This window comes from Aquila chrysaetos, chromosome 16 (genome assembly GCF_900496995.4).
Source record: "Aquila chrysaetos chrysaetos chromosome 16, bAquChr1.4, whole genome shotgun sequence".
NCBI classification, from domain to species: Eukaryota; Metazoa; Chordata; class Aves; order Accipitriformes; family Accipitridae; genus Aquila; species Aquila chrysaetos.
The window spans coordinates 27,720,574-28,008,931 of NC_044019.1; the positions used below are offsets into that span (position 1 = coordinate 27,720,574).

The 288,358-nt window shown below is 40.7% G+C and overlaps 5 protein-coding genes across 8 annotated transcripts; 3 read left to right on the forward strand and 2 right to left on the reverse strand.

Annotated features, from left to right (window-relative positions):
* Positions 1–202: 202 nt before the first annotated feature.
* Positions 203–40,745, forward strand: CAPRIN1 (cell cycle associated protein 1). 3 transcript variants are annotated; one of them, XM_030038356.2, is made up of 19 exons: positions 203–329; positions 684–892; positions 10,378–10,440; positions 12,362–12,448; positions 14,858–15,096; positions 15,214–15,296; positions 17,161–17,298; positions 18,671–18,723; positions 18,810–18,896; positions 23,899–24,054; positions 24,880–24,988; positions 25,459–25,520; positions 27,659–27,769; positions 28,314–28,463; positions 28,664–28,814; positions 30,753–30,947; positions 32,167–32,267; positions 33,146–33,209; positions 34,702–40,745. In XM_030038356.2, the coding sequence occupies exons 2-19, from the start codon at positions 686–688 to the stop codon at positions 34,764–34,766; spliced, it is 2,121 nt and encodes a 706-aa protein (XP_029894216.1). In that variant the 5' UTR covers positions 203–329; positions 684–685; the 3' UTR covers positions 34,767–40,745. The 3 variants fall into 3 exon arrangements, with proteins under 3 accessions (XP_029894216.1, XP_029894218.1, XP_029894217.1); XM_030038358.2 differs by lacking the exons at positions 203–329; positions 27,659–27,769 and having other exon boundaries at positions 550–892; XM_030038357.2 differs by lacking the exons at positions 203–329; positions 18,810–18,896 and having other exon boundaries at positions 551–892.
* Positions 40,746–42,442: 1,697 nt separating this feature from the next.
* Positions 42,443–67,374, forward strand: NAT10 (N-acetyltransferase 10). 2 transcript variants are annotated; one of them, XR_005934114.1, is made up of 29 exons: positions 42,443–42,696; positions 44,480–44,571; positions 45,244–45,415; positions 45,720–45,842; positions 46,624–46,685; positions 47,559–47,673; positions 49,026–49,133; positions 49,978–50,111; positions 50,498–50,591; positions 50,968–51,066; positions 51,615–51,751; positions 52,266–52,390; positions 52,697–52,847; positions 53,328–53,424; positions 54,206–54,322; positions 55,282–55,383; positions 55,491–55,565; positions 56,181–56,297; positions 56,487–56,620; positions 58,666–58,714; positions 59,358–59,451; positions 59,543–59,653; positions 60,750–60,922; positions 61,416–61,535; positions 62,536–62,634; positions 63,050–63,123; positions 65,322–65,505; positions 65,682–65,765; positions 66,911–67,374. XR_005934114.1 is itself a non-coding variant. In XM_030038798.2 (28 exons), the coding sequence occupies exons 1-28, from the start codon at positions 42,589–42,591 to the stop codon at positions 67,002–67,004; spliced, it is 3,060 nt and encodes a 1,019-aa protein (XP_029894658.1). In that variant the 5' UTR covers positions 42,445–42,588; the 3' UTR covers positions 67,005–67,374. The 2 variants fall into 2 exon arrangements, 1 of the variants encoding a protein (XP_029894658.1); XM_030038798.2 differs by lacking the exon at positions 65,322–65,505 and having other exon boundaries at positions 42,445–42,696.
* A 6,346-nt stretch (positions 67,375–73,720) lies between these two features.
* ABTB2 (ankyrin repeat and BTB domain containing 2) lies at positions 73,721–209,815 on the reverse strand. The gene is made up of 17 exons (XM_030038799.2): positions 208,587–209,815; positions 125,068–125,214; positions 122,155–122,365; positions 98,669–98,821; positions 93,100–93,265; positions 89,631–89,720; positions 89,059–89,160; positions 86,912–87,008; positions 85,506–85,641; positions 83,422–83,648; positions 82,456–82,634; positions 81,329–81,434; positions 81,107–81,209; positions 80,344–80,434; positions 78,469–78,537; positions 77,435–77,548; positions 73,721–76,032 (listed from the first exon to the last, which is right to left on the reverse strand). The coding sequence occupies exons 1-17, from the start codon at positions 209,449–209,451 to the stop codon at positions 75,835–75,837; spliced, it is 3,054 nt and encodes a 1,017-aa protein (XP_029894659.1). The 5' UTR covers positions 209,452–209,815; the 3' UTR covers positions 73,721–75,834.
* Positions 209,816–232,643: 22,828 nt separating this feature from the next.
* On the forward strand, positions 232,644–254,071 carry CAT (catalase). Its single transcript, XM_030039218.2, has 13 exons — positions 232,644–232,930; positions 238,017–238,188; positions 239,229–239,339; positions 240,787–240,917; positions 241,873–241,977; positions 243,028–243,153; positions 244,539–244,730; positions 245,662–245,814; positions 246,977–247,115; positions 249,611–249,741; positions 250,398–250,505; positions 251,134–251,220; positions 251,680–254,071. The coding sequence occupies exons 1-13, from the start codon at positions 232,865–232,867 to the stop codon at positions 251,743–251,745; spliced, it is 1,587 nt and encodes a 528-aa protein (XP_029895078.1). The 5' UTR covers positions 232,644–232,864; the 3' UTR covers positions 251,746–254,071.
* A 9,423-nt stretch (positions 254,072–263,494) lies between these two features.
* On the reverse strand, positions 263,495–281,522 carry LOC115351609 (acyl-CoA (8-3)-desaturase-like). Its single transcript, XM_041129042.1, is given in 14 exon segments — positions 263,495–264,214; positions 264,407–264,532; positions 265,282–265,361; positions 266,111–266,207; positions 266,885–266,982; positions 267,817–267,893; positions 269,842–269,902; positions 271,374–271,502; positions 271,676–271,777; positions 272,180–272,377; positions 274,006–274,116; positions 277,650–277,694; positions 277,696–277,919; positions 281,498–281,522. Coding segments are annotated over 14 exon segments (1,425 nt in total). The 3' UTR covers positions 263,495–264,162.
* Between the last annotated feature and the right edge of the window lie 6,836 nt (positions 281,523–288,358).

Consider the following 288,358-nt stretch of genomic DNA (forward strand, 5'->3'; position numbering starts at 1 on the left):
GACCAGCCGAAAGACGGCGCCGCTGAGCGGGAAACGCCTCCTCCGCCTGGGAAAAGCCGGCGCCGCTATAAACGCGTTCAAGGCGTTCTCCGCGGCCACTCTCAAAGCGGCGAGGACCCCGCGCCGCTCGCTCCCGGGGCCGCCTCGCCTTTACGCGCTGGCGTGCGCGCCCCCGCTCTCTCCCTCAGTAGCGCGGCGCGGAGGGAGCAGGAGCAGCGCGGGCGGCGTCGGTTGAGGCGGCCATTCCTACAGCGAGACCGCGGCGCGCTGAGTTTCCCCCCCCCCCCCCGCACACGCACACACATCCCCCCCCCCCCGGGCCGCACACGGTGAGGAGAGTGGCGAGGCCCTCCGGTCACCGGGGGGGGGGGGGGCGGCGATAGGGAACGGTCGAACTCGGGGAAATGACCGTTGGCCGGAGCCGGCGGCTGCGCGGTCACGTGGTATTCCCCCCCCCCCCGCCTTCCGTCCCGCCGCGTCAATTCGCTGGGAAGGAAAAAGGGGGTGGGCGCGCGCGCCGGCAGGTGCGGCTCGCGCGCCCGCGCCCCCGCGCGCTCCTGGGCGTGGGGAAGCCGCCGTGTGCGCGCCCGCCCGCCCTCCCGCGTGTCCCCTCCGGCGGCCCGTTCCCCCGTAACGCGCCCTCGCTCTCTCCTCTTTTCCTCTCTCCTTCTCTTCACACACAGAGATGCCCTCGGCTACCAACAGCACTATGGCGAACAGCAGCGGGAAAGCGGGCCCGGGTGGTGAAACTACCCCAGCAGCGGCGGCAGCAGCGGCGGCGGCCGCCCCGCAGCAGGCATCGGGTGGCAGCATCACCTCGGTGCAAACCGAGGCCATGAAGCAGATCCTGGGAGTGATCGACAAAAAGCTGCGCAACCTGGAGAAGAAAAAGGTGCTCTCCTGTCCCCTGCGGCCGCGGGCTGACCGACCCCCCCCCCCCCCCCCGCCTTACCCCGGGCCCCTCGGTCGCCCACCCTCCTCAGCCCGGGAAGCCCCCGCTTTCTGGCGAGCCTTGCCCCCGGCGTCGCGCCGTCTCACGGGACGTTGAACCGCCCCGTCCTTATTTTTCCTTCCTCTTCCTTCTACCGGCGAGACGGCGGCCCCGCCGTCCCCTCAGCCGGCCCCTCCTGGTCCCTGTGGGCGAGGGAACCTACGGCCTCCGCGGGTTGTTCCCGGCGTCGCCCCCAGGGGCCGCCCGCTGGAACGTTCCAGAAGGGCGAGCGCCTCTCTCCCGGCCTTTTCCCCCTTCCCTTTTCGGGGGTCCCCCGGCCCTTTCCGTCGGCCGCCCTCTCCCGCGGCCTCAGGAGCCAGTCGGGCGCGGCTCCCCCCCCCCATTCCCGTTAGAGGCGGAGGGCAGAGGCCGGAGGGGTCGTGGCTGCCGCCCCCCGCCTCACCCCAGCCCCTCAGGCCGCGATCCCCCTCCTCGCTCCCGGCGAGACCCCTCGGCGGCGCGGCTCCCATCCCCCTCCCTTCCGCCTTTTGTTTCCCTCGGCGGGGCCTTGCCCAGCCCCGCTCTTCTCTCGCCTCAGGGAGTGGCCCCCCCATTTCACTCTTTACACCCCCCCCCCCCCCCCCAACAATCTTCTTCCCGCGTTCCCCCTCCTCGCCCCGGAGCGGTTGAGCTGCGGGGAAGGACTGCGGCGGGCCGGGCTCCCCTCGGAGGCCGTGCACATGGAAGCGGGAGCTAACATGGCGGCGGCGGAGGCAGCCTCAGCCTCTCCGACGGAACTGCATTGTGCGAGCAATCTGCACAAAGCCGGGGGGCCGCAGGCCACCCCACCCAGGGTTTTTGTTTTTTTTTTTTTCGTCTCTCTTTTTTCATCGCCCTAAGCTCACCCCTCTGAGAGCCTGAGGTCAGCTGGAAGCGGCCTTTAAGGAGTTATTTTTAGAAATAGCAGCTACTAAATCCGTGGTCCTTGGACGGGTCGAGTCGTGACAGAAGAGGAAAAGGGTGTTGTGGTTGCTTACGGTTTATGTGGCACCCGCTCGGTGTTGCTAGATTAAATGAGCCTCAGAGGGCTTTCCAGCCTACAGGGCGTGAGGTGTCCATCAGAAAAATACGAACATAACGTGTAGCCTAAAGACTTGCTTCAAAACACTGTAATACCAAGCTAAAATTAGGGAATACTAAAAAATAATTTCATGCCTGCGTCGAAGCCCTGAATCTGTTTCTGCTCTTCGAAGTAGAGAGGCACAATTACTCTTTTATTATTTCTTTTTAACTAGCCCTTTAGATCATATAGTAGTCTAGAGTAGTATTCTATATGTGTAGAAGGTGGAAATACAAGCTGTAAATCAGTCTGTACAGGTGAGTTGCAAATGAAACAAGCTGTGCTTTACCTGTAAATACGTGCAAAGTGTAGTTTCCTACTTGAAAAATGGCTGTGGGATTTTCCTGGTTTTTAAAAATGAAACAACAAAAAAGCAGCAAGCCCAGAGCTTTTAGATAAGTTTTAGAATTGGAGGATCTTTTCTTGATCCTTGACAGAATACTGTCACGTATAGATAGGACAAGATGTCTGTCTTAAACTTGCCATTAATACGTATGAATGTGGGTGCACACAAGAACACTGGTCCTCATCTTGAGAAAGAATGCAGATCTTTCTGTACATCTCTAGTTGTTTCAGTACAGTAAAATGGTTTGAAATGATTGTTGTATCTAACATACACAAAAATCCTCTAAAAATATTTTTCTGTGATGTTCAAAATGCATATTTTAGAAACTAAAATTAGCAGGTGAACATTCTTCTGAGCCATTCTGTACTTTGAAGTAATAAAGAGGATAAGCACGCTCTTACTGGTGTGCGGGTCCGCTTCCCTTTCTAGTAGAGTTTTTATTTGTCTTTTAAAATAAATAATTTACATCTAATTTACACTTGGCTTAGCCATTCTATTTGAATGGACTTTTGGTCAACTTTCATAGTATTATAAGCTAGAATGATGTGTGGGAGGCTGTTCTGGCAGAAGAGAGTGAAAATTGGTGCTACTGTTCTCATGAAGGCCCTAGGGTTTTTGTTTTGGTTTTTTTTGTTGTTGTGTATCTGTGGGTGCTGTTGCTACTTTTTTTAACTATGGTGTCATAGCAAGTGAATACAGGGGATGAAGGGCCTTTTTCCTGGAAGTGGCTTCTGTTGAAAGATCTTCCATTAAAATTATGTAGAGCATCTCTTTTTAGGGTAGTCTGTGCTAGGCAGTGAGGGCTTAAAAAAGAAAAGGCAAAGGCTAGGTCTTGAAAAAGAAAGGCTGGGTGTGCTCTCACACAGATAAATCAAAGTTCAAAGATTTCCCTAAGTCTTAATGGGCTGAAGAAGATCTGAAACGTGCTGAGGTAGGACTCTCCTGTAAACGCTATAAAAGACATATTGGTTTTGGTGTATTAAAGCAGAATTACTAATTTGTGGGCTTGAGCCTCTCCCTTGGTGGGGGAATCAATAGTTCTTTAGTTAATCAACTTTCTTTAATAAAGAGAACATTGCATGCTTAGGGCTCTGAAAACAAAGCTTATTGTACACATGGGCATCCATATTTTTATATTATTACTTGGTAAGTTTACTGAAGTACACAAATTCATTCACTTGCCTTTGTTTTGAATCTTTTGATGAGATTTTTTTCTATTTTTTTTTTTTTAATTAACCATCCAGAAAGTAAAATCTTACCGGATACTGCACAGGCAGGAGTGGGTGAAAAGCCCGGTAAATCTCACTGAAAACTTCTGCTTAGTTGAACATTTAATCCTTTCTTTGTCGGCAGCTGATAACGAAGGCCAGTAGAGATGATTTTGAGAGCTTTGTATTTGAGAACGAATACAAAAATACATTTGACTTAGACACATGCTTTTGAAAGTTGAAAGATAATTGCTCTGTAAGAGGTACCATCTTAGGTTTTCAATGGTATGGGCAGCTTTTAGTTGAGGAAAGGTCGCTCTTTATGAAGAAATCAGAAATTTTGAAGTAAATCATTTAGTGTCATGTTTCCTTCTAAACTCTCGAGGGTAAAATGGTGTGACCATCAAAATACAGTACACAATTTCAAATCATAGTCTTTATAACTTAGTTCTGTACTATTTTGAAAGTTTCTCTATAAACTAGAAATACTAGGTTATTAGTTATGCTTTCATTTTCTCCTCCTAAAACTGACCTCATTATTTGAAAGAATGATTATGACTTGTGTTAAAAGAAACTAGGATAAATGGAATTGCTGTTCATAAATCTATGTGAAAACATGGTCTGAAAATGTCTGTGTTCTACTCTTCATATTTGGAAATGATAGGAATGCTATCCTGTTTTCTTCCTCTATTCTTAGGTGAGTAGTTATTTGTATGTGCATGGCAGGGGGTATTTTCTCTACAAGACCTTCAGACATGCAACTTGAGTATATGTTGACAAACTTAGTTAATTTAAAAGTTGCATGAACTCCTCTAGGTTTTTGTTAGGTGTCTGAGGTTAGAATCCTACCAGGTCTCCAGCCAGGTTCCCTAGGAGAAAATACTTCAGTGAGACCTGCATTTTTTTCTTCCCCCGCCCCTTCTGTTTTTTGGGTTTTTTAGAGGGAAAAACCTTTCCAAATTAAGCCAATTGAATGTAGATCAAACCTCGTGTCTTGATACAATGACAAATGAAAAAAAGAAAGTATTTTTGCTTTCAACTTGTGTAATGTAGCATAAGCTATGTAAAAACAGTTTTAAAACCCGAACGTTCTCTCAGAGGGACAAAATATCTCATTTGCTAGCACATGGTTTAAGGTGTGGGCACGTGATCACAAAGATTATTCTTGAGCAACTGTAAATACAAAGTAAGCATGTTGGCTTAAACTACTTGACATGACTTGAGCTTGGTGTATACAGTTAAAAAGATGGCACACTTTAGCTGTAGCTGGTAACTTAAGATGCTCTTGCTTTATCAGCTTGTCTCTGAATTTCTGAATAAGTGTAATCCTGACTGGGTTGAAAAATGAATACTTAAAAAGTGCCTCTCATTATTACACAAGAATGTTCATTGAAACAGTAGATGGATATTTCAAGTTGATCTGACTCGGTTCAACAAAATGTTGGATTTCCCTTAGGAAACAATTACAAACCTATAGTAAAAGCTGAGATCAGTTTTCTGTTCTTGTAGGTGCAGCTAATGATAGCAGGGAAGCGCCACGCTTCAAGTTGCCTGTCAGTAGCAGCACTCTTAAGTGCTTTTGCACCATTATTTGGGTCACTTGGATGTTGAAGGCTTGTGAGTGTCTCCAGAAGTTCTCCTTGTGAAGCTTGGTTTCAGATTTATCTTTGGACATTAAACGTGATTTTGAAACCAAGAAATTGTAAAATTCATTTGCAACTGTGTATTGAAAGCTTGAAACTTTCTTTGAAACCTCTCTGATAGCAGTTTTGGATAACCAAGCTTCATCTCTTAAAACCCAAGCAGGTTTATCTATGAAATTATCTGGTGGTTGGTACTTTCTGTTTTCAGCTTGCTTTGTTTTAACTGTTTTATGTAGCGTAGGGATTATTTCTCATAGCAAGTTCTGTAACTAGATACATGATGAGTCCTACAAGCTGTGAAAGATTTTCTATTTTCTCAGATGCTGCTTTGTTTTGTTGATGTTTTTCCATTTCTTTCAGAAGAAAAAGATACACAGAATGTGTTGGGAAAGCCCAGTTTGTGTTCTAGAACCCAGTTTGTGTTCTAGAATTCACTTGCTGTTGTGAAAGTGACTAATTTTGAACATAAATGATGTGTAGATCAAAATCTAGGTCTCCTGCAGTGTAGTCAACTTACCTGTAGATCATAGTGTTTCTATAGGAAATACTGTATGGCTATTTGGAGAGAGAACATGCAGCCACCAAAACTTTTAGGAATTGCATTCATCTGTGGTTTAACTTAGTTCTGGTTACTGAAGAAACAATTTTTTTTTTTTTCTCTGTAGTCAACTCATCAGAGTTGAAGAGGTTTGCAGTTTGACGATTGCACATATCCATCAGTTCTGCGTTGCTTTGGGAAGGAGTGGGTCCTGCTCCTAGCCATTCTTGTATCTGTATCTCTATATGTGTTTGGTTGGATCAGGCTGCTGACCCAGCTGTCAGTCTGGCCATATGGCTGTCCTTGTTGGTGGGTGGGAAGGGTCGAGAACGTGTGGTGAGCAGGAGAATACCCCTTTTGTGATCAGTGTCCTCCGGGGTAAGCTGATAGTGAGACTGCAGTCTCAGAATTGGTGTGTTTTTGTCACTCACTTAAAACTAATACAGCGTGGAGATATTTTTTCCTAAACTGTCAAACTTACCTACCAGACTTTGGGGAAAAAAACATAAGAATATTTACAACAGTTATTTCAAAAATAAATTCAGTTTAAACAGAAAACCTGTAAGTGTTTGTGTTCTGAGTATTGATGTTAATGCTTCATTACAGCTTCTTGGTTATAACTCAGGACTGAAGCAGCTTCTTGTTAGGTGTCTATGTTTAATAGGAAGTGTACCCAGACAGTGAATGTGAGAACTGTGGCAGTTTTAGGGAGGTTCTGAACTTCCACGTTTCATTAAACTGATACAGTTTAAGTGTTTTTACCTTCTTGATTTTTTCTGCCTATTTTTCTGAGGAAATGGGAAGACTTTTATTTTTTTAGTCATTTCTGGGCAGTCTCTTGCTGAGAAGTTAAACTGGTGAATGAGTGTGGAGATGATGGTGGAGGGCAGATAAATTACAATGTACAAATGTAGAACAGGTTAACAAACTTCTGTTTCGTAGCTTGGCTTTTCTTTTGCTTCAGTGCAAAACGTATTAGGCAGCTATTTTAAATTTTGGATTATCTTAACTGCTTAATGCTGTTAGAAAAATACATGCAGTTTTTTAGGTATCTCGGAAAACAGACTTGGAATAGTCCCCTCCATATTTTCTTTGTAGTGAAGTGTGCATTAGAAAATGTTTACCTCAGCTGGTGGAAGAGGTTGCCTTCTCCCCTTCCGCCTTGTCATAGACACTTGAGCGGCTGTAACTGGTATAAACCATACCATTGAAATTATCTGGTTAAATATAGTGCCTCCCTCCTCTCCTGCTCTTGGCCCCCTTTATTAAGGGTTATTTTTAATCGGATCATTCCAATGATCCAGTTTATACTGTAGCACTGTAAATGACTGTAACAGCACAGCTGAGTGGTCAGGCATTTTTAAGACCAGTATTGTTTTTGAAGCTAATATCATGTAACCACATTTTTTTTTTTTATTTTGTGTTTCACTTCAGGATGACGTTTTTGAGGCAATTCAGAGGAGGTAATGAGAACTTGAGTGTGAGTGTTAACCGTAATAAAGTAACTCAATTTTGGATTCCTATTAAAATAAAATCTAGGGCATACTTAAGCAGTGAACACCACCACCTTCCCCCTGCCACACACACATCCCACTCCAGCCCTGCAGTAGCCTATGTGTAGTGCTTTCCTCCTAGGGAACTCCAAAATACTTCAGGTATCTCAGTGGAAAAAGAGCTGAAGCACAGTGGCTTGCTATCTGCAGAACTGGGGTCTGCTGACTCATGAGCTGCTTAATAGACAATTTATGTGCTTGCTTTGCCACTTGATTTTTTTTTTTTCTTTTTTTTTTTTTCTGCTGGTTTAGCTTTTACGCTTCAAGATCTATATCCATGCTGAGTGAGGATGAAGTTGTGTAAGGGGGAGTAAAATTAAGAAAATCTTTACTTCTTGCAGACACTGCAGTGGGTTGCTAAGCAGGAATTTTACTGCAGTTATTCTACAGCACTAATGCTGCTTAGATTGCTGTTAGTTGGCGGTACAGATTAAAAAGAAAGCATTTTGCTTCCTTAATATTTTTATGTAATGCAGCATTTGGATCTTGCTGTGTCTTTGGGATGATAGAAAAATGCTTACTTGGCATTTGAAATCTTTGTGATAACGTATAACTAAATACACATTTGCTTGTCCTCTGCATTGCAGCTGAAAGGGCTTTCCTTCTTTTGCTTTCACCTTTCTGATACAAAGATTTTTAAGGAAGGAAAATTGAAGAGAATTAACTTTTCTTCTATTCCTAATGGTTAGAAATAGACATATTGCTCTTTGTTTTTTTAATTGATAAACTGCTGAATAAAAATGAACAAAGCATTTACATTAGACCTAAGAATATTTGACCATTTAAGGAAAAACTTATGCACTGTTTGAATATGTTGTTGCAATATACTTGATCTGAAGATACCAACCATGCTGAAGTAAGGATGCATGGAAAAAGTATGCAGAAAAAATTGTAGTTATTTAGGGTATTTTTGTTTCTTCCCTCCCTTAGCCACTAAAATGGATTATATTGAGTGTTTTGCAGCATAATTTTGCAATATATGTTTTCTTCAACAAGGTTGACCTAAGTAGTGTTCTAGAATTTGGTGTTCTATCCTGTTGGTTTTACTGTTGTTGTTGTTTATGGGTTTGTGTTGGAAACTGGATCACAGAAATTTTTGGGGTTTTTTTTTAATGCATTTTTGTAGAAACTGTTTAAACTGGCTCGTATTAGCAGGCTGTTCACTGTGCAGCTTCACAAACAATTGCATCAGTGTGACCAAGGGAATTGTAATCTGCAGCATGGGAGCAAGTGACTTGCTCAAGTAGGAACTTTTTAAAATTTCTTTGTCTGCAAAGCCAGTTCGTTGTAGGATTTAAGCTACCTTAAGCAGCGGAGGTGTCGGTTAACCTGGCTGGCTTTGCACTGGGGCATTGCTGTGTTTGAGCTCTTTACCCTCCCTTTTTACTTCGCAGCTCAGCTACGATCTCTTAGATCATGAAAACTACTTCTGTGATTGTCCAATCATGTCATCATCTATTCTAAAATTAGTATGTAGAAGAGTAAAATGACACTTATTTCCTGTTGTGGTGGATTTCCAATATGCCAAATGCACTTTGGGGCTATTTTTTTTGATACATTATGAACTTTGGCTGCTGCATTTTACAGCTATTACCCTGCTAGTGTCTGTCCCCAGCATGAAATGGCCAGTAATACACTTTTGGTGCTTGGGAAGTTCTTCTTTGACTTTGCCTAGGCCATTACTGGCTCTGATACACTGAAAGATGAAGTAGTTAAGTGTTATATCTAATCTGTAGGATTTCTAAATAAATAAACTGTTGTTGCTAGGTGACATCAAAAGGACCAAGTCTCATAAGGGTGGTTATGTGTTTCAGTAAGTGATGCTGGGCATCAAATACGTTGTAAGAGGAGCTTTCTTGTTAAACTGTTTCACAGACTTTGATCTTTCCAAAAGGTCTGAGATTGAGCATGGAAGTTGAATTAGCTAGAAAAATATCAGTAAAATATTTTAACTGAAATGTCCTCAAACAAAAATAGTAAAAAACCAAAGACCAACAACAACAAACCCCCCCTGTCACTCAGTGGCAAATACAAACTCTGAAACAAGGGTTGCATCAGGGTTTTAATTATTTTACCTTCAAAATGAAATATTTCTGTTTGCTTTCCTTTTCAATTTGTTGTTATGCTAGATTGGGAAGATAATTGTTAAGGATTCATTTTAATAGCTTTCTTTACATAAGATAAGGCAAATTTCATAAAAAATAGAATCATGTGATAATACAGAAATGGTGAAAACTTAGAGTTTAATAGTTAGATATGTTATTCTTACAGACTTTGCTTCCTTTCTAAGATTCTTCTAATTTAGCCTGTAGAATCTTTGTCACTTGGGCATGCATCAGTTTTACCTGCTTTTGGCCAACATCAGTGTTTTGCATGGTTTTGTAGTTTAAGCAGATTAGAGAACTGATCCTGCTGAAAATTAACCTAATGATTACTTTTTCAGTTTCTCTGCATGAAAAAGAAATCTTAATGCTCTTGAACAAAAATATTTTAGAGCTTTAATATGAATTATGTTGGTGGGCATTCTTGTGTAAAGGATTGGAAACTCTTTTAAATTCTTTAAAACTTATCTTAACTGATGCAGCTACAAAGAATTACAGTTCTGAATCTTAATAGCATTGACAGTGTTTTTTTTGCAGTCATGTTTTTGGTATTGTAGTGACAAAGTGGTAATAAGCTCTGACTCAGAACTGAAGTCAGTGCTCTGTTCTTTGGACTGAAGGAAATGTGCATTGAGAGCGGTTTCCCCATTAGGAGGAATGTGTATGTCCTCAGAAATTAGACTAGTTATGAAGACGTATTGTGATAGCCAAATAAACAAGGTTAAAATATTTGTTTCGTAGGGAAGTATTTATATTTTTTTAACCCAGAACACAAGTTTTCTCAGGTACTATTTCTACATGACATTTGCATGTTTGTGTAATGTGTTACAGTCTGTTTACACTGTAATATTAGAGTACCTAATTTTGTTAGCACAAGTAGAAGAAAGCAGTAACCTCATTTTGGCTCTTCATTATAGCATTTTTCTTTCTTTTCAGAGCAAACTTGATGATTACCAGGAACGAATGAACAAGGGAGAACGTCTGAATCAAGATCAACTGGTAAAAAGAAAAAAAACAAACCTAACCAGATTTCGGTTAAATTGTTTTGTGATCTTGGTGGGGAAGGAAGGGATGAATTTCACTTCCCCTTTCCCCTTGTTAAAAGCTAGATTTTTCTGAGCTCTGACTTGGCCTCATTTTTTTTTATTGCCTAGAACATCTTAATTTTTCTGTTAATCAAAAACTGAAAGAATAGGTAGAGGAACATGTTGGAATGCTTTATGCTTGTTGAGGTTAGGTTGTAAATAAGCTGTGGTGAAAATTGGCATACATTATAACCTAGGACTGTTGAAAGAACTAAATGATGCCTTTGAAGTTCTCTGGACATCATCCTTTTCTTCTCAGAAAATGTGCCCAGGGAGAACTTAAGGAGCTTAGTCACTTGGTGGTAGCTTGCAAATACTGTGCAGTCTAGTTAGAGATGTAGCCTAGACCAAGGGCTCTGAAAATAAGCTACGTTCATGTGTATATCACAGCTATCAGTGCAGCAGATGGTGATGCTCTAGATAAGCTGGACTTACTGTATGTATGCTGCCTCTCTCCTTGCTGGGCCTGGTTCTTAAAGTAGGCTATTGTAGAGCTTGACTAAGCAGCAGTTTTCCAGTTCTAGTAAATATAAAACAAGTGTCAAATTAAATTCAGTAGTATGATGCAAACATGCATATTGATACTTAGAGATTAGCAGATGCTCAGTAATCAACAATGTTTTGTTGATGATTTTTAACATTGAAAAAAGTGAAGGAAAAAAATGTACCCTGCAACTATTGCAGCTGTTCACAATTAAAAGAATTAGCTGCTTCTCTTGGTCCATGTGATCTTTTTACCTGTCTAGGCTTCACTTTGGTTCTTCTGTGCCAACTGAAATACAACTGATCTGTGTATTTTTATTTTTGAATGGCATATTGTGAAAATAAACCATGATAAGTTTTCTGTTTGATGAGCAGAGGGGATAACTGAAATTTCATATTGAGGAGGGAAGCTCATGATTGAGTTTATGAAGACTGCAGCCTGACTACCACACTTCATAAAGATAAAATCCTTTTTTGTTGGAGAAATGCTGAAAATATTTGTTATTTTCACTTATGTCTTCTGCTTCTACAAATCAGCTAAGAATGTAAAATTTTGTAAATCACCTAATGTATATGGAGTATGCAATATGTGTATAAATTTCTTAGTTCACTGTATCACAGATGGAAATTCTTAAGAAAAATAAAGCAAATACAGTTCATGTTCCTTGTTTTTCAAAGAAAGTAGGACCTTACTTTTTCTTTGGCTCAATTGTTCTTACCAAGAACATACCTATTATTAATTTTGTCACAGCAGGAGTGTAAATGTCTTGGCTGTTTGGTTTTTTTTTTTTCCTTCTGCTCTGATTCTCTGTAATTTCTCAGTATTGCAAAGTGGGTTAAGGAGTTTGGATTGCTTTGGTGCAAATCAGAATAAAAGAAAACAGCTAATAATAAAGATTTCTGGAGAAGGGAACATTATGCTCTATATAATGTTTTGATTTTTGGCTCTGACTCAAGATAACTGAATTGATTCTCAAACCTTTATCTCTTGAGCAGTTTTGAGTTGCCAGATTACTCTTCTTCCTCATTCCCCTGGCCTGCCAGTTAGTTTTTGTCAGAAACTGGCTAAAGCTGAACATGAAACTAGTATGTCATTTATGTGAGCATAAATATACATTTACTTTAACGTATTTATCTGAGAAACTAGAGGCCCTAAGGACACACGCAAGCCTTTCCATTATTTTGGCCAGTGAAAATCAAAATTTGACTTAACGTTGTTGCAGTCCCATTCAGGGATGCTGTGTCTTACTCAGGAACTAAAAATGTGGGAATTTGTTTGTGGGAAGTATGTATTTTCTTCTATTTGTGATGGTTTACTTTTGTGGTGTTTTTTTGTTTGTTTGTCTTTTAAGGATGCGGTCTCAAAATACCAGGAAGTGACAAATAATCTGGAATTTGCTAAAGAACTGCAGAGGAGTTTTATGGCTCTGAGCCAAGACGTAAGTAAAGAGCAAGCGGTGCAATGTGGGCTATCCAAACACTTAAGCTTTAAACTCTCTTTTACTGATACTAGATGCAGCAGTCACCTCTCTTTATAGGGATGAAATGGCCATGATTTCTTGTATGTTTGGCTGTTTTCTTGTACTTTCTGTACTGCTTTGTGTCAGGTTTTCTGAAGACTATTCCTAAAAGATTTTTCTGATGAACTACATAAATGTATGGGAACAAAAATAATGTGGTAATTTTCTGGCAAAACAGAACTGTTGGAAAACAGTGTGATCACAAAACAGGCCTGTCATGCAACATTATAGATAGCCACTTATTGCCAGTAGTAACATTTTCTTAAAAGAAGCTGATTTCATAGGCCTGCTTCTCTCTTTGGCAAGTTGCTGAAGGGTTTCATTTCTTTATATTTCCAAAGGGTATAAAGTCTCAGCAACTGAAAGCATTGCAGCTCCTTTTTCAAGATTCTTGCTGTCTTGTTAATTGCAAATGTAGTCTGAAACTACAGTACGAGGCAAGATTAATACTATTTTTGTAAGGGATAAGTTAACTGAATACTAGTAAAACAGGTGATATTTTGGGTTGGTGTTTGACCAAGGATGTAAAACAACAGTGTAATCAAGAATAAGTTCTAAAACTCTAATAGACAATTCCAGTTATTTGAACAGCTTTGCTTTATTTCTTGTGCCAAGAGCTGCAAACAAAAAGACATGCTTTAGACCTTTGCAGTATCATTGCAAGGAGGAATTAATTCTGGGGCAAGCTGAAAGGGTAACCTATTCAACAGAACTGGATTATTCTAAATGCAGTAATACAGCTAGAGTTGATGACTTACGGAAAGAGCAGTAACATTGATAGAACTCATTGTGTAGTCGATGTTAGTGCAGCAGACTGGTCTAACGAGTGTATTTAGTTTGTGAACAGACTATGATAATTTGAAGGGCATCAGCATCCTCACATTATAAACTGCTTTCTGCATTTGATGTGGTTGTAAATTTGTAGACCTCTAAGCCAAGCTGTTTCTTTGCTTTTCTTGCATCAGGGTTCCCTGTATGTTTATAGAATGTTAGTAATGAAGAACTTTTCTTTTTTGGACAAGTTTGTCCTGAAATATTTCCCTGGTCAGCTGACCGCTAAAAGAAGCGAGTGAATCCAGGAGCAATAAATTGGTGCTCTGTTTTCAAACTTGGTTGCACTTTTTCCTGATTGGAGTTCTCATATAGTTGATTTTAAGTTATGTCTTTGGTTTTTAGAAAGAAGTTTAGATGCTTCAGAGGGAGAAAGTTACTGTCACGAGTTACATTTTTTGAAAGAGAAGATTAAAGATTTGTATTGTTACAAAGTGAGCAAGCGGAATTTTGGGTTCTGGATGCTTGGATTAAGAATAAGAATGGAAGAAACATCCTGTAGGTACAGACTAGTGATGCATTTAGTCCAGTATTATGACAGCAGTTGTAGAAGGTACTATGCAGAGTAAAGGCTGATGATCATCTGTCATCCATTCCCTTCCAGCATCTGTGATTCTCAAACAGAATGTTCAGAGAGTAGATGCATTCCTGTTCCCTTTGGTGTCATGTCTGTGGACCTCATGTCCAAGAATTTGTTTAAATCCCATGAGTTCCCTCCCATGATATGTAAGCAACGAGTACTTTTCTTCATCTGTTTTAAGCTGATCTCCTAGTAGTTTGAATGAATGCCTCCTACTATCGTGGGATGTGGTGAATAACCGCTCTGTTCATGGTATCTGCTGGCCTTTGTGGCCTTCATGAAAAAATCTGGATCACCCTTACTCCTCCAAATTGAAGAACCCAAGATTTAGGCTCTGCTCATAGGCAACTGCTCTGTCCCCTTAATCAGTTGAGTTGCCCTTCTCTGCCTTTTCTAACTGCTGTAAGTCCTTGAGTTATGGAAGCCAGAAGTTGTAAGTAGACACAATGTTTGTTTAAAAGGTACTTAATTTTGTACATTTTTGCCACTTCCATCTGGATCAAAATCACTTAGGAAGTGATCATAAAGGAAGCAGATAATAGCAAGCTGGGCTTGTTTCAAATAACACATTCATGTCTAAAGCTTTAGACATGGTAACTGCAGTTACTTGACTGAACTGCTTGTAAGTTGTGTAGAGAAGTACAGATTTCATGCAAGAATATGATCAAGATCCAGTATGATCGAAGGTTTGTGGCATTGTTTTTAAAGTTTGTCTTAATTTGCAGGCTTTTGACTGCTTAAAAGATATTCTTCAAATTTCACAGATTATTCTGCTGTAATGTTAGATTGATAAGTGGCAGTTCAACACCAACATCCACCTCTATCAATAAAAGACACTTCAAATTTATTCCCCCCGCCCCGAGTTCACTACAGAATCGAAGTTTAAGCAGTTTTAAATTTCTTTTTATTTTAAACAGATCCAGAAAACAATTAAAAAGACAGCTCGCAGAGAGCAACTGATGCGAGAAGAGGCTGAGCAGAAGCGTTTAAAGACTGTCCTAGAGCTACAGTTTATTTTGGACAAGTTGGGTGATGACGAAGTGCGCAACGACTTGAAACAAGGATCAAATGGAGTACCAGTGCTGACAGAGGAGGAACTGACAATGCTGGATGAGTTTTACAAGCTAGTGTACCCTGAACGAGACATGAACATGAGGTAGGCTTACAGTAAAGTACCTTTCTTTATAATTGTCAGTCAGTTAACAATGTATTTGTACTGTGGTAATTTAGAGACTTGGTAAGAAACTAACTCTTACAAATTATTTTTTGTAAGGTTGAATGAGCAGTATGAGCAAGCATCTGTTCACCTGTGGGACTTACTGGAAGGGAAGGAAAAACCAATTTGTGGAACAACCTGTAAGTATAGTCTCTGTATTAAGAGATAGCACACTGAATTTGTGCTTGAACTAAAATACAATGTCTGATGTAAGAGAACTTTGGTAGTTGATAATCTTTGCGAGTTTTTAGAGTAGCTACATTTTTCAGACCTTAGCTGGACTATAACAGAATAACTTATAACTGAAGTGTGAAGTTACTGTGTGGTGTTTTTTGTGGTGGGTTTTTTGGTTTTTTGTTTTTGTTTGTTTGTTTGGTTTTTTGGGGTTTTTTTGGTTTGTTTTTTTTTTTTTTTAACTGATGCAGCATTACTCAGTATTTAAGCTTAGTCCATTCCTGGTATTTCAGCAGTATTCTGCTGCTGTTGGTGCTTAGTAGCAATTCTTTGTTTTCTGGAAAAGTGTGTGTGAACGAGGAGCTTTGTCAATAATATGACCTAATACATAAACTGTCATGGCCTTATTTAGTGTGATGTGCTGCTCCCCTTTGTCTCCTGCAAAAAGCATTCTGGTTTTGCCCTATTTTGATTGATTAACCCTGTGAATCAGGGCGTGATCATGCAGATGGACTGCTTTCTTGCAGAAATGTAAACTTTCACAAATACATAGCTTCTAACATTAGACCTTAAGAAAATGGCTCTGCTAGGCAGTTGTCTGTTTCTTGTATCTCAGGGAATTATTGAAGTCTCTTAATTGGAAATCAATAGGAAAGTTTTAGGGAAGGTAATCCTTTTTTGTAGGTAAAATGGCTAACAACTTTCCCCCTTTTTAAAAAAAATCAATTATCCTTATTATATTAGAGTAATATTGAGCTGTTGAAAGAGTTTTTTGTGCTCTGTTCATAGAAAGGGAAACAATAGTATTGCAATTGTTACCTAACCTGCTTTACTGAGGAATGATACACAGGAGATTGTAATATACTGTGGCCTTAATGGTAATGAGATTTTCCTTGTTTGTGGCAGAACATCAAGTTGTTTATATTGTTGAAATCAAATTTTGTGAGGCGGTACCAGTATTTTTTTAATTAATATTTGTCCTGCAAGAACTCCAGTCTGAAATGGTTGTGATGTTAGGTCTTTGTGAGAGACCAAAGATACGTACCACATATTTTTCTCATGAAGAGATGGAGGAAGGAGAAGGTATGGGGATAGTTTTCAGAAGAGAGATGGTGTATGTTCCTTGGAGACCTAGGCATTCTCTTACTGGATGAAGTTGGGCTGGGTATTGTTTCTGGATCTTGGGATGAACTTTTAGTGATGTCATTGGCAGCCATTGCTGGTTCACTTTGTCTTTACAATGGGAATGGATGTTAATGTGTTTGTGTGCTCTTCTCTGTATGTATTGGTTCATACAGTGATTATCACTTGCCGGATGTGCATTGTGAATCTTCCATTTTGAGTATATTGGGTTTTGTTGGCCTAGACAGTCAGTAATGCTGCCTTGACAGTGTGGCTGATTTGTTTTTTAATTAGGAAATTACAAATAAATCAGTTACAGTTGAAACTTCAGTGAGTTTCTAAAACTTTCCAAACTGAAAACTAAGCAACCAGAGATTTTTGAAATAGCAGGAATAAAACTATGGTAATTACATTCATAAACTTTACCTCACTTTGAAGTGTTTCGTGAATCTTCTGAAGAGTATTACATACTCTTAAGATTCTCCTTGCCCTTCAGATTTTTCTGAACGGAAGTGGATTATTTATTGGTTTATTTAGTATGACGTAGTAAGACAGAAGAAATTCTGTAACAGTCATGTCCGTGGACTAGCTTAGGGCAGCAACATCTTCCCAGCGAAAGGGTAATAAATTTTATGTGGGATCTTTGGGAAGGAAGGTAAAGATGATTAGGATTGAGTTACTGTTCATCTTTAACTTCCATTTTCCTAGATAAAGCGCTGAAGGAGATTGTTGAACGTATTCTTCAAACTAGTTACTTTGATAGCACCCATAACCATCAGAATGGGTTATGTGAGGAAGAAGAGGCAGCACCTGCACCTGCAGTAGAAGACGCTGTAGCAGAAGCTGGTAAGAATATGAAGATGCCTTGTGACTATCATATTTGTGTTGTACTGTCTTGTCTCTTTGGATTCATCAGAATGATTAAATCGCAAATGTAGTTTTAAGTGCAGAAAACACCTCTCTCTGAATTCTTGAGGTGTACTAGTGTTTTGAATAGAAATTGGTAGAATAGAAATAGGTAATCAGGTATACATCTGGCCAGGCAGCGTATATAGAGGCAGTCAGCCGTTCATTCAGCCCTGCTCCGAGCCATGAGGAAACAAAAGCAGAGCGGTGTTCTGGAAGAATTCTGTAAGGTTGACTCTTGCCAGCTACTTCTTTGGAGAGACTGTAATCCTTTTTAATGATCACATCATAAATGTCTTCCCTCATGTGCAAGGAAGGGCTTACTGTTCTAACTGTGGAGCATCAGCTGAATGAAGGAACAAAGTCACTTAGTACTGTTTTTGAACAGATACTTCAGCATTTGTCTGTCCAGTATGTCACTTGCTGAAATAAGAACCCAGGCTAGCAAATTATTTAGAAGCAGGTTTATGCAAATGAAAATCATTGCCAACATCTCTTTCCTATTTTGTTTTCCTGTAGAACTTCTCATTATAATTTATAAACAAAATTTTGTTTGTCTGTAGTATTAAAATGATCAAAGATTGAGGTTGTGGTTGCCTGAGGCTTTTCCCTTTTTCAAAGGTTCCTACCAGTTTAATTGTTTCTTAGAAGGGGAGAATTTTTGAAGCAAAGAGTATGCTTACATACTTAAGAAACTCAAGAATATGGTACCAAACTTTAAAATTCATGACCTTTTTCCCCTTTTGAATATGTTGTGGAGAAAATTGGAATTTGGGGTAGCTGAACATTACTCTTCATAGCAAGAATGTAATGTGATTATTTTTCCTTTTAAATCCAAAACTCTGAGAGTCTTTGTTATTCCTGACATTCTTGTTTTCTTCATTCTGAACACAAGTTTCTTCTTCATTTACCCTGTAACATTAGGTTTGTTTCTGAACCCAGCAGATACTTAACTGTACAAGTCAGCGATATTGAGGCTCTAATTTCAGATCTAATAAAAATCCCATCCCCTTGAAGATTTGTGACAAGGCGACTCCTTCCTTAATGTATAGCAAGCTTCTAATATTAGGTACTAATTTCACTCAGGAGTAAATGTGTGTCTGTTCATTCTTATACCTAGCTGTACTTCCTGTGTATTAATAGTCCAGAACACTACTTTAAAGTATATGCATTTGATAAATGACTACTGCAAAAATGCATCAGACTTCTTCAAAATTCCACTTCATTGGGGAGGATTTTTTCATCTAACTCTCTATCTTCTAGGTCTGTAACGTGGGGTTTTTTTCACAAAAATGGTACATTTTTCTTACAGAACCTGATCCAGCGGAAGAATTTACTGAACCAACTGAAGTTGAATCAACTGAGGTATTAATCACTGGAAAGATTGTCATTTTGTATAGCTTTAATGCCACTTACTTTTACTTTCATACCCTTTCTTATTTTTATTTTAGTATGTAAACAGACAATTCATGGCAGAGACTCAGTTCAGCAGTAGTGAGAAGGAACAGGTAGATGAGTGGACAGTTGAAACGGTTGAGGTAAGATCTTGTGTACTGCAGGTAAAATTGCAATCCCTGTTTCCGCTGACTCGCAATTCATGATAGGTTTTAGTATTGCACCTTTTCTCCCCCAATATATATATCAAAATACATATATTTAAGTAGGCTTCGACTCACTACTCATTCTTCAGTGACATATTTAGCTCAGGAGTACCTAAAATAAACACTATGCAGTCTGGCTAAGTTTGCAGAGAACTTGCTTTTGTTCAATAGTGGCTTGCTTGGGAAAACGGGACATAAAAGTCTTTGGCTTAAAAAGACTTAAAAGATATATTTTTTTAAGACTCTCTTTCTTTGAGAACTTTGCTGCAAATGTAGAACTTAAGTTTATCTACACAGCTGCTGACAGCATGGCATAGTTGTGCGTTTCATTGAGCAGTTCCATGGAGAGGGAGCTGAAAATAAGTATCTCAATCTGCTCCAGCTTGCATATGCACGTAATTTGATGTTAAAATATGCTTGTATGTACATCTCCGCTTTCAAGAACTGTAGTTCTTCGAGTATTTAAGTTGTTACTACTTTGCAGTTGAGTGGTTGTTCACTTGTGATGTTTGTGCTGCATTGCTATTCGGACCCATTCCCAGTTTAGTAATTTAGATGCTGGACTTAACTACATGTGCAAGTCCATCATTTTATTATACTAGAATTTGTGTTCTTCACGTACTGGAAAGGACAAGTCACATGGAGTCATTCAAATGTTTGGCATGTTGGAACTTGGGTTGTATCCATCTGTTAGGAACAGGTATGAGCAGCATCTTTCAGGTGCTGGAGACAATTTTTGATTTATTTTAGCCTTCTGCAGCAGGCAATTACACATGGTCAATTTTTTATACTCTTCCTTGGTGTCTTCAGCCTCTTAAGTGTAGGAGTGGAGTAAGTGTTCATCATCTCTTCAAGTCGTGAAAAAGAGAGCAGCCATTTTGATCTGATTATCGAATCTGCCTGATTTTGCATTCAGTCTGGCTGAAACTGGTATCTTGCAGTGTTGAAGATCGCTAAGAGATTTAACAATACTTGGGATGGGTGTGAGGCTTCTAGAACTAACTAGGCAACTTTGCCATTTGTGTGAATGATTTTTGTAGTATCTTGTCATAGTATTCCATTCCCTTACTTAAAAACCCCTGAAATATCACTGCCATTGAATGTGATTTAAGAAATCTCTTAAGAAACCCTCTAAAAACATGTTAAAGTCATGTTTGATTGGGGTATTCTTATAAGACACAGTGTTTTAAAGTTAATACTTGATTGGCTTCAATCTGTGTTCAGTTATGTACAAGTTACATCCGTGTTTCTACCAAGTGTCCAGACTAGCTTAGAGGTTCAGTTCTCTGTAGCTCTTAATACAAGTAGTATGGATGAAGACATAAGAGTATAGGAGATGTCCTTATGATTGAAGCCAGTTGTGCTTCCCTCTGTTCTTAAACTGTAAGGCTGTATTGCACAGTTGAAAACTCAGACACTTCCTCATGGGAATAATAATAATATGTGGTAACTGTGTTAGTATGGTAAAAGAATTCAGGTTGTAGTTTTGTATCAGACTGATTGCAGAAACTCCTAATTTTCCACACATCTTTACTAGTCAGCTAAATCCGGATTACATCAGCTTTGTTTTCATAGAACAATGCAACACGAAGAATAGATACTTCAGTTGTCCTTTCTGTCCCAATTTCTTGAACTCTGTACAAATGAGCAGTTTAGAAAAACTTAGAGTTGAAGCCTGCTTCTTCATAATTAAGAACCTTACATTCTCAGATTTAACACAGAAAGGGGAAATTGAGAATAACTGTCTTTGAAATGACTCTTGCTGTTCTTACTGGCACCAAAATCCCATTTCTCATGGGAGTGCAACTCAGTTGTCTTTAGGGAAGGTGATGATACACATTATATAGAGCCTCTGTGCTCTTCAGCTCAAGGTAGTTGTGGCATTAGTATGGTAAGAGCTGTGAATGATAGCTGTTAATTTTGGAAGCTGATAGTATTCTAAAAGAGAACATTTACGCAGAAGATTTCTGTGATTGTTTATGAAGAGGAAGGCTATCGCAAACTCGTTTTCAGTAACCCTCAAGTAGATGCGATACATTCAATATTTCTGTGGTATGGTATGTTTCTAGTTTGAGAAGTGATGGTGTCTCACAATGACATTTTTGCAGGGGCCTTCCATAAGTTATAAAGTCAAGAATTTGCTTGTGAATTTTCAAAGTGTATTTGAGTTTGGATTCAGTGATGTTTTAATTTTGGTGAAGATGACCTTCATTGGTAAAAGTGGGGGGGTTGCTTCTGGGGTTTTTTTGTTGTTGTTTTTTGTTTGATTGATTTTTTTTTTTTTTTTTTTTTTTTGTTAACTTCCTTTGTAATAAGTACCTGAATCTGAATCTGCTTGTATAGAAAGTTCTCTGTGTCTTAGGTTATGGAACTTTGGATGGATGGATGTGTATTTTGTGTAGAATTGGAAACTGTTCTGTGACTGCCAGAAAACAAGTTCATTCTGGTTGGTTTGTGGTCTCATTAAACTTCTGGTTTTACCTCTCCTCCTTTCCTCCTTCTTTGCCCCCTGGCCTTCTATACCCTGTCATTCTCCTCTGATTGTGTCTGGGCAGCTCTGCCTACTGAGAAGGTCAAGGGGTAGGGTGTCAGGAAGCAGGGTGTCAGAAGGTGAGCATGCAATTTGATGAGTCAAATACTGTTCTGCAGAGAGGTTCAGCTCCCCTAAAAGAAAAGTTTCACCTTGCTACTGTGCCCCCAAGAATGAATGGAGATGTATGGTTGGGTAATAATTTGCTTTTTGAATAGTGGTCCTTGAGTAGTCACTGTACTTTTTCATGCAGCAAACTGTTAGAAAGCTGTTAACTTTAGAACTACATCCTGTCCATTGGCAACTTGATACACCAAACTTGAAATTTTTTTTTAGTAGTTTCATTCTACTGTGATTATAATAGGTCAAAGTACCTGGTAGTGATAATAAGACAAAAGGAATAGGCCCTAAACAGTTCCTTTTGACATTAAAAAAGGGGGGTTGAAAAAGACAATGTAAAATATTAAACACTGCCTGAAGTTAGTACTGTACTGTTTGTGGAAAAAGGAAAACATTTGATAAAATTTTGTCCCTGTTCTGTGTTCTTGATTATTCCATCAACTTGTTTTTCTTGAAGATACTGAATTGTTATGAATGACTTGAACTTCTTAAGTTGAGTGATAGTACTCAAGTAATTGAGAACATTTTTGGTAATAATTATGTAGATAAGTTGCTGCTGGTATTACCTCTCAAGTTTCACCTAGTCGTCTGGCTTGCTTTTTTTTCTTTAATTTTAAAACTTTGTCACGTGCAAGAGGTCTGTATATGTGCTCTAAATAACATTTTCAGAAAAAAATTTTTTCCACTCACGGGGCTTAATTCTTAATTTGGAAACAGTCCATAATTTGAAGTTTGGGGACTGTGTAATACAGCAGAGCAGTTGTGCTTGTTTTCCAGTGTGGACAGCCTTAGGGTGTAATTCCATGGGAATTGTCAAATTGCTTCTCTTTGGATGGCTAATAGTGGAGATTTGGGTCTGAAGGGAATCTTGAAGAGGAATGTTGGTTGTGGTTGCTTTTTAGTTTTGTTTAGAGATCTTTTGTTTCTGTTACAGATGGCTAGGGATTTGGTCATGGAAAGAGTCATTGGCGTTTGAGAGGCAATTCCATGCTCTGAATGTCACATACAAACAATGTTTGTAAATTTGAGCAAGGAGTAGGCATACTGGAAAATGCTGTAGGTTTCTTTGAGAAATTAAAAAAAAAAATTACAGGCATTGAGCGTGGATATTGGGAGTTCAAGTTTAAAGTTCAGACCTGTGATTATAGAACTGGTCTAGAATAGGACTGTTTTGTCACTTGTCATGACTGCTGTTCAAAAATCTGTCTTCTGCAGTTCTAATTAGAAACCAGATATTTTACATAAATATTTTGAATTTTCAGGTGCATGTATGCTAGTTTATATCCTGTGCAACTGTAAGTTTAAGGCTTACCTGTTTATCTGGAAGATATTAATAATTAAAAGCTCATGGGAATAGAGAAGCAACAGACAAGTTATTGACAATGATCTTTCTAAAGGACAGTTGTTGACATGAATGCAAACTGAAAATGGCACTTCTGTATTACGGGAGTAGCCTAAAGACCAAAACTGGTTAGGAGCATTGAAAGTACTGCTTTGTGCAGCTTGACCATCCTTTTAACAATCTGTTTTCAAGCTATTTGATGATGGATGTTCTTAGATGCTTGTGTTCAAGTTTTCTGGTTGCTCTGCTGTCTTTGATAAGGTGGTATTTGAAAGCATGTTGCCATTCATCATACCTTTGTTTACATGTGCCATATTGGAATATGTCTAGTAAATCTGAGCTTTCTTGCCCACTATGAATTGTGCTTCTGCTTCTGGGCTTCTGGTGTCCCGCAATGCTGCCTGCTGTTTTCTGAGATCATAAATCAGCTAGCTAGGATAGCACTTGGGTCTAGACGTGGCTATAAAAATTTAAAATTTTGAAGCCTTAAGAAAGACCCCAAACTTCTGACTCTACTTACATTTACCAAAAAGGTATGAGAAAATAATTGTTCTTCATCTGTGCATATTTCTGAAACTTACACTTCCCTGACTTTCTTTAAATTGCCAAATGTTGATAAATTGCTGTCTCAAATCCGGCTGTAAAAAAAATCCCCATAGTATTGAACAAAGTTTTTGTTCGCACTGTTCTTAATGGGGAATAGAGTATAGATAGAAAGAAAATAGAGCACAGCCTGAACTTTCTGATCCTGTGAAGTGCTCAGATCAGTAGCTGGCTACCAGTATTGGCATGACTGTAGGAGGACGTAGTGTCTGTCTTCAAGAATGCTTTAGTAATTACGTCCATAATGAATTAGGCAATAGCCATAAATTTCAAGAACTACTGAGTCGCTTCTGTGCAGTGTTACCTTAAGCTGAAATTTCAGCTGGTTGCTTGTTTCTTGTTAGGTTGTAAATTCGCTGCAGCAACAGACACAAGCTACATCTCCTCCAGTTCCTGAACCTCACACGCTCACTACTGTGGCTCAAGCAGATCCTCTTGTTAGAAGACAGCGAGTACAGGACCTTATGGCGCAGATGCAGGGCCCATATAACTTCATGCAGGTATGATGGTCCCACTGTACTGTGAAGCTAGAACCGAAGAAACAAAATAGCACTTTCTGGCTGTTAGTCACGATTTAAAGAGCCTGCTGCAGTTTATTTGAAAGTTAACTACGGTCTTGCAAACCGTATAGTGCTGTATGGCAAGGTCTCATCCAAGGCCTGCAAACCTGTATTGCTGTCAAAGTACAGTTAGAATGTTACTTAGCTTTTCAGTCCTTGTTTGTACTATAACCTACAGAGAAGGCAGAAAGTTGTGCATCACGGGGTGCCATTAGTGTATCCTGCTTAAGTGAGACCAGCTGTAAAATATCCCTTCTGTAAGCTAGTTCTAAATTTTGTGTTACGAAAAACTTCTACAATGCATGAAGAGAATACTTTTTGGGTAGCTTCTTGAAGGCTCTCTTTTAACCCCTAAAGTTAGAACAACTAGAAAAGCTTTGGGAGATAGCGCAGTACATCAGAAAAAGCCTCTCCTCCTCCTCCACAGAGTAGACACCTTGGTAACAAATGAGGCATACACTTCTTGCGTTCCTTTTTTTCTTTCTTCCTACAAAGTGCTAATTTAGGATAAGGAATAAAGAATAGTTTGCCACCTATTCTGTCTGGCTATTAAAATCTCCCTTCAGTTATCTTTTTGTCAGGTAAGTCCTGATTTGTATGCATGGACTGAATTTAATTGATTTAAATGTATGGTAAAACCAGCAGTTGTGTAACTGTGGACTAAGCTTCCTTTATTGTGACCTGGTCATTTCTGTATTCTGAATGTTAATATTTTTAAAATACAGTAAATTTGATTTGATTTTTTTATTTTTATTTTTGTTCTAGGACTCTATGCTGGAGTTTGAGAACCAAACACTTGATCCTGCCATTGTATCTGCACAGCCCATGAATCCAGCACAAAATTTGGATATGCCACAAATGGTTTGCCCTCCAGGTTTGTAATGGTAAATCCTAAACATAAATATTGGGGAAGCCTGCAAGTCATCTGTTAGAAATGCTTTAGTTACTGCTACATAGTAAAAGGGTCATCACAAGTAATAATATAGTACTGTTCAAGTGTGTTTTTCTTAGAACTACGATTGTACTTTTGAAGCATACTATTTGTAGACTTCAGATTCATACTTGGTTCTAGGTTTTGCTTGCAATTGTGGAACATTTTAAACTTATGAATGGGCAAAATGTAGTTTTGCTTAGTCTTTTGGAAATTGCTGGACAATTTTGGACAACTGGAAAAAATGTACTTTGCATGGAAATGGTAATTGGTATTTTGACTATAGCTTTGCCATGCTAAAGGGATAGTCGTCGTTATGATGGTCAGGTCTCAACTGAATTAGATCAGATGGTAATGCTGTTCTGTAAAAGGTTTGATTGTGCAATGTAATAAGTGGAATTATTTTACTTCAGTTCATGCTGAGTCAAGACTTGCCCAGCCTAATCAAGTTCCTGTGCAACCAGAAGCTACACAGGTAAAATGTTCAGTAAATTGTATTTTGGATTTTAAATTGATTTTAGGCTTGATTGATGTTATAATAGGATTTAATTCCTAACTATATGAGAAACTCAAAAAGCTGAAGTTCTGATTTTGAGAGACTGGTTATCTCCATTATTTCTCCAGCATTGTCGCTTATAAGCATTACTATATACATTTTTTTTTATGCTATGCAGACATTGCATATTTTCTGTAATGGAGTCTTAGGCATTATCCTGTTCAGAAAACTGTCAGGTTCAAGGTTGAAGTACGAGTTTATTGAGGAAACTGCATTTCTAATTAGAGGCCTCTTAAACTGAAGGGCACAAACACGGAAGCAGTTGCAGTTTGGACTGCTCATTCTAATGGCCCAGTGTGGACCTCCTGGCCGTTACCAGTTCTTTCCATCTGTGGAGCTCACCTCAGTCTTCAGATTTGGTGTGTGGATGTGATTTTCGTTTCACAGATTGACTTCCACATGCCTGTGTGTTAGGCTGCCATAACTTAAAATCTGTATTCCATGTGACAGTGGTGAATTTTAAGTGTTTCTTTCATGATTGAGAGGAAGGACTTTGGAATGCTGCTCTGTGTAGTCCTGCTCTAATGTAGCAGTTTAACTTGAGGTTTCTCTGTGCATTCTGTTCAAGATGGACTAATAATCTGACGTGCCAATCTTTGCCTAGTATTCTCTTTCATGTTAAGCCACGTGTAGTAATATTTTTAATTTCAACAGAGGCAAATTGTCCTTTATTTGCTTATTGTCGCCAGAAATGCCAAAATGAAAATAACTTGGTTAAAGGGCAGTATGTATCTGTTCAAGTGGGTGTCAGACCACAAATAGATTTAATGGATTAACTATATAGTTTGTGTTCCCTTCTTTTTACTTGCTCTGTTAAGGATTAGTCCCAGTTGCTTGCTTGGATAGTATTTTAATACTGGGAGTTGTAGAGCAGTCAGAATGAGTTTGAATGCTGTTTTCAGTTGAGCTTTCCCAAAATTCCTCTTAAATTTGCTTCTGCAATGTATAAATGATGTATTCAGCTTTTCATTAAGATGTGTCAGTTTCTTACTGAATTGTCTAGAGATGAAAGAACTTCCTGATTTTTGTATTAAGCATGTGTGGCATCTGTGAAGGACTCTCCTGGTCTCAAGTAATGAATCTGATCCCTGTAGGTATTTGAAAACCAAAAGAAAAATCTGGATAGATTATGTATCTCAGAGTAATGGTAGTATAAATTGCTTGCTTTATCTTGTCCAGATTAGATCTGCAAGTTTTAAGTCACTCATTTGTATAGAAACAGGAATGTGGTTTTAATTTTTTTTCTTGAGTTTCCTCTTTATGCTGAAGTGCTAGTACTCTCAGCAGTTTTGTTGTTCTGTAGGTGTAGAAAAATTTTTTTTGGCAGAGAGTTCTCTCTGCACTAGCTTCTATTGTACTGTTAAATGATGTCTGTGACTTGCTCCAGTGGATTTTTTTTTTCTTACTTTCCTTACCTCAGCCAGTGCTGCCAATGCTTCCCTTTGGGATCTTGCAAGCAGTAGCTAAACTTACCTCTTTCTTTTTGAATGTTCAACAAGGTGAACATTCAACACACCCATCAGTTGTTATCAGTTGCCTGTTAAAGTCACCAGTAACCTTAAATGCAAAGTCCTCTGCTTTGCTGGCTAGAGTTTTCACTGGACTCTGTGTAGGGGAGCAGAGGCTGTAAAATGAGCAAATTCAGTCTATTGGAAACCAGCACTTCTCTATTTCTGTATGAGCTTGGAGTTCTCTTGTGTAAACTTCTGTATATTTCTCTCTCTTTCCCCAGCTTTATTATGGTAGTTGGGTTGCGTAAGGAAGTGAGAAGGATGTTCTTCAGTGAAAGCAAATGCATGTCCAGCTGATTCAGAAATATCCACAGAATACAATCTGGGAGAGGGTGGGTGGAGTGGAGTGTTGGAATATATGTCAAGATGAGGTGGTTAAACCTCTACTTGTTAAAAAGTACTTAATTTTTAATGGTTGTAAAGATTTGCTGGAATACATACTTTTACTAGAAAGTACCATTCATTCCAGAGTTCTGTGATACTTTTTATAAAAACCGTGTGTGAGCATCAGCTGACTTTTGGGGGCTTTGGGGTTTATTTTGTCAGGTTCCCTTGGTTTCCTCTACAAGTGAGGGATATACAGCCTCCCAACCCATGTATCAGCCTTCTCACACAACAGAGCAACGGCCACAGAAAGAATCAATTGACCAGATTCAGGCAAGTCAGATTTCATAGGGGTGGGAAGGACTCTGCTTGCAGGTGTGATCAAATGTTAGTCTATGTTTCTTTGTAAAAAAAGTTTTGTAATTTTCAGTTACCTATTGATAGGGCTGCTTCAGTTCTGTTTAATTTCAAAGTTTTGAGCCTGTCTGTGACCAGTTAAGTCCTTCATAGTAAGACTTCTAATTTACAAGATTGTCTGTTTAGTTAGAGGTAAGATGCCAACATCAGCATATGAGCATCAGCGTTGTTGGCTTAGGAAATGTCGTTTATTTTTTTACATTGGCTAGCGGTTAGCCCAGAAACTTCTTCATTTCCCCCTCTATTTTTTTCTAGTTGTGTTTCAAGTTAGAGGGAGAAGACTGCTAGGTTTTTCCTGTCCCATTATGCTGTTGTGAATGAGGTTGTTCAGCTGAAGTAGAAAATACTCATTTGTTGAGGTGAACCTGAGGCATTGTCACATTTTTTTAAGTGAAGTTTTTAAGTTAAATTTTTGGTATTATTCAAAAGCTGCTAAAATGTTGTTTGTTTTAATTATTAGGCTTCAATGTCACTGAATGCAGACCAGACCCCATCATCATCATCACTTCCCACTGTATCCCAGCCACAGGTGTTCCCAGCTGGGTCTAGCAAGCCTTTGCATAGCAGCGGAATCAATGTTAATGCAGCTCCATTCCAATCCATGCAAACAGTAAGTAGTAAATTAATATTGAATCCCTTTATTTTCTTAGTCATTCCTTTTGTTGTTATGCAAACACTGGAATCAGTCACGTAATTCTATAAAATAGCCTTTGGTTATTCACGTCTCAGACTTGCTTGCTTCTTTACATGATGCGATGAAGAATTGTAAAAAATCAGTTGGGCCAGAGAGCTATTTTTCTACCATTGTAGGTATTCAACATGAATGCACCTGTTCCTCCTGTTAATGAGCCAGAAACCCTTAAGCAGCAAAATCAGTACCAGGCCAGTTATAACCAGAGTTTCTCCAATCAACCTCACCAAGTAGAACAATCAGATCTTCAGCAAGAACAACTCCAGACAGGTAAACTTATTTCAGCAAAAACTAAAGTGGCAGTAGCCTCAGTAGAGCAGATGATCAGGCTGTGAAGTCCTAGATGATGTAGCAAAGCATGTCACACATTCTCAAATGTTACTAGTCTTGCGAAGCTTTCCCTTGAACAATACTGGTTTTTGTTATTCTGTCTTGGTTTGATTATCCAACAGGGGGTGAAATTCAACATATATATATCTCCCAATTGTTAAAAGAATTTTGCCACTTGATTCAGTTTTATATGGGTTTAAAAAAACATGAACAGGATTAAGGATTATTCTAAAGGTGAAAGCAGTGTAGTGGAGTACTTGCTCTGCTGATGATAAGGTTGGATGATCCTTAAATTTGCTTTTAAAAAAAGTTATACTATTTGAGATGACATATTAAAAAGGAAATAGTAAGCTAAATTGAGAGCAAATACGGACTGCTTCTCACAGGTGATATAAGGTTCACAAAGATCTAGAACGTTTTGCTAAAATCAGTTAGACATGATTTGAATACAACAGGCAAAATGCTTTCCAACTTAGCAACTTCAAAAAAGAAACGGTAAAATAAAGTCTATGTACAAAGCTAGTCTTCTCCCAGCACTCTCCTCACTTTCCACCGAGATAAAATTTGCAGATGCAGAGAGGGATTTTGAGTGAAGGACACAGGACAGAGATGACAAGGGTGAAGTGCTAACAACTACTGGAGGTGGAGTAAGGAAAAAGAGCCTGATCCTTTTTCTCTAAAACTGATCAAGATCTTGAAATTTTTCTTCTTGAAAGTTGGGATACTGGGGCAGGTAAGATGAGAAGAGGGAGAACCAAGTTTTCACTGTTTATCTATATGGTTTTTGAGCCATATACGTACAGTGCAAGGCAGAAGGATAGTCTGGGGAATGCTGGATTGGCAGGTGGGCTATGCAGTTTTAAATGCTTAACTTACTGTAACAGTAAATGGAACTGTTGATACACAGAAAATGCAGTGGCCTTAGAAGAAGACCTGCACACGTTAAACACTCAAAAGGATGACCACTTCTTGTGTTCCACAAGAATTGATGGGAAGTTGAGGAGAAAGGAGGACCTATGCAAAAGTTCCATAGGGCTCTGGCTGAGTGAAGGAGACATAAAGTTGTGTTTCCTTTTGGGTGATTCCCTGCATATGAGAGGGACTTATCACTGACAAATATTCTTTGAGATCTTGCTTTAGCACTTGGTATCAGGCTAAATTTTACAACGGTTTTGCTCTTACATACAGAGTTACATCTTTTATTACACTTACTGAGCCTATAACCCTCGGATTGCTTTCATAATCCACTTCATTTCTGACAATTCCTGTGAAGTGACGATGTTGTGGCATACCTTACTTCAAAGATGCTCATAGTCTCAAGCTATCCATCCTGCTCTTGCCCTTTGATTTACATGCCCTGTAGAAAGAATCCTCCAGCCTGTACAGTCAAAACTTCGGCTCTGTTGAAGTGTTCAGTCAGTCTCACCTTAATCAATATAGCTATACCTAACAGAATTTAATTTGTGAAAGGAAATAATTCTTAGTGGCTCTCTGCCAGTTCGGAGGGGAGGAAGTTACGGAAGTGGGTTAACTTATTCATATTGGGGTTTTTTTCCTAGATTTTTAAAGGGTTTGAAATAGCACAGGAAAATTGTACCTGCGTTAGGAATACTTGTTGCTGAGCTTACAGTAGAGACTTTGGACGCTGACTTAAATCAACTCTCTACCATTTCTGGGTTGTTTGAATATTGTGGGATATCTGACTAGTAACTTGATACTGAATTCTGCAGATTATTTTTCTTTGAATGGGTGAGCATATATTGATGTGTTCAGTGGTATTTGAGAGCTTTGAATGTTGAGTTTGAAGAGAGCATATGTGGGAACATAAAGAAATGCAGACTTTTATACTTCATTTTTTTCCCCCCAATTCCAATATAGTGGTTGGTACTTACCATGGTTCCCCGGACCAGACTCATCAAGTGGCGGGTAACCACCAGCAACCTCCCCAGCAGAATACTGGATTTCCACGTAACAGTCAGCCTTATTATAACAGTCGAGGAGTGTCTCGTGGTGGATCACGTGGGGCTCGTGGCTTAATGAACGGTTACAGGGGACCGGCAAATGGATTTAGAGGTAAACAGCTTTATTAAACTCTCTCATTTGACTTCTTTCTGGAAACACTGTGTCAAGATACTAAGTGTTAAACTGACCTACTGTAGTTTTTATATTGTAGTAGTATCTCTGTAAGATATTTAAACTTGTACTAAAAATTCCATTTGCTTTAGCTAACTTCAAGCAACTTAAATTTTAGGTGTTTCGTTAGGCTTCCTACTTAGATGTAAACAAAGAGGCATTTTTTTTCTGTTCTGTGCTGAAGGCATGGTGTTAGTTTGATTAGGCGCATCTACTGCAAGTTTTAAGCAAACACGGAACTATCCAGCTGAATTTCACAACCATTAAGTGAGGAATTCAGATGCCAATTGATATTTCAGAAATGGTTTTTATTTCCAGTTATGGTAGAAGCAGAGTATTTTAGAGTTCCATGTTTTATCATATTGAGAATGGGCTGGATCATGTAGAAATACAAGAACAAAAAAGTCCAAAAGTCATTACTCTGAGGGAATTAACAGGAGCAGAGGAATGATATTGTAGTTTTGGATAAATAAGAGAACTTTTATGATTCCTGGAGATTATTATATGTGGCTGTCAATGTTAGGAAGATGTGTATGTTAGAGTGGGAGAGACCATTTCCTTGTCAGATGTTCTGGGATTAGACTAATGGATACAGTATTGTCTGCTTTTGCCATGTTCTCTTCCTCTTATGTGGTTGGAGGGTAGAGGAGGAACTTGTATAATAAAAATACAACTGATTGTAGTAGGGAATGCAGTGGTAGCTACTTGCGTGCTTAAAATTGGTCTGGATTCCAAGTGTCAGACCCTTGGGACTGGAGCCACCCTCACACTACCTCGCACTACTCAGAAGAGTACTGTCTCAGGAGCAGCGTATTGCATGAGTTGGCTGTTAATGGCGTTGCAGGTCATAGCTGTTAAATTTAAATCCTAGTATTATGTTTAGCTCTGGATTGAATGTTCTGTAAATCAAACCTGAAATTACTAGAGAAATGCATTGAGTTGCTATCTCCTCCCAGTTCTTATGAGGTCTTAATTCTTGTTTCTTGTAATAGTGTTAGCACTGATGTTGCAAACATTTGCTTGACTTTTAGCTAAACAGTACTTACTAAAGGGTTTTTTTTCCTCAGGTTTAGATAAAATGCTGTTATTGCTTTTCTTTATGTGGTAGCATAAAGTAATAAGTTATTTCCAAGTGAAAGACTTGTACCCTGTTTTGTAGGAGGATATGATGGCTACCGTCCTTCCTTTTCCAACACTCCGAATAGTGGTTACACGCAGCCCCAATTTAATGCTCCTCGGGATTATTCAAACTACCAGCGGGTAAGATACCATTATGTTGTGACAGTCTAGAAGTAGAAGAAAAAAGTACCTGTCAAAGAAAGCACTCAAACAAATCTATTAGTGAAAACTTTTCTGAGGACTTTTTTTTATTTCTAATGAAGACAAAAAATTCAGGTACTAAACAGGTATTTAGGAATAGCAGAATATTAAATGGCTGGTTATAATTGGGAAATGTGTTCTGTTTGGCTGATTGATCTCTAAATGAATTAGTCTAGTAACTAGAGCAAGATTGAATGAATTATAAAGAACTCTTTCTTTAATTATTTTCACAGCTTTGTGAGATAGAAACTTAAAGAAGAACTTAAATCCATTGAAATTAACTTTTCAAACTTGTTTGGGATTGCCTGTCTTCTGCAATGCTGATATGTTACTCTGAAATTTGCGTAGAATTTTGTTGTTCAGCTTAAGACTGACTGGAAAATGTCTAACTCTGCATATCCCCAAACATGTATTTATAAGCAAATGAGATGGTAGATTTTGATCCTGCTGTTAGAATGTTGCTTCATTTATTGACTGGTCCTTCAGCAAATTCATCTGTGTGATCTCTGTGTAGTTTGAAAAATTTGAACACTAAATAGCTCTATTTACATTTCTTACTTACATTGAACACCACACCCTGTAACTGGAGAGAGAATTTATCATTGTACATTTTACTGTATCTGCTAGGTATCAGTAGGAATAAGAGTTTATTTTTCTAAGATTAATTTAAACTAATAAAATGCTGTAAGTTGAAGTCACAGGTGTTTTGCCAGTGCATATTGTTTCAAATGCTCCTTATTTTTTGGCAATTAATAGCGTCCTGAAACATAACAAAATGCCCAGGGTTTGTCATAACTTTTTTCATTTCTTTGCTTCAGGATGGATATCAACAGAATTTCAAACGTGGCTCTGGACAAAGTGGACCTCGGGGAGCTCCTAGAGGTAATTCCTGAGTAGTAAATAATTGATTTGGGCTGAATGCAAGTTTTTGATCCAACTTCTGGAGTTCTGGAATTTAAAAGTGACCTCATTCCTTATTCAGCAGGTCACAGCTGAAGAATAAGCTTAAATTTCCTCTGACCTCATAGCTGACCCTGCTTTTGAACAGGGCTTGGACTTGGAGGACCTCTTGAGGTTCCTTCTGACTTGAATTCTACTGTCATCCTTTGAACTTGTGGTGGAAGTTTATTGGGTTGTTGAATGAGGAATTCTTTGTGAAGAAGTTAAAACAACAATTGCTTTTGACACTTTAAATGTGGCAGAACTATTTAGTTGCCTTTTATTAATGAAAGCCTTAGGAAAGTGATTTTTTTTTTTTTTTTGTGATGTTTATTGTGACTTACGATCTTACTAGGTGCATTAGTAGTTTGCAAGTAAGACTTGCTTATAAAGCAGACGTCAGGCTTGAGCCCACTGTCAGCCTTCAGAATTGTGTGTTATTCTGTTGCACTAAAAAATGTCCTACTGCATCTGTTGTGGAGATCTCTTGATCTAAGGATGCTAAACTCCCTCCAAGCTCATCTGTTCCTTGACCCTATAGAATTGTTGCTTTTAGCTTATGGAGGTGTGTTGTCCTGTAGCTTCCTAAGAGTGTTTGCCACTGAGAAGACAGAACAAACCCACACACATAATGAGGCTGTAGTTGAACTTCTAAATCTTATTTTCAACTCTATTTCCACAGTTCGTTTTTTTTTTTTTTTTTAGTAGATTTTTGGTGATTAGACTGTATTCTGTCTTGATACAGACATTTCCATGAGAATTTTGAGTTATCACCAGAGTGCCTTGGTCAGTGAGGACAGCTCAAGGCTGTACCTTGCACTGTTTGCAAAACCACAGTTCCATGTGGTAGTCCAGTTTTGAAGAGTTCTGCCCGTCACTGTCTTGGTACTGAAAGCCCTATAGTGTGGAACTGTGGCCTGAAGTCCAACGTGGTATTAGGCTGTAGTGAAGCTGAGAGCATATTTCAGGAAGCACAACTATAATGAAGACAAGTCTTGACGTTTGTTGGGCAGGGATGTGCAGGCAAACATGAGAGGGATTCCCCAAGTGACCTACGGTTCTCATATAGTGAGAGTGTGAGCTACAGGCAGTCTCTTTCTTAAGGAAGAATGGAAGTTAAAACATGATTAGTTAGGTCACAGTACTTAAATTTAAAATACAGTAAACCGATTATTGCCTTACAATACTGCAAAACTTCTTACTTGAAGTGATTACAACTTTGTAGTTCTGGGAAAAAAAGTACTGGGTTAAAGCTGAAAAATGAAAAGACAGGTTACGTACTGTTGAGTTTTGATTTGAAGGAGCTTTTAAGACCATATATAGTCCAGATACGCATCTGGGAATTGTTACCCAGTTTGGACCAGAGTTTTTAGGAATTTTTTTAAAATAACCTGACTTCATGCATAATTCAAGAGCCTTTTTGTCTGTTTTCTAGGTCGTGGAGGGCCCCCAAGACCAAACAGAGGGATGCCTCAAATGAATGCTCAGCAAGTGAATTAAACAAATTCACGGGATTACATTAAACGCCAAAAACACACTGGCCAGTGTACTATACATGTTACCAGAAGAGTTATTATCTATTTGTTCTCCCTTACAGGAAGTTTGTTGTAAAGGGACTATTTTCATTACCCATAATGACAGGACTACAGTTGCCAGCTTTATATTACCTGGATATTGAAAGGAACGAATCAACGTTTACTCTGCATGTTCTGTCCTAAGCATCATCTTGAGCCTTGCACATGAGATTCAGATTCCTCACCCTTGCTAAGAGTAAAGCAAAAAAGGCAATTTTCAGGGTGATCCAATCTCCATGGTTAACTGAAGTGGCAGGAAAAAGCAAAGACTCACTTCTGACGTTTAAAAGTGATGTAACAAATTTGGATAAAATCTGCAAATTCTTAAAGATTTACTGTGGTGGCAGTTGATAAAACTTAATGTTCCCATGAAAGGATGGAAAAGGTGAAGTGTGGCTTGGTAGAGCAACTGCATTTCAGCTTTTTCTTACTAAATTGAAGCACTGAACAGTTAAAGATGCGTAGTAATGCATATTTCCCTGAATAGACAAATAGGCTTATAGCCAGTTTTTGACAAAGCAGCAGCACCCCTTAGCTGCAGCACTCCTCATCACCAGGGCCCTGTTTACTGTGGCTAAGGATTTAAGATCGCTTGCATAACTGCTAATGTAATTGTGTAATTTTTTTTTAATTTTTTTTTTTTAAAAACAAGAAGAAAAGCTTTGATTTGGCACTTCAACAAACTTTTGCAACAAATGTGAGATATGATCTGGATGGCCACTGTATATTTGATGTGAAGTATTTAGATATCTCTTTGAAACACTTCTAAGTTTCTTTGATAGCAATGACTTTTGTAAGGATTGGTATTCTCTTATCATTCCTTATGACTTGCACATTGTCTGTCACTAATACTTGACCTTGCTGTATTATCACCTAAATAACTGATGCCGGTACTGATGGAAATCTCTAATGGATAATCATAACACTTTTGGTCACATGTCCTTTTGTCTTTCCTGCAGCCTTGAAGGTTTTAAGAAATCTCAAATGCCCGCTGCTGCTGCCCTTTTAATTGCTATCTTTTGAAAAGCACCAGTATGTGTTTGAATTGATTTCCCCTTTTAAGGGAAATGACAGCCAGCAGTTACAGTTCTAATGGTATAAGCAAGACAAATAAAACATGTTTATAAAAATTGTATCCTGGAACACTGGTTTTCAACGACTGAAACAAATGTAATGTGATGGGGTGACATTTCATAAGGTTTTGGGTTTTTTTTCCCCTGATAGATTCTCCTCTTCCTGAATAGATGTAAACGCTCCTCCTGTTTTTCTGATTTTATTCTGATAGCTGTGACTTCTGGGAAACTTCTTTTTACGGACTTTCCTTTTCATCAAGGCAGCAATGTATAAAAGTAATGGCATAAGACTAGGAGCTGGAAAATACCAAGTCTTATTCAAGTTTTACTGCATACTTGTGGTATAATCTTTGGAAAATCACTTGTGCCTACCTTTTGCGCACATGCACTCTCTCTGCAGTGGGGAGAATATATTGATAGCTGCCTCCATAGAGGTGTTGGTAGTTCTGTTGCATTTTATAGCACATGCAAGAAGGAAAGTGCTATATGTGTTAAGTATTGCTCATCGAATAATTCCTACCTGTGGAAAGGTGAAATTAAGGAACAGCTACATGTTGTTTAACTGTTATATATAAAACTGAAGGTTGTTTTCACTCAGAGGGTCATTTCTACTTTGTATCATAACTGAACTTTCAGAACTTTTAGTCAGATATTTTGATTTTGTTGTGAAATAATCTGAAGCTCTATACAAATAGGTGGTAATATCACTTTTCCATGTTCTGTGTGAAGAGCACAAATGAGATGTTTTTACTGAGAAAAGTGATAAGCTTGTGAAGACAATATTACACACCAGACATCTTGAAACAATGCTGATGGCTAGAAGCAGCAGTTTTAGTCAAGGTCTAGAAACATTCCGTACCAGTATAACAATATAAACTGCAGTCCAGTGAGAAGTTGCTGTTCTGTGTCTTTTTTAGGAAGCTATTACTGAGATAATAGTCCCAACTGTTTTTTAACTGGAAAAAATAAAAAGACAAACCTTTTGATGTTGAACTGATGTAGGAAAACAGTGAATTCTTTTTTTTTATGATTATTTTAACTTTTTGTGCATCAGCTTACTTTTTAAATGGTTGATAGAACACAAGCTATTCAGCTTTTTCCATTGCACACCAAATGCTTCTTAAATAGCTAATTGTAGTTTGACAGTAAACTTGCAGCATACTGAATTAAAGACCGCTGAATGGATCAGAACATTCCACTTAAGGTTTTGGGGTTTGCTCTTTTTTTTCCAACTTAAATTTATTAATAAAACATCAGGTAGTTGAGAGGCCTCTTAACTGAGATACAACTTTGTAAGCCTTTTCATGTATGAAAATGGTCTTTAGAGTAGCTGCTCTACTGTATGCTGATAGAGGGAGATGTGTTAGAATAATAACCGTAAAGCAAGTACGTAAGATTTGTTTAATCTGGGAATTTGCACTGACTCCTTTAATCTCAATACGTCTGTCTAATAAACAGTATGCTGAAAAATTGGCTTGAGTCGCAGTATGGCACATAGATCCACTAACTGGTTTTCTGGCCTGTTCAGGGGAGCTTTTAAGTATCTTCGCTCTGTAACTTGGCTCTAGATCTGAGTTACCTCCAAATCACAAGCACTCCTAGATATGTTTCTTTTGAAGACGACCATCTTTTGAGCAAAGACCATTGTAAGAAGTGATCCTATTAGTGGCAGTTCTGGGCTGGTTCTGTTGCAGAGCCCTTTCTGGGTGCCAGGGGACGAGCTGTGGTTATTCTAGTTAGGTGCTGTGGTAGGGCCTGATGCCTGTGGTTGGGAAGCGTGAGTGAGCATAACAAAGCGCTACTACTGAGCCTGCATGTAGACACATCAGTTGTAGTCTTTGGTGGTTTTACTCGATTCTTCTGTGAATCAGTCTTCTGGGAGCATAACAAGACTAGTTATGACTGCTCTCTTGCATATACAGCTACTATGAGGAGATGCAGATTTTTATTTTGGCAGGGGCTTTATTTAATATTGCTAGGCTATACAGTGGTATGTGTTTGAGAACAACTTCTAGCTTCGGCGTCTTATTTTGTCTAGGCTGTAATACAAGGATTCTTGAGTAAATAATTTATAAATCACTTGAGTTTCCAGATGTTTCTACCTAATGTTACTGTGTCTGGGAAACCTGGATCCTTCCTAGATGTCCTACAACTTAAATACTTAACTCGGAAATCATAGCTATTGTCTCATACCTAAGGTCAATTTTGTCCTACATTTTACTTCTGTGTTCTCCCTGAATACGGAATGTCTTTTTAAGAACAGTTCACCAATACAACTTCTGGATTTGGCTGTGGAGGAATGACTAGACTTCACTTAATCCCTGCTTTCTTTCCAAGATACTGTCTTTTGTGTATAGCAATCTCTTAAGGCATAACTTCATCCAGAGTAGTTGGAAGAGTAGTGTTGACTTGTTAATAGACAGTTAATGTATTCTGCTGGGACTTTATAGGCTTGGAGAACTTTGTGACCTTAAAAATGTGTCTTTTCAAAATGTCCTGCTGTGACCTTATTTGTTAGGCAGATTCTTTGCTTGGGTTACAGGTTACTTCACATGTGTCTTTGGAGAATGGATTGAGCTTCCTTCTTGCCCCCAAATGGCATTTGAGTAACTACTTTGGAGAGAGAAAAGTTACTGAAAAGGCTTTAACTCTAGACAAACATTGAAAAGATGGTAAATGATACTGAAAAAGTGGTTACCCTTCATACGATTAAAAGCAAATATAGCAAAACCTTTGTGGTCCAGCAGAATAAGATACAAAACCAATCGGTCAGAAAAATCTTTACCTTCCTATTCTTTTTTTAAGTTCTGGTGTTGCCTAAGCTGAGTAGTTGACTTTTCTTACCTCTTCTTTGCAAGAACCATTTATTATAAATGCGCATCTGAGATAGAAGTGTTTGGGCTCAGTGGACAAAATTGTGCTGTATTCTTCAGTTTTCTCCCATCTCAAGTCTCCTGTGGGTACAAAGGGACATGAGAACACTGCTCATTAACCAGCCCCATTAATAAGGCTGCCAGTCACATCTTGAAAAATAAAGGATCATCCCTCTTGCTCATGCAAAACTGTTCTTGATTAAAGTGTATGCAAAGTATCAAAACATAGTTGAAGATATAAATTTATAGCTGGAGTTGAGGTTTGTGACTATATGAAGTAGACTGTATATTTTAGTCTTTCAAATCTATGCACCCGTTTTTACAGTATTCCATCTGCATTGAATATGGAATGGACTAGAAAGGGTTTTTAAACACTTGAGCTGGCACCAGCAAAGTTCTACAGATGGGGTGGGTAGGTGTTCTTCACCACTGATTGACCTAAAAATCTGCCTCATCTTAATAGGAAGCAGGAAACAGTCCTGAAAATAAAACTTTCAACCTTGAAAGATTATTTCCTGATTTAAATCTGGACTTAAATATAGTTACGATTATTGTTGGGAACTTTACTGAAAACTCAAACATCACAAAATTGTATGGTTTCCTTCTAATTCCGGTTTTCTCTAAATGACAAAATTTGTTGTGATGGAACAGTCAAATCTTAACATCAGCATCTGAGCGTTTGATTGGTCTCATACTAATCTTGGCTTTCTTATAGTCAGTGGCAGAACTTAACAGAAGGAGCTTTGACGTGAACTTTGGGAAAAATCCCTTATTTAATACCAGATTAGCATACCTGATAGTTATGGAGAAGGCTAATTGCTTAAACTATAATGTGTTTCTGTTTGGCCAGTTTGTTTTTGCAGAGGGAGGGAGATGGGGAAGGTCCTTCAAACTTCCCGGTTTGCTAATACTGTTTGTTTTTACATCCAAATGATTTTCATCCCAGTCAGTATGTTTTCCAAGAGTAAAGGTTCCATGCTTTTGAGAACCACTGCACCTGGCTGCTTAAGAGTTCGATGTTGCATTCAGATCATCTAACACTGAAGGGAAAGAAGATATCTACACTGTAGTAGACTGTTAAAGAAACTTAATGTCTCTTCCTCTCTGTGAAAGCAAGCCCCTGACCCTCATACACTTCTAAGAAAACTTAAAAGCATTGTCTTGGATTTCTGTCTATTCCTACAGGGTTTCAGAAACTGGGTGTTGCTGAATTTTTGGTGTGGTATGGTAGAGTCTCTGATGAGAAGCTAATTTTCTAAACTGTTTGTCTAAGGGTTAGAGGTGCTATTCTATTAACCACTTTCTTAGGCTTTTTGAATATAACGCAATTAAAATTATTTGTGGCTCTGTAGATCCAGCCTTAATGGAGAAGTCTGTTTTCCAAAATCTGCATCCTAAAGCCCATTTGAGCGGTGCTTGAAAGAACTGTATTAGGAAAACTTCAGCTTAACTTGACATTTTGTTCCAAGTTAAATTTATCTGTGTTAGCTCTTGCTGCAATTATTAACTCATTAATTTTAAAAGCTAGGTTCCGTTTCCCCACCACCACGTTTTTTATGTTCATAAAATAATGAGATGGGTGTAACTAGCTCAGTTCCAACTATGGTGGCCAATTTTTCCTTTCTACAAAATGTGCTCAGATACCCAATAGTGGATCAAGAGTACACCTGAAACTTTGGTATCAAGATAAATTTTAGTAATTATCCATTAGACTTTTATTAAATGAAAATGTATTTCCTTTTTTGAAGCTATTCAATTTTAGAATAAACTTTAGTAATGCATCTACCATATAAAGTAAATCTTCAGAATTACGTTTTAGTTAATTGTCAGGTTTAAATTTTCTGATGGCCTTAAACATACCTGTATATATGTCTTTGCAGTTCTTTAACTCAGCGTTTAAAGCAAATTGGTCCATGGCTTATGTAAACACTTGAAAAATAAATCTATTTAAATGTTTTATGTCCTTCCCTTCTAAGCAAATATTTCATACCTATACCTTAAGGAATTGTCTTGCTACACTTCTGTTGCATTGGTGGTTTTGTCTCAGTAACTGGGTTTACCTGGGTTCACCTCCTCAAAAAATACTGTTCTACAGCCTTTATGATTATTAATACAGTAGTTTTATCATATTTTTGCTATATTTTAAAACTTAAATATTTTATCCCAAAATACATCTAGTGGTATTAAACACATTTTTCCTACGATGTTACCTGGTTTAAATATTTCATTGTTCAAATGTTCAAAACTTTTTTTTTTCAGTATTAAAAGCTAAGAATAAATATATCTATGCAAATAGCTTGGCTCAACTTTGGTATTGAAAGGTTAATGTTACAGATTTTACATCATTAGGAATAGTTTTGCTGTCAGTTTGAGAATAAATTTAGTGTTTCTGAAAACTCTTAGTAGAATTTAAACCAAGTCAGATTGATAAATTGTTTTCCTGTAGCAGCTCCACAGTTGCACAGCTTGGGATTTTGTATAGAAAACTTTCAAACAGCTGTGGTTTTATTAAACAGCAGAGCTTGAATGTTACAAGCTACCTAGTTTTATTGAGAAGCAAGGTTCCTAACATTTCCTGGGATTTTGTAATTTAGTATCGGATGGTAACGTATCCTGAAGATTTGTTATTTTTCTGTGTATGTGCTCTGTTTGCTTTCCGCAGTCTTGTTTCCATGGGAATGCTGTGTATCCAAATGCCCCCCCCCCAACAGTACCAAAGGACACGGAGTGACACAGAGCGTATCGCTGATGTAGAACTGCAGTAGGTGGAAATGGAGTATCTTTATAAATTCATTAGCGGCATCTTGTTTACTCCAACAGGGCTGGCTTTTGCAAGCAAGATTTATTTAGAACAAAGGATTTTATTTTCTAAAATCGGTGTTGCCACTGCAATTGGAGTTTGGTTTATCCCCTTTTTACAGTCAGTTACACAAAAGTCACCGGACTAAACAAACAGAAGGGACGTGAAAGTTCCCGGCCCTTGTCAGGGCTCCGGTCTGTATCTCTGTGGGCTTTTGGGAGCCGGCTGGTGACCGGGGTCTGCGTTATTTCCAGGCGCTAACTTGTGCTGGTGTACGTGATACGTAACCGAGGGTGCATAGGTAATTTTAAAAGTAGCTTCCACAACTCCTGTGTTTTTTCCTGGACGGAGAATCCCTGTTATTTAAGCAAATGCGTTATCTGTGTGTGTTCTCGCAGCAATACGCCCTTGGTGCTGCTCGCCACGCGTTCTCTAGCTCCGTGTCAGGCCAGCCGGGCCTACGTCTGACATGGCTTCTCTCCACCTTCTCCTCGAACGGGCTGCAGGTACCTTCCGAGCGGTGTCTTCTGAGGCCGAGAGCGTTGCTGCCTGCCAGTTACAGCCGCCTCCCTTTTAAAAAAACACCTTTACCAGTCGAGGAGCCCATTCTGGTGAATGGCAGCCCTATACCAGGAAAGGTTTAACGCACCTAAAACTGTACATTAATAAATGCACCGCCGAGGATCTGTTTCCTCAACTCCACCGCCGCTTTCCCGTGTGGAAAACTAGCTTAAATTCTTCTGCTTTAAAAAAATAAATATATATATATATATATATGTATGTATGTCTGCTGCGCAGGCGAACGGCGGGGGCAGCCTCGGGGTCCTGCCGCGGCGCGCGTCGCTCGCGCCCCGCCGCTCCCACGTGGTGTGCCGCGAGCCGCCGGTAACGCCGCCGCCTGAGGGGGCGGCTCTCGTCAGGGCGGGCGGCCCTCGGGGCTCCGTTCGGGCGGCCCTCGGGGCTCGGTTCGGGCGGCGGGGAAGGTCCGAACGCCCCGCAGCCATGCAGCGGCGGAAGGTTGACAACCGTATTCGGGTACTGATCGAGAACGGGGTGGCGGAGCGGCAGCGGGCCCTCTTCGTGGTGGTCGGTGACCGCGGCAAGGACCAGGTAACCCTCCCGGGGCGGCGGCGGGGGTGTGTGTGTGTGCTGATTTCGAACCCAGCCCTTGAAGAACGGTTGATCTGTAACCCGCCGGTACCGTTTTTTTTTCCTCCGTAAAGCAAGCGTTGAAACCGGCAGCGAACGAGGCAGAGCAATGGCGTGCCTCGGCGTGCCTGAGGTAACTAACCCACCGCGGTGCAGAAACGCGAAGGGCTGTGAGAAATGGTTTGGGAGACTTCGTCCTTCAGCATCTCCTGTTGGAGAAGCTCACGAACGTTAAAAGAAAGCGAGCACAGGCAAATCGGAATTATTTATCTTTTTTTTTTTTTTTTAATTGGGGCCAAAGATAATTTTCTGGCTGGCAGGCGCTTCTTTCCTACCTCGGTTCTGAGGTAAGATGTTACAGTTTTGTGCTCGAGCCGTGTTTTACGTACTGAGTCATCTTGCAGATGTCACCACACCAGAACTTGGACTGGACCTACTTGGTAACGTTGTATGGAAGAAATTAATCACTAAACTCGTTTCTCTACAGAGACCCTAGACTTGTGTTTTTCTAGCGGAAAGGGGAAGAACAGCACAGCAAAACCGTAACATTTTAGGATAAATCAATTCAGTTAGCTCCAGTTCCCGGGAAAGTAAAATAAACTAGTTATAAAAAAAACTTGGAAAATAGTGAGTTGATCAGCTTGCGGTACAAGAAATTTGTCATTAATTTACTGCTAAAGTGGATGGGTGAGTTATGATGGGGCATACCCCAAGTCTGGTTGCGTTCAGTATTTTCACTCGCGAGTTGGATTCCAAAGCAGCAAGTGTACTTACTGAATGCGCAGGCTACATAGCAGTGAGGTGGGTTGCCAAACCCACTAGAAGATTAAAATTCAAAATGAAATCTCGTTAAATTGTAGAAGAAATCTGAAATACCTTCTGCGAAATGTAGTATAGAGACAAATAGCAAGACCTGTATTTAGCCTGGAATAATCGCCTTCTCTTTGTGCAGTTGTTAGCAGTTCTGCTAAAGAAGAGTGTAAAGGAAATAATTGAGTATTTTCAATGTCAGGTATAATTGAGTGTTTTCAATGTCATGCAGCCCTGGAGAAGGCACAGACACACAGGTCTGTGTAAAAAAGGACGGGGGCTCAGGGGACAGGACAGCTTCGGGTCCACCGACCAGGTCGTCTTCTGCCCCAGGCTGCTCACCACGGGGTGCTGAGCGCTGCCCACCCCTGCGGGGCCCGTGGGCTACAGGGGTGTCACGGGCTCCCAAGGGTCCGGGCAGTGCCGGGACCAGCCCTGCCTGTCTCGGTGTGCCCACCATCACCCTTTGCCCTCCCTGCTGCCCCACGCCAGAGCCCGGAGGCAGCTGGGATGGGGAGGGCGGGTTGGGGGGTGCCTGGGCGAGCCATGTGTCCCCTTTTTCCAGCACAGCCCAAGGGACGAGCCATGTGTCCCCTCTTCCCAGCACAGCTTGAGGGACAGGGGCCGGTTCCTTTCTGTGCCTCAGTTTCCCCAGAGGCTCTGCAGTGGGAGGGTGCCCCAAGGACACGCTTGTCACCCTGCGTGCAGGGACCAGCCTGCTTTTGGGGCGAGGAAGGCAGCACATGGCCAGAGATTGACCCCCACCTTCTCCATCACCCCCCACCCACTTCACAACATGTCAAGGGATCCTTCTGTTTTGCACAGGGCTGCTTGGTAGAAAACATAGCTGTAAAATCAAGTATAGAAAAATATTTTGTTCTTCGATCTTAGCTTGTGAGTACAGTCGCTCATGAATGTTTCTGTGTTTTGGCAGGTGGTTATACTTCATCACATGTTGTCTAAAGCAACTGTAAAGGCCAGACCCTCTGTCCTATGGTGTTACAAAAAGGAGCTGGGCTTTAGCAGGTAAGATATCTCGTGTCTCCTGCTGCGGTCGCTGCTCTGTGTGAATCAAAAGCTCCATGACTGATCTGCTGAGCATAGGTTGCGTGGTTCACTTGTAAGCAGAAACAATATTCGTTCTTGGAGGAGCTATAGGAAGTTTGGTTTTCCAGAACTAAATTTTGGCTTCTGTAATACAGTTGACATCAGCACTAGGTACTTCTGGTTTCTTTCTGTAGCTCTAATGGTAACTCTGTTGTCTGAGACCAATCTCTCCCTTACCTTTTTAACCTCAAAAGGCCAAAATGTTAATTATTCAGCTTTTTAGCCTCAGTAATATTTAGGACTGAATGCAGATTAAGCATTAGAATGCCTTAATTTTGAGAAAGTGTTTAAAATGTTAATTCTCAGATTTGTGTGCGTACTTACAGTCTGCGCACAAAGTCAGGAAGGAAGCATTATCTGAAACCGCATGATGCCAACCAAGCGGTTTCTTGCAAAACCAGCTGGTTCTGTGTGATATCCACTACTTTGGGGTGAGGGCACATGGGAACATACTGTGAAAGCAGCAAGTGTGATTCAAGATTTTTTTCCTTGGAGGCTGCGCTCTGACTTCCAATTAAACTTGAATGTAGGCCTGAATGCACTTTCCTCAAACCTTTTTCCAAGCAAACTTCTGTATAATTTTTTTCTCAGCCACCGGAAGAAGAGGATGAGACAACTACAGAAGAAGATTAAAAGTGGAACTTTAAACATAAAGGACGATGATCCTTTTGAGTTATTTATAGCAGCCACAAACATTCGCTACTGCTATTACAATGAAACTCACAAGATTCTTGGTAACACTTTTGGCATGTGTGTACTTCAGGTAAGGAGTTAAACTTTTGACTTAAAAAGGACATTGCACTACTATCAATTGCTTTCAGTTTAAATGCCACAGGAATAGTATTTGTTGCTTCTGTTATTTCAATTATGATGGCCTTACATATCTTAAAAGTTTTGGGAGGATGAGAGAGCTTTGCTGGTAGAATTTTAATGGGATGTTGGTTAACGCAAAAGTTAAGCGTGAATTGAGCTTTGAGAAATAAAGCTTTTAGATTTCCTGCTCCTCTTAGTAGGTGCTAGTTGTGCTGGCAACTCTAGACAACTTTGAAGTTTTATTTATTTCCTAGGATTTTGAAGCCTTGACTCCAAACCTGCTAGCTAGAACTGTTGAAACAGTAGAAGGGGGTGGAATTGTGGTGATCCTCCTGAGAACTATGAACTCACTGAAGCAGCTTTATACAATGACCATGGTATGTTCAATGTAACGTGTCTGTTTTATGTAAGTGGGTGCATTGTGGTGATGCTAAGTGGTTATTTTTTGCTTTTTTTATGGGCTATGGTCTTCCTTCCATCATCTTTCCTGCTCCTTCATTCATCTATGTTTGAAGGTCTTATGCTTAGGCAGTTCTGCCAACCACTGTGTCCTGAAATGCTGTTAGGTTACAAGGAAGAAACACCTGTTATTCACAAATGTAACTGTGTTCTTTTGTTTCACAATAGTTTTGGAAAGTATTTATGCTATAGGCCCATGTAACAGAAAGTTAGGTAAAAAATAGGCCTTTTGAGTGTTTTGTGACCTGTCGCTAGTTGAGATCAGCTTCACAGCTGCTATATATTTCTAGATATGAACTATTCACAGTTGGTACACTTACACCTAGAGCAGGAACGGTTTCCATTAGTAGTAATGGCAGTAGCTGAATTAAAGTGATAGACTATTTTTTCTTAGCATTCCTGAGGTGTTTGAAATGTTCTGTACCTGGCAGAGTTGACCTTTAAGGCAGGCGAGAATAAGTAAGACCACTGTGAAAAGTATTGGAGGGAGAAGTACATTTTTAATAAGTATTTGGAAAATGTGCATGTTTCACAACAAACAGAAAATCAGAATCCTGTCTGGGATACAGTGTTGATGGAAAGGGAGACTGTAATCCACAAGAGTGGAAAAGAAGCCGGATTGTCCCATGAGTAACAGTCTCGTAAATATCACTGTTACTGCTGTTTCTTCTCCAGACTGACGTTTTCTTTTTGTTTCAGGACGTACACTCTCGATATAGAACAGAGGCACACCAAGACGTGGTAGGACGGTTTAACGAGAGGTAAGTTATTAAAAGTGTAAAGGATCTAGGCTGTATGCCCAAAAAAAGCATCTGGAACAACGTTGTGTATTCATATTAGGAGAGCATCCTATAGGTTTGCATTGGAATAGGGGTACTTGGCTGCTTCAGTGAATTTTTCATGTACTGTTCTGGAAGCAAATGCAGTTTGTTGTTGAAGGAATTGTATATAAAATTTTGGCATATGTTACAAGGGATATATGCAAATAGGCCCAAATTTGGACTGTTGTGAGTCCCTTTCTTGAAATGCTCCGTAGAAACATATGCTCCAGATGCACCGAAGTTCAGATACTTACTGCACTACTGTAAGACATAAAACTGCTTAGTGTGGAGTATTCTCTGTGGTTTTAGAAGTGTCTTGTAAAGGTGGTTTCTCTACTTTTGTTGTATAGAATAATAACTCTTACTGAGTGAGCGAGCCCTAGCTCTAGCCATAGGAAAACTGCAGGTATCGTTCTTTAGCATGCAGGTGGTTATGTGATGTCAGAAATTAGAAGGATTAATAAGCCAGCACTGACTGCAGTCTTCAGGGGTCAGCACTTGTGACAGTTGCTGTGGATTCACATCTTACACTTTTATGCAGCTACCTCCCGCTTAAATGCTGTCTTGGTAGATCGTCTTTAGTTAGCTTTCTTCTTTGGAGACATCCTGGTAAGTTGATACCCGGTTTGTGTAGATGACCCTGATTTTGTGGTAAGAGGCATCCTGCCAGTTGTGTGAACTTGTCGTAGCTCAGCTGTAAGTAGCTGTAGCTGTAAATACTATGTCTGGGTTTAGAAAAGAGTTTAAATTAACTACCAAAATGCAATTGTGTTGCTAGTGGTTTTAATGAGTTGCCTTTGCTTGACTGCTCAGGTTCATTCTGTCTCTGGCCTCATGCAAGAATTGCATTGTGATTGATGATCAGCTGAATATCTTGCCCATCTCCAGTCATGTTGCAAACATCACACCTGTTCCACCGCAGTCACAGGTCAGTAAGCAATGTCAGCCGTTTTTCCTTGAGAGAAATTGGTTTGAGTTGACCACAGTGTGTTAAGGATTTAAAAAAGAGGAAGCTTTCCTTTCACCCTGATTTATCTCAAATAGTGGTCTTGCAGAGAGGAAGTAGAATGTTCTGCAAAAGTTATACCTGGTATGGGTGAAGCATGGGAAGCTGTCTTTTCTTTCCTCCTTGGGTTTTTTTCTGTCACAGCTTTTTTTTTGATCTTGCCTGTCTTTATTGATTTTGCTGTATTGCTGTTTAGCCTAGTGAGGTGGAGCTTAATTGCTGTGGTTGCTGTTTCAGAAGTGCATAGGGAGATTTCAAGCTGATGGACAGCTGGGATGAAAAAAAAGACCTTTTGACTGTTGGAGGGTGGGAAAACACTTTGGAAATAAGTATATTTACAAGCTCAGGAGACGCCTGATACCTAGAAGCTGTGGTAGTTGTTTCAATTTCTGAGTTACACATGCCACATCTTGGGAGACATTCACTGAATATAAACCTGATGTATAGCTTGCACTGTTAGAAATGTATCCTTTTATTACTTTCACTTGTAGACTAAAGTAAAATGGAACCAGTTTTAAATAGAAATCTTTAACCTTTTTAACTGTTTTGTGTGGCCTAAGGAATATCCACATAGGTTATGTCAGAGATGGTAAAAACATTTTAACAGAGCACTGATTTTAAAAAACAAAACAAAACAATCCCTCCTTAGCATTAGAACAATATTGACAGCAGCACAAATACTTATCTGTTGGATGGACAGACTGATGCCTTTGGAATTTTAAGTGACAATAAGGAAAATCAGAATTCATTCCCATTTAAAATTGATTGCTTTTGTCTCCAAGTTTATTGTTTGGCTTTGAAAATTGGTTTGAAAACTGATCTATTGCTGCTGCAGTAGTTTTTCCCCCTACATGACAACATGTACACCTCGTATGACAGGTATCACAAAGATCATAAAATTTTGTACAGCCTGAAGACTGAAAAATGAATTAAATTCTTCAGAAAATTTGTCCGTGGTCTCTTCTTCCTAGTAATGCTATTCTCCAGTTACCACGTACTGAAAAATCTTTTCCTTTTTTCCTCCAAGCTTGGGGAAGCCAGGTTACCCACCTCTTGTGTAACCATTCTCCTGAAGACGCATTAAAATTGAAGTGTTAAATACCTGTCTGTCCATTTGAATTTTTCTTGTTTTAAGGAGTGTATTCAACTTGTGGTAACATTTCCTTTCAGATATCTTTCTCTGCCTGATAAAAGGTATCAGAAGACTTCACAAAGGTATAGTTGTGCCGAAGTGTGCTTTACTAATCCTGTTACGGTAAATCCTGTGCTTGTAGGAAGATAGCCTCCGGCCGCAGGACTTGGAGCTAAAAGAACTGAAGGAGAGCTTACAGGATACACAGCCTGTAGGAGTTTTGGTGGATGGCTGTAAAACCCTGGATCAGGTTGGTGTGGTGTTTAAATTTGAGATACTCTGTGCTTGACAGGTCGCCTTAGGTACTGATCTTTGTGTCTCATCTTGCATGTAATCAAATCCGAGTGTGAACAGTGATGGGTGTGGTCTTAGAGAATTTCCTTGAAAAATTGATTGGACAGGGTAGCTCAACGACAGTATCAGCGATTTTCTTCATGAGGTTGAGAATAAGTGGAAGGACTAGAATGGAGACAGGAAGCTGATCTGGAGAAGTCCACATTTGAAAAGATGATGAGCTCTCAAGGTTTGAAATAAGCAGGAAACTTAACCTGAAGTTTCTGTTCAGTTTAGTTCTGAATAGAAGTTGAAAATCCATATCATGTTTTAATATGCCTCTATTCCTGCCTCCCTTACGCTTTTTTCACTCCAGTTTGAGAATCGCTGACTAGTGCAAATGAAGGCCCCATTGCAATTGTGTTTCCTGCTTCAGAGTATTCACTGACAAGTTGCAGTTCAGCCTGGTGGCTCCCGGAGCTGTGCACTGCTTAAGCCCTTTTATAGTAGGTCTTCTCACTGCCCAGATATGTTCGTCTTCCTCCTCTGAGAGCAGTGTGCCTCCTCCCGTCTTGCTGAATGTACTCTGTGGTCAGTGGACCTGAATAATTTCAAGAACTCAATGGGTCAAGATTGCCAGTTCTTGCACATTATTTGTCTGGGTTTTAATGTTCAGCTCTCCCATCTTGCCTTTCTCTTCCTTCTTCCTGTTCCAGGAAAGAAGACATGTACTAGTGGTAAGTGTAGGTAATGCTGAAAGCAATTTAAACACAGCTGATTTTTGTTTTCTTTTTGTTTTCTTTTTTTTTTTCTGATCTCAGGCAAAAGCAGTTCTAAAATTTATTGAAGCCATATCTGAGAAGACTCTACGGAGCACTGTGGCATTAACAGCAGCCAGGGGACGTGGTAAATCTGCTGCTTTGGGATTGGCTATTGCTGGGGCAGTAGCTTTTGGGTGAGTGAATCCCCACAATCTCCCAGGCTTTATTTGCATCCATGAGTTTAAAAAACAAAACCAAACCAAAACAAAAAAAACCCAAAATGACAGGATTTGAATATATTTGTAATTTCCAGTCCTACATCCCTTGTATTCATTCTTAAACCTTTTGATTGCTGCATACGCTGATATTCAAGATTTTCTATTTTATAGTAATAAGAAAACCTCAGTCTTTAAAAATCAAAATAATCACACACAAACCGAGTTAAGTGTCTAAAGGAATCTGCTGTGTTTTGGTTATTAGGTAAAATCAACCCCTCGTGTAAAGAAAACATTCTATTTAATATGTATATGTAAAATTTGTTAGAAAAAGAGTTAAACTCTTGTTTTATTTTTCTGTGCAGTTACTCCAATATCTTTGTCACATCTCCAAGCCCTGATAACCTTCACACTCTCTTTGAGTTCATATTTAAAGGCTTTGATGCACTGCAGTATCAGGTAAGGAGAGCAGACTATTTTACAATACTTTCACAGCGTTCCTGTTTAGGAAGGGTTTTGCCTCTCATCTGTGATTTTTTGTTGACATATATTAGCTATCAGCCTTTTTAGTAATGTTCTGCAAAAATGAATTGTAGTCCAGTTATGTTTCTTCCTCTATTTTTAGATTAGGTAAGTCAGTTTCTTTGTGAAATAGTTTTTAACGTAAGTAAATAGTTTCTCAGTTCTCAGGCCTCTGAAGCTTTTGTTACAGGAGTTTTTAACTAGAATCTGAAATAACAGTGTATTCTTAGTGAGCTTATTTTGGTGATAATGGTAAATGATATTTTTCTTAGACCTTGGCTTGTTCATACTCTTTAACAATGTTTTCTCTCAGGAACATCTAGACTATGAGATTGTTCAGTCTTTAAATCCGGAGTTTAACAAGGCTGTTGTCAGAGTGAATGTGTTCAAGGAGCACAGACAGACCATTCAGGTAACTGGCCTCTTTTGTACTCTTGCCTTTCTACTTTTTGTTCCTAGCTGCTGGCTTTACTGATGCTGTAGTTGCTTTGATTTTAAGCATGTTCGTTTTATGTGATGTGTAACTGTCCTGATTGATTTTGCTTTAAGGCAGACTTTTTTTTCTGGTGAGTGACCTTCACAAAATGCCTTATTTCTTTCTGTGAATAACTTGTAGATTACAGAGCTCCCTTGGTTATTGCTTGTGGGTTTCTTCTTGAAACAAAAGCAAAGGAAGGTGAAAGAAACAGTGAAGGAAGAGCTTATGTTTCTAGTGATTAGATTTCCTTTATTTTCACGATCTCTGCAGATAAATTTGTGTGGAAATGTGCAAAACAAGATGTGTGACCCAGTCCTTGTTAGGGTAACATGAACCCTCTCCTGGCTGTCTCTGGCTTGATGGTCATGGAGAACAGGGACAACAGACAGCTTTTCAGGGCTCCAGCTTTGCCAACTCTGACATTTCCCTAATTCCCAGACAAGCTGTTGTTGAAAATGATGGTGTCCTCTCATTCCTTGCAGTACATACACCCTGCTGATTCTGTGAAACTGGGTCAAGCTGAACTTGTTGTGATTGATGAAGCTGCTGCCATTCCTCTACCCCTGGTGAAAAACCTGCTGGGCCCTTACCTTGTTTTCATGGCTTCTACAATCAACGGGTAAGGCTTGAGCAGCAGCTGTCTACCTGGGAAAGCAGTTGTGCAAGTGGACTTTTGTATCTACAGTACTTTTTTTATTGCACACTATTACATCAGGTCATGCTAATTCTTGATCTGTCATGGAACTGCTCCTTAAAATAACCAAGAGTCAGTACTCGAACTTGCTGCTTTCCTTTAGTTCCACTGTGGATTCATTAAGTGTTTGACTTGCACCTCTTCTGTTCTGATACAAGGAGCAAATATATAAACAGGATTCTGCAGTCTGTTAGGAGAGTGGGAAGAATGACATCTTCCTTCCAACATGGTGAGACTAAGAAAGTGACAGGGTAGGCTGCCCTGTCCTATGTGCGCAAGAACATCAAAAGGCTGCAATTCTCACAGACGGTTGGGGCCCTCACAGGCCTCAGAACGGCACATAGCTCTGGATGGCAGCCTAGTTCTGTGCTGGGCCTTCCCCATGGCTCAGGCTTGCTGTTTGGTTATTTGGTTCAGACTTTTGTCTTCTGCTTTTCAGGTATGAGGGTACTGGTCGATCGCTATCTCTGAAGCTGATTCAGCAGCTCCGTCAGCAGAGTGCACAAGCCCAAGTCACCATGACAGCAGAGAACAAATCTACAGCTACGGCTAAACTCACCTCAGGTACTCTATTGTTGTCTGGACCGCAGTGTATAGCCATGGTCTCTGCTGCTGCTGACTGGCAAGCCCCGTGGATATCGCGTGTATCCATGTACTTTGCAGCTGTAGGAGGATAGTGGTATGGGAAAATGAAGGAACTCTCCTCTGTTTTTTCCTCATGATTTTCAGATGTAAAGGCTTTTAAGGGATGAAAGCTATGCGAGTAATGATTTTCTAATCTCCTGGGAGCCCTTCAAAGGACACCGATCCTGTTGGATTCTTTGCTAGCTGTAACTTCCAACAGTAGATGTTCTTTGAATCTGTTTGCAGCTCGTACATTGCATGAAGTCTCCCTCCATGAATCAATCAGATATGCCCCTGGTGACCCAGTTGAAAAGTGGCTAAATGATCTGCTGTGTTTGGACTGTCTCAACATCACCAGAATTATCTCCGGCTGCCCACTGCCTGAGACTTGTGACCTGTATCCTTACTCAAATGTTGTGCTCTGATGGGAAATACATTGCTTTCAGGTGAAGGAGGCTTTTTCAAGGGGATTAATAGTGGGTTTCCAGCTAACGTGATAGCCTCAGCACATGTTCTTTTGGCAAAAGTCTATTAAGACCACACTTCTGGAGGTAAGCTCTTACCACTGCCGTATAAGACTGGTGGTGTGTGTTAACAGGGCATTACCAAATTCCAGTTTTACTGCAGAGACAATCCTAAGGAGAGGTTGAATGAAGGGAAGTCCTTGTTGGAGTTATAAAAGGTTTAGCTTTACAGATGAAGGGTGTGAAAGCTATGAACACTGCCCAAAGTCATTCACTCTTGTAGATAGAACTGTAGAATCTAAAAGCACAAGCCATCATGTAGCCCAAGGCTGTACTGAAAATACTACTTCTAAACCAACAGGGAGATTTTCCCGTGTTTCCAAGGAGGTTGTTTCCTTAACCCCTGTGTTTAGATACTATGTAAATAGAGACACACTTTTTTGTTACCACAGAGCATCAGAAGTTTTTCTGCAGAGACTGATGGCCCTCTATGTGGCTTCACACTACAAGGTAAAGCTTGTGCTACTACTGTCAAAATTTCAGCTAGGAATTTTGTGGAGGGAGCAGTGCTTGTTACGACAGTCTAATTGAATTGACCTAACTGAGGTTTCGGAACAGCTTCAATTGCTTTTTGTTGCGTACATATATGTATTCTCCTTTCTTTGAGAAGATCTCTGCCTTGGTCTTGGCTGAATATACTGGATTTACAGATATCTGGAATATTTTTGTCTTGAGAAATTCTGGAGACTAAATTCTAGATGAGCCTAGAAGCTTGTCAGAATAGTATCAGTGATGAACCTCTTTTGCAGTTCTCTCTACCATATTCTAGTAGCCTCAAGTTAACCAAAAGAGTAGTACCATTGTACTGCTGAAAAGAGTAATAATTCATCTCAAGGTTTCAAGACCGTGGGTGACTAGTAAATGTGAGTGGTGAAGTCCGTAAGTACTGAAGTCCTGAGTACTAAAAAACTTGACACTTAGAAAAGAATTATTTAAGGTTTAGTAGATTAAGAGATAAGTAGCTATATAAAAATAGAAAGTTCAGTTCCATACATATGAGAGCAAGAGGTTTCATTTGAGAAAAACAGATACTGTCTGGTAGTATAACAGCCATGAACTGGCCTGTGAGCTTCTTCATCCATCAGTATTGTACTAGTTCTGAGTTTCTTAATAGCCCTAAATTCAGAAAATGGAGGATTGTTTAGAAGTCAGCTACTAACATTACACTGGACTTTGAAGCTCGTCTCATGAAGTAATTCTTCATTCTTTCTGATATGTCTTTACCCTCCAGAACTCACCCAATGACCTCCAGATGCTATCTGATGCACCTGCCCATCATCTTTTTTGCCTTTTGCCACCTGTTCCACCTACCCAGAATTCATTACCAGAAGTACTGGCTGTCGTTCAGGTAAGAGCGCAGCATGTATCTATGAAGTGAACTGTTCAATAATGAAGCAGTACGCTGCTGGGAGACAGTATACTACCAGTGTACTATGACAGCAGTGTACTACCTAGTAGTAGATGGTAGCTTAGGACTGTGGTTTTGTATGTATTACAGCGTGTATGAAGGCTGTGTTTTTTCCCCCCACTTTCTTTTGTTAACACTAATTGCTGTATAAGTACATTGTGGTGCTGATCCTTTCACATAGGCCTCCCAGTCTTCACAATGTGTTTGTGCTGAGGAGCTGAACTACTGCTTCAAGAGATGACTTTGTCCTCCCATTTCAACTTCCTGCAAGGAAAGTTGGTTCACTGGTTCACTCTGCTTATCCCATGTTTCTAGCATTCCTTTAATTTGCAGTGGAACTGCAAAAATACAAACTCCTCAGAAGTACATGCTTAGAGATGTAGAAATATTTCAGCCCTTGACTGCTGGGTATCTGACTATATGCTTCCTTCCTCCCTTAATAACACAGATTCTTAATTATCTGTGTTCGTTGCAGCTTGTTAAATCTACTGTTTCTTAAAAGAAAAGGCCCCATTTACATGAAAAATGTATGATATTTAAAGAGAAATATTGGTGGGACAAAATTTTATGGTTGGTGTTGATGGACTACAGAAAATGCATGGAGCACTTCCTGTGCTTTAATCTCTTCAGGCTTCTGTTGCACCATAGTGCAATGCCTACTGTGTCAGATGTACCTGGCTGGCCCACTGGTATGCTTTTTGAGATGGGGCTTTTAGGGGCAGAGCCTTTTTTTGACACATACGTGTTTGCTCATCATGTTGCAGAGCACGGATCACGTGAAATCTCAATACTGCATAATGGACTCAGCAACTGAGTATAAATTTTGATTCTGCTGTAGTGGAGTGACTGTAGGAGAAAACACTTTTTCTCCATTAATAGTCTTTCACCTTTTCTGGCAGGTGTGCATGGAGGGAGAGATCTCTCGCCAGTCTATCATGAACAGCCTTTCTAGGGGGAAGAAAGCTTCTGGTGATCTTATTCCCTGGACCATTTCAGAGCAGGTGAATAATTTGGCTGTGTACTCACACCCAAGATATATTTCAGCACTATTTCTTATTTCCAGAGTACTCATCTGTGTTCTTTAAATTGACTTTTGTCTCTTGTGCAGTTTCAAGATCCAGACTTCGGGGGCCTCTCTGGTGGGCGTGTTGTTCGTATTGCAGTTCATCCAGATTATCAGGGGGTAAAGTATTTTGGAACCCAGTTATTGTCAGTAGTCGGCAGTGGTACCATGAGAATGGCTGTACAGGCAGAATTCAAGAACAGGGCAAACATTTCAGTTGCTCCAGTTCTCAACATTTTAAGCTTGGGGACTGAGCTAGCGGTCGTAACAGAATGAGGTCAGATGCACAGAAATGGTCAGATGCCACAGCAGACTGGGGGACATTGATTTCCTCTGGATGGGTAGCAAACCAGTGCTTTTGTCATTACTAGGCAGCGTTGTGGCATGCCAGCATCCCAAGCAGCAGTATACAGTCAAGATCCAGTGATATTTATTGTGTGATTACCAAATGTTCACACTGGTGTTTGGCATTTTCCGAGTGCCAGGGTTAAGCACCAAGAATGATTACACAGTCCTAAACTACCAGCTGGGCTCTCACTATGATTTCGGACATCCAGGTTCTGTAGTGTCCTTCTCCATGGAGCTGCTATGTAGCAAAGAAAACACATTTTTGCACTGAGTGAGTGATCTCTGCACTGATGATTGTTAATGGTTTAGTAAGGGGAGAATGTTGTTACCCTGTCTTAAAAACTAGATACATCTTTTTGCTTAGAGTGTATTGTTCCTACTTCACAGATGGGCTATGGCAGCAGAGCTCTGACTTTACTGCAGATGTACTATGAAGGTAAATTCCCATGTTTGGAAGAAAAAACAATTCAAAAGCCAAAAGAAATTGCAACTGTAAGCAGTGAGGTATGGAGCTCAGTACATTTTTTTGTATTTTCTGTTATGCTAAGCTGTTCGTTTTTCACTGTAAGTCTCGATAATGATTTCTCTCTGTAAGGAGGGAATACTCATATTTATTTTTTATGCAGAATAAGAGATTTAATTTGCAGATTTCTGTGAGGATTGCTACTAACCCATTTACACTTTTTTTTTCAGACTGTTAGTTTATTAGAAGAGGTTGTGACACCTCGGAAAGACTTGCCTCCTTTACTTCTCAAACTGAGTGAGAGACAAGCTGAAAACCTAGACTATCTAGGGGTATCTTACGGCCTAACACCAAGATTACTCAAGTAAGACTGTATTCTATTTGCTAGTTACATCCAGTGCAAAAATATAACTATATAAATCACATATAATAATATATATATTATATTATATATATAAATAATATAGTGTATAGGTATAGATGCAGATATTTTAGCCCTTGGATAGTCTCTTTATCTCTGCACGTTTCACTTGGTTTCTAAAACTGGGACAGCTCCAAGCCCAATTCTCCTGTAAGACCTTTTCCTGATGTACAGTAGGGTCGATCCTAAGTGTATCCTTCAGGGTAGTTTTTCCTCAGACTCCTTCTGAGGGCAAACCCATTCCCTTCTTGGTTGTCTCTGTGACCCTTCTGAACAGTTTACTAGCTTTAATTGCTCTGTTTTTCCAGCTAGAGAAGTAAGAACAGCCTGTAATAAGTAGGGAGAAGTTAAATACTACTTCCTGTGACCTGTAGAAGCTCGAGCTGCTGCTGACTTCAAAGCTAGTTGTTAGTTTCCTGATTAATGTAAATGCTTTTCACCAGCAAATGCAGCTGCTTCTTTCTTTTCTTACCATGGAGGAACTGAGTTACTGTAGCAGTAAATCATTTATTAATATTTCTTAAGTTTTAGCTCCATCTTACAACATAGGTTTTTTTATAAAAACATACAATTTTATAATAAATGCAACTTTTTAATATTATCAAATTCTGTAAAATATCTAGGTTTCTGAGACTTTCTCAGCCATAGTGTGGAAGGTTGTGAATCCATAGTTTGGGAGACAGTTTCAGAATAATGCAGAATTCTTCCTGTTGCTAGCCTAAAAGCAAAGCAGACATTTATCACCTAAAACCTTGGTTCCTTGCTGGCCTACCCCCACTTACAGAGGACCTAGTGTGCTGTACAAGCACATGAGATGAGACTGAGTTCAACAGAAGTAAGAGCAGTGGAGGCCAATTTGTGACTGACCTAGTCAGGACAATGTTAGACAGCTATGTGCAATTTGGCATTTCTGATACAGAGTCTGTAGCCCGTTTTGTTCTGTGGCAAGCATGCTGCAAAGTTCATGCCAAAATGTGATGGTGAATTGTTCAGCTGGGCAGGAGAGCATCAGAACTGAATGGTTATTGTGAAATAGTCTTAATCTTTGCAAATTATAAAGCAAATGGTTCAGATGTCTTACTTTATTTGAACGATCCCTCTCAGGGCAGAGGGGGAGAATAAAGTGTTGCACTACTACTTTTCTTAGTTATTTGACTGTTAGCTGTGGTGGGATAGATAAAAAAAGGATGAATAGTGGGATAGGGAGAGGCTGGGGTACACACGTAGTAGGGCTTCCTTCTGAAATTTGCAACATCCTGCACAGCTGATGAGTACTCATCCCATGGCCTGTGGAGGTAGGTTGCCAGTGACAGTTGCGGTGGGGACTGGCTTCTTTCTTTTGTCTGGGATGCCATATGTTTGGTCTCAGTAGGTGTTTTTATACTAGTTCTTTTGCTGGGCAAAATGAGTTGTAGGATCAGTTCACAACTAAGATGCAAGAAGGGACAGGAGGATGAAAAGGGATGTCAGCAGAATTTTACTGATCAGTCTGGGATTCTCCCTGGTCCACAAGTGACTATTTGAAACCTGGAAGTTGCCAGGGAAAAATCATCATTCACTGAAGAAGAGCAGAGTCTCTGAAGGAAACTGTAAATCCTCAGCTCGTCCCCAGGGTATCCCTTAGTTGGCAAGTAGGATGTGATATTATTGGTCAAAACCTGCCTGCCTGTTTTTAAAGGAGGCCCTGGAAGCATGTCAAATACAATAACTCTTGTATCATGTCTGTCAGTCTTTGAAAGTTTGTTCATTTTTTGATACCACAGTCATCATTTTTCACTCCTCTAAGTTAGAACCTCAGTCAGTTTGATTGCTGTTACTACTTTCTGTCAGCGTTCATTTTCATTAGTTGGTGGGATGTGTTACAGACTTTTGCTTACTTTTCAGTGGTTGTTCTTGTAGGATGGATAGATTGCATTTAACCACAAATATTATTGTAGAATCAACAGCTCCATAATTCTCAGTGCGTTTTGTCTTTTCCCTTTCCCCAGGTTTTGGAAACGTGCTGGATTTGTGCCCGTTTATCTAAGGCAGACACCAGTAAGTAGCGTACTGTTTCTGAATGAAATCCAGCCCTATTGAAATCACTGGGCATCTTTCCATTAGCTTCTGTGAGATGTGCTTTGGGCAGCAAAGTTTTCTGAGGCTCCATTTGGGGTTTGTTTTATGTTCCGTTTTTGTTCTTTGGGCCTATAGTTAACTAAATGAGTAAAGTTTTAGGGTTGTGAATGTGGTCTTCTAAGTAGTTCGCACTTAAAAAATTGGAGCAAAGGTGCAGCTGTTGAGGGTTATTAATGTGGTTATTGGTAAAATATGCAAGTGGCCCTTGAACTGACTGCTCTTGTTTTTCTAGGTGTTTACAAAAAATAGCACTAGCAGTTACAGTACTTCTAGGGAGAACAGTATGTTTGTCCCATGTCACCGCATTTTTCTGTTGTTTTTCTGGCTCTTGAGCTGTACCTGGAATTTGCAGTACTGGTGACTACTGGTTACCTCAAGAAGCCGAAATCCCTCAGCACTGGGATTTACCAAATTCTAGAAGCTCATAGGTTTTACGTTAGGTAGTAGTGACTAGTAGCAGTTGGTACATGCATTGTTGATTTAGAAGACCTTTGTCATCTTCAGTTGAGCTTAGAGTGCAAAAGGTTCATGGGGATGATGGGAAATATATCTTATTTATTAGAATGACCTGACTGGTGAGCATTCGTGCATCATGCTGAAGATGCTGAATGAAGAGGACTCCGAACAGGAGCCTTGGCTTACTGCCTTCTGGAAAGGTAACTGATTTTGCTAACGCTAGAAGAATCTTCTGGGCTATTTATTCTAGAGGTCCACAGGAGTCATTTATTTTATCATCTTGTCCTATAGATTTTAGGAGGCGGTTCCTTTCTCTGCTTTCCTACCAGTTCAGAACGTTCTCCCCCTCGCTGGCATTGAATATTCTACAGAACAAAAATATCAAACAGCAGCCACAACCACGTGAGTACCCTGGCTCACAGTGTTCAGTTAGATTGCAGTTTGAAGTCTATGTATATGGATATCAGAGTTCTCAAATATATGCATTATATGATGTCTCTTGTGAAGTGCCATGAATTGCTCTTGGTCAGTTACTGTGTTTTGTTCCTATTATCCAGAAAAATGCTTATATTTCTAAGTAAAAGCTAAGAGGACATTTTCTGCCACTGAAAACAGGTAGTGGTGTTTTTTTGGTAGTTTTTGTGGTTTTTTTTTTTCCCCCTGCTTTTTTGATGAAAGATTTAAGTAACCCAAAATTAGAAGTCTCCTGACTGTAATAGCTAAATGCATGACAAAACATGGATGGATACTGACAGCTGCCAAATCCAGTATGGAATTAAAAGGGAAGCCTTGAATAGCAAGGGTCAGTAGGCAGAGCAGCTTGCTTAGGATCTTAGGAGGAACATTGTCATCAGAAATTTGGAAATTGGAATGTGATGTCTTTCTAAGAGAGAGGCTTTAGTTCAACTGCATGTTATTGGGCTCAGTCCAGCACTTGCTGGGAGAAACACACAGGCAGTATAAAAAAAAGGGCCAGACAAGACAGTTTGAATAGTCACTTCTGGCTTGAAAGCAAATTGCTGTTTTCCTAATATGTCTAAAAGAGGGGAGTCCTCTTGAGAGAACTTGGTAATCTGTGTCTTCCTGGTTTTTTAGTATCTGTCTCGGTGAAAGAGTTTTGGTTGCTGCTACAAGGGAACAAAGCTCTTAACAGCAAAACCGGTGTAAGATAGTTAAAGACTGGGCAAATTTTGTTTCTCAACCCTCACTGTTTTCAGTCTCTCTGGGATCCTTAAGTTGATACGCTGGTCTGTTTTGACAGTTGCATTGTTTTTCATATGGATGTATGTCTGTCTGAAAAGGCTTTGAATAACCAAGCCAGTCTGAATAGCAGTGTTGTACCTAGTGTGTTGAATTCTGAAATGTGTTGGGAAGTGAACCTATGAGGTTGCAGTTGGCCTTTACTCGCTGATATGAAAAGGAATGTGTTAAATACTGAGATCCTGGAGAGCTACGAAGAACAGTCTTGACTATGTTGTCTTTTTATTGTACCCATCAGCCATCAGCCGTGCTGAATTGGAATCAGTTTTCATCCCATATGACCTGAAGAGATTAGAGATGTACTCTCGCAACATGGTGGATTATCATCTCATCATGGATATGGTACCTACCATTGCCAGGATGTTTTTTCTCAACCAGATGGGTGATATAACTCTCTCTGCTGCACAGTCGGTATGTATCACTGTGAGAACAAGCCATGCTTCACCTCTCTTTGTATATATGCTTGGAATAGTTTCCTGTCTCATGTCATCTTTAAAAAAGACTTTGCTTCAGTTAATTGCTTCTTTTGTAGTCCTCTTTGTGATTTCTTCTGCTTGTAGTGTTCTTCCACGTTTAGCATTTGCTTTGAATAAAATGTGTAGGGATCATATTCTGTTGTATGTTCAGTGAAGCACTCCATGGATTTATAATATGGTGTGAACTGTGGCTTAAAAACCCCTCAAAATCTTCTGGCTCTTGAACTGTACTTCAGAAGAAAGGTATTCATCCGTACTAAGTATGGAATGGCATCTGCCATCTACAGAATAATTTAGGGGTGTTCCCATGCATCTGAGCAAAGCTTCAGCTCGTACCGGAGAAGCCTTGTGTAAGGAGTGTAGAGGGTATTATGTATTTGTATTTGCTCTAAAAGTCTCTATAACTGAAATATGTGTCATTTCCTCAGGCCCTTTTTCTAGGGATTGGCCTACAGCATAAATCTCTGGACCAGCTGGAAAAAGAGGTAGAACTGCCCAGCAGTCAGTTGATGGGGCTCTTCAACAGAATCATCCGCAAAGTGGTCCAGGTAATAGCATCACGACAAGCTTTGTCTTGGTTGCATTGGACCAAAGTGTAATTCCAATACTGAGCCTAGCACTAATAGTAAGCAGAATCAGAACTGTGTATCTTTAACACATCCCCAGTAATTGTAAACTTCTTTGTAAGATGGGAAAATCCCAGTGGAAAAAGCAGGTATTTGTGGCATTGATTTATGTAGTATATTCCCAAATAATAGTGCTTGTGTTATGTTTTTAAATGTTGAAGTGCCCTGACCAATACGCTGAGGATACAATCCATGTTGCCAGCTGAGCCTGAGCCATTTGCTTGTGATTGTTCACTGCATTGGTGGCATCTCAACTTTTCTTGGAAAAAAACCTTTTCCAATGTCATTTAGAGGTAGATTTGAAGTCCAGTGAAATAATTGGAAAGTTTTGGATCTGTTTTTCTTTCTCTAACGTCTGTGAAAAAGTGAGTAACACGATGAGTTATCAAAATGGCGAGACGGACAGAATACTTGCCAACTGTTTGCAATTACTTGCTGAGCCTGGGGCCTCTAGTTCTCAAGGTTCGGGATACAGTAGCAAAGCTTTTGCAGTCTGGCATAGGTTGTTCATTGGAGAGGTGATCTGCTCAGCATAACACCCTTATAATTATCTTGAAGAAAATAACATACAAAAAAATAAATATGCAGCTTTTAGCTGCAAATGTTAATCAAATGATGGTGTATTAATAAAGTGTGTTGTAAACTACGAGCTCTCTACATTTATGTAAGTGACAGAGTGCTGACTGATTTTAGTTTTATACTTTTTATAAAAGCTGTATATAATTCTGCCTTCAGGAAGCAGCCTTGAGCTTTTTATTTCAGTATGGTGGAATGCATGCATCAGAGAGAAACAACTGCATGATAATATTTGCAAGGTTGGAAGAGTTTCATGGGGACAGACAGCATTTCTTACTTATTTTAATGCAATAACCTAGAAGAAACGTCAGCAAGTCTTACATGTGTTGGCTTACTTCATTTACAGTTGTTCAACACAGTCCAGGAAAAAGCTGTGGAGGAGCAGATGGTGGCAACAAAGGATATTGTGATGGAGCCAACACTGAAATCTTTAAATGATGATTTGGTAATTCTGAACTTTCTTCTTGATACATATGTAAACACTTCATGGAGTTCCCTTGAGTGTAGAAGCCTTGTAATCTAAATTTTCTTGGATGGAAAGAATTCCATATCAGGTCTGTCAGCTTATGGTAGTTAAAACCTGACAGCTTTACGTTACGTGCTTGTAGTCATGCTTTGTTAATCTGCAATATAGATTTTTTGCAGAACCTACTAAGATGTTCTTGGAGTTATATGTTGCAAGTATATGTATACAAATAACAGAAAAATGCAATTATATAAAAGTGACAAGCTTTTCAGGATCATCTGGTATTTGTTTTAGGGGATGTACTTCTCTTTCAGTGGGAAAGGTGTTTTCCTTGCATCACACGGTCACTGTTGCACTTAGAACTTAATGCATCTGTTGTGCTGTCCTGTTGTAGGAAGAAGCTGCAAAGGAATTCCAAGAAAAACACAAGCAAGAAGTGGGGAAGCTGAAGGAAATGGACCTTACACAGTAAGAATTTATCTGTATAAGTCTCAAATCCAGATTTCCCCTGATGTCTGTTTGAATGTCAGGTCACTAGTGCATCTTGCTGAGACTTGTGCACAAGGCTGTTGTTGCAGCATCACAATCTCAAACCATCAATAAATGAGAACTAGCAGTAGGTATTTTCAACGGTGGCCAGGTAAGATAAGCATATGCTGCTACTCTAATGAAAACTTTGTGTATTGTATGCCTGACAGCCAGTAACTTGGTCTTCATTGGCTCTGTTAGCAGGTGGTTTGTTTCACACTCAAAACATTCTTTCCAGTATGAATTAAATTCAGTAACAACTTCTGTTCAAGGCCATTTACCTGTTTACCTCAGTAAATGAATTCATTGCCTGAGAAGTGTGTCATACTCCCAAGCATGAACTTACTGACTTCCCTTTTTCTGCTGGTATTTTGAATGGAAAGCAAAAGGTTGCGAGTTAGCAGATCACAGCTGATCAGCAGTGAGATCTGTCTGTGGAACTGTAGAACTGAATTGTTGTTAGAGTTGGGGCTGGCTCGTCGTTACAGTACTGCAAACAGAAGATGTACTGCAAACAGGAACGCCGGTTCAATTCTCGGTTCTGTCCCAGTGCCTCTGGCATGACCTTGAGAGCGTTCTTCTTTTACCTCCATTCTTTTTTGTCACTTAAATGGTAAATTATTCATGGTGGTAGCTCTTACTGTGTATCTGTGTGTCATTCTTGATCCTGGCTGTGCACGGTATGTACATTATACATATATAAGTTATACAGTTCTATAATATGGAGTAATAAAGCAAGCTGCCTGGCTGTGGACTGTTTCTCATTTTATAATTTCGGTGCTTCTAGGAATAGTCATTATTTTCCTCAAACCAGGATATCCAGGTCCTTTTATCTGCTATCCAGCATAGCTGTGTATGCAACTCAAGTGAAAATAGTACCTGGCTAATTTTAATATTCTCTTCTTTAACAAAAATAAAACCAAACAAAAAACCCCAAAGCAACAGAAAAAGAACAACCAACCAGAGCTTCTTTTACTAACTACAGTGTGCATGGATGCCTTTTAACAGCTGTAGAGCTGGACAATTTGTAGGGTACTGAGTTGCTGAACCAGCAGTTTACTTGAAGTGTCAGCAGATGTCTCTTTTTCTGGACCAACAGGAGTTACACATGCTACTGATTCTCTCCCTTCTCTTTCCTCCTCCCATTTTTTGTCTTACAAATCCTGTTTACTATACTGACATCCCAGAAAAGTTGGCTGTTTTGGCTCTAGATTAATCTCTATTAAATCTGAGAAAGGGAATAAAAGCTTCTTTGACTCTTTGGTTGTCTTGTTTGAAGGAAGGACAAAAATGGATGTGATTTGAAGTGACTTGCAAGTCAGTCACATTAGGAAAACAATATAACCAGAATTTTTAAAAAGTTTTAATTCCATTTTTTAGTTGATATTATTATATACCTGTTTGTCATTTTGGACCATGTTCCCTTTTTTTTTCACCCAGAAGTAGATTTCTGTTCTCCTCCATGAGGAGACAGAGAAAAAAAATCTATTTTGCACACTTTTCAGTACAGGTTATAGAAAACTAATAGAAGAGACAGAGCTGTTTGATTTGAAAAGGCTTTGTCCAGTATTGTTTGGCCTTGTATGAACAAAGGCTAGTTATTCTAAATCTCTAAGAACTTGAGATGGAGAGTAACCACTCAATTTTGCTACATGACTGCTTTGCCTAGTTAAATTTGTATGTAATTTCCAGGGTACTTGAACACCCAGACAAGGGGCACAGAGCATGAGTTTATTTGAATAGCAATTGTCGTCTTAATTTCTCTTTTCAAAAGAAAGCTGCAGGTCTTGAGTTTTTCCCAGATTGATGCAGAAAAACTACCATTCAGGCTTACTGCTGGTCTAAGAGCAGCTGCTAATTTAGCTAACTTTTCATTACAAGCCATTGCTTTTTGCATCCTCTTCCTCTACCCCCACAACCATCCTTCTCTTTTTTTAGAGAGGGGAAAAAGGAAAAAAGCCCTCAAGCTTTTATAAAGAAATCTGTGTAGTGAATATAGATCTGATTGTGGTTGTCAGGCTTAATGGTGTAGTGATTGAAGCTCTATCTTTTAAGAAATCTAGTGGGCAAAGTAGAAGTATACACCACTGCTATGGAAAGTATAACCTTTGTGGCCTTACTTTTTGCTTTCATAACAGATGTACTCTACTCAGCACTCTGCTTTTCTGATGAGAGGCTTTCATAGAACAGTTTTGTGATGTTTACAATAGGGGCTCCTGAGAGAACTTCATTCAACACTGACCAGCTTTGGATGGGGACAATTGTTGGTTGCTATTGACCTAGTTTGGACTGAGTCTGCTGACAGAGTCGTGACAAGCTATTGTATCCCTTTGCCAGTCTAGTTTTGTATGTATTTCCAAATACTGATTTGGTTGGGTGCTGACACAGTGGCTTTGTTTGTAGAGTAGTATGTGCCTGACAATATAATCACCTTTTTTTTTTTTTTTTACTTTGTGCTAGCAATTTTACTTGGATTTTCCTTTACCTTTTTCACTTAGATATATTATCCGGGGTGACGACGAAGAATGGGAAGAAGTGCTGAGCAAAGCAGGACAGAACGCTTCCGTCGTCAGTTTGAAAAGGTTAAGGAAGTTGAAATACTCCACAGAGGTGTCTCTGGTCTTTCCTGCTGGCCTTTTTGTAAAGTTTTTCAAAAGAGCAAAGCTGAAGAGTTAAATGTTCAGTTTTCCTGGAGGAATCGGGGTGTGAACACCTGAGAGCTCTACTGGGTACTCGGTGGTTCCTCTAATGGCGAGATTGCTGCTGTGAATTCTGTGTTGCTCTGGAGTGTAGTCCCGTCTTCATGTAACTTAGTTGCTTGTTGTAATTTTTTTCTGTTGACTCGGTTAAGTCTTGATCCTGACCATGCACAGAATTTGGTACTATTTCTCCCTTGGGTGACTTTTAAAGAAAGAACTCATTTCACATAACTGTCCCATTTGCTTTGGGAGCTAACACTGGGTGAGAACCTGTGATAGTCCTATTGGAGAAAATGCAAGTTCAGGGAAGAGGAATTCTTTCAAATGTGAGCTTAAGACTGCAAAATATTGAGTCCGCGTTTCTGCAATTCCTTCCTTTTCATCCATCTTCTTTCTTTTACCTTGCCCAGCATGGAGTCTTTCCTCATCTTTTCCTTGGGGATTTATAGTTGAGACTTGCCTGCTTGCTTATTTCCCCTTCCTGGGGTGCCTGACAGCTGAACTAATTATGTGATCTTTATTCCACCCTTTGTATATTCATGTTGTTTTTCATGAATGCTGGAAGCTGTGAGTTTCCAGAAGCCTTACAGCAATGAGTGAGTCTTGTCAATGCTTATAAAGATTGGAGCTCTGTCATGTTTGCTCTAGTCAGAATCTAATGCAGGAACAAAATTGTATACTTAAAACTGTCAGAGGTAATATTTTTTTCTAGGTACTCTAAATTCCAGATGCCCTATATGAATTTCCTTTAGGACACATAACTTAAAGTCTTGAAAAGCAATGACGAACTAAAAATCAAGATCTTATGGGATTCAAATTGGATTAGGGAGTCTGAAGACAGTAGAAAATCTAGGTCATACTCTTGTTCGTGCTTTGTCTAGCACCAGTTTAAATGACCCAAGAAATTGGAAGTATTTTCTCCCAACCACATTCCTGTGTAGACCCTCGCCCCCCTTTTACAACAAAAATTTCTCATCTGGATGGGAATCTAGTGTATTTTTAACAGATATTTTGTTCCTGTTTCCCAGTGAGAAGAAGAGAAAATTGGAAACAGCAAGAGGACCCAAACAACAGAAGAAATTTAAGAAGACTAAAGATATAAAGCAGAAGTGGAAGAAATAACTTTAAAGCCACTCAGTGAACTTGGAATTAACAAGTGACGGGTCTGTACTTACGAAGTACTATTCTCCTTTAAATCAAAAGACTTTCTTTTGGAGGGTGAGAGCTGGAGGGAAGGGAAAGCCTTAGAGGCATTTTTAAAGTGTTTGTATTACTGGAAGTACAGTGACACTGCCAGGAGACAGTCTATGAAGATTTTTTTATGAAGTGTGACTGTAGAGCTTGAGTGAGGCACTGTGCAACACACTGGGATATTATGAGGGTGCTTTAGCAGCTACAGAGTTTCCCTTCAAAGGGGGCCGATCAATCTGTAAACTTTCCCACATCTTAATGGTTGGTGTCTTTATTAAAAAAGAGTTTGGACAACAAAGGATAGAAATGTGTAAGGCTTTGGTATGTGACTCTGCCTTTTAGCACTGCAGCACATCTTGATATATGCAGCTACTGGTTCAGTAATACTGCCACTCCTTTGTAGCTTGAGGGAGTTTTCGGTGTGAATGACAACTGACTTTTTATTTGGGGCTGGCTATTCAGTGAGTGCTAACCATGTTGTCAGTTCAGACTCATGATTTGGTCCTGGCTCGCAGGAGTTCAGGGTATACAATGAACACTTCTCTTTTGGAAGGTAGGCTATAGTTCCTACTTACTGTGCTCCTCAAGCAGCTGTAATAAAGGCTGCTCTTTTGCATTCACACTTGCTTACGAGGTCTCAGCATTCCCATAGCTCAGTAATTTACATTTCCTAGTCCTCAAGCAGGGGGAGGATGATTAACAGGTGCTGGGAAAGCTGCTTTGGCCATTCTGTCTCCCTGCTATCTGCTGACCTAGAGCTGCTGCTTGGCTTTGGTGGAAAGTTTTGTGTTAAGGTTGCCAGGAAATCAGCGCTATCATACTGACACCTGGTCTTGGTGATCTTCTCTTTGACCTCGGGGGCCAGTTGAGCAGGCAAGCCACTGAACTGCCCAGCTCTGCTACTCGGTGGTCCCTGCTTGGCAATAAAGATGTACCAGTCTGGAGCTGGGACTTTTCTGTGACTGCAGTACTCTAGGTCTGGTGCCTGTCAGACTCCAGAGGCTCCAAAACCAGGGCAAACCTTTGACACAGAATGTCCCTGTCCCAAACCTGAGTGCCCTGCTGCATTGTCTTGATATTCCAGCTTCACACCGTAGAGGTTTGGAACAGACACTTACCTACAGCTGATACACAGCTGCATTATATTTACTTGTAGGTCTCACAGCTCCTTTTTCCAGCAAATCCTTTTTCCAGCAAATCCTTGAAGAAACGGTTTCTTCCTACGTAGAGACAGTATTTCTTCTCTAGGAGGGTGTTCTATGAAGCATCTGTATTAAGCACGGGCCTTGCACAGCCTGTGTCTACTTTGCTTAGGAGGCCACTATGTGAGAGTCAGTGGCAAAGGCACATCCCCCGGGGGGGGGCAGCTGAGCCCGGAGAAGGGAGATCTGCAGCTGCAGCCCTTAAAGGCTTGATGAGGGGCCCCATTACTGCCCAGCTGTGTGAAAGGGCAGCACTGGCAGCCTGCGGGGATGAGGTGGTGGCTGGCTGCTCTGAACCAGCTCTGAAGAAGTTGTGAAAGGAGCAGAGAGAGAAGGCAAGAAGTGTGAGGCTCTTCGCAACTGCCCAGGAAGTCCTCAGAAGAAAAGGTGAGTGTGAATTCTCTCGGGTTTTGCTGCTGTTACTGTTAAAAACAGGGTAAGTGGTGGCACTGCTGGGAGAGGGGTGAAGAGCTACAACCCCTTGCCATGGGGGCCGGGGTCTGCTGGACGTGCGGCTGTCTGGGTGTCGTCTGTGCCTGACTTGGTCCTGAGAGACAAAGAACTGAGTTGTACTGCAGGGGATGTTACAGCGGGCTGGGGCAGGAGGGGCTGCAGCTAGTGCTGGAGCCCTTTCAGGGGACGCTCTCTGGGCAGGTAAGAGGAGAGCAGTTCCAACAAACAGGAGTAGCGTGGCTGGACGGCTGGGTCTGGAGGCTGTTCTCTAGCCCAGGGGCTCTGCAGCATCAAGAACACATTTCCCATGGATACCTGTAGGACTGTGTTTTTCCAACATCTTGCTTAGCTCAATGCGGAAGCCTCTCGAGTCGGTCACATTTGTCTGAGGGATGGTTATTGTAGTAAAAGGTTTTTTTATGGATTGTCCCGAGCCGGTCACATCCTTTAGCCATTTGAGGAAGGGGTGACAAAGATGTGCTTGAAGTGGTGGGCAGGTAAGGAACTGGTAAACGGTTACTGACTGAATATCATTGGCTTTCCCACTTCATATGCTCTGCTTGGCAAGATTCAGCTGTGGTTTAACAGGCTGCAAGTCAAAGCTTTAAACACTTTTAGAGTCCTTTTAAAGCATGTTGAAACTTTGCACTAATAAAGCAGCAGTAATTATTTCAGACTCTCTAACCTATGCACGTTCACCCAGGTGGTAGTGTTTTACTTGCTCTGGGTCTTACTGTCTAATAGGTGACAGTATCAGAAGGCTTTTTTTAATTGCACATTACTTCTTGTGCTAAGAAAACGCTGACTGAACTTCCTTAAAACGTAGAAGTGGTGTAAATTACAATGCATGTCTCAGGAGGGCTGTTAAACTCTAGTTCTACTAATAGGTTCAAAAGTAAGGTTTAAGGGAAGTTTTATTATAGAACACCCATGTGCTGTTAGGGCTCAGAAATTGGTTTGTGTTTTTTAAAGGCTAAGCTGAGGATCAGATGGCCAAGAAGTTCAAAAAAAGTTCATATTTATATGAAAAAATATGTCAAAGTTTCTGTTTATAAGGCTGTGCTAAATAGCTATGAAATGGTGTATGGATTTGACTGTCCTCTGCTGGGACTGTGCCAGAGCTGTGACCCGCACGTGGCTGTGATGAAGCTGTTACTGTGTAAGCCTTAAGTCAGACTGAGGTTTCTGGTTGTTTCAGGAAATAGGGTCTCATGCTAGTAGGCAGTGGTCATAAAAACTTTGACGCCTGACTTACTTACTTACTGGCACCGTCTTGGGGAAAGTACGTTGGAAGCAGTCATGATGACAGGCTAGGTAGGAGCTGATCTATGAAAATGTCTATAGTCCGGCAAGACTTCTCGTAAATTGTCTTTAAGGAAGATAGTAGGCAAAATTAAACTGGATTCTTCAAGCAGATTAGAATTTTACCATTTAGCTGAGATCTTTCTAGAGCTGCCTCCACTGCTTTCTACAAGCTGTAGTAATTCTTGCTCTCTTGTCTGTGAACTGGGTGTACTGTAGTTGTAAGAGACTTGCAGGATTTGAGCTGCATGTGTGCCCCTCCATTTGAGTGGGAGTTGTATTTAAGGAGAATTTTGCTATTTGTACAGAAAACGTGTGTATTCAGTTGAACCATTCTTTTTTAGGTTTTCCATGTACATTTTATGATTCCTGGCAGCTTTTTGGATTCCTCTGCCTGTCTATTGCTCTTTGAACAGCAAAGTGGAAAAAAAGCCCTCAGATACTAAAATAAGTGAGAGATGTGGACTTTTATTTTTATTTTTTTAACAAGTCTAGTCAAACCACATTTTCCTCTGTCTGTGCTTTCCATCAGTCAAGCTGGGTTAAAATTCCAGCTAGAGTAAGGGCTAGTTGAATGCAATCCAACAACAAAGCAAGAATGCATGTCTTTCTGTAGCCAGAAGTTCACTAAAAATGCCATACAACATCGGAGCTGAGGAGAGAGCAAGTTCTGTATCTTTGAATTGTAGGATTAGGTTGGTTTTGAGCCTGTTTCCTTCTGACTAGAGCAGGTTTCTGGTCTTTCTGTACTTGGATCCCCTGCAGATGGGGCTGTGAATGCTTGAAGGAGCCTGGTGTACTGCTAATTGCAGCGCACGCATTTAACCGCAGGCAAAGCCAGCTCAGCTGTCCGTGCCTCCTCCTTTGCTAGTCAGGGGGACAGGTCTTTTCTTTACACAACCCAGCAACCACATGCATTAGTGTCTCAGGCCCTGTTTTAAGCCTCTGAGGTCAGTTCATGGCCTTGTTTCAGTGCTCCCTGGATCGCTGATGTGTCACGTTGCTGCAGGTACGCTCTCTCCTCCTCTCCTGTGCCCAAGTGAGCTCGTTTGCCTGCAGTGATGGAGTACTGTGGCTAATTGGAGGAAAATGGGAAGGCTGTGTATAGCTGAGCAGCTCTCTGCAGGTGGTGGGTAGATGTGACCTACTTGTCAGTGGAATCATCCTGCTTGCTTGGAGACCCGTGAGCTATTTTGACAGCTGGAGCGAGCTGACCTCTGCGAGGTATCTGGGAGGAAGTAAAACCACTGAAGCTGAGGATCTGCCCTGCTGCCGTCAGCTGGCTGTGCTTACAGGAGGGGTCTTGCCTCCCACAGCCGTGTGAGGGAGAAGCAAGCTGTCTGGAAAGCAAAGGTTGGTGTACTGGATAAGGGCAAGGCGTAGAAGGGGCAGGAGGAAGTTATGTCTTTTCCATTTGGCCATCGTGATATTCCCTCGGGAGTTTTTTTGCTTCCACAGCTGGATTTTTGTTTGACTATGTCACTACTTCTTCCCTAAGTAGTCTCTGAATCACGAGCCTGTCTCTTGGTAAGGGCCCTAAAACTACACGCGCCTCGTGGCGTGCGTTTTCTAACGACCGCTTTCTGTTAGCAGGCACGTGAAGGCTCAGGATGGAGAGAGGTGGTGAGGGACACAGGCAGCCTTCTCCTGCCTGACCTAAACACGGAGGCGGGAGCGTTGGGTGAAATCCCGTGCTCGGTCTAGTAAGCTGCCCGTCCAGCGAGTGCGTAGGTGAAGCAGTGAGCTTAGGCTGCCCTGTGCGTGAGGGTGGTACTCCAGCCGAGCCGTTGTGAACTGGCCTGCTCGTTTCCTAGTTACCAACAGTAGGAAAACGGACCACCGCGCTGAAATGACTCCAGCTCTGGGGCTGGGTGTTGCTGCTAGCCAGGCAGGCCTTTTTCCCTGCTGTGCTGTGACTTTTCATCGTATGACAGAAACCTTTTTTCCTGCCCCTCTTTTGCCAGGTACATAGTGCCAAGTGCAATATTCTCTTTTCTTTGCTGTGGATTAATGGATCCCTTAGACTCAAAACCTGCCCTTTGGGGAGGCAAATCTAGCTTTTGAGTCCTCTTTGCTGCCACAGGCAGTGGAGACAGCAGCTTGCTGCCCCTGTTCCTCAAGGGAATCGCCACTCTCCTGTTTTTCCCTCTTGTGTCTCCTTGGCTGTCTCCGTTGCGGCAGGTGCAGGAAGCAATGTCTGGTTGCTTGGGCAGCATTTGGTGAGGGCAGAGGGCCAGTTAGTAGTGGTGCTACATTAGCCAGTGCTTGCCTGCTGTGCAAATGCTTATTAAAACCATTTTGCTTTATATTTTAGTCTGAAAGTCATCGAGCATGTTCAGGCAGATGTGTGAGCTCTATTTATTTCCTCTGCTCCGTGAAATGATATAATTACAGCCAGCAAAGTTTTGTGCTTCCCCAAAGCTGTGGGCAAACTCTTCTATGTTAGTTTCTAGGATGCCAAGGGCAGCGCTACATAAAATGGAGGCAGTATGCAACTAGTTTCATAGGAAATTTCTATTTAATCTACTTTTTAGAGTAGAAGTGCTCCAGAGGGAATCTTAGGTGTTTGTATTCCATGATTCTTAAGAACAAGTCAGTGTTTGTATTGGTGGGTTTCCAAGCGTACTGGTGTAATGGCACGATGCAAGAGAAGGCACCCCTCGTGCATCATTTCCAGCAGACTTCTCTCGGATGATGTAAATCAAATGCTAAGAAATGCTTGTAATTGACAGTAACTTAACTATAGAACCAGCTTTCAAGTCTTGCTACACCAGAGAGCTAACGCTGCACAGTTCCCTTTGTTTAGATGTGTGGTGGGAAATTCAAGGAAAGAAACAGTTATGAAGAGATCCTCGGCAGCCAAGTACAGGTCCTGGTTGTACTAACGGTTTCCTCTGAAATGTGCTTAGTGTCCCAAGAAAGTATTTGAGTCCTGTAGAAGTAGCACCAAATTCAGAGTTACAGCTCGGCCATTATCCCCAAACTCAGTAGGGGTCTGGAAGATTTATGGAGTAAACTTAGGGAAGAAAAAAAAAAAAGATAGTTCTGAGTCAAATTCTTGCTCTTAAACCTGTATATTACTTACTTCCTAGGTAAATAAATGCCCTTGCTTCCTATACTGTTGCATGGCTGACTTTGCGTGGCTGTCAGAGTGTTCTTAAATGCTCTTTGCTCTGACAAGGAATCCCGCTACTGCCGCAGTGAAGCACCAGACCCTCTGTGTGCACCAGCCAGAACCATTTTAGCCTTTGGGCTTCTGAGGTGACTCAGAAAGGAAGTGTTGGCTGCTTTTTCACATTTTATTTGTTAGATGTGGGAGCAAATCAGATGTTTAGCTTCTGAGGGCTGTTTGAATACCTCTGGGTTAATAGTTGCTGTCTCTTGTGCTGCAGAGCAGGATCCTAGAATTGGGATTTTCTGTAGACGCTACCATCTGCTGCTTTTCAATGGAAAGCAGGTAGACTTTCTTTGGCTAGGGTAAAGGCAAGTTAAACTTATTACTTCAAAAAATGTTTGAGCCTAGGAAGGGGAAATGAATGCCTCTTTATCCCTTGTTTTAATGCATAACATTTGGTATATATACCAAAACAATTTTAAGATGCTAAAACTGCAATGGCCTTTTCCACAGAAGTGTCTTTAAATATGGTATTTCTTGTTGTTAGAAGAGCAAAATAAATAACAGCAGCTGTGTATTTTAAAATTATGTTGTTAATAAAATCCTGGTACATTTACATAAATGACAACATTAATGTACAATTAACAAAGCATTGTAATATTACAGCAACAAAAGAGGACCTACATATTTGTACAGATAGGTGGAGCAGCTACTTGAAAATACTTTCCAAGATAAAGCCTTTTGTGGTATTTTTCAGGCAGACCAGTGATAATTTTGAAACACCTGTATGGCTTTCTGATAATAAATAGGGTTATTGAAGGTGGTGATCTTCAAAAATGAATGTGTACCTAAAGGACAAATTGGAGTGTGCCCTGACCAAATTGTCTGTCAGCTTACTGAGCCTAGACTAACCATTATTATCCTTGCATGCAATTTGCCTCTCATGTAAATCCTTTAGGAATGAGGCGATGTCAGATTTTGATGGATTTGTTGGGAGATGCTGGAGTTTGTTCTCCTTCCCTTCATCTACCTAAACCATGTCTATGTCATGCTTTGAAGCTTGGGCCCAGCTGAGCCTCCTTCTTCCAGTGTGTTCAGTTACAATATTAATTGTTGAATTTCTAAGAAGCAGTAGTTCTCCACTGCAAGCTTGGCTTCCTCTTCTCCTTCACCCACCTATAACAAATGAAAGCATCTTAGCAAATGCTTTTGGTGGGTGCTAATACAGATCAGTGGGAATATCTGAAGGTCTTTCCTTAAAGCTATTGGTAAGAGCAAGGTCTGTGTTTTTACACAACTAACTGTGTTCCTACGGTTGGGATTATTTAAGATTAAAAAAAACCACACACACAAAAACATTGCTTCAGACTCCAAACTGTATCTTGAACTGCCTCCTTTTAGTTCTGTGTCAGCTAGAAGGCGGCCTAGAATGAGTCCTTTTGGACCAGAAACATGTTTAATGCGAACAAAGGAAAAATGTGAATCTTGGGCATTTGAGTTGAGCCATTTTGTTTTAAGTGCTGCTGCCTAAATGTCAGACTGCAGCCTACCTCTAGGAAGCAGTCAGGTGTGCACTATGCCCAGTCCCCCCTGAGGTAGCGTATCTGTGGAAACAACATCATTCCATGGATGAGGCTGTGGAAGCGGAGACTATAGAGGTCAGAGCTTCTTAATCCCAACTAGCTCCAGAGAGAGAAAAAACCATCAAGATGTATGTTCCTCAGGGTCTTGGGGAGATTTTTATTGCTATTTATGCTATTGGACAGTTTTTCAGCATAGTGCTAGCTCCTACTACACCTGAGTCTCTTAGAATCTTTTATGGGGTCAGGTCTCACAGATAATGTTCAGAAACAGGTTTTTAAGGTGAAAGTGATTGGGACTATCAGACATTGATAGTGGAAAGGGTAGACAGCCTTTTCTTCCCCTGCCTCAAAATGGATCCAGATTAACAACTAGCACAGTGAAACTGTATTAAAAAAATAAAAAAACCCAATTGTCTCCTCCCTGCCCCAGCTCGGTTCTTCATATTAGGTTTAAAGAGTGAGTCATTTCAGAGTTAGTATTAGTTTCTACTCAGCTTTGAGCATCTACAAAATATCTCTCTTTCAAGGTGCAAACAGTTTGGGGGAAGATTGATGGCAGAGTCTCTTGACAGGTATAGACACTGGTGGTTTTTACCACAGTGAAGTAGTTTGCATCCACCAGCCTTTGTGTTCAGACAGATGACTCGTTGAAAGGGCAGTGGTCCATAGGATTAGAAAACTCCTTCTATGCAGCCTTTTTACAAGTAAAACATCTATGCGTATGAACTAGGTGGCCATTATGGTGTGTAGACAGACACTTAAGACTACATATTAGGTGTTGGCTCTAGGTAAATTGCCTCGCTTCTCTACAGCCCTGCATTGTGCTTGTTTAAATGGCAGCGTAGATCTTCTCTTCGGTTCAGGTTCTTCACTTGCATCCTCAGGTCTTGTTTGCGCTGTGACAGTGTTTCTGTGACAGTAGTAGCACAGAGAAGCCAGCTCCCCCTCCGTCAGCGGGACGAGGCACAGCACCCTTGCCCAGGGGTTATCTGTTGTAGGGGACTTTCAGCAAGATCCAGAAGGCAAAGAGGAAAGACACAGCTTTGCCTGACGACGCATCCCCGTGCAGTTTGAACCAGTGCTCCTGCCACTGCCTTGCTCCTGCTTCACACCCTGGAGGTGACGTACACGGAATGCAGGCGGCCGGCCAGGGTTGTCTGCAAGTCCCGCAGAGGGTCCAGGCCTTGCACTTTGCTGTTCCTGCTGTAGATCAGCTGTTTGAACGAGTCCTGTTCTAGAAGAGAGCTCATGTGTTTGAGGAAGAAGCCCTCACAAAAGGAGGCTAGTTCAGGCGCGTTGTGAATCTGCAGGAGAGAGGAAGATCAGTTAGCCTTTTCTGTTTGTCACAGACCTAAAGGACATGCCTGAGCCTCTTCTCATTCTAATGCTGTTGCCCTTAGTGTTTTCTAAGACAGAAAAAGGACGGTAATAACAGCGGAGAAGCACTGAAGGTAGGACCAGTGATGGCCCATAATTTCTTTTGGTGCTTTTTGCAGGCACAGGTGTGAGCAGGGAGGCATTCAAGCTCTTTTAATTCCTTCCCCTGATGGCCTGCTGTTGGCAGAGCTGCTGGCCTGCACTCCAGTCTCTTCCTCTTAAAGGAGCAGAGCAGCTGGCGGATGAAGTGGCCAAGATACCTGTTTAGCTGTGCAGGCGGGGAGTTCATGTGCCGCAACATAAAACCCTGCGCTGCCAGATGGTGTGCACAGCTCGTGGCAATAAGAATATGGTTGATAGGATGCAAGCCTAACTCCCAGAAAGAGGAGCTTAATGTAGGAAAATAGGGATGTTACACTTCTGAAGCATGTTAGGTGGATTTCTGGCTGTGATCTGGTTCCCTTTGCTTCAGAACCAGTGGGGGAAGCTCAGTAATAGAACAATGAAACTCAAGTTCAGTATTAGGAAGCACTGTGCATGCACGTACCCCCGTTTCTGGAAACTTTGTGCAAATAGTAATTTAAGGAAAAGTAGTAAAGGCAGCCAGTAGGGAATGCTCCTTCCCCCTCTCTACCACTGCATACTGTTAAATTTTAGGTCCTGAAAGAAACCAGCCTGAGTTCCATGGAAAAAAATGGCCCAGTGCGAGAGTCAGGAATCTAAAAGGATCAGTGCGACACTACACACAAAGTAAACGTGTGCATCGTTATCAGCCCTTTGTGTAGTCTTTCTGCTTAAGGGATCTGACCCTGCAAACTTTCAGGAGTGGCAGAGTATTTCTCCATGATTTAACCGATAACATGGATTATTTGTTATAGAGCTGAATATCTATGTCACACAACAGAGTATATACTAGTTCTGGAGCTGTAAAGAATATGTTTTAGCAGTAGGCGTGCTAGGAAAGGGTTTGCTGCTTAGTTGCTGTACTATGATCGATTGCCTCTCGCTGCTGCTCTGAGGATTTGAATCTCTTAGGCTTTGCTGGATGACGTTGCTGTATCAGCCTGCTAGGACACCTCTCCCCTGCTCTGTAGGGATCTTGCATCAATTTCATACATGATTGCTTTAGACAAGAAAACATAGTAGGGCTGTGTAGGACTTTACAGACTGGAACTTGAGTACATCTCACTTGTGGCTGCGGTTGGGGTAGAGTTACCAGCATAGCAGGTGCCCACTCTGTGCCTGTTGTATTTAGTTACCCAAACAGGACTGCAGAAAGCATGCATGCTGTTTCATTGTGATTCTTAAACAAGGCCGTTTGGCATATACCTTTGCATATTTATAGATGTTAACAGAGTTCTCCATGCTGATCGTCTGGGCACAGAGGATTTCACAGTGTCTCTGGAGGCCGTCCAGTTGAAACAGGCTGGCAGCCGACAACAGCTATCAGGACAAGAGAGAAGCTATTTGAGATCATGAGCCTGGAAAGGCTTAGGGAAGGCAAATGGACAGAACTAATGATTTCCTCTCTGAACGATCTCTGACTCCCCATCTTAATGGCCAAGTCCCCGTGAAAGAGCAGAAAAGCCCCACTCGATGCCTAGCTAAAGCAACAGACTGTCTTCCCCTCTTAGTAAAGGCTTGCTGCTCCTGCAGGGAGTGTATTTGTGCTACCTTCTGTCACCATGATGTACGAGCTCTAGACTGCTCAAAGCCCCCTTTCCTCTCCTCAAAAAAAAAAAAAAAAAAAAAAAAAAAAAAAAAAAAGCTATGTAGTCTTTAGCTGCAAGCTTTAATTTCACCAGACTACTCGTGACTGAGCAGCATTATTGTAAAAGGCGCTGTTTGTAATGGGGAAGTGCTCTTAGTCCAGTTTTTGCAGTACCATCAGCTGCCCTGCAGAAGTTCAGCTTGAAATCGGTCATTTCTCTACAATCTCCAGCCCCTTGGTGTTCGGCCTGTTGTGGGCACCAGAGCTGGTGAATCAGCTGCACCTTTTCTGCGCCCCACCAAAAGTACAGCTTCCTTCTGCCTGCTTCCTTCTCCCAGGACCAAGAGGACATGGTACAAAGGAGGCTTCTACCCAAAAGCTTCTGGGTAGGCTTCTGGGTACCAAAAGCACTGTAGTGATTTCCCTCCCTGCCACCACCCTCCCCCTGGCCCCCCCCAGCATCTCATGGACATAATAAAAGATAATTGATAGTTCTTATTTCCAAGCAATGGTGTTATGAAACTTTAAGCTCATTTCAAAGTGTTAAGTACACTCCTGGAGTGGAAGCTTGCTGTTAGCTCCTCGATTTTGCCTTTCAAGCTCTGTTTATGCCCCAGTGCACTTGGCAAGACTTAGAAGAAAACACTCTCACCTCTAAGATATCAGTGGTGGGAATTTCCATAGATTCTGTTCCTCCATAGTATAAATACTGCATCAGCATCTGAAACGGGAAGAAGGCCAGGCATGAAGCTGTTATCACCGAAGTCACAAGAGGCTGCGAAGGACTGAGCTCGCCTTCCTGAGCAGACGGGAATCGTGTGGTATGCTGGCTCTCGCCTCCACTGTTGGCTTTCTTCTGGTGTTGCAAATCTGCTGCTTTCTAATACTCTTTTCTTCCTCGGGCTCTGAAAAGGGCCCTGTTGAGGATTTTAGGCCGAGGGTGACAGTGTGTCTCTGAGCAACGCAAACGGCCTTGTAAAAACGGTTCCTCGGATCCAGTTTTGTAAAGCCTTGCAGGCTGGTCACACGCAGAGCTGCCAGCGAGCTGGAGCACTGAAACTGCCACGCCATGAGCATGTGTGTCTCGGGGACCTCCCAGCCACTCGCCTCCCCTGCTGTGCTTCTAATCAGCTTCCAGCCCCCCCATCAGGGCCAGAGGAAAAGGCCTAATTGTTTGCAGGGAGAGCTAGAGTCAGCTTCTGCTCTTTGATCTACATGTGCACACCCCCAGCTAAACCAGTACTGTCTTATCTAGGGAACTACTAGACTGGGTGTTGGAAAGAGAAGTCGTTCCAGTGTCCTGGGTGCTGTGTAAGCAGGTATGGGGGCTGCATGCTGTGCTTACCATTTCTAACAGTAGTGGTAACAAAACTAAGCTTCTACTTTTAAAATTGCCTTATTTGTATAATGGAACTACAGGGGAGCAAAGCTGCTTTCCAGCAGAGCCCTGAGCAGAACACAGATCTCTGGTGCCTCAGCATCCTCCATGCACCATAACTGAGCTTGCTGTAGAATGCTATCATCTCCTTAACTTGTTTGATTTTATTTACTGTCACGTTGTTTAATTCCATGAAGTATTTAACTTCTTTTTGATTTGTTGCTCTCTCCAGTGGAGCAACAGTTTTATCTTTAGAAACCTTTTGATGTAAAAACGTTGTTAAGGAGGCTTGTTTCAATATACTCAATTGCATTTTCTTTTTTCTGTCATGGCCTGAGCTGCAAAATTTGGATGTCATCTATCCAACACAAAACGCATATAGCCCCTTTCAAGCAGAACAAAGATGTTCTTATGGTCAACATCTCTTCCCTCTAAGTGAGATGACTACTGCTGACCAACAGCTTTGCTGTTTTGTTTGCCTATAAAAAAAAGGAAAAGCCTCAACCCTGTAGTGAAACAGTTATACAACCTACTCTGCCCTTCAGACTTCCCTGTTCTGTACCTTTCATCCAAATTTGAAATGCAGATCTGGAAAGCTGGAATAACTTAACTATCATATTTCACCGACTTGTTTTTTTTCCTTGGGTGTGTGTTAAGTAACCTGCTTTCCCTCCATGAATGAACCTCCCTTAGGTCCATTAAATACAGAAATGTCATAAAAGCAAAGTGCAATTCTCAATTTTAAGCCTTTCTTGAAAGGGACACCATTGATTTCTGATCATCTGATTTGAATTAATATGAAGCCTGGCAGTCCACCTGCTGTAAATAAGTTTACTTTTTGCTTAGCACAGCATGAAAATGGTGCCTTAAAAAATACAAAACTATTTTCCGTAGAAGACTAGTTTCTCCTGCTTTATGGAAGAGTCAGCTGCCTAGTAAGAAAATAAGAATATAGGCTGGAGGTTTCTGTTTTAAGGTTGGTCCTAGCTGAAAAGTTCTGACAAAGATCAGAATACTCCTGAAATACAGGCATGTTGAAATGAACTCCATCTCTACTTGTAAATTACCTATGATCTTAAGCCTTGGCTTAGTCTTAGCTTCCAAGTATGTGAGAAGATGAATAAAGAAAAGGTAGAATAAGTTACATACCTTGAAAATACTGTATTTCATATCGCTGATTTCAACAGTCTTGCTGCCATGGCTGTCATGTTCTGTTTTATTGGTCATTAGCGTCTTAAACCTGAGAATGGTTTTAATAGATTTCTGTATTAGTGCTTCACATACTCGTTACCTATTGACAAACAGCCTAAGCAAGGGGAAAATAAAGATCCTTCCTTGTTCTTGTTTGCAAGTTGAAAATTTAACCATTTCTTTCAATTTACTGATAATTAGTTTAGAACTTCAGGCACAACTTAACCTGTAAATTGCTTGGGTCTGAGCCAATCCCACCCTATAATAATTGCAAAACATGGTTACTATGCCAATAATGGAGAAAGCAACTAATAACTGCAAGAGTACCCGGTCAGGGGTGAGGCTTCCAGAAAATCTGGAGCAAGTGTAGCTCTAGCTAGCAAACTCGGGGAGGGGGAATGGAAGGGAGGAGTGAATGGCTGGATATGTACGCTCCAACTAGGGCACAGGTTTTTAGGGATGATTACTGGTTAGTTTGTCAACAGAGCTCTGGGAATCTCTAACACTTACTAGGAGTGGCTAGAAAAACTCATCTTTACTCTCCTACTATTCATAATAGTAGCAAAGAAGGTGTGGCTTGGTCCTGCAGACCTGAATTATGCGCTGTAGTCTGTATCCTTAGCAGCTCCTTACTGCAATGAGTGGGACAGAGCTAGTCACACAAATGAGAGACTAAAGGGCCAAACTTTCCTTTAACATTTAGCTGTGGAAAGCGACTCACCTGTTAGATGCAGTAACCAGCAGGACTTTGTGTGCATAAAATAGCTTTCCTTCTACTAAGAAAGTTACATCAGACATTTCTTTATTGTTTAGAAAGTGAGGATCTGTTAGGGAAAGGGGGGGAAAAAAAAGGGTGAATATTTTTTTAAACTGTGGATGTTTTTTAAAAAAAAAATAAATAAATAAAATCACAAGAACTTCACTGTTTAGGTGAGTATCTTACCTAGGCGAGCTGGCAGTGTCTTTCGGATTTCAGGGATGCTGGGTATCGGACTGTTGCCATAGCAGTGGGTGAAGATGGATGCGAGCTGCTGATTGATAGAATCATTCTGTAAGGAGGATGGAACAGGAATCATCTATCGGCACTTTGTATTGAGCAGGTTTCAAATGTGCTGTAACAGTTCACTTGAGGCTTATAGCAACTGCACTCTACAAAAATAACCTCCAAACAGAGGGACAAGAGCATGATCTGAACAAGTATGCTCTGACAGAATTCTCTCAGCAACAGTTTTTGGGCCAACCTCTGCCAAGGGAAAGACTCCATCAGCAGAAGCTCATCTGTGTAAGAGGTAAGCCCACAAGCGTGTCTCAGCAAGATTCGATTCATGCTACCAGTTCACTGTCAGATACCAAGTTCCCATTCCTAGTTTGCAGGTGTTTTTAGTTAGCCAGTTATATCTCTTGCTTTTAATTTAAAGGACAGTTACAGTGTACGTTGTAATGACCTATTATGGAGGTATCAAGGGCTGTATAGACTCCTCAGCTTCCCCCTGTCTGTGCATTTCAAATGTATCCCGTCTACAGCCAGAACGCAGGCATCCCCCTCCTAACATGAAGGACAACAGCCTCTTGGAAGAGAACATGGTAGAGACTGGGTGAAATTATCTGCAAAATGGGACAGCTAAACTATATACCATGCATAAAATCCATTCTAGACATGCCTTGAAAAGCAAGGAAAAAAAGAGTCATAGGCAACCTTTAAATAAAAAAAAGAACTAGAAGGAAAATGTCACTGAACAAAAGCATTGTTCAGAAAACTCCTAGAAGAGACTACTGGGAGAACCTGAATTGCCCAGTATTGTATCGATAACTCTTCCTCTTACATTCACATGGTGTCAAAAGCCAGTTGCTGAACTGGACTTTAACAGAATAGCTTTCACTTCTATTGAAATTAATATCTTTACTGTGAGGACTGCATATGAATTCAGATAAATGCTATTGGGGCCATTTTCGTACCATAACTCATTAGGGACTTTGCATAGGCATTCACTTGTTCTTCTTGTGCACTACCTTGTACAATAGCAAAAAACAAATACTTGATTTTGATACTGTTACAAAACAAATAATTACTTTGCTGGTTTTGAGGATATCAAACATGAGCTGCAACCCTTCATTAACCAGTTCTTCATTATAGTCCTCTTCTTTAATGGTGACAAATTCCCGCAAGAGGGTCTGTACGACTGAGTAACGAGACTGGTAGAAGGTTGTCCGTAGTGACTCGATCCACACATGGAGTTTCCATGGGACTCCTGTAGCCACAGCAAAAAAGACAGTGAAAGACAATGATTTGCTGAAGCACCTGTGAGTAGATTGTCCTGCTGCTATTACCAACACTTAGTGGCACTGTGGTAGATCTTTACATACACCCTAACAGCAGATACATTTTTGTCTTGATATTAAAGATGACTGAACTGGGTCACTGACAGATTAAGTGACTTGTCTACAACAGCAAAGGATTGGTACCAGGACCGTAAGTTGGAACTTTCTGCTGATTGTTAAGGACCAGAGACTCCCTATTGTGTATTTAGCTTCATGATTAGTCAGAATTACAAAACAAATTTGAACTGAACTTGTAAGAATACCTAACCCTACACAAACATGGTGCAAGGTCTTTTCTCCTGGTTACCTCTAACAGTCTAGACACACAAGCTTCAAAGCTTCTTTCCTACCTTTAGATCAAGTCTATTCTTTTACCTTAAACCACTTAATCTCTGATGTTATCTTTGTTTTTGAGATCAGCCTCTTTACCACTGAATTTTAGGTGTCAGAGTGTCTGATGAAGAGACATCCCCCTTGCTTTTGATACTTGGGAGCAGAGGATCCAGGCAAAAGTGAGGGACATCCCAGATCAGTCGGAATTTGAAAAAAAACTTGTGAGGAGCCTTAAACACTTTTTGATTTAAACTGGACAACTGGTTCCCATGGGCTTGGGATAGCTTTGCAGTTGGGGTTACAGATTCTTCTCCAAGCGAAAGGGGCAGAGGAAAAAGCTTTTTACACCTTAAATGCACACAATGCTTAAAATAAACACCTTACCAAGTGCCCTGAGCTCCATGGTGATGTCTACGTAGCCGTGCTCAGCACTGTAATACATGGCCTCCTGCAGAGCCTTCATTCTTGTTTTACACAGCCTGACTTGCCCCTCGCTGGAGCTGCCCTGGCTGGAGGTGTCACTCTCCACTCCCTCAGCTAAAATCTCCTCCAGTGAGAGCACATCTCCCTTCAGTTGCTGGGGCTGGGTCAGGAGCTTGCGCAGAACGTTCCTGAGGAGGAAGAAGAGAGATCGCTTATTAATAAATGAAATATCAACAATTCCAACAGGACTATGGTGATTTGGGTTTAGGGGTCCGGCTTCGTAAATAATAATTTCCTTCCCAGTGCTGGACAGCTGGCAGATATGGAGCAGCATTTAAACCACTTGTCCTTCCCTATCCCACATGCTAGAAACTGATGCCCTGGTAGCAAGAGCAAAAGCATGGAACATGCTCCTGTATCTTAGTGGTACCATGGCATATTTCAGAGTTAGGGCAAACTGGGTTTTATTGCAGCCTATACTTTGGTGTAGAAGCATGCTTCCTTCTGCCAGCCCTGAGTGTGGTAACATCTTAAGCTCTGAAGTAAGATTTACCAGAGCATCTGTTAGAACCCTTGCTGTTTTCCCAAATGACCATCTTGAAGCACTGTTACGTTGTTTTAGTCAGACCCGCTTCCTGTATCGGTAAATAGAAACCATAAAAAAATGACAGTTCTGCATCACTAAATCCAGGGAGAATTTTTTTGGTTTGGAATTTCACACAGCAATTGCAAGAAAGAGGCCTTCGTGTTTGTGTCCAGCCACTTTAGAAAGCTTGCATCATTGGTGTCCCTACAGACAGCTGGAGCCATCTGCAACAGACATTCCTCATCCTAGCAAATCCACCCGAGTACTCAGCTGTGACGCTAAATTGCCACTAGCTGGTGCTCTCTTTGCACCCACACCACTTGGTATGACTAAAACCAGTTAATTTTGTGCTTTAGGATCCCCCTGCCCTATCCGACTGGAGAACAAGCCTTGAATTTCACAGTTTGCATGGTTAGATGGTGCAGAAGATTGTGGGAGGGGAACAGAATTGGGAACACAACAGTGTTTGTGTAGTTTTACACTGTAAATCACTGCATTAGGCCGTTCCAGCTTTGCAGAGTTTGGGCCTCATTTGAGCTTGGGATGTTTTCCCTGGTGTATCCAGATGTGCGATGTACCTGGAGGTGCAGTTTTGGCACCACTGTAAAGCACAGCTGTGTTCAAGCAAGGTAGCTGCTATTTAAGGTACTACTGGAAGGGCCAGCTGTACTGCTGTACAACCCTGTGGGTATCTCTCAGCCCATCTACATGGGCGGTTTCAGGGCTGTTTTAATTGGCTTGTTACGCTAACATTTTGTTCTGGGAACAGAAGGATTTCTGGATGAGTTTGTAAGTAATGTCTTATTTCTAAATAACTACCCTGAAAACAGGGTTGGAAAGCCCAGGCTGGCTCTTCAGCATTTTAACGACTGATCTCTTGGTCGGCCATCCAAAAACCGGAGATGCAGTCAGGCAAATTCTGCTGCAGATTATTTTTTGCCACCTTAATGGGATTAGATTCTGTCTCAGAACATGAACCACAATCTCATAACCTACTGCTAGGTGGAACTTAGTCTGCTCACGTATGGCCTGGAAGCAGCTCCTACTCGCTCTTGGTGTTCCAGAGCTAGGCCAGCAAGTGAGAGAGTAAGAAAAAGCAAAGAAAAATCTTTCTGTTGTATTTTGTGCTTTTGACTAAAATATAATCCCCTTTTAGCAAAGTTATAGCTGCTGAATAATTAAAGCCTTGCATCATTTTTTCTCAAAGGGATATAACAGAGAGCAACTACCAGTTTAAAGAATAAATGCTCAAAAGGCACTACCTACATCAGAATCAGAATAGTCTGAGAAACTGTGCTGCACTAAAAAATGGTTGCTATCGGGGGAGTCTTAACATCATCTTCTGCACTGCACACCCGAGGATCTGGGTATCAGACACGTAATATAAAGTCACATAGGAATACCTACAGTGATAGCCTTAGGCAGAAAAACCCTGTTCCGAACATGAACGGAGCCTTACCTGTGCCCATGTGCAGCCGAGTGACTGAAGCAATTCATATCTTCATGAAGCGATGAAGACATACCGTTGACTTCCAACATACTCAGGAGTGGATCAGCACCCCTACTTAGCAATAAGCTGACCAACTCATAGTTCCCTAGGAAAAAATTGACAGAAACATAATGATGATTCCATGTCTATTACCTCTTTGAAAGCACATAACACAGGACCCATAACAGACAGACTGTACCAGCAACTTTTATGCTACCAGCTAAGGCTTTCAGAGCATCCTGCAAGCATGCATTAGGCTTTTTGTCTTTGTAACATCTGAGAGAGAGAAACTGAGTCACAAAGCACCTAGATTACCTAATAACACACAACTAGCTCGAGGCAGAATGAAAAGAGAATTAAACTGGTCTGGCACTCTCGATATGCGCCAGCAGAGATGTAGGCAACCAGTTTAAGTAGGATCAGAGTCTCGGCTGTTCGGTTGGTGGATGAGGATAACAGAGAGGGCCAGACGGGAGCTGCGCTTGCTGGCCACAGCTTCATAAAACCACCCTGCAGCCAAGTATATCGGTGCAGTCCACGTTCAGCCAGGCCTCCTTTTCACCGTTTTCATTAGATGTAGTCTGAAGCGGTGGCAAGAGAGCCAGCACAATGAGTATCTGTCATTGAGAGGGGAGGAGGCCGGTTTTTTATCCCTTCAATAAAGCCTGGTACAGAGCAAGCCAGAGACTCGTCTTCATAAACACACAAAAATGAAGCAGAAAGAAATGAAGGAAAAAAAGTAAAAACAGTTAGAGGTGAGGAGTGTTGAAAAACCACAGGTGCTTTTAGGCTAGCACAGACTTGTTCACAGAATGCTGAACTCCTGATGGTTAGGTAGAAGAAATGCAGAATTTTACTTGTATTTAATAAATTAATAAAGCAAATTTCTTTATATAGCCGTTATTTTTCCCCAGGCTGAATTTAAACTTGTTAATTTTTGCATCTGGAAGTTATTTAGATCCAAGACATGCCTAGACTAGACAGTAGCTGTTTTATGTTTCTTGACAGTGCCCTGTGCAAAGGAGTTGTTTCAGTCAGCTTTACTACAGAGGCTGCTGGCAGGAGGTAAGTGTTGGGGCTGGTTGCAAAAGCAGACACTCATTTAGTGCCTATCAAGCTCTTGCCACATGACGACAGCTGTTAGTCGCTGCCAACCCAGACGGGGTTCCTACTAGTGTTTTAGAAATGAAAAAAATGCCAGCTTTTTAGTAGCCAGCTCACTGTGCTACCCATTTGATATCTTTACGGTACCCACAGTACCTTAGAATGCGGTACAAAGTGACTCCTAACGCGTTTTATAGACACGGGACCCACGCGCGAATTGGTTGTGGTTATTCCGTGGCAGCAAGAGCGTGCTGAGGCTGCACTGAGCCTACCTGCTGCTGAAGCCAGCTGAAGAGGAGTCTCGGCGTAGTTGTCTTCTCCACTGTTAACGGCAGAGCCCTCAACGTGGGCACCAGCATCCAAGAGCAGCTGCAACAGACACATGAAAGACGACGAGTTGAGAAAAGAGCAATTCAGAAAGACATAACAGAAGAGGCTGTGTGTTCGAGAGGAAAACCAGTAGATTCATAGTGAAGAGTGCATGCACACAAAGGGACCATCTCAAAGGCTAAAGCAAAATATCTATTACAAGGCAAATTTTTCTTGCATTCCCTTACTCAGCCGAGGGCTAAAGTCTCCACATGAATGTCCACTTAGAGTTTTCTTATTGTCTTTTGCTTTACTGTGCTTTCAATATTGACTTTATGCTGGAAAAGTGCTCAACCAGTGGCTTGGAGAGCATCACCTCCTTTTTTTTTTTTTTTTTTTTTTTTCTCTCCAATCTCCTTTATGAACATGGTTTCGCAATTGTAATTTCCCAACTCCAAAGAGCTCTGCGCTCAGAGCTTCTCTTCAGCGCAGGAAGTCCGTCTTATTCAGTTTCACGCTGTGCTCAGGAAACAGGGTTCCTGCAGGGAATTAGCCCTGGAGGCCAAACATATTTCTTGGTCTCTTGGCCAAACATACCTCTTGGTCTCTCCGGTCCCGTGGAGCCGGCGTAAGGAGTCCCTGGCAGCTCCGGTGATTTGCCGCATGCAGAACCCTGCTTTCGTTGAACGCACCGAACTGCTCGCATGGGAAATTGCCCCCCTCCCGGATGAAGGGGAGAAGGTTACGAGATGATGGGGACCTTTTACGACCAGCGAGGGCTGGCGAACGGCATCGGGGCACCCAGAGCACTGCTTGTAGGTGCTGCCAGCCCTGGAGGTTCTTGCCCTGCGCGTAGGAGTCCAGCTGGCTGTATCCTCTAACACGGTCACAATTTAAGTTTCAGCCATCCCCAATTAGTGAAGACCTTGGCACAAACAGCACATACCTTCACATTTTTACTATAAAACTTTTTGCAGAGCAGAACTGCCGTTTTGTTTCTCTCTTGAGATGCCAGCTATTCCATGCAAATATCGCGTGGTAGACCTTAACTGGAAAGGCGATTTTATACACCGATTTCAGCAAAAGCTGACATCTACCCTTTTATTAATAGATGCCGAATGAAAAAAAATTATGTAATCTTTAGAAGTTTTAACCAAAATAAAGCAAACAAACGTGGGAGCTCCAACAGGAGCTCTGATATACTTGGCTACATTTCCTGGGAGAATCACACACTTATCTCACATGTAAATTAAGGCTGTCCAACCTTTGTAATACCAAAGGCTGCCCTGGCAATTTGCCAGGTGGAATCTAATCTTTGTAATTACTTACAAATGTACACAAACAAAAAACCGACTGTGTGCAGCCTCCATTTGCTTACACCTTTTTTTTTTTTACCCCCTTTGAGCAGAAGGTAAATAAAATTCACCAGCAATTGACTGTCTGCTGTCATCAGTTTTGAATATCTCTTGAAGTTCAGGTGGGATTTCCAGAACTCCACCCCATTCCGCTACCCCATGCGGTAATTCCCCAGAAAAGGGAGCAGGGAGGCTGCGAGAGGCTCAACTCCCACGACAGCTTAAGTCCTGTTCATGCAATTCTCCAGGATTATACAGGAAGTTACAGATCATTTGCTGCCATTAGAGCAGAAATCAGCATACACTGAATTTTTGCACATGTAAATTTATAAGCCTTCTAACATCTCATGTCAGAAAGCATCCTGATCAAGCAAGTCTACCTGTAACCACTCCGCACGAAGCGCTAGTTTATCTAATACCGAAGAAATGATTGTGGAGTATTGTTCTGGAAGTGGTAAGCCTTGGACCAATACTGAAACCAAAGAAAAATAAGGAAACATACTGTGTTTTATTATCAAGGCCTTGCTAGGAATTACGTCATCAATTCACAGTTCCCTGAGAAAAGCATCAGTTGCCTTCTCATTTCCAAAGCATGCAGTTTTTCACTGGTTTTTAGAAGGCTTCCACCAAGCTGCACGTGGAGCCCGTGACGGACCCGTGCTCAGGAAGCCTGACAGTCTCGGCTCCGAGCGCTGCCCTTCAGTCCCTCTGTGTCTCCTGTAAAGATTCCCGACCGCGGGATTTCCTCTGCTTACCTGAACAACAGAGATGTGCCCGTGTAACACAGCGAAGGTAAGAGCGGTCCAGTGCCGGCTGTCAGGGTGGACTGAAGGGTATCGTGGAGAGGTACTGGGAACCTGGGAGAAAGGAACCAGGTAGTTATTAACCACTGCAGTATCTGTCTGCCGTAATCGCTAGACTGGTACATAACTGGCTTTTTTTCTTTGTAAATGACAACCCCAGGGAATGGTAACTTACGCCATTTAGAGAACACTGCCAGCACTAGTCACTCTGTCCAGTCCCCTGGGCCTTTTTAATGGGCTTATTGGTTTCTCCTAGTGGCAGCTCTTTCAGGAGGGAGGCCCCTTTACCCCCAGCGTGCCCATTAGACTTGCCAATGCCAATCATAATTGGAGCCACTGAGTGCTCCAAGAGGTTTTGAAGGTTTTCTTCCCCCTCCCAAATCCCTGAAGCAATGATTTCTGAAAGAAATGGCTTGCTCAGAAGCTTCCAGAAATGAAGCCTTCAGTTGCTAGGAGAGATTTCATAACTGCTCTTGTTAGTTTACAGATGAATAATTATGGGGAGAGGGTCCTCTATTACTCACTGGTATATCTAAATTTGCTCCAGCATCTATAAGCATTTGGACCATGGCTTCATCTCCAGAAGCACAGGCATACATCAGTGGGGTCATACCCTTCAGGAAGAAGAAAAAAAAAGTTATCTTTCTATATCTATCAACAATGAAGCTGTCACAGACACAGTGAGTTTGAATCTTAATGTACAGAAGAGCGTGTGTGCACGTGCATAGGGACAGCATATGTATACATTCAAAACATTTTGGGTTTTATGCAGAGTGGGCAGAATGCAGTAGTATTGGAAAATGATGTGGACAAAACATCAGGGGACAAGATTGCAAGAATACAAAAGGGATCACTGAAAATCCCAGCCGCGTATTGTCCACAATTCTTGAGCCTTCTCAAGGCTGCCAAAAAAGAAATACCATTTCTTGGATCATTTGTAGCCAGATGAACCGAAAGCAGAAAACAACACAAAAATACACAAGATTAATTTATTTGGCAACTTATCCCCATTGCTAAAATCCTATTTATTTGCCACAATATTTCAGCATTTCAATCCCCTAAATCTCTCTCTCTCTCCACTTAACCAGCAAACCATGACGGCTCAGAGATGAATTATGAGAGAAACGAGCCTTACTTATGGAGTTCATTCCAGAAGTAGCCAAGGACAGAAAGGAAATGGCCTAGTAAGATCCATTCCAGCTCACATCCTACGGCTTTTCCCCCCTCCTTAATTATTGCAAGCATTTCAGTTTTTCACAGGCAGCATCTCTGCTGCTCATTGTGTAATAATACAGCTTCATCTTTAGAGATGGACATGGATCACAGAATTACACCTCACACTGAGGAGTTCTGATCTTGTATCTGCAAAGGTATCTTTTCAAAACAGCCACGATTCCAAGCTTCCTGCATTTGAGGCAGTTACATTTGCAAAGATGTTTTGATGGCGTGGGGAGGGTGCGGTTTGGCTTTTGATGGGCTTGGGAGGATCCATTCTCATTACAGACAAGTAAACTTAACTGACAATTCAAAACTCAGGTCTGCAGGCACAAGCCCACGTTTACTGCCAGAGTCAGGGTTCAAAACCTACCAGGTTTGTATAGACTTACCTTTCCTTTTTTTTTTTTTTTTTTTTTTTTTTCTTCTTTTTAATATCAGTTTTGCATTCCCTGCTTGTTTCTCAGTATGCAAAGGGAAGAAGAGATTGTTTTCCTAAACACCTCAAATCCTGTGAAACCACAGTGCTGTTTGGTCCCCACTGGAAGCGAATACAGGGTCCTGCTCCAAACTCAGCTGTCTGAAGGTATGTTCTGAATTCTCTCCCTCTCTAAAAATATCTCTGTACACATACACGTAGAAGTGAGTCTGAACACACACCTCAACGTTGGACACGCTCATGTTCTGGGAGTGGTCAACATCTGAACCTGGATCTAAAACCTGTATGTTAAATTAGCCCAAGGGTTCTGTGTGTCGTAGGATTTGCACAAAACTTTTGCAGTACCCGTTAGGTGAGAGATGGTCACACCTGTTTGCCATGCCTCAGAGGTGCCTTAAGAAGACTCATCATGACCAAAAGAAATCCAGATATATGAATTGAGCTTACCAGGTGCCAGTGTGGACACAGAGACCCACTTTCTGTTGCCACGCCTAAGCCAGTTTTCCCGAGTTTGGGCATCTGGCTTTGGCTTATTCCTTCAGAGGAAGGGCAAAAGCAGCTAGCTGCAAAGTTCAGATTTGGTTTCACATTCCAGCTACGGCAGAGTTCACTGCTAGACTTTGGATTTAACTCTATCTGGGATTGGTAGCGCAGTGGAGGACACTTGCTTAACTGCAGAGATGAGTTGCTCCAGAATCACTTAAGTGGAGAATTTCGGAGCAACAATGTCTCCGGAGGGAGCCTGTCTTGCCCAACTTGGTCAGTGCCAAAACACTGCTTTGAGACATGGGAGCAGCGTTCTGCAAAGAAGACAGAGCTGCCAGCACGCTGCAATCCCCCTGTTCACAGTAGGACTGGCTAGAGGATGACATCAATAGGATGACAATGAGACCATAAGTGACAGCAGAAACTCCTCAAACTTTCCAGTGAGTTGCCTACAGAACACAGGGTCTTTATGCACACAAAAGCCAAACAGCTCCCAGTTTGCTGGCTGGCTGAAGAGAGGTAAAAAACACCCCGCAGTGAGAAGCGATGGTCTTGGCACCAGCATCTTTGGTGTTAGGATAGTAAGGTTCACAATGCAAAATAATCTGCTTTGAGAGAACAAAAGGCCTCAGGGGCTACATAAACAGAAACTGCAAAAACTTATTTAAAAAAATAATACAGGAATTAAGTGGCAGACCTTCCTAATATAAATCTGCCGCCTTTGTCACTTTAATGAAGTCAGTATCAAGGGTACCTATGATGCGATACCCTACCTCTGTGACCACAAAGCTTCTTGTATTGGATATGTAAATAAGGCAACTACACACCTAGATATAAGCTTGTGCAGGAGTACTTTCTGCTCATATTTGTGTACACATTCACACTTCCTTTAAAATTGCAGGAGGGTGGAAAGTACCATGGAAGACGTGACAGTTTCAGAATTTGGTGTGAAATGCTACTGCAGTAAAATGCTGTCTATGAGAAAACCTCTCTGCTTGAACGTAAATCCTTCCTACTGCTAAACATCCTATTGTTTCTGAGACATGACAGCACATTCTCATTGCTGTGACAGCTATAACGAGTGTTGATTTGGGGGAGGGTTTGGTTTTGGTTTTGTTTTTTTTTTTTTTTTTTAAATTAAAAGCTAATTCCATGCATTGAATGATGCCCCAGAGAACGGACTCTGCTGTTACTTGACGGGACTGACAGCACAAGCAGAAGCAGCCAAAAACTCCCCAGACTACCAAATCCCTACGGTTCAATGTAGCTGAGCAGGGAACAGGTAAAAACGAAAAAATAGACACATCAGCGTGATGGACATTCAACAAAGCTAATACTGAGTGATACCAACACCACTGGGATTCTCGGTCCTGTTTCTTATATGCCAGCCTGTACTGAGAACGTGTAACTCACTTCGCACCTGAAAGCCATCAGACAGTAACACCTTTTGGTCACTCATCGCTGACCCAGACTGGATTTGGGCTGTTGAACCAGAAGAGAGTGTCAGTGGCAAAACCCACTTTGTTTTGACATGGTCTTAGCATTAAGACAACATCAGACTTTCCATTCACAGCCAGCGTATTAACCTGTCTTCCATCAGTGTCCGAGAGAGACCATCCAAGGAACAGACCTACATTCCAGCTGATAAAGAAACAATTCACTCTAGGCTTTGACTGGCTTTTTGGGGGGGGTCATTTTTGGGGGCTTTTAAGGGATACATTTTCAGACTAAAACAGAAGCTAGAATTAGAAAAGCCCTGGAGAGGCAACTAACACGACCTCGTGTATTGACTTGCCATGTGGAAAGGAACACGTGATTTGTTCATGCAAAGAATTTGTGGTTATATGGCATACCTGATCATCCATGGTGTTAACCCCGTCAGGTCCCAGTGCATCGATTGCTTGGTTGATCAGATCTGTCCTTCCACAGTTTAGCATTCGGAAGCCCAGATCCTGCTGGAATTTTTCAGTAGCAGCCTTAGCATCCAGTCTCCGGAAGGAACTAAAGCAGCATTCAGGTCTGTGAAAGACAAAATAATTTCTGAGGGTTTTTTTTTTTTTCTTTTTTAGCCCTGTCTCCTGCAGAAATCAGGCTTATGAATTTTCATGGTTTTACCTATTGTATACCTTCCCCACTGCGTAATCATTTCTGAAAAACCTGGCTAACTTCACTCATACTGGAGATAGAAGTTTTAGTTCTCAGAGAAACACAGTAAGTTCATGTAAACACTGGAAAAAAAAAATTAAAAAAGGTGTCCAAGTAGAGAAACCTCATCGGTGCCCTCCTCCAAGGGAAAGGCAGGAAGAAATCCTTACTCCTTGCCAAGAGTGGCAGCTTCCAGCCAGGCCCTCACTGGAAGGGTAGCTCTGGACCAGGCACCGCTTCTGCTACATCTTACCCAGCAGAACGGGAAAGGGATGCTGGAACATGCCCGTACCGTAACGGGCACCGAGCAACTGGGGTTATTGTGGCGGGACCGGTGTCACAGGCTGCAAACCAGCAGCAACCAGGTTTCCTTAGTTCTGCTTCTCACAAAACACCCCACCAAAACCCAGCTGTTTTAAATAATTAGCTGTATATATGCTGGGTATCATATTTGTACTTTCTTGCTTGTTATAGGATAGTCCATCAAACATACAGCAAAACGTACTGCAAGGAGGAGAAAGAGGTGGAGAGAAAGTGTTATCTAATAAAATACCAGTGTAGTTCTAGGATGAAACAATTACGCTTTCTGTCTACCAGACTAGTTATAATTTTGAAATAAAAGGCATTTCTGAAAGAAGATAATGATCCTTATTATTTTCTGGGGGGAAAAAAAAAATTAAAAAAAATATGAAATCAAAATCAAATTTAAGTAGTGGAAGATTCTCAACTCTCTTCCAATGCCTCAATAAAAGGAAGTGTGTTAACATTTCTGTGAGGTTCTGTTAAATCCTTATCCTTTAGATGACTATCAAATGACCTTTATCTCATTTGGAAGGAGTCCAGGGATTACTGTAAATCCTCTGGTTATCTGCTCAGAGACTTCTGAATTCCAAACCTGAAGTGTACCTCCTTCACTGAAGAAACACTGCCAAATTGGAGGTGTTTCCTATCTCAGCTGGGTATTGATGTGGTCAGCCCTTTGATGTTATTTCGGGGTGAATGCCTTCTCTACTAGTTGTCTGGTTTTCAACAGAGGCTCTTGTGCAAACTCTCAGTGAGCAAGATATCAGCCTGCCAAGTTCCTTTGAAAAATGAGATTCTTTCAGCAAGGGTAACCTCTTCTGGAAACTTTGTATGGCCGGCCAGATAAGTAAAACGCTCCTCACTTCACATAGAAGACTCAAGATGAATCTTACTCAAGTTTTAATTCAGCTGGTCATTTTTTAATGCTTCTGAACTTGCATTGATAGTGGATGACAAATGGTGAGCAGATGGTATGAACAATATGCTGAGTTAACAAAGATCCCTCCACAGCCTGGTGACCGGTCACATCGTACAGGGGAAACCAGCATCTCACCGCAGCTGCTTTCAGAACGGAACTACATCAGGGTACGATTTGGGGAACAGTCAGCAAGGAAGCAAAACTACACTCTTGGAGTCACTAGCTCTTTGGGGATACATCTGCAAATAAAAGTGTCTCCGAGGCAGATGAGTACATCAGAAGACAAGATCTCTGAAGCACCCAGGTACTAGATTAGGACACATACAGTACAGAGCTCAAGGAGACAGGAAGGTAAAAGGCTTAATGCTAGACATACATAAATCCTAGGGCTAGGCTAGTAAATTAGTAACCTTGTTCTACTAAGGTAATTGGTACAGTATCATGATGCTACAAGATTATGTAAAATATGATGCAATAACTTTGTATAGCAATAATGAGAAGAAGAATCCTATGCAAAAAAAGTGAAATAAAATGACATCACTTGAAAACCAGTAAACCTCAGAAACTAAAAGCTTTTGAAGGGATAGTACCTGTCTTTGCACATTGTTTCTGTTTAGCTAACAGGCATGATTCCATCCAGTGCTATTTACAGGCACTGTTGGAGCAAGGGTGGTGGGGGGACAATTCACCGACGAGCCCTGCAGAGCAAACAGCAAAACAAAACAGTCGCACGGAGCTGTCAGAGAGATCCAGCAAAAAGGTGGATGTAGTTCTTGGCGCAGAGCTGCCAGGAGGCCAGTTCAGGCGCAAGAATTTGAAGTTATAATTTGTGAGCTTTACTCCTGCGGGACCCGCAGGCTCAGCCCATGCAAAAGTTACTGTACATTTGCTGTTCTGTAGTGGTAGCTTGACAGCACGCTCTTCTATGATAGCTGCAAAGTAGCTTTTTCTTTTAGAGCGCGATAAAAGTTAGAGCATCCTACCAGAGCTGGAGGGAAAGAGCTCACACATGCACAACCGCTGTGCAGCAGCTGTAACCACAGCAGGTTTTCCATGCGTGAGTTGTTATCTTGTGGAGAAGAGAGGCAAACTCTTGCACGCTTCCTAGAGTAAAGCCTATGCTCCTGCAGTCGCCCAGAGAGCAGCTCCCATGGACGCCAAGCTGTGCCCAGGGGATAAACTGAAGAACTGAAGGTGGACTGAGAGACATCGAGATGGGGGGACAGAGCCCAGAGAGAAGGGAAAGGGATGGGGCTGAGGTCCTGGTTTGGGAAGGGATAGCTTGAAGAGGGAGCAGGAACCTGCTGAGCTCTTTGGGTTTCATAAGCAGTAACTGCTACTATAACTACTGGTAGTGAGTGATGTAAATTTGGCCTGCAGTGAGGAAAAAATATTTTTAAAAAGCAGTGTGTGATAATAACTTAATATTAAAATCCCAGCATTTATATTTAAGTAGGTGGAAAAGAAACACAGTTCTCTGCAATCTAGCATTTCCCCACTTACATTATCATTTAACCAGTAACAGGTGAGTACTGATGATGTTTCTAAATTGTCCGGCAAACATAAACTGAGAGCATCCTATTAGAAGGCTTCATCCACTAAGACACAACCACTTGTTGTGGAAAAGTATACTGCCCAATCAGTCCGTATCAGAGAACAGATATTAAGAGGTCTGAATTTCAGGTTATACTAATTATACTTTGTTCTTCTGCACAACTTCTCTTTCAGGGATTTCAACACACCCTACCTGATGCATCACCACTGCAAGGAACTATCATTATATGACTTTTAGCCTGTGCATCATGAGGAAAAGCGAGTTGCAATTTGCCTATAGTCACACAGCAAGCCAGGGATAAAGTTGGCTTCAGTTGCAAGATTTCCTTTTCCCCTGAATGTGCTGTAATGGCGAGATACAAATGACTGCTTTAAAGGATCATATAATGGGCACTAGAAATGAGGCACTGCTCTCTCCTCATGGTGTTTTTCTGTTAGTTTCAATCTTTCATGCAGCAAAAAGACAACTCATACCACACATCACAGGACATCCTTAAACCTCTGAAAATAAAACTCAGGCAAGACAGTTCAGAACAAAGACCTGGTCAAGCTTAACTTTGATTTTTGTCCTCTACTACAGAGATGACGTGTGTTATTTGAAAGCAGAGGTTGTTTCACCTGCAGGGAATGCACACTGCATACGTCCCTATGGAGGAACAGTTCAATGAGGTAAAAGGTGTGAAAGGATCTTAGCTTTCTTACAGAATTGCCATTCTTTCTGTAATAACAACAAACTGTATAGGAACCTCTAACATACTCCTTCCCTGGGCCGGTACTGCTAACCCTTAACAATCCAGCAATTGCGTTATCCCACATAGTGTGGCTGAGGCCCTTTATACCTGCTTCTCACTTTTATTGATTGTCTACATTATTTTGGACCTCCTGGGTTGCTATCGAGACCTTCATTTCATAGCTGTATCATTATGGCTTCAGTTTGAAGTTACTGAGGTGAACTCCATTTTCACAAAGGCTGTCTCTAAGTGTTTCCTTTTAGGTCACGTAAGCAGCAAAATCAAACACCCAAATCCCTGCCCTCTTTTTTTTGGTTGTTTTTTAAGGTACAGGATCTATAAAGTAAGGGACTACCTGTGCTTTGTGCGTTAATGTGCACAAAAAAACAGTGCAGAGGTAGGGTGGGATACCTTTGAAGCAGAAGGTTTGGATTCAGTTTTGAAATCAGAAGTCTTTCTAAAGGAGAGACTGAAAGAAAAACCATGAAACTGACTGGAAGTACTTGGGATTAGTTTAGTCTCCTGCGGTACTGTTCATCAAAGAATTTCAAAGGTTTTGGCAAGCATTAGGCACATATGTAAAATTAGTTTAGCCATATTAAGTTGCCTACACTAGCACCTACCATCCACGCGTAAGCCAGAGTAGTGTGTGCTTTGACACAGAGCACACGTACGCTGGCAGAGAAAAGGGACAAGAAAAGTGTTCCAGGACTAAACGTACAACTGCTGCTTTGTAGATGCCAAGTCCAAGTTCAGCTGCTCCCTTCCAGTCTGAAGCCAAGGAGTTTAAATAACTGCTGAGGATCACCTGTTTAACTTAGTTTTTAAAAAGACTGGCAGCACTCTCCGTCGGTCAGGTACCACGTCTCAGGAGAATGGCAGGAACCGAGAGCTGAGAATAAGACTAGGAGGCAGCTGCAGCCAACAAAACATTCAGTCATCTAATTGTACCACCATACTCGCCAAGTAATTTAGCTTCGCGTTAGGTTTTGTGGGTAATAAGTACTACCCTTCAATTCACAAATGGGGAGACAGAGATGTAGCAAAAAGCAAGAGCCTTTTTGACTGCCAGAAGGAAAAGGTAAAAAGCAACAAAAACAGATCCAGGACTCCTGATTAAAAGCCTCTTGTTGCTTTTATTGTTCATGAAAAATAATTCTAAGAGTAATGGTGGTGTATTTTTATCTTTTCAGGTGATCATACAATCACTTAAGAGCACGATAAAAGTATTATTTATTGTTATTAATGTGTCCCGCCCACTCATTTAACCCAAAGGTATATGGGGGACAAAATTCACGCAAGCAACAAGAATTTACGTTATATTAAAGTTCAAGATGTAACCCTGATATCAAAACCAGTGCTAATGACAGCAACTTAAAGGACTACAAACCTGAATAAAATACCTATGATGTGCTAATGAACCAAGCTAATTACAAATCCCTATTCAACATATATGCGAGGGGAAGATTTTAAAAGGTTCTGATACTTTTCATCAAGGTATCTCAAAAAGCAAAAGAATAATCTTGTCATTAAGGCTAAGGCATAAAAACCCAAATACTTGTATTTCAATCCTTCTCTGTCTCACTCTTCCTACGTAACTTTTGGCAAAAGTCTTTCTACCCCAGCTGCAGTGTTTGGCCAAAGTTTCTTTATCTCTTGGAGTACTAAAAGGTTAAACATGTATCGCCCATATAGTATTTGGAGACCTGGCTCCCGTGAAATATAGTAAGAAGAATTACTTTAGCTGCTTATAAAGCTTAGTCCACATACTTTAGCTGCCGGGGCTCGCAGTCCAGTCCAGGTAAGAGCAGTCTGGCTGTCTGCCTGATATCATCACTGTCCACAGTTAAACTGCGCCGGTGCTCAGCGTAGGTGATAGCCACTCTCATCCACTCCATCAGCGGTGGCAGAAGCATGAAGGGTCTGTGCAAACAAGGAAAAAAAAAAAATCCATCACAGTTAATATTGGCCTGCTATCTTGTACTGCGATGCAAAAGCACACTTCATCGCTTCCCGGGCATGCTCGTGGGAGGCTGGCACAGATAAAACCCACCTGCAGAGGCAAACTCTGTCCCTGTGCTCAGCAAGACTGGCAGGTCACAGCAGGTGGAAGGAACTGGAACTGCTCAGCCTTGGTTATCTGAACTGCTTCTTACCCAAAACAGGGTCATGCCGGGACATGCTGGTTTCGTGAAATAGGTTTTACCCTGTGGGAAATAGGGCCAGACTGAATATAAGGGACCTATTTCTAGTAGTAGCTATAGGTCAGGCACCCCTAGCTCAAGGGGCCAACGCTTTGTTTTGGACCAGAAGGGCTCTCATCTCATGGGTGCAGCTTATACAATAATTGTGTCTGTTGTTCTAAATAATCCATATGTACAGGCTGCTCCACCGCCCACTTAGTAGCACTGACAATATTCTTGACTGTTTGAAACTTCAATTAAACCACACTAATTCAGCACTACCTCCATTGATCCTTACGTTACATTATCAGTATCCAACAGCTTTTCACATCCTACATTTCTTACATGCAGAGCTCAGGCCTCCATTTTTGCACAACTGACCCTCTGGATCACAGCAGAACTGTTGCAGCTATGTTTTAATGTGAACTGTTTTGCTAGGAAGGAATGAGTAGAATCAAAAAGGTAACAACAAACGTAGAGACATCTCTGTGCGAGAATAAATGTACAACATCACTTAAACTGTAAGCAATTTGTGGAAAAGCAATCTATCTGTTCCTAATTTGTACACCATCCAACACAGTGAGGTTTTACTTGATACAAAGGGTTGCAAGGCAATGAAGGAATATAAATAAGGTAATAACAAGAGCAACAACAGCCACGGACTAGCTTATGAAGAGGTCCCCTTTACTCCTGCTATAAGAATGAACACAGTACTGAGATTACACAATAATATATGGGTACCGTAATACTCTCATACACAACATATCTCATCCATCCTCTCAAGATCGAGCCAGACTGATCTATTATTTGCTTGGTTTTTCCCCAAGGATACCTGCCACCCTGGTGGAAGGCTCAGAAGTGCCAGCTGTAATTGAAAACACCTTTCCCATTTCCAGTAACAAATTTATTAACGCTGAAAAAAAAGCCCTTTTCATTTAAGCGTTCAAAGGAAAATAACCGAGGGGAGAAGGTACCAATTCCTTTACAAAGTTCAGAGAAAAAAAGATACATACCAGAAAATATTAAATTATTTTGGCATTAATGAAAGGAGCTGAACCCATGAAAGGCATTTTCAAAGCTGTGCATGTATATGTGTGCGCACATATGCAAGCACGGTAAGAGTAAGCAGCGCCAATCCCGTTAGAAACCATTTATCAATAATGGGATTTGCAAGCAGAACTCCCTTTGTATGACTTTGAACATCCTTCAGGGTGGAATAACTCCACTCTGTAAAATATGTGCCATCTGTTTCCATTTTGCCGGTTGCAAAGTGCACTCTAAAACACTGCCATTATTTCTTTACAAACGTGCACAATTTTTCCCTCTGCTCCTTCTCTTCTTCTGAGTAACAAAGCAGCATCTACAAAATCAGAGGTCCTTTTAAGCATCTGATCAATCCTGGGTTGCCAACGCAAGGGTGTTTTTAACAGGACACCTACTTACTGCTTTTACCGGTTTACTTCTATGCCAAACAATCAAAACATCAGGGCTGCTACATTCACCACTTTGAAAATTACCCAGTAGCTCATCAGTTGAAAGACTTTCTGGAAGCCCAGCTTGAATTCCCCAACCTGTGTAGGCTTTCTAACTTGTCCCAGACACATGGGATGGGATGAATCCCTCCAGCACAGCTTTAGAGTTGACTGACTTCCCTAAGGGAAGAGCAGCAATCCACCACAACAGGCATTTGGGAGAGGCATTTACACCTTTTAAAATTCAGACACTTAAGGGAGGAGCCTAAATTAACTCTCTAGACTTTCTAGGGACTCAGCAGAGCCTCTAGTATAGAGTTCAAAGCTCCCGAGGCGTGGTGAGGCCAGAGAGGTAGGCTACAAGCACCAGAATTAAATACTCAAAGCTAGATGGGGTGAACATGTCAGCAGCAATGGAAAAACTAATCTTGCAATGGAAAAACGAATCTTAAAAGCAATTATATCTACCACCTTTTGTGGTAGATAAGCTATTCAGGCCACATTACAGCTTCCCTGACACTTTCATGGTGGGAACACTGCTGGAAAGAGAACCACATTGATCCAGCACAGTCCTGACGATCTTCTCAGGTAAGGAGCCAAACCTTGGTAACTGTTACACACTGCGCTAGGCAGCAAGAGACTGTGGTCAGCCAACAGAAAATACCATTGAGTCTGCACCAGAACTAACACCTATCATGAAGAAATTTCCATTCTGTAAAAAAAATTCACATGTGCCAGGGTTATAAATGGCTTCCATGCACAAGCAGACCTTGAACGTGGAAAACCTGGTTTTGGATGAATAGAAAGGAGAAAGATTTTTTTGTTGTTTGTTTATTTTTTTTTAGTCGCAACAGATTTTTCCAAAGGCTTTAAAACTCACAGCTCAACAGACTGCCTAGTAGTTACCCTGTGCCCGAAGGAGAGCAGACTTTGGATTGCAAAAAGAAATGTCAGGAAGGATGTTTTCCTCGTACTGCTATCCTAATTCATCTCAACCCCACTACTCGCACTGCTGTGGAAGTTGGATAAATCATTATTCTATCAGGAGTGACTACAATGACTTTAATTTCTGTTTTGCTCTAGAAGCTTTACTTCTCTTGAAAATGTCTAGCTTGAGGACAGGCTGTCTATTCTCCCCCCCGACACACACACTCTTCTTTTATCCAACTATTTCCTTTCTTCATACTGTCCGCGTGGGCATGCTTGTGGGAACAGCTCTGTATTATTTTGTTCACTGACGCTACATCAGATAAGCTGTATTATCACATGATCTGAGCAGAAAGAAAGAGATGCAGTTCAACTGAATGAAACTCCAACACTGGCATTGCATCGCACTAAAAATAAATGCAATTACTCTTTTTCTAGAAAATAAACACAATTATAATCCCCGTGGCCCTTAACCTGGGCATCTATCTGCCTCTAGGGAAACACTGATCATTTCACAGTCTGAAAAACACTGGAGGAAGGGAAGGGGAGAAACCTTCATGGAAAATTAACTGGGAGATGCTGCAAGCTAAAGAATTGATTTCTGTCTGTGCCATGTTCTGTACTGTGCATTTTCCTCCGGACTTTCTGACATTTAGAAGCATTTGGCAGCTCATTAAATTCCACACATGAAGTGATCCAGCTCTGGGAATCTGTCACACTCGCAGCAGTAGTTCACTAGGGACACATACTCTCTGTTTTCTGTGAAGAAGAATGCCACCATGGCTTTGTTGAGTTTCTTGCCATGAAGTTGTCTTTGAGCAATGCCACATGTAAACTGGGAAAGTACGCAGCAGTGGAAAGTAAAATGGACACCGCTCATCTATTACACACCTTGTAAAGAACTGCAGCGATGTCTGATATGGTCATGTGCTGTCAATATTTTATCCATAGGTTCTCTGAAATTTTCTCCATTTAGAATTGGACAGCCGCTTACTTCCCAAGGGGGTTGGGGTTGGAGCTGGGTGAGACATGCTCTGAGAAAGAATGGACTCTATTGTGGGCTTTTTCCCCTCATTTGAACTGAAACACGTTGTTTTATTTAGACATAACCGAGAAGTCTGATGGCAGCGGCACTTGGCAGAGAATTTATAGCAAGTTGTAAGTTTTTCCTGGAAAATGTACTATGCTCATCTGATTAGAATGGCCTAGGACATGACTGGCATGCGGAGATCATGTGCTGCAGTCCTTGAGGAGATGCTGTGGGATCACAGACTTTCAGTGTTAACTCAGGCATCACAAAGAAACTGGCCCTGGGGCCAAGAGATTTTTGGCAGAGGGAAGTTAATTGTATGCAAAAGAGGAAAGACCTCCACAGGAGTTAGAAAATCATGTCATCCTTCCTCTGCTTTGAATGCTAGGACAACGCACTTGGAGCTTGACTTTCAGAGGTGAGGAATACCTGCTATCTCAGAGGAAAACAGTAGGTGTTCCCAGAAGAAACAGCCATGCTATCCATGCCCAGGAGGTCCCCATGAAGGTCCAGCGACAAGATCACTGAAGAAAGGAGGAGGAAGGCAAGGAGACATTTTGCCTGCAGCCACCTCTCTTCTCCTCCTCTGCTATTTTTCATCGCCTCCTGTTTTGCTCCAGCAAAACAAAGAGGGAGCCAACAGTGACAGCAACATCAAGAAAGAAACACCGTGTTCTCCTAAACAAGAATCTCCTTCTTCTAAAGCAGGAAAGAAAACACTGTCCCAACGGCAGCAGGTGAGAACAGCAAAATTTGTCTCCCTCTTGGCAGTCTGAGCTGGTCCTGAGACACACACGCAACAGATAGTCTCTCACCCAGCCTGTCCCATAGTCTTCTAAATGGTTTGACTGGACAGCTTTCTCTCCCCTTCATCTGTAACAATTGCTCTATAAGCCCCTGCTAACATTTTAAACACGTGCAAACTTTAGCATCACAAAGCACATGTAAATATCAGAATACTTCTGGTCCAAGTGGGGTACCCCACAATAACTCCCCTGTATTTGGTTTACTGAAAATATACAGAGGCTACATGCAGAGAAGAATCCCAGATCTTTAGAGATCATTGTGGTTTTTTGCAAGGGACTGAAAAAAAGGAAGGGCTTTCAGTGCAGTGCAGTGAGCTAATATTTGAGTTTAATGCTGGAATGAAACTCCATGGTTCAGTCCCATTTTACCCTAAAATGACAGAGCTCAAAGTCACTAACACAAAGCGAATTAAGAACAGCTATAAAAAGCTATAGCTCAGTCTCACCTGTTCTCTTTTGTATTTTTTTTTAAAGGAATAAGCTTAAAAGTCATATTGCACATGTGCACACAGAGAAGGGAGTAATGTGACTAGCAGGGATACTGGGAGTGACTGCCAGATTGCCCAGTAAGCCAAGCAGGCTTTTTCATAGCTTTTCAAGGCTCCTAGTTAGGGGTCCTGGGAGAGCCCCATACAATGAGCAGAACTATTTAAGGGAAAAACAGGCAGGAGTAAGACTAATCTGCAACAAAATGGTGAATCATGTAGGAGGGTAGCTAGAAGAGGCGTTGTTTGAACTTTACACCAAGATGGAAAAACCCCAAGGATGGTAACAGAGTCAAAAAGAGAACAGAGTGAAGTCTCATTAATTGGAGAAGGGAAGAGACTCTGAGGCAAGACAGAGTATCCAAAACCTAAACCATGTCATGTTGATGTGGAAAACAGTGGCATATTTACAGTTTGGATTCTCGAACACTAAACCCCTCTTCAAGCTGCAGGAAAAAAAATACAAAACTCTGAGTATGTAATTATACGTGAATAAAATAACAACAGAAATGATGATTTAGAAAAAAAACACAAAATCTTTGCTCCAAAACACAACCAGCTTAAGTCAGGAGCCACTCCTTTCAGATTTAAAATATTTTACTGAATTTGCAAAAACCCCCCACATTTACAGAGAAAAGATAGGAATTACCATGCTGGATCTGATTCAAGGATCATCTCAACAAATGCCACGTCTTTCAAAGCAGACAGTCCCAGATCTTCACAGAAAAGGAAGAAGAAATTTAATCACAGCCAACTGGCCCAAAAAGAAAGTTTTCTTCTGAATTCCCTTGAAACAATAACTGGCTCACATCTTAGAAGATAAGAGGTCTCAAATTTTAGTGGATCATTATCAAGTTACTAAGGTCTTGGCTTGGATATGCCACAACACTAACTTCCACAGTTTAGCGAGTTATTCTTCAGTCAGACACTAATGGAATGAAAAACATCTGGATAATATTATATTTATTGGGATCCTTTCTCCACTGAATCTGCCTTCACAGTTTCCTCTGCTTATAGAATATAAAATGGTACAAGAATAGGTTAAATCTAGAACTGGCAGCTCTGATCTTTCTTCGCAATCCTAGTAACCACAGACAGAAATACCCCCTTTTCCACCCTTGTCTGCAAACCACACTTAGAAATAAGGTGCAGCATCAGAGAAATAAGGTGCAGCATCAGACAGGTTTTACTTCATGTTAACTGCAAATCAAAGTAAAAACTAAATTGAAGCTCACTAAAAAAAACCCATGAAGTAATCATTAGGAACTCACTATGAATCTTAAAAAAGACCATCAAGTCTGTGGTTTATTTATTATAATCACATTTCACAAACTTTGTTTTAACAAGAGGGAAAAGATTCCATTTTCAGCCTGAAAACAAGTCCTTGTGCTGCTTTGGAATGTGCCATGTGTCTTGTTATAAAAACATATTTGTAACATCTGTATGCTGTGGCAGAAGGAACTCTTGGTTTCTAGACAGAGAGAAAATAATTAAAACCAGCTGAAATTGTATATAGCTGATGATAAGAGTCAGATAGATATACACGATAGTTTTAACTACAACAATATGGTCATAGTTATGCGGTCAGGGATGTGACTGACTTCCATCTGCCTCCCCCAGACACACACAGAGCTGTTTGATCCCCGACGGGCACGGCGAGTAGCCACCTCAACAGAGGAAACGCGGAGGAAGGGAAACCACCGATCGTGCTCCTCTTGCTCCTCCCGACTCCTCGACATCCAAGAATTCTCCATAAGCTGAAAACTACTGCAGACAATCTGGGAGATGAACTATTCTTGCACGACTCTGGACCTAGCTGCAGTCTTGACCTCAGTTAATACACAGCTGTATGTTTAAATCACTTGCAAGAAGATCAGATGCAACTCTGAGGACTGACTTGCTGAATCTCATATTAGACACAGAAAACAGCACTTGCCAGTCACCTATGCGTGTCAGCTGGTACCACCAGGCTTGCAGAGGTCAGTTCTACAGATCTCCTCCATAGGACCTGGGTCTTAAACCCCATCTCTGACCGGCCAAGAGCATCCTCGCGTTGTCGCTGAGACACAGCCTCTTCCCACCACAGAACGGGGGCTCTGCCCAGGTCATTTGCACCAAATCTGTTAAGCCTTTCCCAACTTACAAAAAAGGTGACTACCCTGGCTTGCAAGCTTTCCATTTTGCAAGCCCAAAAGGCTTTCCGGACACGATCTAGCTGTGGCCCAGCCCCTTTGCAGCAGTTGCTTTAAAGGAAACAGTGCTTGTGATGTTGGGCAGGTGGGGTGGGAATATACCTCGCTGCGGCCCCTCGGGCCTGCCCTGACCCACAGAAAGGATGCTTCGCATCTGCACGCCCTTCAGAAATTGCTGTCTGTCGTTTGTGCTTTTACAATTTAAGTTTCTAAAAGCCCAAACATGCTTGCGCTGGGTTACACAGCAGGTCACAAACTGCCTCAAACTTCAAAATCAACTCACATGGAAAATCTTTAAAAGTCCCTTTGTGTCCTTGTTTTAAATACAACTACTTTTTTTTTTTTTTTTTTTTTTTTTTTTTGCGGGAGGACCAGAAATGGCTGGCACGTCCTGGTCTCCTCTGAACCAGTCTGACATTTGGAGACCCGATACCCATGACCCACCCCAAAGAGACTGACCGAGGGAACCTTGCCCTGTGCAACAATTCCTCCTGCAGAGCTAAACACTGGTACATTTTGGAGCAGGACACGAATACAAACTACATGCATTAAAGAAATGAGCCTGTAACAGCATGCTATGTGATAGGCAGCGATAAACACGGGCAGAGCGCCAGAATGGGTTGTCTGCTATTCTTGGATTAGCCTTGATCCTGTGGGCAGAAAAACCAAGAGGTAAATCCTATGGTTCATTCCAACAGCTATGCTGGCAAAGTGAAAAAAAAAAAAACCATTGCTATCTGCAAGCAGATTTATCTGGGGTCAGTGCGGTTCTTCACTACCCAGTGCTGAGACTCCTCCCTTGTCGTTTTTTTGCCCATTATATTTAATTCCCAAAAGCAGTAGTAGGATTGAGATAACAGGCCTCTTAGTTATGACTTCAATCTGATTTGCCAACATGCGTATGTTAAAAACATATGCTGATTCTCAAGCCAAAACCAATCTGCCAGATTGAATCATAGAACTAATTTTCAGGGCCCGGTTGTAAAATCCTGAAGGCAGAGCGTTGCCATGCGTATGAAAATTGCCTGAAGCTCCGGAGTTACAACTGTGTGAACAAAGAGCCAGAAAGATAAATATTTTTGTGTAGTTCTGGAATACTGAAAACTGTTTAATTAATTATAACTGCAAAAGTTTGTTCAGCTAAACAAAGACATTCCTCACCAAAGCAAAGGTTTTTCCACAATAAATAGGGAAACGTTTCCCATTTACCTTATGGCACAAGCCAAAACTTAGTATTTCAAAAGAGAAATTTTCAAACACAAAATAATGGTATCTAGAGGCTAAACATTTCAAGGTTAAAAGATGATTCTTTCATTTTCAGGACTAAGAAGTTGATGAAACTTCTATTTTTCTACTTGCTTGACTGGTGTTACACTTCTGTGGCACATCACGCTACTGTGAGCATGGCCTTCTTGTAACGTCAATCTCGCCTGATGCTGACGTCAGTGTTTTCTTAATTAAAATCTTAATGAAAAAGTAATCTTTTGGATTTTCACACTCCTGGAATCTGAGAAATTCCAGAAACTAATTTAGCATGAAGGCATGAGGAACACACCAATACATGCGGATGAAAAGAACTGATTTTGGAGCTCTCTTAGGTACAATAATGCAATGCGTGCACTAAAATCAGGTACCCACTCCACCCAATAGTGTAATTACACAGTCCAGGTTCTGGCTGCTGTATTACAATCACAGGTGGTCTCACAAAACAGCCAAAATTTAAGAGTCCATTTTCTGGAATAAAAGGCAATCAAGCCCACAGGGTGTAGCATTTGTGAATGAATAGGCAGTAGTCTTCTCTCTAAGTCAGTACCAGGTAAGACACACAAGATCTGTCATCAATGAAAGATTATAAGGAGGAGTAATATCACTGCTGGATGAAATAGATGCCAGTGTAGCATTTTTTAAATTATTATTTTGCAAGAGAACATCACTTTGTCCTAATGGCAAGCTGCTCAATGAACATATTTCACCTATACCTTCAAGGAGCTTCTGTTTTGTTCCTTAGTTCTTGTCTTAAAATATTGAAGAGTTGCTGTGCAGAAATGAAGAGAGAGTTCTGTTTCATGCAAAGATGTTTGGTACCAGAGGTGAATGAATGTGTTTGTTTTTTACTGGAAAGCATAATGAGTTACATGTTTGCATTTTGCCTTAGATAATTAAATAAATAGTGCCATGTAAATGTATAGATGTGAGAAATATAAGCAACAGAAGTGTCCTGAATTTAAGGAAAACCACCATTGTGATGAAATCAGTCCTTTTGTGCCAGACTTGAAATCCCCTTACTCTTCCATTTGTGTTTAATACTGTGAAATCTCCCAATTTCAAACTCTTTTTATACTTCTGTCACTGTGTTTTTTATGGTCATATCAATGGATATCAATGAACCTAAGTAGCACTACAAATGGCAGACATAACGGCTTAACAACGGGATTGTGATAGGTGGACTTCATTGGTCAAGCTCAAATTCTTTCAGTTTCCAAAGATCCTAAATTTAGAGTATGCATGCATTAAATTTCAACATTTGGAGCTGTAGCGCTTCTCAGCAGATGCCACAAATTCCAGCTATTAAGTCTGCTTTCAACACGGTTAATTAGATCTGCTGCTGAACAGTCTCTTGCTTTGACTGTTACAGTGTATGAACTTTCAGTGAATTTCAAATAATAATGTTATGGTTCAATACCTCAATATATAACTGCAGGATTCTTTTTGGCAGATAACAGTTTGGTCTAACCAAGAACAACGCAGGCAGGACACATGTAATGTTAAGCTAAGAAGGTTTTGCCACCTTGGCTATTTGTAGCCTCATGACATCTCTACTGAACTATAAAAACTGTGTTGCTTTCTCTTAGGAAAAGGTCTATAGATCTAAGGCCAGAGTTGTAGAGTTCCTATTATAATGAATTTATGTGCTGCAGACAATAGCCATAGCTGACAAAACATCATGAACTTTGGCAAGTCTGGTCTTAAAGTCTTTCAAACACTGTCAGCTCATAAAGCTAACTCACTTCAGTGCTCTCCCAGTTTCTCCAGAAGGACAACGTTACCCACATATGCACTGCAGAATCAAGCAGGCAACTTCAACCATTCCTCAAAACACATGTAGTTCAACACCAGAAGTAGGGGGAATCTTCACAAACGACAATCTTGCAAACGAGAGACGTAAAGGCACTTACCTTCAAATCCTGACACCATCGTGCACACAGTTGCCAAGACCACTAGCACAAATAGGAGGCCAGCAGCACGCACAGCGGCATAACCGATACTTTCCTACAAAGCAACTTATAAAACTTTGGTAGTATGACATCTCATGTACTCTGAACTACAGAGTTGCAGATTTTATGCCAAGTTTGCAAATAACTGAGTAAGACACTACCAATGTTTGTTTATACCCATGACATCTGCAGTACAGGCTAGGAGGCAGATTAAAAAACCCAACTGTCATACAACTCTCCATATCAAGGTTATCTTTTACTCCATCTCTCTCTCTCTAAAAAGGCACACTTAAATAGTCTTATATTAATAGATTAGATAAACAATCTAATGGGGGGTAAGAGGGTGCAGTTTTCTTATACACAGCTAAAACCTGTTCTTGCAACAGGTCCAACCTGCTTCATTTTGACCATCGCAGAGGGTGCAGCACTGTGGTTACTACAGGAACACGGAGGAATTTCAAGCTCCAGCTACCCACTCAGCTAATGACTAGCATGACAAAGTAATAATTTTTGTTTCTAATACCAAATAACAAGGATATTTTTTTCTTTTCAGCCCCGTTAAAATCCTGCTGCCAGAAAGCAGATCTAAAACCACAGAAGCGTCGATGAATATGTTAAAAATGATGAAGTTAAACATGCATCAATTCTAATGCCAAGTGCAATGTGTAGAATTATTCTTTTTCAGCTTGTTGAGAAAAATATTATCATTGAAAGTCTTCATCTGCTCTACACTTCATTACCTGTTGCTTGAATAAACCTTTCTATCAACACTCAGTGCCGTGCCATCCAAACACAAAGAGTAATCAATAAAATGTATACGAAACATGGGAAACAGGTATCCTTCTTCCCAGAGTTTTTACCTCAAAGAAAATTGAAGAAATAAAATTATTTGAGAAATCAACTAGTTTTCATTTGCCTTTCTTTACAACAGGTACCTCTGAGCCCTGACTATGTGAATAAAGCTGTTCATAGCCAAAACTTGAACACATCACTACACTGGGGCAAATACCCTTCCTACAGGTACAGTCAGATTAAGTTAGTTTGGCCACTTAACCTTAAGCATATTGGATGTCTCAACACAGAGTTTAGCAGACTAAAGACGTTCCAAAGTGAGTTAATTAAACTATTGTAACTTCTTGTATAAGGAAGAATGGGATGCCCAGGTGGAAAGTCACTTAAGGAACTTATGTTTCTGTGATGTTCTAATGCAACTCTTTAGGGAGATCCTTCCTGAAGGATTTGGCAGCCACAACAGGGAACTGAGCACTGACTACCTGGCACCGTGCAGCGCTGCACAGAGGTAACTCTTAATCACACAGTCTGGATGCTGGAAGCAATATAATTACAACAAGATACATTCTGAGCAGGTTATATTAGTCCTGTTACAATTTCATGCTAATGTGCTCGCTCTCTGAACTAGCTTAACTATCCTCTAGTACTGCATCATGGACAACTCATCCTTTCCTACTGAAAAATCCTAGCACTTCTAAAGGTCTCAGAAGGACCCCATGTTTCCCTGGAAGGATCTTTTGCATTTCTGAAGGAAGCCAAAGAGGTGAGGAATAGCTAAGTGAATTCCTTACTGTAGCAGAGGGTTTTCCAGCAAGCCTAGGAATAAAAACTTACAGCTTCTGTCTCCCCCGCTCTATTCTCTAGCCATTATGATATACTTTCTCATCCATGGAGGAAGGAACTCCAGGTACAAACTCTTCAGTGGAACTCAAGTTCCCCGTAACTGAAACTACCCCTTTCAGCAGCATCGCTCCAGATTTAGACTGATAAGCAGTACGAGCAAAACACAGCTCCGTCTCTTTCCTCTCTAAGCAAACACGTTACACCAGCGTGCATTGTAGCAACACAAGGTTGTTTAGCCCCAGAAAAATCCACGAAGCTGAATCAGCTCAGACATGCAACTCATTTGAATAGGATTTGTCTTGCAGAGCAGACATGCTTTTTAAAACAGTCAGTTCAGCATTTACTGTAAAAACATGTGATGAAAACAGTACAGTTTCGCTCTGTAAGCGACCACCAGGTCATGGCAGTACATGCACTCGTAGGTATAGGACGAGAACTGCCAGGGTCTCCTTTAAAAAGGAAACAAAGCAGAGACATACCAATCTAGAATTACCCCAGGGAAAGCTTAGTTTCTAATCTCTCCACGAGGTCAAAGAGAAAGAATGATTGTTGCTATTATCATAAATTATACCCAGAAACATTTACTCTTCAGAAGAGCTTAGCTCTCTGTTACAAAGATGTCAGGAACAATAAGAGCAAAACCCCCAACAACCTGCCAGCTCTGGCTGCTGCACAGCAAAAGCTCAGAATTGCATCTTTATTTAGCGTGGCCTTTGTTAAAAGCACCAGCTAACTCCTTTGTCAGGGAACAGGCAAGTTCTGCAAGTGAAGGTCTGTAGTGTAGTCCAATAGGAAATAACATTAGCTTCAACTGGAAACAGCAATTACTGAAAAAGAAGAAACTTGTTGGCTTGTGACCATCATTGTTCTTTGCAATATGTTCAGAACCTTTCATCCACAGAGTTACTGCTTTTTACTTATATTAGTTACAAGAGCACTACATTGCTATCACAACACCGTCTTTAAGGATCTATGCCTAGGGAAAATTGGAGAGAGGCTGATATTAAATGACAGCAAACCAGCTAGAGTCAAGTAGAGAAATTTAGACTCTCGGTCAGTCCTCTCCTATTTCAATGGGCAGTCACTGTCCAAAAGGTGGAAGAAAAAGCCAGGAGACCTTGTCTTATTCATTTCCATGTTTCTATAATGCCTTTTTAATAACACACGCTGTAACAGTTTTGTTTTAAGTTGCCCTGGATTATCTTTCCTTCACTTCTGGTGCTAGCTTGCTGCTTAGTCTTCTCATCATGAAACAGCAAACAATAAACAATACACAACACAGGGTGCCTACAGGCACTGAAGATTTCTGTTTGTACCAGCCCAGAGAATCCAGGCAGCTAAGTTGCCAGGCTCTCATTTTCTTGCACCTTCTTTTTTATCTGAACAGATGGAAACTGAAGAGCAGAAGCCAAGAACTTAACACGGACATCTTTACAGTAGTTACAGTAATTACTGTAGCTGTAGTAATTGCAGGGTGGTAGCGCGCGCACACACACACACACATACATGCACAGTGGCTGTCATCTCTTCATTGCTAAACAAGACAGCCAAAGATCATCTATGGAGTTTTCAAACATTTTTACAAATAGAGGACATTTGCCAGAAATGGCTTAGGTCAAAGACAGTCTTTCTGGGGATTTCCAGCAAGCACTGAGGTCTACTGTAAAATGCCTATGAAAGCAGAAAATAGTGTTTTTCAAACAAATGTTTTGTAAGTGACAGGACAAAGACTGTCAAATGCCTTATTACTTCCCTAGGTAGGTGGTAAGGATCAACTACTGCCCGCTGTTTACCCGAAGAGCCAGTTCTAGGAAACAACGTATTGATACCTATCCACGATCGGGAATTTACCAGGCTGATGCACGTAAAACAACTTTAAGGGACAAATGCTATAATTAGAACCACAGAACAGCTGAGGTTGAAAGGCACTCCTAGGGATTGCTTAGACCAAACCCCCTTGCTCAAAACCAGGGTCAGCTAGAGCAGGTTGCCCAGGACCACGGGAAATTGGTAATCTTTCAGGTGACCTGTCCCCCCTGTATCTGTGACCCCTCAGACTTCTCAGACCATCCTTAACTATTGTCCGTGGAAAGAGTGCATAAGCAGCAGCAAGGTTTCAAGACAGCTAAGAGCCTGACTTTTTGGCACGTGGCTTCACATACGGCCATTAATTAGCATCAGATTTTTGTTTCGGTGTGTATGCTCTTTTTCACCTGTAATGCTTTCCCTGTGTGCCAAGGCTGGCATAGGAGGGCAGTCTCTTTACTCTCCGTGCAGTCTGCTCTGGGCTGTTTGATTTCATATACAGTGAAGCTCTTCTTTGCAGAGAATTTAAATAATCTGTGTTTGTACCACACCCCTGCTCCAATACAGAAAGATCAGAAGATACAGGCTACTTTGGAAACACTCCAATAACACTACAAATTGCTTACAGCCGGTAATATGGAAGAAAGGCTAGTCTGTCCCAGGTGTGAGATACACAGAGCTAAAAAAAATTGAGGAGTGTTTGTTTATACAAACAACATAAAAGACAGAGGTGGGGGAAAAACCCCTCTAATTCAGAGTAGACTGCATTGCCAGTTTCAGCAGTAACACTTGGATGAATTCGATCCTCAGGGTTTGCAATTAATTCCCTGCCAAGGTCATCCCTCACATTCCGATTTTGCAATCTTTGAACTATAAAGAAGTGAACAATTAAAAAAATTACAACTTAAAAATACCTCAATAGATGATGCCAGGCAAAGGCAGGAATATTACCAGGACCCCAAACATAACTACTGTCTGTCACCTATTGACTTGAACCTGACTTAGTTTTAATTCACTTCACATATCCAATGCTATGGTTCTCAGAGCATGCATGGACACACTCACAGAGTAATAAACAAACATAAACATTTCATCCTGGATCTCTCTTCAGTGTTTCAGTTAGGATACCAGGAGCACATATGTAGAAGGAGTCCCACCAGCACAGGCTCTGACCCTGTTAAAAAGTCAGTAGCTTCTAAGTGTTCCTGGTTTTTTTCTGGCTAGATGTTTACGGCTGTAATATCTACTGAGATGTCACCATAAAGAGCAGGAAGGTGAAAGTTGCTCGCTGCAAGTGCGATAAAGCTACTGACTCCTCCTGTTAAATGATACATGTTGTCGATTCTCAAAACTGTGGAAGATATTAAATATATTGCAACTATTCAGTATGGGCTCAACAAATACATAATCCTGCCTAAGGTCAGGAACAGCACTGCCAATGAACAGTTAATTTTAGTCAATAGATACATGTTGATTGTAGCTCACTTGCCTCTGAAATAGGGCCATTCACTCCATCTTCCTTGTGCATGAGTAACTCAAAATTGCAAGTCTGACATTAACTGGTCCAAGTCTGAAACCGGCAAAAATACATGGTAACAGCTTCTCTGCTTAGTGTTGGTAAAGGAAGCTGACCTTAACTGTTTATAGCCTTCTTAGTCTTCTAATAAATCTACCAAACTAATCTTTCATCAATAGCAAATAGCTTTTTTTTTTTCCCTCTTTAAAACAAAGAGGGGCACATTTTTATGTCCACTCTGAACAAGCAAAGCCATAATGGCACAGCTCAATGTAAGGCTTCCTTCTGCTTCCCTATATTTAATCAGTATATTTATACCAAAATAGCTCTGGGGAAAAAAAAAAAATACAAATCAGTGGGACTATTGCATGGGGGTAGGACTGGAATATGCTCACTGACATACCTTTCTGTAATCACCCCGTTGACTTCAGGAATACTGAGTGGATTTAAGTACTGTTAAACATGAATGTATGATTACAGCATTATTCTGTCTCAAGGCAAATTAATCAGGGTCTACTTTTATTATTCGTAAATACCTATTCTTGATTGGTGAGGCAGCTGTAGACAGAATAGAAAAATATTAAGATCTCTTAGACAAGAGATCCCAGAACTTGTTTTATTGCAGACCTTTTCAAAGACACAGCCCATTGAACTAAGTGTATCAAGTTCTGTTCCTGATGTGGCATGGTAACAATGGGACATGGCTGTAAAATAAAAGAATTCAGACATAAATATATTAAATTTGAAATAGGAAAGGCTAGGACACAGATAAATCTAAAAGACAGACAATGATGTAGCTATTGCACTTAATAAAATTCCATAAACCTGCAGTTAAAAAGAGTAGAGGGGGGAAAAAAGCCTCATGACAGATCAGCGAGAGTCTGGAAACATCCATCTGGAGAAAAGATTTGTCTTGAAAATCCTTAACCAGCTCTGAAAGCAGCGATACTTCTCAGTGGTGTGGAGGATGCAGCTCAAGCAAACACAGGACTCAGCAGCAGGCTCTGCAGGTTATTCCTGATTTTCCTTCCTTTTCTGCCAGTTGGATGCCCATGCAACACAGAGCAAGACTTTCTGGAGACCATTCACATTAACTGGGATGTTAGTATTCTCTTTAATATCAATTGATATCATTGTATAAATTTGATCCATGTGGCCAAATCACTCCTGTCTCAAGCAATTTCAGAATGAACATTTAGTTGCGCCAGGTGTTTTCTGAATACAGAGGAAGAAAGCAGCTAACTGTGAGGGAAAGAGCTGAAGGCTCTAATTACTTCTAACGATGCACCTAGAGATCATCAAGTAAAAAGGTACTACATAAGATCAAAGTAATGCTTTTTCAAAACGTGAAATTTAGAAAATGTGATGACCATTCATCAGATGGTCACTGGGGATTTAGAAATAGCCACAGCGCAGGGGCTCTTTATTTGCATCAACCACTGCAAGACTCTCGATGGGGAAACTGTGCCAGAAGCCTCTTGAAAGTAGCACTGTAGGAAAGCAGATGCACAAACAACTTGGAGATTATCTTTCTCTCAGTAGAATCATAGAATCGTTTAGATTGGAAAAGACCTTTAAGATCATCGAGTCCAACTGTCAACCCAACACCACCATGCCCACTAAACCATGTCCTGAAGTGCCTTGTCTACGAAGTCAATGGCATGTCTCTGATGTATCTGAGGACAGACTGAATTTTACAAAGTATGAAAGATAAAATAAGGTCATAAGGCCACTGGTCTACTCAGTCTGGTCTGAGCATGATTATTTGAATCTAAGAGCATAATAGGCTGAGATGCAAACTTGATCACCATTGAATCAAGGGGTGGTTGGACAGGATTTTGACGCTGTATCAGGAACTATTAATTTAGATCCATCTCTGGTTTCCATGCTAGCCAGAGTAAATTTGGATTATACGCCACAAGACAAAAAATATCAAGTGTTCTAGCCAATGACGATTTAAATCAATAGCTCAGATTTTGGAAGAATATAGCATTTGAGCAAATAGCACTCAAAAATAGCACGAAAGGGCTACAATCTTTTCTTCTGGCAGCATCAGATGCATTTTTCATCCTTTCCGAATAAATAATGTTTCAGAGCAGGCATTGCTGGAAATACTCCGCAGAGAGAAAACCCAAGTAGATAGCTCAGCTCCTTCCTCCTACTGCCCAGCTAATGTGGCACAGGAGAGTAGGCACTAGTCCACTTCTCCTGCTCGACCCTATTGAAAAATATGGTTTGCATGCTTATCCATGGGCCCTGGATCATGTGAGGTAACAGATGCAATGGGAGGAGTCCTGTTGGAAGCAGAAAAAATTTTAGGTCACTTTTGAACCCTGCAGATAAAAGCAGCCATCCAGCTGAAAGCAGAATGAGCAGCAGCCTTTCTGAAGGATTTCATGAGACAAGGGAGAAACTGCGTGAGCCCAGGTTTGTTTACAATCACATCACAAAACAGACTCCTCAAGAGAGGTAGCAAATCTGAAGCAAGCCTTCTAGACGCCTGCACATGGAAAACAGAATTAAGCTTTCTCTTTTCTTACGAGGTGGCCCCCTGTGTGATTGTAGTTGGCTTCTTACAGTGTCCACAGCTTTTCCAGCTGAAGAGCTGTGAATTTCCATCAAATTGGCAAGCCCCAAATTTTACTGTTGGCAGCTGACAAATCCTACATCAGCTCTGGAATGTCACTAGAGTTTTACTGGATTTTCACCGACCGAGTCAGATGGGTACAGTCTGTGTGCTTCTGCTGATGTAAATTGTTTTATACTCACTGACATTTGGAATAAAATAATGCACCAGCAAACTCAGACAACATGTAAAACTTGGCATGTCTGCAACATGGATAGCTCAGAAAGGTCTGACATGGCCGGATCCACAGGCCCTGATGGACAAGCCGAGAATTACTTTTAGAACATTCTACAGACCAACAGTATCAACGATAAGCAAACACCATTTATAGTTTTTTAAATAGGGTAGCTGGCAGAGGAAGAAGCTCAGCCTACCAAAGACACACAGATAATCAGCTACACAAGGAAGCAGGATCCAACTTTTTTGCCTATTCTTAGGTATTAGATCATGCTAACTTTCCTACAATAAATGCTGTACGCACATAATAACCAAAAAGAGATAGGGTGAGGGCAGTCAATGGTGTCTATTCCTAGCTTTAAGGCTGGACCAGTATCCTGGCCAAGTCAATTAACCTAGGGTAGACTAGTCCACCCAGCTGTAAAGTAAGACTATAATATTGACCTCAATTTGTGCTCTATGGGGAGCAGACAAATACTCCTTAAGATAAGTATCACTGAGAGAGCATTCTTGCCTTGACACACCATTAAAAATAAGGCAAAAGCTTTATATTCCACTTGGGAAAAAGTGAAGAAGGGAGAAAGAAACTTCGTTTACCTTTGGATGGCCCTTCTCAAGTCACAGTATCCCAAACAATCCCAGCAAACATGCTCTGCTGCTCTGGGACATGATCTCACACTGCAGAGTGCTCCCAAGCTCAGCCAGCCTGACATAAGTAATGGGAAAAAACCCAGAGCAGAAACAGAGCAGAGAGGGAGGGAATGCCACGCGTCCGCTCACTCTTCATGGTCCAAAAACACATTGTCTGACCTCCGACACAATATGATCTCTAAGAAACTCAAAAAAATCTTATTGCCCTGCAGAGACACTTTTTTTGCAGCAACACAGACAGATGTGCTCTCTGATGACACAGACAAGCTCTTAGCCTTCAGGCAGTCAGGTGTGAGAGTTTTACTGAGTAAAGCAGCTTGTTCTCACCTCAGGGTCTAATTCGTTTGCCAAAGTATTGCACAAGTGGCACTCTGTATTTGCAAAACACCTCCTCAGGTGGCCTATTTGACACCAAACAGCAGATGGTTTACTCTCTGTGCAACAAATAAACTCCTTTTGGGGTTCCAAGTGGCTCATGGCTTGGTCATATGGCAAGCAGCTGCATTCATTGTGGAAATATTTCAAATATTTTGCTTAAGATACCTGGGTGCTTTCTCTCTAATTTTGCCTCCTCTCCTTCTTCTGCTTCAATGCCTTCACCTGGAGGTAAGTATCAGAACCAGATAGAACCAACCCAAAAACTTCCCAGAGTTTCAATCTATTGGTATCCCAAATCATTCATATGCTGGAGGCCAAAACAGAAAGCTCCTCTATCTGCCAAGCTCTAGAGAGACTATGACGTCCACCCCATTCCTGCAGGACTCTACAGTTTACCCACCTCAGTTCTTTAGTTGCCAAGGTGTTTAGCATGGATAAGGCACATAGCTTATAGGAGTTTAAACTGGCTCTGTTCATTGGGGTGCCTTGCATACCTCACTGCAAGCGTATATGTTTTCATACCTCATACAGTTTGCTGCAGGATACATTCAGGAGCTCGGCTAGGTTTTTAAAAGCCCATTATGGCATATGACACCCTCCATTAGGCATGGTTTCAGAACTTGAATTCTATGCTTGCCTTCACGTTGAAGTAAAGACCTTCCAGACCCTACAGTGTTATGATTTTCACAGCACTTTGCATCACAGTGTGACACACAGAAAGCTCACAGACAAGAGAAAGCCAAGCAAGACAGAGAGTAGGTTGTCAGATCGCTAGAAGTACTGAACAACTGCAGTTCCTTCCACTGAATCAACGTGGGTCACAGATCTTCCCAAGATCAGGTTTTACCGAGTCAGCAGCTCTAACAGCCATCCCTCTCTGCTAAATTTCAGATTGGTATTCAATACTGATAGATTTATACAGGATCCTAGAAGCTGAAGCACAAGCAAATGCAGAATAGGTCAGCATTGTTGTCCTTGTTTGTGACAGAGATTTTTTTCAGTAGAAAACAAACTGGGATTGCAGTGCATATAACAAGTATATTCCAGAGAGAGAGAGAGTGCATAATGCACAAAATAGCAATGCAGAGTTTGCAGCTGATTTAGCACAGCTCAGGAAAGAATAAAAGAACTGGGCTGCACAGCTTTGCCAAGTCACATTAGGTGAATCAGTGCCCTCATCTATCATGCCACGAGACTAGCATCTCACACGCAGCCTCAATCGTCTCTCCTCTCAAGCTAGGGAAGAGTGGACTATCTCCTGTATAAAGTGCTGCTAGCAATATTTATTCCACTGGGTATGCTAAATAATATGCACAGAGATGAATACAGTAAGACACATACAAATACATCTTGGAACAAATGAAATGTAGGGTTGGATGTTCATTTCTGGTATACCAGGCAGTATTAATTGCATTTCCAGGTTTCACAAACTTTTCAAAAAAGCCAATTGTTTAACCTGATAGTCCTCAGGTTCTGGTTCCGCACCCCACCCCCACCGTCAGGTTTTGCTCCATTTTAATATATCCTCTTTAATTTCCTTTACAGCTAAGTACTGGTCAGAAAAAAATGGCAGAAATTTCCCTTACACCAGCTGTTATAGGATCTAGTGCGGATTTTAAAATAGAATAGAGTTGCAGCCTGCATTCCAAAAAAACGCCGGTGAACCATGTGAAGAGCATTGTTTGGGAGCAATTGGAGCGATAACTGCACTCCTGATTTAACTCATTTATTATCCTCAGTGTACAAAACAAGTAGCTGCAGTAACATCATTCATTATACTGAGAGTACTGAAAAGAACACAAACACAAAATAGAAAGCTTAATCTACATTTCTGATACAAGCTGTTTAGCAGCTTCAGCTGTACAGCTGTGGGAACTAGTGATACAACTTTACAGAATCTGGCCTCATGAAAACTCATTTTTTGCACAGTATGCAAACATGAAATGCAAAATAAACAACCTTGCACTAGGTAGGGCATTTGACTAAGATTAGTGAGCCCACAAAACAGAGCTACCAATGTGCTCTGAGTAGTGCAGCCATGCCTCTTCCTATTCCTATTTTATTCAACTTCACTTAATTCCTCTTGGTTCTTCACACGTGTACAGCAGTTCCCTCTCTCTGATGATTGAGTTCTGCTCACAGATTGTTCTTTTTGAAAGGATCTGGGGGGAGGGTCAGACAAACAGAAAGACAATCTTTTTTACTTTCTAAAATAGTTGAGCTCCCGCCAGGCTGAGACCTCAAAGAGGTTGGTCTAGTTCAAACTACAATAAAGTACAGAAAGATAGTTCAGCAACCAAGAGAATGAAAACAAGTGACCAGTAGATGTAGCTACGCAGACCAGCCACATGCAAAATATTATAGCAGAACAGGTAGCTTAAGAGTGACAACTTTATATTTTTCTCCTTATATGAAGTCTCCCTTAACCTAAAGTAACTTACCAAGACTGAAATTAGACCACTAGCCACTTCTGTCCAGTATGTTTTTCTACACCGTGGCCTGAAAATTCAGAGCCTTAAAAGGAGACAGTTCAATCTACTGTTATTCTCAGAGGTCTTCTTACTCCTGACCAGCTAGGCTCTGGCCATGAAGCCATCCGCCACAGCTCCAATGGTGGTGGATCGCAGCTACAAGAAGCCTTTAGGGCTGCTGAAATCAGCCGGCAGGCTTGGTGCAGGCCAGCGTACGTCTGCATGAGACGGGGTTGACTTGCAGCATCAGAAATGCACAGACTGAAGACAGTGCAGTCTGAGAGCAATTAGGAAGCATCTCAATTAAAAAAAACCAAAAAAAAACCCAAAAAACCCCAGGCTATCCAGCATGGAGCAGAGGAAAAAGCACTGTAATCCCCACATGTGCAGAAAAGGATAGGAAGAAGCAAGAGAGGGCTAACTTTTGTAGGTTTTTAGAATGAATTCAAATAATTATTTATTTGTATGTTACCATGATTTCATACCAACTTTAGAAGCTGGGGCTGAGTACAGGAAAGCCCAAGGTGGGAAGAAGAAACAGCGTTATTTACAAAGCTGCAGAGATGTTCTCCTTTCCCTGCTCGCCTGTCCAACAAGCACCTTGCTTTTTTATTTTGTGAATGTGGCCTCCCTCCCCAGGCTTCCACACCTCACTGGGCTATGAAACTTCCCAACCACAGGCTGCTTTTGGGAAGGGCCAGGATAGAGCCATCGGCCTGATGTCCAGCAGGCTAAAAGACATCCAAAGAGTAAGCTAGCATAAATACTGGGTGGAGTTAATCAGAAACCACAATCTCCCATTGAGGTAAGATTTCTGAAATAAATACACAATCGGATATGCACTGTGAACTAGGGAAACCTACCAAGTCCAGAGGCACCTGGGTCTCCCTGCAGGATGCAACTGCAAGGCAGCCATCGGTCTGCCTTTGAGCTGAGGAGCTGGAGAGCAGGAGCTGCCTGACCTGTCAAGGAACTCAACTTGTGGCCGGGGCTCCTCAGGCTCCTCGGCTCTCCGCTGCCACCAGCCTGCCAGGCAGACTGCCAAGGAGCTGGGCAGGAAGGAAACCAGGGAGCTTTCTAACAGAAAAAACATCCCGCTGGAAAATTTCTGACCACTCTAATAATGGGCCTGCTTTCAGAGTCGGTTACGGTGCTGGCAGAAGGTAGGGAGACCCACTGCATTTTCTGTTTAGTTATTGGCTTCCTATATAAATTTATTTCTATACCAGACATGCAGCACCAACTGAAGTAATCCTTAAGAAGGATGTTCATAAATCCCTTCAAACCTCTCCACAGCAAACTACATTGCTTTTCCCGAGAATGATGACAATTGTTAATTGGTGCTATTCAAAAGGTAACATTTTCTTTGGTAAGGTCTTTACTGCTTTAGGCAACCACACGTACTTTTGGCAGCATCTCTAGACAAGCCCTGCTGGCAGCATACAGTATGTGCCTCGCTCGGAAAGACTGCATGAAAAAACAGCTCACTTTCCAGTTCCAATTCCAAGGCTTCATAAACTTGGCAAAGCTGACAACATAATCTGGCCTGACTGCAGGAATAACTGATGCCTGATAGGTAGCATCCCACAAAGCTGCCTGAGCTGCCCGTGCACACGCGGTTACTCTACAAAAGGAGACCTCCTTAGCCTAACTCCCTGACTACTAACAGTTGACCGACCTACGTACCGTTCATTGTTCAGGGTCATTCTAGGAGGGTCAAGGTTGGGATTCTCCATGGACTCCATCTGAGGACAGCGTAGGAAGTAGTAGAGGGTGTGGAGAGCATCAGGGGACCAGGAGATGGGTTGCTGCTGCCGGGTTTGCCGAATGGGGCTCATTCCTGGGCGGATGGTGTTCAAGCACTGCATGTGGTGCATTGCTCGTGATACCAAATCACCTGCACAAAGAGAAAGAATGCAAAAGCATCTCTTTATTATTCATCCACAGTCCTCTTAAGTACACTTCTTGAGCTAAATAAAATCTCTCGCAGCTAAGAGAAATGTCTTGTGCGTGCACGTAATCTTCTTCCTCCACAAAGGCATAAGCTGTCCTCAAGCTGCCACTTTGCAGGTTGTTGTATGGGAAATTTAACTGCCTTTCAAATGACAAGTTTTAGTTAGAAAATACAGAATGAAAGTTCTCTCAGTCACCACACATTCAGAACAGCAGATTTACAGTGATTTTTCTATCCTGTTTTAATGCTGGTTTTCTCCTCTTTCCAACCACATATACCAGTTTCTTGCCTGCCTACAAAAACTAGCGGTATCTTTGTAAATTGTCCACTGCCCAACCTCAGAGCGTAGCTTTCACAAGGCAAAGCCAGTAACACCAGTACAAATACTTTACTCTCACTGCTGGCATCACCATTTTATGAGATCATTCCCATTTCTTTCAACTGGATTACGGTGTTCTACCCTCCCACCCAGGCACTTGTGACAAATTAATGATGTTATGTTCAATATAGAAATCCCTTCTTTTAAGGGTCTGCTTCTCTCATTCTCACTCTAGCTGCAGGTTTCTCCAGAATAACAAGACCTGACTCTCTTATTAAAAAGCCAATCTTTATCATGCTGACTATCACAAGCTTGCCAGAATTTGCCCCTGAGCCTTGTAAGAAGCTCAATCCAGGAGCTTTCTAGGCTGCTCAGTTCTCTTGGTCTTTGAACTCGAGCCAACCTGCCTCTGTGTCAGAGTACTAGTGGACTTGAGGAGGCCTGGAAGAAGGTGACCTGTATTACACAGTTTCTGCTCAGAAAGGATTTTAAGGCTGCAGATTTTTAAAAAGTTGACAGAGCAATGACCCCAAGACAGCAGCTATGCAGTCCCATAAAGCTGGTCTTTGTGTAATAAGCTTGCTTTGGGCACACCCTGTTTACTCTCCTTTTATTGCAGTGCATTACAAACTCTTAAGAGCTTTGCAATAAAGGCTTCAGACACTACATCTTTGAGTAGTGTGACTACCATACCAGTGAGCTGAATGATTGCTATAGATTACTATACATAGCTAGGATCTATTTTTTCCTTGGGAGAATCCTCTGTTGCTTTATGTTTTACAGTCCCCTAAAACTCTCACAGGAAACGTTACTCTATTGTGTCCTACAGATACAATACTGGGAAAGGATGGAACTGAAATAGTCGCCCCATCGCAAAGCTGGTTCCTGAGAAAGCGCCCTGAACTTAACTGTGCCACATATGAATTAGTCACACCTCCCTCTGAAATTCTTAGGAAGTTATTATTTGTTCATTTATATCTAACAGCAATACACCGAATTTGCCAAACAACCTCCACTGAACCCATGGAGTTCTAGTATTACACAAGTTAGGGAGAAACCCCCACAAAGCTACTGTATGTCTAAACATGACAACGTTATTAGTGGTTCAGATCAGTGGAGTATTAAAAATCTCAATTTGCAATGTAAATGTATGCCCCTCATTTGTCGCATAGTACATTCAGTTTAAGGACTCACTTCAGAATAGAAAACCTTCCGATATCTCCGCCTTTCCACTTCAGTAGCTCCCGACTCTCCAGGATCTAAACGTTTTATGAGAATATCATGAATCCTCTAGCACTGGTGCTAACACAGAAGTCTGCGCAGTTATAGCAGAAATGCATCTGGAATTCAAATTTTCAGCTCAGAATAACGTTCCTTCTCCTTTGCACACTCACACTCTTTATTTTTCTGGCAACGTGCAGCAACATTTAAAAAAAAAAAAAAAAAAAATGTAGGCAACTGTATCAGGAGGTCTATTCACTAGATGTAATGACCAAGTTGGCCAAAGCAGGGACAGAGGAAGAGAGAGAGGAAGCTGTATTCAACCTTAGGTCCATGCTACAAATGTTCTCTTGTGTTCCAGGATAAATAGAGGTGTGTTAAAGGAATTTGAAAACCTCAAATTAAGGCAGGTTGCAAAATAAATGGTGAAACCCACAAACTCCTTGCTGGCCCTGACATTCATTAGCATTCAGATGGTGGAGACTAAGAAAGCAATGCCAGCAGAAACGTTGCAAGGGAAAAGTAGACCGGGAAAACACAAATCATTTTTGTTTACTTTAAAGGGGCTTTGTGAGTAGTCTAGGAATGGAACATTTCATTTGGTTAGCATTAAAAAACAAGGTTTTAAACAAGTTTTTGTTACCAAAGTGCTCTCAGGTTTTTTTTCCTCCACTTTTTAAGTAACCAAAAAGCTTTTCCTTGAATATCCTGCACCCTTGACATTTCCACTGCACAAACACTAACAAAGAGAACCCTCTGCCATCTGAGGGAGGTGCCACTGCTGTGTTCCACAAATGTACAAGAAAACCTCCAGAGGCATCTAGGCAAAAGCATCCATCCTCTGTCAGCACTAACACCACTACCTACCAAAAGTCTAGAAAAGCCACATCTCATACATCTCCAAGGTGAATTAAATATAAAGCAGTCTAATGAAACAACCTGATTTTCATAAACAGCCCCATGAGACAATTAAATCTTACACAACGTTAGCCAAATACTACTCACACTGTCAACAATGGCAACGCTCCCACTGACCTCAATAGCAGAGGGACTGGCTCTCCTGCTTCACTGAAAGAAACCGCATTCGATTACATCTGAAACTTACTCAGTTCAGAGATGCTTCCAACGCAAGTTGCCAACAGAGACTGCTCTAAAGTTCGGAGTTCCAGCTGGGCATAAGCATCAGCCCGTCCATCGCTGCACACAGAGCCATCGTTGTATGGGCTGAAGTAGGCAGGCAGAGACAGCACACCTGGGGATGAGAGCAAAGAACAGTCCTGTTACAAGTGAAGTTACAGGAGCAGAAAAGCAAGTCTTGCTACCGATAGAAGCGATAGGGAACTTGAACACATTTGCACCTTTCTTGGGGGACTTGAGGTCTTTTGAATAGCTCAAATAAAATCGAACAGTGCTGTAAATACCATTGGAACGGTTGCAACAGTGAAACTAGGCTCTAGGGAATAAGGCTGGATGTTTCTACAGCCTTTAAAAACTAGAAACAAATTGCAGTTGAGATAAAACTACATGAAAAGCTTTAGTGAAGTCTCTAATATTGTTTATACAACAACTCGGCTGTGCACAGACAGCTTAGTTCTGAACAGCTGTATGCAGATTGCTAGATATAAAGGCTTGATTTTGAGAGGTGTGGAAGATAACCTCAAGCCCATCTAAGGTAAATGGTAGCTGCAATCTTTGCAACTCTGAAAACAAAACCATGGGCTATGCCAGTTCTTTGAACCTGCATGCAGTTTCAAATGCGCAGACGGTGGTTTCCACATGTGCGAACCTTTGGATACGCCAGACTACTCCCACAAGTTCTGAGGTTGACTAGATTTTCATCTCTATAAATGACCCCTCTACGAGAGAGATTAGAAAGATAATTACATTGCACACAACGGATTTACCACACACACACTCCTTCCATTTTATCTTCTTGCACGCGTGAGCATTAATGCACAGTAACTGAACAGAACAATGGATTTGCAAGCAGTTTTGCGTAGTTGTTATTGGGACCTCATCCTACTTTGTGCATATCCCTACAACTCATTTGCATTGATAGCAAATTAGAGACCATTTGGGTGAATTGGCTGGGAATGGCAGCAAAGACTGGGGATACTACAAAAAACTTCACCTACAGTTTCACATTAAGATGCAGGCGGTCTCTAAAAGGGGCAGTCATTCACCTCCCCCCAGTCCTCTTTTTCACCCGTTATCTTTGGTGAAGCATGGCAGATCTGCAACCACAATGGAAGTCAGGGTAACACAGAGATCCAAAAAAATATTGCCTCTGCTGCCTTCCTCCCAGAAATCCATCAGCTGAATAGTTTCTCTTCAAATTAGCGAGCTGAATTTTGTCATCCTTTGGCCACATGATTGCTCTGTGTGGCACAGAGGGAAGGGTGGGAATGTGACCTCTAGAGCTGATGTGAGGTGGGGAGCATGGATATGTGACGGAGGCTGGGGTGGGAGAGCGGACCTGCCTCCGCTGCTGGCACGCTGGGGTGGATCGGATGAAACACAGTGTGACACTGCATCCACACTCCGGGTGGACTCGGAAAAGCCTTCTGCAGTCCACTCAGCCAGTGTTCCTGTACCCTTGCTGCTACCATATTTTCAGTTGTGTCCAGCTGCTACCATATTTTTAATTACAGATATATCCCGCAATTGCAGTAGCACACCTTGACCCGAAATTTTCCATGACTTCAGATGAAGACGCTTATTGCCACGACTGCCTGCGCTCTTACCCTGCTGCATCCTGTATTTCTGATTTTTCAACTTTGATCCATTCACAGCCGTACCAATATACTTCAGCTTAGACCCGTATTTCCTTCCCACCCTCACCTTCCGACCCCGGTTCAGTCTTAGATGTGGAGATACTTTACTCCTATTGCAGTGACCTCCTGTCACATAGGTGCTGTGTATTCTTGTCAAACAAAACCCTGCCAGCTGAATGGCAGTGCATTGTGCAAGACCTTTGTTTCTTTGTCTTGATGTTTTCTTTTGAAATTTTATGCTGAATTGATCTCTCCTACCCTTTTCACATCCTCTTTGCATCCTGCTTGGTGGTAAAGCCAAGGGCTGCATCAAAAACTTCCTGGACATTTTGAGGATAAGGGAATGATTTATCCTGTTGTGCTGCTTCACTGTACATCACTGTTAGTTAATGGAGAAAACTCTGCCAATGCCCTCTGTAACCTGAATAATTAGGAAGTCGAGGCTTTAAGAGCTAACAGAAGCGATGCATGCAAACTAGAAGAGCTTGCTTTAAATACACTGTAGCCTCCTATACAGAGCCCAAGCCACTTCCTTTTCCATGTTAAAGCTATGAAACGATGTTTTAAAGACATATGGATTGAATTTATGGCTGAGGGAGAATGAAAATAGACTGATTTGTCAAAAGTTTCAAATACAGCCATATAATTCTACAGAGGCGAAAACAGAAACTGGCAGTTACATTACTAAGCCAGGCGGGGGGGGGGGGGGGGGGGGGGGAGGAAAAAAAAAAAAAAAAAAAAAGGGCATATTTTCTCTGCCAGCCAGTTTCAGTTGGTTCTGTTTTCTAACAAGGAATTAAAAATAAAGATTTGTAGAACCATTTCAGTTGGCTCACATATGAAACAACATATTCTCAGTTTTTCAGTTAACAGTTTGCCAGGTGCTGTGGGTAAGAGGAAACAGGGATGATTTATTTACTTTTGGAAAAATTACTCATACAAGATAGTTGCGGACAAGATTTGTGGTCTCATCTGCCTTGGTATAGCTGAGGAATATCCTCTATGTACAAGAGAGAAATAAGGAAGTTACCGAGACTCTGGTCACGTGCCAAAGCCCGATGATGCCACTGGGGATTTTCCCTGGGATTGCAGTGGGGTATGAATCAGGCCCTCGTTACATAAGATTTCACAAAGGCACCCCACACCTGGCAGGTCTCAATAGGTATGAGCAGGCCTGGGAATGAGAAAACACATCTCTCGACACTGCTTTTGACACAGAGAGCAGTGACCAAATGGGCAGCCAAGTAGAAACGTACCCCACAATTATTATGTCTTACAGCACGTTAATCAGGATTTCCTCTCCGAAAAGTTTCCAGTAACTGCGCAGAGTTGAAAAAGCATTATCTTTGCTCTTCAGATCAGAAATTCAGGCACGAGGACATCTGCAGTCGAGCTTTGCCCACTGGTATTATAATTAGGAACAGGACTTAATCTTTAATACCAGTTAAAAAAACGTTGTTTGATAACAGAGACAACTGCATTGTGATGACTACTTGTACCCCAAATGGCAGTACCTGCTCTCCTCCCAACCCAAATCGAGACATTTGCAGCCAAAAGGTGTTATAATGGTATAAACCGTAGGAGCAATTTCTATTCCTATCTGGCATTCACATCTCTGTATTTTTATATTTGTGGCAACACTGGTTTTAATCATGGCTAGCTAAATAAGCAAAACTGTAACTGAAATAAATCAATTCCTGTCAAAACACTCTGTGTTTGAAATCATGTTAAAACTGCCGATTTATTTCCTGACGTTCAAGAATGTGTTTTCCCCACAAAACAACAATGTGAAACAGCACGTAATTACCGTGCAGGAACGAACCATTCAGGCATGCACACCACTGTTCTTACAATATTTTCTCTGATGTGGGCTATGTTGCGTTTCCTACACATCTCTGGCTGTATCCTGGCATTCTGGTCACAATTTTTTTTTAATTAACCAAGATGTTAAGTATGGGATCCAAGCCCAGGTAAAGTTAGTAAGAGTCTATTATTAGAGCATGGCTTAGATCAAACCTCAAGAGCACAAGGAGCTAAGAAGTCACCTCTCCAGAATGGCGTGAGGCAACACCCTGTAGCAGCCCAATTAAAAGCACGTCCGTAGCACTGCGATTAAGGCATGGCTGGCTAACAATTTGTTTCTGATATTTCCACAGCTTTTGCAATAGCAGCTGGAAAAAAAAGCATATTTATTCTACTTCAGTTAATATACGAAACCTGTTCATGGGCACTTGCTGCCAATGATCTTAAAAGGCAGTCACGACTGGGTGAAATTCCAGTTAAGCAGTTCCTTAAACTCAAATTATTCTGCTTGCCTAAAGATTTTGAAATTGTTGTCTGTAATTTGATGCTTTTTAATAGCAACTGAAAATGTTTCCACAGTCTGAGCTAGGTCCAGGGAAAAGTCTGTTCACACTCTTGGACATCTTTCTGCTTTAAGAGGTGCAGCAGTTCTGCTGAGAGCTTTGGCTATAACGTGATTGTTCCCAGGAGCAGGGCTGTGCAAAACTCTTGTGTGGTTTCCCTGAGCTGGGCAATCGGTCCAGTCCTCAAGCAAGGTAACTTCTGTAAGCAAGCCTGGCTCTCTCTCTGAATGGTCCATGGTAATTCAGATGCTGGCATCAAGTTCTGCTCTTTTGATATCAAGATACAAGCAAATGCAGACTTTTACCTGAATTTTAAGATTTGAATATTTAAAAACCTTACTTCAAATAATTTTTAAAGTACTCATGTTATCCTCACACTTCAAGCTGTTTGCATGTTACATTCATGAAAAAGGACTCGCCATCATTTTTACCTTGCTGTAACAATTTTCTCTGCACTTTCTCTACTTTAAACTAAATCCTTCATGTTGGGAGACAACTTCATAGTGATTAACTCATCAGCCATTTGATGACTTTCAAAAACTTACATGATGTCTGGAGGTTAAGATGGGGCCACTCACAAGTGGCAAAGGGCCAAGGAGACTTTGTCTGGAAAGCACTCCAATTCTGCTGTCTGGGATTCCTCACAGAAATTGCCCAAGGTACTAACTCCCTTATTTCAACAAATGCACTGGCTGTATTCATGACAGGTTAGGCAAAGAATCAGGAATATAATTAGGACAGGGGTATACACTGTAAACTACTGACACAGAAAAAGTGCCTGTTTGTTTTTTTTTTTTGTAAACCTAGTAAAGTCTATGAGACAATACAATGTATATTGATTTCTTCCTTTGGCCCGAATAAAAAAAGGTTCTCTGGGCAAGGACTGTCTCTCTGTATTGTGTTTGCATTGCACCTAAAACAGTGGCGATCATTACTGATCACTACCGTAACACAAATTAGGACAACAGGAAACAAGTATCTATTTGGCAAAACCAACCAGAAACGAAAGCCCTCAGAAAATTCAGGATTGTCTTTATACATCAGAAATTGTTCTAAAAGCCCCTAATAGCACAAAAAGCCACATATACGAAATCAGAACTGCTGTGAGTATGCTAGAAAAATGTATTAGGAAACCGAGTAAGAAAAAATGGTCTTGGTGTCCAGCAGCAGTGTACTTTTGCAATGTTTGGCTTCTGATAAATTCTATAGGAAACCTTCTGCGAGGTGAGAACGATAGCTGATCCCAGTGAACTGAGCTGTGATTTGAAAGGCCAAAATTTTGAAGGCAGATGGTGACGACCTGACTACACCAAAGTGAACAGCCAAATCCCACTGATTTCAATGGACCTGGTAAAAACCTCATCCAATTGCAACTGCAGTTCCCACATTGGAATTTGGCTGTGACATCAGGAGAGCTGTCACCTTGCACAAAGTCCTGTAATTCTTCATGGCAAGGAGCATTCAAGGCTCTCCTTGGTTTTTGTTTCCCATTCTACCAAGCAACACAATGCCATGCAGTTCCCTCTTGCCAATCAATTCAGAGCACTGGGCACCACCTAGAATTAATGCCAATTCCTGGAGCTCTGTTTTCTTCTTGCTGAAGAAAACCACTGCTAGAAAAGCTCAACTCTCCTTTATTTTATGAAATGAAACAGAATCATTCTAACAGAATATAAACAAAGGCTTCCCCCACCCCCCCCCAAAAACAGGCAACGAAGTATTCCTGATGGAACTCTTCTCAAATCTAAACACATCAGGCTCTATAATCAACTACAGTCATGCTATAGATTGTGAGAAAGACTTGTGATCAGGAAACAATGCATATAATTGCTAACATATAGGAAAATAACGTGGCTTCTGCTATAAAGCAGGCAGGCATCTCTTTCAGTTTGTCTCTGTCAGCAGTAAGAAAAACCAAACACAGTTGCTTGTATCTGCATCCACATTAAACAGTAATTCTGTGATTGAAAACAGGAGGAAAAACAGAAGAGGGAGGAGCTTCAAGCAGAGAGAGAAGATCTTGAAATCCTCTGGAAGTGCTCAACTGAATCTCTCCATCGAAGAACTGCTGTCCTAATTGGACACTTCTGGACAGATCTGTCTGACTCACACAGCCCTCACATGGGATTCCTGGTCTTGGTCTAACTGCTCGTAAAGACAATGTCCCCTTCAAATTAACAAAACGCAGTTTGCCTGGACTTCAGGAATGTTATCAGAGATGCGCTGCCTTAAAGCGCACAGTCTGGTCCTCCATGTAGCTCAATGCTACATGGTCTGGTCAACAACGTAGCATTGGTTGACTGGCAGTATCAAAATACCCCAAAACAGAGTTTTAAATCACTCTCAAAAACTACTACCCCTTTTCTGGGGTCCAGGTCACTGCAGCACCTCATGTTCCAAAAGCAGGTGAAAGCAGCAGAGCTCACAGCTTCTGCAGTGCAACACGAGCTGCAACGCTACCCTTCTGTATGCACTGCCACAGAAAGAGGAGAAGCCTACTGACAGTCACTACAAATATTTTAATGCCTCCTTACTCCTAGGTAACTAACCGTGCCCTGTCCTCATCCCACACTTGCGAGTGTTCAACATACTTTGCCTCACTTTTGCTACGAAAATGGTGGAATTGGGCTGGAATTTGGAGGGGAGAAGGTAGGAAGTATCTATAAGAACTATTATATTTGAATCCAGCAGATATACAGGATTGCGAATGAGTATAAATGCAGGAGAAAGGCCTTGGTTTTGTACCAAGTCAGTATTTACTGAGTCATTAATCCCACTTCCATATCCCTGTGGTCTTCTGGACAACCACTAATATGGCTTGGCCCCAAGTGCTTAATTGAACATAAGCACAAGGAACATATCCTTGGCTTATATTTTAATGACTGCCAAAAAACATAGCAAATTTTATCTTTAGCAGCAGCAGCATACTTTGCAGGATAAAAGGTATCAGTGCTTTTATGAGATGGTGATTATCCTCATTTCCATTTCCGAGATGGAGAAACAGAGCCAAAAGGAGGAGAAGCAAGTACTAAGCTCATGCATCAGAACCATCTCTTTGCAAAGTCCAGATCTCCCAGTTCAGAATCCCTGTGCCATTAGACCTTGCCTGTATGAAACTGGCCAACATGGAGCCGTTGGTCTCACAACCTGGATCCAGAGATTTGAAATAAATGGCATGACTGTGAGGCTTTAGTCTAGGTTTTTAGGACTATGCTACCTATTTTATATGTCATGATAAAAGATCTTTGAGAATATGATCTGTAAATATAAACTGTAAAGGCTTCCTAGTACTATGACTACAACTACTTTTGAAGAGGAGCGTGTGTGCTAGCATGTCAACGAGTGCAACCCTAAGACTAGGTTGATTCATTACAGTTTTGCACATGTGGCTTTCCAGGCATTGGATCTTCTACACAGGGTCCGAGGACAGGTGAAGACCCACACTGGACTGTAATGTTAGGTTGAAAGACAAAACTACCTACATTTCTAGGACTCTTACTTTCAGGATCCACTAAGGCGCGTTAAAGAGAAAACCCACGCTGGGCTATAAACATCAATGAAAAAACAGAGAGAAAGTTTTATGAGGCATGGTATAAATAGATTATGAGCACCGTGAAAGAAATACAGAACCAGAATCCTGTGCCAAAAAATGACTGTGGTCCAACAGGCAGAAGACTTAGCATTGACTAGTTGTGTAAACTCAATCTCAGTGTCCCAGTTCACTTATCTGGAAAATGGGGATAACTGCTTCATTCCTGTTAAGGGTGTTATGACAGAAGCAGCGTTCTTGCTTAATTTCTCATTCTCATCCTACTCCTGCATGCTACTCAATATTTCAGCAGTGTCCCCATTTTGCGTATGTGTCAATAGCACATTTTTTGTCCCTTAGCAACAGTCCCATCTTTCATTTACATAGCCCTGTTTACCTTCAACAATCCCAGAGCTCAGACACAGCTACTTCTGAGATGAAAGGACACGATGTTGTGACAATGTATAATTCCACTTCAATGGAGCTTATGATACAAGAAGAGAAGCTTTACCCAACTGAAAGGGTTAAGAAAGGCAAAATGGATTTAAGCCTAATAGAGATTCCAATACGGATACAACATTGGACAGTTAGTCTAACAAACATAGCAAAAATACCATAAGAAATTATAAAGAAGAAACAATATATATATACACACACACAAGAAACAAAAGAAACAATATATGAAAGCGAAAAAACAAACCTTGGGGGGGGGGGGAGAACAGGACAGGTAAACAGTGGCAACTCCAGAAACACCAAGTCCTTTAGCAGCATTACTGTGGGGATTAGAAAGCTTAGGGAGAAGAGGTTTAAATCACTTTCTCTATTCCCTTGGAATTCTTTAGAAGTCTCCAGTTTAGCTGCTTTTACAGTAAAAACAGCTTCATTTGGAGTAACCAGTGGGACTGCAGCAACTGCAGGCACCAGCTAGAACCCTCATACCCTCTACAATACCCTCTTCTAATCCATTCCTTATTGTTCACTGTCCTTCCTGAAATATGGTCTTTGACTCATGCCCAGTTCTCCAGATGTGGTCTGACTAAGCTCTTTGTACATGCCATAATGACCCCTCTTTACTTGCATTCAATTCTTCTATTTATACATCCCATGATCTGTATGCTTGCCAAACACAAAGAGGATAGTAAATTTATATCCTCTGTCACTCCCAGTTCCTTTTCTTAGGGAACATCGAGATGGAGAATGTGACCAGGGCAGTACTCCAGAATAATCCCACGCAATCCCTTCTCAGCTATTCCAGAGTAATCTTTTGAAAGAGCTTACTCTACATGACCCCTGCCCATCAACTTCTTTATACAGGTGAGCCCTTGGCCTCATAAAATCTACCCTCGTTAGACTCTCCTAGCTGTAGTAAATACGCCATTAAAATAAAATTTTTAAAAGTGTCATCACTTAATAATAAACATCAAGACCGCAATTACATCAGTTAATGACTTAAAATATCAGAGCATCGTAAGAACTGTTTATTCTATGCTTATTTTAAAAAAGCTATGAGGAAATAGGAACTCAACAGTAACAAAACTACTGCTCCTAAAGGACTGGTCTTTTTTAGACGACTCAAGGATTGTCTCCATTAGCTGTCAGCAACACCAGCCCTCTGATGCACAGCCGCGCAGCTTTTATTTTGTCAGGGTGAAATATGCATCTGTCACTCAATATAAAATTGAAATTTTATCTAAGTGGAACACAGCACAGTCCTGAGACCATAAAGTCTGACCTCAGGAGGGCAAGGTTTGGAGTTTCGCTACGATGATCACATGCATACCATGCCTGCAGACAAAAATGATTCAGGTTTGGAGTCACTGGCCAGACAACACAAAACTTGGGGCGGGTGTATCCTGGGTCGTTCGCAAGAAAAAAGACAGTATATTGTAGATTTGATACCTAGACTTTAATCTCCAATATTGTTGTCAGTGTAGCTCCAGTAAATTGCTCACATCAGCATTTATGTGCATGAGTAGTTCATGAATCACAAGCTTTGTCATTTTTACCCCAAAACTGCCTAAAGCCCAATATAAGCTTTGGTGCGCACAAGTTTTTGGGACAAGTATAAACACAAACCTCCGCCATACAGATAACAATGTTAGTGTTTGACATGCACCATTAGACAGGGTTTACTGTCTAGGAGCATTTTGATAGTGCTCAAGACCAGCAAGAATTCTATCTCGGAACAGAAGCTATTCCTCTTTTAGTTTTTATTTCCTCAAACGCTTGGAACTATTTGGCAGTATTTTCCCCACAATACAGCAAATCAGTCACTTACTAATGATAGTATTTTGCAACTTTCTGCTTCCTCACATCAAAGCATCCTGGAGATCTTATCAACAATGACCAATTGTTTAGAGACTCAGAAGCGGAGTTGAGGAATTCCACTTACTCACCAACTGCTGAATTTTGCCCTCTATCTTTGCAATCCCTTATTTCTCACATCACGTGTGGTACTAAAGGATCATCTCATACCATCAACGTTCATGCTTGGCTTTCTTCCACGATGTATGCCACTTGCTCTGGCTTCTAGCACCTATTTTACTCTCTACTACTGCATCTGCATTTTTCTTTCTTGTCCCCCCACCGTCACCTACTCATCATTATCATGCTTGTACTCTTCCCAGGATTCAGCCTTTCAAGGCTCTAGACCAGTTACAAACAAGAGTAGATACAATATCTATTTTCGAATGTACCCTTTAGGCGTAGCAACACTCTAAAAATTTGGCAATATTTGTAAAGCTAGCAGGAAAAAAAACCCAACAACTCCACTACAAGGCTCTGGCCTCTCTCTTTCATTGCCTAAGTGCCAAATGCATTTCAAAGTCTAAGTCTCTTAGTTGTAGCCATTTATAGTTTGTATAAAAAGCATAACTTGTACACTTCCATCAGAGCCCTAAATATAACTGCCCTAAGCAAGTATGCACTTTTCAAACAGTGCCTCTTTGAATTTCGTTTTCAAAAGAATTCTGCTGGCACTATATTATTTATAGACATTTACATTAAGATCTAAATACTTGGTCAGGAAACCACTCAGATTAATGGAACCCCAGCATTGTTTTAGAACTCTAAATAGCTCAGAAGAAAAACAGGTTGCTTATATTTTTATTCTAGAACAGCATCTTTTTTGCATAAGCATAAAAAGCAGCAATGTTTACAGTGCTCAGACTGGATGGGCATAGATCTTTGAAGAATCTGGAAACACTACCACATGTTTCAGTTTTTTAACACAGCTTCTGTGTAGAGGATGAAAATTAGAATCTCAATCTTCTATTTTTTTTATTTTTTTTTAACAAGGAAAATACATTTTAGTACCTTTATTACACCCGTGCACTATATCTGTAATGGATTCAACCATTCAACCCAATTGATTTTGCCAGTGTGCTATCTTCTTAAAGCTTTCTTGCATGTGAGTTTCCCACTACACCACTTCATAGCACGCAATTATTTTCCTGACACTTGGAACATAATTATTTGTAGAGGTGACTTCCTTCACACTGACAGTGTCCCCAGGAGGAATAATACTGTGTAGCTGACAGAGTGAGCACACATGTGCCAGAACAGCTTTGGCAAGGGCACAGTCAGCGCTCCAAGTACCAAAGTGGTTGTTCTCACAGACAATAAGCAAAAATAATGTCGTGATTTTGCACCCACCATTTCTACCAGAGAGAGAACCAAAATAATTTTCTTTAAATGTTATGGAACCCTTGCTGCTAACTGCAAAATAAAGTAGCATTTCTTGCACTTTTGCCAGAAGAGCAGCTGAGCACCATCCCCATCACTGCTGGCAAATTCTGCGGGACCTGAGGTGTAGGAAACAAACTCTGGAGTGCCTACCTGCTTATCCACAGCTGTGCGGACCATTCTTCTAAATACCTTTCAAAATCAGGAAGTCAGTTATCTTTCAAGTAATCTTGAATTATACTGTGCTAAAATAACATGCCCACAGTCATAGTCAGGGGCTATTCAAACAGCAGGACCACAGCAACGTACTTACTAAAGAAGACGACCTGAGGAAGGACACAAACTGACTGCAATTAAAAAAGGAGGCAGCTATTATCATTTTGTATTCCTCTCCCCCTTTTCAGTTAGCACCCATTTCTAACAACGAACAAGCCTCCTCCTAAATGTGAAGACACTCCTACGGCAGCATCTCACACACTGGTGGTGAAGATTAAGATTACAAGGAACCTTCCCACAATTCTTAGGAAAATAATGGAAAACTGGCTCTCGGTGGAAGATCCTTTCATTGACAAAAAAAATAGCATAGCTGGAAAAACTTTATTTTTTTCCTTATAAAATAAATGATCATAGCATTACCTCTGTCTATAAGACCTTTGTAGTCATTAGACTATAAAATTAATATTTTTTATTTTGTTGGTTCCCTGCTGAACCCAGACTACATTGCTCTACATTGCGATTTTCTCTCTGATGGTAACGTGCAGCATCTCTACCGCTGTATAGCAGAGATGCACAGCATGGAAGTACTTGAAAAGCAAAGGTCCATACCACATAAATAATCCCATGCCACATAAGTAATCACTTTCTGGATCCAGCTGTTTGTATGCAACCACTATATCCTAGTAACATTAATAGCTTTGACTATTGCCAAGAAAAAATGTCTTAGAAGGCTTTTTAAATTTGTCATGGAGGAAAGCAAAAGCTAGAACCATGGCAGATGCACATCTGGGGAGGCTCAACGACCCAAGAATACTTCTTTTTCCCTCAAATGGCACTCTGTTCCTTTCACCAAATTATTGAAGCAACAGTTCAAATAAGAGGCTGTTCTGTTAAAACAGGACAAGCTGGTAAAAGCTAAAACTAGACTGCACTGCAGCTCCATTTAGGGAATTTCAAAATGCAGATAGGAGTAAAGGTTGGAATAGGAGACAGGACACATCACTCTGATCTGAAACCCAGGTGCTCCACAACATAGATTTATTTGGAGTTGAAATTTTACTTTAGACCTATCTTTTTCCCAAAAAGACATACAACAGTAACAGGGAACGGAAAGGAGCACACAGGAGACTCAGAGAGGCTGGAAATAGATACATGGGAGAAGAATGGTGGGAAAGGAACAGGAAAAAACCCTAAACATTCCCTGATGAAGGAATTAGTGAAAGAATGGGAGAGCGATGGAAAACAGTCCAGTAAGTAAGAGCTACTTCTGCTTTCTTATCTTGGAAATATTCTATTCTTCCTAAGAATTTTCAGGGTCTTGAGGTACTTAGAACACTGTATATCCTTTAACCCCTGAAATCATTTGTCTCTCTTCCCCTTACCTCATTCCCTGAAAAGCGGCACAATAAACAAAGGGTGATCCAGCAGAGCTGGACATGCCTTCTCTTAATACCGATGGAACCCGATATCCATTGTAGCTATCTGGGCAAAGTCACTCAGTTTCCACTCATACCTTCATGGGCTAATTTCCAGATCACCGTAATAAGATACAAAGATAAAGGAATCAATTTTTTAATACTGTGCTTTCAAACCTGAAGACACTTGGCTTTGTTTTTGCTGTTTTACAGTTCTTGAGGGCAGAATAATCAAACACAAACATAAAAATGCTAGTCTCCTAACTACCTATTTTCTTCAAGATCCTCTTCACCTTCCTGCCCTATTCTTACTAATAAATCACTGATTTACTGTTACAGCCCCGCAGGCCCGACCACTGCTTCTTCATCTCAGTAGGAGCCAAATGATGATTGAGATGCCAATATATTAGGCTGGCCTGATTCAAAGAAGGATAAGGAACAAAGCATTTGTGCAGAGCAAAGATAAATGAATATAAATCAAGTGCTGAGCCATTTTCTGTGATGGATTAGCACCTTTCTTTGACCTAATAATGTCAAGGGGTCTCCATGCTGACAGCAACTAATGTGGAAATCTCTGTGCTGTGTAAAGCCAGTAGGAATCCTGAGGTCCAGCTCCACTATTACTCTATTTGTATTTTGCTGGGTGTCTCACTCAGGTGTAAGCAATCCATCTCCTTCATCTCACCTTGAGAAATGTCATTGCAGTGTCTACCAAACTATCTCTAGAGTATAGGAGAGAGATTTCTTCCACTCTCTTGTTGAGTTTCTCCCTGTAATCCCATTTTTACCAGTAAACCAGCAGGTCATAGATAGTACTTACCTAGCCAAGGACCAGACAGAAAAGCTTTCTCAGTACCTGGTGATGTTGCTAGAGTATAAAACTATACAAAGCCTGCAGCAAAAAGCAGATGTTTGGATCAAATCTGGCAACTGCAGTTTTACCAAAACCAGAAGACAGCAAAAAAATTGGTATGCACAGAGAAAACTTTAGTGTGAGTCAGGCCCAAACCTCTCCATATTGGCCATATGCAGTAGCTAGAGCTATATTATAAAGTGTTTAAAAATCCATTGTGTCACTGACAGGTGGCAAAAGCTGCAGCTTTTGAGAGCAGGAAATACATCAAAGTCCTGCAGCTATAGTAGCCTCTACTATTCTCATTTCCCAGATGTGAAAGAGTTGGCTATTACTTGTCCAAAATTGTCAAAAAAAGAAAAGAGCAACGTTTCTCCTGTGTTTGTGTTTGCAACACGAGCCCCTGTGTTATGTCTTAGATGAAGTGCCTGGACACTCGAGTCAGTAAAAACAAGCTTTTTATCCCTCAGCTGTTCTCACAGCTAGCTCTGGATCTGCAGTGCAAATAGCATGGGATACTCAAATCACAGCTCTCGCATCAACCTACCCCACAGGTGACAGGCACTTGCCTAATCTGTTATCTTTGTCTGGAGACTGCATCGCCTCTCACCCTCTCTAAAGAGCTGACCTGATGAAAGATCATCGCTATAACGTGCTTCAGGCCAGACTGCACCCATACGTCTCCACATTACCCATTCCATGCAGACTGACACAGATAAGAGGTAGCATCTCAAAGAGACCTAGAGCATTAAAAATGAACTGAAGGCTTGGCACTCTCATTACCACCTACATTGTTTTAAACTTCCATTGAACTACCTCCAATATTAGAGCAGCCATGCTCCTGCCTCTCTACTTTGACCCCGACCTTTGTGTTCCTGGCCTCTGCTTTTGTCAGAATTGGAATTTGTGCAGTTTATCATAAGATGCTTCAGGAAACAGAGGGCTGTCTCTCTCAGTAGGCTTAGCTTTGGTCACATCAACTCCTTGCCTCAGCACGAGCACTGTATAAACACATAAATGCAAGTGCAGGCATAAAAGGGGCAGTGGGAACATGTTTGGGGGCAAAAGGGGACAGGTGAGACTGCAGCTTAAGCTGTCACAAAAATCACACCCTTACGTTGCCACCACATCTTGTAGAAATAACAGAAACTGCTGAAATACTAAAAATCATAATTTAAGTAGGATCTCTTAAATTCACCTCTTCTGCTTTTAGAGAAAATAGTAAAAGACTTACTTTTAGAAATTAGTAGAAAACTTATCCGTAGTTTTGGCATTCTCAGACAAATTGAATTTGCCAAATGCAAGAAGTTGTTTATAAGAAAAGAAACAGAGAACTGGAAATGGTTCCAGAAAATTTATTATGATCCACCTGATTGCAGCCAAAATATTACATCAGCCTAGATAGCCTGAGAACTGAAACAATATTACTCTCAAATTAGCAAGTTGCTTGGTACAAAAGGCAGGGAGAAATGGTTTTGCAGGAGGTCTGGGTTCTCTCCCTAGCTCTGCTAGGGACCATGGGCAAGTCCACTTCTCTGCCTCTAAACTTACTACCTGTACCCAGAAATGAAGACATTTCTTCTCTTTACTCCTGAGGTTGGCTTTTGGTGGGTTGGTTTGGGGTTTTTTTGGTTGGTTGGTTGGTTTTAAAACATCTTAAGATTCTTAGGACAGTGAGCATCTCTTACTAATACTTCCAGAATTTACCGTTCTCAGATGTGAGCTTTCTTTGTTCAGGCTTAAAGATAGATGAATGCAAGGTAGCTCCAATCCAAAAGCCATAGGGCCTTTGGTGCTGATGACGAGTTAGACTTAAGTACAGTGCCAGCATGCCAAGGAATTCTATGTGTGGTGCTGTGTTTAAAAATGGAAAACACAACACATGCAAAAAGGTCAGTTGATGCTTAAGTATTTTAAAGGCCATAATTACAGAACACATTTTCAATATTTAGACAATTTCACTCCAAAATAAAATAAAGCACTGATCTAGTTACAATATGACAGCTCGTCTAATAATGTTCTCTTCCTCTACCAAAGCAATCAAAGCATGCATGTTCCCAACTTCAGCTGGAGGGTGATTTCTCTCATTTAGCACAACTGGTAAATTACCTATTTTATGAGAGTCTAAGAAGCCAAGACTCATAAACTCGCTGATGGAGCTGGCATGACATCATTAATTCTGAAGCAGTGTTATGGATGCCTTTTATCTTGAAGTATCTAAAAGAACTTACTTATACATTAAACAAGGTAGTTCATAGACAGTGCTTCCTGGAAAAAGGAAATACAGCCACTGCTGGGGTGAAAGGAAAACAAAAACCAGTAGCTGCCCCCACACAGCAATGCTGTCCTACCAATTAAGAAAGGAAAACTACTATCCCGCGGACATACAAAATGTTCGCCTGTTCTTATGAACCAGTGTGGGGACCGCTGAGAATTCAGGGCTGGACTAGCGCATTTGGCAAGTCCAAAGCGCTTCCCAGTGCCACAGCTCATTAAAGCCCTGGCCCGCTCAGGATTCCTCCTCTCTCCTTCCCCACAAAAACGGTCACAGAGAACCGGGAAACACGGAGGAGTCTATGCTCGTTGCCACGGTACTTGTGCTGGGCCAGCCAGTGCATCTACTGACGAGCCGGGAGGCTTGGCTGCCACATGTAGTCCATCGCTGCCATCTAAGCGTGTTGACGATGCTCTGAGGGCCTCAGCGTTCGCCTAAAAAGCTTAGGAGAGAGCAATCGCTTCAGACTCTCTTCAGCTAGGCAGAGGTTCCTATAGTGTTTCAGTCACTGAGGACGCGATCTGAAGCTTATTCTTGTACCGTTGTTTTCAAATGAAAGTAAAGACTTTCATGTAATTGTGCAGACATAGGATTCACAGGCGAGCTTTCAGGACTGTGACTCAGTCTGGCTATGCCTGCTGAGGAGACAAATGGTACAGAATTGGACATAACCCACAGGCTGCTTTTTCCCAACTTTGAACGATTAATTTCTTTACTAATGTAGTGAATTTGCATACCACGTTCTCAGAGGTACAACTGTTCAAGCTCACGTCACTTGCCTTCTGAAAGCTGAAATTTTAATGAAATATCCTGATACAGTTTAACGCGAACAGTATCTTTCCAACTGCTTTAACTCACTTGTGACATGTAGTTTAAAATTTTCTTCATTTCCTGGCCTAAACTGCTGTGTAAAGCTGCTGCTGTATGCTTTTTAACAGCTGCCATATTCAGCCCTGAAGGCTACTGTTACAGGGCAGTTCAGGAAGATGTGATCTCTGAGTATCTGTGACATTACTCACACAGATGCGTTGACTAATTGGTCATCTTAAAATGTGTTGCAATTCTGGGTAAATGCTGCGGAAGTACAAGCACTACTGTTACATTACAGAAAAAGAAAAAACTTCTGCAACTGAGGAAAAGAAGGTAGGAAATTCTCTGCTCACACACATGCAGCTTTTGTTCCCTAGTATAGTGCAAACATCAGGATGTGGGAACACAGGTTTCCATGAAACTTCTTGACACCCTCTGTGCAAGACTTTTTTCTTTTAAGATTTCTTTCTGTCTATACATAAATTCTATTTGGTAGTATGTTACCTCTTCACAAATAAGATCTTTAGGCAAATGTAAAAGGAATTTTTTTTTTTTTTTAAAGACTTTTTCTACCTTCTCCATCTCTCCCCACCCCATACACACTGGAGTGTTCTGATGAAAGAAGACCTGAAATGAGGTTCAGCTTCTGAACATTCAGTTCTTACAACAGTGAATCCTCTTAAACAGCTCCAGTAATCTCCCCTTAATCTCCCACCAGAGCTAACATTCTGGGGAAAAAAAAATAATCATCTCTTAATCCTTTTGGGCTGGGGGAAGTTCCAGGCTATAGCACTGCACCAAAAGCATTTAGTATCTGAGCTAAAGTTTTCATTAAATCATCAAATATCTGCCCAGGACAAAGAGACTCCTTCCAAGTTACCAGCAAGCTTCCTCCCTATCAGATACCTCCATGAACACCAAGGGCATGCCCAGATGGAAAAATACAACTCCTAAGTATGCATGACAGAGCATTTCAGCCATCATTACAGAAGCTGTTGTGCCTTCACTGATTTCAGTGAAGTGATCTCACGCATCAACTTGAGTAAGAACGGTGTTGCATCAAACCACAAAGAGTCCAGTTCTTATAAACTCGATCACATCATCCCTAAGGTCTGTGTTAAGGTCTAAATCATACCATAGTTCATATTTTATATATTTTTTTATCTATACAGTATATAAATCTCATAAGCAAATAGCTAATGAAAAGCAGAATGCAGGAAATTTTACAGGGCAAACAGAGGTCGTCTATCTCAAAGAGGCTATATTGTCTTTTTGATTTGTGCTGCCAGACGTCTTCTCCACAAATAAAAGTTAAGTGCATTTGTTGCATCGGGTTTTATTCCCGATTTTGTTCATTGTATTTTATAACAAAAGGAAGTGCACTTTAGAAATATTAGCATTTCTCTTCTCCCCACCAAGCACTGAGAAGGAAAATGTTTGGGGTTTTTTTTACCTACTCCTGTACACTGCCTGAAACCTGAAGACTCGGTTTTCAAACAATCATGAAAGTCTGTGAGGGAACATGTGGGCCCACTATACAGACAAGAGTATATTTGTCAAAATCTGGTTCAGAATTAGGCTTCATCAAAGATATCATTGTCGATTCCTTTTTCAAACATGTTTAAAGGTTCTGAGGTTCAGGTCTAACTGGGACCTTTAGGAACTGCTTCCAACTCTGCATTTCTTAGGTAGGAAGGAAGAGGTGTCTCCGAATCTCTTCTCATCTAACACACTGAAAAAACAAACCAAGAATTCCTTCTACCCTTTCTTCTGGGATGTAATGAATAGACCTAAACCCCTCTTTGCAGGAACACCGATTTATGTATTTGAATCAACTTAGCCCTTCCTCCTTTTAAAGCAGTTCTAAGTTTTAAACAATACCTACATAACCCCTTTCTTCAGCTATCCGAGCTCCTGTACAAAGGAAAGATCGGTATCACTGTCTTTGTTTTTCAGCAGGAGAAACAGAGGCACAGGCATCAAAGCCCTTACCCAGCATCGTTCCGCAGGACTGTGGTGGAGCAGGAAACCCAGTGCTCTGGAAATCGGACATGCTCCAGGGAAAAGGGTGGGAGAACAGAAGGGATTATCAATAATTCTTTTCCTGTTTGCACAGTTACTGGTGAACACAGAGTACCTGGTGTAGTCTCCAGGTGAAACACATCTCCACCAAGCAGCTTTATGCAACATACTACACGGTACCTGGTTGACAGCCTAAAAGCTCAAGGCATTTCCACATGGATATAGTTTACTCAGTGTCTTCAGCTGGGAGGTACAACAAAAAAATAAATCATTTCAGTGCTAGACTCTACTTCAGTATTGTTTTGGCTACCCCCTGGCTTGCTTACTTTATGCTCACTTTCTCCTAAGCGATAGTGCCAACGACCTGCACTACAAAAAAAGAATGAAAAAGAGTCCAGAAGGAATGAACGCATGAAGTCTGCCGCCTCTCATATTCTCTCCCTTCGTTAAACAAGCATCACTGTTTTGCTTCATTGCTTCTGTGCACCAGACTAACGGCGTCCAAGATTTTTCCACAACAATCTCCAAACCCCTGTTCCAGCACAGTATTCTGGATGATTTTTCCAGTGCACACATATTCCCCCAGCTGACTTCTTTCATTTCCAAGTTATTGTACCATTAGAATGACAACATCAGATTTATTACATCGTAGACGTATCTTAAATAACCCAGAGAGGCGCTGACATTCCCTGCTCTGGATGGGGCCTATACAAACCCCTCTCTCCTGCTGGAAGGACAAGCTGAGATCAGATTGATGTGGAGTTTTTCAGCAGGGGATGATTAAAAATAAAATCTGGGGGAGGGTAGGTATTTTGAAGAAAAACTTCTCTATTCTCAGAAGAAAAGGAAAACTATTTTGGGGCAGCATTATAAACCATAAGACTGTGCTGAACCAGAGGTTATAGTGGGAAAAGACTTAGGAGGCTGTAAAGGCAACAGTAGGTTTAATACATAGCTCATGGGACCCAGCAGCAGAAATATTGAATTTATTCCAGTCTGCCACTAAATCATGTGACTAAGGCATTTCCCTCAGTTTTCTCATCTGTTAAACAGTTAACAATACTGCTTCCCACTTACGATGCCTCAGAGATGCTTGGAAAACGCTCCGAGATGCAGAGGAAGGAAGCGGTATGGCAGACAAAAGCTCTCAGTCTTCACAGGGACAAGATCCTATCATGAACACTAAATTCATGATCCACTGAGACAAAAAGCCAAGCATTAGTTTGTTGCTTTATATAAAATATAATGCTATATATAAAACATACATAATGCTATATATCACCCTCAAAGCAAGGCTACTTCATCAATCTCTTTTTCCTCCAAAGTACTCTTGGGGAAAAAAAAACCCCAAACAGCAAGACAACCTTCAGCAAACAGATACAGTCATGAAAAAGCAGCTTTTTCAATACAAGTATTAACCTGAAAAGCAAGCAGTTTATCATCTATGGCAAGGTAGGTGTTGCTGCAATTACAGATGTCTGGTATTCACAATTAAAACCCTAATTCTCAACCTATGCAGACCACAAGGCAGAGCAAGGGGACAGCCCAGAAATGTTCTGTCCTGATCCACTATGAAAGTACATGGGCTGAGCGTTGCCTCTACATTTGTGGCAACATCTGGGTCCTGATGAAAATGCAATCTTTTTACGTTGATAGAAAATATTTTCAAAACCAATTATTCAGCAAAGGAGCTCGTTGACAACAAATTATGAGATAAGGCTAAAATCTATCTGTGCTCTCCTGGGCCTTTAAAAGACTGAACAGAGATGAAAGGCAAGCCCGGGCATGCCAGTGGGAGCAGGCAAATGACTTATAAGATCACCAGTTACACACATAGGAAATTCTCTTTATTGCCAGTGTCTGACTAGAGGCAGGGCAGGAGGGGGAACAAACCAAAAAAATCTGTTGTGGTTAGACTAAAAAGACACACAGCTTCACCAGCCATCTTCACTTTGTGCTTTACACAAAGCTTCACTTTGTTTGAAACTTTGAATCTTGCAGCAAGAGATGAGTGCGAGGCTTGGTCTGTCACAAGGTAGACTACAGAAGGATGTTGTTCCAGACCCAGAAACAGGGCATTACGCTTCTCGGATTATATCCCCGGTTGGGTCTTTTGTTCAGGGTCTTTGGGACATTTTACTCCATGCCTCCTTTTCCACACCTAGGAACTGAGGAATAATATGGGCATTTTTATTACATATTTGCATTTTCAATATGGGAGAATATATTCTTTATGTGTAAGGCTCATTTCTGCAGCACAGCTTCTCTCTGTCTCATATTTACACTGGTTTCAAACACCAGATGAGCCAGGCAAAATCAGGAGAGGGAAGCGAGTACCCTGGAAGAAGGGCCACAGGTGGATGAAATAAGAGTCAGAGTGCGTCCCACCAGAGAACAGGTTCCTGCGGGTGCTGGGAGAGCAGAGGCTCCAGAGAGGACAGTTTACCATAATTCTGCAATGAGTAATGAATCCGGATGGCTTCCAGCCAGAGCATGTGATCCATTTAACTTCTTATTAGAGGAAAAGGCCTTTCCCTGCCGTCGCCTGACTGTATCGACAGCTATTTGGATGACGGAGCTACACTCACGTGCTCCACCATCACCTCTTGCATGGAACCAATCCATACTGAAACTGCACTTAACCATTCTCTATGTCACTTTGTTTGTGACTTAAGTTGTCATCTTTAAATGAAAGTTATTTCTTTCCTTGCAGCTTTCCACGTTCCCTGCCTGGTTCTGAGCAACTTCAACTTCGTCTGACGTTAATGACATCATCCCTGTTGGGACCTGCCGCTCCATCCCCTTGGGGGGGTCTGGCACAGCAAGCCTGAATTGCATCCAAGTTTGTGACAGGCAGAACTGTCCTTTCTCAAATAATAGCCAAGGAAAAATGGCTTATTTCGTCATGTAAAAGAGACTGATTTTTTTTTTTTTTTTTTTTTTAAATTATTCCAAACGAACCCCTTCCAAAAATAAAAGGCAAGTAAATGGTCAGTTCAGCTTCTCTGCTCCCTTTCACAAGGCCATGACTAAGGGTTGGCAGGCTCACAGCCAGACTGTGAAATGGATGAATTTCCCCTCCCCACTCTTAAAAAGCATAACATCTTGGCTCACCCTAATGCCTCTTTAATCTCTTTTCAACATTCATACATTCTCCCAACCAACTAGAATGCAATTGCTGCTGCATAGTCTTTTTCTTTTTTTTTTTTTTAAATAAACATTCCTCGTTCATTATATTATTCAACATCATCTGTCTGATCCTGCACTATGGAAGCAGAGTGATTTTGGAATGCTCATAAATCACTCCACATAAACTAGCTTGAAATAACTTTTTCTTCTTATTAATTTGTTTTACAGCCTGTCATTGCAACCAGCTTATCCTGCCACGTAAAAAGTCTGGATAGCTATCCATTTAAAAAACAAAAAACAACACAACAAAACAACAGAAGAGCTAAGGTACTAGCTGTAGTTCATACCACTGGAAACGAGGGCTGAGGGGGTGGCAAGGAGGCAGCCCTTGCTGTCATTTTTACATTTCCAGCGCTCCAAAATAATAATAATAATAAAATAATAATAATAATAATAATAATAATAATAATAATAAATTTAAAAGATCATTTGCCATACTATAGCAGAAAGAGATCAATTCCATGTGAAATTATGAAAAAATCAGAGCTATTTACGAAACTGTAACTCTGACTTCCTGCAGCTTCACACAATTACTAGTCTCTCTGTCATAGCAAACATTTAGGAGAAGAGATGTCAGACTTGCTCTGTCTGGCACAGGGAACACCAATCTCCCTTTCCTGATGCTTTATTTTGGACGCTTTGCTTTTAACCTGTCACTTTCCCAAGATGTCAAACAGTGCAAGTGTCACAGCACTATATTCTACTTTATACCACTCTCAACTCAAAGCAATTTTACATCAGCTTCACTGGAGTATCTTCTGCTACGTACTGGCCAAGGAAGTCCAAATCATGTTCTCATGCAGTCTTTCACCAACTAAACCATACAGGGTTGCATGGTTCAGAACTATTAAGGCAGAAACTAGAAGTGAAATAGTTTCTTGGTGATCTCTCTACGTCTTCTGAAAAATGAACCTGAGGGTGAGAGTGGTTCCCTCCAAGTTTCTTAAGGCAACAAAAGCCTACCTAGGAGTCTGTTTGGTAATACCAAATTAAAGGGCAAAAAAGTACTTACTGCATTTTTCTCATTAGATTGCATCAAACTGAAGCCTCATTGAAAGGGGAGGGAAAGGGTTATTCACACTCTAAATTCTTTTCCAGTTTTTGTGGTTTACCAGTCACATTTTTCTGCCTAACACTTAGCTTCTCAGCTCTTCTGCTTAGGGACAGAGCCTTGCAAACAATAAAATGGTTTAAATGATTACACAGTTTCATTTGAAATAATAAAACCCATAAAATTTCAATAGGAATTCACATTGGGCCACCAGTATATCTGTACTTGAGCCTTATCCTGAAGTCTATTACCAGATGTCTAAATCTGGATTTCCCTATGGGTGCCAGCTCTCCAGTGGACGAGACAGACTATCGCCCATGCTGGGCACACTGCTCCCTGCTGATGCGGCATCCTGCTGTTCACCAAGGGTTTGGGTTGGTTTCTATACATTTGACACTCTGCTGAAAACAGCAATCAGACACAGAGGTCTCCCCTTGGACCCTTGACGAGTGACATTGGCCATATCCAGAGCACCTCCACTAACGGCCTCACAGTCCCTGGCCAGGTGACTGGTGCCAGTTGCACCAATACCATCCCCAGGGCTACAGCTTCAGTTCAAATTTGCCCTAATTGACTGCCAGGTGGCTCACTGAAGATAAGACATAGGATCCTCTCCGACAAGCAGGCAATACGCACAAGCTCGAGCCCCAAGATAAGAAGCCATGGCAGACAACCTTAATGTTTAATTTCCGTGAGACGCTACCCTTCCTGCTGCACAGGAATGACTGAGGATAAAACTGTTAAGCTTGGATACAAGAGTGGCAAGGGCTGTTGAAAGGAACAGTCAAAGTCACTAACGTGACATCAGCCTGCTTAGCAGGGCAGCACCAGCGTGGTTGCTTTTGAAGTGCTGGCAGAAAGGACAGCATCTTTTGCACGAGTTTTGTAGGGGAGACTGCAGGAAGGTATAGAACATACAACGAGGCTTGTATTAATAAACAGGTTTGTGTTAGTAGTTGAGGAAGAGAGGGGGAAAAAGCTGGGATATAGTGTAATTGGATCCTGGCTTAGGAAGGAAAGACAAGGCTGTGCTCTGTATGTATGTGCACACGGAGGAAGAGAGGAAGGAAAGCCAGAAAACCTTGTCATAGTTGACCACACTCGCTTTCCACACCTGAGGTTTCCAGCCACCCTTTTTACTACAAAAGAAAATAAATATAAGCAAAGTAGAGGATTTATGTGAGCTCTGTGGGCGTGGGAGCAGGACACATATGACATAAGCTGGTATCACAGCAAGGCTGTGATTCATATGGTAAAAGTTCCTGCCCAAACAATACACACAGTGTTGGACTACAGGTCTTGTACGCAACAGCACTGAGCTCACAGACCAAGAGCTAGAAAAAGCCCGCAGTACTGAAAAAATGGAAGCCCCTAACAGACACACTGAACAGCAAAAAATAAAAGACATCCTGGGCTCTGTAACGGTACATTTTATCTATCTCTGAGAACAGAACCACCTCAAACCTACAGGGAAAACAATCTCTCTGCTGAAAAACTTGCCCCAGAACTTGTGCATAATGAATTAAATAAAAAAGATTTAAAGATCTTCCCAGATACCTTTGAATGCCACCAAACTGTTATTTTACTACATTAAGGAAATCCACAAGCACCCTAACTAAAATCACCAGTTTCCCAGCTATTTTTCACCAAACAAACAAACAAAAGCCCCTGGAGAAGACAGGGCTGAGGATCTGTCTTAATATTTTCTGTGTAAAAGTCACCTTCAGAGTAGGACTTCCAGCTCCCTGGAAGAGGAGCAATTTTTGTCAGCACAACTGACTTAGTCCTTTGCTCCCTTTGGAAGCTTGAGCTGTTTCCACCCTGCTCAGTGCGGGTCATCCTTTCAGCTGAAACCAGTAAAAGCCACACTCCTGCATGCAACCTGCAGAGCTTACAGATTCTGCTGTGGGTGTTCAGATACAGCACCAACACGTGCGCATTAAGAGATACATCACTTGTGCCATTTGGCATTTATGGGGCAGCTTTAGCCAAAAGTATTTGTTGTTTTCAGCCTTTACCCTGGCTAATCCTTTCAACAGCCTCAAAAGGCATTCTCTCACCCAATTTCTCTTCAGCTTTCAATCATTAAATGGTAAAATCAGTGTGTGATCAGTATACGAAGCATTGTTCAAAGCCAGAAGACCCTGGGTTTTAGTACTTTTTCAGGTTCAGAAAAGTAACAGTGACAGAAAAAGGCAGCAAAAACTCCAAGTCAAGTGGGAGATGCCGAGCCGTCTTGGAATCCAGCTCTGACAAAGATCTGGACAACCGGTGCCATGCATGCCGGAGAAAAACAAAGGCCTGGATGTCACCTAAAAATAATCCCACAACTTGGAGAACAGAAACAAAGTGACACTCAACAAAATGCAAGGAATATGCAAAAGCTTAAACAGTAAATGCCAGAGCAGAAGATTAAAATAAATCACAGCTGAAGCAAATCTAGTGAAAACCACAAGCGTAATAAAAAACAGACAGAAAAACACAACATAGCTGGGGCACTAGCTATGAGTTTTCTCTGATAATGTTTCCAGTAAGTCCCAGAAAATAAATCTCATTGTGGAACCTATAAGAACAGCCCTTCTGAGTTACAAGAGTGTGCACGTGCACAGATGCATGAGACTGAGAAGCGGGTTTTAGGAAACAGCATAGCCTATGATTTCTACAAACCAGTGTAGTTGCACAGTTTTCTCTGAAATAACATCTGTATGCACTGAGGGGAGGCAGAAAGGAAATATGCTCCTTAAAAACATGCTCCACTTCTTTTTACAAGCAAAACCACATACACTCTACCACTGTTAGCCTCTACTATAAGGCTAGTGTGATCAGCAGCCCCCCGGGGGCCTCAGTCTCCCTTATTTGAACATTCAAGAGTCATGGGAGACCTACAGGAAAGGCCATGTCCAGAAGCTACAAAAGCAAACAAATCCCAAATTGTTAGGCTCTTTACAGCAGTCCTACCTTTCCCTACGAGAGGCTGTGGCACAAGCTGGAGTTGGATTCGTGGTACTGACCACGCTTCGTCAGTACAAGCACTGGCAAGTCAAGGGATATACACCTGCCAGGGGCACAGTCAGGGAAAAGGCAGGACCAGTTTCTATTGACAACAGTTAGCTGAGTTGTTTTGCCAAACTGAGCAGCCATAATTCCCCTTCTCTGGGCATGCAGCCCCTCTTCTCCTCTCCTTAGACCATCTCCATCTGCCTGTTTTACTTATTTCTTCTTCCATGGTTGTCATAACTGCTAGTCAGAGCTCATCGCAGACTGAAAGCTCTTTCGGACAGAAAATGCAGTGTCTTGCACTGTGGGTCTTAATACATAGAAACAGTGCCCAGAGGTGAGCTCTGGCTTTGGTGGAAAGCTTATGATGGGCTGGTTCTGCTTACAGTGCGTAACAGCTCATCTTTTAAACAGTTGCTGCCATATGTAACTAAAATACCTATGGTCCCTTCTCCACTGCAACAACAGAGCACGCTGGACTATTAAACATTCTGCCTAAACTATCCCAGATGGAAGCATGCACATATTTAAGTAGCCTATTAATTGCACTGAACTGCCACATTGAAGACAGCCCACTGCAACAACAGGACTACCCAGGCGGCAATGCTGAGAAGGCTCTCACCTGTAACAAAGGTATAAAAGAGCTATTTCTCCTCTTGCGTACACCAAGATGCTGTGACGCCACTGACTTATGCAACTGATGTACCAACATCCGTATGAGCAAAAAGAGACTAAGGCTCGGGCACTATTCTGACAGATGAAAGGCTTTGCAAAAAAGCACAGGCAATAGCTGAGCTATGCAGTACATGCCATTATCTGCAGACATGCTTATTAAAGCTTTAGCAGCCTCCAGATCTCTTACCTTCAAGAAACAACAGTAATAATGTGCAATGCAATTTGGTAATTATCCTTATTTTGCCTGGCCAGTGACAAGTTAAGCATGCACTTTTCTTCCCTCTCAAAACTGGAGAATCCCCCTACCTCACTGTTAAACAGGGAAACAAAAGTATACATACACATACCCATCTTTCATGCATTGGGCATTCAGCCAGCGCTACGCTCCTAGGCCAGCTATTGTGGGGTTAATACATCAGACTTGCTTTTGATGGCCTATATTCATTTCTGCCTTACGCATCAAAACTTGGGAAAACCTTGGTGAAACCAAGTGAACTTCCCAATGAACCATTTGCTCATCTTGAAGAGACTGAGAGTCTGCGTTGTATTCGTAGGAGGAAATGGCGAGAGGCTTGCAAAGCCAGCCTTGCATAACCTCACTGACATCAAAGGTTTGCCAGGGTTTTAAATCAGATCAAAATTTGACTATGCATCATTTGCACTAGAAACAAATCAAAACTCAGATAACCTTAGAAGCAATTTTTGATTCGTGCTCAAATTTTAACCAAGAACTTTTCTTTACAATTCCTGTGTCTTTATTTTTGATAAAGCAGAACAGTTTAAGATAAGATTATTCATACTTAGTTAATCAATTTATAGGTCTTCTAAAGCAACTGCTTAAAATGTCTGAGCCCATGCAGAGAACACCAGAATACTAAGCATCTGACATGTTCAGTGAAGCATTTCTATAGAGAATTAAGAATAGATAAGAAGGGTATGAGGAAAGAGGATAAAGTATAATCAGCAGAGGGGGGAAAAACCAAACCTATTACTTGCTAGGTTTTTTGAGAGGCAAATAACTGACCTGAATGAAACCACAAATACCTGCTTACTGCATTACATTTTGCATCATGAATAATACATACACCTTTCCTCTGTATTGAAAATAAACCTCTCACTTGAGCTTTCATGGTTACTTTGCAGCTGGAGAGTCTCAAGATTAAATGACATCCTTAGGTTACAACTGGAAAACATGCACAGTTTTGTAGCTTATAAGTGAAAATAGCTTTGTATTTTAGCCATTGTCCCAATTCATAAAAAGCATGGAGTGCATCTAGAAGGCGTTCACTGTCCAGAAAGGGAGAGGTCTTAGGAAAGAGAGGCCACGTTCTCGACAGTCAACCTAATCCAAATATCACAATAGCTCCCAACCTCCAAATTCACAGGCCCACAGGTCAGGGACAAAGCTCCCGTAACAAGGCATGTCACTTGCTGCTCATGTGCAAGAATCACACCATATCAGCAGACCACATCTTCCCACATGCATGGGAATCTGGCACAAACTCCTAGCTGAGAACATCCAGCGCCAGCAGGAATGAGAGTTTTGCCCCTGTTTTTCTAGAGTCTAAACTGCGGACGAACCTGCGGGAGGAACCCCTACCTCCCCACTGCCACTCCAGCCACAGGGCAGGTGGCATGCCACATCCACAGCATCCCACTTCTCACTGACACTAAGAATACCCCACCCAGGCTCCGTAAGGCACGCACTGAAAAGAAGTTTACAGCATGTGTGTAAAGGTAAAGACATATTATTGCACAACAGAGGTACATGTACTTCACAGGAGCAGAAGTGACCAATACCCATAGGATTAGAAGTATAGTTTAGTTGGGGTCACTTTCTGCACAGACAGGAGTTCATAAATGCCTTTGTTCTTAGTCACCTAGGTAAGACAAATTTACTCAGATGGAACAGATATATGAACAGCAACAAGGATTAACTACCACATAATTAATTAATGGAAAAGTCTGGATGAAACGATAAACCGGTGGGAAGATTAAAAGAAAAATTGAACTGTGACATAGATCCTTAGTAAACAGATCCATTTATTACCATTAACAAACACAGACAGCATTACTCTGTTTCTCTCTTGCCATATAAAGTTATAATTAATTATGCAGTACAGCCATTGACACCTGAGATCAATTCACTATCAGCTATACTCTTACGAGGCCAGACTCTTTGAGAGGAGGGAACTTTGTAGATACCTGATACTGTCTCAGCATCTGTTACTTTGGCACAGTATCTGCTTGACGCAGCAACCACTTCACATGGCATGTTATAGATGCAGGGAAAAAAAAAGGGGAGGGGGTGTATTTAATTTCAAAATATACACTTCATAGTTTATCACATCCATTTTATGTATAAATACAGTGAGGCACAAGGAGCTCAGACTCGTGGCAAACCATTTGACCATGCCCTACTTTTAGCATGAGCTTCCTTTTTGGACTGCAAAGTGCTAGAGTTTGTCAGATAAACATGAGTAGGCTATGCTGCACATCACTTTCTCTCTACAGTGGAAGATGCAACAACTTTATCCTCAGAGAGTCCCAAGAAAGGAATAATAAAAGGTTTATGAGATTAAATCAGTCCAAATTGATAATGAACTCCAGGTTTGTTTTGAACTGAGCTCACTCTTAAAATTGTGTCCCTTCAACTAAGTGACTCAGGGGATTGGTTTGGAATCAGGAATGTTTTGAATTGCTATGTTCTGGATTTCATTATTCCCCTCTGGGCAAGTGGATGCATTTGAGAGCCTGAAACTTCATTTGTAGAAATCCTGCTATAGCTGGAAAAGCAGGAATCAAACCAACCAGGACAGAATACATGCTGATGCCTCTGAGTCAGCATTCAAATTCCTGCTCCACTGCAGCATTGACTACGTCTGGAAGGGGCAAGGGGAAGAAAAAAAAAAAAAAAAAAAAAAAGAAAGAAAGAAAAAAAAGAGGCTTTCCTTACAGTAGCAGCAGCACACAACCACATGTGTGGTACAGGAACCAGTCTTGGTCTCTGCTTTTCAGAAACTTTTTTCTACATGAAGAAGCTCATTGTATAATACTTACAATTCTATTCTTGTTCCTGGTTTACTCTGTTTCTCACCTTCCTACCAGCTGGTGGCTGTAACTGCTGATATCAGTTAGGGAGAGGTTAGTATTTTTCCTTTTGACAGGAGACTTGTTGCTGCAAGTCTGATATATTTAACATTCTTTCTACCTGGTTCATTTACTAACACACAATAATTAGCTTCCAGAAACAATTGGCACAGCTCAAAGGACTTGTTCACTGAGATTTGTAACCAAAGTTTTTAGTCTAAGCAAACACAAAGGAGAGAAGAAAGAAGAGAAAAAAAAAAAAAAGAAAAAAAAAATACCAGAGCATGTGTTCAAGATGAGACTTGAACCAAAGCCTCAGCACAGTACAGCTCCTCCACGGTGCTGAAACCCAGGTGATAACAACGAAGGAATGCACAGAAGCAGAAAGCTTATTCTGCAGTACAAGTGGACCTCAAACGTGACTGCAATTATGTAGAAGATGTGCTTCTACTCCTTGTAGCCATTGTTTCTCTTGGCTCACTCCCAGCAAGAGTCATAGAGGTTTTATGGGCAACTCAAATATAAGATGAGACCAAAAATTAATGGAGATACTGACCGCACACATAACATACATTAAAGTAATTTGATTTAAAAGAAAACTATTAGTGCTCTTCTTTCGACAGCTACCTGCCTTCCCAAGAGATACTCAGGAGACAGCAATGAAATCACAACCTTATGCTCCTTAAGGAGCATAAGTAAATAGACATATGTCTGTCATATTTAAAACAGGAAAAGAAAAAAAATACTTATTTTGGGAGGGGTGGAGACAGAAAGAATATTCTCAAGTGTTCAAAGGCAGAGGTGGGAAAATGAGGTGGTGAGACGGCCCCCACGTTGTGGCTTGTACAGTAAAAGGCCAAAGCACTAAAGCAAAACTCTAATAGCTGACTGGGATCACCATCAGGGCAGGTTCAATGAAGAGATTTCAAAAAGTTCAAGAACAGCCCCTGGCTGGTTAGAGCAGGCAGGAGCTGTGGACAGACAGGAGTTTGACTTTGAAGACAAAAGTTAAGATGATATTGGGGTTCAAAGAACAAATTAAGAAGCAAGAGATCTTGGTCTTCTTCACCACCTCAGACAGTTTCATCTCCCACTCAATCACTACTTGCTGAATTTTCAAAACTCCTTCCATACAGCATCTCACACTGAAAACAGTAGATGGCTGTTGAGAATCAAGATATTAAAGATCTAGCTTCATCTAGCTCTTCATGTTTTCATTCATAAAGTAGATGCAATAAACATCTCGCTACTTCGAAGTACTGAAGTGCTCCGAGATCCTCCTAATGAAAACACTAGGTAAATGACAGTTATGATCTGCTATGTGATCACTAGACAAACAGCACAACTTTGCTCTCTGATTTACAGCTCCTTTACAGATCATTCATTTTATTTTTTGTGTTACAACCGATAGAGCTGATGACTAACTTACTGAACGCAAAAATGCTACTGTACTCCTTGGAGTATTCCTTCCTGCATCTCTTTCCCCACCCCCAGACATATGTTAGTAGTTAGAAGCAGCTTGCTGAAGCTCAAAGTTTGACGGGGGGGGGGGGGGGGGGGATCCCTGTTCAGAACACAACAGAATACCTAAAGAGACCCCCCCTTGTCTCTCTACCTACATACACCCACACTTGTTGCCTCTATATAAGGTTTGTAGTTAAGGGCAAGGAACATCTAACCAACTGAAGCAGTAAATGATTGAAATGGCCCCCATTGTATATACCTGTGCTTGAGTGAAAATAATAGTTAAATAATGAAAGAACTCAGATTTTGGTAACATACATACACCGTGCATTAGTACAGATCAGAAGGAGTTATCTCAGCTTTGATGATGACAATATCAGCACAGTAGCTATTGTTTATCGGTGCGGTGGGAGTCTCACAGGGAGGCTGAGCCCCGTATCCGAAGCACTGCCGCACTCCCTTAAAAAGGCTCTGAGGAGGAGTGGGGGACAACGCACAGGTCTAGTGAATGGAAAGGAAAAATAGTAAACCTGCCGGTAGGAATCCCTGAAAGAACAAAAATGTTATTGTGCCTTCTGATTTCCCTTACGCCAGAGACCTGAAGAGGACAGAAGGTAAAGAAAGAGGTAGAGAAAACTGCTGCTGACCTCTCTGGGCCAAGGCTAGGAACGTAGAGCGATCAGGAGCCAAATGGGAAGAAAAAGTGTGGTCGGTGGTGAACATGCCACCAGGGCAGGGAATACCATCTGCGAAGTGCTATTTTCAATCGTCATCACTGTGACAAAAAACCAAAAAAACAACCCAGTGCTTGCAAGCACCAAACTACAGGCAGCCATATACTTTTATTAGTATCACTTCGGAGCTGTAAGATGATGGGAACCACAGGAACAGACACCAAATCGGTGCCTACTGTAAGACGGATTCATATCTCATTCACTTCCTCAGAAGCACGTCTGTTACACAAACTCCCAGAAACACTGGCATCCTGCCCAAAGAGCACTTATTCAGCCAATTCAATTAATGTTATCATTAAGTCACAATATATCTAATGAATGGGACAGCCAAGTTACTACTTATTATCACAGCATTTCTCTTTGGAACAGTGTTAGTGACGGGTTGCAGAGAGCAGATTCTGGTGTACAGACGGCAGGGAGCAGATAAGGAAAGCTAAAACAGCCTGGATGTATCAGCTACTCTGCTCCGACTTCCAGAATTGGTCCTGGGAATAGAATTGCCACCTTGGCTTTAATTTGCATAGGGCCTACATCAGACTTTCTCCTGGTAAGAAGTGAGTCTGAAGTGAAGAGTTCAACAAAACCAAAAATATTATAGCTTTTCTAATTTTTATTCAGTTAATTAACCAGAATACGGACAACAATATTCTGGAAGCTTTTATATGGCATGCATTTTTTTTATTTTTATTTTGAAAGAATAGAGCAAATGCACTCCACTCCAGATCACATCTTTTTTCACATTTAGTTAATTGCTTGGCAGCACACATCCTAATAAAAATGGTGCCTGTACATGTTCATGTATCGGAGTTACCCAGCCCAGGAACAGCAGGGGATTCTTAGAGTTTCAGCAACACTAACAATTTCACTGTTTTCATTCTACTGGGATTGCTTTCTAAACGAGTTATCTTGAAGTTAATACCCCAAAACAGAAGCCTCCAAAAAGGAAAAAAAAAAAAAAAAAAAGACATGAAAAGGTTGAAATTCCACACCTGCATCTCTCTGGATTTTAGCTCCCTTTGTAGACCCTCCATCTGAGATGCCCTAAAGCTTCATGCACCATTGTAAATACAATGCACTGCTAAACATAAATCATGGACAAAGATGTTAAGAGTTGTTCTGCTATGGCTGAGGTTTGGTATGGCAGAAAGCTGTAGATAAGCAATGAAATGCTGACAGAGGAAGGGAATAGAACTAGACTTCCATTCCTGGACTATTGCTCTATTACAGATTGGGAATAAAATCCTGCAGCATTCGTCAGCATAGGTAATGAAGCTTGGCAGAAGCATTATTTATAAGATCTCATGTATACTTATAATCACAGATGTAAAAAGAATACAGGATTTTGTGTTGAAGTACTAGCTTCAGACTTTTTTCAGAAATTCAAATGCTCCTAGCTAAATGAATAACTTTGATATTTCCCATGCAATATGATTAAGGCTTCATAGCTACAATTTCTCACATGTGGTTTCAAACGTACTGTTTTGTTTACGAAGGACATTTGATCGAGTTCTCTGACCAAACCCAGTGCCTGGCAAGTTAAAAGCCATGATCAAGGTTGACTTCTTCCTTAACTCTACAGACCAGAGTTCAGGATTTGCCTGATCTAAATAAACTGCACAATCAGAGCAGTTTGATTTTAGGTCTCAGTTTTATTTAACTGGCAGAAATACTGATGTTTGCTGATGCTGTTTTCTAGGAAAAATGCTTAGCTGACTGCTGAGCATTGCAGAGATGCTTGTGATAAGTCTAAACAAGTCAGCCTAATCACTGGAAGCACAGTAATAGCAATAGCACAGCACTAAACATGGGTTAATATAACCTGCTAGGACTACCAGGATAAATCTGCCTGCAAGGAACTCCAGGGCACCACAGCTATCCTTCCCCAAATATTCAGGTCAACTCTGGTGTGTGCTGCAGCATAGGAACACCTGGAATCCGAGAGAAACAAAAGTATTTAAGAAAGGGAAAAGATGTTCATAATTAACTGGGAAGTTAAACTAATTTTCCTTGATTAAACTAATTTTCCTTGAGTTTTCCTCCTTAAGTCTTCTCTGTAGTTTCTGAACTTTCCAATAGTTGTTCTTACAATTAGAGATCAGGAGGACCTGGGGAGCCTGGGACAGTACTTTTGTGTTTGTGCATGCTATTGCAGTCTGAGCATGGAGGATGAGTCAGTAGGAGCTGGTTGCCCCTGCCCTCTCGGGTACTCCAAGGGCAGCTCTGCTGTGCTAGACATGTTGGTCTTGCCAGGAGGCTGCCCTTGTGCCTCTGCTGGGGTAGGAACAGAAAAAGGCAGAATATCCATACGAGTGCTGGCCGCGGCCCTTCAATACTAACTTCTGAGTCAGCCTAGATCCAGACTGCTCTACAGATTTTACAACAGATACGGAAAGCTTGTTCGTGTGTTTCTACAGTATGCATCTCTGATTTGAGCTCCTGGGCATTGCTGCTATATCAATAATGGTATCTGAGTCTCTCAAATTACAGCAGTTGAGGCAGACAAGACTCACTGGGTTTCTTCTTTATCTCAGTTCAGGGCTTCTTCCTCATCTAGGAGACTTTCATGTTTCAAACAGTGGGGCTTTCAGCACTTCCCTGCAAGTCTGCTTGACAGCGCAACAGATCCACTGTCAGGAAATTCTTCTCCCTTGGTATTCAACTTGAAGTTCCTTTTTGCTTCCTCTTTTCTCTGCCAATTACCTCTCTGGAGCACACCACTAAGCAAATCCTTCAACATTTACATCTTTAAAATAATACGGCATAATTAACTCCAGGGGAACAGCTTTCACCAAACTACATATATTTATCTCTTTTAATCTTGCGTTATTAATTTAACCCCTCCAGCCAGTCCCCGAGTTGTTTGGATTGCTCTCCTCTGAGCTCATGCCAATTTGTTAGCTTTTTTCTGGCAACTTGAATAAGGCTGAGAGCAATGTGGTAGGTGTGGTCTGTTCTGAGCCACAGAGAAAAATCTCTATGGTTAAAGTCCATTCTGAACCATAAAGAATGACAGCACATTAAAATACTTTGTAAATGGAAACTAATTCCCACACCATCTCTCTGAGGAGGCGAAGTAAGCGTCTGACCTGTTTTACAGATTGGAAACAAAACATTTTACCTGTGGCCGCAAGGGGAGAGTCAGGGAGAAGCATGTCTGAAATTCAGCATTTTCCCCTTAGTCTTGAGTTTAGGCCATTTCCGTTGCTCTATAAAACAAACTGAAGGAGCTCCAAAGAGAAAATTTTCAGAAATAAGTGACTTAGTCCCAATCGTCCTGTAATTCTGCTTCTAGCACTCTGCTCTTATATTATCGTATTGGCTCTGCTACCGAGTACCGTTTTGCTTCCCAGGGTTCAGACGCTGTTACAATACTTGACTTCCTTCCCTCATTCTCATCCATCTGAAATTGTAGTCTGAATCTACAACCCTCTGGAGCCCAATCCACTTAAACTTTGAAGCAACTGTCAAAATATAGTACATCAAAGCATAAAACCGAGAACGTGCAACATCTCTGAAAAGCCACAGGGTGAGAGAAATAAGTTTCTCAAAGTACAAGTCAGAGGTGTAGATTTGTAAAAAGAACTGAACATAAAGCAGTTCAGTGCAGGATCCTTCTATTTAGGTGAAAACTCTGTAACATTATAAAGTGTTGGCACCATGCAACTGGTGCTTCATATGTTTCAGCAGCACTGTGTTGTTGTTGGTCTTGACAGCCGAAGCAATGCCAAGTCCTTAGGGAGTGCTGCAATGAAACTGTTGCATGCCTGGCTGGAGAAGTAGCAGCTGTAGAGTGAGACCATAGACTGAAGAGAACATGTTTCAGCTTGATTTTTTTTTTAAAGCCATTTCTACACCTTTTACGCATAGTTTGTTTCCTTTGCACTCTCACTCACACTCTGAGAATGGCTCTTTTTTGTGCCCGTTTCCCCACATGACTACTTCTGTAATGTGTCTTTTCCCAAAAAGTTCAAGAGAACTTTCTAAAAACAATGCAAGTACCACAGTCCTTCTGTATCACCACATTAGTGACAACTGCAGACGATTCTGGTTTAATACCTTTGATCTACTAAGTAGATGACCATATCTACATGCTTGATAACTAAATAGGATTTGAGTAACCTGAAGCAGTCCATAAGGCATGAGTGCACTTCATCTAGTACTTGCATGAGTTTCTAAAGAGCTATGACAACATAAACACCAATGCCCAACTAGACACGGTTAAAATCAGTGCCTGATATACCATGCTCAGGCTAACATATATTTCTTTACTGCAAATACTGGTCGCACTCAGGAGTTGAAAAACAAGGCGGCGGGGAGGGCGGAATTGGAGAAAAAAAAAAAATCCAGGGATATTATTCTAAGATTCAGGAACTTTCAGGTTTCTGCATTTTTAGACTACACTCCATGGTTTTTAAGACATTTCACTATCACAGGAGTTAGAACCAACTTCTTTTGTAGTAAAAACTGAAGTTGTCCTATAACTTTCTAATTATAGCAGCAATCACTTAAACAAAAAAAACCAAAACACCCAAACACAACTGCCAAAGAAACAGAGCTTACCACCATGTCACAAGAATGACATCATGACATCATACAGCTTTTTGGCCTTGCAGCAGGTTGCAAGAGGCGTCCCATCTGTTTCTTCACTCCTCAGTCCCATGTACTCTTCATGACAGCCTTCTTAAGCATTTGTATATCCCTTGTCTGTACTAATTTGTGAGCTCACACAAGACAAATAATCCTAAGGCTTCCAAAGCCAGCACTTCTCCATTCACACCCCCTTTCCAAAACAGCTTTTTCTTTCCACAGTGCCGTCACTCATTCCTCCAATACCTCCCACGCACCGACCTACCACCCAGCCATACAGAGCAGGCACCCTTCAATCTCTCTGCCTGTGGGAGCCCCCACTCCTAATCTTTCTGACACTTACAGCGGGCGGCCCAAGAAAATAAAAGGGATAGACCTTTCATCCTTCTTTGGTTGTTATCTGCTATCCCCAGAACGTGGAGAGACACCAAGCTATGGAGACTTACACAGTGCTGACTCTGTTCTCTAGATAGTTTTGCAGTGACTGTAGAAAAAGCCTATACTCCTTCCACCAACACCAAGTATTAACAGCTGGAAGGAAAAAAAAATAAAAATTGGAGGTGCTTGAGAGATCCTAGAAGAAAATATCTTCCAGAAAGGCAGAATCTCCTGACAACACAGCCCTTTCAATCAGGGCAAAATAAGACACTTGTAGAATCGTGTGAATTAGAACAGAAGCAATAAATACTCTCAATTCTGTTTCTTAATAGGTAATTGTCATGCCTGTATCTGGATAGGGAAGAACGCCATTTGAGGGGAGATTTCATTTATCCTGGAACCTAACCTTTCCCTGGGGAATCTCCTTCATGAAGTTGAACACAATACCTCTATTCATTGACCACTTTTTCCATTAGTTGCTTTGCTTCAGGGGTCTGGTCCCTGCTCAGCCCTTTCCTCCAATTCCCCCTCCTCTTCCCTGTACTATCACATGGTCACTTTGTGAGCCATGTTACTTTCTTCCATTCTGTTATCCTTGCAATATATATTTGATGTGTTTGGCGTACAGAACTGATGTCTGTTTAGATTAAAACCATGTTGTAATTTGGAGGAAAAACATACAAAGCCACGGCTGAGCATGACAGAAGAAAGCTATCCCCAGTTTTGGAAGCTGCAGTATGTCCCTACTGGGAATAGCCTAGTACCATGTTTATTACGTTAACCAGAAACAGGGGAAATGGCTGAGGTTTCGCTGGTCTTTCCGCTCCATACTGTAGAGAGGCCAGTGCTCATTCCCCCAAGCTATGTAGGGTGAACATTTTATACACACTCTCATTTCTACTTAATGGTTCTTCCATCCTTTCAAATAACTCTCTCCACTCTGGCAAGCATGTGATTTATGGAACCACAGCAGAAACGAATGGATTACACAGCTAATGAATGAATCAAACAAACCCAAGAGGCTAGATCATATGATCAGCTGAATGGGACTGAGTTTTTTAAATGGCACTTCTACTGCTTAGGTTTTTGCGCTTTGGTTATGCTAAGGTTTCAAAGAGCCAGAATCCAGACAGATACTGCATTGTTTAAAAAACATGGAATTTTTCAATGTGGATCTGCCTTCACTGACATCTTTCAGCAGTGTTGTCTCCACCTGAATTAGCTGTGATTGATGCAAAAACTCCTCTGTGACAGCATATACAAAACTCTGGACAGAACAACTTAGGGAGCATTCTCTCTCTCTCTCTCAAATATAGCTATGGCACCTTGCATTTCTAACAGGATACTTCTCTTGGAAAACATCCAGGGCTATGAAATTTTATCTGCTCAAATTTTGCCCTTTTAGTAGTAATATCAGCCCAAACTTCTAAGCTGGTTGCATGCAAAACGTACCCTAAGTGCTGCCTGGAAAGGGCGGGATACTGGGAGAGTCCAGCAGAAACTGCAAACTTTGTCCCAAACCTGCATTCCAACAACTACCTTTGATAAAAGCTTTGCCTTTCCATCAGCCTGAAGAAGCTCTTTCAACATAATGGCCTATTAGGCTTGTGAACATAAAAAAATAAAGTTAAAAAAAATCTCCCTTCAGATTTAAGTAGTAGCAGCCTTTTATCACAGGTATAGAATAAGAGTTAATTCTATGCTAAGACAATGCAGAAAGTCATTGAAAAACTGAGTAACTTAGCTAAGGTCTGCTGTGTCCCAGTCAATGCACTAACTTCACATACCTCAGTTTACAAAATACAAGCCTCCAACATGAGCAGTTGATTTTATTAATTGTGCTGATATTGGGGGATGTGTCCCCTAGCTGTTCTAATTCGGTGTCTTAGGAGTAAGAAAAATTCTGACACATGCATCTTCTCATATTACTTTTTTTCCAGTAAACCTTTTGAGGGTTTTTTTCTACAGCTTTTGACTTAAGCAAATGATCATTTACAGACACACAAAGCCAGTAGTTGGGTTGGATTTGCAAAATCTTATCATACGTGTTTTGATTTTGTGTGATCAAAACCACAGATGGTCTCGACTCAGGTCTAACTTTATTCAAATATGAAAGATGTTTCTTCTGAGAGTGGAATTGAGGGTGGTGGTTTAAATACAGTTTAATATCTAACCTATTTCTGGACACCTAATTCATATGGTGGAGAATGGAAATAAGTCTAAGAACAGTCCAATTGTATTTTATCATACCACCACAATACAGTACAGATAAATCAAGTTAGTGTTCTCAACACCAGCATTTACTTATTGAGCTATGCATACAACTTCAGGCTTACTATCAAATTATTTTAAAAACATGAAAAATTGTTTTGTTTTGATTGGAAGTTTCTTTAGCTTTTATATTAAATGCAGGCAAATTTAAGATGACAATTCATATTGACATTAAAATCTTTGCCTTTTAAATATAAAATGGAAATGTTTTAAACTTTTCAAATTTTAATCCTACTTATTAGGCCTATGCTCTGAATTTGATGAATACCCATTTTTAGCTAAAATTAAATTGCACTTTTGGGGAATGAACTATTTCATAAATATTGCCTAGCGTTACTCAGTATTTCTTCCCTTCTGCCAAAGAAAAGTCACCAGAGGGAATGAAGAGATTTAGCTGAAAATTAGTTTAAGATAATTATTATCCATCTTTCAGGCTCTTCCTACATACAGGAGAACAAATATTGCAGAAACAGAAGTTGGTTCATGCACATAACGTGAGAATATATTTTGTAGAACAAGTGAAATTCCTAAATAGGACATTGTACTTCACTTACGCAGCACACATGCAGCAACATCTTACCAGCTTTCTTCCCCCCACTCTTTTGGAGTTCTTTGACTTACTCCAACTGGGTAACTCCTACAGATCTAAAAATCATTAAATTGCTGGCTTTTTTGTTAGTACTACTAAGAGAGAGAAATGTTATCTCTTTGAGTGGTGCCTTGTGTTGATAGGAAGAGAGGTAATCAAACAACTTCATATATAATACTACAGGATTCGCTTAGACTTTACCATTCTGAGCTGAAGATCATCTCAGCAGCTTAGCTGTAAAATAACTTACCAAGACTAACCTTTTCACTGCCCAAACACTAAATTGTTTTTACTTAACAAGTCTTGTGAGATTCAGCATTTTGATATCGATTATATTTACTATTAGCTACCAGCACTGAAGCAACAAAAACTACTCTCTTCTTGGAGACTCATACAATTGATTGAACCCTGCTCTGCACTTTATGCCATGTGGAAAAATAAGTGGCAAATAGTATTTCTCCCTTTCTCTCCCCACGAAGTCTGACATTTCATTTCATCTGAGCATTTTATTGGTTCTCACATCTGGATTATATAAATTTAAAGCACAGTTTTCAATATCTATGTTGCTTAAGGTTACACTATTTGACAAATCCTATTCGCCAGGCTGTCAAATTAACATGGGCAATGGAGGGAGAACAAAAGAATAAAGAGGCTAAGTTTTATTCCCTTGTGCTCAGAAAGTGAGACAAAATTAACCCCTCTGAAGGGGAAGCACCAGCCCCGACAGACAAGCCTGCTAGAGTGGTAACAGGCAACATGACATAAATCCAGAAATTATGTTGGCTGGCATCCCAGAGATTAACTGGCCTTTACCAGGCCATCAGGTTCCTATAAACAGAAGCCACGCTTCCACTACTGAGAGCTTCCCCTCTGAGGCAGTAATACTTCTTGTTGTATCATCATCTCAAGTTTTAACCACAAATCAAGAGCAAACACACTAGGTAGGATACATCTAACACTTCTTTCAAGAGAAGTGCATTCAGTCAGAAACTTCTGAAAGACACTGTGAACTCACCAGTGGGCCAGAAAGATTAACTGGTCCCATGTTTGTTTAGCTGATCAGAGGAGTTAAGTCTCAAGGGATGCTCTTCATATCACTTCTTTGAAGATTCTTCCTATGTAGTTGCCCACACAGAATCTTTTTTATCTTATCCTCCAGGGTGGCTTTTGTGCAGACACCATGCTTCAGCAGCCATATGTTGTGGAGAGAACTTACCATCAACAAACAGAAAGGCATACAAAGCCCAGAAAAACAGTAACAATGGAAGTTAAAGTCAGGGGGCTGGTCTGCATGAACCAGCTTAATTCATAACAGATGCTTAAATCCAGTATAGAGCTGATTAGACTTACAGGTGAGACAAACTCATAATAGCAATCCTGCACGTGCCCAGGACTTACTTTCACCTGTTAGGAAAAAAATCTTGGATCATCGTCTGCGTCAAGATGGCATTTGAAGGTGTCTGCAGGGGGCAAGAGGGAGAACTCTTTCCTCAGAATTACATGGGGGCTCTGCAATTACTACTGCATTTCCGAGATGAACTCGGGAAATTCATGCAAACCTAAAATCTCCACTAGTGAGGTAGCCAGTTCCCAGAGGTGAGAGCAGGTCGTCTCATCTTCACTCCGCTCTTCCCACAATTGCATTTTTGCCCCCACTGGCTTCCTGCATCCCTCTCAGGTATGGATGGATAGATGCCATACATTCTCTCTTCCTGGGTGAAACTCTGAAACTCTTGTTCAAAACAGAGACTACAACTCACGTATGCTCCATGATGCTCACCTAAATAGAATGAAATGGGCTCAGCACCCGAGTCCACGACTGCCAGTGAAGAAAGCGACAAGACAGCTCTCTAACATTAAACCTTAGCAATAAAGCATTTTGACAGAAAGGACTGAAAACATAAGCCAAGACAGTTTCAATTTCTTTTGGTAGTTCAGTGTAACAAGGCTGTCAGCCCAGCTGAGCTTTGGTGACTTTTTATCATGACATTGAGACAGCTTTTAACTCTTTACAGTGTATTTGACTGTCTGGCTCCCAGTATTAACTTCTGCATTACCTACTTTGAGGGCTTCAGAGAGAGCATGTTTGCAGCTACTATGGCATTTCTTCCTACTATCTGCAAGTAATTTTGGGGGAAGTGACTGTTCAACTAATTCTTCTTAAGCTCTGTGCAAACCAGTATTAAACCTGAGTAACATCTTTGTATCTTAAACATCTTCGTGTTCACGGTACATACGTTACACAAACCCCCTACTGAGTAGCCTCATAAAATGAAGAAAACCACATGGCTTCGTTCTCAGGACTTATTGCTGTTGTTGTTAATAAAGTACGTGTATGTACAGATTGAACTGTCACTTCATGCCAAGAGTTAAGGAAAGTCACTTGACATGGTATTGTCATCGTCAATTTGACTGAAGGGAAAAAAAAAAAAAAAACCAAACCAAAAAGCTGCATAATAGGCTGCTGTTGTGATCCATACTGCCACTGCAATGCTGAAGGGCAACGATGATTGCTCCCTTCCAGCTTACAGTTTGGAACATGCTTTTACTTATCTCAACTATCTGCCAACAGGAAACATGCATAAATGTATCTAAACATAGACATTGGTAGATTTTTTTTTTTTTTTAAAACCACCTCTTTATGGCAAAACTAAGGGACTAATAGGCAGTAAAAAGAGCAAAGAAAACATGCCAGCAGAGATGCTGTTCCCTTGAGACACAGTAAAGCAAAACATATCTGTCGTGAGCTAAAGGACCACAATAAAAGTTTTAAAACTTTTTTGTATGTATACATGTATGTACATATGTATTTGACACCGTACTGACAGTCTTGTTAAGCATTCTTATATACAATCATCATGATGTCAAAATGGTACCAAGACTCTCTAGTCACCCCAAGAAGAGCTGCCATGTCTCCCAATGATCAAAACCAACTCTCAGCTGAGATCAGTTAACCTACAGCCACTCCTTGGGTACTTTTCTGGGTTTATAATAGTGACATGAACTGAGAGATGAATCATGCTTTTTGTCCTCTCAACTCATCACGTTTCTGCTTTTACAACTAATATATCACACTACCACTCGCCCCAGACATGTATATGACACTGAGTCATCTGAAACCTCCAACAAACCAATACTCATTAAATCACTTTAGATACTTATTTCCTCAATAAAAAGATGACAAGATTCAGATAGCACACTATTGGGTGTACAGGTCAAAACTGAGCAGTGCCAGCTATGGCTGAAATCACAGAAGCACGTCATCTCTGTCCACACACGCCTACAGGGACATGACAGCTACCAGAAATTGTTTTATAATGGGCATGTTTCACATAAACATTTACCAAGGGCTTTTTATTGGCAAAAGGCCATACTAGGGAAGAGACAAAGAACAAATAAAGCAGCAATAATCCAATACACTAGTATTTGCAAGTGTGTGGAAAGGAGCTATGAAAAAGTAGAATAGAAGTCAGTGAAGAAAGGGAGCCTTGAAGGAAGGAGAATAGCATCTGAGCAAGTCTTAAGAATGGAAAGAGGATTTAGGGAAGGCCACTGAGGTCAGTTCAGACAAAGGGCACTCAGTTTGCACAACTGCAATAGGTTTGGAATTGGACTGAGAGGGAAGCCACTCAAGTCTCCTAACTCTGGAAAAGTGAGATTGAAAATGGAGGGGGAAGAGAGGAGAAGTACAGCTGTGTTTGGAGGAGGGGAACCTCAGAAACACAAGCAGCATCATGTGAAGGGTTAGTGGCTAGCTTCTACGTTAAGGAGAGCCTTTTGGACAGCGTTTAACATCATTTGTGCTTCCTTAGACTCCAAGCTAGAATTAGTGCAGGCAACATTTTGAGACCAACATATCAGATTATATTCCCTTTGGGAAAGAAAAATCTGAAGTTAAAAACTGACTTCAAAAAAAGGCAAGATCCTGGTTATTTCCTTATCAGTAATTTCTTATCTTTGCAAGAGGGAGTAGCTCTCCACTGGTGCTGCATTCTGAAGTCAGCAGCTGGGAGCCACTGCCTCTCACAGATACAGCACTTCAGATGCTACAGCCTAAGTTCCCAGCTGTCGAGTTTTGCTTTATGCATTGAAGACCTCCCTAAACGCTCTCCTTTGCGCCTCTTCTAATCACTGCAAACCTTTTGTGTCAAGAAGCCTTACTGCAAATTCTGCAGAGCCCAAGAGATCTAGTTGACACAAGTAAGGATGCAATAAAGCAGCAGATAAATTGTTCTGTATTTACTTCTCTAAAGGATTGCTTCTACCCAAGACTCTGAGCCAAGAACAGAAACACTTCAGTTAGGAGTAAAATGAAGACTGCCAAGCACCCACAGAAAAACAGCTGATCGATCGGTATCTGAAATCGTTGAGGATGTAAAACTTCACTGTGAATGAGGCAGATCACTCAAGCCAGATACAATCAGAAGTTACTCCTACACTCTGGCATGATGGATAATGTTAGACAAGGGTTCTTAGGAACATTAATAAAGTTCAACATAACCATCATTTATCTGTCCAGATCAGCAATTCTTTGGGGGCATTACATTCACTTGGCAAAAGAGAATCTCCATCTCCATTAGATCTAGAGGAATATAAAATAAGAAAAACAGCACATGACAACACTCATACTTGTTTAGAAGGAAAGATTTAAAAATGAGATCATTTAATGGACTATTTATTCTAGGGCAATTTATTTTTCCATTAAAATCAGTTTTATCATAGATCACTCAGAGAGGAAATCAGCCTTTCCCAAAGCAATTGGAAAGAGCAGAAACATAGAAAGCATTATGGTCATTCAACAAGGGACTAAACAGCATCACTACAGAATTATAAGTTTCAGAACTTAGGAATGACAACAACCTCAACCCCTGGTCCTAAAAACTATTAAATCTAAATTTGGAAAATGAAGGAAGAAAAAAAAACCCACAACACCCCAAACCAAGAACAACCTGCGCTCCTACCCCCGAACCCTGAGCAGCAATACAAAGCAGGGCCACATGTCCTAGCAGCTACTCCCCCTGCATGCTCTCTTCCACACTATTATCGGTCCTGCTGTCATAGGATCATCAAAGGAAGAAGGCAAGATTCGTTCTTGTGTGGCTACCAATACCAAATGCTGCACATATGGCAAAGTATAGTAAATAAAAACCTGACCCCATCAGCTTCACTTTGGAATCAAAGGTTTTTTTCCAAATCTGCTTTTTGTGGTTTGCTCCCGTCCTAAGGGAAAACCAGGAAAACGCACATCCTGCAGAAAAAAAAATTAAACTGTACTTGAGAGGGATTGAACCAGGAGAAGAAGGAAGGTCAAAAATGCAAAGAAACAATAGAAAATATTCCTGCTTTTGAAATGATCCATATACCAGCTCTTTATACTACAATGCACAGATGTCACAAAAGCTAAGTGCAACACCGTTAGGCATTTCACATTTCTCCCAGACATTTATTATTTAGACATCATTTCTCTTTTATGGCTTCCCTGGAAGGTCAAGACAAATTTTCTCCCATCACCTCCAAGGCCCAGGTTGGTAATGAAACACCTACCCAACAAAATAATTGCTGCATTATATGCTGTAATGCTCCATTTGAAAAGGGGAACTTGAAATAGCTCTATCCTTCAGGGAGCAGGGCTTCCACTTAGAATACCAATAGCTTTCACATTTCTCTCATTTTTTTCTTCCTGTTTTGCAGTATCATGTATTTCTGGCTAGAGGTTATACTGAAAGAAATCATAACAACTTTTACACTTTCTATCCTTTTCATTGATCAGACCTGAAAACTGAAAATTAAGAAATCTAGTAATTTTAAGGAAAAAGGCTTATGAAACGGACAGGCTAGGGAAAACTGGAGTTTTATACAATAATTAATAAGATTTCCTGAATGTTACAGCAAAATTCAGTACTGGTAAGCAATATTCCCAATCTTCCGGTGTGTGCAAAGGACCAAAAAGAATTATCTATTGGAATTTCCTATTCTTTTTCAAGAGTCAAAGCACAGGCTCTGCTCTTGCTTACACTATTGTGACTCTGATTTCTCTCCATTCACAATTTTCATAAAAAAGCCTGAAGTTTAGCCTTCATATTTGTATTTGTTCCTTGTGTATTAATAATGAACTATACTTACATTAAAATGCAGCTTCAAAAAAAATGCACTTGTGCACATTGATGAAGCCATGAGAGGCAGTTTATCATTGTTACCACCTGATTCTGTAACTGAAGGAAAGCAAGCAGGTAAGCATAAAGATTTTTAGCAGAGCCGTAAAACATTTTTGCAAAGCCATGCTTTATACGCCAAGCTAGGATTGTACATTCTGACTTCCAGTGGACAGTCAGCTCATATTTGATAGCATGACTTTGACATTTTTTAAACAATTTTTACCATGATGTAGGTGCTCAGGCCAGTTAAAATGAGTGCTTTGGCACAGGAAATTTGCAGCCTCATTTGAATAGCTGGGAGAAGAGAATTTACTGGTGAGCTCCTGCTAGATTGTTCAATGCAAACTCCTGTTTGTGTGATAACTCTACACTTGTGTTGCTGTACAGCTGCCCTGACAGCCACAGGACTGGATTGCCCTTGCAGTAAATGGGGAAACACTTAACAGAGACAGATGTAAGAACCAGCTACACAGCAAGGTAACCCGATAAAGCTCTTTTTATTAGCTACTGTAATAAAGAACATTGATCTGTAGAGCTCCAGCTCCTGAGTGCACAAAGCAGAATGAATTTCTGTAACAGTCCCCCTAAAAATGTACAAAGGTCTGCTAAGTGCGGCTTTACTCCTCCCAGTGATAAGAATTTCTCCGGGGAGCCACACCAGACTGGCTCTGCTCACAGGTCCGTGATAGATATAGTAGGGCTATTGCTCTCCTGAATGCGCAAAATTAATTTTTTTATTCTACTTTCCACTGTCAAGGGGCAGGAGAGTGATACAGTGAGTATTTATGGCAGTCACCAATTTTAAGTACCATAACATATTTGTTACTACATACTATTTTTGCAGTATCCATTCCCACCATAAATACAACTTGGTCCAACAAACCATCACCTTCACTGACTTAAGGTTTGATTCTGCAGTGCATATCCCATCAGGTTACCTGTAGGGACTACTTCCATGAATAAAGCTAAAGGATAATATTATGCTCCATAAATGCCTTGGCTTCAAATGGAGTGACTCCTGATCTATATCAAAGTGAATGGAAACAAAGTGGATCAGAATGAAATGAGATCTTGCATAAAGCTTCTAGCAAAAAAAAAAAAAAAAAAAAAAAAAAGTGTGTCCATCCAGCACTTCACATATTATGAATCAGAAAGATTAGATTAGTCCACAGGAGCTGAGAGGATAAAGCATTTGTTTTCACCCTGGACATTGTAGTCTCCTGCTGGTTGAGCCAGTCCCCAAATTGAAAAGAGAAGCACTCATCCACAACACTAACCTGGGCTGTAGCAGGCTTCTTCCTGCTTGTCTGAGTCAAGTAAAGATGTTTAAAGACTTGTTCCACACCCTCTGATAAGAGGTTACACTGCAGGGAAGTTTCATGTTTATCTCCTTTTTCTCTAGGAAATACCCATGATGTAACAGCTGCTCAAGTACTTCAGGTAATGCATTGGCAATGAGCGAGTCAGCAATACCAAGGATGTTGTATTTGCCTATTCAAATTCCATCCGTTTCAGTGTTTCGACATGCAGCGCTATAACCATACGGGGTAGTTCACATCCAATAATACAGAATCAGGATCTCGCCCTGTAGGTGCCAACTGATGTTTTAAAAAGGTCTTAAGTATTCTGTATACTTAAACTAGATGGAATTAGGGTTTATATCCTACGGTCACAGTTTTACGTTATGCTGGCTGCTGTTGAAAGGTGAAGTCCTATTTTCTTTTTCCCTAAGGTACGTATTCTCACCCTCAGTCTTGCACAGGATTATGCAGTTTTCTGTCTCAGGTCAGCAATCCAATCCAATGGAAAACTTGCTTTTAGTTTTGAAAGCAAGTTTTCCATTAAGTCAGCAAACCAATCCAACTTGCCCACAGTCAGAGTTGCCAGAGCAAACACAAACAGTGGAAGCACATGGCTGGCCCAGGGAGAACAGGATCTCATTTCATTGGCAGCCTAAACTTAGACTGAACTCGGTGTAATATAAAACTGCACCCTGAATTTTCTATGACACTGTTTCCTAGCTGTGTTCTGTGACTCACAGGATACTGAATGATATCTCTGGACAGCTATGAAGAAGTAGCTGTTCATATGTGGCTGATTCCTCTTCCTCCCATTTGAGAAAAATAAGTATATGTTAAGTATTTTGCTAGAATGGTTTTCGTATGTAAGTGGTTACAGAGGTTGGCACAAAGCTCACAGCGGAGAATAGAGGAACAAGCCATCCAGAGAGCAATCACAAGACATTCTTGATGAAACCTGGTCCACATACTGTAAAAACAGTATCTTACCTTCTCACAAAAGCTAAAACTCAGTAAAAGCAAGATTTACCCAAATTATAAATTATTATTATTAGGGCTATGGAAGCTCTTAACAGCCTTCAGTGTGAAGTCAAGACTCCAGTACAGTAGTTTTGTCAATATTTGCCACTCTACTGCAAAGTGGGGAGTTTTTGTGATTCTCAAGCACATCTCCCAGACTTTTAGTATCAAATGAGCAGAAGAATGTTTCTTAGAACAAAAAAAAGGCAAACAAAACATCCATCCTTCCATTCTTTACAGATGAGAAGAATAACTTAAACATTGCAGGCTAAAAATACCAGAAAATAAACCTAACCAAAATTGGGTTTTCTGTTTTAAAAAAACAGGCTCTTAACTTTGGATAGCCAGGTTAGGATTTTGGAAGATTGAACGCACTAGAAGAGTCAAGTCCTCGCTCCTAAAAATTAGAACTCTTTAGTATTAGTTAGTTTAGTTAGGACTAACTTCAATTTCTAAACAATACATAATGTATTTTCTGCTAGAAGGGTCCTTCTAAGTTAGTTGGATTTGAAAGGCTTCAGTAATTTATATTAAGTTCCTTACATCTGTGCTCCTTTCTTCTGTGGTTAATAACTTGAATATTAGGAGGATCCCAATTATAAGCATTAAAACTATTTTATACTATCATCTATTAATTTCTTATTTTTTTATTTTGGTATCTGCATCTTACGACAGTTCTGGGGAGAAAATTTGGAATTAAGAATTCACTTTGTAGTTATCTTATTTCTGCCAGGCAGATCTTCATTTAACATTTTCCAGGAAACTAACCTGGCTTCTGCTCAAACAAAACCTGTCTAGCTTGAGTTAAGTGACACTTTAAACTTCGGTTGGCCTCTTCGAAACTGAGCAAAAGATAAATTGGTAAAGATGGTAGTTTTGTGCAGTTTTTGAAAGCTGGGCTAGAAATTTGGTAGGGATATTGCAGCAAGTGTTGCAAGTCGCTAACTGCTAGCCTGATGGTTAACAGCCCGAACCAGATTTTGTCAGGCACACCAACGTCAGCAGCACACTCTGAACTGGAGCACTCTTACAAGTGAAGAAGGAATCTCAAACTGCAGCAGATGCTCATTGTTCAGTTGTATAATTCTGATGCAGAATATTAAAGTTTTTTTAAACTCAGTTTCTAAAGATGAAAAGAACTCTTAAGATTAGAAACAAACCAGTCAATCTGACAAGAAAGTCTGATTTGGGGTCTAATTCTAAAGGACAACATTCTTTAGCACACAAGCAAGTTTTACACAAGCTTTTTAAATGGCTTTCACATTTATTTTTCCTCTACATCACTGACAATACAATACAAGACTGTCTGAATTTAAAATATGCATTTAATTTCCACTACAATGGATTTATCTTTCTAGCAGATGTTGTTTGGAATATCTAGTGACTGTAAAACGTCTTGATCTAAAGTGAAGACTAAACGTGTACCAATACCCTTTTTTTTCTCCCCCTTTCTCCAGTGTGATTGGTTTTTTGCAAATCTAGTTCCCATCATTGTCCACATCAAATGCGTGAAGCCATTTGTAGGACAGCCTTAAAGCTCAAACACCAGGCACCAAGAGGAAGTGTCAACATCACTATATATTCTAAAGCAATACTGATTAGGGAACGGTGATTCTGATCTCCAAGCCAAGGTTTCTCAGCATATCAGGTTTCCTTATTTGGAGGAATGGCTTATTTAGAAAACTGTACCAATATTCCCCCTGAAAAACAATGAAGGCAGTTCTTTGAAAAGCAGAAGCTGACCTGGATTATCGGAGTGTCAGGGCAAGAACTTCAGCTGCTTGATGTAATTTTTCATAAGCAGTCCAGGAAAAATGCAGAGCATTTATAATAATAATTGCACAAACTCTCTACTAAGTTGTCTGCTTGGCTTTTGGAAACCTCTACTTCAAAAGTGGAATGTTTTGAAGCCTAATATAGGTATTAGCGTAGTATAGCCCATATTAATATGTCGTCTGATTTGCATTGACTATTCTAACAGCTTTGGTCAATTCTGTATTCACTGTAGCAACAGAAAACCTAGAGACTGAATACTGTACAATCAAGCTTTCAAAGATTACACCTGTAAGCAGCTGCCTGCATACAAAAACCCCAGTCTTGTTCAGAGACTGACTTCGGTTTTGTTATTTCACACGCAAGTAATTTTTCTTCCAAAGCCTCCCCCACCCATTTTCTTAAACAAGTAATGGTTATTTGACTTCTCACATACACATACCTGTAACTCTCATTCTGGTCTCTACCATTACATACTGTTCAGAAAACATAGCATCTGCTCTTCATAGAAGTATCTAGAAATCAAAAAACAGCTTAAAGATTTTAAAAAAGCAGTTTGCCTTTTCTTGATAATTTTGAGGTTTTCTGAGGGGTTTCAATTGCTTTTGCTAGTAGCTATTTGATGCTTCTGTGATAATTTATCTTTGTTCAATATTAGTTTAGCAAGTTCTCTTCAACAGACTGCAAATGCTAAAAAAAAAATAAATTGTGAAACGAATCACACTTGTTTTGCAAGTTCAAAGCTACTTTAAAAAAAAAAAAAACAAACAGACTGAAATCAGCTATAACCATGATCAGAATAAAATTAACTTCCATCAAGAATTTAACATCTGGATTTCAATTAAGCTTAGAGTTAATTGTTAACTGTCTTAACTCATAACCCATCAAGGAGTTTTTAAAAAAAAAAAAAAAAAAAGAAAAAGAAAGAAAAAAAGGAAGAGATCAGCCTTTGATGCCAGTTTGAAAGTTGCCGGGCTATTAATCAGTACTTATCAGTTTGCCTTAGATGACTAAAACTCATTAATATAAACGAGAAGCCTGAAAGAATCACATTAGTGTGCTATCAGTTTCATAATTTACAACACTGAAAGAGCTAAAATAGTTAAGCTATCGCACACTGCATAGAAGGAAAATTTGGCATCATTAATTTTATTCTGCCATTTGCCAAACATAATTGGGAACGATGGGGGCCTGTGAATCTGAGTTCCAGTAGCTTTCACCCACATCCCCTTTTATTTTTTCCCCAGCATCCTGGCATTTAATGAATGATATAGCACTAAAAGCATCCAAATGTTTTAATAAATTGAAATTTGGCTATCCACCAGTGCCACCCATCTCTATTCCCCTTCTGCTCATCTCCAGAGGCCACATTATTCTATGTTTAAGCCCCTCATCCACAGATACTCATCCACCGAACCAAGCCTGCTTTTCACTAAGGTGATTAGAAGATAAGGGAGCTCTGGAGTTGTCAGCAAAGATGCAGAGGCTCTCAGCAGAGATGACAGAAGCTGTTTAGCCCGAGGAAAGTTTTACATTCCTTTTGATTTCAGTAGATATATACTTCATAAAAAGCATAGTGCTGTGGCAATTATTTCCAAAGCTCGTTTTTTGTTTCTATTGCCTTTCTATGAGGAGGGTAAAATTTTTCCTCTCATCATCTTCATTATGTACAATATGCCAGTTCTCAGATAAAGAGCTATTTACTGTTGTCCGGTTATTAACTGGCATACAACTCGGACATTTGCCCGATCTATTTAATACTGCTCGCTGGCCAAACTGTTCATTCTTAAAGGGGACTTTTACATTTTTGGCACACAAGGAATATTATGAGATGGAAACAGTTTCTCCCTTGCTAGCTAAAAATAAAAGAAAAAATCTACTCTTTAATTCTCAGTTTCTCAGTTCAAAAAGTAATACCCCAGATTAATCCTGGGGAAAACAGAAAACAACATATGTACCTAGTCATCAAATGGTTAATGCACTAGATCTTGAAAGCAGTAAAATAATTTCTCATTTCTGGTTAGATATGCACTCAGTTTGTGTATATGGCTGAGAGCGAGCAAAACAGCACACTCTCCTCAGCCTCACTACCACTGGATCTTTGTCTTTGAGTAAGAGCTTCATGCCTTTAGTTCATGAATTAAAAAGTAATAAAAAGTAATCCGTAAACACCAAATATGACTATGGCCAATTTAAATGTTCAGATCCAACCTACCTCTCATTTCAGGCTTGCAAACATTTAGTTAGTTCAGGGAGAGCAATTCTTAAGTAAATTCATGCATGGATATGCCTATTCTAGTTAATCCTTGTTCCTGGACACTTTAATTCACCTAAAAGTATAAGCAAAGCTAAAAGAAAGAAGGTGTTCCAATTCCAGAGGTAGATAACCATACGCTGGATCAGGATTACTATTACTTATTTACACTCGAGATCTACATTCAACCTAAAACTGAATCGGCCTTCAACTCTAGCTAGATCCTTTGGATACGAATGGCTCCACTAATTTCAAGGAATCATTCCCAATTTGAACCACTGCTGGGAAAGAACAATTTATACCTGTGCTTTCTAAAAGAGATGCCATTCACTGCATAGAAGGAAAGCATTTATCTTTCACATTTTGTGACTTCACAGATAATCCCTTTAGCCTTTGGGTTGACATACTTTATAGAAATTCAAAATCACCATCCACTAGACTTATTTCATACTGCAGTCTTTTATGAAGCTCTTCAAAGAGTGTTCTTATTCCAAAGAGATAAGAGAGTTCTTTTGTCACACTGACATACAGAGTTTATTATCCTTTAATGGAAACTTCATCATCTGTGTCAGTTTTGAACTTAAGGAGGCTGTGCCATTAGACACAACAGACATGCTACTTTCAACTGTAAAAAGTTCCAATTCAAACAGTTGTTTCCACTGTTCTTGATATATTGTGATGTTGCACAAGACATTTGCTCTTTTCTTACCTACAGCTTTCATCACAAGAACAACCAAATTACAGTCCTCATTCAAAAACTTCTTAGTGAATAAACCCCCAATTTTTAAAGACAAAGGAAAAACAAGGGCTTTTCACAGCTATGGGTCCTGAAACTTAGTATCATTAGCTCTGCTTCACACACTGAGAAATAATGATCTGCAAGCCAATAAAGAACTAAGTCTAAAATGGAAGCTACTCGAGGGGATGGTTCAAAGCATGGAGCTGATGGAAGAATACCTCTCCGAGTTAAAATTAACCTTTGCAAATATTACTTTTAAGCCCCAGGTCAATGTTGTCTATCCATTAAGAAATGTTGCCTAATAAAAAAAAAAATAAAAAAAAATTACTTTTCACTTTGAATCAGCTTCTGAAACATGCCTTACTTCCTACACACATACCTGCCCCATGATTAATTAGGGGAGCCTCGCTGCATTCACACGCTCAGGAGCCTTTGGAAAGTGGACACTAGTTTGTCAACGCACATTCAGTGCAATAGGATCTTGGGCAGCTAACGATACAAGATAGCTTCGTGATTCTTTTCTCTGTGCATGCACATTCAAAACTTTTAAGGAATGTACGTTTTCCTTTTTTTAAAAACTCAACAGCAATATAAATTTTACTCCAATTTCTTTTCAGTCCATCAGGTTACAATGCTATCCTTCAACTGCAAGGTTTAATCATTAAATCTGTCCTTGCGTGATGCAAGGAATCAAACTGTCCTGTGAAATCTCTGCAGGCAGCCGTGGCCAGCCTCCTGGACATCAAGGTACTGCTTTGCAAACATTTCCATACTGCCCACAGCTTGTTAGCCTACAGGTTAAAGTGGCTCTGCCGTTGTAAGGTTTCTGTCCTCAGAACAGTACTTCTACAGCTGCGAAGCTCATCGCTTAGGAGACCCCAACAGACACACCTTCATGACAGCAAAATGTTCTCAAATGAAGTTTCTAACCCAGTTTCTGATCATCACTAGAGATGAGCAGCATTACTGCAAGGCAATATTTTGTGTGGGCCTCTTTGTGGTACAGCTCTGCAGAGTTAAAATTTGCATGCGCAGTTGAAGACTGCAAAGCCATTTACAAGGACAGATTCATTAATATTCTCAACACATTTACACTGGAGACCACCATCCTAGAAATGAAGTCGTATTCATGAAACTCATGTTACCATGTACAGTAATAGACTGGCTGGACTATTCAGGATTCCTTTTACATTGGCATGGATTATGCATCAGGTGAAAAAAGGTATCATTTGCTCAGTACTTACACGATCCCTTCACAGCTTACATTAAGATGGAAGATGTTAAGGAGGGACAAATTCTTTCCCAGGAATTCACCAACACTGAAGCTTTGTTAATCACAACTCCTTGGATTTACATAATTCCAGAGTTTGAAAAATGTGAAAAAAAGCATACAGTACCAGGGTGATGTTTGTGAAACTATCTCAAAGGAATAATTTTGTAACCTGCTGACACTGTGTAAACACACTGGTCTTAGGGGCTTTTTCAAAAACTTTTGGTGCATTTTCACTCTGGCCAAGTAATATAGCACACCCCAAAACATTCTAGGGGGTTAACAAACACCCCCTATTGTTCTGTTTTATATAAAAAACATGTTCAGTTAATAGTAGGAACATTCTCTTCCTACTTTAATAGGAACTACACTAGCAGGAAAAGAATAAAACCAATAATACTCCCACAGTAGTAGTAACTTAATTTTGCTTGTTGTTTCATGAAGCAAGGATAAATGTGACAAATGTCATGTAACTGAGATTCTGGAAGACCCACAAAGTATTTTATTTTCATTAATAAAATTGGCTGAAGGAAGACAGTGTGAGGGGGATTGTTCTGAGACCTTCTGAGTGCTTGCTGCATGACCAAGGAAGAATTCAACTTCATCTCCCATTGATATGCTGGAGTTCCCGTGAAGCTTCTCCCCAAAACCTGCATCTTTGCATGCAGCAGGTATTAGGACTGGACTTCCAAAGATAAAAACAAACCTTACCAAACTTGCTTGCAACCCAATCATGTTTTACAACCACACGTGCACTTTAAGCCACAGTGCTACCTTGATAAAGCAGTGGTGGTAGAACTGTCAGAGGTTAATGAAGAGGCTGAGAGATAAGTGCTAATTAGCATGGTCAGAATGGTATCCACACCCATTATTATTTTATACAGCACTGGCAATTCCTTATTATTATCACTTCTAACACTGGATACTAACTAGTTTCTTCAAGAAAAAAATCAAGCTTTTTGATGCTTATTTAAAAAATCACCTTTTTTTCCTGCACTTGCACAGTAGGTTAAACAGAATTTAGACTCCTCGGCCCACATAGCTACATTTCCTATCACTTGAGAGGATCCAAGTCCTGCAGAAATGGAATAGACAGTGTGAAAAGTAGGATTAAGCCCTAGCCATGCAGTATAAGCAAGCAGGTTTTGCCATACAGGGGGCAAGGAGGGGGCATGTAAACAGAAAAAATTAAAAAATGGAAGTCTGGAAAGAATGAGCTTCCAAAAGAAGCAGTCTCTGTTCCCAACAAAGCCAAGCAAGCAAGCAAGCGGGGTCAGTGCAGAGTGTAGTAGTTTAGTACAGGTATAGCCATTTAGGTTTGGGCTAAAATTCAAATTAGCTTACTACCTGGACATAAAATTAAAATCTTTGTCAGAATATGAAATAAAAGTTTGGGATGCATGACATACTGGAGCAAGGAATACAACAGACAAAAGTGATATGTACTTTCTTGCAGAGGGAAAAAATAAAGATACAGAGAGAGATATTCCAAATATCAGTCATTAAAAGTGTCTCATTTTTAAGAAGTTACAGATTCACAACCAAAATTTCAGTACTGCGTTGCCCTATGGTTTCGGAGAACGCACTGCCTCCCACAGCTCCATCAGGTGTGCCAAATACATCAACTCAGCACGTATTCAAGTCAAGAGATGGCATTTAGAAATTGCTCACATGATATGCCTCAAATTCTTCTATTCTGGTACGGTCAATATAAGTGTGTTTGGAGTATAAATCCATTTTGCAAACATACCTGATGATAAAAGATGACAGCATCTATTTTAAATGCAATTATTATTTGAAAGGTGCTCATTATTGCTAAATGATTTCTCTTTGATAGAACCAGTACCTGCAACACACACTGGTATTCAATACTTCCAGCAGTGAACAGTTCTCTAAACTGCTAATTAATGTGATAACACAACTGCTCTGCTCAGATACACTGTAATTAAATTTAGGGTCTATAAAAAATAAGCTCTACCATCTGTATCTGTGGAGAGGGAAGTGCTTTATTTGGACAGTGATGGGTTTTTTGTTTTGTTTTGTTTTTGGTTTTTTGGTTTTTTTTTTTTTTCCCCTCTTTAGCCAAAGGGGGAACCTTCTAACAGGGGATTGCTTTCTGAGAACTTGAACCCAATGTGTTTATGCTGATGCTGTGTTATTCCGTCATGCTTAATGGGAAGTCTGTCAAGCTTTGTTTGCAATAGTTTGTTTGCAAATTTTCTTTCCTTTTTTTTTTTTTTTTTTTTTTTTTTAAAGCATTTGTGCCACTGGTTTTACCCCCCAGCAGTTCTGAATAATTGATGTGTTTTTACAAATTTTGTAATTAAAAGACCTACTGGAGTTACTATAGTAACAGGGGCCTTTAGAAATCAATTGAATAAAACAAAAAATGGGGTTGATTGGTTGGCTTTGATCTTTTCTCTTTGTTCAGTGGTATTAAGAATAGTCTGAAAGATAATCTTTTTTTCTCAACTGCAGAGTTCAGTTATATTTCAGAGCTTACACTATGTAAGCATTAGTATTCATCAGCAAGCCATGGTGTAAATGTAGACAACTTTCTGTATGCTATTTTCTTTCTGGGGACAGCCCCAACTAATGCAGAGCAGCTCCACTCAGTTTTAAGATAGCCTTATTGAATTTTTACCACCACTTACTTAGCACTGAAATCCTCAAATGGAAAAACTCTCAACAACGATGCACATTTTAGTAAATATTCCTCCAAAAATAAAACCCAATTCAAGTTACAAGAACAAAACTCAGTGCTCATCAATTTCAAAGCAAGGTTCAGCTGGAGGGTGCAATTAACTTGTTTTATCGTAAGTGTTCTATTTGGTTTTGGTTCCACTAGCACCTGACTCTTCAAGTTTCAGTTTCAAGAGTGTTTCTACTTCAAAAAATTACTACGAAGCAATGATAACCTCTTACTCAACAGCTCTGTTCCTTCTCATCGGTTCTTAGGGCACAGATCAAGCCTTTCTTGCTTTTCTGTTCTGTTAGCAGTTCAAGAATCAATGCAAAGGAGAATGTGTTTATGCTAATCATTACATTTTAACTATGCTGACAGACAATATAAGCCCTTGTATACTAACATCACAGTACGTTACCTTAGAATAACACAGAAAGGGAAGGGTAGTACCTGTGCAAGTCACTTTGTCCCATTACTTCAACTTGACCAGGTTTTTTTAAGTCACTCCACTTATAACCAGTGGGGGGGGGGGGGGGGAGAAGTTCCGGGGGGGGGGGGGGGGGGGGGGGGGTGTCACACCAGAAATTTTCACTAGGAAAAATATTCCACCAGTTATAGACTAGGAGTCACAAAGAAAAAGGCCACAACAGTCTGGATCATAGGCCCATGAGAAGGATGAGATTATCCTTACCAAGTTCTATCCTATTGCACCTAAACACAGGTGTTGCTTGCTTTGGGATACCAACCCATCAATAGCAGCATAAAACACAACACAGTGCAGTTGCCACCCACGTTGAAAAGGCATAATTTGCACTCCGGAATCTTTCTTGGGAAAGGACAAACCAGCTCAGTTCTCAGCACCAATATACAGAGCCAAGTTTGGACTCTCTTGCAAGCAGCCACCTACAACATGGTTTCAGTTTGCAGTGATGAAAATGAAACTTTTTCCCCATAAGGGACAATTACCTTTCATTAAGCTCTTATTTATTGGCATCTCCTTGAAAAATACCTCTTATGAACAATTGTCTCATTTCCTTGCAGAAGTAAGGTGAAACTATGAATCTGAATGTCAAAATACTGTACCTATCCAAAGAAAAGGAAAGCTTTGCACATCTCTGGTGTAACCACTACCCTATTGTAGCATGGCCCCATTTGGTCCTCATCATCAGTCATGCCTAACCTACAGAACAGGACCACTCCTGGGACTCCCTGCAGTCGTCATTTCCCCAACTATGCAGACCGTAAGTGTACTGGAAACTCCTGCTTTCCTTAGAAGAAAACTTAGGTGCCCAGGCAACCAGGCAGACTGGGGAGGAGGTGGAGATGCACGCTCAAGTCTTGTCCTGCCTTGTGGCAGGAACATCAGGAAGGTGTTAGACCAGATCTGCAAGGCACACTGGAGAGTAAATCCACCCCACAGCTTACGCATAACCAGCAAGACCAACAATTTAAAATGATATGGAATCATTTTTCGCCAGAGGAAGAGATCTTAGAACAAATTTAGCAACAAGGAAATTCAGCCACTCGTAAATCAGTAACATTTCCAGAGGTTTAGCACAACTTATGTAAAATCCATTCTTTAAAATGTCTAATTTAAGGCTGTTGTAACAAGTTTACTAAACCAGGTAAATTTATGGTCACACACATTTACAGAATGAGCCTAAATTTCCATGCAGAACTCAATTTTTACCTTCAATAACCAAGTTTACTAAGTAACTAATTTTTATTGGTCTGAAGAGCCATTGCTTAAAACAGGTTTCTTTGTAGATAAGAGATATGAGTCCAGATGCTCATTTCAGATACACCGCTGTAACAAAGATGAACACCAGATCCATTTTATGAAGTCAGAGCCTGATCTGAAAGTAATAAGTCACAACTTTTTGTTTTATATCTAAGTTACACTAGTGAACTTCCTCAGGCCTTTGGATTTTTGTATTTGTAATTAAAAAAAGAAATATGATTCATAACTGATTAATGACAGAACCTGTTTTTACCTAAGCTAAAACGGTTCTTATTTAACATAACAGTAAATTGTGGTCCAGTCCTAAAAAGGAGCCATAAACACAACAAAGGATCAGTTTCATGCATTGATTTTTTTTTTTTCCTTTTTTTGGTAAAGTTTTTATAAAAGCGCCAGTAATGAGCTCTTTATGCAGCCCCACGCATGCAGTAGGCATAAAAAGAGAAAAATGCAGCAGCAGGTGCATCCCCCTTCATCTTCAGCGTCTACCACAGGGCAGTAAAAAAATGAAAACTCTCCCCTTCTGGGAAGAACCAAATGGAAACAGATTGAGATTTCACTTTCAACATGGAAAGGAGTTTTATAACCAACTCGTGTGATGCACTGAGAATTTGCTAGATCTGAGAAGGTGGCCCCCATTCTCAACTCACTCAGCTGCAGGAGCACGTCTCTCCAGCAAAATTCACTGCAAGACCTCTAATCATAATAATTTCTTAAAATAAACGGTTAACACCCTATGGCCTAAGCATAGCACAACCTTTTGTCCGTAAGTCTCAAGCAGACCACCCTCTAATAACTACGCAATATCAGAAGGAATTTCAAAAAGACAGCATCCCATTTCTTGTTTGGAGATATAATGAAACGCTGAAGATGCTTTGCTGTGTCGTGTCCCCCCTCCACTGTTTGTGGGCTGCAAATTCATGTAGTCCTGGGGTTGCTCTAAAAGCTTCTCCATTTTGCTACAATCTCATACCAGCTGCTGTGCTGGCCAGAGAGCACAGAGTACAGCACATTCGGGACACATCTATTTCAGCTCTCGATGAGCTGGCAGAAGCCCTCAACTAACAGCCCACCTGTCCATTAGGTAGCACCACAATATCAGCTGAGACATGTTTGAGGATTTTCTTTCCAGTTTTGCCACTTTGTTTTTTGTGTGACTTTAAACAAATCACCTCTGCATACATTTCAAATTTTCCTTTTTTTTTAATTTTAAATTTGCAATATTTTTCTGCCTTAATAAGGTGCTACAAGGCTTATTTAGTATTTGTAAAACACTAACAAAAGGTACTTTATAAAAATCGCAAGTTATGTATTATAACAACAATAGCTTTATAGCTCCTGGCTTGAGTCCTCGCAATATTTTGTAAGCAGGGTGTGAAGCAGAAGCAGCATACCGAAACTCTTGTGTGTCATCTTCTTCACAGGAGCTTCTCCACCTCTTATTACACTGCCTACAATGCTTAGTGATCTGTATAAACACATAGTGAACTAATAAAGCTTTTCAGTATAGCTGAAAGGGAAAAGAGAGGGTTTCCTCATGTGTGTGGTATGCCCTAATTCTACTCAGCTATATAATATTTAAAAAAAGAACGATGACAAGCTTTCTGACGTACCCGGCAAGAGTCATCATGAATGCGATACAAACCGAATCCAAAAATAGATGACTATGTGCTTCAGAAAGAAAGAGAAAGAGACCTTCCCATAATTTGCAATAAGGAAACCACCTAGCTTATCATAAAACAGAAGTCGGATTGCTGTTGGGCTGAGCAATCATTTGTGACCAGACGGGAATGTGTAGGTTGTTGCTGGATGCGATCTATGGTGAGCTGCACAAACACGTTTCTGTAATGAGTATGCACAGTGGTTTGCTTTTCTACAACATGGAAATGTTACTCAAATGTGGGTGACTGCACAGTGAGAAGTATGTCTTAAAATATTTTGTCATGATACTCTAAATTTATTTCTGACAGAATGCCACAGCTGAGCAGAAAGTAAATCCTTTGAGTTAACTAACTACTTACATTTTCACTGCTCTCCTTCATGACTGTCCCAACCTACAAGGCTAGAGAAAAAATATTAGAAAAGCAAGCTGTTAAAAGAAGTTGTGGAAAGCATTCCAAACACCAGTGATTTTTACCGCAGTAAGGTCTTGCAGTTTTTGTTATTTTCATTGAAGGCTTGATGCTCGTGGTATAAAAGCACTACTAAAGAATCTCATCATCAACCGGTGCTCTGCTGAGTGCAACTTGCCCTCCATATCACAACCTCTAAAATTACAGCTGGACAGCGGAGGATGCAGGGGGAGCACAAAAGCTCAAAACTTAAAACAGCTAGAACATCTAGAATTCAATCCCAACCCTAACGCTGACTTGAAAGGTGGTCTTGGACAGTTCCAATTGAAATGTGCCACATCAATTCAATGGGTATGGTGCTGTACTATTAGCAGCAACATTCAAATCAAATGAAGTCAAGCCTTGCTAGAAAAAAAAACGGTGACTCCAATACAAGCAAAGCTATCCTATAACGTGTTTTCATTTTCATAAAGGGATCTGCTTTTCTTTTCCTTTTCTCCCCTCCTCCCCGCCAAAGGCATCTGTTTTCCCTTTTCCAACAGAACAGCCCCAGCAGTGAATGCAGGTCCCATGTTTTCAAGCCTTGGCTATACCTTGTCACATTTATTCACCCACAACCTTCCACATACCATTACATTCACATAGAAACAATGTGGCCAAACCTGGAGAGATTTGCAAACATTTTGATTGCATCCAATGATTAAGTATTACCAACTGGCCATTCAGACAACATAAAAGCAGGAATAATATCCGATCCTTCATTTGGAAAGCAGGAGACAGCCCTAGTCCCCCCTCTCCCAGTTCAGTGCTCTTCATGGGATGCTACTACAGAACTCACTACAGTGAGTACAGTATACTACTGGTACGGTGCTACACTGGAACAGTAAATCCTTTCAGTACTGGGTTCCCTACTGTTTGCTCATAATAATTCTCATTCTCAGTCATCCTTCCCTTTTTTGGGCGAGGAGCATGAAGAAGGGGAAGAATTTTGAGCAATTCTTTTACAATCTCTACTTCCTTACGGGTTTCCAAACTGCAGTCTGTATTCACACACCAGCTCTTCCACAACATGTAAGAGCAAACCTTATTTTTAAAAGAACTTACGTATCCATATTTTATTCACAAAAGAAAATTACATTTGTTGTAAGCGTATGGCATTTTTGTGTTTAGTAAGCATAGGTTTAAAGTTAAGCTGCTGTTAGTAGACTGTTACGGGTACCAGTTAAACAGGTTTCTCACAATGCACTGTAACAGGCTTTCCTATTGAAACTGCTTAAAGCACATTTTATTACCAATTTCTTAATTTTGTTATTTATGATACAACTGTAAAGATGAAACCCCTCATTTTCAAAGTGAGAGCTAAAGTACGTACCCAAATTCATAAGCTGTTATTATTAAGAACAGCTGAGCTGCAAAGAAAAAAATTACAAGAGAATGAAAGAGAAAAGTGCCAAGCCAGATCAAAGAAGTGAGTGAACAAGCCTGGAAAGACCTATTTAGCTAGCAATCTAAACAGCTTCTCAGACAAATAGTAAGAGATTCCACTGCAATCAGAACGCAACATACCTTCATCTTAACACTGCATTTCTACTATGAGGGCATTTTCACAATTACCAGTATTCCTAAAGAATGGAGGGGGATATTCTAGACACAGTCGTGGTCTCAGAGACCTTTAAAACCAGTTGGGTGTATATCCACACTTAGGAAACAACACTTATATGCCAGTTGTCCAGCCTGGTCACCTCCTGTTCTGACCCCAAATCGCTCCAGCTACTGACTTGTATTTGCAACCAAAATGCGTTAATCTCTCAGATTAATTTATTCCGACATGCGCACAGTGCACGATAGAACTTTTTTTCCTGTGCAGTCCAAAAATCAAGCCCCACTGTCTCAGCTTCAATCACTTCAATGGTCATGTTTTGGGGAAGGCTTTTTGATTTTTCTGTTCATATAAAAGAGGCACCATACACCCACAGTGAGAAACGTTTCTGATCCTACAGTAGTTGTAAGTACACAGCGTGCTGGATAAAACCTGAAAAGTTCCTTCTTAATCTCAGTGCTTGAGAAGGGAAAGGAATTAGCAGCAAGACTCAGTTCTGCAATGAGAAATGTTTAATTAATAGGTTTCAGCATAATGCAAAGGTGGTTCTTCTGTAATCCCTTTGCTAAAGTCTGGGACCAGAAGTGACTGGGAGAAGCTCACTCTTTCTGTCTGGCTTTACAGGCAGTATACCTGTACGAACCAGCAACTGAGATTCACATCACAAACATCCCACTAGCCAAATCCCAGGACACAGACGACTACTCATACAGGGAGCTTGCATGATGTTGTATTGCTTTATAAAAGGGTTTTACTAGCACACGTTTCGGACGACTTGAAAACTCAGTAGTGGCTTCCTGAATAATGTGGCTGGCCCAAACTCATACCAGTAAAACTTTTATATCAGACCAAACTGCCACCTAGTATTTTAACATCGCATATTATGCAGGGAAGCCGTTTTAAAGAGCTTTAAATGCTATATATTTGTTCTACCTCCTCACGTCTCCAGTGATTCCATAACTGCCAGGAGCAAATGGTACCCAGCTGTACAGTTAGAGAGACAAGTACGAACGTTTCTCAGGTCACTTTTAGGGAGTTAGCCATTAAGCATAAAGACGAGAAGCCTGCTGTAACCTCTTTTCCACTGATGGGCTGTGTCTAGCCAGAGAAAGCAATGGCCCATCTCTTGACCTGTATTGCATACAGGGCTTCTCTGTTGCCAATTTACAGCCTGAACCTGATTTCAGGTGTGTACTTTTAAATTAGCAGAGCTGTATCCAGCGGCACATTGGAGAGCAGGCAATCCTGGCTCTCAGCCCTCTTCAGCTTCTGAATCCTTGTGTGCAAGAAATGAAAGAGCTGGTCACATCCACAGAGTGGAATGAATTAGTTACAAAAGATAACATTTTACTCAAGAACACTGTTCACTGAATAAGAAAGCGGTGAAAACATCTGCATTTCTGTAACGTGAGTGTGTGTTTAAGAGTCCCCTCTGGATAATCTGCATGTAAATGAGGCAACATTAGTTGCAAGTATCTCTGGAAACTTAAACCGGCTACACATTCTGAAAGTTAAGTAAAAACAGAACCATGGGAGAGAACCCCTAATTACCACATAGCGAGGGTACTGATTAAAACCATCAGGGCAGGGATCCTGTGTTTCATTAAATAAATACACCAAGTTCAGCTTTATTGTTATTTTAGCTGATGAAGGAAAAATAAAGTCTACCTCCGCATGCATGAAATTACCTAAATTCAAAGACTCACTGGCAACAGACTTAGAATAGTGCAGGATTTTTTTTCCTTTGCATTTAAGTAGCTCACTACAGTTACTTGGGTTAATATAAAATACTGAAGCACAGTTAACCTCTGGCATTTTAGCATTCTATATAGAGCCATTTCTTTGGGTTTCACATGGCAGGGTGTAACTAATAAACGCAACATTAGAATACTATTTTAATCATTTTTGGAACTAAAAGCAGAGAAGAACTAGAGAGTATTTCAGTATAATGGACAACACCACCTCATTTATTCTCTAGCTTATAGGGGGGTTTGCTGCTTTCTGGCTACTGCATTGAGTATTCAAAACTGATTGCCAAGAGCTTGAGCAAACAACCTTAGTGAGGTCATTTCTGGGTAGCAATTTCACAGAGGGTTTACTTCAATTAGAAAAAGACACACATGAATTTGTATGTAGGGAACAAGTTTCCTCTTGCTACTAGCAAACCCAATTTAGTTACACTACTCAAGACAGGAGAACACCATTTTCTGGGGTATACCAATATTTGCAGTCTATACCTCATTGCTAAATAAAATGTATTAGTCAGGATTATCTCTGCTGACATTTCCAGAGTTTCCAAGTAAGTCAAAAAGATGTCTCTACTCTCTTTTTCCATCAGTACTGCCAGCCTCAGAGGGGACCCTGCATCCAGAACTGATAGTGCCGGCTAATGAGATCCAGCCTCTTTGAGGAACGTTTCAGCATAATCTCAACATTTTCACATAAGAGAAAAATGACAAGTCTGATCAGTTATTTTTACTAATTACTTTATGAGCTCAGGTTTTGTTAAGAGCTTTGTTCAAGAGCTGAACAAGGTTAATGCAGAGTAACTGTCAGTGTCCTGGTCTCCACCCCACTCTTCACAAGTTTATAACCTAGAAGTAAAATACATGAAAGATGGAAGAAAAGGGAAGAAAAGCAGTGTGGGTACACTGAAACTTGCACAGTCACCAGCATTGTTATTTTAATTGGCATAAAGCTCTCTTCAACTGCTTCCCTATATATTATTAGTCCGTTAATTTTTGTAGGTGATGTTCTGTTTTTAAGGGTTATATAAGGCTAAGACATAATCCTGTACCTGTTTCCTGGCAGCTGGTATAAGGGAGAAGGGGCAGCTAGTGTTTACAGCCACGTTTTCCAAAAAAACATCGAATGAGTCTCTCATTCATGAACGCTCCACATCATAATGCAGTAGATAAACTAAAATATTCGCTTCTCAGTTCTCTACTTACATAGAGCAGAGTGACTCAATTTTCCAAGCACATATAGGCAGCATTCATGTAAGTGACTGCAACTTTAAAAAGGGCAGTCAGTGATAAAGAATGACAACAAACCTAAGTCTGTAGTCTGCTATAACCAACAGATCCTACTTTCCCATCTCCTAAACTTAAAATGATTAGGCAGGTTGTGCCTTCAACACTGGTTGTGGGGAACGAGGGAAAAAAAAAAAAAACCAAACAAAAAACCCACTGAAACCTGAGACTAGATCTCAGGCAGAAGCAGACCTCAGGCCAGACTTCAAACTCTTGATTTTAAAGGTGTCTGGCAGTGAAAATACTGATATTCTCATACGCTGCAATAACATTGATACCATAGCTCTAACTCAGTTGAGAGAGCTAAAGGAGTTTGCAAGAAGCATGTAGCAATGTTTGACTGCCACGCAAAAGACTTCGGGGATATTTTGTTGGTTTGGTTTTGTTTGGGGGATTTTTTAATTTCTTTTTTTTTTTTTTTTAAACATCAGAAATAGTTTTGACTGTACAAATTGCTACAAGGGAACTCAAGAATCACTGCTTGTGGTAGCAAGAAGCTCACTCTGTAGTGATGAAGTCATTTCTCTTTGGAGACTCCCCAGAGCAAGGGATGTCTCAGTTTCGTGCTCTGGCAGGAAGAAAATTCTGCATTGGAAGCCTCTCTTTTCCCAGACTTGTTCACCGTGCACAAAGCCACAATCTTGCTCACTACGGTCTGTCAAGTCTAGGACTTCAGCAATACCAGGACATGTTGTCCCTCTCCAGGAGAGAAAGCAACAGTAATTGCAAGTGGTAAGCCTGGACCCAATCGGTCTGGGCTCATTCTTGCTTTTGCCACAGAGTAGTCATACGATACTTCATCCTCACACGCTTTTTTCTGTCCAACTGCACTGCAAGTGTCCTGGCCCAAAGATGATGCCTAATAAAGTGTTGGTATCCAAGCCAGGGCATGCATGCTCCGAAGACAGGGTTTCCAGGTGTTTCTCTAGTACAAACAACAGATCATTAAAGATCAGGTGACACTAACATACAATGTGAGGCATTCTGTAAGTGACAGGGGACATGACAGCCACTGACAGCTAAGTATGAACGTGTGGTCACAAGTGACGTAACGCACTTGTTTGTGAAGTTCTTTCATTCACTGAACTTTAGAAGCGCTACAAAAGGTTAGAGGCATCATTAGCTTCATTTCATACATGAATTAAAAACAGACAGAGAGAGAGAGAGAGAAAAAAAAAAATATATCACATGGCCAGAAAGCTGTACAACAGCTCAGTACTACAGAGAAGCCAAGTCTTCAGAAACCAGACAGGAGTCAGAAAACCTGGGATTGCCAACCGCTTTGGAGAGAGCCTCCCGATCGCTGCCTCCTCTTTGCCACACTTCCACCGCCTCATCTGTGGAGCTCTGCCACTGCTCCCCTGCACTCTGCCTGGGCAGAATTCCACAGCAGTTTCTAACCAGAAAGGCCTTTCTGCACTCAAGGTGAGGTGGAGATGATAGTAGACCACATAATATACAGTACTGTATTATGCATACAGTATTCATTTGGCAGAATGATAATGAGCAGCTAATGCAGGAGCTGATACTGGGGTCCATATTGTTTAATAGCTTCACAAACAGCCTCAGCGAGTTTGTGGGTAACAGTGTTTTAGGCTCCCCACTTCAAGAGGGATGTGGATAAACTGCAGAGAGACCAGCAGGGTCTCTGCCTGAAAATGGTCAGGGACCTACAGAGCACAGCCTTCAAGGAGAGGGTGGGGGAGCTGGGCTTGTATAGGCTGGCTATAAGGACGTTAAAGGCCAATTTAAAAGAAGCCTACAACTATTCGAAGGGTAGCTACAAAAATTATGGAGTCAAATTCTTCTCAGGAGCACCACATGGTGTGCCAAGCCAAGGGCACTGGCCACAAACTGTGGCTTGGGAGGCTTAGGCTGGACATTTGGAGAAACTTCTTCATTAAAAAGTGAGCAGGCTGCTCACAGAGGCTAGGGGATCCACCACACGGATGTTTTCAAGATTTAGAGAGGCAAAGCCATCGCTTACCTGATCTAGTTCTGGCAGGAGTCCAACTATGGGTGGGAGATTGGACTAGACAACCTCCAGGAGCTCCTCCTAACCAGCATTTCAGTGATTCTAATGGGACCAAGTAGTTATGCAGTGCAGTCAAGATTTCCAGCTCCCAAAGTATTCATTTATATTCCTCTTCCCACCCTTTCTTGGGTCTAATTCATAAGCTCACAGTACTTTCACAATGAATGAATCAAAGATACTTAAAAAATAAAAAAAAACCAAAACAATAAGCAGTGAAATGCTAGCCCATGCAACTTCCCTGAAGTCAGCGGGGATGCTGAATCTAACAGAGCATGTATCCGTGACATTAATGAAAAAAAAAAAAAGCCTACGAGATATATCTATATGAAACACTTCATTCTTGTCTTAGTGCTGCTTTGTATTAGTTTGTTGCAAGCTGAGGAAAAGACAGGGGCAAAGGGAGGGAGGAAGCACATAATTCACTGCCTATAAAAACAAACCTAATATTCATTAAAGGCCTGAGCATTTTCAGCAGAACCAAATACTTAAGCAATGCTTAATGCCTTCAACACCACTGCCTGCTCTGTCTGAATGTTGTTACCAAAGAGCAGCTGATTACTTGCATTAGGAAGCTGAGGCCAAAGAATAATGTCTCCCAAAGCAGCCAACTGGGAAAAGAAAAATTAAAAAAAAATAAAAAAAATAAAAATCTGTGAACAGCTGTGTGATTGCTGCACAACAGTTGTGGGAAAGCAGTGCAATAAGGTCAGATTCTGATCCATTACATCACTGTATATTGAGACAAGCTCTCTTGCAGACAGAAGCCATTATAGATGTAAAATAAGCTTCAAGTCCAGTCCACAATCTGTACGATAGACAGCAGAATACAGCTCATTAACATAGCTACATGAATGCCATTATTCAGACAAAATTGTTACTATGTTGCTCTTGACCTCAGCTACTCACTGTGCCAAGCCATGCGTATTTTAAGAGAAGACGCAATTCAGACCCCAAGAGATCTCATTCTGGTTCACCTCATATGCTTCTACTAACTGTTACATCCAATTAAGGCCGCCAGTTTTACGAACTACTATATATTAAAGAACACCACAAACCTGACTGTACCCTCCCAATAAAATGAAAATGCTGGTTGAGTACCTTCCTTAAAAGCTGAATGAAAGCTTGATCCTGTAGTTATGATTACATTTCGGTTTGCAGGAATAGACAATTGTATTATGTTCCTATGCAATCATAGAGCAGGTTTCTGACCAAATCATTCAATCTTTTTGAAAAGTCATCTACTGACTCCTTCCTCCATCTCAAAACTAACCTAAGTTTTAATGGTTGATCCATTTACTCACAGTACTCAAAAATCTCTGCAACAAGTTAACATGATTATAATGTAGTAAGCTCTTCTGATACCATCAGGACTACACAGGGGGTTTAAGAAAGACACTTTGCCAAGGAACTTAAGAGTCTAAATACAGAATAAGTTCTCTTGTAAAATGAGCATTGGGATTTTTGAGGGAATGGGAGATGGAGAAGTTGGTTTGTTTATCTTTTTTTCCCTCCTGAAAGACTTGCAGGAAAGTGAGGGCTTTTGTGTTGGCAAGGCTTGAACAAAGAGAAGAAGCCACTATCCCAGGACAAAAATTTACACATGGCAACTATCAAACAAGATGGAGAGTTCACAGCAGTTCTTTATTTGTGCAGATATTTATACAGCCACCTTCTACTCAAAAAAAAACCAAAACAAACAAACAAAAAAAATCAGTAAAAGGAGAGCCAATACTTCAACAAGAATCCATTTTGGTTTTGCTCCCTATTGTAACTTAATTTAATGCTCTCAACCTGTAGATCTGAATACGTAACATATTTCTTAGCATCCCTGGCATACTAAAATGAACAATAGATGCAAGAAGTTTTTTTAAATAATAAATTAAGGTCAAGCTCAGTGATTAATGGGTTCTTTAATATGTTATGCTGATTTTGTTCCAAAATAAGCAGCTGCTTTATATGAACTGCTTCACTTCTCTTCAACAGCAAATCACAAAAAGTAGAAGAAATCACTCCCACACGAGTCTTTTAAAGCTCACACTGTTCATCACACAAGCCCAGAAAGTAACCTGTTGTCCCTGAACAACAGAAAAGCGTCCTCAGATGAACCAGTCCTATACAATGAATACTATACATTTTTACAGATATTCACTGAGCAAGCTCCTCAGTAACAGTTAAGAAAATAGCAAGGTTCGGAAAGCAATTGATTCTTAATTCATATCCATATTCAGACCCAAAAGTCAAATGAGAATTTGTCTATCAATCCCTAATGAAGACAAATCAAATACAACTTTTCTGTCGCCTTCTAGAAATCACTATGGGTGACAAAGTCAGATTAAGCCAGCCCATGCAAGCTTCATGAATATTTTTAATCAAGAAATATTGTATCTCCCCCCACAACTGGCTCAAGAGACTTGACAACAAAAGATCTTGTACCTCTAAGCAAAACACAGATTGAAAATACAAGTGACAGTAGCTTCTCACAATTGTGGAATATCAGAAGGAGCTATAACCCACAACAGATTGTTCAAATCAGCCTTACTCAATCACTCAAGGACTTTTGTTATATACTCTCATCGGAGAAATACTTGGCAGTGTCCACATGTAAATCAGCAGCAGCTTTTTGGATCACCTCTTTTAATGTAGAATCAGCTCAAACTTTTCAGAATTGTGATGTTTCGCTAGAACGCTTTTCAGAAATACAATGCGCTGCTAAAGACTCAGACAGATGGCTTGGCTGAGACAGTTCGCAATTTGAAAATTGTCTCCATTCAGATTTTATTTAGAATAAAAAATAAAAATCAGCAAGTCTTTTCAAGATTATATTACGCATAAAAAAGCAGCAGTTACTGGAAGATACAGGGTCATGAAATAGACTGCCTCATTCACTGATCCCAGCCCCAGGGTTAAATGCTACCTAAATTATTTGATTTTTAAATGGGATTAATTGGTAGCTTCAGTCTCATTCTTGGCAGATACATCACCACTGCATCCAGCAATATTTGGCACTGTAACACACAGACCTCACCTTACTCTTGTTCACAGTTCCATTCTTCCATGCAGCTGAAAAGGGACTACATGCACAACTAAGGCAAGGAGGAAGCAGTTCTTACACCCAGATAAAAGCTATGGTTGAAAAATGCCCGGAGAACCAACCGCTCGCTTGTATAGTTCCCTTCAGTTAGAATTAAAAACCACAGATGAGCCTGCGAGAAAGAGTTTTAGTTCAGGTTTTTGCCACAAGAAGTTTGCTGAGCTCCTATTCTGTCAGTCCAGAATGTGGCACTAGCATGACACTCAGTGTTGTTTTGTTGTTATTTTTCAGTAAAGGAGCATCTTCTATGCAAAAATGAAATTAGAAACTGATGGAGAAATTATTCTCTCCCATCATCTGTCAAGGGAGCATAAGCTGACTGGTAGTACACTACTCTTTAGACACACTGGAAGCTTTGCAAACAGTGCAGTTCATTACCCATAGATTATTATGCTTAGTCTCAAGTCACCCCAGTATTCCATGTTTCAACCCACACTTCAAAGAAAATACATTGATAACTCCGACCCTACGATCCACCCAGCGCTAGAAAGCAATCCAGCTCCGCTAACCAAACATCTTCTGCGTCCCAGTCTCTTGGCAGATCGTACACAGAGCTTCCCACAGCTATACTTTGGACTCTGTATGTTTGATTAGTACACAGAACCCAGGCCTCGTTCCCTGAAAACAAAACCAAATCCCAAAGCGTGGTGAGTCCCAGGACAGAAGCAGAGGCAGGGGGCTGCTCTTTTGTCTGATGTGCCAAGACAAAACTTTCTGCGGTTACTTCACGTGTGTCAGGGGCCTGATTCTCCACTGCTTTAGTCTTCTTTCAGAACAGCGTGGCCAATTAAGCGAGGGTTGAATCGGGCCCCTCATCTATAAATGGATCATTTGAAGTTATACACGTTACTTTACATGGAAAAAATTCAAGCTTTTAAAAAAATGAGCATATAAAATATAAAAAGACATTTAAAGCGCGTGCGCACGCACACACACGCACAAGCCAGGTTTACTTTGCACTGCCTGTTCAGTAGAACAGATAGCCTGTTCTCTGACTCTCTTTTAACTGCAAACCTTATACTAGCTGTGTATATTTTGGACCCTTTCCCATCCTACCATGATTTCCTGTCTGAGTCTGCAACCCATGGCAACAGCAGAAAATTGGAGTGCAGGCTTTGCAGATGGTGGTAGGCCAAATGCCCTGTGCCAATTTAGTATCTTCTTCCATAACATACGCATTATCTAAGTCTTGGCTATCTGGCAAGAGTTACCTTCGTGCTAATAAATGATATTCATTTTAATTATAAATCGTGCTTGCCTGAGCGAAGCTCTGGCCTTCTGCAGTGAATATAAAAACCCACAATCTTACATATACATCATCGTACTATAAAAGGGAAATTATATTCTGAACTGCTGTCAAGGTAGAAGAAAATTCACACAGTTTTATCACTCAATTCCAGCAGGTCACAGGTCACTGTGACTGTTTAAAAACAAAGCAAAACAGTCCCCTCCCTAAATTTATTGATGTGCAGCACATACATCATCCTACAAAATACCCTATGACAAAAGCTGCATTTCCACATGTCCACAAGAAAAATATGAGACCCAAGATTATAATACACAGGGAAAAGGCGCCAGAAACAATGGCAGTGTTGCTTTCCATTGGGAAATGTAGTGTTAAACATGAATCTTCCTTAAGTAGCGTTAATAAGAGATTCTGCATCTGGCATTGCCCTGAGAGAATGGGGCTGGGGGGGAAGGACACACATTTTTCGAGGAATAATATTAACAAGAACGTACCAGTCACCCACATCGTACTCACTACAAAAACTGCTCTACAAAACCACCTCAGCGTATAGATGCTTTAAATCCCTCCTCCTCCCCGCACACACGACAGGACGTCCAGGTTTTCCATGGAATGAACGGTCACCATCAAAGCTTCTCCCACCTCGAGGTGTAAAGCCCTTAAGTTTATTACAAAGTACTAAAATAAAACTACCTCAGACAAACACATGGATTCAATCCAAGTGATTACAGCAGAAGGGCCCAGGCAACTGCTTCAGCAAGAATCCAGTCTTTTCTGATAAGCAAAATCATTCCTTTGCTATTGTAAGGAATTACAGACTAAAATCCGTAAGCCACTGCTTTATTCCATAATGAAACCCTCTGGTCCCTCAGCACTAGTAAATAAGCACACTGTATTTTTTCCCCTTGAGTCTAGTTCACAACTCTGATCCGTTTTCTTGACTTTCTCTTCTTCTACCTACACCACACCAGGTAGAACCATTATTCAGAACTCAGAGATTCACAAACCTACTCTGTATACCAATCAAAACTCCATTAAAGCTAGTGGAAGTGATTCCTTTGGCTCCAGCAAGATTAAACTTTAAGGTAAGCAGCACTTCTCGCACGGATTCCGAGCTTGCTTTCAGTAGCACTTCATTGACAACAGTTCTGACAAGTTTCCTACTCGTTGATCTTACTGTCATCACCCTGAAGTGTAAGTTCAAACAAAACTGATACTCACTCCAGCTAAAATTTCCACATATATTGCCACAGCATAAGAGAACTTTTCATAACACTTCTTGAAAAAAAGAAAAAAAAAAATCGAGCCCATAGACAAGCTTTAGAAGTCTTTATATATTCACAATAGAATGAAACAGTTTATTAAAAACAACTAATAAAGATATTATGTCTTGATTGCCAACTGTTATAATTTTCCATCTTCTTCTCCCCACTGTTAAACTATCACTTCAGTGAAAATACTCAAAGACACCTTGTAAATTTGATATAACTACTTAAAAGTACCAGAAACCATACTAAGACCATAATAAAACTGTATCAGTTCAACTCCGGAGCAATTTTTATGATCTCTAGACTAAACAAAACTGCCGGTGCAAGTTGAGCACAAAAACAGGGTGGGGGGTGGAGGGAAGATAACATTCAAACCAAAGACCAGAAATTCAGTGTGCAATTAACCAGAGACATCCACCCCCACAGAGGAAATACATTTCATTATATATTATCTCTTATATTATTACAACATACATACATCCCTAACGTTTTGGTTAAACCTGTGGTATTATCTCCGGAAATTGCACAAAAACTGAAAAAGAAAGAAAAAGGAAACCTCTCAACCATTTGTGACGCAGAAACGGATGAGCACTTCTGAGGACAAATTTACAGTCTGCACCAGCCCATTAATGTTTCTCATGATGCGTGTAACCAATTCTTCCCAAATTCAGCACACAATAAAACACTCCAAAAAGACACCTCTGAAGTCAACACTCCAGCGTAATGGTACGCAGAGGAGTGCTCTCTGCCCGCACGTGTGCGTACCTACCACAGAAACTCCACACCTGCTCGTGTCCCTGTTCCACACAAGCCACAGCAGCATCCTGACACTGCTTCCTCACCCATCAGGGAAGGCTGAGACACACTATTTCGGGTTAAGAGAGGCTGCAGGACCATCAGCGGATCATCCAAGCGGAATCAAAGTTAAAGATGAGTGAACTGTCTAAAAGCAACTAGAAGAGCAGGGGTTTGCTTTCAGCTACTAGGTTTGACATGAGTCTGTGCTGCATGGAGTGTTGGGCAATCATTTAAATAAAACAAGCAAACAACAAATTGAATTCTTCTAAATTTTATTAAAACATCAAAAATCCAAAACAGTTTGAAGAAAGAATGAGGTGCAACTGGCCTAATTCCCTACTTTAGCTGTTTGCCAATATTCAACTTTTGCCCTTCAGCTGAAAGAATAGTGTGCTTTATTCACGAGCAATAAAATACAAATATTAGAAGAAAATCTATTCACTGCCATCTTGGAATTAATCAGGAAAGAAACCAGAGCTATATAGGATAAAGAAAATAATAGATAATTATGCCTCTGCATGTTTATCTTTTTAATGTCTAAGTCCCAGCATAAACATGCAGTCATATTTTCTTCTTTATTCTCCATGTCCCAGGCAACAGACTGCAGATTGGGCTAGAAATGAAAGTAACAGAAGTATCCAACGTGGACTGTAATTTTATAAACACTAAAGAATAGGACAAACAGATTATGTCTTCAGTAGTGTTCCTTTCCTCTCATCCCTGAAATATCATAAACAACATTTACTTTGATCTCGAATAGCCCCAGAGCAAATTTATCAGTTGTTAGTCATAAATCTACATGCATGAACTGAAGAGCTGGTCTGAAATGCTTATTTGGCTTCAGCTCTTAGTCTCTATCCCATGATTATACCACAAATATCCTTCATCATCTCAAGCAGTTTGGTGTCACTACACAAAAACTACAGCAATTACTTAAGCACATTTTCCACAGTTTTCCTCTTTTTTGCTTATGTCAAGACTTTTTCAGTTTTTGGACAGGGAGAGCCAAATGCAGTCTCCTGATATACTGGTGTGGCACTGTCACACTACCAAAAAAGTGTCACTTTAGTCACCTGGAAACTTCTCTAGCCTTCTTCTATGTTTTGGTTTTTTTTTGTTTTTTTTTTTTTTAATAAAATAATAATAAGAAAAATAATCAGGGCTTAGACTTCAATTTCACTTTCACAAACCGATCAAATAGCTGACTTGCTACTTGTGCATAAGATAAGCAAAGATGCATATTCTCAGTGTAAGACAGCACAGTTAGCGTAGAAAGCCTCACATGAAACACACAAACGATGTACACTGACCCAAGATGTTTAAGATGCTTTGCCTTCTACTGTTCCTATCAATCCAGAGCCTGAAAGCACTTTACACAGATGACTGAACACAACCTTGCAGCATCCTCCAGAAGCTGTTATTTTGCTCAATAAAGCAGGTTAAGTAGCCTGATGAACATCAAACAAGTTTTAAGAAAGAAATGGTCCAGGTGTAATAATTAAACAACCAGAACAAGACGGACAAGTGCTCAGGCTTAAAACTAACCTATGAGTTGTCTGGGTCAAACCCATACGAAGAACATTGGACAGCTTTTGCTTGGTCAACAGGAAGAACATTGAGAGCAGTCCCTGTGACCCGATTTAATGATTCTCACAGGTTACAGTCCACAATCTCAGCTCTGTTGAATGTCCATTTCAAAGAAATGTTTATTGTTAAGATCATAGTAAAGACCAATCCAAACAACCGCCTCCTCAAGGACCACCACAAAAAACATCAGCTAGACTATCGTTAATGAAATCACATCATTAAGTAACAGGTTTTGAGCAGATGAGGCGGAAGTTTACAATTCTAAGGGGCTTTCATCTGCAAGTAACACATAAGCAAGTAGGCTTTAATAGACAAGGATTTTATAGCTCAGAATTCCATTTAACTTGAATTGAAAGGACTGATCCTTAGTTTCCACTCCTGAAGACAGCAGCAGTTACAGCATACCCTTCCCTCAGAAGTTACTTTCACACTATTAATTCTATCCCACATACTCCACGCTTACAAAAGCTGCAACCACCACCCTAGCAGGCTGCAGGCAGACACTTTAATTACAGGTTGACGAACAACCCTCAGCTATGCCCTGCTCATAGCCGGCCTGTCCCAGCACTGGTCTTTCCTCCGTTCCAGTTGCCAAGCATACCAAGTCACACCCGCTGTAGCCAAACGTTTCTTAAGGACCAGAATGAGCTCACGGTTCCAGCTTGGTTTGTGACCTAAGTCAGAAGGCAAGTCTGGATGAATTTGGGTGAAAGGAACAAACCTTTCAGCATTTGGGGATCCTTTCCTCTTTCTATTATTGCTTTCTTGTGATAAGGCCTGCACTGCCAAAAAGAAGACTCCATTTAAAAGGGTCTCCAAACTCATAAACGCACAGCTTGGAATCCTTAAATTGATTTAGATGCTCTCAACAAGGTCCAGCAGTTTTTGGTTTGGGTTTGTTTGGGGTTTTGGGGGGGGGGGGGGGGGTTTTAAATGTAGCTCTTGTTGTGTAAGGGAAGGAATCAGAGTTCTGTTGAAATATTTTTGTCCCAATTTGTAAATTAAGAAAGCATGAGGCCACCACTGTACTGGTTTTACCATTGCCTCAGGCTTGCTTAGATCTAACCAAATGTCACGTTAGGCACTTATGTTCAAAATAACATGTAAATTAATCCCATTAAAAGAAGAGCATCAGAAGTTATTGGTTATATTCTTTTGTCGATCAGCCTGAATTCTCATAGTTCAACGTGAGCAAAGGGCCATCTCCTTCTGTTGACTACTGGTGGAGTAGAACTTAGTCAATGAGAGAGGTTTTTCTTAAAGTCCAGAGTGTAAGGCTGCAAAGTCCTGAGCCTGTAACAATGTGAAAATGTTTATAAACAAGGACCACATATATTGACTTGAAAAGCTTAGCACTGACTAAATGCAAAATGAGCGCCAAAATGTAAACAAAGAATTATTTTGATCTTGTTTCCAAACATTCAGAATACAGATTGCTGACGGATTTGCTGGGCACTGCTGAGTATCTAGTGGTTTTATTGTGTTTAGAAGCCTCTGTTTCTCTTCTTTTGAATTCTGCTGGCACAATGGACAAATTGCTCAAGATAAACACCTGTTCATTTTACTTTAAGAAAGGACAACATATCAACTTAGTGAAGATCACAGGATTAATAGTACCTTTGGCCTTATTTTTTCATCTTCTTGCATTGCTGTAAGATGAGCTCTTTTTAAAAATGAACTAACTTCTAGTTCAATATTAAGATCTTAGGTTTAAGCTTCCAAGTGCAAACAGGCACTTTTAAGCTTCAGTTCTTTAAGTGCTTGAGTCCTAAGCCCACGCGTCTGCAACTTGGTAATTGCATAGTAAGTGAATTTTATACAGTCTGTTGTAAATAGGTATGTTCAGTACTTTATTTCTTACATGTCATACAACAGAGGGCTTTATAAGCTTAAACATTTCCCTTGCAGTGTGGCATACCCATGCATTACCCATGCTAGGGAAACAGACAGAAAAATGAAACAGATAAGGAAGGAAGCTCTAAATGAACCATTAACTAGACTAATTGAATCATACCAGGTACATCAGCAGAAATAAATTATTACAACATGAAAACATTACAATAACATTAATAACCAAACAAGATTTTTCAGTGTAAAAAGATCTTTCATCTCAACCCCATTAATCAAAACACTACTTATTCAAAATTCACTGCCACCCTTTGTTACTATTGCATTTAGTTTTAGAAAAGCCCCAAATTAGGTAGAATTAAAGTTTCAAAACAGCTAGAATATATACAACATCCATGCACTGGTTGATTGCTGATCTCAAGAAAGAGGACGCAATTTGTAATGCTAGAGATCAGTTAGGGAAGTTCACTAACAACCATCAACTCTCCCCAGATCAGATGAGTTTAGGTTTCAAATCACATGAGAAATTAGATGGGGTACATGAAAAAAACACTCTGGTGGCTCAATTCAGAAAGACTAGCTGACTGTATGCTGCAAGACCTTCAAACTGGAAACGAGACAATTTAATTTCAATTATTCCAATATCAGAAGACATGTACATCAACCATATCACAATATTAAGAATATGAACACTCAAAGCTCATTCCTCATTTTCTGCAAACACACCAAAAAAACATTCAAGAGCACCACAAATATCCAAATATTGCACTGGTGTTCACTGCTAAACTTTGAGCTAAAGCAGCCTGATTTTTCATCTGAAAAATAATAATTAAAAAAACACACCACAAAAAAAACCCCCTGTTATAACTTAGGGTTTTACATACCAAGGATAAAATTCTGTCCTGGCCTCAACAGCATTGCTCAGTTCAAAGCCCTGGCTTTAGCAGTAACACCAGACTTCAGCCTCGACACAACAGATCACAGACTTTTCTCTCCAACAGGTTCCTTCTTCACAGGCCTAGCTCCTCAGTTTCACAGGGTTAAGCTGTCACCTACACCAATTCCACCTGAAATCCAAATATCAGCATTTGCTGCTAGTAGCTATATGCTGAGGGAGTTTCAGCACTTGCTCTTTAACCAACTGCATTGAAAGGACACGAGTTTTATTGCCATGGTGTAATATCAGCAATTTGAAGGATTAATTTAAGACAGCATTATTACTTCATTAATGAAGTTTTCCTTTACTATCACTAAATGAAATATATATACACACACACAAAAAACCCACTACAAGGGAAAAAAAAAATAGGCATTTTAGCTCTCCTTGATCTACCCTTTAACATAAGCAAGATACTTATCTGCAGATGTTTGTATTTTTTAATTGTGCATCTAGTGGTTTGCGTTTGTAGGAGAGGTGAGCATGTATATACAAGCACTAACATTTAGGCGTAAAGAATTTGTCCCTGTGGGTTTGTGGATATAAATCTAAGTTCTTGAATGTGTAGGAGTAGATGCACACAAGGTATGCTGGGGGTACATTTCTATGGAGGTGAACAAAGCCATAGTTCAAACAGGATCATAGCTATGACCAGCTCATCTAACATGGAAACCTGTGCGTAGGTCTACCATATTCCTGCCCGGGAATCCCCAGTAAGCAACGTTGCTTCAAACTACTGCTTCAGATATGACAACACAGAAGACAGAGGTGTGTGTTTGATTTTTTTTTTTTTTTAACAATTTGCAAACCCCCCGTGGTACTGCTGTACTAGCCTTGTATTTCTACTCAGCATAGTTTATAGATTGCATTTGCAGCTCTATTCCCCAAAATGCACCCTTCCAACATGCGTTTTTTTCCTGAATAGTTGCAAAGCTGATAGTGTATTAAAATTGATGAGGCTTTTTATGAGCATACCAGTTTGTTCAGTTCAGATAACAAAACGACATTCTATTTATTGAAATGTCATTATTTTTTTTCCGTGCTGGATTTCAGTACAGTACCATGACTATACTGAAATAAAATGTTATTTCAGACCATTTTGATAACTATAAAAAGGAATTTTTATAATGCCATAGCTCTAAAAATCCTCAATGTTAAAATCAGCTATAATTTTTAACCTATATTAGTGCAGTGAGAAATATAAAAGAAAATGGGGTTAGTTAGCGATACTAAATCCAAAGTCCATGCTTGATGCGTGGTAGGGTGTGCCGCAGTGTTTAGCATCAGAGAGTAGAAAATTCATCTCTGGTCTAATTTTATTGAGTCCAAATCACTCCCTCCCTCCCACAGTGAGGAAAGGTTACATGTTTCCCCCCTCAACCCCTTTCTAAGAAAAAGACACAAGTAGAGCTTATTTCAGACTCTGTTTCTACTGCTCATCAGCTGAGCAAACCAACAGGCTAATTTGTGGATTAGTTCCTCCACAGAGAACTTCAAGTGTTTCAGCTAAAAGATATGTGAAGAAACAGTGTTATCAAGTTAAATACCTCCCCACCCCCCCCCCCCCCCCTTTTTTTTTTTTGCAAAAACATCTGTCAACACTTGTATCTACAGAACACCAGGATGTGCTGATGCATTAAATAGCACAGCAGGTGTATTGGCTGTCACAGGAATGTTCAGCAATAACCATGTAGTTAAGTACAATGTAAGTGCTGTAGTTAATAGGACAATAATATCAAAATGTATTTGCAGTGCTGACAGTTCAGATTCTAATGAACCATGCACCAGTCAAACACAGGAACATCAAGTAAAAGAATCACACTTCCAAGGTAAGTTCATATTTCTCCTCATCTCCCAACAAACATTTTAAATGAGTAGATGCTAATATTCCAAATTAGCATGTCTCAAAATCCCTGTGAAACTACCGGATGCATTCTCTACTTTAACTGTATCAAACCAATGCATTTCATATACCCCCATGTAATTACAAACAGAAAATAAACCATTAATTCCAGTTTACACAACTTCCTTTTTTTTTTTTTTTTTTTACCTTCCAGTAGCTATGTTGTTTAGTAGCTGCTTATCATTTTCGCTGCTTTTGTTTCATTTTCTTTCTGGCTTGCGTTGCGTTATTTTTGCAACATTCCACCTAGACTCTGCCTAAAAAGACTTCACCTTTGGAGGCATTAACACATCCAGAGAGCTTTACAGAACTCCTTATGGCCGTAAGCTTAGATGACATTCCTCCTTCCAAGGCAGAAAGACTGTGTCCCAAGCATGAAGTCAGGACTCACGCTGACAGCAGAAAATGTCTCATAGAAGCAGCAAATAGTTGATTAAAGAACAGCCTTACAGAAATGGCAAATAAATAAGCAAGCCATAGATTATTATTTATTTAAAAATAATATTAAAATTCCCCTTAGGCATTTACACAGTTCTAAACTTTACCCTTCACACACCAGGTGCTGATTAAAACACATTTGTTACAATACAGAATACTACACTTTCAGCCTCCAAAGCCTTAAGAACAGTGACTGGACTATGGTCTTTGCTGGAAGCTTAGTCACTGAAGAAATACAGATCTAAACCTCAGTCTCTGAGACTTTATGAAGATTTATGTATTTACTTACTGCTTCTTAGACTCCAAAGCAGCATGCTATCCTGATCTAATAATGAAAATGGTATTCAATAGATCATAACGCCAGAAAGGTCCATTATGATAATCCAGTGCAATCTTCTGCATAGTACGCTGCCATGGATTTCATCCAGAGATTGCAATGCTTGACTGGAGTTAGAACTTAACCTCTAAGTGCTTTTTATCTCTAACATCAAACTCGGTGCTATAAAACAAAACCAACAAACATACGCCAAGTTCGCAACTTACAAGTACTCCATTAAAATGCTCTTACTATAAAAGAAACAAAAATGACAGTAAAGCAAGTTTTCCTGTTCCAGTTATTTTACTGCTTGTTCTAGCTCAGATTTAAATTAATGTGAAAGACAAGATCATTTGAAAGCACTGTGGAGAATGATGTGAATAGTCCTAATTTACAATTCCTACAGTGAGAAGAATAAAGAAGTTATTTCAAGCTTTTTTGCATCCATATAAAACCATTTGTGGTCTTACAACTCCAAGAAAAGCCATTTAGAAGATTCACTGACTTGTGTCTGGTAAAATACTAGTGACAGACTGTCACAGGAAATTGCAGGATACCTTCATGTGCAGTTTTATTCAATTTTCAGACTTCAAAAATGCATTCAATTATTGACAGAATTGATCTGAAAGACAGGAACAACAAAAGAAGCAACAGAAGCCAATCCTTCTGTGGCCAGTGACTGCTTGGTATTACACCATACAAGCGTTATCATAACTGACCATTTGGTGGTTTGAATATTTATAAGCATTTCCCTGCAGTCACTCATGTTTCCATTGAACACCAGCTTCCATTCATTCATTGCAATTTTTCCAAGAAGATTTTTCTTCAGAAAAAAAGAAAAAAAAAGCTCCCTGAGGAACTGACTCTTCCTCTCCATTTTAAACACAGAACCTGTGTAGCAGAAGCACAGAGCAGAGAACAGCTGAAGTGCATGTTTTACTTTACAGAACAACAATATTTTACTCCAGTTTCCCTAAATAAGGAACAAGAGAGGAAACCGAGTCCTCTTTTTGGACCTGGTGACAAATACTTCCATAGCATACAAAAAATTATGACAAGTGTTTTGGCAGAGGACAAGATATCCTCATACCTTTATAGTCTTCCATCTAAGAGCTTGTTGTTAAAAAAGTAGATGTCTATGTTTGACTTTTAGAGTTTACGTCTTGTACCAGTGCCAAGAGTACATCCCAAAGGGCTCTTCACATTTATTTCATATGCATTTAGTAACACTGTCAGTGGACAGAGGGCAGACAAAGTGCACAAGAGAGTTTTTGTGAGCACCCTAATAGCAGCCATCCTCTTACATTGTAATTTGAACCAGGCTGACCCAACAGGGACAGTCACTGCACCTATCTACTAGTGATCTGAATTGCGACATTATTGCTTTGGTAAAGGAGAACTGCAGGAAATCGATGCACCCAAGGAACAGAAGTTGAGTCACCCCTTCTCTGACAAAGTGCTTCATTACTAACATTCACCTAAGGTATATTTTTTCCTCAGAGAAAACCCACTCCTTTACTTGTCTCTCGTTATAAGATCATCTTTTGAAGAGGACCAGTCCACTGGGTTTTATAAAGAGTTAAATCAGAAAGGTATTAGGCATGGAATATCTGACCGTAACAATGAGGCCAGCAAAAGTCATGAAACTGTGTGTGGTACACAGCATAGTTTTCTAAATTGAATATTTCTCTAAATTTTCCATGGAAAAATATGGTACTCCTCAGTGTGACAATGCAAAATAAACAGTGCAGCTTCTTAACAGAACTGTCATGACTTAAGCCTTTCAAATTGCTCCTCAGTCTCATAGGAAGACGCCAACATTCCTCTATCTGCTTATTTGCTTAACTGTTCAAAAAGTCTGCTTTCTAAACAAATTACAGAGGTAAGTACCTTAATGCTATGTTATTCTCATTACTGAGGCACCATCCTACATACTCACTTTGGCAAGCCAAGCACAAGCTCTTGTTTATTGCACGGGTGAAATTACAATACAGGTTTCTGCTAAACTAGAAGGAAGTCCAAGTAACACGTAGTTATAAGTTTTTGCTCAGAAACTGAATGTTACTCTCACAGAGGGGGAAAAAAAAAAAAAAGTTGTTTTCCCTCTCCAGGCTGTATGTGGGAAAAGCATCTTTAAGATGAAACTGCAAGATACTCACTACAATATAAATTTTGTTTAAAAACAATAGTGGTATTTTCTGAAGAGCAGCTTATAAAGCACTTTTCATCTTATGGTTACAGAGAAGAATGTTTACATGCCAGTTACAGTAAAAACGCTCAAAACAGCAGCTGGTAGAAAGTCAGGAGACATTTGTTAGGACAACGGGGCTTGGTTTCCCACAGCCTCCGCACCTTTTATAAACTGGTACATCTTAAGAATAAAGCAGGATCATTCTTGCCTGGTAACACCGTCACGTCTGCTTGACGCACACAAAAACCACGACCAAGTTGCAATTCATATGAAAAGAAAAACCAAAAAAACCCCAAGTCCGTAGAAACCAACGATTTCACCGTAAAGCTTGCCGAAATCGTAAAAGCTGGGTCTTACCATTAGCGTTTTTCCCACAGATGAGATGCTCGTAAGGTTGCAACACTCCCCAAAGTTCAGCATCGTTGTTGATAACCATCTCCAGGGTTTCAGCCGAGATCTCCCCTCCTCCACCATCCGGGCTCTGACTTGCCAAAACCCTAGCCTTAATCTCTTCTACAAGGTTTTCCATGCAAGCGGTTAAAGAGATGGCTGCATATTCATGGATCCTAACCGAGATCCTAGTGTCCACCATCCACCTGAAAAACCTCCCCACTGAGAAGGTGAGGCCGCACCTAGCCGATTTACCTTTCCTCAGTCCGTCTCCAGCACTCATGCTGTAGAGAGAGAGCGCCTTGACAGTCGCCAAGACGCAGCTTTCCGACAACGACCAGCTCTGGATGAGCTTGATGGCGCTTTGCACCTCAAACCTGGTGCACTTGGAGTGCATCACGCTGAGGCGCTGAGCTTCCCTGGAGACCCTGATCAAGGCTCGCCTCAGTAGCTGCGAGAGCCGCCTGACAGCCTCCTGAGAAAAGGTTCTGGCGTTGCCATCTCCCTTCCCTTTTCTGAGAATTCTTCCAATGTCTTCATCAGTCCAAGGGTATTCCTCTAGATCCGGCAGCTTAGGACACTTGGAAAAGATATCTGCAACCTCGGGGTCTTCCGGCAGAACAGTGTTCACGGTATCCCAGCTGTTGTTCCTACTGTTCATCGAGCCCGAGTAATACCACCAGTTGCCTCTGTGCTGAGAAGAGGTGAAGGCTTGGGAGTTGGACTTGGAAGAAGAGAGACTAAGGGACCTGCAGGAATCCCCTGCCCCATAACCAGAGTCCAAAGTTAAATCCTCCAGGGTCTTCAGAGTAGAGCTGTATATCCCAGCCATAGGAAAGACGGGTTAAGCCAACCGCAAAGACCACGAAAGGTGAGGCCGGGTGGGGGGGGGGGGGGAAAGATCCCTCCTGCGCCTACCGAGCCAGAGCCGCCCGCCCCACCGGCGGCGAGGGAGGATTTACAGCGCAGCGGCGAGGAACCGCACGCCGGTTCCGCCGAGGGCCAGCTACCTCCATCCCGCAGGGAGGCTGCCCTCAGCCATCTTCTGCCTGGGGAAGGACGGTTGTGCAGGCAGCCGGCGGTCGAGAGCCGAGCCCCGCCGGGCAGGACCGGACCGAACCGGACCGAGCCGCCAAGTGCCCGGGCAGGTCGCGGGGCCCGCGGAGGGCTGAGGCGGCTGAGGCGGCTGAGGAGGGCTGAGGCGGCTGAGGAGGGCTGAGGCGGGCTCGGCGCGCGAGCCGCTCGGCGGGACACTTGGCGGCGGCTCCGACTCAACTTCGCCGCCGCGGGTCTGCCGGGCTGCCCGCACCGCCGCATGCAAATGAACTGCGAGGAGAAACACCAATCGGCGACGCCGATGGGGATAGTCTCCGCCAGTGAAATCCGAGCTGGGCGGGTAGTATGCAAATAACACCGGGCGGGGCGGGGAAGGAGGGGCGAGGGGAGGCGAGGACAGGCGGGCAGCGCCGGCGGCTCGCCGGTACCGGGCGACAGCGAGCCCCCTTCGCTGGCCCACGGGGGCTGCCCGCCCTGCCCAGCTCTCGGGAGCCACGCACGACCAAGCCGGGCTCTGTGGCCGTTCCCTGGGGCGAGGGTCGGGCACGCCTGGCCCCGAGAAGGGTCACCGCCTGAGTGGCGGGGGCGCGGGGGGGATCGTGCGGGCGACCGCGAGGCCGGTGCGCCGGCTCCTGAAAGGAGCCTTTGTGCGGCGGTTTACACAGCCCTGACCTTGAACCGTGAGCTGGGTATGAAACGGAGGTGGCCGGTTTGGTTCTCCCCTCCCTCCCTCCGCCCCAAAAAACCATCGTCCTGCCCGGGCCGAGGGCGCCCTCGCTCGGCTGCACCGCGCCGGGAGAGCGGCGAGGGGGGAGGCAGGAGAGACCCGCTTCCCCCGCGTCGGGGTCTCAAGTTCTTGCGATTCAACTTTTAAATGCAGTTTGCACATCCTTCTACAAGAAGTAAACCGCCCCCCCCCCCCCCCCCCCCCCCCCCCCCCGCCAAAGATCACAAGCCCGCTACTATTTACGGCCACCCCAGCCTAAAACCGTCCAGGCAGACACACAGGCCACGGAGCCCGAAATGTTAGCGGTAGGTGACAAGGATCCGACACGGAGAGCCAAGGTAGCCAAGAGTCCATTTTGTTCATGCTCAGCCTCATTTCACTCCTCCACACAGGAAACTGCAGCGACTGCGAGGATCTGTCATCTAGCATATTTCAAGCATTGATTTTTCAACAGCTCTCTTATTTACAAACATGGCATTTTACTTCTGCTCTCCAAGATACACAGAAGCTCTGTGCTCGTTTTCTCTCTAAAATGATGTTTGATATTTAAAACCTGTGGGAGGAAACTTCAGTCAGGAATTTTGGCACCCATTACCCTTAAACCACTGCTGCAATGACTCGCACGAAGCAGCGGTTCTCTCTGCCTTCCATAGATGGCATCCTGCGCTTAGGACAGCCTGGGCGGTATTTCTTGTGCTCTTGCAGAGTGTATGTATTTTCTTCAGTCTTCAACTAAATAGAGTCCAATCAAAAATACTGAGCGTCACATCCTGTTGTCTTTTAGTTGTAGAAGGCCAAAAGGTTTTGCTTGAAGTGGTCTAAATTTGTAACAGCAGGCTGACCGCAACAACACCCACTTCACAAGGCAACAATGAACACGTCAAAGGTTTTGGCTTTTTCTTTTTTATTAAAACAGTGCCTAGAAAGGTGCGTTTAAAAACTCTAGAGGTAAATATTTTACAGTCACACTCATGAAGCAGCAATCTATTCTCAGTGTGCAATGCCTTCCCTTAATGACTACTGGCAATAGAGGAAGCAAAAGGGTGTATTTGCATACAATCTGACCTAGAGCGCAGTGCTTTCATCTGAAGGCTGTAGCTAATGAATACTTTGAGCAGATGTTGCTATTGACCACCTATTTGCATGGCTGGCAATTCACTGTTCCACAGATTTTTCTCCTATCTGGAATACAAGAGATTTCCTACTTCAAAAGCATAACGCCTTACGGGATCTTGTTTTCTATTTTTGTACTATGGTATATGTGTTGCTTAGTGTCAATGAAAAAATATATCAGAACAACTATTAGTTATGAATGAAATACTTGAAAAACCCTATCTCTTACTTAGGCACTTCTGCTCACAGGATCAAACAGCTTCTGTTTATACTAAAAGACAAAGTAACAGGGCATACTAACTTCCCACTAGGCTGACCCTCAAAACTGCTTTTTAAATATATTACATCTTCTTTTATCTTTCTTAGATCTAAGACCAATTATAATACAGGTCTTTGCTTTTTCATAGCTTGTCCCCATGAAAGCATGAACATGAAGCATAAGTTGTCCAATAAAACCAGACATAATTCTCTCAAAGTCATTCCAATTTATGTGAAAATCATAACACCTCAGCACTTTGTTTGTGCTCCACTGACAGTTCAGAAATTACCTCACTCGATTGTTATTTTACAGATCAAAGCTAACTCTGCTATTTTGTCATATTTTTCAGGCTTGAGCACTATTTTCAAGAGTTTCAAGCCCAGCAAAGACAACACAGCTGACAGTACACATGGTAAATAGGTGCCTGAATGTAAGACAAGGCATTACTGATTCAAAGTACACAGTTTTAAGTCTCATGCATTCAGCGCATTCAGTCAATACACTTCTTTTTAAAAGATTATCTTTCCACTCTTACATCTGTATTTAATCCTATATATTAGGTACCATGGACTACTGTAGACTTAACTGACTTTTTGGTAGGTTACCAGGTGGTGTCCATCCCTCCTGTCCCTGCACGTCCCCACTGCCTCCTCAAAATAAGGGTACTACGAACTATGTCAGTTCCTTGTCCATCTCTTTAAGATCATGCACAGAAACATCTCCTCCCCCCGCCTTCGTGTCTTCACACTGAACTCAATATGAATGGGAAGCATGAAGTAAGACCAATCTCTATCGCCTCTTTCTCACTAAAAAGCCTTTATGCTTTGTTTTGTGATGCCTCTTTGCAAAAGCCTTCTCTAAAATTCATCCTGTTCTGTCTACATCTTGGGATTCATTTCAATCATAAAAGCAAGCATAAATTGCCACTGAGAATCGCTACATAGTTGGCCAATGGGAAGTTGACATTATTTGGGAAAAATGCAGCTGTGCAAGTGCTTGACATATTTCTACAAATCATTTCTATTCTTTCCCTTTATCACACTTCTCCAATACTCCCACACAGTTTGTTATTCCTACCATTCCAAGTAATTTAACAATACAAAAATCATCTGGCTTAACAGCAGCATCTGCTTTCTTACTTCCCTCATGCAGTGTTTTCTCATTGTTAAGAGTTACACTCTTTTAATTTTTAGAATCTCACATGTAGTATTTCCTTATATGATAACACTTTGCCTGATAAATCCTTCTCTCCCTCTACTGCAAAGGTATCACCAGCCTTTTCCAAAGGCAAACAAACAGTGGAACACAGAAGCCTCCAAGCACGGAAAGGATACTCCTTACCAGAGATTCAAACCTCAAGCTCCAACATATCCAACACAACAAAACCAAAACTGGGGTGGGAGGAAGAGGACCAGACAAATAAGGGTTCTCTACTAGAACTTTGCAATTTCACATGCATTACTTATCCGTGACAGAACAAGTTCATCACATGCTCTGTGCTCTTCAATGTTAATTCACTGTCTGTATCAGAGAACTAGAAATAGCCAGTTTTGTAACAGATTTCCAAGATTTTCCAAGATTTTTGTAACAGATTTCCATGCTAAAAGAAGCATGAGAGTGGAGAGAAATAATAAATTTATTTTCTTTATATGAAGAAAAAGAAAATAGTTCACTTTCAGACCAGACGCATATATTTGTAATGAAGCCATAGACTATGTTATGAAAACTAAGGTACATTTCCAGAAACCAATTACTATACTGGGCTAACACAAAATTGCCAACCCAAACAATCAAGATTGCAAGTCATACATCAAAACGCCGATAAGAACAACTTAACATTCCTTGATTTATAAGGCACAATAAGCATTGGGCTCTTTTTGCATATGTTTCAACTGGGGATCCCATTAGGGATCGCAAATTATTTTCAATAAAGTCAACTTTCTATAGACAGATTTTCTTATAACCGTTTATCTCTAAAATTAAAGTGTAAAGAAAGTAGAAGGTGTCAGAAGACTTTCAGAAACGTAGGAAAAACAGATAAAGGATATAAGAGTGGAAGTCCCCTAATAAACAAAAATATAGCACTTTAGAAGCCTCATTTTCCTTCATGTAGAGAGTTCAGATACGAGTGTTATTCTAGCTCTGATAAAATTCTGTCAAAGTCTGTAGTGTAAAACTCTAATTTTAAAGTACATCATAATTAATTAGAATTAAAAAGCGTCAGCATTCTCTGATACACAAATAGCAGCTAGGCGAATAACATCAAACCCATTTAAAATTAATCAATCACTTGTTTTGTTTTTTTTAAAGGAAACATTACAGTCAAAGCAAATGTAAAACCCCATAAACTTAACCTGTACCAAAGACTTCAGATCAATAGCTAGATTAATATTACTTGTTCAAACCACAAAGTTCAGTGTATTCCTAGAAAATAACACTCACATATACGCTATTGAGCAGTATAAACATCCCTTACCACTAGGTCCCATATGAGCTTATTTTACTCACTTGAAGTAAAGAAGACTCAAGCTTTTCCACCAGGAAAAAGAAGAAAAAAATAACACCACTCTACTCTGCAGAGCACTCAAAAAAAGCAGCTTGAATGGTGCAACCAAAATCCTAAAGTAGTACCTACAGAGCACCTGGCAGAGGAGCCATTTCCAAGCCTTATTTACTGCAGCTGTGGGTGGGGGTGTTAATTAGCCAAAAGGCTCAACAGCTAGACAGGCTTCTCCATGGGACATGAACTGCTTCGATACTTATTGCTAGAAATTGCCTTCTCAAGCTGCTCTCTCTATTTTGAGGATGTGCTAATTCTGTTTGTCCACTGTAAAATGATGGCATTCGACTACATTTTACCTGCAACATTCAGAACTATCTTTTTTACTAAACTGTAGCTCTGTTAACAGTTGCTGCCCAATGTCTGAAAATCAGTCTGAGCCCACACACCAGAAGATGTGGGGGGAAAGTAAAGATGAAGCATGACTACAGCAGGTGAATCACATATTAGGTCTAAACCAAATGCAAAGAGAGATGTTTACTGCAGTTAAGAAAATGCATTTTGCATATTTTCAAAGTAACACTGATGGAGAGATAATGTACATCTGGTGCGTTTTCTACAGTACAGCAAAATCCCCATCCAGCAAAGGCCCTCACTTTATTGTCTAACTGGAGTTGAGCATCCAGTTCAGCAAGTTACCAAACACTCACTGCTGACCTCACCAACTACCAAATAATAATGGAGGTACCAGCTGTATCTTCCCAGCTGAAGAGAGACTTTTTCCAACATGTACTAAGTCAGCTTCTTCCCCCATTCATTTTGTGCAGAATGGCCTTTTCAAAGTTTACAATACTTACATTTCAGAATGTGTTAATTGGTAATTCATAGGTAAGTTTACTTGACAGCACTAATAAAAATTTAAAATGAGAAGACAATCTCATGAACACAGAATTTCAGGCCAAGCCTTTGTTCTTCAAAATCCTCAGAAATAATACTATTCCTTGTGTAAACTTTTCCGATAGTTAGAACTCACTGAAATCTTCTACAGAGGGTACACTGAAGAAATCTTCAGGCTTGTTGCTGATAAATGGCAATCTTACCATCTCCCTGTCTCGGTTTTATCTGTGATTAGCGTAGGCTAAAACTAAGTTTTGCTATTAACACTTCCACAGAAACACTCCTGCCTAACAAATCCTGCCTACTTTTTTTCTACTCTACTAGTTAGTCTAATAAAAGACATTGCCTGTCCTTACATAACTTGCCTTAATGATATCCTTAGACTGTCAATTAAAACAGAATTTCTATTTTAAAAAGATCACTCTACATTTTTTTTCAGTAAGGTAAGTTTGCTTAGCATAGGAAATCAACACAGATTAGCTTTACTGTTATTTGTAATGACAAATAAGGTACTACTACTCAAAATTATTCTATCATGACTAATAGTGACTGTTAAGCAAGACAATTTAAAAAATTTTAATTGCTGAAGATTTTATATAACAGCCTGCTTCTGACACACATTTTCAGATATGAAAAGCATCAGAAACATAAAAAAACAACACCTTTCTGCTTTCAAAAGCTGCCTTTTGTAGTAGATATAATTAGAGAGATAAGGAACTAGGAATGAAATCTCTATGCACATGTACATCAGATTCCCGAGATGAACAAAAAAGTGGTTTACTGCTGCTGCTGTATAGACAGCTTAACTGGCCAGCTTTGGCTGTACTGTGCTCTCCAGAAGTCATTCAAAGCAACTAGCTAGAAACTGGTCAGCCTCACCTTTATCCTTGGGAAGGGGATGGAACAAATAATCCTAGAAACCATTTGCAAACACATTAAGGACAAAAAAAGTGATTTAGAGTAGTCAGCTTTGATTTATGAAAGGGAAATGATGCCTGACTAACCTGACAGCCTTCTGTGATGAAATCACTAGCATGATGGATGAGGGAGGAGCAGTTGATATTGTTTATCTTCACCTCAGCAAGGCTTTCGACACTCCCTCCTGTAACATCCTCATTGGCAAATTGATAAATTATGCCCTAGATAAGTGGTCAGGGAGGTAGACTGAAAGCTGCCTGAGCTGCCAGGCTTAAGGGGTTGTGATCAGCATCACCAAGTTGAACTGGAGGCCAGGTGGCAAGTTTGCAGGTGACAAAAAAATGGGAGGGGTGATTGATACAGCAGGTGTTGCCATTCAGAGAGTCCTCGAACAGGCTGAAGAAATTGTCAAACAGGAAATCTCATGAAGTTCAACAAAGGTAAGCACCAAGTTCTGTATTTAGGGAGGAATAACCCCATGCATCATTACGTGCTGGGGGCTGACAAGTTGGAAAACAACTTTGCATAAAAAGACCTTGGGGTCCTGGTGGAAAACAAGTTGAACATGAGCTAGCAGTACATCCTTGTGGCAAAGAAGGCCAACAGCATCCTGGACTATGTTAGGAAAAGCATTGCCAGCAGGTGGAGAGAGGTGATCCTTCCCTCTACTCAGCACTGATGAGACAGACACATCTGGCGTGCAGAGTCCAGTTCTGGGCTCTCCAGTGCAACAGAGACGTGGACATACTGGAGCTAGTCCAGCAAAGGGACATAAAGATGATTAAGGGACTGGAGTTTCTGTCGTTTAATGAGAGGCTGAGACATCTGGGACGGTTCAGCCTTGAGAAGGTGAGAGAGCATCTTTGTGTATAAATACTCAGATGGAGGCAGAGTAAAGACGGCAGCTAGGCTCTTCTCAGTGGTGCCCAGTGAAAGAACAAGAACAAGCAATAGGCCTGAACTGAAATACAAAAAATTTCATTTAAACATTAAAAACACCCCAACTTTTTACCGTGAGGGTGGTAAAACACTGCAATGGGTTGGCCAGGGAGGTTGTGGAGTCTCCATCCTTGGACATATTCAAAACCCAGCTGGACATAGTCCTGGACAACCTGCTTTAGCTGACCCTGCTTTGAGGTGCCCTCCAACCTCAACAATTCTGTGATTCTATGAATCCTGCTCTTCACACTGTGAAGGACACCTAGATGAACCCTTTTCGGCACAACTTCCCCTTTCCAAAGTCAGGTCCTCTGCCTACGTTTGGAATCCCTCTCCTCACTAGTGTTTCTAACACTGCTGCTGAATCCTCTTATCTTTAAACATTTCCAGTTAAATTAGGTTTCAGTCTCTCTTAATTCAGCACACATTTTATAGGTGAAGACATCTTTAAATCAAACACTTTCCACGAATGAAAGTAGTATTGAAGATATTTCCTACACTTGTTAGGTGTAGGAAATAGCCTCCTTCCTCAATAGCAGTTTCACATATAACACATTTATTCCATGTTTGTTTTGAAAACATTTTGACTTAGGAAAGGCAAGCTAATCTTGGAAATAACTAATGAGATTTCACCTAATTTAAAATGTAATCCTCAACAAACATTGAAAATTTCTGTCCAGAAATTTGAATTGTATGAAGACAAGGTGGTATAAAAATACTTTTTAGTTTTAAATGCACCAGACAACTGAACAAGTGTTATAGTAGGCCTTATTTGGGAAGATTATGGAACTACAAAAATTATAGATCTACATCTGATCCCTTTGTCCTATGAATAACACAATAAAATGATTGTGATGACAAAGGGTGGAGAAAACTGTCAGAATGAGAAAGACTAGCATCTGAAAAATGCATTGAATTCCTGGATGATAACTTGGTACAAGATCAGACTTTCTGAATCGCTAGCAGCAAGGTCGTACCAGTAAGGGTTGAGGGGGGAATCGTATTATACCGACTGGAATCAGATCAAATGAAGGGGATAGAAGAGCATTTGCTTCATCACATGACATTATTCAAGGTAAGTGGTATACTGAAACTTACTGAGGCCTATTTTTCCACCACTTTTCTTCTCATTTCAGCTCTTACTCTTCATTAAAATTTTACAGTGCCTGCATTTTCCTTCTTACACAGGGATGAAACAACTAGAACATTCCTGGAGTCATTAGACATTACCAAAATAGCTACAAATAATGATGTTGTTCTTCAGCATTGAACAGCTATTAATTTATAACATCCAAAATTACAGCAGGATAAACTTCCCTAGTCAGCTAGATATCTAGCTCTGATATAACACCAGGTCTGACAAGTCTATATATGATTAGCTACCAGTGTAAAATAATTCTTTGGAAGCACCTGCAGTAGTCTCAGTTATCTGGTCATGGGGTCACATGTCATGTTTTCACTACTATATCACGTATGTGTGGAAACCTGCTGCAGTCCCATGTGCCAGAATACTCACATATTTGGATGAACTCCTTGTCAAAATTACACTTATTACTATAGCCATTCACTGGCTGTAATATTAACCTGTCTCATGAGGCACTTGATAGAGCAAATTACACATATAGATTGCAACGGATGTGTGTCATGCTTCCTGGCACGTGTGTACCGAAGTAATGTCCATGTCCTCAACTCTCTCTTATTAGCCAGTAATACAGTATTGACAATAACATTATCAAGAGTCAACCACTATGATCACAGAGTCAATGGAAAGAATAACCATACAGACATTTATAGTTAAATATTGTATTTTTCATAATCAGTCAGGAAACTGTCAGGAAATCAAATAAAGTATTATCCTCTAACACTGCTATAAAGTGAATGCCCCAGAGCCTATCAGTCCATGCTGAGAATAGTGGTTATATACAATGGCTGAATGGCACAATGCTGAAAAGAATTGAAGACAAACGATAGGGAAAATGCAGAGGCAAAACCCAAGTCTTAAAAATGTCTTCTACCTTGTCTGGAATCATTCAGAGCCTTAGGACAACAGCTGCAGTATTTATTGTGGTATTGACATACACCAGTGTAGCAACAGCTTCTGCACTGATACAGGATCTCATTCCACAAGGTTCTTACCAGCCCTCACAAGGGCTACTACTCCATCATAGTCTATACAGGCCGTGTGCACAAATTCTGCTTTCCCCTGGTTGTGCTTAGTCAGAGCTTAATTTTCCCAAGGAATACTAAACTTTGTAGGATTAGGCAGCTTTGCTGTATCACAGTAACCCACTGACTCCCTCTTGAGGCTGGCTGCACGGAAATGCCACAATAACACTACTTAAACTGCTCCAGGATGTCTATCAAATGTGTAGTAATGCAATTCACTGCAAAATGAAGAATGCTCAGGAGAAAGAACACCAGCTTTCCCATTGCTGTGTGAACAACTGCTGTTTGACACACCTCATGTAGTGGGGGTGCATGTGAAGACTGATGAGGCACTGCATATGTGGCACAGTTTCAAACACATCACGTCCTATGATACGGCACTATCAGCACAAGGTGTCTTGCCTCACAGAGTGATCAACAAGTGCGCAACACCTTGCATACATAACTGCTTAGAATAGTTGCAGGATTGCCCAGCATAACATCTGAACTGCATGATAGTGAAGCCAATGACTTTCTATTTATAAAACTAGAAATAGAGATCTGCTTTCTTTCCTTATCCCAAGGATAAAGCCTCTGGAAGTGGGAGCAGCCCTTTCTGTTCACAACATATTGGCAAGACAGACACAGCATAGTGCACTGACACCTGCTTCACAAAGACAAAACCTGCAATTTTGCATGAGGAGGAGGTTTAAACTTAAGTCATTTGCACATCATGTTCCCAGAGCAGTTCCTGACGAGGCGGCCCATCACAACAGGGTGTCAGGCCTACCGACCTAGGCATCTCTCTGTGCAGCAACATGTTCCTCAGCAAGAAAATGCAACTGCAAGAAAAAGGAAGGAAAAAGCAAGTGAGACGGGGACAGGAAAACAGAGTGAGGATAAAAATCAAGCTGATGGATATTATGAGAAGTGTAACGTGGTAGCAGAACTTTGCTGCTGTATTTTTCAAACCTGCCCTCAGTGAGGAGTGAATCAAAAACTTTGTGACGCTTCAGATGCCTCATTTTGAATTGGAATATGCCTTTGAGATGATTAGCAGTGTACATTCCTGTCTGCTGTGGAGCTGGTACACACTACGCCGTCCACTCTCAATGAATTGTTTCTACCACAGTGTCCTACCAGGCCTCCTGTGCTCACTGTTGGCTAACTCGTGGGTGTGCAGCTACCTTGGATGCCTACTGTAAAAGGAGTAAACCGGCATTCCCTGTGCTGTGTGACCACATCTGTCACCATGTACGCAGTATTCCAGTCAGAAACAGAAATCCTAGGCTGAAACTTAATGAGAGAAGGCATGCTTGTGTTAAGTTGTCCTGTTTCTGTCCGTGTTTTGAGACTGCCCTACACCAAAAGATCAGTAGTGCCTACCCTGTGTTACACTGTATACTCTGTAATGCCTGGAGTATTCTCCCTCCCATCCTTGCTAGGGTGCCACATGTGGCCTAGGGTGACAGGCCCATGAGAAGATATCTTCTGCAATTAGGAACCTCGGAAAGGACTTGGATAGGAAATACACATGAAAGCATCAATAGGAAAAGACAGGAGGTGTGATGACTAGCCCTTCACCAAGATGATGTCGTGTAATTTTATAAACTGCATTCCAGCATGTTGTTGATGTTGTTTCCATAGGAAGTACGGGTGGAATGGGGTTTGTACCCAGGGAGCACTACTTTTTCTGATCTGCTCAGAAAAGTTTCCAAGGAGGCATATACATGCATGAGAATGTATAGATGCTTGACAGAGCCATTTCTTGCCAGGAGATGCATGCATCCTACTGTGTTTAATGCAGTCACATGCTCTCCTTCCTGTATATTCTGCTTTCATTTTCTGAAATTTAAAATGGCCCTGCTCACCACTGTTGACAGAATTCAGGAGTGTCAAGCTGTCCTAAGACCTGCTAGCAGTGTGCTAGGCTGATGGTGCTGGAAGTGCCACCTCCAGTCTAGGCTGTCTTCAGGTATAACAGAGCTATGCCCAAGTTTTCTCATGAACCCAAGCCAAAACGCTATTAAACTTTGATGGCTTTGTGTTCAGACTTACTGGGTTGTTTTTCCGGTTATCCTGAGCAGTGACAAGGTTGCTTGGCAACTCTCCAGAAAGCCACACTGCTTAGGCTAGGTGTGGTATAGTCTAGCATGGAATAAGGCAGGGTATGAAGCAGACCAGAGTATGGTGCCTCCTGGGATGGCACTGGAGGACAGTCAGGCAGAGGTAGTCAGTCTTTGTGCAGTGCCCTCCATGCTGTCTTTACAATTGTCTTTTAACTATTCTTTCAGACACACCAGGGCTTCATCAGCAAGGGACCTAGTACGTTCAATCCAGAGAGACCTCAGGAGTGAACGAACTATACAGCTTAGACCATGGAGGTCCGGGCCGAGGAGTGAGAGAGCTATGCGAAGGGACAGTGCAGATGTATCCAGGAAATCCTCAGTACCACAAAGGACCTAGTAGCTAGAGTAGTCATCTGGCACACATGGCTCATTTTAAGGCTTGTCTAAATCCAGCATTGGAATTTGATTCTTCCCATACTCCGTGAAACTCTTTTAGCCACCATTTGCTGTTCTGGTTTGGTAGTGAATCAATAATAACATACTGAGCCAGCATAGCAGCAAGGCCAAGCAAGAGAGACAGACAGCTGCAGTACTATCACCATAGTACTCACCTGGAACGTAGGGGGAAAAAAGGTCAAACACATTTGTGGGAAAAACTACAATGAATCAGTACTTCCAGCAACAAAATAATTACTAAAAGAATGCCAAACGTGTTAGAATAAGGGGGAAGAAAAACACAATGAAACACCTTCACCTGCAGAATTCTCTCTTCATTAAGAACTTCCTATCTTTTTACTTTGTGACCCTTAATTTTCTTTTTTCTGATTTCTCTGATAAACTCAAGAGATTTTAGGCACTTCCAGTGTACACTAGAAAACCTTGCCTACCTGCACATAAACCTAGAATAGAATTTTATAAATTTTTCAGTTTGATACTTCATATTGTTTAAATACCTCAGAGCCAGTATCTTATAATGCTGATTTAGTAAATAAGTGATTGCCCAAAATTAGGCTGAAATTTTAATAAAATTATATCTAAAATTTATAAGGCATAAGTGAAAAGTGCTATATAACTCACCTAGCATGCAAATATTGGCATTTTTATGAAAAACAAAATGGAAAACAAAGCTTTGTAACACTAGTAGGCCACTGAAACATCAAAGTTTGAGACAGAGGTAAAATCTTTGTTTCTCTCTCAAAGATTCTGTAACACGAAGAAATCTTTTTACTCTACATCACATCATAACAGCACAGTAACTAGTATTCATCACCAAATTATATTGCCCATATTCAAAATTTTAAGAAACCTTCTTCAATGAGAAGATTTAATCTCAGTATGTTGGAGCAGGAATTTGTAGCTTGACACTTACTGCCCAAGTGAGTGTACTAATTAATGAAAACTTTCTGAGTTTATATGACAGTCAAAAGTACCTTACATAATGCACTGTTCATATTTTTGCAGTATGCTTTTTCCTAGTTTTTATGTGAATGAACAATATTTTACCATCTCACTATTCTTGTGAAGGTGCTGAATGTGTATACCACCATGTTTTTGCTACAGCAGGAGAGCATGCATACTTCCAACCCCAAAAGTAAAATCATGTGAAAAACAGTAGGGAAACAATCACATAATAAGGTTCCAAAACTCATTGTCAGTTCAGTACATGCACACGTAGCTGAGTTATTAATTAGCACTATTGGCTCAAGAACCACCTAGTCAACGTGCAGCCTTAATAAACATAACACTGTCCACCTTCTTATATACCTAATTCCAGTTATGACACAGGGCTGCTTGTTATCATATAACCCAGGAATATTTTTCCAACAAGGAGACTGCTGACACAGGCCAATTTGTTATTGCTGCTCAGGATGAAACGTATGCTGTAAGCAATGGGTAGATAATTACCAACTCCCTTTTTTTCCACCTACGTCATTGGGAAGGCATACCTGTGACACATCATCTGTAATGGAAGTATCACAGTGCTATATAATGTTCTATGCATAGCACATCTCAGTAACTGGTCCTGAAAAAAATATAAGAATAGTCTGTATGATTCAGTAAAAGAAGGGTTGGTGCCAGGATTATGAAGTATGGGATCCATCAGCGCTCAATAAAATGATGAATCAGAGATGTATCAGAGGTTGACAAAATAAATAAATTAAATGAAGAATGGAGGGTGGATGTCATATGATAAGTCATTAGAACTGGATCACAACAAAAACCTCCTCATTCACATGCATTAAAATACAGAGGGATAGACCAAGGTCTATCTCCAATCCATAGGAGAATACTTGGCAATTAACTTTCAAGTACAACGGAGCCTTTTGTCAATAGGATATATTGGTTACAATCCCTGTGACTGGTAAGCAGGAAAAGGAGCAAAACCATCAATACTGAAGAAGATGGTGAAAAGCTACTAGAATCTGTCATGCAGACAGAAAATTAAGATACCTCAACCTTCTGTATCTTGAAACCTATTTTCAGATTTCAGGCAAATGTATGAATAGCAATACCAAACAGAAGAGGTATTAGCACACTGTAAAAACAAATAAAGAAACCCCCTACCCTATTAACAACAAAAGAAAAGAAAAAAAATGTTAACCTCCTCAGGCAAATAATATGATAACCAGAGGACTATTGAAAAATATTTGTTTTCACTGTTGGTGAATTGAAAGTAGTTGGTGGTGAAATTTGGCCTATTTTACACAGTTGGTATCACACAGTACTCTTTCTTGCAGCTGTAAAAATTTATCAAACATTTTTAGACTAGAAGTATTTTAAAAAAAGGCAGCATATGCAGTGAAAAATGTGTATTCCTCTTAAAATAGTTTAAAAGTCCACATTATGAATCCAGAACCAACTGTGCTGTTCAAACACAGAACAAACACTGCTTTTAATCCAACAAAAATAGGAAATGCATATAAACAAAGCTGGATAGGAATGCTGATAGGTCACTGTAGATCTGTTTAGAAGGTTTTAGCATGTTTATAAGTTTGACGGTTGGTAAGTTATGATCTGTATTTCATTTTTATCCCTACATCATAAGTTTCTTGGCAATGTAAATGGCTTGTAAACCTCCTGTAAATATCTTGTAAATGGCCAGTCAGGGGGCAGGGGACAATTAGTAGCTAGAAATAAACATATCAATATAATTAACCTGGTAACTTAATGTCAACCTCCAGAAAAAAAACCAATAAACTAATCATTTGTTGCAGTTTCCAGATAAGTTTCACCACTTCTTGGCTGTCATGAAACAGCCAAGTTCTGTGCTGGTATGTCAAAATAACTATTATCTCTTCCAGCAACTTTTATAAAGCAGGCACACATTTTAAAACCATAGCTCTCCATACATGTAAAAACCAGAGAATTTTTAGGATGTCTGAAATTGATCCTAATGTCTAACTAAATGCTGTAATGACTACTGTAGTTATGGAATTATTTTGCTTTTTTTTAATATATTAGATGCTTCCATAATTTCAACTTACCTATTTGAGGCAATAAATTTTCTATGAACAGAAAACCTTAGAAAAATGAGGTCAAATGTACAGAAGAGAACTTTGGCTTTAAGAATCGCCATACCTGCACACACAGAAAAAATGCTGCTCTGTTTATGTTCCACGCATCTACCTGTGGTCAAAACAGTCAAGGGCTTATGCAGGCCTTTTATTCTACTTCAGCAGAAATCAGAAGTAGCCCCTGCCAATTGCATAAGACTTAAACAAAATAATGGCCATCTTTGCAAGCTATAATGATATATAACTAGTCAGTGTGAAAAACTGCTTTTATCAGAATGACTAGAACAACAACTCAGATGCTGCCATTACACAAGACAGCTGGGGCAAAGGGCATCAGCAAGCTGCTGGCCATATGGCAGGCACTGTGGTGAACCAATTATTCCAGGCTAAAAGAGCTATTTTATATTTATCTAATATGCTACTAACAGTGCTGTATTTCACTCTGACTGTGCCCCTTGCTTCTCTGAATCTCATAAGACCCTGGAATTTTTTGTAGTCTTTCTCATTGTCAAAATTAAGGTATGTAAGCAGATGGTGTACAGACTTTTTGCCAGTATTCCATCCTTAGATGCCTCCTATTATGATGTAAAATATACTGAGAATGACAGCTACTTAAAGTGGAAAAAAAAGGCTGAAATATTCACACCAAAATAAAAACAGATTTTCAAAGATACTGAGAACCTACAACTCCTATCAATTCAAACAATACTAATTAGTGTGCTAGCACCCTAGGATTAATTATTCCCTTGGTTCTATTTGCGATCATCTCAAGGGACAAACCTCAAGTCTTACGTCTATTGCTGTTATTCCTCTTAAACAGGCCAACTAAAGAGACAGCCACAATTCTTCTTCAGTAATAAAGCAGATTTTAAAAACTGCATTTATTTCACAATTTATTGAAAGTATCTTAAAAAAATCTGTGTTACGTTCAGCATCTGCTAGTTTAAAGACAATGAAAATGAATCAGTGATGAGCTAGCTTCCATTAAATATTTTAAATTGTATTTGTATTTTCAGGACAAAAAAGTGAAGAAGAAAACATACTAAACTACATGTGGATTATAAGCATGTTAAACTTAGAAAATATTATTATCTTAATAGAATCCTGGCAGGCAATCGCTGCACTGGGAATTTGCAACAATTACCTCCAGGTGTTTCCATGGGAAACTGATCCATCAAGTCAGCACACTAGATTATTATATATGTAAAATGCTTACTGATACTCTAGCATACAAGTATCACATGTACCTATTACGATTGTCACATGCATTGTAAGTCTTTGATGTATCTCTGCTTGCAGAGTGTCACATCTTTCACAATTTACTTAAATAGAAAAAGATCAATCCAGCTTGCTTTAGATCCTAAACATTACTTAGACGCCTAACTTAAATCTCTCAGGTTTAATGGTTTTGACTTAGTGACTAGATCATGTATGGAGAATTTCTAGCTACTTGCCTATTGGTTTCAAAGATAGTGATGTTTTCTGGTTTTGTACCTTATGAATGCAACATACCTTCTTCTTTGTCCTTCCTTGTTTCCCAGTGTTCACATTTGCCATGGTTACAACAAATCCATCTCGTTTGTTGCCATTCCACTGGCTGGTTGGTTTGGTTTTTTTCCCCCATAAGCTTCCTATGATCACATTGTTGTCTCTTCGAGTCATAACCATGATATATCATAGGAAAATTCAGAAATCACTGCTGTAAAGAACAATGTGTGATCAGATGACAAATTTTAACATTGTTTTAGTACCAAAACTAACTGAAAGTTGAGTTATGAACCATGTCCAAATTCATCATTACTGGTGTTATTAACCTTGCAACCTAAATATCAGGCATATATGCAATCTCTTTTGTTCACATTCTGTAGACCTCTAACAATCCCACTTGCAGCATGGAATTCTACGTTTTAATCTAAAATATTACACTGATATTTTTCAGCACAGCATTAAACTGCTCTTTCTTCTGCTTACAGATCATAGAACATATATAATGGGCAAACAAATTCTGTTCATACATCCAAGTGGCAGCTTCAGTTTAGTTCATTTTATTGACATATTAATGAATTGTATGAATAATCTCTGTATATCAGTCTAAAGCCATACTGATGCATTTAGCTACAGACATATATCTAAAATTTTCAAATGCATGTATCTAGTTTTTACTGGCAATGAAATAATAGCCTGATTTTCCAGTCCTGCTGGGCAGCCAACATTTTTAATTGCCTTTAAGTTTCTGAAAATTCAATTGGTTTGAAAAACCAGTTCATTTAGGATTCTCTTCTTTCTACAAAATTAGAACATACAAAATGACCTCTGTTGTATGTATCAAGGTATCTCTTGGCTCAAGCATCTATATTTATACATGCAAACATACAGCAAGCCAATTAAGCACTTGACTAATTTAAAGCACATGTGACTAAGTCATACTGGATGGTTGACCCATTTAAAAGCTTAAGAGCTTCTGATTCTAACAACAGAAAAAAATATTGCTGTGTCTAGCTTTAAATCTTTTCTTATGCAGAATGAAGCATTAATGGGCAAAATCATGTTTCAAAATAGAGGCTTTATTAACTGCTATTAGGTAAATGCTTCAGACAATGCTGCTAATAATACAGAGAACAAATGCAGAAAAACATTCATAAGCTTAATTATTGGTGCTCTAACTTGAAAGAAAATCAAATAAGAGCAAATGCATTAACAAAAGAAAATTGTATTTATATGATGTGAAATAATTTTAATAATGTAGTTTCTAGGAACAAAAATACAAAACTGAGATATCCAGAATGCTAAATACATGTTTGAATACTTTACCACCTGAGAAGTGCTGCATTTCTTATTCTATTATTGTTCTTCTTTCAGTTATGTCAAGAAGTATATTGCAGCTGTCTTTCCAGCACTAAATAGGAAACACAACTTCTTGATGACGATGATCAGGAGCACTGTCTATGAAAATTAATAAATTATTGCAAAACATGAATATAGATGAATGAAATTCTCTTTTTGGTAAAGATACTGCAAAATTTATTTTACTCTAGGACTGGTGTATCCATTGACATTTACTAACCACATACACTATTAAAGTTTGAAGACATGTCTGCTCCAAAATCACTGAAGTCCTTATCGTCTATGGAGAATGAAAGAAGCAGAGGAAAAGAAAAACTTGTTGTTTGAAAGATATAAACTATTATTATTCTAATACACTTTTGTATCTCTGAGGTTAGTCTTTTTCTCTAGTGGTTTAAACTAAGACCTTGCCCTAATAACTACAGCAGAGGATGGTGGAAAATTTCAAACACAAAAAGGAGGTTTCCTATCTGCCTTTTCCTGATTTTCTTCTGCGTGTGTTTCCTCAGAAGTCCACGCTTTCTCTCTGCTATGCATCTCAGTTTCTCACTCCGTCAGCTGACAGCCCAGTATACGTGGGCTATTTTCCATAAAAGCCAGCTTTTACTTCCTGCCTGCTTACCCTTTCCACTAGTATCATTCTCTCAATAATCCCTTAAAGTCCACCGCTTCTGAAGATGTTATATTTCACAGCGTTTTCAGTGTTTTCCATTAGATCTGATGACTGACAATACAAAATCAAAGACTACGTATAACGCAAGTTACTGAATGATAAACTTACTATCATGATAGTTTAACCAGTAAAATGTTTTCAGACATAACTTCCAGAGCATATACAGAGATCCCCAGTTTACTGTTACCTATCTCACATTCCATCTCTTCTTCTCACCATGTACTATATCTAACATCTTAGTACCTGTCACCCAGATGCTGGCTGGCCTTTAATAGCATGGACTTCATGTCTATCTAATTGCAAGTTCGACATATAAAATTGTTTTGGGTGTGTATTGTCACTTTGGAATCAAGACAGACAATATGTTCCATCTACTGTATTACAATGGACATCAATCTGTCTTTTTTTTTTAATATTTCTCTGTTTTTCTAAAATATAATAGTAACATTTTTCTTCTGACCGTACTTGCCATACCTACCCCTCAATCCTCTGTCATGTAAGTGAACAGTTAAGTAGTAGTATATGTTCCTCTTTCAGTGCTTTTTCTGTGCCCTGATGCTTACATCAGACATGACAGCAAAAGGATCTGTGGAAAAATCATTTGTAGAGCTTCCTGAGGTACTGTAAATATCCCAAGGATGGATATTTATAACAAGGCCAATTATTATTTCAAGTCTTGAAAACAGTTTCATTATATTACTTCATAGTTGGAGTACATGCAGTAGATGAATTTGTTTCATGACTGAAAATATATTCAATAATATCAATTATATTTTTATTACAAGAGCCTAAAGCAGAGTCTTTATTTTTTTCTTTCTGACCTTAATCCTTGTGGCACAGGTAGAAAATGTATTCAAGCCTCATCTCTAGATACAGAATTTGGATACTCTGGAAGATACAAGTTTGAACATCTTTAGTAGAAGGGGGGAAAAATTAAGTCTCCCAATCCCGTGATAAGTGTTCTTACCAATAATCAGTTTAAGTAAAAATGAGCACACTCTGTCTCGTGTTTCTCTTTCCTGATCTTTTAGAATAAAAGTCATTGGGGCCCCCATGCTCTGTGCTGAAGTTAAATGCTTTGGCTATGTAGTAGAGGCACTCTGAGTATACCTACCCAAAAGTTGTTGTAGAGAACACGGGAACATTTATGACTCTGATTAATCATAAGCAGGAGGTAGGTACCAAGTCAGCCAGCCGAGATGGCTGATACATGTAGCAAGAAAGCTTTAGGTGCTCATGTAACTTAATTAGAAAAGCAACAGATATTATTGACCTTCTACTCGACTAATTCTAGATCATTCCCTTGGGTGTAACTGACTGAACTACACGTAAACTTTACATACAGCACAATTGTGTGTGTGTGCATGTATGTGAGTAAAACTGACCTTGTAGTTTGTGTTTAAACAGACTTTAAATAAATACAGAAAGCAAAACACAAATGTTAAGTATTATGACTTTTAATCTCTCAAAATCTTAATTAAGGGTGAAGTGTGGTTTGGATTATGCCTCAGAAAGACACGCAGCAACATAGAACCAGTCTCCCCAGGTAAATAAAGATGATTAATTTGGAATTGTTTGAAGTTTGTTTACTTAATGCATATATAAGAGGAGGTTTATGCAGGCAAATAAGATGCCGCAGGAATCAAATATCAAAATAGAAGGGGGAAAAAAAGAAATAAATAAAGATACCCACAGCAAGGTACCCGTGGAATGTAAACTAGTACTCATTGCTTTCTTCACTGAAAAGACAGAAGATTAAGGCAAGATGAGAGAAAAATTTCGTATTTATTTCACACTAATTTAGCTTTGTATATGACCTTTCTTATCAAACGTGGTTGCTTGGGTTTAGCAAACCTAAAGTGCAAACATTTATCAAAATACATGCCATTGATGTTGCCACCTGCTCTCCCTTGGATTTTTTTTTTTTTTTTTATATTTTCTTGGCCAGTATTTAATCTCTTCTTGTTTTTTAGGCACACATACACATATGTATATACACATATATCCTTTCCTCTAGCATTACAGTTACAATAAGAAGGGTTTATGGGAAATGAAAGAGAAGCAGTTTTTGCAAGTTACTCTTACTTTGAAACAGATTTGTGACAAGCAAGTTTATCTACACACATTTGTTGACAGGAAGTGTTAAACTTTAAAGGAAAAGCAAACAATAACTCTTCATGAAAATGTCCATATTTCCCTCATTTTGGTGGTTAAGCAAACCGAAATAGCAATTACTTTATTTTAAAAAATGTACGTATGCATTCCTAATATTAATTCTATAGGACTTGTCAATCAGTCTTTTCTTATGAAAAGGCTTTTATAAAACAGTCATCTTAAAAAAATAAAAGCTCTATGGAAGACCTCCACATGAGTGTGAATGAGTACCCAAAAAGATCATTAAATGTCCTCAGAAATGGCTGATGGTGAGGCCTACAAACAGTTTGCAGAATGGGAGCTAACATCTTGAAAACAAAGTTTCCGTGGGTTACGACCTTGTTGTGAAGCTTGGATACTTTTTTCTTTGGCTGATACTATTGAGAGTTTCTTCCTCTATACAAGGACTGCTTAGATCTTTGTGGGTTTACTCCTGTTTAACTTTACCAAGGATCTTCTCAGTGCAGTGGAAGTCTGGTACATGGAAGTGATCAGTGGTTGCACAGAAGATGCAGTAGTAGGTGTAGTCTGATGATGTATATTTAGAATAAGAATATTAGAAACAGAGGTGATCTATCTTTCTTGCTCTTCTTTATGATGTTGGTTATCATGTTGAGGAAGAAAAGATTATGAGACTTGGAGACGTGAAAGAAATGTCCCAAATAAGGCTGAAGCAGAAAAAAGGGAGTTTGCTGTTCCTACCACTGAGGAAAAGGAGTACCATTAGTGATACTTCCTATGTAGTACAGACCTAAACTTGGGAGTCTTAGCCCTCTAATACATAATAACACATACTAGATAAAGCAATTGTCTGACTGAAATAATGAGCTAGACTATTCTTTGTATCTGTTAAGAGAAAAAAACGTAGTCACAATCTTGCAGATAAGCATTTTCCCTGTTTCATTTCTTTCTGACAGTCTATGGGTAAACAGAACTGCTCTGCTTCATTTTTGTAATGTATTCTGTAAAGAACCATACTGGGATTCTTACCAAGAATGATGGCGGGGGGGGAGCCAAACCACCACACACACAAAACTTGCTAGCTCAGTTTCTTTTATAAGCCAGTACTCCTGCAAAACACATTTGGGCAATTTCTGTTTGTTTGGACAGGTCTCCTATCTGCTACGATTATGCCAAATCATTGTCGTTAGGGAAGAGCTAATAAGAGGAAAGGTATATATATTTTAGTTTTCTAATATATAGTTTTCTAGCACGTATATGTGGTCTTATCCACCTGAGTCCAGGAACCCCATACAGAAGTATGTGCCATGAAGTGCAAGTCCACAGAATAACTGGTAGATACAGATCTTCACCTATCTTTCAAGTTCCTAATGTCATGTAAACTAATAGTTTAAGACAGATTATTCCTGTTGCTGAAAGGTTTTTGCCTCAGAAACAGGAAAAATAACCGTCTGTTAACCACTTTTATCACCTGTCACTCATCCTGTAGGCACAAAGCCACGCGACCTCCCGCAGAATTATGGATGTTACAGTACAATGGATGGACCTGTGGGCTGTAGTGCAGAAAACTCAGCAGACAAAGACGGTGCTTTACGGAGCAGAACTCCAGCTGCCTAACGGGAGAACTGTATTTAGCTCATTATTTGTCGGTATAACCCAGGGAGTTTTATTATTATTCTTGACCAGAAGTGGATGGGGTTTAGGTTACAAATTCAGGCCTCCAAAAAAATACTGCTTACGATCAGGCGCATATGAATTATGACCAATGTTAATGTACCACCTGTGCCTCATTTGAGGTATGGATAGAAGAACGAACATTTAACCAAACACTTGGTCACTTTGATTTTGCAATTTAAAAGATATTTTCCCCCTTAAACAAACCCTGCCTCCGAAACTCCCTAAGTAATTGCACTTTTCGCAGTGGCCTCATCCTGTAATTTCCTACGCCACGAAATAACTTCTCCCCAACCCGCAGCTTCAGAAAGTTCCGACATCTCAAAACTGAAAACACACGCCAAAAATGAAGTGATTTACACACCTCCGCACAGCTAATTACACACACTCAAGCCCGAGTAACGAGGGAACGCCGCAAGCCCGCGCTTCCCTCTCGCCGTCCCCCTCAAGTCTGAGGCGACCGGTTGCCGCCGGCACCCCCCCCCCCCGCCTTCACAAGGCCTGATTGACGCTCCTCCCACCCATTCACAGCTCGCGCTGCCCGCTGGGCGCAGAGCTATTGGCCGGGGAGGTAGCGGGGGGCGGGCGCAGCGCTGGGAGGGGTAGAAGCCGTAGGTGCGGTAGCTCCCGCTACCTCCAGCTGCTGGCGCGGGGCAGCGGCGGTTCCCCGCGGGGTGACCTCTCCGGTGCTGTCTCCTCGCTGGTAGCGATCGCGGTCCCGCCGGGCCACCCCGCCTTTACTTCTCTCCTCCGCACCCCACCCCACCCTTCCAGCCTTTGGGGGTCGCCTAAGCTTGCAAAATGGCTGACGGTCGGGACGACGCCTCGGACCAGCTGAAGCAGTGGAAGAGCCAGAGGGTCTCTCAGGTACCCGCCGGGGCTCCGCGGGCGGGCGGGCGGTGAGGGCTCCCGCCGTACGCTGAGGTCTGAGGGACTGCGCCCTTGGGCCCCGCTCTCCGTCCGGCCCGGCTGGCTGAGGCGGTAACGGTCCGGCCCGCTGTGGGGGGGGACACGGCGGAGGGACGATGGGCCCGCGGGCGGGGAGCGGCCGAGCCCCGGTGCTGGAGGACGCAGATCCCGGGGCGTTCCTCCGGCCTGGGTAGAAACCAGCCCGGAGGGAGCAGGGGCTTGGGGTGAGGGAAGGGGAGCAGCCCAGGTTATCCCGCGGGGCAGCGGCGGAGGGCGAGGAGCCCTCGCCCCGTAACGGGCCCGGGGAAACCCACGCACGGAGGGGCTGGCAGCTCCGGCTGGCCGGGAGCGACAAGGACGGTCAGCACTGCTGGCACGGCGGCCTTGTCCGCAGCCTCTCCTTATAGGCAGGAATGGGGCTCGCCTGCGCCCCAGCAGGGAAGTCCTTGGGCAGAGATATTTTTTTTTTTTTTTTTTTTTTTTTGGTCTCAGATCGGATATTCCCATTTTCAGTTCTGCTATCACATTGGTAGAACACAGGGAAAATGTAATTTGGGAATACTATGAAGGATAAAGTACACTCAGCAATATGTGGAGACTTGTTTGCCAGGTTGAAGTGGATTGGGGCAAGTGGTTGAGCGAAATCATGAGAACATGTAATCAACGGTGTGGCACTCGGTCTTCTGAAGATGTGGAGTATACCCCAAAATATTTGGGTAAAAGCATAAATACTGCAGGAGTTGATTTCCCTTCTTCGTCAGATCACTGTGACAGTTTCTGCTATGTATTTTTTGACAGAAATGTGTATTTGGCATTAAATACTTTTTCTGCTGGTTATACTAGTCAGCAGTCTTGCAAGACACCAGTGGATGCCTCGGTTCCCACTGTTTGTAGTTAAGTCATCTTGGGTTTTTTTCCCCTTGGATTTAAAAGGTACTGTACGAAACCTACCTTCAGTGATGAATTGTGACTTCATCATATTCTAGTGTATTTCATAATATTTTATTTTTCTACCTTGAGTAACGCTTTTCATATGGATGTTGGCTTTTCTGTAACAAAGCAGTATTTGAATACAGGCCAAGGTTAATTTGAAGGTTGGGAGGCAACCCAAAGTCTGTGTTGCATAAGGAGTCATGAGACCTTAAGATAGAAAGTAGGGAGGACTTATTAGAATTTTAAAGTGACTTGTATACAGTGCAAAGTATCAGTAATGCCTGGAAGTATGTACTTTGATGTATGGTGTTTACAACAGCTGTGACTAAAATTCTCCTGGCTTTGTTTCCCTTCTTTCTGTCATGGCAGGTTAATGCTGTAATGAAATACATACGCAGATTCAAAAGTTGTTATCTTTTAAGGTTTCGACTGTATGCAGCTCCCAACCATATGAAAATATAGGCATCAAACTCAAGTCCAAAAGTAGTATGAGAATTCTTCTTAAAACTAATGTGTCTTTTTTTTCTCTCCCTTCACACTGATGGGACTTGTGTGCCCCACATAACATTAACCTGAAACTAAAGTGAATATATCCTACCATTAAAAAAAAAAAAAAAAAAAAAAAAGTTTGTACTTCTAATGTGAATGCTAGAAAGAGCCTTTCTGAAAGTCTGCGTACACAAAAGAGACTGTACAGCCGTAAAGCTGTTAAACTTTTTGGTGGCTTTAGTTTAAAAAAGTTGTGGCTTTAGCTACTACTTCTAGTAGTCTTAAATGTTAGCATTATAGAAGAAATGGGGTTTAGACAACAGTATAACCTGTTGGTTTGAGAAGGGCTGTATTACTTCTACAAACCATTATTCTTTGTTGCATGCATAATTTACAAATAGTATGCATGGTTTTTTTTCTACCCTTGAGGTAATCACACAGAAGGTATTATAAAGGCATAGGTGAATCAAAAGGACTCAGAAAGTCTCCTTAAGACTAAGGATACACTTTTTCTTGTTTTCTTCTATTTTACCAAGCTCTTGCAAGGGCTTTGTAGAGGAGAAGGTCATAGGTGTAGGTATATGCATTATAGTCCTACCACTGCATGGTTAAACCTACTGGACTGCTTAGAATTTATGAAGAACTCCAGGATAAATGGGGCTCTAATACAACATAACTTTTGTATTTCTCGATGGACTGAGTGAAACTTGGTCACTGCTTCAAGATGACATAAGTATTAGTGATTTTAAAAAGTCACTGTATGGACTGGAGGGGTCTTAAGAGCTATGTCTCATGTTAAAAAAAAAAGAGTCACCAGAATCCAGTCCTCAAGTTTGCTTTTCTTAAAATTATAGTAGTCAGAATTCATAAATAGTACTGAAGCTGTACACATAGTTTTTGTGTCACAGGCTGCCTTAGAGTGAGGATGAAGTGGAAGTTTCTATGTGTGCGTAGAACACGTGGGAAGGATGGAAATGTCTGTATTTAATGCTAACACAAGAAGGTTGGAGAGGAAAATGCAGAAGCTTAGGATTGGTAGGATCTGTTCTTTTTCATCACATTACAGCGAGCTTGCCTGTCTTAAATCAGTATGACAGTCATCAATACAAAAAAAAATCAATCAATGAATTTATGATTAGAAAAATGAATACATTGGCTTTTATCTGTGAGAAACTTGAAGCTTTTAATCAGCAAAACTAATGAAAATAAAAGAAAAATATTGGTAGTGCTGGAAGCTGGATTTAAAAAAAAAAAAGTAGTTCTCCCTAAGCAAACTCTGAAAAAAATTCTTGACCAAAAAGTTCAATTAAAAATGTCGTGATGTGTGAGCATTTTATAGTCTCATCATCTTCAAACTGTACCGTGTTCTAAGAAAGGGTTCTTCAAATCAGAGGCTTAGTGTAGGTGTCAAGGTGGGTTGCTTAAAACTGAGCAAAATATAAGGTAGGAAGCATGTGATATATAAGCAGTGGAAAGAATACTGAGAACAGTTTCTACTCTTGCATATTTCCCTTGACAAACTATAGATAATGTTTTGATTTAAGCAGATGTTCCTTTGACTTAAGCATACTTCAAATAATGCTGAAGAGTTAACTTTTCTGTACCTTTCTGAACATCAATTTCCTGTTTGTAACCAGATATATATTGTCTTTTTTAAATGTTTGTAAAAATTTCAGTGTGGGTTAGGATTTCAAGCATACTTAAGGAGTTGAATTTATGCATATAGCTTTGTGCTAATGAAGTGGTGAATGAAGAATAAAGAACCTAGATATTTTGGTAATCGAAGCCAGCTAGAGTACTGTGTGTTGCGTATTAGTAAGAACACACTGGAAATGCGGTTATCCTGTCAAATGTCTTTCATGTGGTTATTCGTGTACCCAAGTTAAACAAAGGTGTATATAACTCTCCCTGTATACTCTGCCTCATTCAGAACTCTGGGTGTAGATGTGTGAATAATTGTTCTTTTGCCTGCCTTTGTGGGTTGCCTGTTGGAGGAAAAAAAAAAAAAAAAAAAAAAAAAAAAAGCCAGACTGGAGGCTAGTCTAGTTCAGTATACTCCTCCATGAGATGCAGATGGGAATTTTGCCTATTTACAGTAAATAAAACACTTAAAGCAAAACTTGGATTGTCAGTATGGAAGTTGGAACCCCATAAAGTTGCTGATATAATAATGAAGACCACCTCATCAAGGGTTATTTTTTCCTTCTCTTCACCATCCCTTCTCATTTATAGAACTTTAAAAGAAGGAGAACTAGTTGGGAGGGGATGAGTGAGTTTATTCAGGTGCATGCATGCTACTGGCAGAAGAGGTTAGGATGTTACAGATACAGAGCCCATACGAATGTATGTCAGTTTAGTGCAACATGTAACTATGGATTTAGTGTTAACTGGTCACAATCTGTGACTCAGATATTTGAGCTCACCCTGTTGCAAACTTTTTTCTTTTTTTTTTTCTTTGTACTAACTTCTATTCTGTTCTTCTAAGTCCTTTACAAGTATCACCCTGGCTCCTAACAATAAATGTGCTCCAGGAAAAACTGGCACCTGCAACCATCAGGTCTTTGGAGCTGATGTACCTTTCTTCCTGTTTTCCATAGTACCCAGTAAAACAGGATTGTTGCCTTAGAGGAGCATATGACCCCATATGGGATGCAGCCAAAGTCTTTTCTACTGGGACTTTTTTTTAAGCAAGTGGGAGTACACTCAATTATACAGAGTTGCTGTATACGCTCAATGCTACAGAGTTCCAACAGCTGTTTCTTGAAGTTGTCTTGGAGTGACTGTTTTTTTCAGGTATAGGGTCACTCCTACAGTATGAGATGCTGCAGCTCTAAGTAGCCTATGAGAATGGTTAGCTTAAATTTGGTATGGAAAGGAGGGGAAAAGGATGAGTGTGGGTTATCTTGGGCAGTTTCTTTAAAGACAATAAAGATGTTAGTAAAACAAAAAAAAAGTTCTGGTTTGCTGTCCTTTTGACAGGACATTTATTGACAGTAGGGCTTCTTAGGGCTTTTGTTAATCTTAGTCCTTCCATGGTTCACGAGTCTAGAATGATGATTCCTGAGGTGCTCTTGCTTATGTTATTTTCCATAGCTCTTCCAGACCAACAGTAGTCATGGGTATACTTTTAGTCTTTATGCTGTGTGACTGTAGCTCTTTCCTTATGCCTCCGTCCCTGTACTGACATTACCTTCTTTGTCTCCTTTCTCCCTTATTACTCTCTAGCAGCTATTCCTTTTCTAGCTCGCTCTCTTCCCATCCTTTCCTGTTGAGGTGGGGGCAAACTGAACCTTAACACATGTTTTAAGGTTGACACTTCATATTTTTCTTTAAGCAAGATAGGTAGTCTTAACAAGTAATATTTCTGAACCATGGAAAACATTCTTGGATTATACATGACTTGAACTCCCCTTCTTAAATAGCCCCAGACATAGTACTGTGATGATGTAGTTAGACATCTATATTTTCTGTAACTAGTTCCAGAATCTTATGTCATTTTGCTATATACTTGTTAATATGTCCTGTGACACATAATGGTTGAACAGCCATGCACATTGTGTGGCTTAAATATAGAGGGGTTTTAATTTCTGGTGTTGTGATACTGACTGTCTCTCGCTTCCAGAAACCAGATGTCTTGACCACCGGTGCTGGGAACCCTGTAGGGGATAAGCTTAATATTCTGACAGTAGGGCCACGTGGACCTCTTCTTGTTCAAGATGTTGTTTTCACTGATGAGATGGCTCATTTTGACAGAGAGAGGATTCCTGAAAGAGTTGTGCATGCAAAAGGGGCAGGTATGTTTAAAAACACATACTTTTTCTCTGTGTAGAATTAGACTTTAAAAAGCTTTTGAGGTAACATGTAGATTGTGACAGATAAATTGCATTATGTTACCTATAATTTAGTATTATAGATTATAATAAATAATTCTATATCAACAGCAGCGGTAAGGCCTGGTTTAAAAGAACTGAATGCCAAAACTTGAAACACTGAAAAACTGTTTAAAAAAAAAAAAAAAAAAAAGAGAGAGAGAAATATATATACCCCTTAGATTTTTATTGTATTTGCTGTAATCTCTGCTTCCTCTATCTGTTCCTCCATGGTACCCTATTCCTCTGAAAGGGAAGACTTACCCATCTCTATTTTAATGTCTGTTTTGTTTGCATGTTATTTGATAGAGATTCTTGTCTTTGTCATCCAGTGTATCTGTCTGCCAAAGCAAGATGATGGTCTAATATTTAAATTAAAAAAAATGAAAACAACTCATTTTAAAATTTGTTATTGATCTTAGTAGGGTAGAACTGGCACCTCTGATTTTTGTTACATGTTGCCCTAGAAGAAGAAAACATGGGACTGAATTTATAATGTGAATGTACATGGGAAAAATTCCTCTGTGGGGGTGGGAAGAACTTTGTTGCTTCATCCAGCTTACAGGTATACCAAAAATTCTGCAATACTTATAAGGATTAAAGAAATACTTGTCTTGCTCTGAGATAAATATGCAAATCTTGGCTGAAGAGCATCCATCCAAAAAGCTACAGTCTGTTATTTTGCACAGTAGAAATGAGGTCTGTATTGCTGCTAGGAACTGTTAACAATCAGTTAAGGAGGGGAGAGCGAGCACCATGCAAATAGTAGTTTGTGTTAAGTAAATTTCATTTTGTGAAAATAAATTGAGTGTTTTAGTGCATAGATATGAACTGTGTTTAAACTGGTATATTTCCATGTTTCCTTCTGACTTAAAGTTGTTTGTTGGACCACAATAGAAGAATAGATATGCTGTGAGTGGAAGGAAGGTATCTAGATCTGATACGTTGAAATTACTTTTCTTCAGGAGCCTTTGGCTATTTTGAAGTCACTCATGATATTACCCAATATTGTAAGGCAAAAGTGTTTGAACACATTGGAAAAAGAACTCCAATTGCTATACGATTCTCCACTGTTGGTAAGGCTCTAAAGCTATTGTGTATCTTCTTATGTGTGTGCCATAGTTACACTGATAGCAATGTTTGCATTGTGGAGCACTTAATGTACTTAAGGTAGTTTGAAACGCTTCCTGCCAACCAATTCCTCTTCTGTGAATTTAATTTAAATTGTAAGACCTTAAGCAGCTTCTGCATCTTTCTGTCAGAGCTCTCTGTAGACACTTTTCCATCTGGAATGTGAGAGGATAGCCTGAGCTATTTTTTTCCTGACAGAAAGCTTGCTTTGTTTCTGGATGGATCATAATCAACACTTGCATACTGCAGTTTAACACTTGAAAGTTAAGTACCTATAATCTCTTATGCTGTGGGAATGTTTTGCGGATGAATGCTGTAAAGTAAGTACTAGGCAAAGAAAAATAAACAATCTTCCATAAATAAACTCTTATTTCTTAAAGAGCTGAATGCATAAACTAGCAAAACCTTAAATGATATTAGTTAAAACATGCATTATGATCAATATATTTCCTGATAGAAAAATGATCTTTCAAAATGTATGTGTTACTACTTTATCTGTATTTAAAAGAACAGAAATCCTAATGAGGATTCAGTTGTAGGAGTAGTATTGGAGAGAACAAAGTAGTCCAGCAAGGCTCAAGGAGCTGCTGGGTTTGGCCTACTGGCTTTTCTCTGTGTCACCAAAACTTAAGGAGTCATGGAATGTTACATGGGCGAAAGACATGTGGCTGAGTTTGATTGGTGGACTGTGTGCTGAAGTGGGTTGTTGCATCGTTACCTTTCCTTTCCCTGCTCTGTTTGAACATGTTTCTTCCTAGCTATTCTGTAGTACATGATTTTTAATGAGAGAATGAGTGTCCTTGTTATTTCATCATGATGTTTAGCATTAGCTGTTCCTGAATATTTCTGGAAGGCTTTTGCTCAGGTATTGCAGTAGCCACTTTTGCTCTGGTATAAAGTTACCCATTGAAAGGACTGTTTTGAATAAAGCAGGAGGGGAATTAAAAGGGTTACAACTCTTCTATAATAAATTCCCTTTTTATTAGGCACGCTATTTAGAGTGCTACCTTCCAAATGAGAGCTTTCACACTGGCATTTGATGCATAGAAACTAATATGTTTTAAGCTGATTCAGCCTTATAATCTGGTGTTGTCTCTGTTAGTGATAATGCGAATTCCACTCTTAATTGTTTCAAGTGGAAAGTACTTGGCTTTTTCTTTTTTTTAACTGTGGCCCAAATGCTTGGGTGGGTGTCTGTTCACAGTTTGGAAACTTCCAGTGCCTGAAGTATTGTTGAAAATACACCAAAAATTCCTTGGTATAGAAAAGACTTTAATAAACCCCACCCTTTTAAGATTTTTATGGCATATTCTCAAGCTCTATGTTTTTATGCTTATAATTTGTATGCATTTCCTATTATAATACTTCTATATGTTCATGTGTTTCTTCAAGCTGGAGAATCTGGGTCTGCTGATACAGTTCGTGACCCTCGAGGCTTTGCAATGAAATTCTATACAGAAGAGGGTAATTGGGATCTTGTGGGAAATAATACTCCCATCTTCTTTATTCGGGATGCAATGTTGGTGAGTAAGCACAAAAGATGAGAGTACTTTGTGAAAGTCTCCAAAAGTCCGTTCACATCTTGTTCTTGCTTCACTGAGAAGCAAAAGCTGTTGTTTTGACACATTTTGACTTTGTTGTTTGTTAGATGGTCTGAACATTTTCGACTTGAAAAGGTGTTAAGTAAATAAATACATTTAAGAACTAATGCTTGATTACTTATGTGGTTTCGTACCACAAATAGCACACACATTTCTTTGTGTTTGCTAGTGCATATGCCACAGCAGAATAGCCAGCAAGTACATGCATTATTGTGTTTTTAACTTCAGATCTAATCAGTTTCACTGGTGTTCAAATTAGCTGTTTGACCCTGTAGACAGTTTTTTCATTCTGAGGCTATTTGGGGGCGGGGGAAAAAAAAAAAAAGGCTTTTCACTTTAAAAGCTTCTTGCAAATTCTTTTTATTAAATCTTTTTTTTTGTTGTTGTTGTTGTTTTAGTATAAGTTTAACAGTACTTCGTAAGTAGACGGGCTTTCCTTGAGTGGAGGAGTTCTGCACAGATATTTTATGGTATCTCTGTATTCATTTACAAGTCAGATATTCAGTAGAATTCAGATACACAAATTTGAAAAGATTCCTCTTACTTTATTGGTCCCAAAATGAATTAAAGCATTCTTTAGCTTTGAACAGCTTGTTTATCCTAATTGTAAATGTTTTGCTTTACCCTAATTTTACTGGTCTGCGAATGAATTTGGTTGCAGGAGGGGTATGACAATAGAAGATTTTTTTCAGTGATCTTACAACTTTGTCTCATCTTTCCATGTGCTATTCCTTTCATAGTTAAGTGTATTGAAAAAACTGTTTTTCTTGTTTTGTACCAGGAGTTGCTTAGTATACCCCGTGTAATTTGGAGGTGTTACAGAACTTTTTTTTTTCTCCCCCCTCCTTCCATCCTCCTCCACTTCTGGACAAATTAGTTTCCATCCTTCATCCATAGCCAAAAGAGGAACCCTCAGACTCATTTGAAGGATCCAGACATGATGTGGGACTTCTGGAGTCTTCGCCCTGAGTCTTTGCATCAAGTAAGGTTCTCCTTTGAATTTATTTTGTATGATTAAGAAAATCATGTTATGACAAGCATATATTTTTAACTATCTCTTTCTTATGTTTTATCTAGAAGCGTACATAATCTTTTAGGAACAGTAAAGGTGAAAGACATACAATAACTTTTAAGGCTACTAGTATGTGTATCTAGCCTTTTTTCTTTTAAAGAGTCTATGAAATGGGTGGGATTCTTCTGTTTTCATAATTGTATTTTATATATCGATGAATGGGAAGTTGCTAAGTTTTCTAACACTAAAGCAGTGGAGGTACTGGTGAACAGCAAACTGTTAATGTTGGAGAACAATAGAATACTGGGAAAATAACGCTACCACATATAAGTTTATTTAAAGCTGTATATTGTGTAGCATATTAGATCAACTCCAAAAATGACTGGAGTTAACAGTGCATTCTAATTATTCTGAAATATCTAAGAATGATATGCAAAAAAGGCTAATATAAAATTAAAAATGCAGTTGTAATTTTTCTGAAAGAAAATGGGTTCATGCAGAAGCCTTCCAGTAATTAGTAATTGGAAAAAGTACCACCACAAGCATTGTTTGTGATCGTAAACTTAAAAGAAAAGGAGCATTTTGAATATGTTTGCATGGTGGTATGTTTACTGCTTGAAGACTTTGAAGAACTAGTTGTTAAGGACTTCAGTGTTCAGATTTTGTCTTTAACCTGGAAAGAGTTCTTATTTATATTTGTAACTTAAATTATCCATGCTTACCTCCTCTGTGCTTACAGAGCAAATCATAACATTCTCACTAGGTTAATGTCTTCACCAAATATTTCATGTGGGCATAAAACTTCACATAGGTTTAATCCACAATTGTTCTTTGTGCAAAACTAAAGCAGTCTTATTTCATTAACACTCTTAAAACTTAAACTAGAAATTCTCAAGGAATACATAACATTAAGATAGCTTCCAGTGATGCAGATTAATGCAGTAAATGAGCTTTGTCTCGAATGGTCACTTTATCCTTGATCTGGTGAGTCCATTAATATTGTTTGATCCTTCTCTTCAGGTGTCTTTCTTGTTCAGTGATCGTGGTATTCCTGATGGTTATCGCCATATGAATGGATATGGATCACACACTTTTAAACTGGTTAATGCTAGTGGAAGAGCAGTTTATTGCAAATTCCATGTGAAGGTATTGATATTTTTTTTCCAGTTACCTATTGGAAGTGTACATCATATTGGATTAAAAACCCATTTAAACAGGTTGATTGTCTAAAAATGTTCTGTGACTTTTCAAGTTTAATTCAGAAAAGACTTGTTAGTGCATTGACTCAATCAAAAAGGTGTGTGTGGGTTTTTTGTTTGTTTTTTTTTTTTTATATATTGGCTGCATGCCTTTAATAAATATGACTGACATCATTGTTCTTGCTACGACATAGTAGGTATTTACTAGACTATAAAGAACTCTTCCTTGGGGAACTGTCTCTTGTTATTGGAGAACTCAGTCTACTTGTGCGGTGAGCTCTGAGTATCTAGCTCAGCATTTCAGGCTCATACCATTAGGTGTTTTGTGTGTGAAGCTGTGCAAGAACTTCCTATCAGACTCCCTTGCTATCGTTCAGTGCAGATGCAAGAATCCTCTAGCCCTCTGGAAGTGTATTTTATTCAGTGTGTGATATGTTCCTGTTTCATCTTCATGGCTACACAGTAGTTTGGGTTCAGCAGGTGCTCCTTCAGGTAAAAGTTCTCTCAGTCTGGATCTGGTTTTTGTTCCCGTTTATCTTCTGGATATGAGCTGCATTGATCTAGTATTTTTAAGGTGACCTCAACTGTATTCCAAAATATAAAAGCTCTGTTTCCAAGGGCTCTGAAGCTGAAGCTCACAGAACTTCCACACTTTTGTGAGAAAAAAGTCTCTAGCATATCTTGCTTGAAAACAATTTCCCTTTGAGGTTTTAAAGGCCACACAGCTTCTTACCTCATTAGACTTTAGTGGAGGCTGGACATCTGTCTTTGAAGCAAGACTTTGGAAACCATTATGTTAAACTAAGAGGGATTGTGTAGCAGCTTTTAGTGTTAAAGTTGTCAAAAGCTTATTAAAATGAGATTTTTGTTAGTGCTAAAGATGTCACAGAAAGAGGGGTGGGGGGTGGAAAATTGAGATTCATGTAGAATCCAGAACTTTCAGCCCTGGGGGCTGCAACTGTTTTCTCACTTTGTTAGCATGTGATCTGTAGGAAGAGGTGGGATGATGGGACAGCAAAGGAGCACTCTGTCCTGTAAGGGGAGAGGGGAAACCTCTTTACTTGATGTGCTGCAGGGATCATACCTTCAAGTTTGATGTCTTGCGTTCTGCGGTATAGCATTACATATTTAGTTCACTTTTATCAGAGAACTAATTTTTATCTGGAAGGCAGCTGTTGAATGTACTATTATTCTGAACCCAAATTATTGGGGATTGGAACATGGACAATCACAATCTTGGATTATAAGTTTTGTTAAAGCACATTCTTATTAATGATTTCTGTAATACTTTTTGCATGTTGTAACTGGTGCTACTGCTTTTATTGCTTTTAGACTGACCAGGGCATCAAAAATCTTTCTGTTGAAGAAGCAGGAAGATTGGCTTCTACTGATCCTGATTATGGAATACGTGATCTTTACAATGCCATTGCCAAGGGGGACTATCCATCATGGTCTTTCTACATTCAAGTTATGACATTTGAACAAGCAGAGAAGTTTCCATTTAATCCTTTTGATTTAACGAAGGTATCTCTGATGCTGTTGTGAATATTCAATTTCAGCTAGTTTAAGAAAGATCATGAGATCAAAATGTAGCAAATGCCAGAACTGAGTTTATCTATTAAAAAAGTGTAACAGTTTCCGTGGAGTAGCACTGTTTTCTTACTAGTGCCTATCAATAAGGTTAGTCTGTCTTTTTTATTCTTCCCTTGTGTTTTTTAAGCATACTCTTTATTATATGGTCATGATGAGTCAGAAACTCTGGAGATGAAATTACATTGATGTTCTATCTGATGTTACTCTTCCTCAGTGAAATATGGATAGGGCTTGATTCCAGGCCTGTAGATTACAGCTGCACTGGACTTCTGAATTGTGTTCTCAGATCATACAGTCACACCCTGAGCTTGCGAGTTTTAAGTGTTGTTGATAACATAGCTTCTGACTGTTGCTCTGATTTTGTCAGACTTCCAGTTGCTGTTCCAAGGAATGGCTTGTTGAACGACTGTAAACTTGTCTGTTACTTTTTTATTCCTCTAATATTGCTCTCCCAAAATGGCTAAAGACTTTTAAACTTGAAAGTACACTTGAAAAGCTAAGATGACGAAGAAAAGGCTAGTTAAACTGGTTGCATTTTGAAGTAGCTGAAAACAATCATGCTACCAGTTCCACTGACGATATTGCATTCCTAGGCAGTTTGTCAAGTGACTGTGGGTATTTCATTTAAGTATTCAAGTGCTGAGATTATGCTGGGATGGCGAAATAAGTTGCATTAATACTCTGTATTAATTGCAAAAGACTCTTAAAATAAGACGTTTCTCAATGTTTGTTAGCAAAAAATAAATTTCTTCAGTAATGTATTTTCTCAGTCAAGACTTAAATCAGGCAAATGCTGCCTAGTAATTATTTAAGTTGCATAATACTATAATGTTGATTTTAGTGTGTGTGTGTTGTCTTATAGATTTGGCCACATGGTGACTACCCTCTCATCCCTGTGGGAAAGCTTGTCTTGAATAGGAATCCTGTCAATTACTTTGCAGAGGTGGAACAGATGGCATATGATCCTAGCAACATGCCACCTGGTATTGAACCTAGCCCTGATAAAATGCTGCAGGTAAGCTACAATGCATATAAGATTTTACCTGAAGAGCGTCATGTTTGCTTTGCTGTTTATGAAAGCATTCCTATCCCTGTTTGTGTAGCAGCAGTAAACCTGACAGGTGGAAAGCAACTATTTATTTATTTATTTAGGTGGTTGATTTTTAATGATCACCATTTGATGTACTCATCCAAAATTTAAATATAAAGAGAATGGGAAAGAACTAAAGGAATAGAAAATCTAGAATTTAGAGGGCATCTGCAACAACTATCAACGTTGATGGGGAAATCTGTCACTCTGAGAACTACGGGATAAAGCCATAGCAGCAATGCATATTTATTCATGCTTTTACAGTATAGCTTATGATTATATACTCTTAGGAGTGTGAGAGGTGGACCTCAGAAGTTCTAAAATACAGATATAACTAATCCCTGATATAAACTGCAAGACTATTCTCTAGAAGTAGTATCAGATTTTTTTACAGGTCAGAATATCTGATAAGACTGGCTGCAGTAGACTATACCATCTGCAGAGTCACAGATGCTTGCATGTTATGATTTTTCAGATTAAAATCAGATTGTTGTTTCAAATGATATCTGTGGAAACAAGAAGGTATTTTGACAGTTTTAACAGGATAAACTCTTGAACCATTGTGCAGTTCTTTTGTTTTGCCTCTCTTTGTTCCCACAAACTTCATGGTCAGAATCAGTCTGTCTTCTTGGCATCCAGATATCGCTAGAACTACTTCAGATTCAGTTCAGTAAATAAATAAGGGAGTACCGTATTTCAGATGTAATCAATTTTTAAATCTAAGCTTGAAAATAAGTAGGAAAATATTATATTATTCTTTAGTGATATTTAGCACAGTTACAGTCATTTTCATCTCTACATGGGTAACCATTTTCCTACTTTGGAATAGGTTTAGCATTCTGAAATTGGTAGGAAATGCCCAATGCACAAATGCAACTCAACCTGCCATTCTTCACTGGTATTCCAGCAAAGTTAGTTTGTGGCTGAGTGTCACTTTGGACATAATCTGAAGTATTCAAGAATATATATGCAAAGGAAATGGTCTTTTCCCTTTCACACTTTAACGTATAGTGCTTTGAATTGGGATATACCGCTTAAGTGATCTCGTTCAGCAAGTAGTAGTTAATGTTTGTGGTAAATGTTTTAGGGTCGTCTTTTCTCATATCCTGACACTCATAGACACCGTCTGGGACCTAACTATCTGCAAATTCCTGTGAACTGCCCCTTCAGAACTCGTGTGGCCAATTACCAGAGGGATGGACCAATGTGCGTTTCTGACAACCAAGGTAGTAATGGAAATATCTTTAAATATAATGATACTTATGCATGTACTGCAGAATTCTTTTCTCTTCACAGGGGATTTAAGATACTGACTAAACGGATCATTTTATTGGATATTACTTACTATGCTATAAGAAATGCTACTTTTTCTCCTCAACCGTTCAGTGTCTCTTGTGACTTTTTCCCCCCAACTCAAACACCACTGTATAACTTCCTGAGCTTCAGACTTGCCAGTCTGGTTTTTTTCCTTTTATGTGGAAACTGTTCCTTACCTCTCATAATATTTGTCAACTTTTTAGTACCTTTCCTTATATTACTAGATCCTTTTTGAGTTCAGTAGGCCTTACCTGCAGTTGTTACAAATCCACCAAATGCTCTTTTCTGTAGAGTGCCCTAAATTTTTCCAGGTGCCATTCCTAATACTTTCTTTCACTCAGTGCTTAGCAGTAATCAAAAAGTAATTTACTTCAAACTATTGTAAATAAATTAAAGAACTGTTTTGTGATAGGTAATGACATATCTTAGAACCCATGATTATGCATGCACAAAGTTGCATGTATTTCTGTTCCCCATGTGAATTACATTGCAAATAAAATTGTTCTTAGAAAAGCAATTTTCATCCACTGTTTTGGTATCATGAGATTATGTGTCAGTATAAATAGCTAGCTTTGATTTTGACTAAGTTAAAGTTTACAGAGGCTAAACTGTCAATTTATTATTTGCTCCCTTTTCGGTTAACTTTATGAATGTGTTGAATAGTACTAGTCCTCACACAGATCCTTGAGGAGGGTCTACCTGATTAATTCTTCCTACTACAAAAAGTGACCTTTTATTCCTCTGTTTCCTATGTTCTTGATATGATGCTAATTGACAAGATACTGACTCTTATCCTGATATCTCCTGTTTGAGGGATCTTGTTGAAAGCATTCTTAAATCTGAATATGTTGTATTGCCTTCATTGCTGTTATTTGTGTATCCACTGTATGTCTCGTCCATCTTGTACATGTATTCTGCTGTAAAGCATGAGCATGCTTGTGTAGATTACAGAATGCATTCTCTATGTCTTTTTTTAGGACTTTAAAAGCAGCACATGGATGTTCCTTATACAACTTCAGTCTTGTGTGAAGTAGTTGATAAGTCTCTAAGTGTTTTTCAGTTTGATGTATGTAACTTCTACTTGGTACAAACAGGCTAATGTTTAATTTTGTAAACAACGGGGTGATAAAGAGGGGTGGGGGCGGTTCTTGGTTCCTGAAAAGTAGAATGTTTGTCATCTTTGCATACTTTTTTGGAATGGATGTATGTCTCTTTTATTAATCCAGGAAAGGAGACTTTGTTTGAATGTTTGGACAGCGGATGGGGAGTTTGTTTAACAGCATAAAAGCCAAGCGAAGCTTAAGATGTATTTAAAAACTTACAGATAGGCCTTTTAAGAGAAAGGGGGTTTGTGGGAGAGCACCCCCAGTCAGATGAACTCAGTAATGTGCCTAGTTTATGTTCCTTTAAAGACTTCTAGAAACATGCTTGTTAAAGGGACTTAATTGAAAAAAATCTGAAGTATTAATTATTTAAAATGAAGAAACATGCCAGAAAACTTATTTCACAGAAGTTAATTAGTACCTCTTTGTTTCTACTTCTAGGTAAAAATCTATTCTAAAAATAAGAGGTAGCCTAAACGTCTCTGAGGAATCTGCATTTGCATTTTTTTAAACTTAAAGACTGACCTTCATCTACTCAGTCCACTTTGTTAAACTGCTTTGCTTTCTGATTTCCGAGAGATTGTGAAATGCAAGAGTATAAATGCCAAGACTAGAGCTTTAACTTTGCCTCTGTTCAGCAGGTTATGTTCTGTCAGCATTTGCCCGGTAATGACTGTTTACACCTGAGAGTAAACAAGGATATACTTAAGCTATGTTTCATGCCAAAACACTGTATTGCTCTGGGCTATCAATTCTAATACTTGCTGAGGGAGGAGAGGGAAATATTTGGAAAACAAGAATTTGAGAACCGCTGCTCCTGTCCAAGAACAGATAATAAGTTTCTTTTTATGCAGTTCTGTAAATTCATTATGTGTTTAAAATAAACCCGCTGCATAGTTAAGTAGTACTTCAAATATGCAGATGAAAGTGTATTTTTATTTTGCGTTGGACTAAAACTTTGAATAACTTCCATGACTTTGTCTATTAAAATTGTCTGAGCAATGTTGTTGTGAGAGTGGCCAGACCACCTTATTTCTGAAACAAATTAATTTTTTCCCCAAAAAAGCTATTGAAATTCTGTTTGCAAGTGCTGATAAGTACTGGCTTGAAGACACAGCTCCTGATACTGAGCTGTATGTTGACAGAAAAATGCTGACAACTGCTTTTAATAAAGTGAATTATAACTGGGTAATTGATTTAGGTTCTTCTAGGCAAAGAACGTTTTTTGTCTTCTGACTTAATCCGAGAGACCTGGCATCTGACTGTTTTGGTTTTGTGGGGGTTTTTTTGTTTGTTTTCAGGTGGTGCCCCAAACTATTATCCAAATAGTTTTACTGGTCCGGAAGATCAGCCTTTTGTAAAGGAGAGCCGTATGTCTGTTTCGGGAGATGTGCAGCGCTTCAATAGTGCAAATGAAGATAATGTGACTCAGGTATGATGTATGAAAAGGCTTTATATTGCTTGTTACATAAGATGAGTTTATAGGATGAGTTTGAAGAATATTAATAAGAATCATTCAGACATGGCTCCTCTCTGAAGCATCTGAGATAATCTGAAGTTCAGCTCTCATGAGAGCTTGGAAGACCTCCATACAGCTTAATTGCATGAATAACTGAATTTTTGCTGACAGGACAGTTAGCAAGTTCTCACAGACCTTTGCCATCCATATTCTGGGCACTGGTATCTAGAGGTTGTGACTTTGTCATCTTGCGGTTAGCGTCTGCAGATATGCAAACTAGAGTATGCATGTAATGTCATGATGAATTCCTAAATTGGACCCCAACAGCAATATTTGTTTTCATTAATTCAATAAGCAACAGTTATTTCAAGCTAGAAATGGAAGGAGTTGTTAGCAGGTTTGCCAAAAACCAATCAAACACACACCAACCCCCCCCCCCCCCGCCCACAATTGGTTGCCTTTTGAGTTTAAGTGTTTTGAGTATTTTAAGTGTTGCCCAACTAGTAAGTGAAAGCTGTTCTTTTTCAGTAATAATGAATCCTAAAAGTCTAGTAAGTATTATTGGCTGCTACAGGTAGAATGACTTGCTTTGGGGAATTTCAAACTAAAACTTTGTTTCCAATTGTAAGGTGCGAGAATTCTATACCAAAGTGCTGAAGGAGGATGAACGCCAAAGGCTGTGTAAAAATATTGCTGATCATCTTAAAGATGCACAACTCTTCATTCAGAAGAGAGCTGTAAGTGGCCTGCTTGGTTTTATAGCCTTTGCTCTTTATTCCAGGTTTTTTGCAGTCTAATAACTTTGTCAAAATGGCAATATGCTTATGGAAAGGAAGATCAGGAATTCTTCTCTGAGAAGGCAACTTCTGGATTTTTCTTATGCAGCAATTCAATACAGAACACTTAATTAAATATGTGCCTGTTTGCATAATATAACATAAATAATGTATAACATGTTAAAGTCACTTTTTCCTGATGGGAAGAATGGGATTGATGTTGAACATCAAAGATGTCATTATGTGTTTAGCTTGGTGTTTTAAAAATCAGGTGACTGCCAGTGTAATATTTTGCTCTAAACAAGGAAGAGGCAGTGAGTGCCAGGGAGCGATTGGATCTTTATCCTTCCCAATGGAACTTTGTTTTAATCAGGAAAGAGTTCTATGTGAGATAATAGAAATAGTGTTTGAAGGTGTTTGTAGCTCCTTTCTGGCTGTCAGAATTAAACTTCTGGGGAAAGGTTTTCATCTACTTCTTCCTTATGATAGGTACTGCTTGCAGGCCACAGAGCAGAAAAGCTATTAAAGAATACATTTGAAGTGGAGGAAGAAGTTCTTGTTGCCTTTTCTGTTCTGTCTTCCTGTTTAGGTGAAAAACTTCACTGATGTTCATCCTGACTATGGTGCCCGTATTCAGGTTTTGCTGGACAAATACAATGCTGAAAGTGGGAAGAAGGTATGTTAATGATTTCTATAGTTGAATTTTGACTGACTGTGAATTATTATCTTGGCTTCTTTTGTAAATCCAACTAAGTGAGAAATTGGTCTTGATTTCCATTTGGTTTAAATGGGAGAAGTTGGTGCATGTAGAATTACAAAATGAGGAAACATCACTCTAATTACGTTTAATTAAATGTTGATTAACCAATGATGTACAATTACTTTGTTCCAGTTGGGGTTTTTTTAAGGCTTCTTGAAGATAACTATACATGATATGCGATGTGTTCAGGTTGATTCTTCAGACCAAATGATGACCCATTCTTGGTAACGAAACATTTCCACAAGCCTTTCCTGGGCTCAGTGCTTGCTGCAGAGAATATCAACATTGTTGCTTCAAGTGCTCATTTTTTTCTGAAGTTCCCCTAACTACTTTTAACGGAACTTGCTCTGAATATTTCTTTTGTATTACTTTCAGGATATAATTAGGACATACACACAGAACGCATCTCCTGTGTCTGCCAAAGAAAGATCCAACTTGTAAGGTGTGCTGCAGAGATTTCCTCTATGAATTTTGCGTCCTTACAACTGCAGAACAACCTATTGAAGATGTTCATGAATGTAGCAGACTTCCGCACAAATACAGAAGTGTTTTACAGGCTTGATTTATTAAGTTTTCAAGTGCCTGTATCTGTACTGGAAACTAGGTAACACAAGCTAACAATCCTAGTGCCTTTCAACACTAGTTCTTTACTGCTTATTAACAACATATGGTGTTTTTAAGGAAATTGATGATTAAAAGTTGTCTTCATTTCTAGAAGCAAACATAAGCTGAATCAAAATACTGTTTCATTTTTTATTGTAAAACTTTCCTGGCTAAATCACACAATAGAACTTCTATAATAATACTGTGATTATCCTTACGGGTAAACTTGTTCATGTTAAAAAGTTGATGTTGCTCAGTATTTCTAATAAAATAGTTATCTGTATGTATTTGTAGACACTTCCTTTGAATTTCATTTTTGACCTTCCAGAAGTAAAATGATACGTAGTAGTTTGGGTAAAATGTTGGTTATGTCTAATTCCTTATGATCAAAATGAAGCTAACTAGAAAGTTTAATCTGAACATAAGTAAATTTTATTCTCAATATATATTTTAAGATAATCTTTGCTTAATAATGGTAGGTTGGAATATAACTGACCTAAGGGAGATAGGAAAGGATATTTTCTTATTACATACACTTTACAACTAACTTGTTTGCATCTTACAGTTCTTTGGGGGGGGAACTGTTCTTTCTAATCTGTAAGAATTAAGTAGAAAAATATTAATTTTCCAAGTGTCTGAGGAATTAACCTCCAAATGCATGAATATTTTTATCTTGCCAAATTCAAGCTCAAGCACTTTCAAAACTGTTCCCAATAGTTCCTGAAATTCTGTTATTTTACTGCCATAATCTGATATTGCTATCTACTGATGAAGCCAGAGCTAGTTTTCAGAGTTAGACTTTAATTGAAGTGGCATGTTTGTGTGAATGTGGGTATCTATAGCTAGATATACGTATAAAACCTGATTTTAGGCATGTTGTAATGTTGCCTAGTATTTGCAATTTAGGTAATCAGTGCAAAAGATTTTGGAACTCTTTGGATTGAAAAGTGTTCCCTATTATTATTCCTTAGATCTGAAGGAGTTTCTCTAGCTTAGTAATATTATTTTTGTCTTCAGTCTTGGAGTATAATCAGATCTTACTAATTGGCACAGAATGGAAGTGTTTATATTCGAGAACTTAGAGCAATAATTAAATGATAATTATGGAATTTCTGGACACTACCTTGGTTGAATCTGAGTAGTGGTCACCTAAGAAAACACATTGTCAGTATCTGAGCACTTTACTATACAAGCATACAACAAAACCAAGGCTTAGACTACTGTTTTATAAGGGCCAAAATCCCACCTAGTATTTTTTCTTAGCTAATTATTTGGAAATTGTTACCCAGTTATGGGGTAATTAGTGTCCAAGCTGACCGTTGGAGTTTTGAATAAAAAAATCTGTCATACCTGTTGCACATTGAAGTTAGTCCTAACAGACCAAAAGAGTTTCAGAAGTGTGCTCAGGAGGATCAGGCAATTCACTATGCATCTAAAGTCTTGGCAAGTTATCTGCCTGCTACTTCTTCCTCTTCCCTTGCCAAAGAGAAAGATAAGTGTGTATGTGTAATTAGTCCAGATCCCAGTTGCACAGCATTACCCCTCGTTTGAAGTATTTGCTTTCCTTGTTTGCCTGCTGACACTGCCTCATGAGCATTTGAATTGGAAAAAGCATGAATGATGATAAAAAGGATTTCAGAGCCCAGCTACTAGCTCTTAACTCAAGCAAATGTTACACAAATGTCAAATCATAGCAGGTTTTTTTTCTTTTCAATGCATTTCTGGGTCTGTGTTGAGTTGTATTTTGAATAGGAGTACTTTCTGATTTGGGATTTAAGTGTGAACTGGAATTCTAAGAAGTGATGGCAGATAAATAAAGAAGAGTAGATACTAAGAGCTATTCCATTAAATTGTAGAAAGCTACTTCTCCATCTCATTCATCTACTAACCTATTGTGAAAAATTAGCTGTGATACAGATGCAGTAAAATAATACGAACGGATAGCCTACTCTGTTCTGGGATTCAGTTGGATTTTTACCTGATCAGACAGGTGGGAGCTGAAAGAGCTACATGAATGGGTGGGAATATTTCTTGCTGGAACATAGAACCCTAATGAGTTTTGGAAAAGAATAAGCAAGGCTAAATCTTTAATTTTTGTTGTGTCTGCTGAATGAATTATATTGTCTTCCTCTTTTATTTCTGAATAAAACTGAATTTAAAAATCTCTTGGCAGCATGTTGTCTGTTTTCTGTGTGAATGTTTTCAAATAGTTTATTTTAATCTGGGAAGTTCATACCTTCACCTGTTTTTTGGAGATCATGCAGAGGCTGTTCTGGCTAATTGGTATCTATTTCAGAACTTAGTTATTTGCCCTGCACAGGCCCTGACTGCCAGCAATGGCCTTGGACCCAGTGCTGATGCTTGGAATTCACATGTAGGGGCCAAGCACTAAATTCTGCTCAGCTCTGATATGTGAAATTACTTGTTAGGAACCTTCTCTTTAATTTCCTACACCTTCAGAACAGGCAATGCTGCTCACGTCTGTGGTACAACAGTGTCTACAATTGTGTGTACTGTATGGATGGGAAGAAGTTGCTGTCCTGCTTTACTGTGGGTTTTGTTGATGATGCCTCACTTAAGCCTCTGTTTGCTGAAGAACCTTCTGATCTAAAAACTTTGGTGGCAATTTACAGAATTGTCATGAGGTTATCTAATGTTTTTTTTCATCACAGTTCACTCACATTTTAGTGAAGGACAGTTCTTAATAGGTTAACAGAATATGCAGAGTTGAAATACAGCACTTGAAGTGTCTCAAAGCTACCACATAGCCTTTCAAAAAGCTGTCAGTACAGAGATTTATTCTACATCTGTATTACCTGAATGTTCAGTTCTGCTTTTCTTATTGCAGTACGTTGTTCCTAAATCCCTACTTTTTGTTTCACAGGTAAGGAACTGTGTGCCTCGTGCCTCATTGTGCATTGTAAGGTAACCTTTCCAAAACGGTGGATAAGTACACCTACCAACCGTGTGGTGGAAAGGGCACTGTGACATGAACTTGTGGAGGTTTTAGTAGAGCATTTAACATGGACAGCTATTTTATTAACTTTGTCCAGGTGGCCTTTATCTGACTATGCCCATAAATGATTATCACTAATAAATTCTACTGTGATTTATACTAGTTTAAAGTAGAGGTTAGGCTAAAATTTGGATGGTATCAAGTCGGAAAAGAAAATCGAGCACTAGGGAATGAGGAAGAGAGAGGAAACATCTTGTGCAGTAATGCTGAGAAGACATAGAATGGGCTAGGTGGTAGTATGTACCTTCTGCAGCTACCTTTGTTTTGAAAACTCAAAATTTCAGTGTAGCTGTGCTTAAAAGACTGACCTATGTTCTGTGCTGCTAAATCGACTGTGACAAGTAGTATACAGTAAAATTTGTCTTTTTCAAAAGGCACTGAGAGGGTTAGGCAACACTGAAAGAATAATAATGCTCTTCAAATACACAAGATGATAAATACAATTATGGCTACTTACCGTGAGAATAAAAAGACTGTGTCTTGTTTACATGACAATCTCACTTGTGTTTTGACTTTCTGTTCTTCTCAAGTAAAATCAAGTACTCCTTTGACAGGTTGTTGCAATACAATTTTCAGTTATGTATAAAGGAGAATTGCTCAACACTTTCCTATTACTGTTTTATTTTAGATGCACATCTGTAACAGTGGAATTGGGAATGAATTTGAGATGTACGTTTTGGAAATTACAGCTTCTCCCGGAGTACCTCTCCTTCTCATGGGCCCTTCCCCTTTATTCCTAGGTTGTTTTCCCTTTTCCAAAATGTTTGGACTTGAGTAGCCAAATGCAGCAGCGGATTCCAGAATCTCAGCGGACGTTCGTTGAAGTGGGCTGTGCCAGGAGGTGAGTGAGTATATGGGATTGCTAAATCTTCTCCAGGGGAAAAAGGGTGCAGGAAGAAGATGGGAGTGTGCCCCGTGACTGTATTTCCCAGTTGTAAATGAGCAGGTCCCGAGGAGTCTCATTTGGATACACACATGCACACGTGCTGCATGGGCTGGTATTCTGGCACGCAGTATGAGTCAGAACTCATCATTTAGCCTTTGTGTGCCTTAACTCTGCAGGTTTTTAAAGGCAATAATACCCTAGCCTCAAGTCAAACCTTTCTGTAACTCGGTACAAGAAAGTTGTGGACCCATTGGGAGTGGGTCCAGAGGAGGGCCACAAAAATGATCAGAGGGCTGGAACACCTCTCCTATGAGGAAAGGCTGAAAGAGTTGGGGATGTTCAGCCTGGAGAAGAAAAGGCTCCTGGGAGCCCTTATTGTGGTGTTTCAGTACTTAAAGGGGGCTTATAAGAAAGATGGGGAGACTTTTTAGTAGGGCCTGTAGTGATAGGACAAGGGGTAATGGTTTTAAACTAAAAGAGGGTTTAGATTCAGACTAGATATAAGGAAGAAATGTTTTACGATGAGGGTGGTGAAACGCTGGCCCAGGTTGCCCAGAGAGGTGGTGGATGCCCCATCCCTGGAGACATCCAAGGTCAGGTCGGACGGGGCTCTGAGCGACCTGATCTGGTAGAAGATGTCCCTGCTCGTTGCAGGGGGTTGCACTAGATGACCTCTAAAGGCCCCTTCCAACCCAAACCTATTCTATGATTCTTTCTGTACTTTTGAGTTTTGTTTGCTGTGGGGTTTGGGGCTTCAAACCAGTACTGCAGAAGTGGATCGATCCAGTGATATGTTGCATGTTCTTATTTCTCAGATAATAGGTTACATGAAGATATGCAGTGCGTGGTAAAGCTTGACCTTTCCTCCCAGGCAATACTCAAGAACTTAATCTGAACTGATGTTTGGGCTCACAATTGTGTGGTCGTGATGTGCAAAGCTGGATTGAGTATAGCCTTGACTCAACTGACGTTGAGGATGTAACTTAAGCAGTTGCATAAGGCCATTTTGGACAGAACTGGGAAAAGAACTACACCTCTATTTTGATGATTGTAAATGAAATTAAGGCAATTTTGCCGGATTTGTGGTTTGTCTGTCTGTAATTACTAGATTCCCACTTAGCTCTTGAATCCAGACTAAGAGCTAAAGGCCTTTATAATCCGTGCTGTACCATCTTCTCACAAATAGCTGTTTAAGGTACCTGCAAAACATCTGTCGCACTCCCTTTCTCTTCTGTCCCCTTAAGAAAGTATCAATATCCTTTTCCTGTGAAAACTTCTCCCATGTGAGAAGTTCTGAGGTCCTCTTCTAGTTCAGGATGATTTCGGTTGTGGGGATGGACCATTTAGACTGAAGAAGATTCCTGAAAAAGCCCTATGTTTGCAAAAAGCTGTAATGGGTTGTATATTCATGTATTCAGGGAAAGCTAATCATCAAGGCTAAAGAATGAGGCAGTGATGTAAAAATAATAACAAGTGAAGCAGCCTGATAACTCGGTTTACTGGTAACAATGACACTTTTACAGCCTGGATTGCTGTGTAGAGCTGGTACGGTTTAGCTGTGTGATAAAAACTTGACCTTTGTCATGGTGGGGTTCCACCCAAAGTCAAACTTCAACCCTAGTGCAGCTGGAAATCTCACTGCTTTGCAGTCTGAAAGTAAGCAGGCCCTCAGGAGCTGTGCTGACGTTTATTTTCAGGTCACACACTAAAGCTTAGTAAACTGATAGTTGTACTTTTTTAATAAAAAATGTAAAATATTTTTACATCCTGCTTACCAGAGCAAAGTAGCTGGATCAAGGAGGTCTGGTATGGTTATATGATTAATGGTGACATTTTTCAGCCTCTAAGTTGCAGCCTGACGTGTTTCATTAAATGATGATACTTTGCTCTTTACCTTGAAAGAGAACAGTAGACACCGGTTATTTTGTGTCTCTTTCAGAAGAATTTGCAGACTATGTCTTCATAGTTTCTCAAAAACCTCAGAACTGTTCACCTTGATCTTAATCCATCTCATTCAAACCATTACAAGATTATAAAAGGCATTTTGCTTGGTTGCTGTAATCAAAGTTGGATCCAATGATCCGATTCAAATACTGTAAAGCTATAATGGGACAAGTCAGAAGAAAAACTTCATTTCCTGTTTCACAGCACGTGATCAGTCACAAAAATGCTTTATATGGATTTGCTGTGTCTGTTAACTTCAGTGTTTATTCTTTGCTCATTCTTCTCAGATTTCACCATTTTAAAACTTTGACCAGTATTGGGAACTTTGTTATTTTTTTTATTGATTTTTTTTTTTTTTCCCCTTTTTTTTTCAGTGCAATAAATGCTTGTCTCACAGTGATTGTTGATTCAGGATTGACAGCAACGGCGTTGACACACAAGTGGATACACTCTTCTACAAACAAATAGCTGGGGAAGAATCATCTCTTCTATTTCCTACACTTAAGTCTCAGGAATCTATCTTTGACCTTGTGCATATATGTTGTAAGAATTATTGAGGAATAAGGATGATGGCAGATACTGTTTACAGACTAAGTTGCAACACTCCCCACACAGAATGAAAATACAAAATGCCTTAAGGCAGCCTTCCCTGGGGTGGTAGCTGGGTGAGTTTTCAGCTGTAATTCTGGCTTTCACTCACGGATGCTGCTGGGGTTGCCATTGGAAATGTGTGAATAAACGGGTAACTGAGCTCTTGGGGAAGTTAATATCTCTTTTTCTGTACTTGGACTGTGTTGGTCTGTAAGACTGTGAAGGGGTGAGGGTGTCTAGGAGACAGACCGCTGGGGGACCTGAACCCAAACACCCATCTCTCGCTTCCCCCTCAGCTCGCTCTGTTCAGTCCGCTGCCGTTACTTCACCTTCATAGATCAGGTCCAGCCTTCTTTTTGGTTCCTCCTCGCTTTTAGAAAACAACTCCACTAAAACACGTTGCTTCCTCCCATTACCGTTGCCTTGATATAATAGATCAAAGGAAAATACGCAGAGTAAATTGCCTGTTTGAGCAAACATCATCTTTTGTTGACTGTTTTAGCGAATGCCTGCCCAAATGGCGCACGGCTGACCCCCTGCCTGAGCGGAGGTCTGCACGACCTGTTCCCAACCGGCTCTGCTCAAGTACCAGGTGCCTAGACCCTGGCAAACAAGCTGGCCAAACCAGTGCTGCTTTCAATTACTCAATACTTGCTCTGCCTAAAGGCGTAATCTTTAACAGGAGTCTAACGTATTTTGCCTCGCTTGCATTTTTGTCCTCTAACCTTTCTGCTAAACCCAGTTAAACAAGGCAATAACTCTGCTGTTACTTTTTGTGTAGCTTGAGATGAGGGGAAAAATCAAAATTGGCACGTACGAAGGAGATGAAACAACGTAGCTCTGCCTAATCGTAGCTCTTATTGCCTACAGGGTCTTGACAATGCTCTTGGCTTTGTGGGGGAAAGTTGGAAAAGCAAGAACGAAGAAATCTCTGCTCATTTTTCCTGCTTTACCTGTTGCGTATGGGCAGAGTCCAAGGTGCTTTTGACACTCATTGCTTCTAAATGCTGCTCGCTCTTTAGATTTAAAACAAGTTACAAGATTTTTTTTTTTTTTTTTTTTTTTTTAGTGAAGTTATGCATCTGATAGGCACATATGTACAAGTTTGTGAAGACTGCAGGATGAGGAATAGTTTCAACACTTCCACAAAATAAACAGTGTGATTATACAATAAAAAATTGGCTAAGATCTGTCAACATTTTAATAGACACAGCTTCTTGTTTAAAGATTAAGGTTTTTTTATTGTTTACCATTCAGCTTTATAACACAGAAGAAAATGAATGTGCTTATTTCGTTTACTTGATGTCTAGCTATTAATGAGGTGCCATAGAGAAAATGAAAGTTGTCTCACACACTGATATTTCTTAAAACATGCTCTTTTCCAGAGAGAATTTATCAGAAAAAATACTTCATTTTAAATTCAAACTCTCAATATTATTTCCAGTGGAAACTGTCTGTCCTGGACCTCCGATTTCAAGATGTGACCATTGGAGAAGAATAGAATTTGTGTTTCAGAGTTGCAGGAATAAAGGCTGTATTTTAGAATAAGTAGTCAGTTAATATTTTATATTATTTCCATCATTCTTCACATTTAGAGAAGATAGTCTAGCAGCGGTACTAATTTTACTTCCACTCTGTTTTCATGTACCGTAACTTCTTTACATAAGAGTAATTTATTTTTTTTATGCTTTCTGTTGGGTTGTATAACTAATTTGTATATGTTTCCTTTTTTGGCCCTCTCAGTGATACCCTCTTTGTAAAATCTCACCAAGCTATTAAATATTTTCCTGAGGTAATACAGGCAACCTTTCATCTAAACCTGTGCTACCTACCATACTGATAAGAATGGTCAAAGATACCTGGGAAAAATTTGGCAACTCCCTCTGTTCGCTCTGGCGTTGATCCATATTGCTTAGGCTTTATTCCACATTTATCCACAGCCCTTCATCTCAATCTTGCTCACCTTTCCTCAGCTGGGTCCTGAACTAATGAAAACATTTGCAGCTTTTTGTTTTTATTATTTTTTTTATTTTTTTATTTTGCATTTTGACTTACAGGGGTCCTGAATGCAAATTGCGCTAGAAGCCCAGTGATGTCAAAGCTCCCAAAATCAAATGCTGGTCTTCAGAATCGGGCCTCTCATCTACCCAAGGAAATTATTTTCAAAGACTACTTAAGGTAATTTTAAAAGGCTTTTTAAAATAGTGGAAATGTGTTTGTGAATAACTGATAACACTCTGAGTCCTGCTTCACTCCTTATTTCTCCCACAGAATTTTCAGGAGTTGCTTCTTTTACTCCCATGGTTCAGGAATTGTACTTTGTGCTGTTAAACTCTATTTAAACAATATTGCACATTTTCCAAGGCAGAAAATGGTTTAATAATAAATCTTTTACATGTTCTGGCTGACTGTACCGGGTTAAAGGTTTTTAAGTAAAAGTCAGTGCTGAGCGTGGCGCATATAATTCAGACAATCATTGCACAAACAATACAAAGTCCATTCATTATCTAATTGGAGGCTTTCTTATATCTTTTTTTACCAGGCAAGATCTCTATTTATTAACCTCATCACTTTCATTATTGTAAGAAAGAAGTCTTAACTACTGATACTCAGGTGATTTTTTAATTTCTTTTTGTTCCCAAAGTCCCCTTTCCAAAAGTTTGTCTTTTATTTCTTCAGGGTCTGAGTATGTACTCGCCATGGTACTCACTTCAGACAAAGAAATACTGTCTTACTAATTCATGAAAAGATATTGCCTCCTCTCAAGGGTGATTCAAAGTACCTAGATTAGTCTCTTTCTCTGGCTCACCTTCTGCCTGGTAGAGCCAAACTCTGAGTCCACTCAGGTAATTCCGTTTATTCTTGAACTCTCAAAACAGCCTTGATAAGCTGGAGGTTAATAAGCCTTGCCTTAGTAAGATTTGACACACAAAAGTCAGTGTCTCACTTAAAACCTTGAGTCTGGATCCTGTGCTCTTGTTCTCTTCCATGCTGGAGCAGTCTGTGCCTGAAGGACTGCAACCCCTGGGAAGGACTCACCTAGGAGAAGTTCGTGGAGAACTGTGTCCTGTGGGAGGGACCCCACGCTGGAGCAGGGGAAGAGTGAGGAGTCCTCCCCCTGAGGAGGAAGGAGCGACAGAGACAACGTGTGACGAACTGACCCCAACCCCTATTCCCTGTCCCTCTGTGCCTAGCAGAAAGTATGCAGGGCACAAGAATTTGGGAGGGGACACAGCTGGGACAGCTGACCCCAATTGGCCAAAGGAATATTCCATACCATGTGATGTCATGCCCAGTATATAAACTGGGGGGAGTTGGCCCAGAGGGGTGGATCACTGCTCGGGAACTGGCTGGGCATCGGTCAGTGAGTAGCGAGCAATTGCATTGTGCATCACTTGTTTTGTATATTCTAATTCTTTTATTATTACTGTCATGTTATTATTGTTATTATCATCACAATCATTATTATTATCTTCTTCCTTTTTGTCCTATTAAGCTGTCTTTATCTCAACCCAGGAGTTTTACTTTTTTTTTTTTTTTTTTATTCTCTCCCCTATCCCACTGCAGCGGGGAGTGAGCAAGTGGCTGCATGGTGCTTAGTTGCTGGCTGGGGTTAAACCACAACAATACAGTAAGTTTCTTTTTTACAGGTTAAAATATATACCAGGAGCGTACTGGCACCCTTAGTCCCAGTAATCACAGCTTCTCTGTCAAGAGGGAAATACAGTATGGCTGTGTACAAGACACAATGTCTGTTCTGGTGCTGCCTCCCTAATAAGGAGAAGAGAATACGAGCACTCTTTTCTCCTAGTGCCATCCTTAAATAAAGAAACCAGGATTATTTCTAAGTAGAAAATTATAAGTAACAATCCATGTTTGATTGAGAGAGCGCTCAGGTCCAGGAACTCAGCTGTGTAACGTCCAGGTTTATTACTCATGTCTACTAGTGGATAATACTACTATTATTTTTAGCTTTATGGCTAATAACTATCAGTATAACTATGGGCTAGAGAGTTTCTACTACCAACAGCATGACTTTCACTGTTCTTACTACTTACTAATGCCCCCTTCCCTAAAATTCCTCAAAAAATCCTTCCAAAAGAAGGTCAAAAGAAAATTTCTGTTTTAGTTATTAAAGAGCTTGGATCAGATTTGTGAAACATGACAGATCAAAGAAACACACACGCAGACAAGGAATGCTCTGAAGAGCGGCTAAGCAGAGACTACGTGCCATGGAGGCTCCGGGGAGAGCGATGGAGCAATTGACCACCCAACCAGTGAGTGGGTGCCTTTGTTTTAGACAAAATGGCTATATCAGCTAAGTGTAACAACCACTTTATAACTGATTGTCCCTGACAAAGAAATGCAGACTTACAACAGGACAAAACTAGTTTAAGGGGTATACTTACTCTTATAGTAACATGGCTTATGTATATGTATTAGATCTGCTTTTATACTATGAACCTATGACACTAATTGATAGTAATTTTTATTCATAACTATATTAGCCATTAGCTGCTGCTTCTATACTTTTTGGTAGAGCCCTGTCATTCTCTAAGCAAGTGACCTTACCTGCTGTGACTTCACCTACGACTAGCATCTGGTCAAGGTGCAGTGCAAACACCACAGACTGAGGCAAGCCTGAAGAGCTGTTTAGTGATTATCATGGCTTTATGATTTATATGAATTATGTGGAGCCAAATCATGGCTCAACTTTGTATTGAGTTTGCAAAGCCTCAGAACTGAGGCTTGTCAGGCTTGTTCAGTCTGATCTTTTACTGGCCTGTCTGCAACTTTGCTGTTGCAGCTAAACCAAATAAAACAACTTGTCTATTTGACCAAATGTCTATGGCTAATTTATTTTACTTTTATCTGTCTATAGTATGATCATTGTCTTATATAGATACTTGTAACAAGTAGTCACTCTAAGTAGAATGAAACATAGCTGCCTGTTAACATAATGAAATACAGATCTGGTATAATAGTAGCAGCTTTGAGTAGCAAAGACAACGGATGTGGCATGAAGGAACACAAGCATGAACTATTTAAGAGCACTTTGGGGATCTCATGGTTATAAACAACTCAGCCAGACCAGCATGGGGAACACATACATGGTTCAGCCCAACTCAAAGTACAAAAAACAATGAATAAAGAAACTTTGAAGAGAACAGTGGGCTTGAGCCGGTTTCAACCCATGTATGTCTTCCTGACAACTGGGGATGCCTGGCATTGTGAAAATGAGGATGCTCTAGAGAACAGTAATAGGAAACACAGTTATGTTGTTAGTCAGCTGCATATTGCAATTGCTATAACACTTGGAGTATATGTAGTTTATTATAATTTATTATAATTTAAGCACATTGCTGGAACACCATGTTAATTCAAAATCCTGTGCAATTTCATATGACTTCAAATAAGCAAATGTTGTATTAAGCATTAAGCCTTCCCCATGAGGAGTAGCTAAAAAAATCCCCTGACATGAAGTTAAGTGTGTGCAGCTGCACCAGTCCATGATCTGACTTGAACACATACTCAGGCTCCAAAATGCTTTGGCCATATTGTGTCTGAGTAAATTAGCAAAGAGTTTCTCCCTGTTCTAACCATTCATCTCCTGCTTGCCCTATCCACTCTTAACACATCTGAAGCAAAACACCAGGAAAGACCAGAAGTAAAATTCAGGTAACTTCATATCTATTGGAATCGTTCTTCACTTCTTATCCATTTTCTTCTGCCATAGAGTCCCTTGTGGTCCCTGCTCCTCAGCTTGCTGGGAATGCAAAGATGTGGCAGGCTGCAAATGGTACCATCGAGCCTTGTCTTATTTGTGTAGGTAGGCATCAAGCCAGAGCTCTCCTGAATTCTTCAGAGAGCTGAGAGAGAAAGAGAGAGCACAAGAGGCCAAATTATGCAGGGTTGCTTAGGGGAGAGTTGGTGGGAACAAGGGAAACGAGGGTTTCTCTGTATTGGTTTGTAAAAGAAGAACAAGCCAGCTCTTGTTCTTAGGATTCCAATCTCTCCTACAGCCTTCTGCAATTTTTTTTTGCCAGTGTGGTGTTACTTACTGCACAATGTCTGCAAAAGCCGTGAGCAACGGCTTACATTGGTACTCAATGCCGTGTTTGGCACACAAGGACTTCACCAGAGGAGCCACCTTCCAGTAGTTGTGTCTTGGCATTGTGGGGAATAGGCTGTGAACAGAAGACAGACAAATTTTCTTCCAGAGCTCCATAAGAAATACTACCTTTCACGTGTTCACATTCATTATTACTTCCCAGGAATCACCCAGCTCACACCGAGTTGGGTCTTCAGCTGCTCCTGGCTCTTCTTTCCCCTTTTAGCACAAGTAACTCCTAAGACTTCCCTGCTTTCCCCCTCTGTTATTTTTCCACAGTTGTCTCTAGCATTTCTGAAGTGACATTTCTCCAGATTAAGGGATGCCATAAACTGGAAGAAACTACTTCCCCCGCCTCCCCTTTCTCCAGAAGTAACCATCTCCATAGCACAGAAAAGGAGACGAGCCCATCCTTCAGCTGCATATCTCAGTCTCCAGAGTCATAGTGTAAGTAGTCAGTGTAGGTAGGCTTAAACTACTGGGTCAGACTAGAAACAGGGTGCCTTAACATGTACATTTTCATTAATGCTTATAAGCTACTACTTTGGATAGACCCTGCTGCTGTCTGTGTGGTTCCATAGATCCTGCCCGTGTTCTGGTTTTGCTAGTCGTTCTCACCTTCCTGTGGGTTCAGTGAAGGTTTTGAATTACATTATGATTCTCTTTAGGGCTTTCAGTCATTTTAAAGACAAACTCATTGGTGCCCCACAACTATTTGTAGAATTCAGAGCAAAAAAGAATAGGGCAAAGAAAAAAAAAAAAGAGAAGAAAAAAATATTTTTTTAAAAAGAGGGAAGAAAATTCTCTCTCAGGGTGCATACTCACTGATGTTCAATCTGGAAGTTCAGATGCCCAGTAAACCAGTCATTGAACAGAGACTGCTCAACATTGCACGTTGCCTGGAGCTAAAGGAGGGGAAAGGAAAGCAAAGTCAGTACACGTTGGTGACTGCAGCCTTTCTCGTTTGTCTGAAGAGCACAGTATGCTGTGCTACTCTGTTCTATTGTTTTCTTTTAGCCTAAGCTGAGCTACCTCCAACTAGGGATCATAATCCTCCTTCAGCTTTGTGGACCAGCAGATGTACATAGACTGGCTAACATGGACCACAGTAAAACTAGGAGTTGGCTCTGTACTCCTGTGAAAAGCATGTGAACAGTCAAAAGTTCCTCCTGGGTCTTCTCAAAACTGTGTCTGCAGAAAAAGCAGAGATGGCAGGGTACTTCTGCGGAGGTCAGACTTCACTGCTGGACTCCAATAAGTCTCTCTGCAAAGAGGGGACACCACACTGGCATTCTGCTAGTGCAAAATTGCTCAGCGAGAGCAGGACACAAACTTCCATCTCTACATAAGTGGAAAAGCTCCGAGACAGATTGATGCAGTAAACGGGGAGGTGGGTATGTTTAGGAAATAGAGCTGGGTCCTAGCTTTGATTTTAGGTTGCTCATGAACTTGTCATTGCTGTCCTCCTTTACTGTTGCCATGACTGAATCCTGTTATCCAGGATTATTCCGATGTTATGAACTGTTATCCTATGAACCTTCACTTCCCAGTTACCAACAGGTTTTCAGCCTTAATGCAATAGAAGACTTGCTTGTCTTATGGTTGGAATTTGTACCTGTATGGCCACAATTCTTAAGAATGGAAAATATTTTACCTGAGTAGACGCCCAGTCCAAATTGTTGTCATAGTAAATATCCATAGGGATATGGTTCATCTGTGAAACCCAGACAAACCAGCTGCTCTCCAGCATCCTGTGCAATCAGACAAGAGGCCAGAATTCAGTAACAGGCAAGTAAGTCAATGACGAACCACTGAAGTAACAGCATAGCCAGGCTTACAAACACATGGCTGAACTCCAGCCTTGTTAATCCAGCACCTGGAAGAACTTCCAAAACCTGGAAGTTTCATACTTCCTTATGAAACTCATGATTATTTAATATGTTTTGTTATAAAACTGACATAGCCTGGTATTCATCTTGTTTTATCTGTAGCCAAGGACCAAACTGATTAGAATCAGTAAAATGATCCAAGTGGAGAGCGTATTGTCCATTCAAGCCAATGCTGCTGGGCAATGTCTGGGCATTTGCAAGCCCAGGCTAAGCTGTTTCTGTTAAATGTTCTCTTTCTCTAACCAGTAGCAGACCCAACACCCAAAGCACTGAATTTTATGTAAGGTAAGTATTTCTCAATTTGGTCAGCACTCGGTGAAGTCTCTTTGCTGCCAGAGCCAACGAGGTAACATAAAACTTGAACTGGCAATTGAGCAGAAGCGTCTTAGTTTAACTTTACGGAATTAAAGAACTAAGCAAAAAAATAAGATGGTAAAGGACAACATGGAAAGGTATAAGCAAAGGCAGAGAAGGGCAGGCAGGCACAGATGGAAAGAGTATGTAGCAGAAGGCTGAAGGACCTTCTAAGGAGATATCACCTGAATATAAAAAAATATGCCAGGAGACTCTTTATTTCTAATAATGCTCCATAAGTAAAAAAGAATCTGATATAGAAGGTCAGCATCCAGGCCAAGTCCTACCAAAACCAGAGACAACAAGAAAAGAAAATAATTATAAATTACATTCACTGAAATCTTTTTCTAAGCTTCATGTTATGTGTACAAGAAAACAATCTACATTCAGCTTCTGTAGCTTTTTGCTAAATTGAAGCATCTGGAGCAATCCAAGTTAAGATAAGCTAATAACACTTTTTTTTTCATGGCTTGCTACAATAGAAGTGAATCTGAGCATTCACGCCCAGTAAATAGATTAATATATTAGCAAATGACTATGCATTCAGAAATACGAGTTGAAGACCTGTATCAAATCATTGCCCAGGACTCCACAGTGAACTAAGTGCTAGACCAACGATCTCATTTTGGCTGGAAGTTGCTCTGTCCTCTTGTATGCATAACACACGCAAGAGAAGGAAGAATGAAGCATTAATTCTGGCTGCCTGGCATAGGTTATAATGCCAAGTATATGCATACTGCTAACAAATCAACAGCAACAGTTCATATGAATCCACATCCTCCCATTCCTGACCACTACAGACCTTCCAATTTGCTTCCCAAAGGAGACAGTACACTTTGTGCTTCTGCAAATGAAGCAAAGCAGTACAAGCCAAACAGCCTGTTGCTTGTTTTCAGGCCTTTATCATCAATCTGCAGAACATAATGGGTTTAGCAGAAACTATGCAGAGCCACTGAAAACACTGCACCAAACTGACCGTCATGTTAGACCTAACTGAATGGCATACGGTGTCACACAGCAGGGACTGAGCTTTGGACAGAAGCTGGCTCCACGTTCAGAAGAAAGTTTGAAGACCTACAACTGACCCCTTCTTGGTTGTAGAAATAGCAATACTTACCGCCCAATACCTTTTTGTGTATGCAATATAAAATGTGTGGCACTGGAAGTAGGTGGGAAACAGGAGCGGAGGAAGAGCTGTAAGGGAGAATTTATTATTACTGGTCACATCCCAGACTGAATGACAGAAAATCAAACTGGAAGCAAAGGATCTCTGAGCAGCTACTCAATATGGAGAATATTCCGAGAAGTTCTAGGGCTGCAGAATTTTCTGGATGATATCAGTCTGCATCAACGCAACCAAACAGTAAGCAACCTGGGAGCCTGCTGACCTCAAGAGGTAAAACACAGGTAAGACAAGAATCTCTCGGAAGCTTCATTGAGGACAGTTCCTGCTCTTCAGCATGAGAGCCTGCTACTGCTTATGTCACCTATCAACACAAGCAGTATTGCCTCCCCTTTCCTTATGGAGAGCTAACCATGGCTTCTTTTAGAAAAGAATGAAAATAAACAGGGGTGTGGAGAATCCCCCAAAATAAGGACGGCAAGACCCCAGAAACTTAATGATCCTTTTGAGTACCACAGTAACGACTTTGCAAGAAGGCAACCGACTGACACTGGTTAGGGTGCTATATGGGGCTCTGAGCAACCTGATCTAGTTGAAGATGTCCCTGCTCATTGCAGGGACGTTGGACTAGATGGGCTTTGGGGGTCCCTTCAAACCCAAACTTTTCTATGATTCTATGATTAGTGCCTTTCAACATTTCTAGGTCTGCCCATTAATCTGATAGTGCTTACAAACCTGAGATTGCATTTTAGGCTTCTAACTGAGGAACAGCCACAGAGTAGTATTCCAAGAAGTGGCTACCACAGCTCCAAACTTTATCTGGCTCCCCATTCAGTTGTTCAAAACAGGGGAACAACAGGAATACGTATGAAATCCCTTGCCTACCAGGGATTTTGGGTTGCAAGAAGAACTCAAACTCAACCTTCCAAATGGACAGCTCAGTTGTACTTAAAAAACCAAACCAAAACAACAAAACAACCCCCACAGACTGTTCTTTACATTTGAATACTACTGAAAGATGTGGTATGACATCGTAACATGGGATCACCTTCCTTAACCAGCCATCTCGGAGTTGCATATCCAAGATATGCATATCTGAACTAACCCTGCTAGTTCTGTCCAGCCACTTGAGAGAAGAGCCGCTGCTGGAATTCAGCTCCTGCCATCCTGAGAGGTCAAGGGAAAAAATTGGTCAAATGAATCACACCTTGAAAGTGCCCATTTCTGCTGGTTTTAGGGGTCAAATTCATTCCATCCACTTTTCAGGCAAGCATCCTAAGCAGCAGACTTCAGACTATTCTGGAGAGATGCAAGAGGCAATATCTCTGTCCCGTGTTGAAATTGTGCTGCTTTGCAAAAGGAATAAAGCTTCACTAAGATGGGAAGAAGCAGGCAGGAGTGACCCTAGAGATCAGGGCACCGACAGTGGAGAAATTCTGAATTTTTCCCTCTGCTCTGTTTATGCACTTTATTAGCCATACATGACACAGCTCACAAACAGTCCCCGGAGCCCTCATCTCACTCGCCCAAGTAACTTCCTCAATTAGTGAGTTAAGAGTCATTCTCCTTTTCACTGTCCAAATAGATGTAGACTTATTTTTGCAAAGCAGTAAAGTTTTAAGATGACCTGGGATCATCTTAACCCACTACTTTTTTTAACCCACGTACCCCACTACTTTTTCTGCCCCGAACAAACTATTTGGTTAGAAATTCTCAAACCAAATTAATGTGTTTCAAGTCAAGAAGGGCACAGAAATCTGATCTCACATAGGATCATATGATAATTCAGGCTGGAAAGGAGCTCAGGATCTCAGAGCAGCATCAGCTATGAGGTCAGACCAGGTTACTTGGGGTTTTACCCAGTCAGGTCTTCAACTCCTCCAAAAATTAGATGCAAACTGATTATTATGTTCTTTGATGCAGGCACCTTAGTTCTGCTCAAGTCCTACAGGTCAAAAGCAAGATCTACAAGCCCCATTAGTACCCCTCATGGTATTACAGGAGAATGGAGATACTCACTGATGAAGAAGTATTTATGTTGGTGATTGTATGGCATGTATTTTTTCTTTTTCATCCCAAGCTGTGAAAAGAAACAGCAAAAAAAAAAAAACCTGAGTGGAAGCTAAGCAATCTGCACAGGTAACTTGCTGTTTTCCATTCTTCCTTCCCCAGAGGCACTCTTCCTGCACACTTCCCACAACCCTCATTCCTACCGTCTCCCTCTTGTGTATCTGTCCTATTAGTTTACATACCTAATACACCTTTTCTATAAACACTTACTCCATTAGTATAAGGCTTTAATGCCTTACAGCTTTGTAAAGTCCTTCACAGATAAACTGTTAAGCAAGCATGAGATTTTTCTCCCGTAGGGGAAAATTAATTAAGTGATTGCTGAAAAGAAGTTCTAGATATACTTATGACAAGTCAAAATAGAGGTAACAGCCCGTAAGAAAAACCTGTGTTGGCATATGGTAGGAAGGAAGCTGCTGTCACAGATACCACCATGGTATGAGTTGGAATGGAATGATGTAGTAAAAACCTATACCAGAACATTTCATCCATTAAAAGATGGTGTGATCTGTAAGTTATGATAAAAATAATTCTGAGGGTGGATCGAGGTGAATTTTAACTGGTGAATTTCATTGGTTTTGTGTTCTTACCGCATTCATAATTTGTTTTGTGAAATATTAGATATTTCAAGGCTAAGTTGTATATATTTTTGACCAATAGTCATATGTATTTTCTCCTCCACCCCCCCCCCCCCCCCTGCCCCTTTCTTCTCTGATTCTGTACACTTAAATGACAGTTTCATGATGGCAAAGGTTTTTCAAGGAAAAAAATATTTCACTGCTGTAGCTACTCTGACAGGGTCTCAAGGACTGATGAATTTCTACAGCAAAAGCGTTTCAGCATTGTCTCAGGTTGTTCCTCCTGGAAGTGGGCTAGCAGCAAAAGCCGAGAACATCCTACATGGTCAAACAACTTCTGCCCACTAGAAGGACCTGCCAACCACCAGTCCTACAGAGCTACAGGAACAGCCCTCGGTTATTCAGTCCTGCTGTGCTGGCTGCCTTTCACAGCAAGGCTTCTGCCTTCTCCTAGAAGGCATAGCCATGCCAAAGCCACCTGTATCTCTGAGCTTCAGACATTAATATTAAAGTAATAATGCCAGGCCAACTGCAGACACAGTTTATATTCACGTTTACAAGTTATCTAATAATCATTAATTACTGAGATATATTCTATAGCAACTTAATGACCTAGTAAACTTTTTGCTGAAGGATTTTCCACCTTATAAATGATGCACGTACATCATATCTAATTTATTTACAACTACTTGTCAGCTGTTCAAGAAATTCTTAAAGGAACTTAATGTGAACTGTGACCTGCTTACAAAGGCTGAAGAAAGTAGACACAGATGAAAGCAATCTTATTTCAGAACTTGTCATCGCATCTTAGTATTAGATCTTTATGGTACAGCATGCTTTTTGTCGACTAGGGTGTTCTTCCCAGTTTCTGGTACGTGAGCACACGCACACACACACACTGACCTCCACAGACAATTTCTTCCCCAAAGTAAACAAGAAAGGGTGCATATCAATATCAGGATCTTTCTGGAAGCAGTTGGGTTTGGCATGGTGCTGGGAGTGCAGAAGGGTCCACCATTTGGCCGATGCCCCCTGTTTTAGCGAAGAACAAAGTAAGAGAAGTACAACGGTTTCAGAGCCAGATTCTTTCCAATTCCCCTCCTTTGCCCAATGCTGAACACACTATCCTCCACAGAGTCTTCAGAACACACACTTTTACAGGAAAGCCATCAAATCTAAAAAGTTTTCCAGGGTCAGGTACTTACAAGCAAGTGGCACATCACAAACTTATGCAACAAGTGGTTCCACTTGGTCTTCCTGAATACTGAAAGATGCCCTAAATCATGCTGTAACCATGAAGCCTGGACCTGTAAAAGGACAAAGAAAATATCAGGAGGGGAGAAAAACAGGAGTCGAGACCAGGACAGTGCCACACCCATCCTTTGCCTTGAAATATCAAGATTTATTTCTCAGGCACTGCTCCAATGTCACAGTTGGAAAGGAACTATGAAATCCTGATACTCTTAAGGCTTCTCCCAGAATATATCTTGCTGAAAGAATCCCAGACTAGGTTTAGTGGGAGATCCCCACGTGCAGAATTTCTTCTTTACATCCTCTGTAAACACATGCCATATAGCGGTTGTCTTCTTATGACAAAGGAGAACTATGCCAAGTAAGGAAACAGAGGACTAGGGCACTGCAATAGTATTATGTGTATTATGAAAGTTGATGTGAGTCCGTGTGCGCATGCTGTGGGCTTAGTTGCTTACCTGGGAAATGGTCAGCACCACCAGAGAGACAATAAAAGGCATTAAGGATGTCCCAAAGTAGAAGAGAATGAGCCAAGCAGCAGTATCCAACAGGAGGATGTGAGCGAGGTGCAGGAAGAAGAAGAGTTGATTTGGCTTCAGAAGTCCCATTTTCTCAACAGTAGCACGCAGTTCACGGAAGTCTTCCACCAGCATTTTCTGTGGGAAGCACCAGTGTTAACAGGTTCCCTGTTTCTAGGGGATAGCACTGCAGCCTCAAAAGCCAAGGACCGCTTTAACAGAGGAAAGAAAGAGCAAAGGATCTGGCCAAATGGGCGAGAGCTGGGCTTGCACACTAGTAAACTTGCTCTCCTACAGCTTCTTGGTGTCTTTGCCTGATAAGGTGAGCAGAGGAGCAAGCAGCAGCCATCACAGAGCACCATGTTTGCACCCCTAACCCCTAGGACGATATCTTTGGTGCTTTTTCCATCAACTTCTTGGCAGGTAACACAGGGCGCAGATGGAAGTTGTGCCTAGTGGAAGTTGTACTGTACGTGCATGAACACAGCATGCCATCTTGTGGTAGGACTTTTGGATGACATTATTCCTCTTCTGCCACCAGTTCCAATAGATCAATATATATGACTTCACTTGACTCTTCCCAACATTAACAGGGGAGGGTTAAATGCCCGTATGAAAACTGGCACCTACAGCCCAGCTGGCCTCAGGCTGGTGAGCACTGAGGAAGGAGGATGGAAGAAGAAACGAGCACAGCACTCGTGCTAGACCAACCCACCTTCGTCTTTGCCAGCTCTGCAGATGCCTCCCAAGCCCGATTCCCGTCTCCACGCAACCCAACCCACAAAGGAGCTTGCCAGCCTACTTTCCCAATCGTTTTGGGGAAATAGAGTTTGCATGGAGCAAGGCACGTGCAGGCTCTGGTACAGGCCAGCTACGGAATCCAGAAACAGGCAAGGTATGGCCACAGATGGGTATGAGGGTTCATGAGGTTCCCACCTACATAGGAAGCGTGGCCATGCCATTCTGGGACAGCCAGACTGCTCTGAACTGTGTTTCTCATGTCCGAGTTACATGGGGCCATGTATCATCTTGCCCCCCTTCAGCATGCAGTGTGGGACTACGCAAAGGAAAAGTCAGGGCAGGCTAGAAGGAATGGGGGAAAACAAATAATCTTGGCTAGTGGGAAGCAGCGAGGACCATACAGCCCAGGGAGTGTATGTACTCCAAGACTATTCCTGTTCTGTTGTCTGTGCCACTCTCATGAGCTTTTCTTCAACAAACCAGACTGGTTACTCTCATGGTGCCATCAACAGCGCTTCTGTGAATGATCGTGCTGTGAATGACCTTGAGACCGCTACAAGGCGGCTGTCCAAAAGGGCAATACCAATACAGCCTGTGAAACTTAATTCAAGGCTAAAACACTCTGCCTGCAGTCTCTTCCTACAGTTACCTACAACAGAAGGGAGTACAGTCTGAAAACTTACTATCAGCTGGAAAGGATTACTTCATTTTTGGTTAGCTCTTTCTCAAAGCAAGGGAAAGAAGAAAAGGCAATAGCTGTGATATTCATGAGAGCAAAACAAGGCTCTGCTATTTATGTAGAGTTGCTGTGATAAGAAAAATTCATCTTCAGGAATCTCATTCTCACCCACATAATGTGGATTTTGACTAATATTCATGCATTGTTTTTAATTAGTAGCACAAAAAATTGTGAAGAACCTGGATTCCATTGTTCCAGGGGCTATGCTGATACAGAAGAACAAGATCTAATCTCAGAATATTTCCCTTTAATCTATCTTTGATCTGATTTACAAGGATAGACTTACATTTTTAGTGGGCTCAATACTGGGTTGATCTGGTGCCAGCTCCCCAATCTGCAGTGACTTCAAGTACTTGCTCACCAGCACCTTGTTGACATGGAATGCTACAAAGGCATCCTGCAAACACAAAGGAAGAGGTAAGAAAAACAAATTCTACGTTACTAACCTCAGCCTGCTGTGCACAGCAAGACTTTCACTCTGGAGGAACCACAACAGCAGAGATGGCTGGTTTACCTTTCTATCTCTTCAAGCTTTTTCTGACCTTTTTCTTCTCGTGTTTGTCCTGTGTTCTTACAGGAGATCTTATTTCAGCTGGCAAGCGGAAGAGGTCTGACTTCCACTACTGCAATTACTACAGGTATGCAAGCTCCATAACACAAAATTGAATGAATCTCCACTGTACGCCTAAAGCAGAGTTTCGTTCCCTTGCTTTTCTTCTCCCCCCTCTTCTCAACCCCAATATTAGTGACTTTTCCATCTTCCTGGACATCCAGGTGCCCAAAAGACCTTTCTGATCAGCGGACTGGAATCTTCTTTGTTGTGCGATTTGTCAAAAGAGAAAATTGTCTTTTAAATCCGACCGTTTAAAAGAAAAATATGTCGTTCCACTTGGTCACAGGGTAGAGAATTCCACTCCGAAATTAAGGCAGGAAGCATTTCATCAAGGACCAAGCGATACCAGAGAACTTTCTGTTTTTCTCTAGTACTTGGAAGTATTCAGAAGGAAATGAATGCAAGGACACAATTCATAAGCAGAGTCCTGATGTTACCGATCTCAAAGATAGCATTAAAAGCAATGTTGTGATAGCCTCTAGGCAGGGCTGGGGCCGGGAAGGCTGCGAGGCAGAAAAGCAGAGGAGGAACAACTGCAGTGACAGAGCATGGAGGGGGCAGCTGGAGCCCTGAAGCACAGCTGAGACTGAGCTGAGCTGGGAATTCAGTCTGTAGGAAAGGAACATCCCCTAAAGATTCTCCAACCGTGCAAAATTGCTTTTGTAAATCCATGCCTTCAACTTACTGATCTGCTTGCACGCCTGCTTTTGTGTCGTCTTTCATCTGATTCAATTTAGTCATCCTAACCAGACCAGAATCAGTGCTTTACTGCATTCCAGCCCCAGAGTTACTCTGGGCAAATGTTTATTAAGAACAGCTGCGTGACAAAAAGGAGTTGTCCAGCTAATCTCTTTGAGCAAATTGCCACAGAATTTCTGTCCTCTGCACCACAATGGCATAAGTTTGAGCAACTGCGTGACTAACACAGGCGTACGTGTAACACACAGTGGGTTTGAATGCCGTGCACATAATTGCTATTGCTGATGAATCAAAAAATCAGCAGCAGTTTCTCTGCAAAATAATCTATTGCAAGTACCTGGTTATTTCATGATGTTGCAACACCAGATGTTTTTACAGTCTCCAAAATTCAACCAAATTTTGCCAAATTCAGCCAAAAATTCCAGTCGCAAGATTGTTGCTCCTGTTTTCTAAGTCACCTCATTCCTTAACTCTGCTTTTCTACCCTTTGTGAGAAAACACCACAACAGAAAGCAGCAATAAAAGGACTCCTCTTCACAGTTTGGTGCAGTGTCACCCTTACTAATATTGTGGCATTAATTATACTCATTTTTCCATTCCTCAGGTTTCTTTTCTTACCGAGCACCTTCTGTGTTTTTCATCCTCTCTTAAGTTATCATCTTTCAAGGCTCTTGGTAAAAATCTTCCAGTCCAACTAAGATCATCTCAATTTTTCATAATATACATCCAAAAGATTAAGCAACTGACCTATTCCAAGATGCACAGACCTCACTAAAGTCTTATGGATTTTCTTAATAAATGCTTCTTTCACTTATTTTTGTCTCCGCCTTCCAGACTAACTAAAGAGCTTATTAAATTCACACTGTCTCATGAAACTGCTCTTAGTAATGAAGAGGAGTTTCTTACTTCACCTGCAATATCCTGGATATGTTCCCACTGCAACTCAGCGTGGATATAACCAAGTCTGCTCTAAACCAGATAGTTCACACATAATCAGGCTTTACAAGAGAGCGCAGAAGTCCACACACACTGATTTACCCTCCTTCTGCTAGAGGCTGACTAGTACCAGCACAGCTTTCTCTGGACTGGATTACCCAAACCTGCACTATAGACACACCTGTAGCAAATATTCCACCTTTTACTCTCCTCCACAGTTTTTGCTGAGGCCAAGACGCACAGCTTGCAAGCGTGCAGAGGTCAAGCAGGGCAAGATACTCCAGTATCACGTGTATCAATTTGCCTTGGAATAAATACAGATTCTGCATACCGTGCCTTGTCAGAAGTGATGATGCTGTTGTTATCCAAAGGATATGTGTGTTTTTCAGCATCTCTGGAGCAAGATAAAACCCCTTCCTATTAATTTCACTTACAGCCCTTGAGCTGGAGTTTTTATGCTTAAAAAGAGAGGGGAAATAAGCACGCATTTTTCCATTATGGTGCACAGTCTATTTAATGTGCTTCACAGTTGTGTGTGAAGACAGTTGAGCTGGTGTCACACAAGTGGCTGAAGTCTTGCAGGGCTTCATGATTTGGACATGGAACCAACCTGTAAGAACCAGCTCAGATCCCTGAAACAAAATATCTGCATTTTCCAAGTTCACCTGTTGTCTGGGGTATTCCAGCATGCTAAAGTGAAAGAAATCTGACTGTACTGACTAGAGCAAATGAATGATGGAAAATACAGAATGCAAGGTGCAGCTAATACAGAATTTGAAATTTAAACTTAAGAGACTGAAAATTATTTTTATTGCCATAAGCCTTAAATATCCCTTATATATGGAAGATCGGGGAACTATTTGTCTTGGGGTTTTTTTCCTTTCAAAATACACAGGAAGGAAGCAATCGCATTAGTCACATCTTTGTATAGATGTTAATTTACCACTATTTTCTACCCTTTCTGCATATACCAGAAGGCAAGAACTCCAGGGAATCTTCTGAACGTTTCGGTGTGCATTTACCACAAGTTTCTACGGCATTAAAATAGCAGTCAGACAAGGAAACACGACGAGCAGAAGCCTTTTTGCCCGCACACTAACTCGCCAGCAGTTGGACACTCGTTAACTGGCTGGTCCTTTCAATTTTGTTCACCTCGAGGGTCAGAAGGACCACATGCAATAACTACAGAAACTTTTCTGGAAGGCAGCTCGGGAAAGCATGCCGTCTTTGCTTTCCCTCCAAGTTACGCCGGGTGGCATTTAGGAGGGATACCTTTCCTAAAGGTACGTTTGTGGAAGCAGCTACCACCGCTGCCTCAGGGCTGATGCGCTATTTGTGGCACCTTGCCCCGGCTGGAAGCAATCACTGCCGTTCACAGCGGCTGCAAAAGCAAGATCAGGAGATAAGAGTCACCAGAAAGACTTCAGCTAGATAAACCGTTACGGTCGGGTTGCCCCAGGGGCTTAAGCCTCTTCATTTGCCCGTTTCCATCGCGTGAGGCTGCAAAGCTGGGACGGAGCGGTGACATTACACACCCCCGGCTCCCCCCAAATTCCCCCCCCCCCCCAAGCCACCTCCCGAGCTCTCGCCGCATGCTGCTGCCCGCGTCCCGGCTCCCCCATCCCCAAAACCGAGGCGGTGAGCCACGCACCCCCGCCAGCGCCGTATCCGCCGCCCCTCACCGTGGCGTCCTGCCCGGCGTGACTCTCCAAGAGACGGGCCCCCCCCCGGGTGCCTCCGGTAGAAGTGACTGATGTCGTACACCTTCCTCTCGATCACCAACCACCGCTCCTGCGGCGGCGGACCCCCCCCGTTCCGCTGCCCGATCTCCTCCCAGGTAAAGAACCGAAGCCCCGGACCCGCCGCGGGGTCCCCATCCTCTTCTTCGCCCTCCTCCCCGGTCCCCCGCGGCGGTACCGTCCATCCTCCTTCCCTTCTTCTTCCTCCTTCTCCTCCTCCTCCTCCCTCCCGCATGGCCAGCCCCAGCAGCCCGCTCCCACCGCGGTCTATAAGGGGGGGACACGCCCCGGCCCCGCCCGGGACCCCGCCCTCCTCCTTCCCCCACGGAGGTCTGCAGAGAAGCTTTGGGAAAAGGCGAGGGGTGTTGTCCTCCACAAGCTCCAGCACCTCTGGGTGCCGTGTCCCCCCCCAAAAATATAAAAAAACCAACCCTGCTCCTTCGCTGTCCCGGCTCTGGCAGCCGCGGTGCGATGCAAGGATGCAAAGCAGAGCAGGAACTACAGGTTTAGGAGCATCTGATCCCTTTGGGGTTTGGTTTTTTTTTTTCTCAGCTAGCTCATTCTGGTCCCGAGAGAGGCTTACTGGGCTCTGACAGTCAGAGAAATCTTCACTTAAAAAATACATCTCTGATTAACCTGCTGTTATCCAGCAAAATAATAGCGCTCTGCAGCTTCGTTTGGATGTTACAGCCCATGAATCCCTTTGGAAGAAACATGAGTTATGCACACTCTTATGCCCAATTAAAAAAACAAACAAACAAACCATGCCAATCTTAAGAACTCATTATAATATTTAAAACCTAATGAAAACCCCTATTTCTGTATTTGCACTTAGAGCAAGAATGGAGCACGGAGGAGGAGGCTTGCACAGTGCCCTTTGCAGTAATACTCCTCAGAGCTCTGCACTTGATGCTTCTGTTACCTTGGATAAATCTGGGGTAGCACACACAAAATGTTATACCAGGTTCTGATGGTAGGTTGTGAAACTGCTTTTTCTTCCTCTCCCCCTGCCCCCTTCTTATCTGTAAAATTATCAACTAAACTATTGACTTGGGGACTCCAGGAAATTAGTATTAATTGCAAAACAACACTTGGTCCAGCTTTTCCTATCTTTCTAAACAGTCATAGGATTCATATAATTTTCTGTTTTCAAAACAGACCACAAATCTTGAAAACATTATAAAACCGAGACTGAGTCAATAATTTCTTTAGTCTATAAAAAACCACATGTTAAAGCCCACATCAGCATCAACCCCGATGGAAGAGTACACAATTAGGATAGAGTTTTCAAACCATGTGATCAAAGCTGAAATTAATTTCTCTGAGTTACTATCTTTCGATGGTTTGCAGTATTCCATTTGAATTAGTTCCTATACATCTGTAACAATTCTCACACATCTACTTGCATTTTGTTTCCTCAGTGCTCATTTGCTTTTGAGACTGCTTGGGCTAGTAAAGTTCTCGGTCTGTATTTCAAGTCAGAAATACTGGTGTAAAGAACCAGGAGAAGTCTCATATAATTATCACAGTTAAGTTGTTTAAATCGTGTTTATGGCTCTTCCCCTTTATAAGAAGGTGTGAAAAGACTAAAGTCAGTTTCTCAGCCCAGTTCCCAATGACAGCCAATGCAATAAGATGCCTTAAAAGGAAGTTTAATAGTCATTATCATCGATCTGTTTCTCTGCTTCCCTCCTGTCATAGTAGGCCGTCAGAAAGCACCTTTTCCTTCTCGTTCCTGGGCTTTGCCATCCCTTAGGCTCACGTCTGGTACTTTTTACAGAATATGTTTTCATAACATTTGAGATAAGCCATCTCCAGTGCACCAGTACACACCTTCAGGAGTACAGAACTTGTTCCTTTTAGCTTCCCTCCTACACTGAATACTCAACATTAAATATTCAGAAGAAAAGGAGGGAGAATTCAGCCCCCCTTGTCCTACGTTCAAACCTCCTTAGCTGCTTTCTCTGACCCCCAAAGCCTGCACAAAGTAAAATTGCTTCAATAACATCACTGAGAGATTTCCTATTTCATCTTTTTCTCCACCTTTCCGAGGATATTTAGATGGCCAGGGCAATCTAGTAATACACAAGAGAAATGAATTCAAATCCCCTTGGTATTTTACCTTTTCAGTGAATCGCAGGTTGCTGAGTAAAACATAAAATTACCTTCTCGACTGCCAGTGCTGGGCTGGATGTCCAAAGGGAGCATCCCTTCTACACATCGTGCAACTGATGCCACGTGGAGCAAGTGGGTCGCACTGATCACACAACAGGCTCGAATAGGAAAGCCCCATCGCCCAAGAATCTTGGAAGTGATCACGGACTGGCCAGAAGGCAAAGATTTTGGAATATCGCCAGAGAAGGAGGTGGCGCATGCTGAAGAGACCCCATGCTGGGTGCCAAAAAGGACTGTCATGGTTTAATCCCAGCCGACAACTCAGCCCCACACAGCCGCTCGCTCCCTCCCCCTCGCTGGGATGGGGGAGAGAATCGGGAGGGTAAAAGTGAGAAAACTCGTGGGTTGAGATAAAGACAGTTTAGCAGGTAAAGCAAAAACCACGCACACACAAGCAAAGCAAAAGGAGGAATCCATTCCCCACTTCCCACGGGCAGGCAGGTGTTCAGCCGTCTCCAGGACTGCAGGGCTCCATCACGCGTAACGGTGACTTGGGAAGACGAACGCCATCACTCCCAACATCCCCCCTTCCTTCTTCTTCCCCCAGCTTTACATGCTGAGCATGACGTCCTATGGTCTGGAATATCCCTTGGGTCAGTCGGGGTCAGCTGTCCCGGCTGTGTCCCCTCCCGACTCCTTGTGCCCCCCCAGGCTCCTCGCTGGTGGGGTGAGAAGCAGAAAACCCCTTGGCTCTGTGCAAGCCCTGCTCAGCAATAACTGAAACATCCCTGTGTTATCAACACCGTTTGCAGCACAAATCCAAAATGTAGCCCAGTACCAGCTACTATGAAGAAAATTAACTCTCTCCCAGCCAAACCCAGCACATTCTGTCATCTTTGATGTAAAGCTGCAGCTACCACTGGATCAATAAGACAGGCAGGGAAAAGCTTTTGCCCCTGAGATTTTCAGTATATTAAGCACCCAGCTGCTCAGCTGCCTCTAGGAAGCTTCTTGAATGGGTGAAAGATGTGTGTGCCCTTAGACTGCCACAGGTGAGGTAAAAAAAAAAACCCAAAACCAAAACAACTTCTGTGCATGATTCAGAAACTGGGGTTTGGGAACTTTAGTGAGAGGTATTACGCAGCACTGAGAACCTGGCGATTTCAGGAGATAGGCAACAGTTTAGCTGGAGCTTTCAATTTTAAGAACTGCCCTCAAGTACCTAAAATGGTACCCAGGATATTGAGTCCTTTCATGGATGTATGTCAAACTCTTGGATAACCGAAGCTTTAATTACTCCAGATTGAGCCACATAACCTGTTCAGAGAGGGAGCTGACTGTTACATGGGTTGTATGGCACTCATGACATTACTATTGTACCAGCCTGTAGGCATTACTCTGATAAGAAATGCTGATAATAGTAATAATTGCTATTGTATCTGTCAATTTTTACAATGGAACAATACAGTTGGTAACAAACACTTCATTAATTTGAACCACAGCTATTACTTCAAGTTGCCAGCTACACAGTTTTTTACTGGAACTCCCCACTAAGCTAAACTTAGGCATTTCCAGTATTTCAGCTCTCTGCTTTAGATGTTTTGCAATCTGTCTTTTCACAATAAAAGATCTCAGCTGCTAAAAAGATAAACATCAGATTATGACTTGATACCTACCTGACATCCACTTGTTCTCTCCCATATCCCACAGTTTTATGCTCTGTAATCCATTCTTCCTTTCCTCACATCAGGGTGAAGTGGACCAAACCTGCATTATGGTCCTTTCTGGACCATGTTAGTACATACATCATCAAGCCTAGCAGAAAAAAAAAAAAAGAAAAAAAAAGATTTGGGGTGGGACTAAATGAATCTTGCATGTAGGTTAAGATCTGAAATTTGATTTTTCCAAACTGAGCTGTTGCACCTCATAGGTAGTTAATATATTTGCTGACTCTCAAAGGAAATTTGTTAGCTCCCTTTCTGCATGCCATGGACATGGCAGATTCTTGAACACCAGAGAAACATCAGCTAGATGAATGTCACCAAAGACATGGGGAGGTCAAACACCTTCATATTTGTACAAGCAGGAACCTTCTCTCCCCTGGTGGCAGGATAGAATAGAATAGAATAGAATAGTTGAGTGGAGTGGAGTGGAGTTGGAAGGGACCTACAACCATCATTAATCCAACTGCCTGACCACTTCGGACTGACCAAAAGTTAAAGCATGTTGTTAAGGGCATTGCCCAAATGTCTCTCAAACACTGACGGGCTTGGGGCATCGATCACCTCTCTAGGAAGCCTGTTCCAGTGTTTGACCACCCTCTCGGTAAAGAAATACTTCCTAATGTCCAGTCTAAACCTCCCTTGATGCAGCTTTGAACCATTCCCATGCATCCTACCGCTGGATCCCAGGGAGAAGAGCTCAGCACCTCCCTCTCCACGTCCCCTCCTCAGGAAGCTGTAGAGAGCAATGAGGTCTCCCCTCAGCTTCCTTTTCTCCAAACTAGACAACCCCAGAGTCCTTAGCCACTCCTCATAAGACATTCCTTCCAGCCCTTTCACCAGCTTGGTTGCCCTCCTCTGGACGCATTCAAGTTAAATTTCATGCCATTGATGATCGCCCAATGCTCCAATCTATCTAAAACCCTCTGTAAGGCCTCTTGTCCCTCAAGAGAGTCAACAGCATCTCCCAGCCTGGTATCATCAGCAAACTTTCTAATGGTGCATTCAACTCCTGCATCCAGATCATTGATAAAAATATTGAACTCAACTGGCTCTGGAATTGAACCCTGAGGAACACCACTGGTGACCCACTGGTCGCCAGTCAGATGTAGCCCTACTTGATGGGCCCTACTGATGTAGGATCATCGATCAATTGCAGGAGCCCATTTGTGGTTTAAGGATCACTACTTCACCCTTCTTCCATGATTTAGGAACCTTGACAGGATGGGGCAACTTATAATTATGGGTGCCACGTGCATTTGGAAAACAGAATGCAAGATCGCATTTGATTCAGAAAGTCTTAGGTGTGCCAACATATGAGGCAGCATTAGCCTGCACAAATGCTGAAAAGTTAGAGTTTAGTATTTCCACAGAAGTACAAGCTGAATACCTATGGACTCCATAACCAGTTCCCACATTTGGAAAATGTCCTAGTAAGTAATCCGAGGAGATTAGGGCTGTGTAGCGCTTGCATTCCTGCCATGCTTTAGACTCAGTGTGTGCCTATCTGCTAATACACTATTTTGTGCCATAGGCTTGTTCTTTCATCCCAGCAGAGGTGGCCACTGCCAATATATTTGCAACAATATGCCTCGGAAAAATATTTTGAATTGTGGTGAACAGCAAGAAAGAAGCCAGGGTATTGATTTGCCTGATAAGTGGCGTATCAGACTCAAGGTGCCTTCCTCTGCTTGCTATTTCGGACTGGTAAAAAATCAATTCAGTGGATTGTGTTGGCTGCTTCCTTTTTTACTGTGAGTCAGTAAATTCTTTTTAATGCGTTCCTCTTTCACTACAGTTGTGTAGGCAGCAGTAAAAACTTCAGTAATAAAGGATGCTATGAATTTCAACAACATAGGTAACTGAAGGATATAATCAGAGCAGCCAGCCACAAAACATACCCCAAAATCTCCATAAACAGGGGCTTCTGAAAACAGCACACACACACAAAAAAGAAAAAAAAAAAGAAGAAAAAAGTGCTAATTAAGCTAAGTAAGCCAGAACAAAATCTAGATAAACAAAATAAAGCATGATTTATAACAATGCAATATATAGATATAGGAGGAGAATGCAAGTTGTATCCATAAGTAATTATTTGGGACTTGTAACTCCTGTTCCTCCTTTTTCTTTTCTGGTTATTCCTGCTCATGTGGTGCAACATGTTAGAGGAATGAGAAGTAGGATCAGTGCTACTTCTTGGAGTTTACAGCAGCAAGCAGGAAAGATTGCCATGGCAGGGACTTGAAAAGGTCCTAATGTTTTACTGAGGACTTCTGATGTGGGGCTGTTCAGCCAAACTGGTGCTATGGAGAAGACACTGTACTTTCCACGGGTCTGAAAGAATTTGAGGTCTTCTGATGGACATACCTGTAAAGCTTCACGCTAGTTGCCTATGCCTAAAATAGGCTTTAATCTTTCTGCTCCTCTGCGGTGTTATGAACCCAGGGTTGGCATCTATCAACAAGCATACCAGGATGTCGTCCAGTGCCTTTCAGTCTGTAAGGGGGCTTATAAGGAATACGTAGAGAGACATTTTACCAAGGCCTGTAGTGACAGGACAAGGAAGAACAGTTTTAAACTGAAAGAGGGTAGATTTAGATTGAAAATAAGGAAGAATTTTTTACGATAAGGGTGGTGAGAGAGTGGAACAAGTTGCCCAGAGAACTTGTGGATGCCCCATCTTTTTCGTTGGTCATTGATCAAGTTGACAAATGTAAATAACAACAAAATTGTGTAAAAGTATAACAGAACATCCCTTAAACTCTTTATAGCTCTTATAAAAGTTGATTACAAGAGCACTGCAAAAAACCTGAGAGGTGGCACACCATATGCATAAAACCTGAATCCTAAGCACGCTGATCCATATTCCCCTCCAGTTCAAAACATGGCAACTGTTGTTGCTTCCTGGGACTACTTGATGACCATGAACTCTCCCTTTTCTGCTATGAGCTGAAGATCATGTTTTAGGGAAAAGATCACCAGTGGCATGTAGCTTAATCTGAACACTTCCTCCAGAGCCACACAGCAGAGTCACGCTGTTGGAGCAATAACAATGCTGGCAAGGACTTTTAGTAATAAATCTTTAGAAATTCTTCATTCCACTTTGTTCATGGTCCTGAACACTGGTCTGGAAAAGACTCAGGTGAGCAAGGCTCTGATAAATAGTGTTTTAGTGGAGCAGCTGCTGTGGCACAGAGCTGATGCTCACCATATTCTTTCCAGGTGTTCCCCATTATTTGGGTGTGCTCCACTGGCTAACCAGCACTGTGTTGAGAGGTCCTCTGGGTAATGACACAGCAAAGGTGGTTTCTATTTGTGCTAATTTGCATAAATTTCTGAAAGATTAAGTAATGTAACCTAGTGGAGGTCAGTAAAGACATAATGTGTGAAAAAGCTGGAAGTTCAGAGGAAAAAACTGTATTCTGACTGGAAGATTTCTTATGCTCATGCCTAGTAACTTGCTGCTGCACGCCACTCCAGACGGACACATAAGCAGCTGTGCTATGGCTGCCGTGTTTGCCTGAGCTATCTATGCCGAAACACACATATAAGGTTTTACAGTATGAACAGAAGGGTGGCATTGACAGAATTGTATCCTCGCATCTTCATGTGATGTAACGTGGTCTTTCATAATAAGAGATCTTATCTACTGCCCCCCAAAAAGCATCAGCGTATGACTCAAGATTTGCAGCACAGACTTGCTGAGTTGAGAGAGTGATATAATCTCTTTTCTGTCATACCATGTTACACCCTTTTTGGCTAGTACAGCTGATTATGCCCTGTTTTGGTGATAACTGCACCCACAATCGTGGGGTGGATGTTTTAACCCCTTGAAGAAATTATGGAAACACATGGAAGCATTTTCCCACCAACTTTCCCTCACTTGTAACAACTTAAAGTCTTAAGAAAACCTTGCATTATTCCTATTCACTTCATTCCGACTTGCTTTTCAAAGCACTAGATGACCGTACTTCTATCTAAATCAGACCAGAAGTTCCCTGTCACAAATTCAGTGCTGAAGAGGCACTACATATGTGGCTCTGCATGTCTGAACAAGGCAGTTAAGAATGTCAAGATGAAGGAGAAGCTTCCCAGTGCCACGGAACTCAAAACATACTTGAAAGTCATTGGAGCCAAGCTATGAATACTATGTCACAGGAACAGGGAAGAAAAGAACTTGAACAAAATATACAAAGAATGCATATTCCTTGTGGCATGGTAGTTCGTGGGAACTATTACTACATATTGCAAGTGGGGAAGGAAAGTTCATTCAGTACCCAAACCATCTGACTTTATTTTTCAAGTTTCTCTCCAGCTCAGGCAGCACAGCAAAGAAAACAGGCATTCACCTAACACTTTGCTTCCTGGGGTATGTTAACATGGAATAACTTCTAGTACTGTTAATAGGACAAATGGAAGATAAGCTGAGAAAGATGCTGGGTACAAAAGTTATGGAGACATCTGTACTCACACGCTTAAAGTTGCTGTACAATAGAAAAGATTTTGCAGCATTAATGGGGAAGTGATTTCTCTCTTGTTTCTCACACCTCAAACTTTACAATGCTTGACAGCAATTACCTTGCTGCTACAGCAGAGGACAGAAAGGGAAGAGATAATAAAGAATCACATACCACCTCTACGTAAAACCTACACATAAAATTAAATGCATGACCACTTAGTCCCACAGGAAGCATTAGTCTCTTAGAACAAGAAGTAGGAAATTCAGCAACTGAAAGCTTTATTAGTCTACATAACTTTCTCTCATGTTATCCTGTTCCATTTAGAGAGTAGCTGTTCTACAAACTCAGACACCTGAAAATCAAGAAACAGTTAAAGTATTTCAAACTCCGTCGTGTGAAGAATTGAAAACAGAGTTAAGGTTGTGCCCAGATCTTTCCATCATTTGAATGATATCCTAATTTACCAGTCCCTTTCTTCCTCCCTCTCCCCCTGCATACACAGACACTCTTACTTTATTTTAGAATTGCAGTGAACAGAATTTGTCTACGTTTTCCCTACGAGGCCAAATATTTAGGTCTAGACTCATCACACCTAACCTTAAGTGTCTAACCTCAGTTAACTGCCTCTGTTAAGAGGCCAGTTAGACTCTCCCTGGCCAGTGCATTGAGATAGACACTTCGAGTGGGTGATTCAATTTTCTGTGGCCATAGCTTACCCCATACAGATTATTATACTGTCTCAAAATTTGGATCCTTTCAGTCTCTTGACCAGGATCCTGGCATTACACTTTCACCTCCCTACCATCAAATGCGCAGATCAAATAACGACTGCTTTACTCCAGGTAATCTCCACAGCAAGAGAATCCCTATTTTCTGCTACTTCATATAATCTATGCAAACCAGCACAGATATGAGTTATGGCAGAGTATTTGAAAGTTTACATGTAACGCTGTCCTCTCTACACAAAAGGGTCAGAGAGAGGCTGAAATCCCTTAGAAATTCTTGACTCTTCCACATGATCCTGTATCACAGCATTGCTAAACTGACCTCTTGCCATCCCATTCATTAACTGCTTACGTGTTAGGTGTACCTGGAATATTCTCAGCTCATTTCCACTTTACATTGCCAATTTGTGAGGGAGAGAGGGGTTAATATTGCATACTTCTTAATTTCTTAGTCCTTGGTTTTCAGAAATAACTGTAACTACTTCCTTTCCTAATCTTCAGAAAGTGATGTTCTAACGAAGATGATAGTATTTGGAAAAGGCCAAAGAAACAGCCTCACAACTCTAAATACATTTTAGCAAATGCAACAAAACCCATCGGAATTATGAAAGGAGAGGAACAAAACCAATCTCAAATGAGACGGTATAGAAGGTGAGACATGGTTCTCACTGGTGATGGGAAGTCAGCAGAGAGCCTTGGCAAGGGTAGCGATTATGTTGCCGTCACAGCAGTGGCAGGGATGGAGAAGTGCAGGAAAACCTGGAATCACTCATGTCCTTAAAGCAAATCTTGAGAGGAACTTGTGACAGCGTCCGCAGTAACTGCACATATTGTCCTGGAGAGGAAGACGAAGAGAGGGGCATTCTTTATGTACATGCCTCTCTTTTTCCTCTGCAGGGCAGGAACTGTGAATTTTAAGAGATGAAGCAGCCAGTAATGATTTCCTGCACATGGAGCTTATAGTCCGTGTCCACACTCTGCGTAGACTCACAGATATAATTTGTAGAAAGTTTTGTGTGTGATCGTATTTGGAGAAAATCGGTTATTACAACTTGCCTCATAAGATCCACCCAGCCTTCCCCTCTGAGGTATGTCAACAGGTACAGACAAGTCACATCAAATAGTAGGTGCAAATACATTGCACAACACTATAAATTATCTTTCCGAGAAGTCGCTTCTATAACAATATGGGCATAACATGTGCTTCTTTCACTAGATCTCAGGAAAGGTACTTCCTCTCTTTCAGCACTACATCAGTAAGAGCAAACGTAGTGTTTCTTTGCACCTACTAGGCGCCTACAAAGAACAGCCAAAAATCATATTGTTCTACAAAATTTAAATACATACATATATGAACTACAGTCATATTGGTTCTCGACTTTTCATTTGGAGAAAAACACTGGAAACATCACCTGAAAATTTGCTAGGTTCTTTTAGCTTTCAATCGTGCAATAAACATAGCATTTCTCTGATCTACCAAGTAGCCCTCCCTCTATAGTTTTGAATTAATCTTTCTGTAGAATGGGCAACCAACTGTTTGCACAATCATCTAGAAGAGATTTCCCCAGTCTTGTACAAGACCACTAATTTTTTTTATTTCACTACTGATAATTGCTTGACTGATATAAGTT

What these genes read in the sequence shown, in the direction of transcription:
- CAPRIN1 (XM_030038356.2), top strand. Translation starts at nt 686, where the DNA reads ATGCCCTCGGCTACCAACAGCACTATGGCGAACAGCAGCGGGAAAGCG. An exon ending in GTCTGAATCAAGATCAACTG is followed by an intron (nt 10,441 to 12,361) that starts GTAAAAAGAAAA and finishes TTGTCTTTTAAG; the next exon opens with GATGCGGTCTCAAAATACCA. An exon ending in ATTATTCAAACTACCAGCGG is followed by an intron (nt 32,268 to 33,145) that starts GTAAGATACCAT and finishes TCTTTGCTTCAG; the next exon opens with GATGGATATCAACAGAATTT.
- NAT10 (XM_030038798.2), top strand. Translation starts at nt 42,589, where the DNA reads ATGCAGCGGCGGAAGGTTGACAACCGTATTCGGGTACTGATCGAGAAC. An exon ending in TTGATGCACTGCAGTATCAG is followed by an intron (nt 50,592 to 50,967) that starts GTAAGGAGAGCA and finishes GTTTTCTCTCAG; the next exon opens with GAACATCTAGACTATGAGAT. An exon ending in ATGTGGCTTCACACTACAAG is followed by an intron (nt 53,425 to 54,205) that starts GTAAAGCTTGTG and finishes TTTACCCTCCAG; the next exon opens with AACTCACCCAATGACCTCCA.
- ABTB2 (XM_030038799.2), bottom strand. Translation starts at nt 209,451, where the DNA reads ATGGCTGGGATATACAGCTCTACTCTGAAGACCCTGGAGGATTTAACT. An exon ending in TTAACACCATGGATGATCAG is followed by an intron (nt 89,721 to 93,099) that starts GTATGCCATATA and finishes TTCTTCCTGAAG; the next exon opens with GGTATGACCCCACTGATGTA. An exon ending in TGAAATACAGTATTTTCAAG is followed by an intron (nt 78,538 to 80,343) that starts GTATGTAACTTA and finishes TTCCCGTTTCAG; the next exon opens with ATGCTGATGCAGTATTTATA.
- CAT (XM_030039218.2), top strand. Translation starts at nt 232,865, where the DNA reads ATGGCTGACGGTCGGGACGACGCCTCGGACCAGCTGAAGCAGTGGAAG. An exon ending in AGAGCCAGAGGGTCTCTCAG is followed by an intron (nt 232,931 to 238,016) that starts GTACCCGCCGGG and finishes TCTCGCTTCCAG; the next exon opens with AAACCAGATGTCTTGACCAC. An exon ending in ATGAAGATAATGTGACTCAG is followed by an intron (nt 249,742 to 250,397) that starts GTATGATGTATG and finishes TCCAATTGTAAG; the next exon opens with GTGCGAGAATTCTATACCAA.